General features: G+C 30.1%; 4 protein-coding genes and 1 long non-coding RNA gene across 6 annotated transcripts; 3 read left to right on the forward strand and 2 right to left on the reverse strand.

The window, feature by feature from the left end:
- The first annotated feature begins 38821 nt into the window (after positions 1-38821).
- On the forward strand, positions 38822-47218 carry LOC119688425 (tyrosine-protein kinase Dnt). The gene is made up of 4 exons (XM_038103106.1): positions 38822-38927; positions 44605-45718; positions 46226-46522; positions 46629-47218. The coding sequence occupies exons 1-4, from the start codon at positions 38822-38824 to the stop codon at positions 46738-46740; spliced, it is 1629 nt and encodes a 542-aa protein (XP_037959034.1). The 3' UTR covers positions 46741-47218.
- A 14432-nt stretch (positions 47219-61650) lies between these two features.
- On the reverse strand, positions 61651-241832 carry LOC119687606 (tyrosine-protein kinase Drl). Its single transcript, XM_038101985.1, has 4 exons — positions 241688-241832; positions 63865-65191; positions 62007-62303; positions 61651-61762 (listed from the first exon to the last, which is right to left on the reverse strand). The coding sequence occupies exons 1-4, from the start codon at positions 241794-241796 to the stop codon at positions 61651-61653; spliced, it is 1845 nt and encodes a 614-aa protein (XP_037957913.1). The 5' UTR covers positions 241797-241832.
- LOC119687607 (leucine-rich repeat-containing protein 20-like) lies at positions 105017-105699 on the forward strand. The gene has a single exon (XM_038101986.1). The coding sequence runs from the start codon at positions 105085-105087 to the stop codon at positions 105613-105615; it is 531 nt and encodes a 176-aa protein (XP_037957914.1). The 5' UTR covers positions 105017-105084; the 3' UTR covers positions 105616-105699.
- LOC119687608 lies at positions 228797-231169 on the forward strand. Its single transcript, XR_005253211.1, has 3 exons — positions 228797-229612; positions 230731-230904; positions 230960-231169. It is a non-coding gene; the product is annotated as an uncharacterized LOC119687608 (long non-coding RNA).
- Positions 241833-250621: 8789 nt separating the features above from the next.
- On the reverse strand, positions 250622-258445 carry LOC119688958 (protein pigeon). 2 transcript variants are annotated; one of them, XM_038103652.1, is made up of 9 exons: positions 258104-258445; positions 257596-258030; positions 257206-257522; positions 255744-256949; positions 255397-255629; positions 255120-255334; positions 254825-255046; positions 253020-253151; positions 250720-250809 (listed from the first exon to the last, which is right to left on the reverse strand). In XM_038103652.1, exons 1-8 carry the CDS (start codon positions 258165-258167, stop codon positions 253033-253035), a joined length of 2811 nt encoding a protein of 936 aa, XP_037959580.1. In that variant the 5' UTR covers positions 258168-258445; the 3' UTR covers positions 250720-250809; positions 253020-253032. The 2 variants fall into 2 exon arrangements, with proteins under 2 accessions (XP_037959579.1, XP_037959580.1); XM_038103651.1 differs by lacking the exon at positions 253020-253151 and having other exon boundaries at positions 250622-250809.
- Positions 258446-262842: the final 4397 nt, after the last annotated feature.

A 262842-nucleotide genomic window follows, 5' to 3' on the forward strand; every position in this document is an offset into this window, starting at 1 on the left:
GATGACGACGACGACGACGACGACGACAATAAAAATTTAAAGTCTAAAAAATGTTTAATTCCTGGATAAAAAACGGGAAGTGCTCATAAAAACTGAAATCCTAATAAATTAAGAAGACAGTCAAGTTTAGTGTGAGCGTACGTGCTCTTCTACGTATGCGAACAATCGTAAGCGAACACTTGTAAGCGAACACTAGTAAGCAAACACTAGAGAGCGTACACTCATATATAAGATATTTGTGCGCCATAGCCGTACACTGTCAGAGACTACAATTGCTAAAATATAGACATAATACCAAAAGGGGTGTTATGCTGTTTCTACGAAGGAATAGAAACACCCATGAAACGAACGTGTGACTGGGTATTTTTTACGTCCTTCACTCGGCAAATACGCAAAATTGAATTTTAAACTTAAGCAACAAATGAATTGGGGTGATTTAGCAGCGCATGAATAAATTATTAAAGCAACTAAGCAAGTAATGTAAATAATAAGTGAAGCTATGCATGCCTGGTACTTAAGGTTGGGCGAACAGACTTGTCTTTTCGGTTTCCTGTACGATAAGTCTATGCGACTGTCTATCTGCCTATCTGTATGTCTGTCTATATGTTTATTTCCTGTTAGCTAAAATATATGTATAGCTGTTTGAGACTTATAGTGTTATTTGTTTATGCCCCAAAATTGCCATATGGAAATCTATGCATACCTCTGTCTGCTGTGGGCCAAAGTCAAAGCCAAAAAAGTGCCAAAAGAACAAAAAAAAAAAATGAGTTTAAAATTATACAAAACATTTTGGGCACAGACCGGAAGTGTGGTTGCAGTTTTACAAGGAATTCGGCGAATATTGGTTGTCTAAAAGAAGTCAAAGAAAAAAAAAAAGTGCCAGAAAGCAACATAAAATTACAACAGCAGTCATAATACTCGTAAATGTAATAAAAAACAGTCGTAAAGCAAATAAACTTCAATGTGATTCACAAATCTACAAATCTACAAATAAATATATAGCATAAGGTACGATACACAGTGGCGTAGACGACAGCTACGTTAATTATTAGGGAACAGCATATTGAAGGGATGTGCAGATAATAAATCCAAAGTGTGAAGTAACTCTACACTACCCTATCCAACAAAGGGAAATTGCAACTTCCACTACGCTCTACGAAACTGTATGGCTGTATGCCGAGCCATGCAAACACATGCAAACACATTTCCCTATAGCACCCTGGACAGACAAGTCTATGCGGTACTTACTCTTAAGCAGTGACATAGTATTAAACTCGCTATCTTGTCTCTGGCTGTTGTGACTTCGCGCATTGGTGGTGGTTTCTCGCCTATTAAGACTTTAGACACAGCGTAGCCCAACCAAGGCGTATGTCAAGAAAACAAGTTGTACGCTCTGTAATGAAGAGGAAACAGAACCAAAGCCAGGAGGTGTCGAAAGTGACTTTTGATTTGGCATGGTTTGTTGCGATATGGAAATAAATGAGCTACCATAAAAAACATAAGATATTCGCTGCCAATTTTTGGGGTAAGGGTAGAGTACGCCAGAACTTTACTCATAGGTTAAGCAAACACACAAACCGAAAGCATGCCATTACCCTTGCTGCTGCTGTGGTGTACGGAGTGTATGCGTGCATGCGTGTGTATGTATGCAACTTAATTAAACATTTATTGTGTGCGCCTTTGAAAATGATTTTATGTTTCGTTACTTAACAAACAAGATAAAAAAATGGCAATGTGTCAATTTGATTATGACTTTATATCAAAAGATAATTGGGGTACTTCTTTGACGGTTTTCACTCAATGACTTGATGCGGTGTTGAGGAAAAGGCAAAGAGCCAAATAGAGAATCAGAACAATGAAAAAAAAAAATAAAATAGAAAAATATATATTTTCAGAAAATTTAAGAGGGAAAATACAAATGTTAGAGTACAGTGAGAGTAAAAATTAATAGCAATGAAAATAATTTAATGAAACCCTTTGCACACTTTATACCATAATTTTGTATAGAATTTAATGACGAGGAAGGAAAAAGGATAATTGAAGTGTGTGTTCCCACTACACACTGTGCGTCATATGTGAATTATGTCATTATTTAAATTTAATAAGCTTATAGCTTTCTAAGAAAGTAAATTGGTAGATTAAATTAATAAAATTAAATGTTTGAATTTAAATCATATTGGTAGGAAAAAGAAAGAGAAAGTGTGTTATTGACTATTTAGTAATTTTTAATTACTTCTCCGTATTTCGTTCCCCGGGATTAGGTTCTACAAATAAATAGAAATATAATTAATTCAATTATTTCACAACTGGTTTATGATTTCATTCTAATATAACACAGCAAGTGCATTTGTTAATAAACTTTCACAGCAAATTAACAAAACTCCAAGTTCGAACATACAGGTCAAGTACGGCTTTATGTCAGTTGGCTAATGAACGCTTAGTGCTTAAAGTCTCAAAAAAAATTTTTTTTTACAAATAATTATATACAAAAAATAGTTTCAGCACCACTTATGATGAGTTTTTGGCAATACACGATACAGCTATAAGGTCAGCCAAAAATTCAATTAATTAAAATAATATAAAAGAATTTATGTTGTTGTAGTTCAGTACTTTTCGAAACCTCTCTAATAAAATATACTACTTTCTATTAAACAAAACAGTTACTACTACTAAACTCAAATGTTATCAAGGGAAGTAAATGTGGTATATCGTGACTTATAAGATTTTTTGTGCTATCCTTGTCGAGCATTTCCCTAGCTAACCTAGGACATGGAATTGTTCAACAAAGTAATGCAATCACAGAGCACAAACAAATAAAATTGATGGACGTTACACTCTTGATTTCCTAGAATTTTTGGGTATCAACATTTGTTCTGTAACCAGTGATAAATCTTAGTAGATATATATTTAACCAATTTGTATTGAGAGTCACAAAACCTATTTGTATTGCTTCAGAACTTTAGCATTCACAGAATACTTTCTAGAGAATTTTTATTCGATGTTTTTAAGAACAATTGCCATCTTATTAGTGTATATTCCACTAATAGGTTCAGGTCATATGAAAAGTATACGGCATTCTTCTTCTTTGCTAGTGATGGTTACCTTTGGTATGAGATTAGAAGGCTCTATTAATGGCTGCTTGATTTTTCGTATATATATATATATATTTAGCGATAAAGCGTTTTCATCTCGTTTTGAAAAGCATTGTGTTGCACAGTATTTAGTAGCATGTAATTCTGCCTGTGCTGTTGTGGTAACTCTTCTATTGAAAAATATACCTTTTAAGTGCCCTATTTAATTTCATATATAACTAAGGGTATACGGATTCTCATTAAACAATTTATGCATTTCTTTTTTAAATATTAAATATGTTTATGCTAAAAGTATATATAAAGGAAACCTTTCGTTTCTTCTGGAAGACCATATTCTTTAAATTTTTTATAGATTATTCTAGAAATATTTATTGCTAGCATATTTAAATTTTGCTATTTGTTAACATATTAAAATAGATCAATGAGTTGAACTATGGTATCAATCAATTAATCAATCCAGTACGTTCCCAGGGGAACATTGGGCCATAACGAACTTTTTCCAATTGTCACGATTTTTTGCCAGGGTTTTAATTTCTCCAAAGGTTTTTCCGCTTGCTTGAATTTCTTTCTCCAGTGTTCGCTTCCACGTTTGCTTGGGCCTACCAGGTCTTCTGCTTCCTTGAGGATTCCATATTAATACTTGTTTGCAGATTTCATTTGGTACTATGGTATAGTACCTGTATAATGTGTAACTTCATTATAATATTGCACAATAATCTCTTTTAATAGTATCGAAATTAAAAAAAAAGAGACCCGAAATGTAGTAACATAAAAAATGGATTATATCCCAGTACAAGCCTTTCATTTACAATACTTTAGGTAAAATTTTTAAAATGTCTGCGTAGATTTATATTGATAGCAATTAATCATGATGTGATATATGATAATTTTGGGTTTAAAATAAAAAAGTCTTTGCGTGACATTTAAAATTATGAAGAAACATTAATCAAGTAATAATTGAATTTCCCACATATCAAATAACTGTATATGTTCGTTGGCATTGCCTGCGTGTTCCTTGTGAATAAGTAGTTAATTGCAGTTACACATGCCCATAAGGACAATTACAATGATAACGTGGACAAAAAACCCATTCGCTTCACACAGAAAATCAACTTCATTATTTTTTAATTAATTTTTTTATAATGACTTACTTGCATTTAAAAGTGTTTACCTCAGGCAGCAGAAATTGTGATTTTCCATAGCACAAAAGTGCGCGGAATGGCGCTCTGCTGCGGACGGATTGCCAGCGAATTGATTTTCATAAAATTAAATTCGATAAAATTGAATAACAATTTCGTTTTCATTTATTATTTATGGCCTTTTATTTATGTTGAAATTTACTACGCCAATTAACTTATTTGTTGCGCGCACCGAAAAAGGATACGCGCAAAACTGGAGCTGTGAACAGTGGTCATTCGATGATAATATACGACTGCGATGTGACCTACACACAGCGATAAAATAATAATATAGAATTTAGGTGATGTTAGCTACCACTTCAATATAAATTTATGTATGCAATGGTACATAGATTGATAGATTTTCAAAAGGATGGGAACTTTGAGAATTATTGTGAGAAAGCCACTTTAGTTCCATAGATGCTTAGCAGTGAAAAATGTCATTATGTTCCTTGAAGAGATATTGTCTAATTCCGTTATAAGTGAATGCACAGTTGACAAGTACCCAGGTCTGAGTCTGCCAAGACTATCAGTCTGCATCCATCGTCCTTTGTAATACCTAATTTCGATAGATGTTTTTTGACTTCGCTATGTCGAGTAAAACACCCTGTGACAAGTGTTCAGCATTATTAGCTCCCTAGTTCTGGCTTTTGATCGATTCGGCATGTATGCTTTAGCTTGTCTGCAGGCAATTACATTATTGCAATCAGTCTGAATTGATTTTTTCCATCCATTTCCAACCAGTTAATTTTAAGCTTGGAAAAGCTCAATGAAGGACCGCAGAATGGTTTAGGCCCAATATAAAATAAGGCTGCACCTTTTCTGACTAGTTCATCGGATTTCTCGTTTTCCTCAAATCCGTTCCTTTCAGCAAGATCTTTGAGAAGTTGAAGGTATTCCCACACAAGTATTTTTGCAAGAGTAAAGTTAAGATGTTTATTTCATAATTGGTATGAATTCTATTTAGTAAAGCAGTACACATTTAGTTCCTTTATTACTTAATTGCTGTAGTAAATTATGTTACTAACTATTTTTGTAAATTTGTTAATTTGCCGAAGCCATTTCAGCAAGATAGTGTTGAATGATCTGGATAGTCTCTTTAAAATATTTTTTAGTTCTTATTCCTTTTATTTTGGTTATCATACCACTGCCAAAATGAATTCCATTCAAATATTTAAAATAGAAAACCAAATGTGACTTGCAATTGAATCGCAATCACCGTCTTCTTACCATTTCTCGCCTCTACACTTAATCAGAATTCCAGCACCAGGAAAAAATAAATAAATCAGCATTCATATATCTTTCACGCTAAGCAAAAACAAAACCAACAATTTAATAACTATCAGCAGTTAATACTGATTCCAGGATCGAGCCTGAACGCATCATTTTCATTAATTTTAATCCATAATCAGATATTTCTGAGAATCATAGAGATAAAAAAATTTTACAATTCCAATAAGGATATGGAAATAAAAGTCATATCAGAGCCTCTAAAGTGCAACCTAATCAAAAATAATTACTTAGTAGAAAAACAATTTCTGAAAGATACTTTCAATAAGTTAAGCTTAATTTTCACCTATACTCAACAAATAACAAGAGAAGATCAGCAATAAACCATCGAAATGTGAGAACCCAAAAGGTACACTGACACTCAAGGAGATTGGACAGCTAGAGTGATACCAATTATCATCAACTGACTCAAACGGAAATTGGGAGACACAAGTTATACAGGCCTATTCTGAATCGCAAGGGAATGGGAGTTTGTTCCCTGTTCCCAATTCCCCTATTCTGAATAAATTTGGTATGTTCCCTGTTCCCAATTCCCGTATTCTGAATCGCATGGGAATGGGAGTTTTTTCCTAATTTTGCACAATTGTTGTTGTTCACGAAACTGCTGTCTCCCTAGCGATTCAGAATAAGGGAGCTGTGTGTTCGGGAACAGCGTGGGAATAGGGAGTTTTTTCGCTGGGAGTATTCAGAATAGGCCTGATTATCTCACTCTGATGCTAACCGGACATGGATACTTTTGTAAGTACCTGTACCGTACCGTATGGGAAAACGGATCTACTCGACTGCTTTTACGGCGACGACGGAGGTCTGACGGTGCATAAAGCATTCCACCTCATCACCACAAAAAAAAAATATATCTCAAGAAACAAGTTAGTGTAAGATAATGCTGAGATCAATGGACTTCTAAGAAACACATCATCAAATTACATCGCCCTTAAAATAATAGTCGTGACTCTATATTCTCTTCCATTCTCTGAACCTAACATAACCTCCAAAGTATACATTTGCTTTGCAATATTTAATATAAATTAACATGTATTCGGCGAAAGCTTCCAGCAGAAAAGGAAATAGGCGGGTTTAAGGTGTTTTTTTATTTGCATGAGGGGTGAGGGGTGAGTATGATAACTCCACTCACCCCTCTTGTATAGTGATGGATGGTAGTAATTGCCAATTGCCAAACACAACTGTTAAAGTCATTGGAACTTAAATGCAAAAATATGGCGCCAAAAGGAAATGCGTATATATTTCAGACTGAAAATTCGTATTAAAAGAACTGTATGTGAGTAGTAACACAGTGTGAAAGTGTGTGTGTGTGTATGTGTGTATGTTTGTGTGTTGTTCTTTACTTGTATTGGCATTTAAATTTAATTTACAGTTAATCAGAAACATTGGCGAAAAACGCACCGAGCGAACAAGCGTTTGTGCGTTCGTGCGTTTCTTGCGTTTTTGCACCAATGGCTTCAGCGCTTGTTGCTGTTGTTGTTGTCTTTATGTTTCTGATTTTATTTCGCGTTTTTTGTTTTTGTTTTGATATTCTCCAATATTTCGGTATTTCGTTTTTTTTTTTTTTTTTTGTGTTGGTAGTTTTTCTCCTCTCGCTTTACTGAAACATTTTACATTTTGGCTTGTGGACCTGGGCCAACTGCCAACATTATTCATTGTTTATTATGTAATGAAAGCTTAAAAGCTTAAAACAGTTTCAACCTCGACCACGACCTCAGCCACTGTGCCAGTCACAAACGCATTTCCAGCAAGCAAAAAAAAAGAGCACACAAAATCGCACAATGAAATGAAATACACAGTGGCAAAAACAATGCCACTGACTTGTTTTTTTTTTTGTTTCAACTGAAAGAAATATTGTTTTCAAATACATTTACAATTTACACAACATATGCATATGCCAAAGCAAAGTACACTGCAAAAAATAATTGCGTTAAAGTGAAAGAGAAAAAAAATTAAATAAAAGTTTCCGTTCCCGTACTTGGGCTTTCGGCAAATATTTAACGAAAGTCCTTGTTCAATCTGTTATAGTGTCCTTTTGAGAAATCCAAATAGATATCAACAAAAAACTATTTGTATAAACAAACGAAAACACTTACATAGATATATGTGAATGCATACATTTGTACATATACCATATATGAATATATGTATGTGTGGAAATAAAAGTTTATTTTTTGTAACTGCCGCGCACAGATATATTTTTTCTTTGACTTCACTCCTTTTTATCAAGCGCAATGTTGCAATTTTTTGACCATTTTAATTTAAAAAATGTACAAACGCAACAAAAAATTATTTTAACCCTCTATTTATCAATTGCATCCAACGTTTTTGCAAACCTTTATTTTTTATTTTTTTTTTTTTTTTGTGGTACCGTTGAAAGCGTGTCAGGAGAGTTTACGTATACGCCGTGAGGTCCACATACATGTTTTTGATGTTTGAAAGTTGAGTTTTTAAGTAACTTTGCTTAAAGGAATAAAAGTGATTTTATTTTTAAAGATATATAGCTTTTTTGACTTAATTTATATATATTTATTTATATTCAGACTATTTCCTTACTATGTGACATATATGCAGAAAGTAGTTTCCGGGTCCTTGAAACGAAAAAACTCATATAGAAGTAGGAAGTGTCATTTAAAAATAAACCAATACCAGAATGCTAGTCTACTTAAACATAACTTCAGTCAGAGCACTTTTAATCTCTTATGGAGAAGTTCACTCAAAAAGCTAATACCAGTTTTTCAACCATTAAATATCTTTCAATTTGATGCTTTATCTATTTTTTTACTTTTATATTTATGTGGATTCCTTTTTAGTTTTTATATTGAAAAACTTTTCGGTAGTAAAAATTTTAATACACAAAAATTAAATTTTTGATTCTATCAAAATAATTTGTAGCTCTTTCCAAAATTTCCGAATATCCATCAGTTGTGGTCTTTCAAAACACTCAATAGCTTAATTATTCGTTTATAATTTTGGGATTAAAGAGTGTCAGAAATATGTACTCATGTGTAATTGTAAGTGTTTTGTAAATTTTTCTCAGTTATTCGTAAACAACAAGCGCTTTTGCAAATAAATAAATAACAGCTATATCAACTATCTTAACTATTATAATTTGATATTTTTTTGTAATTTTTTAATTTAATGAAAAGTTTTTTTTTGTCGTAATAGATGCTTCGCAACCATTGATGTGACAGTGTCACATGCACTTGTATGGTCAACTCAAATATTAACTTTATAATATCATTAAAGTTTTTAATCTATAAAGCTTCAATAAATATTCTTTATTATATTTAAAATAGATTTCTTGGTACAGAAAAATTTTAATCAATTCTTTTATAAAATTATTATTCCCTCTTCATCACATTTTGCAAGACACTAACATTTGAAAAAGTTTCCGGAAAGATGAGTGCGATGAAAAATTTACCTGTAGCGGAGCTTTCTACTTTTATTTTGCTGCTTTTTTATTATTATGAAAATTATTTATTATTATATTATTATGATTATTATGAATATTTAGAATTTAATTTTAAAATTAATTATAACGCTTAAGGATATGTTTTTGAGCACTTTTTAATGAGGTCAGTATTTAGTTATTCATATAAACATTATCTAGTATTGATACAAACATTTAAACATAATCTGAATCAGTTTTAGTCCCTATATGATTTCTTACTATAAATGTGACATTGATATATTACTATACCATGAAAATACAAAAAGAATAATACACTGCGGTGGATTTCTTCTATTAAATGTATTAAAAAATTGCTAAGGTGAGACTGTTCTATCTATAGAAATAAATCTTGCGTCTCTTTTTTGAAATCCATATTTCTTTGAAGAATCAAATTTTTCAAAAGCTATAAAGAAATTTTTTTGAAATACTATAGCTAGCAAGAATATATAGTCCAAGAGTGTTTATGGAGTGCCTAGTGAGAATAACAAATTTGCCACAGAATATCTCAAGAATCTCAAGAAAAACTTCATATTAAAAATAAATATCTACTGCTGGAGTCAAATGGATGTTAAAACCTTTTCTTTGAACATTCAAAACTGAGCTCCAACGTATAAATTCAAATATTCATACTCAAATTTATTAGAACCCCAATGATCGATTAAGATAACAGAGAAAGATAGCCAAGAAAATATATAAACGTAACTAGTTCCAAACACCGGACTATTATTAAAAGTTTTTTCATACAAATAGTCGATATATAATATATAATATATGCTGTATAATCCAATATTTGCAATAATAAATTGTACCATCTCCTAAATTAATTAAGCTGAATAATTGTTTTTTTTTTATTCTAGGTAAGTTCACGTCTATAATGCAGATGAATTGGTCCAAAAACTAATTTTTTTACGTAAGTATATTCTAGAAGATATTTCCTTTTAAAGTGATGTAACGTCCAAATAACAGTGTTTGCATGGAACACGTAGTAATCGCAATGACAACTATCAATGACAAATCTTCCCATAAAAGCCTTTATTCAGAAAATCTCTTAATGTCCAAAAAATCTTTAAATTAAATTGTTTTAATCACATACTAATTCTTAGTTCATACAATATACTAAGAATTAAACCTCTGTTTTTGTTCCAGCCTTGTTAGTCTAAATATAAATGTAATACTCTACTTGCACACAAAAATAGTTTTGATTTTAGTATGGATACAGATGATTTCCAGCTATTTCTACTGCTTCATTTTACTCTCTGATCATTGAAGGACTAAATCTATGTTGATCCTTCTTCTTCATTCTTCTTAACTTAACCATTAATTCAATAAGTTATTTTCTTTATACATTAAATATTTGTTTTATTTTGTTAAAAAAACAAGCTAATTTTCGATCTAGAAGTATTAGGACTTTTTGAATTCACAAAACAAGGAGTTTAATATAAAATTGTTTAATATCCACAAAACTGTTATTTCATTAGTTTTTGTTTTTTTTTTTTTTTGACAAAAAGTTAGAAGCCAAAAAAATTTCTAGTAATTAAATTGAATAATCTTATAAAAATTTTAATTCAACATAGACATCCATTGGGAACTAAAGAATGTATCTATAGAGTAAGCACAACCCTTAGTAAAGCTATTACTCTACTAACTATGTATTTAACAGGTACTGCTAAGAATATAAAAATTAATGCAAGGTAACTTCAACCTGTCTGGAATAGATGCTTCACTACTGTGCACTCTACAAACGCACTGCGGTTCATGATAAATCGGTAGCCCATCCAATACATTCGCGACAAACATAATTTATAATAATAGTTATAGCTCTGTCAAAGAACCGGTATTGTGTCAGAAATTTTTGTGTGCCAATTTGAATCTATAACGTGGATTAACTAAATGCCCCTATCCAGTGTGTCCCAAACGCGGATTGTGTTTATTTCCTCAGTCCATTCAACCGAATTTTGCTCTATGCGACAAACATAATTAATAGTTATAGTAATAATATTGTTAATGAACCACTAATGATGCGGGAGTTTTTTTCTACCAACTTATTGTCAACCAATTTAAGCTAGTTGTTCGCTGCATTAATCCACTATATAACTGGATTTAATATCTTGTTCCAATCTGTCTTACAGATGCATTGTGATTCGCGATGATTCGCTAGACCATTCAACATACTTTTGATTTACGCAATAAATGTTATTAGCAGTTTTAGGTTATAATCACTAAAATGACAAATATTAATTATAGTTGTTGTAATATTCTGCCATGAAACTGGCAGTGATACGGAGATCTATGTGTGCTAACTAGATTAAACTAACCAGTTTCATTTACAATGTGACCCAACTTAATAATCAAATGCTACATGACCAATTCACTCCAAATGTAGAACTTTTGACTTGGTACACAGACACAAATCAGAAGTATCAAGATTAATATCTGTTTTTAATGGGCACTGATATATAGAATGGCAATAAAATGATATCTGGTATCTCCTGTAGTACATGTCTACCGGTGCTCGAAGAAAAGACACCACAATACCTGTTATGTCTATGTCCAGACTTGTGCAGGCTTGTCTAGGTTTAAGCTTTTAGGTGCACCCTTCTTTAACACACTTTCACATTGATCAATGCTTCTGGCTGGTTTTAACTTGATCATTTTTCTATCTATTATTACGAGGAATTGTGGAATCCAAACGGTTTTCTTAGCTAATTGCAGAGGATTCGTAACTCCAACCACTTCACCTAACCGAACCTAATGATTTAAATCAGTAAAACCCGTAGTGGCATTGTGGTTCACTATGGTTCACTAGCACATTAGTACAACATTAGTAGTTATAGGTATTAGTAGTTATAGTTAACATTAGTACAAAATTAGTAGTTATAGGTTTAGTAATTATAGTTAACATTAGTACAACATTAGTAATTATAGATATTAGTAGTTATAGTTAACTATAGTACAAAATTAGTAATTATAGTTATTAGTAGTTAAAGTTTGAATTTCGTAAAGGAAATAATATTAAAAATATTTTATATTATTATTATATGATTTTTTTATATAAATATTTTTTCTTATGCATGTTGTATTTGCTTTAAAAGATTAAATATTAAATTGAATTTTGAACATATATATTATTAATAAAATTTTTTTTTTCTGTGTATATTCTCGTAATGCACTGGATTTCATGCCAAAAATTTGTTGGCAAAGTGAAAAAGTTGTAAAATTTAGTCGAAATAACTGTTCGCATACCAATCTGTAAATAAAATCCATAAACTGCGAATTTTGGTATTCAAAAAAATTTTCACACTTTTTCTTGTCATTGAAATTGTTGTCGATGTTCATGTAAATAAATCAGCAAACAAATTTTCAGCTTAAAATTATTTAAATATTTTATAAATGTTTCAAAGGAAAAGTTTCAGTTTCAACAAAAAAATAAACGAACAAACCAAAATCAAAAATCAAATTGTCTACTAAAATTGCATTACTAAAAATTGCAACTCTGTTTGTACACAGAGAAAAAATAAACTTTTACATATTATATTTTTTTTTTTTTGTTACTTGCGTTTACGTAAAAAAATATTTTTCACTATTTAGCAAACAAAAAAAACAAAAAAAAAGGAAAAAATCTTTTGGTTTTATTTTGACAAAATGCCTGCACAGATTTACTTTGTGGGTTTTATTTCGTTCCGTTGGAATTATTTTTCTGAAATTTCATTAATAATTTTTTGAAGTTATTGCAGTTGTTGTTGTTGTTGTTGCTGCTGTTGCTATTGCAATTGCAATTGTTGCAATGCAAAAATGTTGGCAATTATAAGTGCTGTTTACAAAGCCGTTAAATATGCACACAGGATGCGGAAACAAATAGTTATGCGGTAAAGGCACATCTATTCGCAAAACTCCATATTCGCATTTACACACATTCACATGTATGCATACATGCATACATACCTACATACATAGACTCATACAAACATAAAATTTGATTAAAAAGTCAGTCGTCATATGAAGTCATTTCGGTGCACAATCTTGCTCACAATCGCTCATGCAATCATTCTTTCATACTTGCCTGCATTCATTCACTCATTTGCTCAATCAGTCGTTTTTATTGGACCCTGATAAGTTGGGTTATGTGTGTTGACAGCCATGACAATGGCAATGGCATTGGTACTGGCACTGGCACTGGCACTAGCACTAGCACTAGCACTAGCACTAGCACTAGCACTAGCACTAGCACTGGTGCAGTGGTAAAGGCAACTGCAATTGCAGTTGCAGTTGCAATCCGTAAAGCAATTGCACTGAACATTACTGGGTAGACTGTCTACTCTACTCGTATGTGTTATGTGTTGCTGAAGTTGTTGATGCAGTGAATATGGTAAAGACCGCGGCTGCACTCTCCAACCAGTATCGGTTGCGGTAGCAGCAATTGTCACACTTCAATGCGTCTAAAAACACCGCATTTATGCATTTTGATTGTTGCTGTTAGTGCTGCTGAAGTAGCGATTACGATTGCGATTCCAATTATAGCAACTGTTGCTGTTGCTGTTGCCGTTGCTGCTGTTGTTGTTGTTGTTGTTGATCTTACATTGGTTATTGTTAATAATACATTTTGGTATGCTACCTTTGATAAGATTTTATGAATTTTTGCCTTGTTGTTATTGCCATTAATTTTGAGTTTGCTGTTGCTGTCATTGCTGTTGTTGTTGCTATTGTTATTGTTATTATTGTTGTTGCGGTGCATAATTGTTGCATGTTGCAAACAAATCACCACCAACAATTGTGCTGCTGAAAATCTCATAAAATTAATCAAGTATTATACCAATCCTTTCAATTGAATATTGGGAGCGATGCAAAATATTCATTCAATTTCTTTTTTTTTTTTGTTGTTATAGTAAATTTTTATTCGTTATTCATTTTTATTTTATATTCGTTAATTTATTTTGATTTTTATTTAATTTACTTTATTTATAAATAAATATATTGCATTTATATTAAAATGAAAATTGTAAACTGTTTACATACCCGCAACAGCATAAAGGAAGAGATTTTTCAAAATTGCAATTCAAAAAAAAAAAAAAACTATATACATACAACATAAAAAATATATATAAAATATATAATCTTTTTTTTTGTCTAAGGCATCGACTCACAATAGTGGTATGCCCGATTTACATAGACTAAAAACAATCCCGCTCGTGTGGCAGACCGTTTCTACCACGGAACTTTATTGGGAACATTTGAAGGTAGGGCCCCTATGTTGATTATCCATTAACAATTTTCTTCCTTAGCCTTCGTCCAGGCCTCGCTTAGGTTAATTTGTTTGTCTTTTTTTCGAAATTAGTCATTTTCGAGTTCATATTTTTTCCATATGAATATGATCGTAAAGAATCGGTCTATGGCGCCCCAGTTTTCTTCAGATAGCATCATCTTTGTTGTGATAACTTCAACGTTCATTTAACTTTAAGTGGTGTACTTTCATTATTTCATCTGTTTCACTTGATAATGGTTTGCTCAGCGTTGTCTTCGTTTGCATCGTCCGTATATGCATTTGCTTTTCCAATACGGAAACGGTACTTTTGAAAGTGTCAACGATCAAAAAGGAATAATAGTTAATAGTTTACTTAGCCAGTTTTCTTGTCTGACCAATTCGTTAATCTATAGCCAACTCTTGCATCTGTATGGTAGATTGGCACTCATCATCGACTTTGGAAACGTGAACATCTTCACGTTTTCTCTCACCGAAATTGCGAGGGTATTTTTGTTTATTGATATGATTTTTTATCTCCTGTCGGACCAAGGCCACCACCTTCGAACTGAGGTCTAACGGCTCCTCGCCTAGCTTCACAATAGTAAACATTGTCATTTAAATTATATATCCTAAATAGGCAATATTTGCTATCTGAATATTAAGCATTAATGTAATCGGACATTAACAGATGTATATTAGGGTCCTCTCTGTTATGGTATATCTTTCCATTAAAATATTCTCTAGAAGAAATGGAATTTTATATATCCTAGTAATCAAGTACCGAGATCGCTTTCACAGTTTTGTTTGAAATTCAAATAAAATAAACTTTTTTCGTGCATACTTCATTTTTATAGCACTAGACTTATCATAAAACATGGGTCCGGTATTTTTTTTTTCCTTAACATAAATTTTTATGCATATGGACTTTTTTAAATGTGCTCTTATGCATTTCAATCTGATCCATTTTTAAATTAAATTTGTTTGCTCGCAGCAAATCCAGAATTCATGGAATTGCACTGCATATGCTTGCTTGGGTACAAAAAATTAGTAAGCAAGGATGTGGCTTTGGTTTGGCCCATCCGGTACGTGCTGCATAAATGTATGCGTGCATTTTCGAGCAGTTGTGCACTAAATGTGCAAAAGTAAGGAAAAAAAAATTAAATCCCTAAAAAAATATAATAAAAGGATTTAAAATTTTAAGTCGCGACAATTTGTCGTAAACGAAGTGTCAAAAGGCGTATTAACTTCAAATGCCTATAAAGCAATTTTTCTTTGAATTCAATTTTTTCTTCTCTTTGCTGGTAGTGGTAGAGGTAGAGGTAGTGGCATGGGCTGGTAGTTTATTATGTAGTCCTGACAGGGGTAGTTTATGGACCTGTTGTATATCGTATATTGTATATTTGTGCGCAATGAAATGTGATAAATCAAACATTTGTGTTTTCCATTTAAATTGCTAACAATTGAAATGTAAATTTTTTATTGGTATAATTTTTTAAATTTACAAATGTGAGGAGTCTGCCATTGTGCTACTGCTTTCGACAGTGTATAATTTATAGAAAATGCGACATAATCTCATCAGCGAGCGTTTTGTTTGATTTCTAAGCCAGCGATTTTCTCTAAATATGCTCAGAATATCCTTTTTCTATTACGAAAATAACAATGAAGTTGTAGTGGCAACGGTAGTAGTGACAATGGCAATGGCAATGGCAGTGGCAGTGGCAGTGACAGTAGCCGGGGCTGATATTTTTGATAGGTTTAAAGTATGTAAGTAAGCTGCTATAAATGGATTTGTAACAGTGCATATTTACGTGTTACTTTCCAGATAAAAAATATGTCAGTTTGTCAGTTTGTAGGTCTGTGAAATTTGAGACATTAAATGCTTTCAATTCTCTGCCTAACAACACCAACTGATGTTGCTGCTTGCCTACTTAAGACATTTCTGGGGATTAGAACAATTTTGTGCACTCTTCCATTGTTCGGACACAACAGTACCAACAACAGCATCTCTGCCAACAACAACAACAATAGCAGCAATAACAGTGTGAAGGGAACAATCAGAGAGGCATCACCAACAAAACCGACCGAACTTATTACAATGTCAAGCAATTTAACAGCAATATTGCCGTTTAATTGTTTGTATGTGTGATGTTGTACCGATTTTCCCATTGAGACATCAAAAACTCTACTAAGGTACGATTTCTCAATAAAGAAGTGTCGAGCAAAAAAAAAAAAGTAACTATCAAGGAAAAAATTCTTTAAAATAGACAAAAGGATTTTATTTTGTAGCTGCTCCTGTTTTCTTACTTGCCAGAAATCAATTTAATTCCATCGCTATTTTTGCCCTCTTCTTTTTAATTTTTTTTTTTTAAATTTTTTTTTTTTATTCCTTTAAATTCTTTAATTTTAAATATTGAAATAAAAATGAAATAAATGCTTTTCCTTAACGAATTTACATTTCAGAGCAGTTTGCCTTTGTTCCGAAAAGTAAATGGAATTATAAAAAAAAACCTTTAAAATTAAATCAATGTAAAAAGATAGACAAAAAAAATTTTTTATTGTTTTTCTTTCTTTTTTTTATTTTTTTTTTTTTTGTTAAGGATATTTGACACTTCTTAATGCGCTTCAATGTTGTTGATGTTCGTCAGGATTTCATTCAAACTTCCACTATCTGAGGTTCCAGAGGGCCACAGAGCAGCATTTCGCTTCCTTTGCTTCCTTGCTCACTCCTTGCGTGAAGGTTTTTTTGCGTATTCGTAGCTTTTTGGTCCTTTTGTTATTATTCACTCTGCATAAAACCTTTATCGTTTAACTTTTACTCGCTCTACAAATTTCGTGCTACAACTAGAACTCAACCGGTCAATCTTCATAGGTATATGTCAAATTGTCTGTCTGTCTGTCTATCGGTCCTTTTGCTTTTGCGTCCATTTGCCTGCCTTTTTAAAATGTACGCCGCATTTTATTCATAACACTCAGAAAGTATGCTCAAGTGTGTAGTTACTCCTGCACCGACAGTTACTTTTTTAAATTGTATTAATATTTTTATACGAGGGCAACCTAATGTGTAAGACACTAAAATAATCTCAATTAGAAAAAAATAAGACGTATATTACTATTAGTACTAATATTAGTATTAGTGTTAGTAGAAGTATTAGTATTAGTATTAGTATTAGTATTAGTATTAGTATTAGTATTAGTATTAGTATTAGTGTTAGTATTAGTATTAGTATTAGTATTAGTATTAGTATTAGTATTAGTATTAGTATTAGTATTAGTATTAGTATTAGTATTAGTATTAGTATTAGTATTAGTATTAGTATTAGTATTAGTATTAGTATTAGTATAAGTATTAGTATTAGTATTAGTATTAGTATTAGTATTAGTATTAGTATTAGTATTAGTATTAGTATAAGTATTAGTATTAGTATTATCATTTTCTTATTTTTCTTAGTATTAGTATAGTATTAGTATTGTATTAGTATTAGTATTAGTATTAGTGTAGTTTTAGTATTCAGTATTAGTATAGTATTAGTTAGTCATAGTATTAGTATTAGTATTAGTATTAGTATTAGTTGAATTTTATAGTAATTTAAAATATTAGTATTAGTAATAGTATTGAGTATTAGTATTAGTATTAGTATTAGTATTAGTATTTAGTATTAGTATTAAAATTAGTATATAGTAATTTGATATTTATTAGTAATTTTAAAAGATTAGTATTAGTATTGAGGTATTAGGTATTAGTATTATATTAGTATTAGTATTAGTAATTAGTAATTAGTAATAAGTATTAGTATTAGTATTAGTATTAGTATTAGTATTAGTATTAGTATTAGTATTAGTATTAGTATTAGTATTAGTATTAGTATTAGTATTAGTATTAATATTAGTATTAGTATTAGTATTAATATTAGTATTAGTATTAGTATTAGTATTAGTATTAGTATTAGTATAAGTATTAGTATTAGTATTAGTATTAGTATTAGTATTAGTATTAGTATTAGTATTAGTATTAGTATTAGTATTAGTATTAGTATTAGTATTAGTATTAGTATTAGTATTAGTATTAGTATTAGTATTAGTATTAGTATTAGTATTAGTATTAGTATTAGTATTAGTATTAGTATTAGTATTAGTATTAGTATTAGTATTAGTATTAGTATTAGTATTAGTATTAGTATTAGTATTAGTATTAGTATTAGTATTAGTATTAGTATTAGTATTAGTATTAGTATTAGTATTAGTATTAGTATTAGTATTAGTATTAGTATTAGTATTAGTATTAGTATTAGTATTAGTATTAGTATTAGTATTAGTATTAGTATTAGTATTAGTATTAGTATTAGTATTAGTATTAGTATTAGTATTAGTATTAGTATTAGTATTAGTATAAGTATTAGTATTAGTATTAGTATTAGTATTAGTATTAGTATTAGTATTAGTATTAGTATAAGTATTAGTATTAGTATTAGTATTAGTATTAGTATTAGTATTAGTATTATCAGTATTAGCTCTATCTTACTTCATTTTAAATTTATTATATTACACAGAATAATATAAACAAGTGAATCATATAAAGCTTATAGAAATGGGATTGTAGCCATTTACCGAGAGTTAGATTAATATATTAACTACGTGTTATTTATGACACGTAATTAATATTATTACTAATAAGCGCAATTATAAAATGTAAATATGTAATTAAATTACTATAACAAGAATAACAAATTTTATATAGATTGATATGAAATCTTTATTAATCATATTTTGTCTATATTTTAACGCAGTTTTAATCAAAATTTGTAAAAGTAATCAAAATTTCCGAATCCGACTCTTGCTCGACATAGGTGAAGGTCACACTTTGCCTAACTTTGGCCATCAAACAGTTAAAAAATTAATTGCATGCTTCACAAGTGTTACCTTCCGGTACTTCCGCCCATTCCTGAACAATAGCTTTCTTCAGTGCATCTATACTAGCATATTTCCTAGTTAAAACCTTGCTCCCCAAAATGGCCCACATGGAAGAATAATCAATCGGATTTGCATCTGTTGAATTCGAAAGTCATTATGTGGACAAAATGAAGAGTGGAACATGAGTTTTTAACCATTCTTGAATCACACGAACTTTATGAGACCGAGACTGGTGCCGAGTCTTGTTGAAACGTCCATGTTCTACAACCGAAATGTGTGTGTAGCCGCGGCTCTAAATTAACTTCCAAAATATTTTCCATTTTCTCGATAATAAATCGCATTGATTTTGACACCAGGCGCGTTGAAAACGATTGGAGAGTGACAACTGCCCATTTCATTATTTGAAATGGAAAACGAAAATCACTCGTAGTCTCAAATTCTCGGCAGTACGTTTAATCAAGTAAAAACGATCACAAACTATTTTGAGAGTTTATGAACTGCTTAATGTGGAAATTGTTCTCATCAGAGAACAGAATGTTTGGAAACTCGCAACGTTGGTGCAATTGTAACAACTCCTTTGCTCTTTCGAATCTAACTTTTTGTTACTTTGGCGTAAGATTGGGTTGAGCGTAAGATAGTCATTACCGTCATATTAAAATCGGGTTTAATTTCGTTTAATAACACTATAAAAGCGAGTGCTCCAGTTCAAAATCGACTCAGGTTCAGGTTCAGAACTAGATGTAACTAGGGCTCTTATCAATAACTGAATAAATGCCAAGAAGCATCATTAATAGAATTGGTTCGATTACAAAAAAATGTCTCTCTACAACAAGACAGTACATAAATTGCTACCACTTTACCTGACAGAACTTACAACGGGCAGTACTTTTTCAATCTGATTGCCTTTTGTCTGGAGAACGATGAGGCATTTAGTCAAATTCTTCACGACTTCTTTCACTACTACAATGGCTTCCATTGTACCTAAGATTAAGGTTCTGAGAGAACCATTTCTATGAGATTTTTTTTACACTGAAATATTCGATGGGTCAAAACACACTTTTAAGGTCAAAAGACCTTTTCAGATGCGAATATTCGAATGCAGCAAATATGCTTTATAAATAGCATTGTACACTGCCAGCAGTTCAAAAATTGGCTGTTTGAAGTTAGTTGTAGATTAATAGGACCACTTCAATAAGGTAGTATCATATATAAGGCATCAGATGTTAAATAATAATCGGGTGTGTTTTGGATTTTTAAAAATTTGATATTAGATACCAGATACTAAACATAAAGTTTTAAATAGCAGATGCTAAACTAAAAGAATAAATCAAAGATTATGTTCTTATGGATTTATGTTCTTAAGTCCATAAAAAAATTAAATAACCACTTAATTGGACATATTGGGAATTTTTACCATACCAGATTGTAAAAACTTAGTATCTCACCCTATAAGATAATAAGCGAGCATTCAGCTAAAAACAACTCACAACCCAATGTTGTGGGTAGCTTAAAAGTTCATATACTAGAAAATATCCATTCTCCATATAATGTGCAGATTTGTTGAAAATACGCTTCCCCTTTGCACGCGGGATCGTTAATAATTTCTAACTACAATCCAAAAAAAATTTACTAAGGGCGGACAATATGTACTCACTCAGCTAATAACTGAACAAATAGTTGGAAACAACTAGAGATAACAGACGATTTAAAACTGAACTCATGTAAAAAAAATTAGTTCAACACTTTTGACGTAGAATTTATTGGAGGATATATGCCATACTTGCTTGTAATTTTAAAGAAAAAACAGTTTTTCTCAAAAAGAATCTACTAAGCCGCTACGGCTGATTTTCTTAGAAGATCCGAAAACCAACTCTCCATGCGGCACTACCGACAACTCCAATAACACCTCTTTAAAAGCGTGAAAAAACGGTAATATAATCCACCAATAAGAAGACAATGCATGGCCCATCTTTTAGAGATGTGAAGGCGCCGAATTGCTTTTTTTTTGTTTCCCTTTTTTTTGTTTAATAAAACTTCTGCTCACAAAACATGTACATGGAACCATATATATACATCAATTGACTGCTGTTAGAGACAACAGAGCTTCCTTTGAGATTTCATTAGCAATAGGTTCTAAAAACAAATTTTTTTATTTCTCATCAATCTGTAGGTTTGATGAATGATATTCCATTTGTAGGACTTATATTTAGAATGTTCGTTAGGTTAATAAGTGTGTAAACTCCATAGTAAAATATTTTGATTTTGCAGATCTGGGTATTTGCGTCTTTTGTTGTCTCTTTTGCTCTCATTAGGAACTCTTTAACGAGTACATTATTTTTGGCAAAAGAATCTAATGCTTCTTATATATATCTGTTATAGATACAATAATGCCTGAACAAATAACAACAACAGTTGCTTTTGTTCTTTTTAAAATGCATAATGACAATAAATTGTTAGATTGTTCGGTTAGGAAAGAAGAAAAAATTAAATAAAATATTCGTGGTTAGTGCTACGGAAGACGTCTTAGTTAAAAGTCTTGTAGCTACTTTATTATACAATGAAAGTTTGAAGGCTGGAATTTTAACTGCAACTACACCCACAAAATTAAAAAATCTTGTAAATAAAATTTAACTAGAACTTTCCAGTAATTTTCCTCTTTTTCATCTTAACTAATCTCAGAAGTGCGAGTAAGATTATTTATTATCTTTTTGAGATTTTGGTACAAGTGTACTGTGAGATTTACGACTGTTCTATTTTATTAACGCCACTTACTTTTCTCATTACCCTCGTATGCATTGACTTTCTGTTTTTTTTTTTTTGTTTTTTTTTTCGATTACTATCCAAGGATTTCCAGCGTCGTCATCATCATCATCCTCTTTGTCATTACACTGAACGTCTTAAGTAACGTCTTGGGCTTTTGTGTTCTTATTCTTTTATTATTGCTACTCTTTCGTTGTTTTATTTATTTTATTTTGTTTTTTTTTTTTCCTTTTTTTGTTTGGTTTATTATTTTTTTCCATTGTTCTTTATTTTTTTTATGATTTTTGCTGCTTGTGCTTTAGTGTTTCCGCGTTCTATTGTCATTTTGTCAGTGTTATTCCATGGAACGCTTGAAGTTTTTCACTCCTCTCGTAACTTATTGCCGCTTATGCCAATGATTGCTCCTCTTCATCTGCATCTTCCTTGTGTGTGCCTTTCCTTCTTTTTATTTTTATTTTTCTGTTTTATTTTATTTTTTATTGCTTCGTCGTTTTTCTTTGTTCAATTTTTGTTAAAAACATTAAATGCTTTTTTATTGGTTTTATATTGTTTTTGCTTATATCCTGATGATGGTTTTATTATGTAGACGCAAATGATTTAGAATAAATTTTTTCCTTCAAGTCCTTATTTTTACACTTTCTTTGTTGATGAGTGCGTGTGAATGCCTCTGTGATTCTTATTTTCTTACCTTTTGTCAGGATTAAAATAAAAATGTAAATTTCCAAATTAAATTTCAGTGAAAAATTATAAACGTTTTCTCTTGTTTTCTACTATATTTTATTTATTAATATATTTTATATTATATTAATATGTACATAAATTGTTTGGGGATACTTTAAAACGACATAGGGTCTTGAGAGCTCACGATTTGTAAAGGTGACTGATGTAATTTATTCAATTATCAGAAGACGTTAAAACACGAGAAATATTTGAATAATGTTTTAATATTTCATTTACTATTCAAAGAACATAAATTTATTTTATTGTTATTTTCATTTGGGGTGTTCACGAATTTGAGTAATATACACGATAATCGAATAACGTGGTTACGCTGTAAAATGCCAGCATTTTTTTATTACCGCTGTGCACCAGGTTCTTTACGTCAAATCGGGACGGTCGTCGTTGTTTTTCACTGACTTTTTGGGTAGGACAGAATAGGACCAATTCTGTAGACATTTTAAACATACAATTTACTTAACATCTAACACTAGGACAGAGCAACATTTACAAACAAGATATCAATTTTTTCGATTAAAAAATTAGACAACAAATTCATAAGCCGACTCCAATATTATCCGAATAAAATCTCTGAATATGCAACTAATTGACGCATAAAATTTAGCAAAACGAGAATAGTATATCGTCCAGTATGCATGAACGGCACACGAATCCAGCAACAAAACACCACTAAATACTTAAGCGTGACCCTGTATATTAAGCGCAAGCAGAATGCACACATCAAACAAAACAAAAAAAAAATTTGAATTGAAATCAAGAAATATGTGTTGGGTGCTAAGTAAGAGAGAGTGACCTATTCTATCCACATATAACAAAATACTTCTGTATAAGCTGAAATGTAAAATAGAATGCAGTTATGGGATCTCTCTATGAGATTGTTAACGTTTCCGTAATGATATGAAATTTGTCGTCTTGTATTCTTCAAAACAACAAATGTACACTGTCGCGGTGTTCCCAAAAACCGGTGTGCTCGAACCTATTCTGTAAATATTTTAAATATATAATTTTCCTAACAACAAACACTGGGCCATAGCGATATTTACAGAGAACACATCTATTTTATTGGTTTTAAAATTTATCAGACAGCAAATCTATAAACCGACTCTAACATTATCTAAATAATATCTTCCAATGAACTACTTAATGTCACATAAACCTGAACGAAACTAAATGAAATCTATAATTATTTATAAATGACACACAAATCTTATATCTACTAAAATAATCATCTTAGATCTTTAAATGCTAGTGGTGTAATCAAAATGATTTAAAATTATCCATGTAAATAATTTAATTAAAAAAGACTCCACGATTAGCTTCCACTAGAAAACATTGCTTTATGACTAGAAACCTATGCCTAAAATGCTTAGACCATCATGTCAAACAAAAGTTTGCCTATTATTTAATATTATTGTTGTTACAAGTCTTTCTCTGTTTCTCATTTACTTTTGGTAGTTGGTCCTTCAAGATGTATGGTTCCTAAACCATCTATTCACAGAGCATATAATATTCCATGCTTTTTTGCCCAAGCAGAAATTAAGAGGAGGCTACAAAATTAGAATTACTTATTGTAGTCAAATTGTATTATGGACTATTTTTATACAGCCTATTAAAACCAACAAGTATTTCCAAAGATCACTGATCTTTGGTCTACTGGTGACCAATAGCTGTATTGTCAAGTTATTATTTTTGTTATTATTATTATTTTATTTTTTTATTGAAATACTTATTACTTGGATCTAAGAGAGATGATGTAATGAAAAAGTTTTTGTAAAAAAAAAAGATTATATGGCAAAATATATTATTCTACAGAGATGCTATCAACAGAGACTATAGCCGTAATTTTTTCTTACAGAGTTGTAAAAAAACAGCATTAAGTCTGGTTGCAACTAATTGGCATCACTTTTAAAATACGTTAAATTCTTTTTTTTTTTGATGTTTTTTATTTTGTTGCGTACAAATAAAAAAATATTTAGAATATAACTATGATAATATATAATCTATTATATATATTATAATATATGATAATAATAATAACTTATAAAAAATATAAAAATCGTTCAAATAATTATTAGAAGAGCAATGGTTAGCATTTTTATCTTATATGTTTAAATTTTTTTATTTATTTATAAGTGGTTTTTTCGAACAGTAGTGAACTACAACAACAAAAAATTTATTTTTTATATTATTTTAATTAATTGAATTTTTGGCTGACCATACAGCTGTTTCGAGTATTGCCAAATACCCATCACCCATCATATTCGTAAATAATTATTTTTGAGACTGCAAGTACCAGGAATCAAACTCGAGTCCTGCCAAATATGAAGCTCAGAATCAGCGCACCTCAACCAACTGATCCAAACTGATTTATTCATTCATTCAGTTTTCATTCACAATCACAATAGACTGATTTTTGAATTTGGCTGCACTAAAACTTAAGACGTAAAAATTTGTTGCGAGTACAACCTAACTCTGAAGATTTTAAGAGCATTGTTGTTGCTTCACATGTTTTCTTTCGTAAGTTACGAGTATTTTGCTACTCTGAAAAAAAAAAATTACGGCTTATGTTAATGTGAAAGTCCAATGTGGCCTAAAAGTGTTCTACAAGCAATGCATTGAGAAAAATATTTGAATTATGAGTTTTGACTCATAATATATTAATATATTAGTAAATAAAACATTATTTTGCTGTTAAGTTTGTAAATTTATAAATCTAATAAATTTAATCTAATCAAGTTTTTTTAATGATCTATATCTGGTTAATTTGTATTCCACCGCAGTTTTGTCATTTAAAAACAATCTTGGAGAAAAATCTGTGTTTGAGGACTATTATTTTTTCGAATAACATGAAGTTTTAAATTCAAATTATTCCGCTTGACATCTCTTCAACTATACAAATAAACAGTACTCAAACTTAATAAAAACCACACTTAACTTCATCTCCTTTTAGAACTCCTCCGAGGCTCCATGACTCAATTGCTTATCATATTTTTATGTTGGAATTAATTTCGTCAAGGCTTGTTATATGTCATTTGATTTTGTTGATTGTTGTTTTTGCTTGCTTTATCATTGTTTGGCTTGTTTTGCTGACACGCCTCCCTCCTCTGTCAATGAAATTAAGTTTACCAACTTGAGTGATTTTGTCGAAAATCATTTAACATAATGCAAATTCCATTCATTTGTAAATTGTGCAAAATCACAAAGTGTCATAAAAAGGGTTTAAAATCCATTATCCTTTACAGTTTAATCAAAGTTTCCACATTTTGATGACATTTTAAGTGGCAACGAACGAGGTTGTACAAATACTCCGACAACTGCAGCATTCAACATTCAATAGGATGAAGTCGGATGATGGGTGTGGGAGTGTGGGAGTGTGTCTTCTTCTGCTTGTCGCTTTCCCTGTAAATAACAACATAAAATGAAATGAAACGTTTAAAAAACAATTTGCATTTAAGGCGCGTACAACACTTAAAGTAGATGAGAACATCGAAAGGACATTTACGTACCTGCAGAAGATATTACACTGACGAAAGTATGTTGAAAAATTAAATTAAGACTTAGTCACAAGGACTTTAATAGTACCGAAGACAACAATAACAAGCGGAAATCACGTCAGAAACGCAAAATGATATCAAGTTGGAATGGTGATGCTTTGTACTTTGTCGCATTTACTACTGTTAGGATTCTGAAGAATGTACTTAGTTTTCTATTAGTGCAAATGAGTTTTTAAAAGATTTTAACTTTTCAGTAGCATTGAAAGATGGTTTATTCCATCATTGCTAGAAGTATAAGGATAAGTAATATTAACAGCAAATAAAACATTTCACATACTCTGAGATATATGACAGCATTTAGGAAATATAGTGCTCAAGTCTTGAAATTACAATAGATTTTCTTACTTATCAAAAGTAATCAGACTTCTAGTGTATCTCTTAAAAGCTAAAATGTTAAACATATATTATTAAATATTGGTTTCGCCCGTGCGATTAGTAGAGTAACATTAGCATGACTTTCTCAGCATTACGTTCCTAGATTAGGTTCTATACATAAGAAACAACAAATCATGCCTCTACGAACAGAATTATTATGCAGCTGGTTTATAATTTTGTTCTACCTAATATAAACACAGCAAGTAAAATTGTTAATAAAAAATTTCACAGCAAAAGTAACAAAACTCCAGAAAAATATGCGAACACAAATGTCAAGTAAGGCTTTGGGTCAGTTAGTTAAAGAGTGCTGACACTAAGCTTCATATTTGGCAGGGCACGAATTGGATTACTGGTACTTGCACTGTCAAAAAGAAATTATTAACAAATAATTAAATATGGGAATTATTTCCGCTAATGATTAGTATTTGGCAATACTCAAAACAGCTGTATAGTCAGCCAAAAATTCAATTAATTAAAATAATATAAAAAATAAATTTTTGTTGTTGTAGTTCACTACTGTTCGAAAAACCTCTTTATATATTATTTACTAAAAACAAAAAAATGATCTGCTTAACAGCAGGTACTCAGCATATAACTGTATTTCTTATTGATAATTCTCTGTTCTAAATAAAAACTTAAAAAAATTGTTGATACGATTCTCCCACTACATATAACAACAGATTTTCAACAAATGTTTACTAATTCCCTTACATGCAGCCTCGCTCTTCTCCAAGGCAATGTGCTCGGATCTATTCTGTATTTAGTTTGAGTATATAATTTATAAACAATGGGTTACAGTGACATTTGCAAACAAGACATCCATTTTATCGGTTGAAAAATTTATCAGACAGCAAATTTAAAATCTTTGAATGGAATACGTAATGCTACATAAAACTGAACAAAACCATATGATATCTATCGTTATTTATAAACGCCATACAATTCCTGTATCATTACATCAGTAAATACCTTAACGTGACCCTAGATACTAAGCCCAAATAGAACGCACATATCAAAAATAAATATAATGAACTTTAATTATAAATAATGAATATATACTAGCACATTAGTAAGCGATCTACTTTATCCACAAATACTCTTCTACAAACAAATGGATAAACCAGTATGTAATTGTTAGATCTAATAAGAGATTGTTGAAGTTCTAGCAACGTTATAAAGTTAAAAAAAATTCTGAAACAACGGTCTAAGATATTTTAACAAAGCACTTAAATGCGCCCACTGTAGTGATCACTGCTGCGATTCTTAAAAAGTGTTCGAAAGATGCTATAGCGAGGCATCAGTCCTGACTGATTCAAGCAAATAAAGGAAAACTTAAACGTTAAAAACCAACTTCTACGTAAGTAATTTGATATTTGATAAACTCAACATTTTTAGATATAAGTACTAATAATTATTCATCAGATTCATCTATACCTACTAGTCTTTGTATAAATTTAATATAAATATTTAACTCAAGTTTCTGAACACATACACAACTTTGGTTCCGTCTTTATATAGTAATATGAACATATACTATATAAATTTCTTAATAATTGTAGGCACTGTTGTGATACATAATAGCATTTTATTTATTATTAATTTGTTGTATTATGTTAAGTTCGGGAAGAGTGTTTAGAGAAATTGCAAACCAAACAATCGAAATGAAATAATGAACTTAAACTTTACCTTGCTTAAAGCCTGAGTTACTGAGTACCCGTATTTCCATTATACTACAAATTTATATTATAAAACTTTTTCTCTTTAAAAAAATCACTAAAAAATATTCCGGATCTCCACATTTTGTTCATTTTTTTTTAATAAAAAAACAAAACTATATTTTTTTCAACATTTCTGATTAATTTGATATAAATATCATTCATCATTTATTTGTTAAATCAGTTATTGCATCAAATAGGTTTTTACCATACATTAATCAAGATTTAAGGACATACATGTATTTACCAATATATTCTATATTCCACCTCCAAAGCAGGTTCACAATTGGTCAGTTATCGCTTTGGTAACAATTTTTTTTTTGTAGTCTTTTAAGCGATTACTTACTGGTTTATATGACAATTATAAACGTGAGTCGTCTTTGGCTATATCGAGTAGGCTCCAGGAACCAGCCCGATCATTGACTTGCTATCACCAAATGGTAGTGTCGGGGGCCTTCATATCGTTGGTCCCCTGGTCCTTTTATCGAAGATGCGTAAATCATTTAGTGAATTTTACACCAATGAGTGCCTAACGATCAACACGTTTTTAGCAGATGAATTTTCTTCCATTCGCATGACATGACCCAGCCAGGGAATTCACTGAATTCTTTTTCGGTTAACTTTACTATTGTTGCGGTATAGCTCATGCAGCTCTTTGAGAACACATATCTTCCGATGAAATTTTCTTTGGAATGTCTTCTCATAACTGTTGATAACTGTTTAAGCTTTTATACCGTACAGCAGAGCCAACATGATACGAGACTTATAGGGCGTGTTTTTTGTCTGTTGGTCTTTATTTTGCAATTGCCTACTTAGTCCGAAGGAAGATCTTTTGTCAAAAGTATTTCTTCGTTATATCTCTAGGCTGACGTCAGTTTAGATGCTTACGCTGAAATTATAATTGTCATAGTTGTTGTAATCTATGATGAGGGTCTTAAGACACTCAGGAAATTATTTATTTTGACTAGTAGAATTTTTTTCTTTCTTTTTTTTTTTATCAACATCATGATTTTGTATAACATTGGCACTTGAGATGATTCGAAATTTCATATCTAGTCAGTTAAAGCAAGAGAGTAGTATGGATTTTAACAAGAGACTTGTTGTTATTTTGACAAAATTTAAAGCCACCGAATACTTACACCTATTGACAATTTATTTAAGGTGTATAGTATGATGATAAAATGTGACCAATCGTCCCATTACTGCTCGATTTAGAGGAAATTATAAGATCTTATTGAGTATACATTGCACGAGGTTAAAGAGAGCGCTATAGATCTAACTTTCTAGAGCGTGCGAGGGAATTATGTGTAAAAAGAAAATGAAATAAAAAAATAATAATAAATTCTAATTGATAACATTAAAGAATTTATATAATTATAACAAATATTAAAATAATTTCATCGGGTTTTCCATAGCATCGTATTTTAAATTAATTAAAAAGTCATTAGTACCAAGTTTTAATTCTCTTATGAGAATCCTAAGAGAAATTCTTTGAGAATCTTTAGAGTTCTGTACATTTTTAGTACAGCCGTTTACATTGCTTCATTAATTCATATTCACAAAAAAGGTCTTCCGTGTTCTTTTTTATGTAGATTTTTAGTTTATTACCATAGAAGCTAAAGGTTCTTAAGTACTCTTTTGACGGTTCCTTTGACTTTTTAAGAGATTCACTGAAAATCCACTTAGTTTTATTATTCTTTGTCATGTTAGTACTTTGTTCTTCTGCTTAATTCATATAAATTTTTTCTCCTTTAATCTTTTTATGTTGTTTTTGTTTTCATTTTTCGTTTTTAATTTTTATTTTTATTCTTTTCATACGCAGATCTCGGGATTTTCACAGTGAAGGAACACTAAAACTTAAATCTCTTCACATTTCTTTTTGACAAACTTTCGGATGACACCCAAAGTTCTATTCAACAATTTACACACGAATACACACACATACACTAACGCACTGCACTATAAGAACGAATGAATAGGTGTGACTCGACTTAAGTCTATTTGAAATCCGAATTCAAATGCACGCAAATAAAATGTGCATTAAATATTCCTGCACCTTATTTGTTTATTTTTTTTTTAGTTTTGTTTTTGTTTTTGCTTTTGTTTTGTTTTTAATTTTTTGATATGTGTTATATGTCAAAAAGAGATATGCAACACTTGAGCTGCTTTGACAAGCAAACCAGAAGCAGCCAAAAAGGTGATATGCAAATAACGTACACTGCGTTGCGCTGCACTGCCTTATCGTTTACACATTACTCCTCCATTTTTGATGTTCTTTATTATATTAAATGTGCTTTGTGTGCAAGATGTTGTTGGTTTTTTTTATTTTTTTTTGTTTTTTATTTTTGTTTTTGATCATTACGAAGCGCACAGTCTTATTAAGGACTTAGTAAGGTGACATGAAGATGGTGCGAAACTTCACACCCCAAAACATAAGCAAAATATGTTGTTTTATCAAAAAAGAGAAAGAATAACACAGAAAAAAAATATATAATGAGAATGTTGGTTTAAATACTTTTTTGCTGTTTTTTTTTTTTTATTTTTTTTTGATATAGAATAAGCAACCAACTCCCACAACTACTACCAACTTTTATTACTTCACATTGTTCAGCTTTGATCTTCTTCTTCGTTTTTTGTTTGCTTATCATTTATTCGTACTCGTATATTTTGTAAATTTCATACTTATTAACTTGAAAATTCACTTTCATTCCAACTTCAATTTCCTAAAACTATGTGTATTTATGATTCAAACGTGTCTAATATGATTACAACACGACAAAAAAAGAAGAACAACAACAAGCAATACATTGCAATCCTGTCATTAAGTTCCTGCACTGCGGCCCATTGTTATTAAAGCCGAAATGTCAACGTCACGCTGCTGACGCTAGCGCACAAATTTCTGTCTACTTTGAATTATTGGCAGCGATGCCTTTGCACATATTTTGAGTTGTTAATGCACTTATACTTATACAAAAGTAAAAAATCCACTTTTCTATTTATATGTGTTTGTGTGATTATTATATGTTAATTATTATATTGCTGTGAACTTCATAAGCTCACGAACAGCCGCTTTGTTGTTCGTGGCAGAAGCGACTGCTATCGTCAGCAGTCGGTTTTCGTTGTTCACACATACTTCACTCCATGTCATTTCAAATCTTTTCGCTGCCTTTGTAACAAGATGCCAATTCCTATGATGCGCTGCGCTGCTCTGAACAGGTGCTTGCTTTCCTTTATATGTACACTTTAAAGCTCATTTTCATGATGTTGTGCTTCAGCTTATGATACTTTACTGTCATTGATGTAGCTTTCCTTATTGTTGTTGTTGTTTTAATCTTTGTTTTTGCATCTCTCACTATTTTTAGTTTTCACCTCTTATTTTTGTTATTATTTATTTCGCTTAACATTGCAAAAACGACAAAAAAAATGCAAAACATTTATGCGTACTGTAGTTAGCATTTTTAAAAAGTTATATATATACTATGTGCACTACACTCGGTCAAATACGTTAGGTAGCTCTAAAGCAATAGGTGACTATGATAAATTTATATATAATAAATTCCTTCCAGTAAATATATTGGAGCACGGCGAGAAAATATTTATGTAAGTAAGCACCAATACTAGTGAAACCTTTTCTGATAAGTCCTGGGCAGTGGCTGAGCGAATAAAACATACTTTCTTCTTCCTTCTCTGATTTATAAATTCAACAGTAATCGATAAAAAATGCTCCTATCTCCTATCCTTACTGATGTAGATTCTGTTTTAAACCGCAAGAAATGTTCTAAAGAGATATGTTACTCTATTTTTGATATGATTTTATGTTAGACTTGTAACAGAATGTGCTAATAATCCTAGTAGATTCTCAAGATCACCAGTGTAACCTATAAATGACTTAATAGTTTCAGAATATTAGAATTAATTAAGTCCTATATAGGTTACAACGACGATCTTGAGAATCCGTTCTTGAAACTATAAGCACATTCTGTTATAAGTTATATATAAAGTCTTTTCATGTAAATTCTTTTCAGAGTCACTAAGACTACACTATTATACAACAATTTATTTAAATTCTTCTATATGTAAGATATTTATTTCAAAAGAAAAAGAATATAGACATACTAAATACATTTTCTTTTTTTTTTCTATAAGCTAAAATACGTTATAAAACATATTACATCTTCACAGAGTTTTCTATATATATCTTAGTTATACATATGTCTTAGGTATATACTTTAATTCAAACAAAGTATTTAATTTATTTATGAAGTCCTTGCTCTGTCCTAAGGAATAGTACAAAACATGTCAACTTATCGAGTTCCTTAAAATCATCTGGAAAAGTCTAGTATCTGCTATAGTTCAAACAATACTGTTAATTTCTTTATAATATTCTCACTATTTTCAATTTTAAAGCAAAGTCTAAGATTTGTGTACTTATAAAGTCCCTTAAGATCTTCTGGTTAGGTCTTGTATTTGCTAGAGTTCAAACAATATAATTTATTTATAATGTCCTGATTTTCTGCAATCTTAAGCAAAGTGCAAAAATTGTCTACTTATCAAGACCCTAAGAATCTACTGACTAGGTCTGGTATCTGCTACAGTTCAAATAATATAATCAACTTCCTCATAATTTCCTCGCTATTTTGCATACTTAACGTAAAGTTCAAGACTTGTCTACTTATCGAGTCACTTAATCTTCTGACTAGATCTGGAGCTTAACTCTAAGTAAATGAATTGCTCATCCAACATAGGACTAGTGCTTATTTTAATTAATTCAAATTAAATACAAACTGTAATCATTATTTATGTATTGTCTTCACACTTCTGGAGGTCGCTAAAGCTACTAAATATACTTTCAACTTGTTTTCTTCTTTTTTTTTCTGCAATCTTTTTCTGTCGCTTCGTTTTCGTTTTCTGTGCGCTCGCATTGAAAAGTAAATGAATGCTTTCAAGAAGGCACAATGGCAAGCAGAGCCTTCTTTGTGACAGTATAAGATTAATGCAGATTAAAAACGTAATAGACTCGGTTTCGTTGCGTTTCGTTTGAGGTGCGTTTTTCCAAATTTTTTGCAGTCTCTTGTTTTCATCCTTTCTGTTCGTACAACTGATAACACTTTACGCGCACACATTGACACCTCCGCTGCTGCTGGTGTTCTTCCTGACGATCCTGTGTGGTGTGTGTTTTTGAAAAGGTAGGTGCTCCTTTCGCATTTGCGGAAATTACTTTTCTTTATTAAGTGCGATAACTTTGCTTTGTTACTAAAACCGTTGTCACTCAAAAAAGCGACTAAAACCGGGTGACTGACTGACTGACTGAGTGCCTTTCATAAAGGTGCGCAGCATACAACCGGGAAAAATGGAAGAACGATTGTGGAGTGAAATGACATGCAAAAGGTGCTGCTGCATCCATTGGTGGAATCATGGAACTGCCTGTCTACTTGTCACTCTTCCTACTGCTGCCATAAAATGTAAATGTGTGAAAATTCTGAAATTTTTCTCATTTATTGAATTTATTTTAAGTTTCTTTTTTTTCGCGCTTTCTTCTTCTTTTCCCTGGCATCGTTTCTGTGGGGTCTTTCTTTCTGTGGGGCTGTCTTTGAATATTGTCAGCACTAAGCTGCTCATTATTTGCATTGAAACATGCTTCGACTTTGGTATTAATCAATTTAAATGCAGTTTTTCATTTCATTGCTGTTCTTACTTACTTCAATTATTTTTTTTTTTTCAACATTTTTTTGGTTCTTTCACTGTTCATGTCTTTAGTTTTCTATATTCTGAGTTTTTTCCCTAACTTTTATTGCTATTCGGGCGCACCGCAATCAATCTAGTAAATCCTAGTAACTGCGAGTCCTTGGCTGCGAGATTATTATGCGTTTCATCTTTCGATTTAAGTAAGAGTTTCATTAAATTTTGTTTATTTTTTTTTTGTTAAAATTTTTCTATTAATTTTATTTCATTTGGGTTTATTGATTTGATTTTTATTTTATTAAATTTTTTTCAATTTTCAAGTACATTTTTTTTTTAATTTTATTTTTTAATTTTTTTTTTGTTTAATTTTTTTTATGCTAATTTTTTTTTGTCGTTATTTTTTTGTCAATTTTTTATTTAATTTTCTTAATATATTTTAGCTTTCACGTTTATGTTTTTCTTTATGCAAGAAAATTCTTTACTTTCCACTGCATTTGTTAGTATCTCAGTAAGGATTTAAGTTTATTCGCATCAGTTCATCTTCTTTGGAAAACTTGGCTTTACGGCGACTAAAACCTTTTATGAAATTAACCAAAAACAAAATAAGCAATTTTAATAAAATTTGCTTCATTTCAATAAAAACTTTCGTATAATCAATCTGAAGCTAAGACGGATTGCGAACGCTTTCACATGCTGTAAATGTCATCACTAATTGAAGGAATTGAATTTCTTGTCTCTTCTTTTTATGCAATGTAATGTAATTTGCTTATTGAATTAAACTCCTCGTACGACATTATATTAATCTTTGATAATATGTACCATACAGATAAACCATTCTCATAATATTAAGTACTAAGTTGGCCATTACAGACTAGAGTCATCTTCAGCCGCGTCGAGTAATCTCCGTCAACCAACCCGATTAGTGGCTTGCAGTCGCCAGTTAATAGTCCCGAGCGTCCCAAATTATTGGTCATTTGTTCTTTCCACCGAAAATGCGGACGTCTTCTTAGAAATTAATTCTTACTCTACCGATTCCGTACCTGCGGGTACGGAATCAAACACCTTTTAGCCGAAGCACATTCTTTCATTCGCATGACCAAGCCAGCGAAACCGCTGAATTTTTCATGACCCATTATATTAAGTATATTTAATTCGTTTTTCTTTATTTTCTTATTAATATTTTCACGCCAGTCCTCCTTTTTTTTTATCTAAAACTGAGTATGTGAAGGTTTCCTTTCTAAATTTTTCATTGCTGTTCTTACTTACTTCAATTATTTTTTTCAATTATTTATTTTTTTTTTCCTTTTGGTGCTGTTACTAAGCACTTTTTTCTTATGTTTAATGCTGGTTTGCTCGTTTTTGGTTATAGCACTTAATCGTATGCTTTATTTTACTAAAGTTTGCACATACATATATGAGCTTGCTTAAACATAGATTACTTGCAAGAGTGAAGTAAAGAAATTAATTGACTTAGCAATTAATAATGATCTACGTCCACTATTCAACCTTATGATTTAAATTCATTATGAACAACAGCAGTACTTCACTTTTCTAAAAACGACATTTTTTCTCTTTTGGCACTTTTGGTAACTTTCATGCTACAATCTAGCATTTTACTTTTTGGTGGTGCTGGAAACTCCACGTTTTATCAACATAATCTTTCTATTTGCTTAATTCTTCGATCAAAGTTTGAAGGACTGTATTTTTCAATACCTTTGTTTCCTCTTCAGTGTAAATTTTTCACTTTTTTTCTTCTCCTCAGCTTTTTGCAACATAATCTGTGTAATCTAAACTGGTATTGGAGTGCATTGACAAGCTGAACATTCTTGGCTAGAATAATCAGGTGCACTTAATACGAATTTCGGGTATCAATAACAATAGAATCAAAAAACAATGGAATCAATAACAATAGACCCAGACCCTTCTTATGAACGTCGCAGTCGAAAAGGAAAGAGAACTACCAAGGAAACTACCAAGAGACATATATTTATTTATTGATTTATAAGGTAAAGGTGTTTTAAGTGAATAGGCTATTCGCATCCATTTAACCGACTTTACCGATTAGATTACTATCCGTACGTTCACATAGCTGTTTCCCTGTTTTGATCCGCGATTGATGTTTTGTTTTCTACATTTCTACATACACATCACCTTCCTTCACTTCACTTCTTTTGATGTGGAAAATCCACAATAACTAGTCCCCATCAAAATAAAATTTTGTGTTGGATTGTAATCTGTTAAATAATACCTATACGGAACTGTGAAAAGGAGTAGTTTGAGCAAGGTGAAAAAAGCTTGTATTTTTTACGAAGACGTTGATTAGTCTCGTCTCATACTCGTATACATCATTTTTTAAATTTCTATTTTCATTTTTATTTCTTTCTGTAATAATTGCGAAATCTAATTGAATAGGTTTTATTTTACACAAATTGTGCTTGTCTCCTGGGTGATTTAATGTGGTGTGTCGCAGTATTTCCAACTTTTCTTTCTGTACTGCTGAGACCGACTTAAAGTCCGGTAATGCCACTTCTCTTTTTAATCTGTAATTAAACAATTCATGCTTACAACATATTTACACATTCCATTAAAAAAACATGTAAATTCTCGACAATCACCATTCAAAACTTATGCAATCTTCCTAGTCGTACTTGAGTGAGTGCTCCAACTATAAAGGCAGCAAAGATCAAAATAAAAAAAAAATTTTAAATAAAACCTAAGAGTTGGAACATGTTGGAGCTCCATAACAACCGCTGTGTAAGTAGGCCGCTTGGGTGATGAGTGGTGAACTCCTTTTGCCTTGCCATTTCACATACTTGCTTTGGTAATATTAAATGTCATTTTAAAGCTATTAGGCATTATGTATGTTATGACAATACCCATGCTTCACATGGATACACGGCACATTTTTATAACTACCACAAGCCCTTATATATATAATAATATATGTATATATATATATACAGCATTTTATCTCTCTCGTATACTTTCTTTTACTGTTCTACCGCACTTAAGTGCTTAATTGTCGGGCAACAAAATTGCTTTGTCAATATTTTCTTACAAAGAAGCTTTTACATCATTACACAAACCAACAAACCAACAAACTGGCACAGCACAGCACAGCACAGAGCAGCAGCAGCAAAGGCAGCAGCAGCTCCTCCTGGCCGCAACTCCTACAATTCGGCATCAACATCAATTAAGCTTTTAACATTGACCAAAGGATGTACAAGCATATAAGTGGCTGCTTTACTGACACATCGAGTGTGTTCGAGGTTGTACAAATGCAACCCTGCTAAGTTTAATTGGTACAAAAGGTAGTAGAAATTGTATGTTTTGGTCGTTCGGTTGTTTGGTCTGACGGCCGGTACAGTAACTCCCGCCATTGCCACTACCACTGCCACTACCACTGCCACCGTTACTGCTGTTGTCAGTATCTTAATTGTTAGAAGGCATTGCTTATTGTATGGAATTCGATTGGCGTGAGTGAAGGTGTGGGTGAGGCTAAGACTAAGGCTGAGGCTGAGGGTTCTGTTGTCCTGTAAGTGAGGTTGTAGTTTATGCGTGCTGTTGACGTACCAGGCATTCATGCATGTCCTCTATTATTTGTATGCATTCAAGCCGCTTAAAATGATAAGGGTGCTGCCGCGCTTAAATGTCTTATCACTTTGCATAAATCAACATTATATCGTCTTATTATTGTTCTAGCAGCTCGCATTATTAAATACAAACCAACACGCATACTCCTATGGTCCTATGGTATCCAATATCTTTATGTATGATTGTGTGTGGTGTTGTGAGTGCCTGAAACGTTAATGACTTAATAAGTTTAACAAGAAATAAAAATATAAGTGCTTCTCCTTTTTCATGTAGCATGCTTAGATTTTTCCTTCTTCTTTGTCGGGAAGTGAAGAGCGGGACAGCGACATTCTAAGAGCTAGTAATACTTAAACTGAAATTTAATTGTGCTAAGTGAAAAGCAAATACAACATAAAATGATTCAGCTCCTTTCTTGCGTGTATACTTATATGTATGTATATGTGTATACATGTATGTATGTATGAATGCGCATATGTATTCGTTTGTTTTAACAAGAACTTTTCGTACATTTTCCAGTGAAATATGAAACGAAATTGTTTACTTTTCTATAACAATGACGAGTGATGACGTAGGATGCTAAATTTAAGTAAGTGTTTTTTTAGTAGTATAATCCTACTGAATTAATTTAAAGCATTCTATTATAATCCGATACTTATCTACATAAGTTAATCAATGTCATACAGAACCATGAAAACAAGCGGCACATACTATATAACCTCATCCCTCATCCCACCTCATCCCAAATTTTATTATACTCCCATCTGCTGTTTACTAGTTCACACCTATAACAGTTGATTCTGCATTAGAATCAGGATAGCAAACATAAGCTATCTTAGGCATTATCTTAGACATTTCATTATTATAGACATTATAGACCTACTAAAGCCATAAACGATTGGTACTGATTATATTGTGTGACATTAAATTCTGTTTTTTAATTTTTTAATATGATATAAATATAGGTTACTTTGGAGCTACTAAGCTCAAATCTGCAATCTGTTCTCCACTTGAATATATAGACAGTCAATATAATGGATTAAGGTTTAAAAATTGAGGTTTAAAAGGGTTAATAAAACATTTTTGAGATAATTTTTAATGACTTGTCCATGTTGTAGCTAGTAACAGTTTATCCATAATTTGACTGATTTTCATCACAATGGGACTAATAAATCCAATATTGACAAATAACATAATTTTGGTTGACCATTCAGCAAAAAATGTTTGGATAATACTGTGCTTATGGATAGCAATAATCGTAATAGTCCTTATAGTCATAATAGTCGCTATAGTCGTAATAGTCATAATAGTCGTAACAGTCCTTATAGTCGTTATAGTTGTTATAATCGTAATAGTCATAATAATCGTAGTAGTCGTTATACCTAGCTGTTGTAGTTGTTATAATCGTAATAATCTTAATAATCGTAGTCGTAGTAATAGTCCCTCAAAAAGTTATTACTTAGTTAATTTAATTATTTGATATTTACTTATTTATTTGATATTTACTTAATTAAATTATTTATATAACTTATTTATGCAATCAATTATTTAATTTACTCATTTAATTAATTTATATTATTTATTTATGTTATTTAAATAAAATAAATAAATAAACTAATTTAGTTATTTTCTTTATTAGTTTTATTTAATTTATTTACATAATATTTTTCTTTAATTTATTTATTTAATTTATTTATTGATTGAATATGTTTACTTAGATTCTTAATTTAATTTATTTATGTAATTTATTTATATAATTAATTATTTAAATTATTTATTTATTTAATCTATTTAGTTATTTAATATTTAATATTTAATTGTTTATTTAATTATTTATGTAATTAAATCTTTAATTTATTTGTCTTATTTACTTATTTTATTATATTATATATTTATTTATGCAATTAATTATTTATTTTATATATTTAAAATATTTAATTAAATTGTTCATTTAATTTATCATGTAATTAATCTTTAATTTATTTTTCATTTACTAATATATTTATTTATTATAATAATTATTATTAATTATTATTTATTATTATTATCTATTATAATTAATATATTAATTAAATTATTTATTAATTTATTTATGTAATTAAATCTTTAATTTACTTATTTAATTTACTTATTTAATTTACTTATTTAATTTATTTATATAATTTATTTATGTAATTAATTATTTATTTTATTTTTTTAATTAATTTATTTAATTTGTTTATTAATCTTTCATTTCTTTAATACATTTACTTAATTTATTTATTTAATTTATTTACTTATTTTAATCATATTATTTATGTAATTAATTATTTGATTCATTTATTTATTTAATCTATTTATTTATTTAATATATTTATTTAAATTATTTATTTAATTTATTTATGTAATTAAATCTTTAATTTATTATATAATTTACTTATTTAATTTATTTATATAATTTATTTATGTAATTAATTATTTAACTTATTTATTTATTTAATCTATTTATTTATTTAATATATTTAATTAAATTATTTATTTAATTTATTTATATAATTAAATCTTTAATTTATTTATTTAATTTTAATTAAGTTATTTATTTAATTTATTTATGTAATTAAATCTTTAATTTATTTATTTAATTTACTTATTTAATTTATTTATATAATTTATTTATGTAATTACTTATTTATTTTATTTATTTAATTAATTTATTTAATTTGTTTATTAATTTATTTATTTCTTTAATACATTTACTTAATTTATTTATTTAATTTATTTACTTATTTTAATCATATTATTTATGTAATTAATTATTTAATTCATGTATTTAATGTACTAATTTAATTTTTTTAGCAACCTTAATGAGCAAAACTACCCAAATGAGACAAGTGGAAATTAACTTGTCTAAATGAGACAAGCTAATCCATTCTTATTTTGTTATTCCCCTTAGTTTGTTTTATTTTTTGTCATTCTATTATCGAAGCTTCGATTTTCGTGGAACATGTGCATACACGTTCCAAAAATACAATGACTTCCCGGATTGGCAAAATTGAGTAATTTAGCACGTAGAATTGCAACTCTGGCCATTTGGTGATGTTTTACACGTTGTTGCGTTCGGTCTATTTTACAATTAAGACAAACAGTCTTTATGTCTGAATGTCTATATGTCGAGTCTTAAAATAGTTCGAATTTTACGAGTTCGAAAGATTATGTGAACACATTTTAAAATATTTATAATCTCCGTCACTCCGACTGACACTGTTTATGATGAGTTTGTGAATTTGTGAGACATTGCTACTTTTCACTGGAACTAGAATTTCCTCTCCATAAGTTCACATTAGGTATGTGTAGTCGTTTTTCTAGTAGGAAATCATTCGCATATTGTTTACTAGTCACTTTGCAAGTCCGCTTACGAATGCGACTGCCAAATGCGGCAGTCTTCAGTCTGCAGCCACTTCACTCGCATTCAGCTTCGGTACAAAGTTTTGTTATTAGCACACTTTAGTCCGTCCAGTCAGTCAGTCATAAAATTTCATATATATTTTTTTTTTTTGCTTTTTCAGCACTGCCATTTGGGATTTCTGTGGGGTTTTTATTATTTTTTTATGACATTTGCCATTTTCATAAAAAATTTGCTTCTCTAATTTTGTGACGGCATGCAAGGCGCAACGTGTAAATTGTCGAAAATTGAATTACTTCGTGATTTTCTGCAATTCCCATTCCCAGTTCCATTCCCATTCCCATTCCCATTCCTATTCCTGTTCCTGTTGCTGTTGCTGTTGCTCCAGCTCCATTATTTTTATGAATCCATAACGCCTTCTTCTGGCATTTTTTCCATCAGTTCACTTGTATTAGCAAATAATTTGCATTGTCTATGCACATGCAACTTTTTAATGAGTTCGTCAGCCAAAATTTATTAACACTAAAAATTCTTACAAATTATTTTTAAAACACGAGTATTTTCCTAAAATACCAAGAATGTAGTTCATTGTTCAGTTTTACGATGCCAGTTTATAGCTATTTAATATTGTAATGTGTTGACGAATAAATACTGCAGACTTTCTTTCCCTTCGTAGTCTTTACTGCTAACTACGAAGGGACCCCTGCCTCATGCGAAGTCGTTATATGAAATTCTTTGGAAAAGATGTACATGTACTTAGTAAAATCAGAATTGATTTTTTACTAAATGCAAAGCAGTTAAACAAATCATATACATAATCATATTTTCCCATAATTGAGAAAAGGAAATGATTTTTAACGTAAAACAGAGAAAAGTTAGTGTAGCCATTATAGGTCTAGGATTACGAATAAAGAAGCAGTTATAGTTATATAAAATTAGCATTGATCATCCATTTCTCTCATTAGTTCCACCGTTGATGGCTTTGTTATCAAAAATTTTGCCAACTAGTGGTTTGTCCACATTTCACTGATGTCTCTGAGAGTCAAAGCTCTATTAAACAGACACTCTCTTATAGGAACATCACTCTTAAGCGTACAATATTGTAAGTTCCTGCTTTTCATTTATCGTATGAAGTATATTTTTTTTAAGTAAACTCTACGGTTAACTGAACTGACTTCACTGTGTATGTAAATGGTAATATAAATAATATTTAAGCCTTCTAATAATAACGCATATGGTACATAGAGCACGTCATTTCAAACGACTTCTCGACTTTGTAGGGTCAGCTATTTTAAAACACAGTATTCCCCACACTACAAGTCGATATAAGTAAGTTCTTGAAATATTAAAATAGCGAAGTTTACATGAGTTACATTAAAAAAAACCATACGTGCAAATAATGAGTTACTATTCATTAACACGCCATCTGACGGTTTTCCATAGATGTCTGTTTGAGCCAAAACACTGTCAAAAGAAGGAACTCTGAAATTAATATTTTTCTTAACAGTGCAATATCGCTAGTCCATAGCGTTCATTTTTCATAAAATGCATATTTTTTTTAAGTAAACTCCACTGTTAACTGGACCCACCATCCTCGGTGTCCGGTTAAAAAAGTTTTCACTTTAAATGTTAATGGTAATATCAATAATATTCAGACTTCTAACTATAACACATATATATTAAACACATCATGAGACACGTTTTCGATATCCTAGAACGTCAATACGTCAACGACTTAGTAGGTTTGACTGCTTTAGATAACCTTCTTCTCCACGCATTCATCCCATATTTGAACTCCATATTCTTCGTTAGCTCCTACTGACATTAACAAAGGCTTCCACATCGCATTAGGCGATGCTATTATACTTTCAATTTTTATTGAAAATCTAGAGGGTCTTTGAATTTTTAGACCCTCTATACTCCTGCAAAAAGCCCTTAAGTAAATAAACCTTTAAGTAAATATCTAGAAGAAAACGAATTTCAAAATAACAAAGATGCGATGCTAATGTGTATAACTGTCAATTTTCTTAAATCTGTCGTTCTTGTATGTGATATATGTTCAAGATATAGAAGGTTTTCGGATCTTAGACTTAGTTCAGTTGGATTGAACGTATATCTGTTTAAATTTTTTGTTAAACAGTTATTCAGTTGATATTATATCCAGTAGATATCTAAAGTTCAGTTGATTAGTATAAATACCTAGAAGTTTCAAGATTTTAGAATTGGTTCCGGTGGTTTGACCGGGTATCTATTTAAATTTTTTTTTTATTTTTTTTTTGATATGATATCTAGCAGATATTCAAAGTTCTGTTGATTAATATGAATACCTCGAGGTTTTAAGATTTTAGACTTAGTTCCGGTTGATTGATCGGATATCTGTTCAACTTTTTTTTTAAATAGATATCCAGTTAATATAATATCCAGCAGATATCCAAATATATCTAGAAAAGAAACAATTATTCTTTTATTTTTTTTAGAAAAGGAAATACTTTCATAATAACTTACTTGTACAGTTCATTTCCAGCCCCAAATTAATTTGTTGTCTTGGGTCTGTCAATGCCGTATCGTAAATAATTATGTAGTCTTCAAACTATCCTTGTCGAGTTTCTTGAAAATAATTTTTTTATTTTTATTAAATTAAAGTTTCGCAAAAAGTAATTTCTGAAGAAATCTAGTAAATGAAAATTTTATTTATTCTCGTTCGACTTCATTTATTTATCATTATATGGCTTCAGAAGTTCGGTGGCTTTCGCTGCCAAGCAATTCGATTAAATTTACACTCCACACATGTTCCAAATTTGAAGTTTTTTTTTGTGTTCTCAAGTTTCCTTCCTTAATCAGCGTGTGAATGCTTCTGCCGGCTTGATAAAGTAGTGTAACTCAGTGAAATCGTGCACATCTCTTCCATCCCAGCTCCAATGAACAAATTTTCTATACATTGTAAATTACTAATAAGATTGTTAAAAATTTATTATTGTTGTGTGTTACCGTACACTTTTCGCCAACGGAAGATATTAAAAGCATTTCAAAATCAAATAAAATTATAACTGAACGTGCCTTCTGAATTGTTTCGTTTCTTGGGTCTGCTCTCCGCCACTCATCTCCATCAGTGAGACACCCAAGCATTTCCAACAATATCTTCATTATTGCCATCGTCATCGTCATCGTCATTGTCATTGTCATTGTCATCGTCATCATCCGCAGAAGTCATACACGTTGCGCCAAAGGAATTTGTCAAATTGTAGCGTTTTCTAATTCATTTTTATTTCTATTTTTTTTTTTTTTTTTTTTTTTTTTTTTGTTAAATATATCTTCTGTTTTATTTCTATTTCTATTTTCATTTTCGTTTTCATTTGTTTTTATTTCTTTTGTAATATTAATTTTGAAATTCTCTCACGAGTTCCAGCTCAGCTACCCTATTTTATGTGACTTCGTTCGGGCGTGCTGGTGTCTTCCTTGCCAAGAAAATCATAGGAAAATCGTAAACGAATGCATTAATTTTCCACCAAAGTTTTTGGCAATTTTTTTTTTTATTTTTACTTTACATTTCAGTTGTTTATTTGGAAGTTCCAATAATTTTGTATTTCCAAACTCTATGTTCCTTTTGTACATTTTTACTTATTTTCACCCTTTCTCCTTGCAGGTGTTTCAGCTGAGGTTTACTACGTGCGCGATGGTCATGTGAACAATTATGCGTTCAATTTTATTGTCCCGGTGCCGGGGAACGTGCGTGACATAAATTTTACCTGGCAAAGTTTGGCCGGTCGTGCACTGCCGTACAGCATTAACGTTGTCACATCGGATCATTCGGTATTACCGCGTCCCGCCATGAATATTTCGCAAATTGGCGAAATACCAACGACGGTGCAAACATTTTCGATCAGCTTAAAATGTTCGGGAGCACGTGCCGCTGAAGTGGATGTCACCATATCGATTGAGGTTATATTGAATCGTGCTCAGAACAATGTAACGCATTTGGTGTTTCGGCGTAAGAAAATTTGCTTTTTGGACGCAGTGGAGGAGAACAAAGTGGATGACCCATTATTGCTTGAGACAGTTGTGCCACCGCCGACAGGCATTATTACGCTGATTGTTGGCAGCTTGGTTGCATTGGCTTTAGCTGTTATTATAATGCTGGCCACTTATTGTATACGTAGCAGTGAAAAGCATCAAAATCATGGGCAACCGATGCGCACCTCCAGTTTTCAGCGTCTGAACACAAATCCGCCTTGTCAAACTGCATCGTATATAACACCGTCAGGTATTCCACCAACACATGATTCATTGCCACGTAAAAGCGAACAACAACCGGAAGAATTGCATCGTCGGATATCTGAATTAACAGTTGAACGCTGTCGTGTACGACTCTCCAGTTTACTGCAGGAAGGTACTTTTGGGCGTGTCTATCGTGGCACTTATAATGAAAATCAAGATGTTATAGTGAAAACTGTTGCGCAACATGCTAGTCAAATGCAAGTTTCTCTACTACTGCAAGAAGGCATGTCCCTCTATGGTGCTTCACATCCTGGTATTCTTTCTGTTCTGGGTGTATCGATTGAAGATCATACAACACCATTCGTACTATATCCAGCCGTACATAATACACGTAATTTAAAAGTATTTTTACTGGAACCATCTTGTGCACGTACTGTCACTACAATTCAAACGGTTATGATGTCATCGCAGCTGTCTATGGCTTTGGGACATCTACACAGTCACGGAGTTGTGCATAGAGATATAGGAACCAGAAACTGTGTGTAAGTATTTGTATAATATTCCATTAATGTATTAAGTATGAATCGTTAGGCATTTTTCTGATATCGAGTAACGACTTTGATAATTGAATAATGTGAATCGTTAGGGTGGAGTGTCTACAACAGTATACTTGCACCCAAATCTTTAATAAGTAAGATACTTAATACTTTCTAGTAATAGTACCGTTCTTGCTGAGTGCATACGGCGCGTTTATTTGTGCGTATCTGTCCAGAATGTGAAATCTCTCCACATAATCCAATACTACCGATATTTTCCGTAAGATCACAGATCTACTCAAGACGTATTTAAGAGGTCACATAATAATCGGCCTTGATATTGTATTTTTTGTTAAAAAATAAAACAATTCTGTTGTTTTTTTTTTGTCTCAATATTTCAAGAGTCATCTGTAATCACAATATTGATATCAAAACCTTGATAAGAACTTTACTAATATTGTTTCGAAATATAATTAATAGATTGAAAATTATTTTTTGTTGTTTTTATTTTAGCATCGACGATCAGCTACGTGTCAAATTATCAGATAGTTCACTCTCACGCGATCTATTCCCGGCCGATTATAATTGTTTGGGTGATAGCGAAAATCGTCCAATTAAATGGATGTCACTAGAAGCTTTACAGCATAAACAATTCTCTGAAGCTAGTGACTCATGGGCTTTTGGTGTACTCATGTGGGAACTATGCACATACGCCAAACAACCTTACGCTGAAGTTGATCCATTTGAAATGGAGCACTACCTGAAGGACGGTTATCGTTTGGCACAACCTTTCAATTGCCCCGATGAACTGTAAGTTGATGTCTCTGTTTTATTTATAATATTTTTTCAACACTTTTTAGATTACATCATATTCCTTTATATTATCTACATTTTCTGCTTTTTTTTCTTATTACAGTTTTACAATTATGGCTTATTGTTGGGCACTTTTACCGGGTGAAAGGCCCACATTCGCACAACTGCAGGTTGGTTTATCGGAATTCTATGCACAAATCACTCGCTATGTTTAAATATGATCGTTTTTACGATCTGAGAATAACGGCGTGAGCAGTCGATATTGATACTAAGCAATAATATTGATTAAGATAATCTAGTTTTTAATGAGCCTGTAGTAGTTAATAATGGACTTGCAATTAATGTTGGTGTTCTTGTTTGATGTTCACAATTATAATAAAGAAATATTAAAATGTGTAAGATTAAAAGGATTTAGGTTAAAGTATATGTCTACCAAAGAAGAAAAAATCCAGTTGAGAAATTGAAAGAGTTCGGAACTATTATGAAGAAAGCAGCAATGACTGGAAGGCGAAAATCAACAAAAAAAAATTACTGCAAAACTATATTTGTTACTTTTAATAGTTGAAAAAAAAACCGCAATGTAATATATACCTAATTATATAAGTACACTTATACATATATATATACATCAACAATATCTGTTATATGTATCCATACGTAAAGAAAGCCTAACTTATAAATGAAAAGAAAACTCCCAGACTTCCGTAGTTAGTTTAAAATTGTTAAATTGCCAAATTCGTAAGTTTTAAAATATTTATTATTCAGTATATATAAATATAGATATATGTTCATTTACATATATATAAAAAATAAATTACTTTAGGACATAAGTTATACGATACTAAAATTTAAATTTATTACGAAAATTAAAGTGATTAAATTAAATAAAATTAAATGTTTTTATATTACTCGCCTAGTGAGATTTTAACAATGATAATTTAGAAAATTAAAATAAATTAAATTATAAAAAAAAAAAAAATATATATATATATATAATGAGTATATGTTATATACGAAAATTCTCTTAAAAATTATAGTAATATTTTTTAGTCAAAAATCACTAAAAACAAAAAATAAATCAATTATTATTTATAATATAGAAATTATGAAAATTTATAGAGAAATTAAAAAATTAAATATCGAATACACAATAATATATATAAAGTTTTTATTTTAAATAAATAAATTATATTTATTTTCAAGGGGAAAATATATAAACATGACTTGATGGTTGTGTATCCTAACCACTACTCCATTATTATTTTTCCGTCTTCAACTACAAATCAGAACAAATTATTTTTTGTACATATTTTAACACCAAAACTAATTCTAATATTAATAATTAATTTAAAAGCAATTACTTTTATATCATTATAATATTTTTTGTGTAAAACTTTATTTAAAAATTAATAATATTATCATATATATTATAATATGTATTATAATATATATTATAATATGTATTATAATATATATTATAATATGTATTATAATATATATTATAATATGTATTATAATATATATAATATAATATATATATAAATATTATATATATATTTATATATGTATATATATATATATAATATATATATAATATATATTATAATATGTATTATAATATATATTATAATATGTATTATAATATATATTATAATATGTATTATAATATATATTATAATATGTATTATAATATATATTATATATATTATATTATTATTGTAAATTTTATACTATACGATACGTGAAATTATTTTTGAATTATATTTGATTTTATATTTATGTACTATATAATTTATACAAATATTAATAAATAATATTTTTTTAAAAATAAATATTGAAGTTTTTTTAAAGAATAATGTAGCAGTGGTTGGTTGGAGTGGAGGATATGCACATCAAATCTCTCTTGAGCACTTGTGTCCATTGTGACACTATGGATTGAGTATTGTTCCTCCAAGGGGATTAGAATAATCAGCAAAATGGATTTAAATACTAAAATAGACGGCACACAGATAACGTTTAGAGAACGTCTCTAATAAAACAGGTTCCAAAAATCCACAATCTTCTTCATTAATTGGCACTAATAAGATAAAGCATACAAGACTTCTAAGTCATATAGAAGACGTAATAAACTTGTCCCATATGTTTGAAAAAACTGTAGGTCTTTTCGCAGTTTTTTTTTTATTTTTTATTTATACAGCAAACTTTTTAAAATCGATTAAACGGAGAGCGAAAATAAAGTAGGTAAAATAACATGTTTAAAGTTGAATTGTTTATATGCGTTGAATCGATTTCAAGTCCCAAAGCAATTCAAACAACTAATTCGACTTAACAATAGCAATACGGAGCTGATGTTCTCAAACAGATCTAAATTTTGCCTAATCGTTAACTTATAAACCGGACATGCTTATATCAACTAAGCATAACTTTTAAAGATGAGATTAAAGGACGCTGACACAAGCGAATTCAGTGGAATTCCGGGTGACACATTCGCTATTATAACTCCTCGAGCGACTCGCTTCCATTCTATTGGTTTTATCAATGAGCAAATTTGTCATACTTGGTGTCAGGGTAATCCATTAGTAGTTAATGAGCTACCACTTCCTTCCTTAATGAAGTGGTAGCATCATCGAGCTGTCAAACACAATTAAATGTTGTCGATTTATCGAATTAGAATACTTTGATAACAATATAATCTCTTAAAATGCACTTATTGCCTAGCCACCAAGATCGAGGATAACACTTTCTACGATAGTACTTAGATTCTTTAGTCTATGCGCATAAGACAGCAGCTTTCAGCTTTCAGACATGGAAGCCAATATCATGAGCGTTATTTATCACATGATATGAAATGATTTATTATAAAAGGTGATGTGGAACTTAACCTACAGCATAAAGATGCTTCCGTGGCAGTCATAGGTCCAATATAACTTTTTTTAATGATTTGTACATACCTACGTGTATTGATTCAATTTAAAATTCTCCATCTCTAAAGGGAGTATACAGAAACTTCTTTAAGGGATTGTTTTAGAACTTATTTAAGATTCATTTAACAATATTTAAACAAAAAAATCTAGTAATATATGTAGGTATAGTACATATCTAGCGTAAAATAGTCTGAAGTACTTTAAGAAGACTTGAAAACGGTAGCTCTCCTAGTATACGCTATTGACACCTCAATTACAGAAGGTGATTATAGAAATGAGCACGAAACAGGTAAGGTGATAAAATGAATATCTACAAACGAAAAAAAATCTTGCAATATATATAAATATTTTAGAAATATAAGTAAATAAACTGATAAATAAGAATATGGATTGCTTAAGATACAAAGAGAATTGCATTCTAAGAAGTACTTATTTTCAAGGAACATAACATGTTTGATAGGAAAATGTGCGGAAACTGGTCAGATAAGACTATATATTGTAAGTTATATCAATAATAAAGATGATATCAATGTAATGGATATATTATGGCTAAAGTGAAGACTATATTGAGATAACAGTAAAAATATATTGTGGAGCAAGATAAATGCTTTCAGTAAAAGAGTTTAGATTATATTATGGTATTAGTAGTATGAGTGGATTAAGGATATGTTTATAAAAACACACCTCATTGTCTTTTTTAATGGTTCTTCATCATATGCAATGTATGTAGTTACTATTGTCAATATATACTGAATATCCCATGCCTTGATATCTTAGTCGTATTCCAATTAGTACTCTTACTTGACTTACTAAGGACAAATTTTTCTGTAATCTTTTACTGTGGATGAGTAGATTTTGTTTGCTCTTCAAATAAGCTAAATATAATTGCTAAGACCTTGAAAGAGTTCTTTAGGTGACTTCATACTAAATCATTTATTTAGTCCGACACCGAAGAGTTACTATTTGTATTATATGTTTCTGTTCTTGCCATTTTTACTGCTAGAAGTACTTTTATAGTATAACTCTGTGATAATACTTATTGGAGATATAATAAATATTAAGTATCCTTTAAATAAGCGAATTTATTGACCCAAGTTTTGTTAACCGCTTACTTGAAATGAAGTGGCTTCATTCTACTCATTATGGATATAACTGAAATATATCACAGATGTCAACGACATAACATACCTAATAACATAGTATTGAAAAAATACTGACTGACAACTTATTTTGTGCTCTTCTTAATAACAAAATGTACTAGTTGAGAATAAATCTGTTGACTTGGTATTAGCCCATTTACATAATATTGAAAAAAATATCATATAGAAAATGTAAAGAATCAAAGTATAAATATCAAGTAAAAATTCGGAACACAACTTTTAACTTTGCTTCCTTGCTAAGTAGGTGAAGATTCTTTCTGGTACACAAATGCATAGACTTATTGGACTTTGCTATGAGAAATTAAAGTGGTTCCTCTAAACGTCTCATCACTTTTCTTTAAATATTATCTAATTTGTTTTTGATCCATAAGATTTCTTAAAACACAAACATAATTTATATGAAATGTATTTTAAAAAATTTATAATCATATTAAAAATCAATAACCTTTGCTCTACTTTTAAAAGTACTACTTAAAATTGATTTAGAATTTTTATTCGGCTAAAAACTTGTACATAGAAAAATTTCATTTCAGACTGTCACAACTCATCTGATATATAATGAGATATATTTGGTATATATAATTTGAATGATATATTCTGTCCAAAATCACATATATATCATTTCATATTTGCAGACAGACAATAGGTCGATTTATTAATATAGAAACAATATGTGTAAAATCAAAAGACTTACTAATCTAGTTTCCTCCCCTTTATTGGATGTTGTACATATACATTTCATACCCTTAGACTTTAGACCCTACACTATAATTCACAAAGCTAGTGGTTTGGATTATTATATATTGTAATGTTCTTATTTATCAAATTAAATTTAGATATAATTCAAAATAAAATGGATCAAATGGATTAAATTTGAATTATATTAAAGTTGACATTTCATTATATTATATTTTTATCGTACATTATATACCTATATTGGTATTGCTATATATATGATTTTATATTGTTATATACAATATTCTAATTTTTCACATTAAATTGAGATGTAATCTAAAATGGGATTACAATAAACTTGATTCATTTCAGTATATTATACATTAATCGTGATCTCGTCAAGAAAAAATGAATTATAATATATAATATAAATATAATAAAATTGTGATGTCCTTAAACTTCAGTCTTCATTATTTACATTGCAGGTTTAAACAAAGATATATTTTCATGGAATTTATTAATTTTAAAATTATTAACATAATTATTCATATATTAATTAGTTATTAAAGTATGTTGTTATTGTTAAAGTTTTATTTATATAGTTTGACTGTCATTTATAAAGACACAGTCGTTCCAACAGTGATAAAAGTAAAAGGACTGCCAGATAACTCTCTAAACTTCGAGCGGCAATTGGAGTTTATAATTTCGAACTTAATTCTTACGACATTCTCTTATTATTAACATTGAATTATATCGCTATAATCTATACAATCACGCTGTATTGAATAAGTAAATTATAGTAACTGAGAATTATAAGATACACTACTCTCCCATGCTCATGCTCTCTCCTGCGTATGCTCTCCCAGTTATAATTGACTGCATTGCGTATACAAAGTTAGAGAAAAATTTAATCACTATGAACTATTATTTGACCATAATATGCAAAATAGAATATCAGAAAATAATAACTATTATCAAGTCCAGAAATTATGTTTATGGAAATATCACAATTTGCAGATATAGAAGGTATTGAAAATAATAATATAGATTAATAACTGAGCAGAAGTACAAAAATAATTAGTAGTAATAATTCTCTTCTGTATTCCTGCTTTCAGGGTAAATTATAGCAAAATATTTGCTATCCAAAATGAGCCCGTCATAGAGCACGTAGTAAATCATTGTTGTACATAACTATAATTTGAAGGTGCTAATAGTAAAAATCAAAAAAACCAATAAAATATTCTGAAATGGAACACAGCTTCACATCACATCAATCTGATCAGATGTGGAAATATCTTTGGAATAATGTATTGAGTTTACGTCTAATTACGCATATGAAATGCTTCGCCTACAAAGTAAATAGAACTGAGTAATTACTAAGGTTTATTAGCTACTTCTTCTATGACGAAATTGCCGCAGTGACAAGTAGTCATGCCCATGCTCGATTAAAGCCTATCTCCAATGATTACTGCCAAAGTCGTGCATTAGAGAAAAAAAAAAAATGTTTACATTTCTTCTTTTTCAATTATTCGGCACTCTAAAGTGCCTAAAGTGATATAGATTTACTCTAGATTCGATTCTTTCAAAATTTCTGTCAAGTATAACTAGTTTTGATATTTAAGATATTGCCTTAAAGCAAACAAAGTGGTTTCTTATCATAATATTTAGTTCTCTTTTAAGAATTAGGGTGCAGATTTGAAGTTTTTTTACATACATATATATACATATATATATATACATATATATATATAAACTTCGGCTTCCCGGGGTCAGTTCTACTTTTACACGATAGCTCACTCAAAGCATGACCTATTTTCTTTACAAGACGATAAAATCAAAACCCAATGACGATGAGAATAAAAGTTAACGATTTAAAAATGGAATCGGGGAGTCCATTTCCAAGCAATTGGAACACTTTGATTAACATTTTTTTTTGATTTTTTAATTTTTAATTTTATTTTTAAGTTTTCAGATTTTTATTGTTTTTATTTATTTTTAAGCTTTTTTTTTTTGTTAAAATGAAAACAAGATTTTTAAATTTTTATTTCATTTTTATTATACTTTGGACGTTTATTTCTTAGTTAATAGTTTACTTACTAAATAAAAAAAGTAATTTGTATATAAGAAATAAAATAAATATACATGAGACATTAGTTTAAATATTTATTACATATAAATTTTAATTACATTGATATTTTTTTTTAATAAAAGAAGTGAAATATAATTTAAATTCTTTTGAAAAAAAATTAACGACAGACCTGAGTGGGGTTAGGAGTAAAATTTTTTAAATGCATATTAATTAATTAATAAGTAAAATATTTTTTGTTTTTTGAAATAATATTTTTTACAAGGAGATAGTTTTTTTGTAATTTATATAACTGAACTGAACGTTCTCACTTAAAGTTAAAAGCGCTTATTATTCTGTATGTCTTCATTATTTTTATTTTTTTTTTTGTGTTCAAATTCATAAAATTTCTTCTTAATTTTTTTTTTTACCGAATTACATTACTGAGCTCAATTACATCAATTCTTATTAATTATTTCTTAAATGATATATTACACATTTATCGTTAACATTTATACACCGATTATTTGAATATATATAATATCTTAAAATCTAATATAATTTTTAATTTATATAATTTTTATTTTTTCTATCATATTTTTTTTTTTGTTTTGCTCTTATGGTTTTAATAAAATTTATTCTTCTTTCATAAGTTTTCTTTTTAGGTTTCTTCTATAATTTATTTATTTCATTTAGTTTTTTTTCCTTTAAAATTATTTTTGAATTTTTCAAATAATTCCTTTTTGACGTGCTATTAGTAAATCCTTTAAATTTTTCTTCAACCTTTTTATTACATTTGGTACTCTAACGCCCACAGATCAAACGTTTTATAATGAATAGGTCAAGTTGTTGGAAAGTGCTACATAAAAATTTTTTGGTCGCCTTTAGGATTTTTTAATTATTTTATACGAGCAAGTAACTACATTTGCCTAACAAATACATTTATAATAATTCACAAACTACTGTGTGATATTTAAAAATATATTGATATATGCTTAGTTATATACGACCAATCATTCAACACAGATTTGAGACCAACAGTCATTGATCCGACGCGAAAAAATTTAAAAGGATTAGCAGTTATCGTTTGGGGCAAACTTTCTTCGAATTAGTAAGAGACCAAATTATCTGTTCTGCATTCAGTCAATATTTTAAAATTTTTTTTTTTTGTGTTTATAAACACATCCGATAAATTCAAAAAATAAATAAATCTGTAAACCAAAATTTTATAAGTTCATCGATACATTAAAGTCGTTACTGACCGACCATAATTATTCCGAAAATAGTAGTATTTTTTCTAATAACAAGACATTTATTTATTTATTTGTTTATTTTTTTTTTTATTTTTTTTTCATGTTTTTCTTTTAATAATTATTAATACACAATAAAACATTTCTTTCTTAAAGTAGTCAATTTTTTTTTCTTTTACTCCTTATCGTGTTAAAAATTTTCAACATCAAATTACCTTGGGTTTCAATCTATGAATACTGCAGAATTTGTAGTTTTAATAAAAATATTTTCGATTTAAATAAATAATAAAATAAATAACAATTCTTTTATTTCTAAAATATATACGCTTATTTTGTTATTCATAGCACTTAAAGTATAGTTCATCCTCGGTCAATCCTGAGGTAACCAAACCCTACAAATGCCACAATATCCATAGCCTTGAAAGACACAAACAATGAACATAGACTTATATAAAACTATTCGAATACATACACAGTTTCTATATAATGTCTTTTAATATTTTAATATATATTTTTTTATTCTGAATGCTCATATTAACAACTACACACACATTACAAAGACAAAGGAGCTGTTAGTGGTGCTAAATTTTACATATAGTACTATTCTTATAATAGATTTGATTAATTTATTTAATACAACAAATAGTTTTAACATTATTTTATGCACTTAAATTTTGTTTTAATTTTTCGTAAAATTATTTCTGTATTATTAATAAATTTTAATATAATTTTTTTTTTCCATTTACATTGTTAAAATTTGCAATATTACTTCTGGAATTGTTATTTTAATTTTTTTACAATTTATAATTATATTATAATATAAATAATAAATCATTTGTTTTAATTAAAACTTTATTTATTACTCATGTACCATTTTAGTATATTAATTAATGTCTGTAATTTGTTGTCTTACCTCTTTTTGTTATTAATTATATTAATTATATTATATATTATGTGGTCATTTTAAGTTCCTTTTACTTTTACATAGTTTTTCAATTTTTATTCATTTCATATTATTTGATATTATTTTTATTATATTATTTTATTTTATTTTATTTCATTTTATTTTATATTGTTTTATTTAAAGTTATTTTATTTCATATTAGTTTATATTATTTTATTTTATTTTATTTTATATTATTTTATTTCAAGTTTATTTATTTCGTAATTTTATTTTATTATATTTTATGTTATTTTATCTTATTATATTTTGTATCATTTTATTTTATATTATTGTATTGTACATTATTTTATTTTATTTTATTTTATTTTATTTTATTTTATTTTATTTTATTTTATTTTTTTTTATTTTATTTTATTTTATTTTATTTTATTTATTTTGTTTTTATTATTGTATTATAATATTATTTTATTTTATATTATTTTTTTTATTACTTTATTTTATTTTATTTTATTTTATTTTATTTTATTATATATTATTGTATTATATATTATTTTATTTTATATTATTTTTTTTATTACTTTATTTTATTTTATTTTATTTTATATTTTTCTTTTGCATTTATTTACCTTTATTGTCCGTCTTCATAAATTTAAAATATGGTTGCCTTAACTTTCATTACCTTTTTTTAGCTTTAATATTAGATTATTGTATATTTATATTCCATTTATTATTTATTTGAACATTTATTTTACTTACCTTTTTTTATTTTTTACATTATTTGGTTTAAATATTTAAGTAAAAACTCTTTTATTAAATTTGTTCTTATTTATTCTTTTTTTCTTTTTTTATTATTATTTATTTTTATTTTTAACTATTTTTGCTTTTTTTACCAACCACTTATTATTACATATATAAATTTATATATAATAACAAATAGTCAGTTGTAGCTAATGAAATTAATAAGTCGAATTAATTTAATTCATGAATTTTTAATATGTTTATCAAGTTCATTATTATATTTTTTAATTTAGTTATTAACTATAAATTATTTAAAATTAATTATATATATTCAACTTTGAACTTTATTGATGTGAAAAGAATATTAATAAAAAATGTTTTGAAATAAAATACAAATTAAAAACAAAATATATATAATTTTATTTATAGTTAAGAACGATTTTATTGATATTGAGAGTGCATTTATAATAAAAATAAATATATAAAATTTAAGAAAACCACCAGTTATGAATTCAGTTATAATAAAACTACATAAACGCAAAAAAATTAAAATTTCAAATAATTATATTTTTAGAAAATCTATAAAAAATAGTTCGCATAATAATTAATTTTTAATTAATTAATTATGAATTAAATAATATTAAAATTAAGTTTGTGTAATAATAACGGAAAAAATTTTACTGGTAAAGACTCCTAACAGTTTATATTTAAATTTTTTATTTTGATATTTAATATAATATAATAAAATAATTGCTTTTTTTATTAAGGTTATTAATTTTTATTAAGGTTTATAATTGATTATTATTCAAAAAACAATTTTTAACCATTTTATTTTATTTTTGTTAATATTTTTATTTATAGCTGTTTTTATTTAAAAGAAAAATAATAATAATTTATTGTAATTAAAGTAAAATTATTTTAATAATATGTTCATATATATTCATATTATTTCACTATTATTAAACTCACAACTGGCTATTTAACTTTTTTTCATATGTTGAGTTGTAATTAATTTTTATTCATTTTTTTTTTTTTGAAAATAAGTTTTGTTATATATTATTGAAATTTTATTTGTTATTCAATTTTTTTCATGTGTTATATTATAATTATTTTTTATTTATTTTATTTTTAAAAAATAATTTTTGTTATGTATTATTGAAATTTTATTTGTTATTCAATTTTTTTCATATGTTATATTATAATTATTTTTTATTTATTTTATTTTTCGAAAATAATTTTTATTATGTATTATTGAAATTTTAGTTCTTTTTATATTAACTTATATCAATATTACATATATATTATATTATTACATTTATTCATTTGCATTAATTGAATAATTTCTTATAGATATCTTATGTTTTTAAAATATTTATCAGAAATGATTTATTTAAATATTTATTTATTGCAATTCCTTTGGTTAGACATTGAAGTATTTTTATTATTTAATTCCATAAATTTTTTTATTTCTTTGATTTGTAATTATTACTATTTATAAGACAGGTAAGACAATGATATACTCAATTAATGTTTTATAATTTATAATAATTTTTAATTTTTTGTTGTTATTAATCATTTAATTTATTTTTATTTTATTATATTTTTTTCTTCTGTATTTTATTACTGGGTTTAGTTTATTTATTATTATTTATTTTTTAATATTATTGTTTTTCATTGCCAATTTATTATAATTTATCGTATTCATTTAAGTAAATCATTTGGAATTTAATTTAGTATTTATTGTAGTGGCATTTTCTAACACATATACTAACACATTAATTAATTAACACATTTTTATTGATTTTTTTTTTTTGATCTGCTAACGACGAATATTTAAAATTTTTTTTTTTGTACAATAATCCTCTCAAAAAATTTTTTTTCTTAAATGATATCTTATTTTGTTAGTAAGCATAGTTTTGTTGACCTGTATATATAAATTATTTTATTAATTATTGATATACATTTTATATTCTTTTTTGTAATAAACCAATTGCATGTTGACATATAATATATATAGTATTTTATGTATTAATTATTATTTTTATTAATTTGAATTCCGTCGTTAGTTTAGTTTAGTTTTTAAGCCATTGTGCTATATTGCAATAATTATTTTATTTATTTCGTTTTCATTTAGAATTGTTTATACATATAAGTTTTTCATGTTATTTATATTATTAATATTTTTTTAAATAATTATGCATTTAATGTTTAACTGTTTATTAGTTACAACCTTTTCTTATATTTCAATTTATTATTTTTAATGTTTATTAATTATACAAACTATTCATCATTAATTAATTTGTTATATATTTAATCATTTTTTTTACAGGCGTACCTTTATTATGACTAAACTAATTTTATTTTTATTGTATTTTATTTTTATTTGATTTTATTTTCTATAATTACAATTATTATTTATTATAATTCGAATTACTTCATTTTTTTTCAATATTTATTTGTTTTATTGTTTTTAATTATTATATTATAATAATTTTGTTTTTTAATATTGAAACTTTTTTTTATTTACTTATATATTATTATTTTATTTTTTTTTTTTATGTTTTGCATTTACAACAATATTTATTTATATAGCATATATTTATTATTTTTTTTACAAATTTTAAATTTTATATGCCGTTTTTTATTTATTATTTATTATCATTACTTATTATTTTTTATTTTATTTATGATATATACTAATTATTTGATCTATTAATTTTACAAACTTTAAATTTTGTATGTCGTTTTTTATTTAATATTTATCATTTATTATTATTATTTATTAGTTATTATATATAAATAAATATATTTATTATAATTATATATATATTTTTTAATCATTATAAATATTATATATTTAAATTTTTTGCAATTTTTTCATTTCGTTAAATAACTTTTATCTTCGGTTTAATTAAGATATATATTTTTTTATTTTTATTTAACTCTTTCTTTGTTATTTATACCACACTATTTTAACTTGTTTTTTTATATTATAATTTTATACGTTTTGTTATTTCATTATTTTAAATTTATTTTTTAATGTTATTATTTCTCATTTACATTATTTTGTATTTCATTTATTTTTACTCAAAACATTTTTTTAAAGATATTTTATATTTCATTATTTTAAATTTATTTTTTATTATTATTATTTCTCATTTTATTATTTTATTAGTATTTATTATTTATTATTATTATTTATTATTTTATTATTTTATATTTAATTTGTTTTTATTTCAAACATTTACTTAATTTTAATAATCATTTATGCATTTTGTTAGTAATTTTTTTATACAGTTTTTAATAATATTTTTTTATATCTTCTATTTTTTCTTGAAGAATTTAATTTCAAATTCTTCGAACTTTTTATGTTACTTAAATTTATTCTTTATTTTTTTTATGAATATTATTTCCAAATAATATTATAAATAAATAATGATTTATTAATTACATATTTTTTATTATTTATATATTTGCTTATTCATAAAAATTGTAAAATTGTTTATTTAAAATTCATTAATTTTTATTTACTAAATTTTTTTTATTTTTGTATTTAACACTTATTTTAACATGTACTAATTTTTTTTTTAAATTTTTGGAATAGGTGCTATAATTAAAAGTTTTTTTTTTTGTTGAAAATTCAATTTAATAGATATTTCGGTACCTTAGATTCTATCTGTTGTATAATAATAACGTTCACAGTGTAATCCTTTTATATCCATAAATAACATGGCCAAATTCAATTACGAAGCATTTGGCTACGATCGTTGCCTAACTATATTTTTTCTGAAACTTATATATACTTTTAATAGAAAAAAAAAAATAAAAATTATGTATGTTGGAGTTAAACCATAAGTCTTAAAAGCTAATGTATTTTGTGGCAATAATAAAAGTTTTGTTGCTACTATTTCTGTAAATTTTGTTGTCCATTCATTACTGTTTCTTATATATCATTATTATGATTTGACATTTACATAATATAAATAAATAATAAATCAAAATTTTTTAACCATCTTAACAATTTTTTTTTTTTTGTTATATACACTGTTTTGCATTGATATTTGATATTTTTTGAAATTGAAATGTTTTTTTTTTCTTAATATTATTAATCAAATCTATTACTTTTTTTGTTTTGATCTATTTTTTTTTTTATTAAAACTTTTTTTTAGTGATTATTTTTATATGTACACATATGTGTATATTCATTCCTTTTGGATAATTTAAGTTACTATTTCTTAATAGAGTTGATTTAAAAGTTTTGTTGAAAATAATCTTAAAAATACCGATGAAAACCTTTAAGTTAACGCAGATAAGCTATATAATTCCATCATTATAAGTGCATTTACGACATGAAGCCCATACCAGCTACAAAAAAAAAATAGATTTCATCTCTAAAAATGGTAGTTTATTTTCTCATATATATTTTTTTTTTTTGTTGTTATGAATTTCTATTGTTCATATTGCGATTTATAACAAATTTTAGTTGCAAAAGACTGCAGAACGGCGGTATTTCTTAGTGCTTGTTTTTAATATTTTAATCCTGTAAGTTTCTCTCTTCCAGAGTTCTGTTTGTGTCTCCAATTTATCCTGTCTATATCTACAGCTATCTTAGTTTTCTGTCAATCTTTGCTTGTTACATTTTTGGTTATTTTTCTTCTCTACACCACATATCTTCTTTCTCTTTTTTACAAACCCTTTTAATAATATTTTCACTCATCTTTTTCATTACAATTTTCAATGCCAGCTTTAATCTCTATTATCTTACTATATATATGGTGTTATTTATATACTTGCTACATCTTTCTCTTATATTTTCTCTCTCGCTTTCTTTCACTTTTTCACGAACTTTCTTTAGATGAACTCAAAACACGTTGCTGCAATATACATAGATTTCTGGGTTATATTTGATAACCTATTGCAAGTTCCAGAACTTTCTTTCTATATATCGAAACTTAATTTTTTTTTTTAAATTTTTTTAAAGTTTTCTCTTTCTTTTTATTTGCTATAAACCCAAGTTTTTTCTTCTTGTCCTACTTTTTCGTCCTATTTGCCCTTATGTTTCTTTTTCTTGTTAATTTTTTTTCTACCCATTGGATTTTTCCCACGTCGCCTTACGGCTTTAAAATTAATATATTCGTAAATAAATAAATATATATATATATATATATGTAAATAAATGAAATTGTTTATATTATAAGTAGCAATATTACTTTTAGAAAAATATATAAAATCAGTAATTAAGCGGCTATGACAAGCTCAACATATATTAAATATATATAGACATATTATATTATATTACCACAAAATATTTAATATTTATATAAAAAAATAATAAAATATTTTAAATTTAATAATTATTATTTCATAAATTAATCAGTTTAAATATTGAAAATAAAATGACAAAATTATTTAAACATAACGTGTGATCTGTGTATGAAATTCTGATAGACAAATCTGTAATTGGGTGAAAGTGGGACGCTCGTTGGGTAGTGAGGCCCAGCAATAAGCCATAATAGTGAACCTGAAAATACAAAAAAAAAAGGAAAAACAAGAAAAGAATAATTTTAATAATTTATTACAAACATTGCTTGCTTATTAAATACAGTTTAATGTTTTTTATATAGCTGAAGGCCTCAGTAGCCAGAGCTATATCTGTACTATATCTATAGTTTTATAAACTAAACTAAACTATCATTATTAATAAATAATTAGAAATGTTTCTTAAAATACTTTTTTATATACGAAAATGAGTTTCCTATACTTACAATTCATCAGGACAATTGTATGGTTGAGCCAAACGATAGCCATCCTTAAGGTAGTGTTCCATCTCGTAGGGATCGATTTCGGCATATGGTAATTTACCCAATGTGCACATTTCCCACATCAATACACCGAATGACCAAACATCACTGCCTTCATTGTAGTGTTTCTTTTGTATAGCCTCTAGTGACATCCATTTTATGGGACGATTCTCACCATCACCCAAGCAATTATAATCAGCTGGGAATAAGTCACGGCTAAGAGAACTATCGGCCAATTTAACACGCAATTGATCATCAATACTATAATTAGAAAGAAGTAAACGATCACTTATCTATCTTTTCATAATTTGTGAAGAAATTATAGAATATGCTATTCAACTAATCAAACAATCCACCATGAGCGTAAAAAAGTGAGCTCATGCATTCCATATTTATCATATTATATATATATTCTCGTGATTATTTTATGTAAAGTTAGTTTTAATGGTAATGAAAAATAGTTTTATTCAGATGTTTTTAAAAATTCTTTCTTTTGTGGAACGTATTTCAAAGATACATATTCTTCCACAAACTTTTTATGGAACATACTTTATTTTTTTATATCCTGTGATAAGACAGCTGTTTATAATAATTGAATAAACGTTAAAAATCTTTTCAATGGAAATATTATGAAATATGTTGTCCAACTATTTACGCAATCCACAATAGGAGTAGTCAACTGTGCTAATGTATTCCACATTTATCATATTGTATATGGTTTTCCAGTAAACTTTTAATGTATATGTTTATGTTTATCAAATAACGAAGAACCAAGTTCTCTCGATTCTATCGTATTACTATGAAAATTATCTCTATAAAATATTTCTTATATACAATGGGCTTTAGTGAGGAAATTTGTGAAACTTATGTATAGTATTTTGATCACACAAGCATATATACCATATATAGTAAAATAATTGATCTGGAATATATTTAACACCTTACAAATGGAATGTTTTGTGTTGAATACTGTGGATCTTGAGTACTTTGTGGCATTTATTGTAGATCTTATGAGGATGAGATAATTTTATGGAATATACTAAGGTATTCGAACTAAATTTGATTACTCACTAATTTAACGTTCGATTAGCTTTTCAGTGTAATCTGTTATAATTTTGCTTAAATTGGTATAAATGCCTTTGTCGAATGAATTTGTAAAAATAAATATAATTAATGAAATAAATTATTTTATTTAATAAATAAAATAAAATAAAATACAAGAAAATAAAATATTTTATGTAGATTAATTTTACCAAGATATGTCTAATTGCTTTGTTTTTTACGAGTGGAACTTATTTTTTCGATGTGGAGTATTGACAAAATTCATAATTTTGAAGTATTGAAATATTCAGAATTACTCACTACTCATTCTATAAATGTTATATAAAAAAAAATAGCAATAAAAAATACCAAGATTGTGAATGTGTATTGAATACCCCAATATTCCACAAAAAGATTTGAACTTTTTTTATAAACTCTTTGCAAATGCATTCCACAAAAGTATAAAAGTCATTTTAATGACACTCTCGGTAACTAGTTGAGTCCGTATTCAGTAGACATTTCCATAAACACATTTTACATAAAAGTATCAATATAATCGGTAAGGGTACTAAGACTCTTACTGAGTCAACGTACTGCCGACTTTCCAGTTTCCGTCTGAGTCACTTTTTTTATGATAAGTTTTTGTGGAATGACTTTATAAATATATGGTAAAAAAACTGCTATTCCTAAATTTATTTTAAATAGTTTTTTTAAACGTAAAATATTAAAATATTTATTTTTGTGTTTTATAGAAATAAACTTTTTTATCAGTACTACTTACACGCAGTTCCGAGCAGCAACATCCTTATGTATGACTCCGTGATTATGTAAGTGTTCCATTGCCATGGCCAATTGTGAGGACATCAACACAGTTTGTATGGTAGTAACGCTACGAGCATATGATGGTTCTTGTAGGAATAACTTTAAATTACGTGCATTACTGCCAGCAGTGTAGAGTACGAAAGGAGTTGTGAAATCCTCAATCGAAACACCGAGAATAGAGAGCACATTGGGATGTGAAGCCTCATACAACATTAATCCCTCTTGCAATAGTAATGAAACCTGCAACTGATTTGCGTGTTGTGCAACAGTCTTTACTAAAACTTCTTGGCAATCATTATAAGTGCCACGATAAACGCGTCCATAGGTGCCCTCTTGTACAAGGCACGACAAACGTACGCGACACTTCTGCACATTCAACTCATTCAGACGCCGATTGAATTCCTCCGGCTCATGCTCATACTCACGGAATGGTCGTGTTAGTGTAGCATATGTAGGCGTAATAGTAGAGGGACAAACATAAATCGAATTGTGTGCCGTTGATGAAATGGTGGGCAAACGTTGGAAACTTGATGTCTTAATTAAATGCACACCATGATTTTGGCGTTTGCTTGGTCCTTTTGCACAATAAGCGATGATTATAAGTGATGCTACCAGTAACAATGCCAAAATACCACCAATTATGAGAGTAACAAGCCCACCAGTGGGTGGCACAATAGTCTCCTTCAACATGGGATCAAACGCATTCAATACACCAGTCGAGCCAACACCCAATTCATTGCCATGCATAACGTTATGTTCTTCATTCGATAAGTGTTCGTTACCAGTTTCGGAAGAGTAAACATTGCCGGAAGCATCAACATTACCATCATGTTGGTCATGTAACCCAGCACCATCAATACCATGAGCAGTATCAACATCATCTGGACCATCACTTAAACCATGTAAATCGTCCTGTACACCGGCCAAGCAAATTTTCTTACGGCGAAATAGCAGGTCCGTTATGTTATTCGTTTGTCGGTCCAATATAATCTCAATGGCGATGGTCACTTCAACTTCAGCGTCACGTGTACCTGAGCATTTCATGCCAACAGTGAATGTCTGCAGCTCCAATGGAATTTCACCGATGCGCGAAATATTCAATGTGGGTCGTGGCAGCACCGATGGTTCTGATGTTATTATATTGATGCTGTATGGCAAACGATGATGCGCCAAGCTCTGCCAAGTGAAAGAGATATCGCTGACGTTCGCCGGTACTGGTACGGCAAAATTCAATGCATAATCATTGACTTGGCCATCGCGCACATAATACAGTTCAGCTTTGATACCTGTAAGAAGAAGATAAGGTGAGGATTATTTAAATGAAAATCAAGAAGGATACAATAAAATGAAATCACAAACGTTGAACGAGCAGATAAATTAATAATTCTGTATATGCGTTGTAGGGGGCGCGCCGAAGGGCATGCAAAAAAATGCTGAAAATTAAATGAAAGCAGTGTAAGCACTATAATCTGTGGATGCTGGAAAAGTTGTGAAAGCTGCAGGGAAACCCCACAGTAACAGCATTTCAAATAAGTTGCGGCTTAGAATATTTTTATATTTATTTTTTTTTTCCTTCTATTCTATTCTACCTTAAGGTAAACAGTTGCGAACGACTTGAATTTGTAGTTAGTTGCAGGTGATAGGATTAGTTTTATTAAAAACAGAAACTCTAATAAAATCAACGAATTGGAAAAATAGAAAAGTGTCAACGGATGAGCTTGTAATGGAAATTTGAAAACTTTGGAAAAAATCGAAGTTTCGGAATAGTAGAGCTGGAATAATAGAGCTGGAATAATAAAGCTTGAATAATAGAGCTTGAATAATAGAGCTGGAATAATAGAGCTGGGATAATAGAGCTGGAATAATAGAGCTGAAACAGTAGTGCTGGAAAAGAAGAGTTAGAATAGCAGATTTGGAAAAGAAGAGCTGAAATAGCAGAAGTGGAAGAGAAGAGCTGGAATAGTAAAGTTCGAAAACAATTTTAAAACCAAGTTCGAAAAATAGTAACTGATCCTGATCCTTAATATTACTAAGCTATGTCAACGGTTACGTTTTGAGGAAGTAAGGTAATATATCACGAATGAATGGATTTACTCAAATGTTGCTTTATGACTTCAAATAAAAATATGTTTCATATGTAAATATTATATTAAACTATTTCAAATTTATTTAATTTTTTTGTAAGCATATATTATAACAATGATGCCTAAAAATAACATCACATAAATAATTGCGATATTTTTATTAACAGACATAATTAATTTTTCAGCATACATACATAAAAGCCACTGTTTAAATTTTATAACTCTTTTTAATTATTTCTAAATTTTAAATATTAATGCTTTTCATAATTAGTCATAATTAGACAATTATCATGTTAAAAGCAATGATGGCGCCAGAAATAATTAAAGATGGTCTAAAAGTAAAGCCGAAAAATCCTATTATTCTATGATTTCTCCATTGCTTGTAAAAGAAATGGTTAGTGATCGACAGATGTGAGGACCTGTCGAACTTGTATGAATCTATCCAATTACTATATGATATCCTCCCTGATGAGAAAAATTTCTAAACCGATGAATTTGTCTATAAATAATCTTAGCTATTCTAAAGTAGTTAAATTTAGCCACCTTTCTTTTGCTCTTCTTGTCATGCGCTCGTCCAGGAGTTAATGAATCTCTTTCAAGGGTCTGAGTATTTCACTTTTTCGGTACTCTATTTCTAGAATCTAAAAGAAAATTGTAGTACCTACAACATATTTCAACATATCACTCTAACACGAATTTCTGAGGTTCCAAATTAAAACAAGAAGAGCGATGAAAGAAGGGATTAAGAGAGAAAGAGAGAGAAAGATAGATTGAAACAGCATAAACACCATTTATGTTTAAGATAGCCCAACAAACTCAATCTAGTTCTTGCGAATACCAAACAATAACGCCCAAAGTGTTTTATATTGTCTATACCTCGGGACATGTTAGATCCATAATGTAATTTTAGTTATTTCTTACTAGTAACTCTTCCTCTTATGCAGAATATGTTAGTTTTTTTCATTTTTATCAAATTAGCTTCTATTTTATAACTCGCCAACTTTATCCAACTGATTTTTTTATTCTCGTTGCAGTTTTAATTTGTATATGATACCAAGAACAGGCGTTTTACTAGTTACTAGTCACTTTATACTAGTTGTTCCTTCTTTTATGCAGTATTTTGTTTTCTTTTTTTATTATTGCAAAGTTTATTACTTATTTATGTTTCATTAACTTTCTTTCAATTGATACTTTGATTCTCTTCGCAATTTCTTCTGTTTTGTAAATGGTATCTAAAACTAAAGCTGTTCTAGTCCTTTCGTACTAGTCGTTTTTTCGTATATTTATAATTTTTACTTATAATTTATTTTAATTATGAAATTAAATTACTTTTCCAATTACTTTACATCTGCCTCTCATAATATGTCATTTCTTTGACTTTCGCCTATTTCATCCCCCCCCCCACTTCTGGTTCCACTATCTTCATAGCTTTTCAATTTTTTATTCTCGTTTCTAACTCACTGCGTCCAGTGATGTTAAAGCGAGTATTTAAAACTGTCACAATGACAGTGTCATAATCAATTTAAATTAAAATTAATTTGCTGTTCACTTGACTTCGACTTCAATTCAGTGGCACAACAACAAAACGTCATTACAACAAGGAAAAAATTTTAAATATTTCTCTTATAAAATGCAAAAAAAAAAAACATGAATAAATAAAATATAGACGCAGATGTAGCGCCAATCAAGCAGTAAATTAGCGCAAATCATTTGAAACCAACGAAAAGACAAGAAATAAAATCGAAGATAAAAGACATTTTGCATTAAAAAAATATTTCTGTGCAAATTCAATTGCAAAAATTTGATTTAAATTTTTTGATATTGTCTTTGTCAGATACTTTAAACTTCACACAGATACTCAGACACACATACACACACGCAAATACGAGACCGACCATAGACTTTAACAATGTGTGAAGCGGCGACATTCAAAGTGGACGAAAGTGACAAAGCAACACTTGGACGTAACTATTCGTTTTGTTTTACTAGTAAATACCAGAGTCGTCGGTCTGTAAATTCTATTCTAAATTCTCTACTTATTTTTACTAAATGGTATCAATTGATGAACCATTAAAAAGCTGTTATTAAGCAATACTGCTCAATTTATAATGATACCGGAAATCCGATAACTGATTTTTATGGCCAATGAAATAAGTAATAGTATTACTTACTACTAATGGCTGGCTCGACATAAATTATCACTTCTCTCCCATTGAAATTGACGGCGAATAGTCTCTATTCTATCAATCAAACCTTACTTAGCTCTTCTCTCTTTAATATAATCATTGATAAGCACACATATATGTTTCTTCTCTTTGAGATTGTCTGATCTCAATGGATGCTACATATAAAATAAATTATGATAAAGTCTTTCTAGTTAATAGTAAAAAAAAGGATCAAATCCCATTTATTCTTGCAACTGTTTTCTTTTTTGTTTTTTATTATAATTGTTTAATGATTAAGTCTATAGTTGATAGTCTTTAATTAAGTTGTAAAATCCTACTTAAGTGTGTATAATTGATCATTTTCGCATGTTAAAAATACAGTTATTAAACATGATTCACAATTGATCCAGTTGTAGATCGAAATCTACTCCTTTTCCAATTAATGAAATCGAACAATGAATTGAATCATAAGCTTAACAGATCCTCTATCGAAGATGGAGGCTACATAAACTGGTCTTAAACATGAACTAGTGGTTTAAATCTGCTAAACTTAACCAGTGACACAGATCCTTTGAATCAATGGTATAGAAACTGAACCAATGGTGCAGAAACTGAGCCTATGGTACATATCCTCTAAACTGAACCAATGGTTTATATACTCTGACCTGAACAAATTATCGAGTGACATTATCCAGTGATTCAGATCCACTGAACTAAAGCAATAATTCAGATCCACTGAACTAAATTAGTGATACAGATCCACTGAAGTTAATCAACGATTCAGATCTACCGAACTGAACCAATGATTCCGACCCACTAAACTTAATCAGTGATTCAGATTCACTGAACTGAAGCAGTGATTCAGATCCTCTGTTCTGAAGCAATGATTCCAACCCATTGAACTTAATCAGTGATTCAGATCCACTGAACTGAACCAACGATTTAGATCCACTGAACTAAATTAGTGATACAGATTCACTGAAGTTAATCAACGATTCAGATCTACCGAACTGAACCAATGATTCCGACCCACTGAACTTAATCAGTGATTCAGATCCACTGAACTGAACCAGTGATTCAGATCCTCTGACCTGAACCAGTGATTCTGACCCACTTAACTTAATTAATGAGTTAGATCCACTGCACTAATCCAATGCTTTAGATCCACTAAACTTCATCAACGATATCAGATTTACCATACTGAACCAGTGATTGAGATCCACTGAACTGAATTAGTGATTTAAGTCCACTAAACTAAATCAGTGATATAGATCCACTGAACTTAATCAGTGAGTTAGATCCACTGCACTAATTCAATGCTTTAGATCCACTGAACTTCATCAACGATATCAGATCTACCAAACTGAATCAGTTATTGAGATCCACTGAACTGAATTAGTGATTTAGATCAACCGAACTAAAGCAGTGATTTAGATCCACTGAATTTAGCCACTTTAAATATTTATGTCGCCAACAAACTCGATCTTAATAAGTGTAGGTAATATGAAGTTCAAGGGTTCGAGAAAGATAGGTAATTTCAAAAATAAAATCTAAACGATATAAAATATAGGACATTCCATTTAAGGGGAGGAATTCTTTTAAACCCTTCATCTGGTAACACCCATTTAACTCAGTTTCATTTTAAAGCCAATTTGAATTCTTAAACAATTGAAATTTTGTGTTAGCACCACGCCGCGCCGCCCACCGCCATTGTCTGTTTGCTTGACGCTGTGCATGTTAATGGTGTTGCATGCACACTACACACTACTCACTACACACTACACAATACACACAAGTTCATGTAAGAGTGGAACTGCAATTACATTGGTCACTGTTGCTAATATCGCAATGGTTCTGTTATTGTTGTTGTTTATTACAGTTGCGGTTGTTAAGCTGTTATTGCAGCACATACAATTCAGTTTATAATTACGACTACGACACCAACGAAACGACATAAAGCAAAACACAAAGCGGAAAAAAAAACAAAACAAAAAAAAAACAATGGGAAAAAGTGGAAGAGCAATGCTGTGTTGCCCCCTTAAGTTCCCCCATAACCAAGGCAAGGCACAGAAATTTATGCACTGCATGTGAACATTTTATGCTTTCGCATGTATGAACGTATAAGTGAGTGCTTGTGTGTGTGTGTGTGTGTTGGTCTTTTCCTAGAAATCGCATCGTAATTTTACGCGCATAAATTGGCGTTTCTGCTTAAACGTTGCTGCTGTTGTTGTTATTGTTGTTGTTGTTGTTGTTGTTACTATTGTAGCACATTTGTAAGTAGCGAGTGTGTCTGTGTTTGTGTAAGCGTTAGTGTGCAGTTAGTTTTGTTTTAAATTGGTTTAGTTTCATAAAGTAACGATTTGCCATGCTCGTTGCATATGGTGTCAACGAGAATAGTAGCAAAACAAACCACAAAAAATAAAATTCTAAACAAGGAGGATATGCAAATTAAATGCTTCTTCTGTAAAGGATACATGCAACAGAGCTACAGTGGACAGTATATTAAAAGCTTGATTTCATTGCCATTCATTTAAAAGTAACTAGTAAGTAGTGCTCTTCTAGTTGCTGCGTTCAAATCTTAAATATTGCAAGTTACTTTTTAAATTTTTAAAATACTATTCAGAAATGGAAAGAACATGTGATAATGGAAAACTGAATATCGTAATTTTAACTAGGTTAGGTTGGGCTATGATACTCCTGTAATACCAGGAATCCACATACACATTGGTTCATTGAATTACCATATAGTATAAAACTCAAACTCACCTGAAGTTTTTGATATGTTAATTTTTATGAAGAAGCACTGCAGTCAACTAGTTAATTAGTTAGTTAGGGTGGAGTGTGGAGGAACGAATTTTCAGCAATTAGCTAAAAAAAGCCGTTGTGCGTTCACAAAACCTCGTAATAGTGGGTAACATAGTAGAGAGAAAGTGAATTTAGAACCAATCAGCGATATATATAAAAGCAACAATCTTTCCAATGCTAATGCTAGAGATATCACCAAGTGTGTTGAAGAAGAGGACCCTTAGAAACTTACACCTAGTTCTGACTAAACTTGGATATAGACACATCATGTATTCTTGTGTCCTTTCTTCGAGAGCTGGTAGATACGCATTACTGGAGATATCACAGTCCTATGATTCCATGCCTTGTAAAGACAGATATAACCCTAGATACCTCAGTTAATTAAGTTTTTCTAGCAAGTAAATATAAGGTGGATTGCTATGTCCACCTTATAGCTAGTTAAAAGTGAAACTAAAATAGGTCAAACTTTTATTAAAGCTTAATCTGCTCTGTACAGAGAGGTACTATAGATAACTAAGTGCATTTAAAAAATAAGTTTCGAGCTAAGGCAATCAGAGGTACGTATGTGTTGTATAGTGATTAAGCAAATACAAATTACTTTCTTCGCCTTTCTCACAACATAGGCAAGAATCATTAAAAGGAATATTCCAGCTAATTGCTTGAATATAACTAACTTTAATATGAAGCTAACGTTGTAAGGCATCCCAATGAAATCACTATGATAAACTGTATACAGATGTTTGTATATCATCAAATCTTCAATTTGTGACTTACTTTAAACAATTTATTTTCCTTCAAAATTTGTAAACCATCACTATAAATTTCTGATAGAGCTCTGGTCTTTTAGAAAAGGATTTTTTTATGAAATATAGTCCGGTTGTTTTCTGAAGTTTAATACCTCCATAATAAGAGTATGTGTTACTCGTTACTTTTAATAAAGTACTCGAAAATAATTAAATACATATGTAGATTATTTGCTTTTCTATACATCAAGATTTCAATTTGTTAAAGATGTAGTAATATCAAATATAAATACAATTTAGAACCAACATAATACATACACTACTCGCTACTTTTTGTTGTAATATTTAATTAGTTTACTTGTAACGTACGATATCAATAATTTCACATTGGATAGTTCATTTTTTAAACTAATACTCGTAGTGTAATAGGTAGTGTTTTATTATTGCAAAAAGTAACTTTAAATAATTTACTGGTTATTTTTTCTGTGCAACATTCAGTAATTCTTATGAGGTTCAAAGGTATACACAAATACCTATAATTAATTTTAATTTTGTTGTTAGTTTATATTGTTGATTTTTATCAAATAAATATTTATTTTCATTTATATAACTTAAAGGTATTGTACTCGCTACTCGTTGCTCGTTACTCATTATAAAATATTGAGCTGCATGGCATTACACACGTACCTTTTATTGGCTTAAATATCATAAATCATCACGAAAATATCACGAATAATTTATTATGAGTATGTACTTTATTTATTTCAATAAAATCAACTCGTTATTTTTGGCCATAGACACAAAGTACGCTGAACAGAAATTAATTTTCCTTATTAAAACTGAATTCAAACGAAATGCCACTGCTCCTGTCAGTCGTAAACCAGCCGCTTTGCTCAGTGGCTTTCATCGACCGCATAGTTTATTAAATTCACTAGTACACGCGTGCGAGTAGCAACAACTATTGCTGCCAGCGAGTACATATATATATATATATATGTAATTCGTAATATTTGAAAGCTTAAAAGGCGTGTACACTTTACGTTTTCAGAAAAATTATTAACAAAATGTATTGCAATAAATTGACTGGCAGCAAATTAACTTTTTCGGATTGCTACCACCGCCACGAGCTCAACTATCAAAAGTAAAGTGGTTGCGCTCCGCATAACGCTGAGTACAGAGTTGCCACTATTTCGAATTAAACGCATTCGCCACTACAGCAAATTGCATTGAATTCACCACGAAGAGCCGACTGACTTCCGCACTGTATATAAATTATGTAAAATAATTTAAGTTTTAGTTTTCCAAAGAGGAACTGAAGGGATATATTTTTTCGCATTTCTCTGCCATTTGAATTTCAGTTTTATTTGCGCTTCCGAAGCGCATTTGATTTAGAAAATTGCACAAAAACAAAATAACTCTGAAGTGAGGCAATTTTCGTATGCAATAAACGATATTAAAAATCCTCGAAAGCCGATAACGAAATGTGCAAATAGAGACCATTCCCCGGTTATAGGCAATTTGTTGTTACGTATCATTTTAATGTCACAATTTCTAATGGAAACAGAACCAGAGCCAGAACCAGAACCAGAGCCAGAACCAAAGCCAACCTCTTTTTTGTCATTTTCATAGTCATTTTTATTTATTTTATTTAATTTTTTTTTTTTTCTTTCGGTTCTGCAAAACGTTTTGCCTATTTAATGATATTTTTTCCGTTTGACTTCTCCATTTTTCACTTATTTTATTTATTATTTTACAACACAAAACAAAGAAAGGAGCTTGCATTTAAATAAGCCTTGAAATATCCTTTTAGTTCTTGTTTTTTATATTATTTTTTTTTTATTTTATTTGGGCAATATATTTTATTTTGCTAGTAATGCTGCGGTTTCTATTAAAGTTAACTTCTTTCTTCTTTATTTCGTTATTTCTTTTGGGTAATTTTGTAGGTAGCAAGATACATAAAATTGTATTTGATGGCCTTCCAACAACCACCCTGTAAAGCGCAACCAATATGACAAGTACAGCAATGATGATGCTATTGTCACAAGCGATCTTTTTTAATGCTTCACATATCCAATTTCTTGCCACAACTCCACCAACTCCACCAACTCCTACTTGCACTCAACATACTCAACGTACGACAATATTGACATGCGACAAGGCTATTGTGGCACAAACTGGAGGATGTAACAGCTCCTACAATAATGCCAATGCCAACAACAACAACAGCAGAAATAATCGTAAATTCGTTTATTGAATTCAACTATTCCAATATAATAGTGGCAGCAACAGCAGTAGTAACGACTTTCCTAGTATGTACCAGAAAGCTGGAGTTGGGGTTTCGACATCAGCAGCAATCGCAATTCCTTATAACATCTCACATACATGTATGCATTATCCCTCTAAGTTCTTATATTTTTTTTTGTTTTTGTTCGTTTTTGTAAAACATTTTGATTTTTTTTTTTCATCATTTGTTTGTTTGTTGTTTTGGTTGGGAACACAAAGGACCCTCCCAAAATCCTAAAAACTAAAGTTGCCAGTACACATTTAAGTTACTTTTCGTTGTTAGTATTTTTTTTTCTCCCTTCCTTCCTTTTATTTTTTATTTCAATTTTTCTTTTATTTTTTTTTGTTTTTTTTTGTAAAATTTTGGGTCTTAAACCGATTGCCACTGTCATACCATTTGGTATTGGTATCGCTATTCCTCCTCGCACTACAATTACAAGCGACGTTTTACAGCAACATGCAACATACAAGCACTAAAACAGCATTGGCATCCGTCTCCATCAAAAAGAAGTTGCTGATAGCAGCAAAAGAGCACAAATCAAATAAGGCAAATTGAATATGTTGTACGCGGATTTTCAATCCGAAGCAATAAACCAGTAGAGCAGTAAAGTAGTAAGACAGCAGCACGTCTACAAGCAACCACAACTGTGAATGTTGCTAAAGGGTGGCAACTACTAACAAAAATAAATTCAATGAAAAAAAAAGCGGAGTTACTTTGGAGTTTTAAAGTCAAACGTCGAGTAGGTGGTGCAAATCTTTTAAAGTTAAAAGCGCAGTGTGGTGTGTTTAAGATGCAATGGGAACTCTAATTGGAAACGAAGATAGTAGAATGGTATCTAGAATAGAAGAGTTTTGAATTTAGTTTTTTTTGTTTTTTGAAAACAAACTCCTCGGTATAATTATTTCTGGAAATAGTTTATAAGTACAGGAATCTTAGCGATTCTCCTCAATCTTGACGAAGATTTTATTGTTAAGCCATAACTAAAAGGATCTCTTAAAAAATAATTGTTATTAAGTGTAATGTATTACTCATTCGGTAGTCAGATCGAGAATGAGTTTATTGATCAATTCATTTATACATATCATCTTATTTTGCATTATAGCAGGACAATGTTAGAATGTATTGTACAACGTGTTGCCAGACTGGCCTTATATTACAATACCTAACATTTAGTTTAAAAATAAATAAATAAAAAGAAAAATAAAATACTAATATGCAACATAAATATAATGTATATTTTATTGATAAAATAAAAAATAAAAATATAACATAAAAATCAATATATTTGCGAATTATTTATCTTAGCCCGAGATACGGGTCTTTTTAGTTTATAAAAGAAGTTCATAAAAAAATTTCTGCCAAATCGGAGATCATGAGGTCAAAAAGGTGTCCGATTTGTAAAAGAATGACTCATATTTATTTCTTTTAATTTTTTTTTAATGTTTATTATTTTTTTATTAATATAAAATTGTATAGCTTTCTTTTCTATTTCGAAGCACAACAAATATAATTATTTTATATAGTAAATTATTTTATTATTTCCTTTGTATTTACGCGGGCTTCGAATCGGATTTTTTTCCGTTCTGCTTTTCGTTTCGGTTCAAAATAAAATATATCGACAGAGTATATTATCTTGTTATTTCCTTTGTATTTACCAGAGCTTCGAAGCGGAATTATTTTGGTTCCGGTTTTCGTTCCTGCAAAAAATCGGTTTTTTCGGTTTTCAGACCGGTTCAGATTCGAACCCCAGGTATTTACCGAAACTCAGTCTACATAAAATACTCAATGAAACTGTTTTAAAGTAAAATTATTAAATTATAATAAATATATTACCGACTATATTCAAATATTCCATGTGTCCGATATGAAGGCTAAATAAGCATACATTTTTAATTAAAAAAGTTTTTAAAGAACAATAACTACTGCAAGAATCAATGACAAGAAGATTCAATTTTATAAAAACAAATAGTGAATATTAAGAAACTCGAAGAAAGTACGTAAAGTAGGTATTAAGTCTGAACTGTGAAAACCTTTGGCGCAGTAATCTTGTAGATATGCATAAGACAGCAGGAGTTTAGCTACTTACAAGTTTAGCTACTTACTTACAAGCTAAGGAGTCGATTCGTCGGGTTGACTATAAAGTAGCTCTTGTTGACATCAGACTGAATTTGGGACTAGTGCTGAGGTAGTTATTAAAGCACTTTCTAACAAATTGTCCTGATTTATAAGTTTCAATCTTTCAAATCGGCGATTAAAGTCGAGGTACTTACTAAAACATTTTCATATAAATTGTGCAGATTGAGTCATAATCTACTAGATCTGAGGTTAGTACCGAGTTTCTTATTTAGAAAATTTCGAATAAATTGTCTCGATTATACAAGTTATAATCTTCAAGATCAACGGTTTAAGCAGAGTTATTTATTAAAACACTTTCTAATAAAATATCTCGATTGCATAGATCTTAATCTTCCAGATCGGCGATTAAAGCCGAGTTACTTATTAAAACATTTTCTTAGAAATTGTCCCGATTGTATAAGTCTTAATCTTCCAGATTGATGGTTGAAGCTGAGTTACTTAATAAAACATTTTCTTAGAAATTGTCCCGATTGCATAAGCCATATTCTTCTAGATCTGAGTTCAGTGCCGAGATTCTTATTAAGAAAATTTTCAATAAATTGTCAAGGTTGAAGTACAGCGTTTGGTATATAGATTAGGTTATGTTAACGTAGCTCCCTGTTAGATAACAAAAACCTATTAGTCATTTATGATGCGAAATTTAGTAAAACCTTTACGAAGAATTTGTGGTGGATGATGCCCACCACAATGTCAACGCCCTCAGTGAAAATAATGCTTAAAATACCATTTCTGATCTATTTCTGATAAAAGTGTGACGTAAAGTTTATGGTTTTCATGAAGCTTCGTTAAGACTTCCTAAACTTATAGACTCAAATTATTATATTGAATATATGTTAGATAATGACTTATAGATTCAACTCTACTTTGATTGATAGAATTGAAATTAAGTGCACCTACGAGAAGTGTAGCACACAACAATTCAAAAGAAATTTGCAATGCTTTCCAACAACAGCAACATTTTATGCTGCAATCAAATTTGCTGTTGAGTTTTTTGCTGTTAGTAATAACAGCGTCAACTCCTACTGTGCTGGCAGCAATTCCATATGATTATTCGTATGTGAACGTGTACTATTTTATGGTATGTGTAAATAGTATATTATAAAGTGGAGTTTTATATGTACGAGCGCATAGCTGAGAATAGAATAAACACAAACGAGTGTAGAGCAAATTCGAATGTCCTGATAAAAGAATTATCTGTGTAGAAGCTGGATTATCCTTGCAACTATGATTTGGAACAGAAAAACACAAAGAAATGAAATATCATACAACTAAACAGACAAACACGACAGACGGACAGACAGACCTATATTGTACATTTAATAAAAAGCAACAAAGAAGAAAAAATCTTGTAATGTAAAATAAATATAAATACACTGCGAAAAGATAACACAGACCAACCGACCGACAGACAGACGATGAAATGAACTAGAATGCGAACAATTGTACAATTGAAAAATGGAAAAAAAAATATTGGATTGCATTAGATACTAGATACTCTCTAACCTATAAGAGTGTAATAATGAGCACACATACAATAATAAGCAACGCCAAAGGAGCGCTGGTAAACTAACGATAACAACAACAGCAACAGCCAGAGTAAGGACAACAGCCAGCGTAAGGATAACAGTAGTAATAATATTAATAATAATAATGATGAAGAACAACAACAACACAACACCGATTGATAATGCAATAACAACAAACTCAAATCGAGCAAATAAAGCCAAAGTCCTTGTAGAAACGAAATTAAGGTCTATTGTTGTGTTAGGATATATGTATTTAAATAGATTTCTACTTGTAGGTATACGTGACATATCCCTACATAAAATTTAAATAACATATTAATACATATCAGTATATATCAGTATATATGTATGTACTGTATATACATATTAGTATAAATGCTCTTATCTTGGCTTCTATTTTTGATTTACTTAAGCACACTTGTATAATGGAGGTCATATATTTACACCCACGTAGGTAACATACTTCACTCAGTATTAAATATATTCATCTTAGCTAGTCACTAATATTAAATTTTTATTTCATACGTATTTATTTTGATTTTCTGAATCATTATTTAGTTATATTTTTTATTTCTTTGAATTCTTATTAGGAATAAAATCGAATTCGTTGAGCAAGAAATGATTTTTATTCAAAAAAAAAAAACATCACTCATACGCACCCTAGGGCTTACGACCTTGTGTCAGAGTTAAAAATTTAGAAAAAAGACTGCATTTTCCTGCATACAAATTGTGGTTTGTTGTTTATTGACCTCGCATAGTTTTCAGGTTCAAAGTCATTCACTTTTTTGATAGACTGAAGAATATATTGGATCCAAACAAAAAGAGTTCATGAATTTTGTTTGCATAAATTGTAAAAAGTCTGTACACAAACAGCCAATTTCTTGAGAGAGCAATATTTTGAATCAAAGGAAAAGATTCTTTATATGTTAACAAAAATGTTTATATTTGATTAAACCCACAGAAAGAAATTATAAGTAATCCGAATTATTATTGCATTTACGCACGACAAAAATTAAAAATGTTACTCATACGCACTGTAGTGCAAAATTTAAGTTTTAAAATGCAAGAAATTTCAAAAATGCATTTATATTAAAAATTAAAAAATAATTAAATAATTAAAGTTGTTTTGTCTGCTATGAATTTTATTTTATTTTTATATTAATTATTCAATTAATTTAAATAATTCTTTGTTTAATATTTTTTGTGAACTGCCATTTAGGCTTCGCCAGAGCTTCTAGATAGTTTTAAACTCTGAGTTTTCACACTTATACAGTAATACAATGGGCAAATAGACCTAAGTGGATCCTCTAGGAATCGCCGGTATAACCTAAACTAAACTTAAACAGTTTTATTGATTTTTATTTAAGGACAATAATTTAATTAATTATTTTTTTAAAATTTTTTTTATGCTCTGTGAAGTCCATTTCACATTTATTTCACATAAAACGTGTTGATTCCATTTAACATTAATTTTGCAATTAATTATTTAACTTATTAATAAATTTAAATCAAATTAATCATTACTGTAAAAAAATGCTCTAAAAGAAAATATAAAAGTTTGAAAAAAGTTATTTTAATTAATTATTTCTAAGTATTTTATTAATATTTTATATAACTATATACCACTTTGGTCCAAATAAAGAATGAAGGCTTTATACTAAAAAGTCTAGAAACAATATTAAAAACATTTAAAGCACATAAAATACCTCAGTGCGATGGATACTATATAACAAAATGCTTTGGCAGAAAATTTAAGGTTTGGTACACAGACAGATCAAAAATGAATGGAGTCACTGAAGTGGAAGTAGGTTCTCGGGTGTTTCAAATGGAAACAGATCCTTAAGTGTTACGAGCGTCTACAGGAATAAGGGAGTTCGGAATAAGGTAAGTCTTTATTGGGTTGCGAGTCACAGGGGAGTATTGAGATATGAACAAGTTAATAAGCTAGCCAGAACTGCATAAAAAAGAACTGCATAGAAACAAATAATAAAACCTAAGTTACTTTATGGCAGTGTTACTTATGGTAATGTCGCTGCCTCCACCATTAGAAAACTTAAAACTTATTAGAATTTTGTACTAAGACACATGCTAAAAGCTCCATCGTACATCAGAATTGAAAATATATGCAAAGGCTTCAGAGTCGAGAGTGTGCAAAAGTAAGCCAAAGACAGAACGCTAAAATTATTGGATTCTATGGAAGCAGATATTTATTTAGAAATCCACACTCTCAAATCTAATGCAATGTATATTCCAAGTATAGTAATAATAAGCCTTACTAGACACCAATAATTTCGAGCAGCCTCTTATACTGAGCATAGGCTGTCTGTAAGTCACTTTCATCTTTCACGACACAACGCTACGTCCTTTATAGCGGTATTTATTTCATTTAACGTTGATCTTCTCCATGTTGTTTACGGACGACCTCTTCCTCTGCTATCTTGCAAATTGTATACCAGCGCCTGCTGACAAATTTCGGTAGGAGCCTTTCGAAGTGTATGCCAGATCCATCCAAATCTTTTTTTGCGAACTTCCAGGTTGACATATCTTACATTTGTTCTAGGCCAAAGGTCTTGATTTGATACGCAAAATTCTGCAGAAACAGCGGTTGACAAATACTCTCAAGTTGCTTTGTATGTTTTTCGTAACAACCCAGGTTTCGCAACCATACAGGAGAAGTGAAAGAATGCATGCTTTAAAGATTTCTATCTTTGTGCGTAAATTTTATGTATTGGATAGGTTTATTCCAAGTATAATTCTATAAAATCATCTGAATAATTCTTTATCAGAATTCAACGAAGCTCTTATTATAGTGGATCATCCAAGTGGTCACAGGCACACTATTGAGTAAAAGTGTTTTAGACACTAACTAGCGTTTGATCGGACAAAGAAAAAGAAGAAGAATAAATTTTTTATTTCAAAAATTTTGTATTAACTGCTTTTAATTTTAAATAATTAATTAATTATATTAAATGCATATTATATTAATTACTCCACACCTGCATTCCTACATCTCTGTTCCAATACTACAACTTATTAAGAAAATACTCGTCTTTACCATCTTCTAAGATTTAAGCATGAATTTAATGTAAGCCATAATATTAAGCCTTAAATCAAATATTATAATATTTCCTCGCATCCTCACCTATGTTATTGTTATTACAATATTATCCTTTATCCCTTATACTTTAGTCGTAATCCTTTTTTCGGATATCTTTGAATTGCTTGTATGCAAACACAAAATTAAACCACAAAGTCTACATGCGAACACGATAATAAGGATTGTAATCTATATTTCATTTCGGTATATAATAAAGTTTTTTCTCGCCGCCGCTATGCTTGGGTGGGTGGATAGCGGCTCACATACTCCTCGGTCTATAGCAGGCGGGGCAGCTCATATATTTTTATATGGCATTAAGGAGTGTGCATAAATAAAATTTCAGTGGCAGGATTTCAATTTCAGTTGCGTTTAATATGCGCATAATGTGCGCTCCAAACCGAAGTTTATCTTCTTACAACTTTTGGTTTCTTTTTAATATTTCAATTTCGTTTCATATTCTTTATTCCATTTTGTTTTTTTTTTTTGGTCTGTTTAATATTTTCCCATATTTTACATTTATATAATATTACTATTTTTTTTTTTTCTTTGGTCTTTCCTTTAGCCATTTCTTTTTCTTAAATAATATTATTTTATGATTGGACACTTGAAGGGACTCGTCAGCATTATTATTGTACGCTGTTGCTCTTACCACTTCAGATAGTCAGTCAATCCCAGTGGTGCTCCTGCGGCTGCTCTCGCTCGTTGGTACTGGTACTGCTCCTGCTTGTTCTGCTTTTTCTGCTTTTTTTACTGTGGTGCAACAGTAGACCAGATCTCCTGTTTTATACTGGTAATGCGATTTTGTGTGTTAAAATAACACAATAAGGAGCAGAAAAATAGAGTAAATAGATGGACTGCAAGTAAGATAGGCACAAAAGTCGGAAAAGCTCTGCTAAATTGAAGAAAAGCAAAGAAGTACAAAGTGAAAAATTGCATTTTACAAGCCGAGAAGATTTTATTGAATTTCCTATACAAAAATATTAAATAAGCCGCTTAAATGATTATTATCAACATTTTTTTTTATTCTTTTTTTTTTCTTCACATTCAAATATATATTTATATTATATATATAATTTTTTTTCGATGATTTGATAAGGCAAATACATTAACGACTATAGCTATGCCTATGACAATAATATGCAAATACGATAAGTGAGTGGAAAATTGTGGTGCTGGTACTTTACGTTGTGCGCTACCTTAGTCGAAAGTCTTCTGACTTTCTCACACAAACATTCAATGCAAATCTGGTTAAAATAGTATATAGTTCCGTTATGCGTTTCAAGTACATTTCAAGAAAAATATGATGTACAAAAGTATTTTTTTCTTTTTTTGTTTACCTCAGAGTTATACACTGCCGAATCGAACAAAAGTCAGAACTAGAGAGGTACTAATGCTGAACAGTAAAGGCAACCGACTTGTCATAGGGTTTCTCACTTAAATTTGCGGAGTCAAAAAACATTTGTCACGTAGAAGAGGAACAGCAGAACACATTCTGTATCACTGTGATAGTCTTGCTAGACTCAGACTTCGATACTTATCAACTGGCTACCCACTTATAACGAAATTTGGCAACATCTCTCCATTGGACATTTTTAACTGCTAAATGTCTTTGAAACTAAATTCGTTTTGTCACAATAATCCCCAAAGGATGCAGTGACGTAGTGACATAGTTTCTATCTATCTACCCTTGCAAACATAAATCTAAATGGAGGTGGTAGCTAACAGTGCCTAAATGTGTAAGATAAGTAACAGAACAAACATGAATATAATTTCTCAAAAACTGTACTAGTTTACGAACACATTGAATATATATAACCAAAAGGAAACAACTTAAGTATTGTTAAAGAGTTCTGAAAGGACACTATATACCTTACAGAATTGCGAACTTACTCTAATAGAAGATGTACGTTACATAGCGAAAAGAATGAGATCGCAAAACATGTGCTAGGAACTTGTCAACACTGATGTAGAACCGTTAAAAAAACAAGAATGGATATCATATATCAGATGAAGAAATAACACTTGGATAAGTAGATTAAATGTTATAATTTATTGATGAGTTGGACTTAGAGATATGCTTTTACTCTACAAAGAGGACACAGTAGCTTTATAGGTCGCACTGTGGATTCGCCCGAAACCGCCAAAATAATAGCAAGAAATGCTTGTAAAATGTACTGAACACATAGTTCCCAAGATGACCAAGCAATGAGGATTTATTAATGCCAATAAAACAACAATAATAAATAAGTATAAAGATAAAAAGAGTTAGGTATAGGTGGAACCCTTAAAGCACCAAAACAGAAGATATAACGCAATAATGGGATATAGGCTTTAAAAAAAAAAGAAGAAAATATAGATGGTATGCCATAAGTAATATGGCAAATAACTATATAACAATTTTCAATGATCTTAACATAGTCAAGCAACTCTAAATACAAAACGCATCACCTCTTCGGTTGTCAGTAATATACTGACTCCTTTATTTTAATGATACACATCAGTTGAATTTCACAAACTAGAGTTGCCATGTATATTTTCTTATGTGTAATATTACAATGATAAACTAATTACTAAACTTATGAACTAAACACTTATGCTAAATACTTACTCTAAATACTACATACTACTACATTAAGAAATCCTTTACAAAATATCGATATTTAACATCAGACAGAGAGAAAAAGATATACTACTTTAAAACCCTATGTTTCTAATGGATATTAGATTATATATTAAGAGTATTTCAGCTCACTTTAAATTCCAGAGATGATTCAGTGGTTTCAGACATAGAGACTACCGTGATGATAGCGACTATAAAACTCTACACTTAAAAGAAATATATAATCATATATATAATCCTTAAAACATCTGTGAAGTCAATGTAAAATACAAATACAGAAACATTTTCATGTCACGATCACAGTATTTTTCTTGGAAAGTACGGAAGTACTATCTTTAACCTTCAGTTAAAGTGAAAAGTTCTATATATAACCTAAAGTGTACAATACAATACGCTTTTGAATTAACAAATACTCGATATGATGAACCCTCCAAATAACAATGGATCAAATACTTGTGTATAATAAATAGACTATTCTTATGATTGCTCTACAGAAAAAATATTGCACTTAAAATGCATTCAATATCTTTAGTGTTTTAATTTATTAGCTACTCAATAGTGATCTTAACTAAAAACTCTGAATAAAAAAAGAAAGTAGGACTAAAACATAAAATCCATTACTTCTCTAGTACTGGAATAATGATTCCAGTGATTATCTCCAAATGAAAGCCCAAGCCTCTGATCTATATGTAAATAAGTCAAATATATTAGGTAAATTCATTGATTTATGTAAAAATTATAAAACAAATGATACCATTGAAGCGGAGTGTACTGAACGTAAGATCTATTGATAAAAGAAAAAAAAAATGTCCTACGGCTCCTGTTACTGCCACTGCCACTGCCGTTGCTGCAGATTTCTTTTCATTTTATTTCAATTCAATTTAATTCTTTGACTTCATTTTGTCTCGGAACATTTCATTTTATTAAGAGAATCACTTCGATGATTTTTATACGATTTATGATGACTGCAGCCAATGATAGACAATCGAGAAACGAATAGACATCTAGATAGACAGGCAGACAAATAGATAGATAGGCTGCAAGGATGAATGTCAGACACTTAACTTTAGATGACTGCAGTAGCAAATCATGTATTGTGTTTACCATTAGAACTCGCAGTTTGCCATACGTTGGCAAACTGATGACGTTGATGACGATAGTAATGTCAGCGGCACAGCAGTAGCAGCAGCAGCAGTTTACTTACGTATATCATCAATTTATGTACCTGCTTTCTTTTTAGCTTAAAGCTATGGATAGATGGATAATCACCAATACCAATAGATCAAAACCAATATAGTCAGCTCCAATAACAACAACAACACCAACAACAACACCAAGAACAACACCAAGAACAACACCAACAACAACACAAACAACCACACCAACAACAAGAACAAGAACAGCAAACAACAATAAAAAGACTATCAAAATCAGCTTTAATGTTATAAGGAGCAATGGTGGCAAGCAGCAATTGCCATTGAAATGGATTTGCTGTTGGTGACATGAAGGAGCAGTGGCAAGACAAAAGACAGCATTGCGTCGCACAGGCAATCGTGACACCTGCATTGATTTGTCTTTACAATGTCTGCTATTGCGGCTCATTTTTTATCTTTATTTTTCCGCATCAGCACTTCAATTGACATCGAATAGCAGAGGCAGTTGTGGCAGTTGTGGCACCATTTATGGAAGGAGTAGCTCACCGGCGCTACCAATGAAATTCACCAGAGTCAAGCATTATTTCACCGAGCACTTTATGGGCATATTAAATGCTTTAATTCCACAAATACACATAAACAGTTATTAGATAAATACATATACAGACACGTGTATATATACATATGTGTATGTAGGTATATGATATTGTGAGCCGTGTGGCAATATATTTACGATTTACGTGTTTTATCAGTTGTCGAAAATTTATTCATAATTGAATGTCATTATTCATTTTGATGGGTTTCCTTTTCGTCTTTTTTTCTGTACGGTAAGCTCTTTACCTTACTTACCAGGACACTATGCGCTACGCAGCACCACTTCACACCAATACCGCTTCGATAAGTCAAAATCAGAAAAGGGAACCAGATGAGTGTGGCTGACGGTGTGGTGGGGTATGGCATAGCATATTTTTTTCTAATAGCTCCCAATTGGTAATTTTCAAATTTATTTTATTTTCGGTGGCGTGGATTTTGAATTTTGGTATTGTAAACAAAAACGCGAAAACGAAAACCATCACGAAAAAATGAAAATTATTAAAGATAAACAGAAAGTTAAGCCAAGCAACTGACAAAAAAGGGATGAAATAACACAGAAGACCGAAAAATTATTTACGTTATTTGCACCTTTTAAATAAAATTACAAATTGAAATTTATAAGCTTTTTATGTTGGTCCTTTGTTGTTGTTGTTGGTGCTATTGGTGCTGTTGTTGCTGTTGTAGTTGTTGTAGTTGTTGTTAATGGGCGATGGTGTTAAATTTATAGCATTTTATGCTCCAAATAACCAAATAGGCGGGAGAGCTTAGCATTATTTAAAGCAAAATAGCTTAATCTACTTTCGGAAGAAGTCAGTGTAACAGGTAAGTACATAAGCCTGAATCAAAAGGAAGGCATATTGAAAGCCAACGCCATAATAATTTTTCATGTCGTAAGTACTTAATTTATGGAACATATAATCCGCAAAAGCACAATAAAAAAGTATGGAATATAATATATATGGAAAATTAACTCCCAACAGCATAGCGGAACACTACCACCATGACTATGCTTTTGAGCAACTATCCCACTCTAACTAAGCAAAAGATAGTTGAAGTCTGTCTTCGAATGCCCTTCAAGTCAAAAACTAAATGAGCACATATTAAAGATATCCTTAACGATATTAAAATCTAAACTTCTTACAGAACACTGTAGACGTAAACTTCACTACCTTCAAAGCGGGATCTTAGTTCCAAATCAAATGGGTAAAATATGCTCATAGCAATTATGAGATTCAAAAATATTCTACAACTATTTCAGTTGAGCCTTTAGACGCACAATATATCGTTTAAGTCTGGGTGCATTCATAGCCTATTGTTTAAAAATAATAAAAATAAATATGTCCTTACATACGGAGATAGGAACGCCCGGCTAAGCCAACGTCAACGTCTCTTACAGTTTAAAACGTAAAATCTCTTTTTTGAAGAACTCTACCGACCATGCTATATATCAATAGAACTTAGTTTTCGAATTATTTGGTATGATATTTTTAGGTTTTACAGGGAGTGGAATAAAACCGTTTAATATATACAAAAACCAAGCTTTACGCCAAAGGAAAAAATTCACTCAATAAATTATTTAATTTTTTTATTATTAAATATTTGCTATTATCTCTTTTTTTTATAATAACTTTCTAGAATAATTGCCATTTTTTTTAATTTATAGATAAGAACCTACGAAATAAACCAATTTATACTTATCTATATTGGATACTGGATGCTGGATTCATCTGACTTACCTGCAAGGATAGAAAGAAAAAAATTTAGCAATGAAATAAAAAACAATTAATTAATATAAATTAATTTTTTATAAATTTTTGAAGACTTATATTTAAGTATAAACGATAGGAGAGTTAAATTTTGGGAAAATTTTGAAGGTTTGGTACTGGTGATAATGATGTATAATATTAACATAATTACTTCGGAATTCCATAATTATGGATCTAACTGTTTTCTGCAGCCATCAAGCAGAGTACAGAAAATAATTTTCAACCGAAAACTATAGATCTCCATTTTCATAGCAGCTTTCAAATATTATAAAATGCCAATGTTTTAATCAAAAAAGTTGTTGTAGCTAGATGTCTTTCTTTTATAAAGTGTCATACCAGCCAATACACGATGCAACAGACTTAAGTATATGGTGTGTGATTTTAATGGCTGGTTGGTTAACAGCTGGTTTATGATTTCATCCTAATATAAACACAGCAAGTGAGTTTGTTAATAAAACTTTCACGGCAAATTAACAAAATTTCAGAAAAATGTGCGAACACAAAAGTGAAGTATGGCTTTGTGTCAGTTGATTAAAGAGCGTTGACTCTGAGGTTGAAATTTGGCAGGGCACGAGTTCGATTCCTGGTACTTGCAGTCCAAAAAAAAATTTATTTACGAATAAATAAATACAAGAATTATTTTCAAGACCACTGATGATGGGTATTTCGCAATATTCGAAACAGCTGTACGGTCAGCCAAAAATTTAATTAATTAAAATGATATGAAATATACATTTTGTTATAGTTCACTACTTTTCGAAAATATCTCTTTATAAAACAAACAAAATAAAATAAAATAAAATAAAACAAAATAAAATAAAAATAATTAAAATAAAAGAAAATAAAATAAAATAAAATAAAATAAAATAAAATAAAATAAAATAAAATAAAATAAAATAAAATAAAATAAAACAAAATAAAATAAAAAAAAATAAATTAAAATAAAATAAAATAAGTTAAATTAAATTAAAATATAATAAAAGTAAAATAAATTAAATTAAAATTAATTCCTGTTTGACTTAAAGTAAATTTTATTTAAATATATTTTAGGATTTAGTGCAGTAATCACAAACTTATCCAACAGTCCACGTATCTTGTAATATAATTTAAAATAGTGCAACTATGTAGCATAGCATAAGTCACTTCCTATTTTTCCATATCTCTTCTATTCTTAAATTCTTTAAATCGTATGGTCATCATCATGTATTTTCCACATCATGTGGTCACTAAAATGTGTCTTTGGCTTATAGCTTTAATGCCAAGCAAGTCGTCTTAAAGTTAGCAAAAGTCACAAAAAAAAATCCACAAACTCTGGAACATTTTCTGGGTCACAAAAAGAAGGTCAAAAATTCTGTTCTTCTTTGTGTTAAAAACATTTCAGCTTAAACCTTTGACAGGGCCAGGGATTGTGAGTCCGAAAAAGGAGCTAATGATTGAAAAATGCCAAAATGCAAGCTATGTACAATACTTGCATCAAAGCCTCTTTTGTATGAAATGCAACGAAAATCCTTCATCCGTCTGCTCCTGTTCTGGTGCCATAGTCTACATGTCCTTCGGCCCGTCTTATGCTTTGTTTGTTTGGCTGTTTGTTTGACTGCTTGTTTGGCTGTTTGTTTCAAAAAGCAACTCAATTCATTGTAATTTCATTTGTGTTGTTTCTTTGATTTTTTAAAATTATCTCCACAGGCAAAGTAACATTTCTGTTTTTGGTCGTTTTTTTCTTTTTTTTAATTTTCCATTTACGCCATGTTGTTGTTGTTTGAGCTTTTCCTCTTCCTTTTCCTAGAGTATGCTGAGGCTGTGCCATGCTATTTTCGTCCTTGTTAATATAGTTTCGGGTGTGTTGTGATACTTTTATATTTCTGTGATAACGCGAAAAGTGGTACGAAATCAAAAAATCAGTTTTGGGAAAGCGTGAAATGCATAGGAAAAATGCGTGCATGAATGGGAAAATTCGTTAAAAATTGAATTTTGTGAATCGCTTCCATGACTCAACTTTGTGCATTGCCAAAGTACGTAGAAAAAAAGTACGCCATTTTACAGGAAGTCATTTCTTTTGCTTTTTGATTTTTTTCCTTGTTTTTTTGTAGTATTTTTTTTTTGTGTTTTTGTGCTCCTCATGTTCCCCTTTTAAGTCATGTTTTTTGTTAAACTTTCTTTTTTCTACATTTTATTTCATGTTTTTTTGCCTGTGCATATCGTGAAGGGATAAAAAATGCTCAGTTGACACAATCAAAGCTTCCGTTTCCTTTTCCGGATTACAACGCGCACATCAAACAATATGTAAATTATTTTTTTCCATTTTCGTTTGTTACTTTTTCGAATTTTTTTTTATTTCACTTTTTATGGATTTTCAATAATTTTTGGTATATTTTATAAATTTTCAGTTTTCAAAAATATTTTTGTATATTTTCTGCTCAAGAGAATAAAAATTATATTTTAAATTGTTTTAAAAGGAAGTAAAGACCATTATAAAATGAGTTGAACGAAGAGCTGTACACAGTCTTTATTAGATCTAAGGTAAAACATGTCATATTCCAGACGATAAAAAATTAATTAGTCAAGATATTAGAGCTAAAATTAAGTTAACTACTTGGTTGTCTAAAATGATGATCATCTGTGAGTTTCATTTATGCCTTCGCACCAAGTAATTGTCCAGTTACTTGTATAAACAACACGGTTAGTTATAGTTCGTGCAGTTTAGGTAATTAAGGAAATTAGAATGCTTATTAATATCAATAACCCTTTAGAAATATGGAAGCTTACTAAAGTTTTACTAAGGAAACTGTTCTCAGTCTTGTAGTAAGATACAAATTCTATTGCATATATCACGGCCACGTGAATGAAAGAAGCTATGTTACTCCCTCTAAAAAAATGTTTAATTTGATATCAACTGGTGGAAAATATAGTAGAGAATGCATACATCTTCTGTGTTAGAAGCAGGAGACCAAAGATTTGTAGCCATTTGATACTAACATCTAGCGACAGCAAGCCGCTTATCCGGGAAACTACAGAATGCGACCAAGAACGACACACATATGTAATGTTTAACTAAGTAAGTAAGTAATATCATAAGCATTTTTTTATACCCGTTAAGTACATCAATTACTTAAGTAATAGTAGGAGCAGTGGCCTACCCAGGATCGTGCTTAAGGAGAGAGCAATATATTCCTATCCAGAACTGTACCAAGAAAGAGAGTGGAGTGTATTTTAGTGGAAAGTATTTTTGGCTGTATTTTTGCAATGTATACTCTAGAAATTATATTTTAAATATGATATTTTCCTACACATTATATATGGGGTACTGTTCTCTAATCCCTTCTTGTATACCGGTTTAGTTTTAAAGTCAGTTTGGGTTTTTTTAAGAAATTTAACTTTTATTTCGTGCATTATTTTTAGTGTAGTTTTATACATATTTTGACAAATTCGCTTTTGTCTTCATCAGCAGAGTTCCTTAACTTTTGATTCCAAAACTAACTTTAGCTTCGCACTGCAAAAAATACATTATTTAATGAGCTCTATATTATACAGTACAGATTCTTTCAGAGACGTATCTAAAGGAATGTCGTGGAACTCAAATCTCTAGATATTAGATATTCAAATTTTTTTTCAATTAAATGTTTTTGTTTTAACTTTGAATTAGTTATTAAAATATCCCGACAAATGAATGCCAATATACACTCCTAGGTTTTTGATTTTGTGTTTTTTTGTATTTTTTTTCAATACACAACATTTTAACAGCTGATAACTAAACTGTTACCTAATGCTATATTCTTATTAAATAATCTTCATATTTAGTTATATCCGAGCAGCGATTTGAAACTACTTGTATAGTGTACATATCTAAAATATATGTTCTGTGTAACATATTTCCAGACTGCTACACCCAGGGCAAGGCATTTAACTAGTGTAATTTCCGTTTATAAAGTCTTATTATGTCTTGACATTTAATAAATCTGTTAATTAATTAAATCTTGACATTAGAGTCACAAAAAAAAGCTCATAAGAAATTTTAGTAATATCTATTTTACCGAAATCATTTTTTGTGATTACTACTTTGGCTTTGCAGAGATATATAAGAAACCGAGCATCCAGTTAATTCTGAATTATCGCCTGTGTTTTTGTAGGGCTCTTTCAAAAGACCTGATGTTGGTGTGACTTAACTCCTAAAGTTCACTAAGGATACACACATTTTTGGTTATGTATAACGTCATTGATTGCCTTTAAAGATTTTAATCAGGCATCACTGCATACCTATTAGGTTGGCACGGGGTCTGGGCTATCTAGCTCTACCTATCAACGTTTCGGTTTAAGAGAATTATATCACAAACAAAATTTGCACCAAAAATTTAAGCCACATGTGCGTCCTTCCTACAGCCATTAGCACTGCAGTTCCGGTGGATCACCACGTTTATCTTCACAATACTAGGTTAAGCATTTTATTTTAATAGCTTTCCTTTAACACTTTAATTTCGAAACATACTCATAAATAATTTTCTAATTTCTCCTTCCCTCAATACTTTTCTCATTCACTTGAAATAAAATAAAAGTTATAAAAAAATTATAATTTTTTTCAAAGTTTTTACTTTGATTTCTAATGAAAAGAAGTATTTCCTAGGCATACATTCTTTCCTCCTTTTTTTTGCTCATCATTTGTCATAAAGTTTTATTGGATCCGAGGCTTAGAAACTTTCAGTGAGCAGTGAATTTTTCAAAAAACAAATTGTATGAAAAATGATTGCAATAATAAAAAAATGCACACATACATACATACATTGATACACTGATACATTCATGCACATACCCTCCTAACTGAAGCAAATAAAAAATATGCTCGGCAATGTGAGTTAACGTAGATGAGAAAAACAAAATCAGTGAAGAGAAGAAATTGAAGCAAAAACCAGTAACAGTCAAAGTTTAAGACAAAAGCAAAATGAGACAGTGTCAAAGTAAAGTGCAGGAAAAGCAGGGATAGGAGGATAGGAAAGGGAAATGGCTTAAGTCAAAGCAGCGAAAAAAGTAACGGAAAGGATTCAACTGATTGCGTGCCAATTTACAATAATGAGTCAAAGTTTGCTGATTACTGTCAATGCGTATACATTTAATTGTTTCTTTAAGCATACATACGAGTGTATCAGTGTACGACTGTATGTGTGCAGCCAAGAAACTTTTTTGGCTTGCTTTTCTGAGTTAGAATGTTGCTACTACTGCCACTGCTATTGCTACTTCTGCTGCTGCCATTGTTGCCGTTACTAATGCTACTGCTATCATTGTTGCCGTTGCTGCTACTGCTGCTGCTGCCATTAAGCTAATCAGCCTTTAAACTCTATTTAAGTAGATGTTGTTCGGTTTTTACTTTAGCTTGACTCTTTATGCTTAGTCAACTATGGGTTCCCATTAGTCTAATGTGTACATATACTACAAAAACACACACACGCACACACATACTTTGCATACGTGCATGAAAAAAAAATAATTTTAAATTCATTTGTATGTGTTGTTAATTTAAAACTTTTCCTTTTCCTTTTTTTGCTTTATTGTTGTTGCTATTAATTTCTTTCATTCGACGTGCTTTTGCCAAATGCCAAATTTGTTGTCTTTATTATTTGTGACTTGACTTAGTTGTTCTTGTTGTTGTTATTATTTTTTGTATTTTCTCTTTTTCCTTCCTATTTAACTGCTGCCTTGTTAAATTTAACTCAAACTTGACTTTCCTTGTGTTGTAGTTGTTGTAGCTGTTGTTTCTCTACAGTTACTTCAGCTACACTTCTTAACTTTTGTTAATCAGTTTTTTCAATTTTTTTTTCTTGTATGATTCGTTTTTTGTTTTTGTTTTATTACGGATTTAAGTTATTTTTCTTTTAAAAGTTTTTAATTACATTGTTGTTGTTGACTTTATTGTTTGTGCGGGTTTAGTGTTGTTGCTGGCGGTGGTGTGCAGTTGTTGTTGGTGAATTATTATGATTGTTATGATGTTTTTACTGTTAATTAAGGGGGTGGGAGGTGTCGGATTCCTTAACAATTATTTAATGTTGTTGTCTTGCAAAGTTCGTGTCGCTTTGACACTCTAAATTCGTGTCTGCAGTTTTCATTTCGTTTTCTTTTGAAATTCTTCAGCTCCACTTCAGTAAACTCTATTGAAGTGAATGTTGCGCTCATTTAACATTAAATACTCTGTATACATTATTTGCATTTGTGTTTACTTTTACTTTTGTTATTAGTTTTCATGCAATTATATTTAAGAATTCTATAATTTTTTTAATGTTCTTTGTTTTTACACCTGTTCCATTTTTTTATTTAACCCTCTAGTGATACTTTCAATTAATATTACAATAAGCGACTTAATATTCGTATTTTACGAAACCTCAAGTTTTTTAATTTTTTATAAAAAATTAATAAAGATAGAGTAAATAAACAAAATTTGTTCAAGAAAAAAAATAACAAAACTCCAGAAAAATTTGCGAACACAAATGTCAAGTACGGCTTTGGGTCAGTTGGTTACAGAGTGCTGACACTAAGCTTCATATTTGGCAGGGCACGAGTTGGATTACTGGTACTTGCAGTCTCAAAAAGAAATTATTAACGAATAATTAAATATAAGAACTATTTCCAAAACCGCTGATGATGGCAATACTCGAAACAGCTATATGGTCAGCCAAAAATTAAATTATTTAAAATAATATAAAAATGAAATTTTGTTGTTCTAGTTCACTACTTTTCGAAGACCTCTTCAGACTATTTTTACACATATTAATCTTTTTATTCTTTAATTTTTATGCTTTAGTATCTAATATATTACACTGACTTTAATGGAGTATATTTAATCGAAAAGATCTATTTCTTTCTAATAATTGTAGTTCTATTAATATATTCACACGAACTGACAAAAATTCATTTTACCAAATTAAATATGAAAATGGAAAAGTAGAAAAATAATGAATAGAAAAAATAGAAAGCAAAAAAAAAAAAAGAAAAAGAGCAATTAATTTACGAAGACAGGACATTACGTACGGTTTCCTGTCAACGATAAAACTGTCATCACATAAAATTAATAAACGCTCGAAACATGTCCTAAATAACCCACAAAATGAACTAAACTAAATATAAATACAAAAAATAGGAAGAAAAAAATAATATAAGAGACTAGAATAAATAAAAGTTGTAAGAAGAGAAAGAAATTACGCATTTAATTGTGTAAATGACAAAATCTGATTCCAATTCTTTGCTTCTTGGTCATTGGTCCTTGGTCGTTGGTCCTTGGTTTGAGGCGAATATTAATGCGCATATTTGGTCTTATAATTTTAATATGAAAACGCTGTCCTCGACAGTTTAAACACAACAATTTATGTTCATTTCTTCCAAGTAATCACTACGACTCCATGCCAAACAATTCCGGTTCGTTCAATGGAATTCAGTTTCCTTCAATGAAATTCAGTTTCCTACTAATCTATTGATTTTAAAAGAGCAAACTATAGTCTCTGTGCTTTTCTTTATTATATACGAAATGGGTTCGGAAAGAGTTTCACTTTATACTTTAGACTCATACATTATGTGCATAATAATAAAAAAAATAGCTATGACTTTTAAAACTAAGACAACTATTTTGCACGCTATAGACGGTAATGGGGGTTAATGAAAATCTGCTTTTTTAAATAGACAAATCACCCTTTAATGTTAATGTTTAACTTTAATATTAAAGTTAATGTCTTAGTTTTTTAAAAAATTTTAAAAACTCTTCGCTAAAAATCATACCATGGATTTATGACGTGTATTAGCTTAAATAGTTCTTTCATATTAAATTGATTGAAATAAAATAAATAACGAGAACGGTTTAAAAATGAAGTTGAATGGAAACATTTCATCATCCCAACAAAAAGAATGTCAAAAAAACCAATTTTTTTTTGGTTTTCTGTAATTTAAAGTGTCATTTAAATCAGTTGAATCACCTTAATCGAATTTATTTTATTCCGTATGCCCTATGGGACAATAAGATGGAAGAGCCTGTTTCTGCTCAGTTTTAAGCATTTGTAGAGAATGTATTAATACGTTAACTTCATTGAAGTAGCAAATATTGCTTTCTGAAACGTCCACATCAGACTTTTTAACGTTAGTTTCGAAAAAGCAGCACTTGTTACTTTTTGCAACATCCACATTGTTGAGATGGTGCCTGAGTTTTAACTCAGAACCACTCAGAATCATAGTTCGTGCTTAAAGCGGTCATGTTTAGAAATCTCAACCAAATTTCAATATTAGAGCATTTATTCTTTTGGTTCAAAAAAAATGTGTAATGGACTTTACTAGATGCTCGACTTTTCAATATGGGCCATTTTTTAGAACAAAATTTCCAATAGGATATATTAGAATATCAGGAGAGCACTACACTATTTGTCGTTTATCGCTTGACTTCGAATCACAATTCGTGCTTAAGATGACCGTATTTATAATTCGAAATAAATTCCAACAAATTAATTACTTTTCGAACATTATTTTTCTTGATTCAATATAAAGGTAAATTACAGGTGATCACCAAATAAAAAATTTGAAGAAATATGGAACATTTTATGTGTTTTCCAAACTTTTTTTTCTGTCGATTCGATATAATATAATTTCATATTCCAATTTAATTAGACCTTCTTAAATTAAATAGTTTTCATTTATCTTCCGTATATTACTTTCGATTCTTATTATTCTAGCATGCCAATTCTTTAGACGTAGCGTGCAATGGGAATAGAAATTACATGAGTAAACACTAAATGTGCATAAATGATCAAAAAAGTATATCAGCCATGACATTAATATAAACATCATCCGTATTTACAGCAGAAATGACAATAATAACAACAACAACAATAACAACCATTACAGCAATAATAACAAGACAACAGCATACCAACAATGGCGGTGCTGTGGGCGCAATGGCCACAGCGTCAACTTAAGTCATAAAGCAATTTCTTCCTCATATAAATTCGAATAAAGTACGAAACCATAATACACATCCCCCTTCCCTCATTTTCCCGACAACGCAAGAAAACTTTTGTCATTTGGACTAGCACGATGACAGCCCATATTGTGTCCCTCTAATAGCATATGTACACAACACACACACACATATACCCCTTCCGCGTCATTGCTCAAGATTTTGTCAAATGTAATGCCAACTACAGAAAAACTTCCTTGAAAAATTTGCCACCCAAATAAATAAAAAAATTTTGTAAAAAAAAAACAAAAATTAAAATAAAATATGTACTATGCAAAGCCAACAAAAAAGTACATAAATAAATGCAAAAAAAAAGTGTTTGACGGGGAAGTGAAAGCGTACGTACAACTAAATTTAACCCAACCAAATGAAGGCAACAACAATCAAAGAGTAAAAACGCAGCGATGCACACACACATACGCACACAAAACGTCCACAAGGCGCATAGATCGCTTTTCACACATTTCTTAGCGTTCGCATATCTCTTTAAGTCTTTTAGCATGCACAGCAGCCTACAATTCCGCTACAGCCCACCCATAAACGAAATGATAATAAAAATAATGTCGTCTGGCAGTTTTAATGCTGCACATATTCATAACATGTCAAAAGACATTTCAGGATTTATGGGCTGCGAGCATCAGAGCTAGTGAGCTGTAAGCAGTAAAGCTACATAAGCAAGCTAAGCAGCTTCACTAGCTAGGCTGTCGAGGCGTCTATGGCGCTGGCATTGATGATGGCGGTAGCAAAGATGATGGCAATGGTGGCGATGGAGGCGTTGTCAATTAGGGGAGTGTGGTACAAATAGATATGCAGAACAGAAACTGTGATGTGCGGTGCGGTGCGGTGCTGCGCGGTACTGTGCAGCGCGGCATAATTTAAGTTACATACAATAAAATTTGTAAATTCAATACACACATAAAAAATGTTTTTACAAATAATAAACAACAAACACAAAGGAAAGCCACAACATATACGACATATACAACCCAAGCAGCGGGACTAATAAAAAAAAAAATATCCATAACATCTTACTTGCAGAGGCAAGGGGTTGAGATTTGCTGCCACTGTTTGTTGGCTTAATTTATGTACTGTGCAATCATGTGTGTTTGTGCTTTTATGTGCGGGAATTTCAAATTATTTTATTTTATAACCTAAACTCCTCTTTATCTTCATAACATCGCTGATAATTTGTAGGAAATGTACGCCATTATTTGGCAAGAATAATTAAAACTAATGTATTGTCCTTTTTCAATTTGTTATGTGCCAAGAAAATTAAACATTTTCCTTTTGGCTGGCATATGTCATAAAGTCACCAGAAAACTTTCTTCTCCTTCTGCTTCTCATGCCAAAGGAAATTCTATTTTATTAAAACGCGAAATGACTCCCAACTGAATTGAGAAAATCAAAAGAACCGACCACAAAAAATGACTTATGGAAGTAGTTTTAATGATATTCTCTCATTTCCATCAAAATTAAATTTTTTACGATAAATCCCCTAAGTAGAAGATGTTAACTCTTAATATCTGAAAACAAGAAAGACTACTTCAAGAAAACGTTAAAAATATTTTACAATGGATTTAATAAAACTTCAATAATTCCCTGGCAGTCAATAAGGTTCACAATTAATTTAATTATTTCGATCTGTTTATATTTTCAGTGAGTTATATTTTATCTATGACATAATAGACATTTTTAATGCTATCAATAGACTAATTTCTGAACAAGTATCAATACACTATTCACACGGCCAAATAGAAACTGAATTCCGATCAAGAATTACTACACTGTTCACATGATGCAATATAAGTTGTGTCGAAAGTTAGCTTTAATCGGTATCGCTTTAATCACTTAACATTTTAAAGGATTCAATCGGCACCCATTAAGCATAGAAAGAATTAAAAAGCTTGTTATCCTAAGATATCTTTAAAAATTGCATAGATGTTTTTAATATTAGGAATTTTACTAATGAAGGCAAAAGCGAATTTGCCGAAATACATTTAGAAATATATTAAAAATTGAAGTTCGAAATAAAAATTAATATTCTAAAAAAAAACAAAACCGACTTTAAATTTATTTATGTATTTATTCATGAGTTAACACTAAAATTAATTTTAAACTTAACTTAGAATAGGGAATTGGACTAATAGGTCCTTCGCCCTTTACCTTAAAACATATTTTTATTAAACATGTGATTATTGTCCTTTTTTTGCTGATGATTTAAGTTTCGAAGTGAGATACTTGAAACTGTATTTGATGGATATATATATGATCTCATATAAATAGCCGACAATTTTGTATGAAAGTCACTTTGCGCCAGCATACCGAAGTGCGTAGAGACCTACTCTATAGCTAAGTCGCCAAAGTCTTTTGAACCAAATAGTATTCTGATACTATAAGCTAAATAAATTTGTATTGAGTAGAATAATTTTGTATAACGCCTCTGAATTTTAATGTCGTTCGCTAGACAATAGGAATCAATATTTTTTGTAGCATAACAGGTAATAATTAGAATAAGTTATTTTTAAAGGTCTCTTGATTCAATAAAAATTTTGAAATAAATACCAAACGGGTTTTAATTTTCCTCTCCTTGGTTTATCAGCTTTCGAACTGGTCAATAAACAAATTTATTGCGACGACCCGGACCGCGACTGAGTGATACCTCAGCGAAAATAAAACAACGAAGACGTGTCGTTACATACTGACGTATGTTAAGGTAGGGTCTAGGTAGGATATCAATGGCGTCTATAAGGCATTAGGGAATACTACAAGAAACTATACATTATGTTACTCTTGTAGTATTCTAGTAGCACAAAAACTAAATTTTATTAAATTTAATAAATTAATTTATTTATTCAGTCGACTAAATTAAAGCTTTAAAGAAGCAGAAAGTATTCTTAGGATAGGCATTTAAAAAATGGCCTACGTAGCACTTTTGTAGAGCAGTATATTTCATGCATAGACTTTCAGACCAGAAGATTAAGCTAGATAAGGCAGTGTTAAAATGCATCCATTAATTTTTTTCTTTTTGTGAATTTAAGTATAACAGTACTGTTGAAACAAATTATTTCTAAATAACGGAAAGTAGGAAGGACGGAAAAGTATTGTAATATGTTAGAATGTAGTTTTACTTTAGATTGGCTGTAATCTCAAGCAAGCACTAACGGTGATTAGTAAAAGTAGTAGGTGTCTCTGGAAACTGATGGCTTCTGATTTATTAAAAACCAGAACGTCAGAATGAAAAAATCTTAAAATATTTCCTATCACAACCTGCAACCTTATAGAGAAAATAGAAAGTTTTTCATTTTCTCTGTACAATTGTTGAAGGCAGAAATCAACTATCCTAAATAAATCGCTCTTTTAAAATCTGAATCAGCAAGTAGAAATTAATACTTACTCATTTCAGAGATCACTAAACCACACTGGTTGAATCTATAAATCTACGAAAACAACTGAACAACCAATTGATAACAAGTATGTGCCAACAAAATGATAGGGAAGTTATGATGGCTCACCACCTAAAGCAACATTACCAACCCCACAGATTACTTCCAACAATCTGCCCAAATAACTGAACAACCAGTTGATAACAAAAACGTAGTAGTCATCAATGACCCTTATATGTTACGTAATAAATTTCAATTTGAAACATTGATACTCATTTATAACATTAACTTACTTAGTAAAACATTGGAAACTAAGAACAAAATTTATCGGAAACGTACTCATGAATATATTTCAAAATAGCACAAATATTTATAAACCAAGCAAGCTATTAATATGCGAAGGTTCCAACAATAAATAGGTCTATGTTCTGGAGCCTCTCGTCGCGTTAGAAGACTAATCGTCATTTAACATTTCCAAAAGGAATCTACTAAAACGTAAATGTCTACGGATTACAACAATAACATTAATACGAGTATGCGAATTATTATTTTTTGTATTTTCGTAAACTCTATAAATTTTTTTTTGTCTTTTATCAATAAAAAAAAAACATTTATTTTAATTTCAAACAATTTATTTGCTGCATTTTATGAAGAAATCAATTTATACTTAGAGCAATATTGCTAAAATCTATTACATTTATTTCTTTCCATCACTCGAACTCATCAGAGCGCACATAAGGTGACAAATAAACGATATTGGCAACGAAAAAATATTGCAGCAAATCTAATTAAAACGAAAGCGCTCAATAAGAGTCGTCCATCAAAGGCATAACTGTCAACGAAATGTATTAACAAAATAAAAAAAAAAACTTCAACAAATAAATACAATATTAAAAACAAACAACAAATACACAAAAAAAACAAAACACAAAATAATATTGTAAAATAAAATATGAAAAAAACAAAAATGTGAGAATTGGTAAAAATGACCTAAAACGCGACCTAAAACTTTGGGCCAAAACGCTAAAAGCTCAAACAAACAAATCAAATTTGATTGGCAACGCAGGAAGTTTAAAAAAAAATAGGAACAAAAACAAAAATACAAAAACGTTAAAGTAAAAACAAAAATACAACTTTTCACTGATCAAAACTAAATATTGGCAACGAGTAAAATATTTTGTGTGAAGCCAGCCCAAAGGCGATGGTAGATGAAAAACAACAACAACAATAACAACAACAACAATAATAATAATAACAATAACAAGCAATGCTGCGATGTGACAGTACGTACACGCGTACACAAAATCAAATCAAACCAGTCACGTTGGCAGGTGTCCTTCACTGCTGCTTCTTCTTTCAACCGTTACTTTTACTACTACTATTATTTTTTGCTTTGTTTTTTTTTTGGGTTTGTTGTTGTTTTTGTTTCTGTTTTTGCTTTTAATATTTATTTTATTTTCTTTAATTTTCTTTTTTGTGTTGACAATTTAACCGCTATGAGTGCTTGAGTTACGTATACGTTTTGCGTTGACTTAAGTTTTGACAAGTGGGTCGGTCGCTAAATTTGATTACTCTACTTTGGAAAGTTGATTGTTGTTGTTGTTGCTATTGTTTTTGTTGTTATTTGCTACTACTACAGCATTCTAGTTACTTTCCTATTTTTCTATATATATATACTTTTTTTTTGTCTCTTGATTTCGTTTTTTATACAATTTTGTTTGTGTTTATTTTACTATTTTCTGTGTTTTTAGTAATTTTATTTGAAGGCTGCGTGCATAAAGAACTTGCTGATTTATGCCGAAGGCTTCAGTTAAGTTGCAAAGATTCATCATGAGTAGTAACGTTAGCAGATGGAACGGTGAACAGCAAAGCAGAGCAGAGCAAAGCAGAGCAGAGAGCACCCGTAAAGGAAGCTGTAAAAGTAGAATTGTAAATATTTGTTTTACAAATTATAGAAAGTGTTTTAGATTCGTTTTCATTAAAAAAATAATTATTTTAAAAAGTTTTGACAGTTTCATTTTATAATCCACACAGTTGAAGTTGCCAGCAAGGCTTTAGATAAGGATAAGGGAATTAAATGAAAGGAAGAAAATAATGCGAAAGGTGCAAAATTAAATTATGACTGTTGGTTCGTTAGAAGTAGCGTGGATGGTGAGGGGGGTTAAATATATTATTTGTATGAATAATATAAACAAAAACTTAAGATTTGATTGCTCAAAGTAAAGCCATAATGAAATAGAATTTTATTTTATTAATTGAAGTTGAAGTTTTTGAATTTCCCTTCAGAGTGAAAGGAAGAAAACATGGTGGAGAAAACCACTGACCGAGAACAGTGGTAGATATTCGAATGCATTTCAAGGCAACTAATTACCAATGATGTTGAGTTTTCATAGACAACAACTTCAAATTAATTTTTCTCCTTTATGTTAAGGACAATAAATGTGTAAGTTAGGTAAGGTTAAGTTGAACTGGCGGCCTTATGTACCAAGAACGCCCACTTGAGTTCAAATATGGTACGTTGTGGTACCATAGGAATAGCGTTGGTTTATACATAGACAAGGTGATCAGTATACGACCAACGCCGAAAAAGGCAACTACTCCACCATTTAGGTGAAGAAAAACCAACGCGATTATTCTATAAATCTGGCTAGGTCTCTAACATTGTACGATGACAGCTCAGTCAGATCGGTCAGAATTGGGGCCCCAAAGATTTTTGATCTTCTATGTGTAAGTTAAGATAGTTGCACTTTGAAAAAAAGGACAAGACACAAAATCATATTGTCTGTTGAACATTCTGTTAAACAGTAACATTTCACATAAAATTTTCTGGCTCAACGTTAAATTTTTTCAGTCAAACCTTCATTTTTAATGCTTCTAAGTAGCACTGGCATTATTTTTCTTTCAATATTTTTGTTGCTGGTAGCTTACACTGTTGATCGTTTAATACTTCTTTGTTGCCGTTAGTTAACACATTTAATCTATAGTTATTTTATTATGTATTTATAAATTAACTTTAGCAATAGGGTTGAGTGGCACAAATACTTATAATATATTATTAGATAATTATTAGATTTGATTCGATCCAAAATGTAGAATTTAATTTGTTTCGAGTTCCATATTCAAGCAAAATTGAATTTATATAGTATATGCTAAGTCTTTTACATATATATGAACACACTTTTTCAGGGTAAACAATTAATATTAACAAAGATGGTCTAACACTAGAAGATTAGTTGCTTTAATTTTCAGTTTATCTAGTGAAGAGGAATATTAACTTATCTAGCTGTCATAATAACTAATTTGGCGAGGAATCCTAATTTAACAGCTTTGAAAATAAGTTCCCTACAATCTATAATCAACTTCAAAAACTAGGTTATATGTATCATAAAGCAACCACATATTTTGAAACTCCTGCATTAAATGTTTTTCCTTCTTTTTAAAACACTAATACGACACTATTGACCCTAATGGAATTATTAACTTAATTTTTGAAAGTTAGCTTGTGTGCTATAAAGCTTCTGAGTATTTTCTGAGACCAAAGTCGCACTTATGAGTCAATGTTACTTCTCTGTATGTAAAATCCTAATATTAAAATATCTAATAACTTTAACAAATAACTTTAGCCTATTTAAGTTTTACTGATTAAGTCTTTAATTTTGCATTTATTTATAGTACAGTAATGTATATAGAAAACTTACAATAATGGTTATACAAACAAGAGATACATGAATATTCAAAGACTTAATGCATATACCTAAAATATCGTTACAGATATTAAAATTATGTATAAAAATCCACTCATAGTAGTCATAGGTGGTCATAGTAAAGACCACCTCATTACTATGCTCTCTGCTCAGTGCAATGAGTCTATTTGAAACGGGTTTAGATATTTCTGGTCTTTATAGTTTATGTCATAATTTTCAAATTAGAAGTATGCCCTGTATCTAAATTTTTGCGTTATAGGTAATAGTGTGTCATATCAGAGTACAGAATAATTTAAGTCCAACCAATTCTTTTATGGTTCTCATTTATTGAAACAGTTAGCCATTTCGTTGCCTGGTTGTACGCTTCGCATTACAGTGGTAATTTATCCAACTAGTGATGGATCGCAATCTGTTCGGCTTTTATTGGGTTTTGTAGCGGAGGGCCTCTCTTCATAATTTTGAGTTTGTATTCGCCTAACTTTAACTAGTAATGTAGTGAATCATTATCAATTCAGCCTTTATTAGGGCAAGTTTGTAAAGTTAACATTCAGTGGCGGTTTTGAAATGAGGATCTCTCTTGGGTAATATTGAGTTCGTACCGGATCTTTACCATTTTAACCTTAATCGTTATGGGTTTTTAACTTAGAGAAGGTATTGCTATTTGCTAAAGAAATAGTGTGTCTTCAATATTTTAGCTATAAGCATAATGAGTATATTAAGTCACTGTTTAGTAGGATCCTCGTACTTAACTACGAACTAAATTAGTTCAACAACTTTTACGGATGCCAAAATATATAAATTGCGGGAACTGCCCACATTTACTATTATTAAAGTTTATTCCACGTACATTATTTTGTCTTATGAACCGCATATTCCGTACAGCACTTTTTATCACTAATAAGATGAACTAGCTTTTGTTGTAATTTTATTGCTTTCACTTAATAACACAACATTATTTGGTTATTTTATGACTTCTCTTCGGCTTCAACAAACTTTGGGTTTCGTCTAATTTTATGAGCTATAAACGATGCTATAAGTAGTTCACTGCATTCTCAATTGCTAATGCAATTACTTTACAAACAATTTAAAGAATTTAGAAAATACAGAATTTATTTCAGAATTTAAAAACTTTAAAAAATTTTCTTAATTGTCAATTAAGTTTTCTACATCACTAAAAATGAGGAATCTATTCTGTTTCTGTAGTTTTTGGGCGATAATCGCCTTAGCTTCTGTATGATTCTTCCGCTTGAACAATTTCATTAAATTTACTAATTACTTGTAATGCCATTAACGTTAATTACATTTGGTTTGTTGTCTTCATTTTGTATAATTTGCCACATTTTGAAACTTTTTAGATATTTTCACACTCAATTTATTTCAGAAATTAACCCAACACAACCCAACCCTTTTCATATACAGACACATATTTCTGGAAGTGTTTTAATACTCCTTATGCCAAACGCAATCCTATCCATCAGCTCAAGCGGTTAAGAGAAGGGAAAAGTGCGACACAAGTAGGTACGGATGGTAAAAATTAAAGGTGGCAATAATGCGGATATTTTCTCCAAATGACTTTGTCTATATATATATATATATATAAGTGACAATTTTCAATAAAAACGATTTTTTTATTTTTTAAATGAAAACTTTATTAGTACTTTGCACGATGCAAGCTTAACTTCTACTGACTAAAAAAAGGTTTTACCTGCTTAGCGCAGCAAGTTCTTTTTTGTTCAATTTAATGATGTTGGGAGAGAGCTTAATGTCACTCCTCCCACCTTAAAAATAAGCAATATTCCTATTGCGTTAAATACACATAATATTTCATATATTTTATAATATTTTATATTATATTTTATAAAGGATAGTTGTAATAATAATATCTGTTTTAATTGATATAAATTTATACAATACAATATATAAAAATAATAAAAAAAAATACAATTTCATTTATGACATTAATTTCTTCAAATTTTCTTCTTTTTTTTTTTTTAAAATATACGTTAATTATATTAATATAATCTATTTTAATTTTTTTTAATCCATTTTAATAGTTTACAAATATATTTTATCAATAAAAAGTGAATATATATTTTATTAGTTTTTATAAAATTTACTGAAGTGCAAGCAAATTGCGTAGAATGGCGCACGCCGTAGTGAAAGTTGTGGAACGTTGCGAAAATGCACAAGAAAACAATACATTGGATTTGTCTGAGTGTCAATTAATGCACATACCTGATGCCGTTTATCATTTGATGCGAAACACAGAACTTAAGACTTGCGATCTCAGTTGCAATGTGATTAAGAAGATACCCCCAAAATTCGCTCTTAAATTTAATTTAATAACAGATTTGAACTTGTCACACAATCAATTGTCCAGAATACCAGATGAGTTGGCAGATTTGAACTCCTTGGCACGTTTAAACATTTCACACAATTCATTTATTGTACTGCCACCAGTTGTGTTCAAAATGCCTAAATTACGCGAATTGGACGCCAGCAATAACGCCATCATAGAAATCGACACAGATGAGATGGTGACCAGTGATTGCTTGGAGTTAGTAGATTTAAAACAAAATCCCTTATGCCGCGTCTTTCACCGTAAATTGCAAAACATCAATGTACCGTTCCGCATCGAAGTGTCAGAGTACGACGAGGATGCAGACTGGTAGTTGCCTCCCTATTTGAGATCATCCTACCGACTGCGCCAGTGACAATTTTCAATAAAAACGATTTTTTTATTTTTTAAATGAAAACTTTATTAGTACTTTGCACGATGCAAGCTTAACTTCTACTGACTAAAAAAAGGTTTTACCTGCTTAGCGCAGCAAGTTCTTTTTTGTTCAATTTAATGATGTTGGGAGAGAGCTTAATGTCACTTATATATATATATATATGTTAACGGCACTATAGTTCCATGCAACTTCAACCGACTGCATGTCTTTCTTTCTGTCTCTCCGCTTTGAATTCTTGATGTATTTTGCACAAATGAATTTTGAATGCGTGTAAGTTAAGCAAATATTTTGCATTTGTCATAATTTAGTAATGCAAAAATTTTATCTTAACCATTAGTGTCAAACGAATATAAAGAAGGCTACCACACGTGCTACAAGACAGCATTTTTTTATCTATTAGAATTGTTCTTGCTGACGTTGCTGCTACTATTGTTGTTGCTGTTGCGGTTGTTGTTTTTGAGTTGTCCTTAGTCTAATAGAATTTATGTGAATTATTTTGAAGTTGCAAGTGAAAAATTTCTCACCGTTCATAGAGCATACATATACCTCAACATCAGACGTACAAGCATACACACACATGTCGTATACGTCGAAAGCTGAAAGGAAATAAATTTATGTTTTCTATATGCATATAAAATCCCACAAAATATGCGGAGATGCAGAAGATAAAATTTGAAATATACGAGTAAATTGAGGTAAACTGTTTGTTACCGACTTTTATGATAAAACGCAACTTTATAAAAGGTGGCATCACTTTGTCTATAACGAGCTTGCAAGCGAGTGTATATGTCGCTTACAAGCGCACAATCAAATAAGCGACATATGCAAGCGAGGAATGCATGTGTATGTACGTCACCCTACCGTCAGGTAACCCACATACAGTGGAGTGTGTGCAGTTAACATACCACAAAAAAGTAATTAATTAAACAAATTTTTGTGGAGTCGAATCGAGTTGCAGTATTGCAACGAGTCACATGTGCACACTGGTTTGATTATCGCATTTGGTGCCATTCTTTGTCCCTGGCGCTCAACATTCTTCTCGTCGTTTTTGTTGTTGTTGTTGTTGTAATTCATGCTGCTTTTGTTATGTCATAGTTAATGTCCTTTTATTACTAGCAACTGTCATTTTCCTGGTGGGGAAGCAAACGCAATCGCAATCGCAACAGCAACAGCAACAGCTACAGCTACAACAACACCAAGCAACAGCATTCATCTATTTTGTTTCATATTGTATTGTATTACCGAAAATTCCTTTGTCAATGCATTCTTATCTTTAATCAAGGATACTATAAGCACACTATACTCTACATGTATACTACATATGCACGCGCATGCAATTGCAAGCATGCATTCAGCTGGCAGACGTACGTTTGGGTGAGTCTGTCGCAGACTCCCAACAGTGCAAGTATTTGTAAGGATCTGCCCTGTGTTTTGGTGGCAGTTTCCATTTCAACCTGTTAACCTTATTTGTCTTAACGCTTATTTTTTATTCAATTTCTCTTGTATTTTTGTTTTATTTTGTTTTGTTTGAAATTTGCGCTACACACACATTATTGGCATACTTAGCAGGTGGGAAGTGTTTAATTAAAAATAAAAAAAATATTTTCAAATCGTTTTGAAATCACTATTTGTTGGATTGCATTAACATTTATATATCTTAGAGGTATAAGTAGTGAGGGCATACGATGCTATGAACTCTCACTAGAAATGTGACCGTAGTAAAATGAAGAAAAGACAACCCTAGCCATCTCCTTCCCTTTAAATAAAAAAAAATCCAAATATTAAGGCGATCGGCGGTACCAAAAATTTAGTCATGTATATATATAGTATTGCAAAACTTCATTGATAAATATTTAGGTTGTATGTTTTTATGTTTTATTCATGCAATTAGTTAGAATTAACGGTTTTGTGAAAATAGCGTGGTTAAGCACAGAAAAACTAGTTACTACAGATTTCAGGTGGTTTCCTGTGAAATATTAATTGATCGTTTCAGTAATTCGAGAATACACTTTAGAATACACTGTACCATTAGTGCAGTTTATTGTATTTGTAATGTTAAGTGTCGGTTGTAAACCAAAAAGGTTTGGTTTGTGGTTCGATTTGGAATCGAGACTACAAACTATATAATTTTTTTAATTATAACCATTATTATATATATGTGAATAAATTATAAATATTAAGATAATAGTTTCTTTATACTATATTCAGACAAACCTTAATTTCACAATAATCTTAATTTCATCTTTCCATAAAAAATCAGTTTAAAGGTGCGGACGAAATTAATATCCTAAGGGATATTTTAAATGCAACTATGCGTAAGATAAATTTTCAGTAAAAGATAATGTTGAGAGAATGAAAAAGGGACATTTTTTTAATATAAATATCAGTGACAATGGACTTTAATGAAACCGGGAAAATGTTTTGAAAGTAGTGCAAATTTTTAAATTTGAATATAGAGAAAAAATTGTAACTGTTATTAATTTAAAATAGAGTGAAAAATAATAATTCATATACCTGAAATGCACTAATGGTAATAAAACTACTGAACACCATTCTTTATACTTACCAGATACTAACGATGTTTGGAGATGTAATTTTTAACATTAGATTAGTGAACAAAAAACCTATGATTTCCTTAATTTGGAGTGATATGTACACTTTCGAAATTAACTTAACAACATTTTTGCGAAATTAAGGAAACATAGTATTATAAATTATAAGTAAGTTATTTGAATTATCTTTTGCTATAATATCAGTGCCATAAGTAAAGTAACAAAAAAATCAAAAAAGAAAAGAGGAGCACATTTTCAAACTAACGAGTAAATTTTCTGTCAAATAACTTTTATAACTTTTAAAAACTTTTTAATAACTTTTAAAAAAAAATCAAATTTTAAATTAATTTAAAACGTTTATTTCACAGATATGCTCTAATTATTATTAGAAGCTGTGTCCAACTTAATAAATGTATCAACGAGTATAGCTACAAGTACCTCTACATATATATATCTTTTGCCTTTAGAACTATAAATATAATGTCAAAGCCATTTGTAGCATAACTGCTTGAGTTCACATAACTTATATTTCTTATACTTTTTTTTTTTTGTATAAATTTTATTTAATGCAATTTTTTATTATTTTACAAAGTTTGTTTTGTAATTGATTTATGCAACTCGCTGTAATGGTGTCAGCTGTGGCACACCAGGACCACATACAAACGCGTCTACAAGCCAAAAAAAAAAAAATAAAAATAAAAAAAAAATAAAAAAAATTAAAAATAAAACAGAAACAGAAACAGAAACAAATTGCAGTTGGCGTCTGTTGCATGCGTATGCCAACTCGTTGGCAACACCATAACCAATAACCAACATAACTAGTGTTAACGGCAACAACAACGAGTGGAACACCACCAACAGCAGCCACAACATTATCAAGCACAATATCAGGATAATCCTTAACGGGTAAATGTATTTCAGTTGACAATTAATTACATTTTATTTTTGTTGTTGTTTTTTTGTTTGTTTTTTTTTTTTTTATTTTTGTTGCTTCCATCTCAGTCGCCTTTAGTAGTTAATATTTGTATGGAGTTTTATTTTATTTTTTTAAATTTTTTTCATAAATGTTTTTCTTTTTTTATTTTATAATTATTTTATTATTATTACGGTCTTTTTTAATTTATTTTTTTTTTGTTTTTTTTTTTTTGCATCATTACATTTTGTTTGTATGGCCACACTGTTAGGCGCCCTGGTAACGTCTAATAGGCGGCAAGTACTATTGCTGACATTTATGCATGTTCTGGATATCGTTTTAATGTTGCCACATTGTAGCTGATAATGTTGTATTGTTGTATTCCTAGTCTTGTTGTTGTTGTTGTTGTATTTTGGCTCATATTCCTGTTGCTCATAGTCGTATTGTAGTGCTGCATTGTAATGATAAAAAATGTGCTATTTTTACTGCAGCGACATAAGTTTCTGTTGCAGTGAACGATAAGTAAGGTCCTTGCTGAAACACAGATTTCCTATTTAGCTTATTCCTCGTATATGCCCAGATTTTACTTGAGACTTTAATTATGGTATATGTATATTGTTTGTACCTAGTAACTATAATGGTTGTTGTTGTTGTTGTTGTTGTTCTTGTTGTTGGTGGTGCTCTCATTTCATCGTAATATTCCTTTCCTAGACTCTTTATTTATTTGGGTTGATATTTACTCCTTGCGATTTAAGTGCAATTTTCGTCTACGGCAATTACTGCAACGCATTAAATTTTCTATGTATGACAATGTTAGTGTGTTTGTGTGTGTGTGTGTGTGTGTGTGTGTGTGTGTGAGTATAAATTTTGTCGCATTGCTGTGTTACTTTTTTTTTGTCTGTACAGACAGAAATATGTACTATTCACTATGTTATGCTATATTACAGCACTTTTGTATGCTATTTCTATTCTAATTTATGCGTATCAGTTTAAGTGCATATGTTCTATTGATTTATGTAGAAATGCCATGTCATCGATAAGAATTTATGCTCTTAAAGAGCAATAGCCTTAAATTACGACGACTAAGCATTTATTTGCAAGTGCTTACAACTAAAGCTGGGCCAGAGGTAATTCTATGGAAGTACTGAATATGTACCGAATATACGTGTTCATGTAGAATATATTGACTAGATTTAATTAAATTTTTGTGAGTGTGACTCTCAAGTGCAAAGATTATTAATCAAATTTGATTTTTTCTATTGTATTTTCTAAAAAAAAAAATAAATTCCTTTTTTTTTTGCCATATATCAGACATGCCGCATATGCAGCATCACTCACTTATATACTTATGCTTGACAGCTCTTAACACTTTACTTATACCCACAATCATGCCGAGATATGTCAATTTTGACAAATGATTTTAAAATCCTGTGTTGCTGAAATTCTCATAAATGATATGGCACAAATGTTTTATTCGAAATAAAGTGTGAGGGGGGTCAAATTCTTATCATAGTCGCAGTAGAAAACATAAATCATATGATTTTCTATTGCAAAACTTTGCTAATGGCTTAAACAAGAAAAATTTTTGAGATATATTGTAGTAGACACTTGGAAGAGACGAAGTAAACATATTGCAAAATTTCACAAAAAAAAAAAGTACAATTTTAACATCCACTACAATGGATACTGATAATTCCTAAAAACTTAACATGTACAAATGAAAAGTATTTTTGATCAACAAATAGTCGACTTACTGTGCCTTCATGAATAATTGCTAAACCTACAGTCAGTACAATTTATAAAAATCATATATTCAGACTCTACTATGAAAGACATGGACAGAAGTTTTAGGGTGATTTCCGAAGCAGACTGGTGGAAACTTTCACATACACTTAGTAACCTTAGCCCTCTAGCTCCAGAGTTTCTTCTTCAAAATCTATTATGAAAAACATGGACAGTAGAATTAGGTTGATTTGTGTGTTCTCTTAATAGAAAAATTTTCCCATTGAGCCGTTTGTAAACTTTCAAAATGACCATGTTTACTTAGCTGAACGCACTGCCATTCCCTGCCATTTGAAGCTATGAATGGCCACCCGAAGTGATTTTCGTTTTCCATCTCAAATAATGGTATGGGCAGCTATGGCCGCCGATTTGATCTCCAATCGTTTTTATGAAGCCTGTTATCCAACAAGACTCGACATCGGACGCGGCCTCATGAAGCTCGTGTGAAGTAAGAATGGTTATAATATCATATTTCAGACTATATTTCATCCACACAGTGACTTTTGAATTCGCCAGATGCAAAATAAATGCCAGTATGGATGCGCTGAAGAAAGACATTGTTTAGCAATGGGCCAAAAAACGAGAAAATCATATTTGTGAAGCATGCAACTCATGTTCTAAACATTTGAAGGCCGTAGTCACGCAAAAGGTGGCCTTCATCCACATCGAGGTAGAGTGAATGCATTCTTAATGAATTCTTACAAATAATAATTTCACAAAAAAAGGATATAGCTGCTTGAATAGATAACACTTCAATCCTTTAACCCTGTATATTAGTTACACTTACTAAAAATCAATTCACAAGAATTAGCATGTCGCTTTAAACATTATTAACTAATCTGCTTATCAATAGTCCAATCTTACTTATGATGTCTCTAGTATAATAGGAAATTAGATAACTTCCATGTACCTTAATTAGCGATTTTTCGCCATTTTGCTACCACATTTCTCGCAAGAAGCCTAGTACAGAAGAATGATCCGTAGTCTTAGTTTCCAAATTCCTATTTCTATACTAATAGACAACAAAAAGTTATTGAAATGGCAACATATTAAGAAGTTATCTTGATGTTGTAACTCCTCGTTATTCGTGATAAATGTTTATTATGATTACTCATTACTCAAATTTATATGACTATATTACTAACATCCAGTCATCAAAAATTAAGTTCTTAAAAAAGCAACTCTGAACTATGTCGGCTTCTCTTTCAACGAGATTTAAACATTTCTAAAATCAACTTTCTAATAATCCAATTTATTTTTTTTTTTTTTCTAAATTACTCGGCTTTAACTAAGGACTTAAATGCTAAAGATGTTCTATTTTTCTAACTAAATAAGATTAAGGATAAAGCAAATAATGCAATTTAAAGATATTTCCTCACAAATTGAAGTAAACGAACAGAAAAACAAAAAAAAGAGTTCAAAGTGGCTCTGAATCAATGAGAATGAGCGTTTATCCCATCATTGCTGCTAAGATTATTGTGCTGATGCTACTTACAAGTGATTAAAATGACTTGCAGAAATTTTACTGAAATTAAAAAGATAAAATAGGATTGAATTGAGGACCAACAAAAATAAAAAGGAAACGAACAGAGAATTTCTATAGTGCAGATACATCGCGTTCAAATACGAACGTTGTTAAAACAATTGTGCACGTATTTACACCATTAGACAGTAAATTAGAGAAAAAATTACAAGAAATAGGAATAGCAGTAGAGATAGACATGAGGCAATAAGTGGAAATGGATTTTAGTGAAAGTTTCTAATGCCCAGTGGAAAAACATGAAATCTGAAGTAATTGTAAGAGATCTGCTGGTGTTATATAGGACTGAAGAAACCACCAACCAAACGACCCAAAAAGCAGTACAAAATAAGATAAAATTGAAAAATTGAAAGTAGAAATGGATAGACCATACGCTTAGATAACCGAGAGATTACATAGTAAAATTACAACCACCTGGTGCGCCAGTGAAAACGTTGGGAAGAACCATCGAAAGTGAACTAGCTGAAGCACGATCTACATGGAACGACATCTACAGAGAAGCACCAATTAAAGTCAGATTTAGAATTATTTAGTCTCTATGCCCCACTGGATGAAGTGAATAATAGTAGTAAAGAAACACCAAACTCATGAATGGCAACAAACATGGTTCACAGAGTACTTATGAAGGGTGAGAAAAGCTTTTAGTAAGAAAAACATAAAGACTGTTAGCAAAATATTTGAGATTGATTACAGTAATATAAAAAAAAAACAAAAACAAAAAGAAATAAAAACACAATTAGAATATTTAGATCCAAGAAAAACAATGATGAGAGTGGAATAACAAGTACTACAACAGCTATATCCATACCGTTTTCACAACTCATTACAAGATAAGTTGAAAAAGTATGGCCTAATATGACCACAAAATTGGGTCCGCTTTTCGAAACCTAATAATCACTTGAGAATTGAAGAAAGAAAAATGAAACTCAAGTCTCCAATTATTTAATATATCAGCCTTTTATTCTCTCTGTATATTATTGCTATGATGCATGGATTCAATTTTACATTTAAAAGTTTATAACAAGCGTGACAGGTTTCTAAGTTGAAGTCTAATTAGTCATCGATTTCCTAAATGAACTTGTACCTGTCAAACTTTCACACTTAGAAGTGAAGAAGAATGGCACTTATAGATTTTGTGAAATGTAGTATGGCTCGTATTTGCTCATACCTTGCGATTGCCAGACTATAACCTCAATATCTCCATTAATAAAATTAAGCTATCTTCTCTTCTTCTTTGTTCCGTTAACTCCCAGTGGAGCATAGGGCCTCAATTAAGCTATATTCAACAATAATCTTATTTTGCCATAATGATCAAGAAAACTTTATCCAGGAGTATTACAAAAAATGTATTAGGTTGCTAACTAATTTTACAATTCCCTTTCCAAAATGTCATGAACATTTAAGCGACAAGTTGAGTATATAGATGAGTGCGCCAAAAAGCGAGCCAACGAAGTGAGCTTAAGCATATTTAAGAATAAGTGGCTTGCAAGTTTATTGGCTGTCCAACATTTTTCATCACATATATTGAAATTTTATCAAAAAATTGAAAAATAAATTAATTAAAAGATACACATCTAAAGTTATCAAAACTTGTGTCGCCTTTTATTTCTATTATTTTTATAGTTTCTTCTCTCAACTTATTTTTTTATACACCACATTTTTTTGTTTTCAATTTTACTGATTTCTTTCTTATTATTTTCTATATAATTTCTTTATTTATTATAGCTTTCTTGATCACTGTCTCTTCCACCATTTATATTCCGTAAGTTTATGTTCCTGTCTCCAACATAATGTCTTACCTATCTACCTCGATGAATCATTTTGTTTCTCTATGAAAATTTAGCTTTCCAATTCCTACTGGGCATATCATTTTTTGAAGGCACAAACTATGCATAACCTACACTACTACTATTCCTTAGTTGCTTCATACATTGCACGTTTGCACGAATCCCGGACTCCATTCACCAGTCACTTGATGATAAAGGGAAATCCACAACATTTGCGCTAATTAGAGGTTTCTTCCGACTTACCTGCAAAGATAAAAAAAAGAAAAATAATTGTTAGTATGGAATATAAAAAAGGATGGTTTTAAAATAAATTGTTAAGAAATGTGCAAAAGATTTGGGTTATACAAGGAGAGATGAGAAGAAAATTATATCATGACTTAAGCTCATTAGTTAATTTGTGGTATAAATCTGTTAAATATGACTGACTGCCTGCTTATCGGAACTTAACCTTTCAAGTACAAAGTATAATGAGGATGTTAAGGACAAAAATATAAAAATATAATAAATTGAAAATAATAAAAAATTAAAAATAATAAAAAATATTATTGAAAAAAAATTAAAAGTAATTAGAAAGAAAATTAGGAATCAAATTTATATACTTAATTTTTTGTGAAACTGCATTTTAACATCAGTTATGACGGCAGTAACTATTTTACTTAAAAGAAACTATTGTATTTAAAAAAGAGATTTCGAATAGTAGTGAATTGCTACAACAAACAATTATTTTTTATTATTTTAATTAATTGAAATTTTTATTGACCTTATAGCTCTTTTGAATATTACCATTTGGCCCATCATCAATGGTCTTGGAATTATTTCTTGTAATTATTCGTAAATAATTTTATGGGACTGCAAGTACCAGAAATCGAACTTGTGCCCTGCCAAATATGAAGCTCAGAATCACCGCTCTTTAATTAACTGACCTTAAGCTATACTTGACTTTTATATTTGCACATATTGAATTAATATAATGAATAATTGAATTAATTAATTGTATTTTTATTTATAATTATTAAATTTGAATACTATTCTGCATTATTTGTTGCTTGATTTATATATTCTTTCATATATATTAAACCTAAATCTAGGAACGTGATACTGCAAAAGTCATGCTAATGTTACTCCACGTTTCACACGGGCGAGATCAATATTTTTGGGATATAAGTTGTAATTTAACGTCAAATATTCCACACGAAAGTGACTATTATTTAATTATTTCTGTAAAAAAATGCTAAAACAATTATTACTCTGAGGTTGTTAACACGAACTCTCTACCATTCAAGAGCTACAGGTGTGCAGTTAGGGTCTCCAACCTCGAATTATACTCTAGCTCTACACAGCCGCTATCGAACCAATTCTCCTTAATGGGGCTGCCTTCTGATATCAGGCTACTGAAAAGGCGAGCTGCATAAAATTAATTGACAAAACAAGAAGGATAACTGCCTTTCGAATCACAAGAGCTCTACACACCACCACCCGGATGCCTTTTTTGCTCTGCTTCACTGACTGCCAACACGATAGCCAACGCTATTCCTGTGGTACCAAAATGGGGTATTATTTGGGCTCAAGTGGGCTTTTGGAGCCAAGGCCATCACTTCAACCTACCTACCTACCTAACCCTCTAGACATTCCCAAGAATGGCTTAAGGCAGTCTAAACTGATGCGTAGGTGTCAATAATCATTACAATTACTTTATAAGCGATTTAATATTCAGCGAAATCTCCAAATTTTAAATATACGAGTATGTTACTGAATTTGAAGATGTTTATTTACAAACTTCTTCCTTGAATAGATTCGCTTACATACTTTAAAACTCTCTATCTACAGTAATTTCTTCAAACAACAAAAACAAACTTTGAAAGTAGTGAGTTAAACATATAAGAACACTGCTAACCTTTAAGATATTCCGACACCTTTCAGCGATCTTTGGGCAAATAATAGAAAGAAAAGATTTCGGATAGTTGAAGATTTCTTCTTTAGAAAAACAATATTAACTATTAAAACTTCTGGTTTATGAGATTCGAAAAACTTTGATTAATTTTAAATTTATATTTACTGCATATCCTGCACACATGCACGCATACATACGTTCATGCGTATTTGCCTGCCGAAGGAATAAACAAGGACATAATGGTATTTATTTATGCTGCTGGGAAGAGAAATACTAAATAATTTCATCCATTTACTAGTCCATTTAGCCATGTCCTTTCCAACTAAACTGCAAACGAACATGAAGTTAAAGGATAGTAGAGGAAAAAGTTTAAGAAGTAGCAGTAGTGGTTGTAGCAGCAGCAGGCACTTCTAATGCATTTTTGCCAAATTCTTTTAACATATTTTAACGGACAGACAAATTCCTTGCACACATGCACAAAGGAACACAAATAAATAAATGTGCATACCAATAACTACGTGCAGGATATAGGAACGGCAGCATCAGTCGGTCCATGAAGATATTGCTTGGCTGGGGGCAAGCGGTCAGGCTGGCGAAGTATACAGTGGCATAGCAATGCAGTGACAACATTTTAAGGTTTCAACAAATGATAAACGTGCTGCCAATAAATAACATTGCACCAACTGTACTCGTATTGGCTCAATGAACACAATATAGAGACCATACGATTCCAGCCCGAATTGTGGCGTTAAGGTTATGGTTAAAGCGAGCAGATATATACACACTTAAACACAGGGTCGACTAAGCGATTCTATAGAACGCCAGCAGCGTGCTGTTCCTACTAATAAGAGAACTAAACTGACAAAATTGAACTTAGAGTTCAACGTGAAGATATCAAGTCGAGCATTTGGTACAGCGGAAGCGGAATGCCATTCATGCAGTAAAACTTATTTCAGGCACGTACACGCAAACTTCGTGTGCGGCTACACAGTACAACTGTTAAACATTTGAACATTTGAACATTTGAACACCCTCCCTCGCTATTTAGTGCAGAACCCTAAGTTAAGCTTCCACAGACCGCACAAGTGCGCCTTTTATGTTACTAAACTGTGCAGGCAGCCGCAGCCACAGCTACAGTTAACACCGCCAACATTATCCTTAACGACAATAATGGCGTCTTCACCAGCCATCGCAAATTGCACTTCTGCCTGCAATCTTGCATGCGTGTGCATGATTGTGAGTGCTGCCAAATATTTGCAGTTGCTCAAGTGCAGCCAACATAAACCATGTGAAGCACCGAAATTGAAACGAAATAAATTTCGTAAAAAATGAATTATCTAGTAAGTAACATGAAAAATGTACCGGCACTGCCTTTAATATTTTCTCTCAGTGTATTATTATGCGTGCTGTTGTCTTACACACACTGTGCAATTGTATTGCTTACGACTGTGCATGTTTACCCGACGTTGCCTGGATGGGTCTGGGTTGCCAGGTTGCCAGGTTGCCGTTTTGCCCTGAGGACAGGCTATGCATGGGTGTTAAAATTTGCACAACATGTCACTGTATATCATCGTTGTTGTTGTTGTTGTAATTTGATAATAAATACAAATCAATATGCTTATTAAATCCCATTCTCTCCTACCGAACTTCTCTCTATCATAGGGAGTACTACATATAAGTTCCAAATCCAAGTGCAATTGAAATTGCATTTCTGCATTATTACATAGCTTAATCATCACAGGGTATTTGCATTGTTGCATAGTTGCCATTTTAATGCAAAATAATTCAGAGCATTGTTAAGGCTACCATGCCACTTTTAAAGATTTAAAGTACCACATTTTGTGGTTCTCTACCGCACTTTAGCTTCTGGCTTTATTAAATTTATTCATTGATATGAAAACTTTTAATATTGTTACCATAAACAAGCTAGTTAAATTTTATTGTAAGCTGATTTAAATATTAAAACCTCATTGGCGTAGACATGGAATTAAAATGGACTTTCAATAAATCGTAATAAATAGACAATCGGGTAAATGATTTCTCTTTAAAATTTTTCATTACTGACTTTAATCAAGTACACATTCACATACGGACACATCTCAAAGTAATAAAACACCTGAATATGCCCTTTAATATTGAAGATGTTATCATACCGACAAGGTCAGAATAGTGTATTATGTGTTAAGTACTGATTAGTGTCTACAATAGAAAACAAAAATAGACACAACTAAAAGTAATAGAACAGCTAATTATGTCCTTTAATGTTCAAGATATCAAAAAAACCGACAAGGTCGGAATAGAGTGTAAAATGTTAAGTACTGATTAGTGTCTGCAATAGAAAACAAGAATAGACACATCTCAAAGTAACAATTCTTTAATGTACTTAACACTTTACACTCTATTCTGACCTTGTCGGTATAATGATATCTTATGTTCTTTAATGTTCAAGAGATCATAACACCGTCAAGGTCAGAATAGAGTATTAGGTGTAAAGTACTGACTAGTGTCTGCAATAGAAACAAATATAGACACACCTGATTATATCCTTAAATGTTGAAGAGAAATAATTGTTGAAAAGAAATATCAAAGTAATAGAACATCAGATATTGTCCTTAAATATTGAAAACATTATCATACCTACAAGATCCGAATAGAGTATAAAGTGTTTAGTACTGATTAATATCTGCAATAGAAAAAAATCCATTTGTTCCACAATTTTAAAATTATTATCTTAATTTCAGATGATAAGGTTATCTCAAATTGATTATCTTAGAGTTATCTCAAGGTTATCTTAAAATTTAGAGTATTCCTTATAACTCACTGATGCACCGCTGAGTCTGAAAACATTTCAGATAAAATAGGATTATCTCAAATCTCAAATCTTAAAGTTATCTTAAGGTTATCTTAAAATTTAGACTAATGAGTATTTCTTATTACTCAATGATATCTGCACTATAGATTCTGTAAAAAACACGAGAGAAAAAAGTGCTTATTTCAACTGTTCGTGGATTGCAACCAGTTTTCATTGAACCTTATGAGGCCTTAGATCTTGAACCAAAAGCTTTTATAAAGCTTATATATCACAGTTTAACTCAGGAAACAACGTCCAGGTATTATACAGGTAATTGAACTCGTAGAGCATAGGTAATGATATTTATATTTTAAAAAAAATTATAAAGCAATATTAAGAATTACTATATAGCATAATTAGCAATAATAGAAAAAAATATATACAATATAAAAATATAGTGTTTATTATTTTGGAAATATCTTTATGAAAAGTGTTTTTTAATTAAAAAAAAAAAATTTACAGAACAATTATCTTACGAATTAATTTTAATAGGATACTACACACACTGGAAAATAGAGTTATATTATTAAGCAGTCCATTCCGATTAAGTCTACTGAAGTACTGACAAGTACGAATTGCATATATAAAATAATTTTGAGCTACATTCATAAGGAATTACCCGAAAGTAGTTTCAGGAAAGAATTATGTTTCAAAAAAAAAAAAGAATTTATATTATTATTTTAAAGAACACTATTAAAAGTATTCCAAATCAATATCAATATTAAGTTAATTACAATCTAAGGTAATTACGTATCATTAAGCCTTAATAGTCCGCTGCTAGATATCGAATAGTTGCAGCTATGAGACGGTAGCCTTCAGACGTTTGTACGCCATTTGTGGTATCCTAAATTCTGTACAATAGGAACGTCTTATATCCCATTAAGCTTATAACTTCGCTGAGGTCACAGTTTTTCTCTTTTTACTGAAACCACGTCTTCCAATCTTACAAGTTAACGAAACCAACAGAGTCGCTCAATATTACGGAGGTCGTTATTTATATTTTGAACCACATAATGAAAAAATAATAACTTGTAGTTAACAATTGTTTTATTATTTCTCGAAATGTTATCCTTTACGATTAATACTCGTAGATTTTTGCATGCGTTTGAACCATTTGTCAAAGCCTTTTTTCCAATCTTCATCAGATACCTCTAAAACATAGTTTTTACATTTTTGCAAAAATCGTTGTCCACGCAATTTACGAGTCTTCTTGACGTTCGGGAGCAAGAAGAAGTCATTGGGTGCCAAATCAGCAGTGTATGGCATATGATTGATGACCCATCAATTCGATTTTTTGAATATTCAATAATCGGTTGTTAAATGAGTTACATGACCACTCGCATTGTCTTGGTGGAGTTAGAGAATGATTCAATGATTTTCTCCGTGTTTCACTGAAGACTTTCAGTAAACAAATGGTTATGTACCATTCAGAATTGACTGTTTTACGTTCCTGTAATGGTATCGATATAGTTGTTACATGACTAGTTTTCCCAATATTATTAATATGGTGTATTAGTAATATACATTAGTAATATACGGTTCCCAATATTACTAATACGGTATACTACATGATATGATATATGCTCAGAATTCTACAGCCGGATTTATTAATCAACTGTTTAGCATATAGTATTAATGAAATTTATAGACCTTTTTCACTGTTTCGATATCAAATTGTATCTGCTTTCGAAAGTTTAAGTGAGTCTCAACGCATTTGAGAGAGACTGGTTGTGGTATCCTTTATCATCCATTGTTTCCTGTGTCAGTCCTCACATCGTTTCTTTATTATACATATTATTATTTATTTTGTTCCCTTTTTTAATGTTCTTATCTTTTTTTTTCTCTTTCCGCTTTTGATTTCTATTCTTAATATACTTTATTTTTTGTTATTCACTTATCGCAAGGAGTTTAGAAATTCTTCAATACTACATTGATAAAAAAAAACCACACTCGACGATTATGATTCCAGTTAATATGCCAATTAGGTGATAAGTGGTTGTCGTATAGAAAACTGCTTCTTACCTGATGGAACAGTAATTAATTCGTCGTCAATATTTGTTGAAAGCAATATTATAATTTGTAGTTGTGAGAATTTATGAGCTTGAAAAGCAGGATAGTTGCTGAAACACCCCTCGAAGACAGGCGAACCGTACCAAAGCCGTCATTAATATTACTCATAGCCGCTACGAACCCAATGACTGCTACTACTTCACCAAGAGCAGACGCAACAGCAGCAATTGCTGCAACAGCGGCAACAGCAACTACAACAGCGGCAATACCAAGAGTGGCGTCATCAATTTGTCTCAACAGCAACTTAATCATTTAATTTCATTTTTTATTGCTGCGGTGCGCTGTGGTGAGTCCTGGCTGCTCTCATTTCGCCTTAATGCAATTGTGTGAAATCGAAAAAAAAATATTTTCTCATATATAACAGGGATAGTTGTGAGTATGAGATTGTGTTGCAAAAAAAAAAAAATTGTTTGAAAAGGGCAGCAGCGGTAAGTAAAACGACCACCGATATTGGAACGTTGCTGTTGAAACGGAGCACACGTTTTCATGTTGCTGTGGCTGTTGCAGCAATTGAATTGCATAAAATGGCCATAATTTGTCGGTTCGTTATTTCGATTGAGCAGCAAATCATGGCATAATTTAAAGAAGATCCTACATGATTATTGAATGTGGTCGAAGATTAATGGTTTTGTGTTTTTCCTTTACGGGCCGGGCCGTACTCCTTTGATTGACATCGATATGCCTCTGTTTGTGAATGTGTTTTGCTTTGTGTGTGAGTTTAATGCTGTAACAGAGCACATTAGTTTGTTATGTGGCAAAAAGCAATTGCTACCGCTTCACAGTTTGTATCTGCCACTCACATATAGATCTGTATTTTGCTTACATGTATACATGATATTTCCAAACTTTATAGCGATGATTTCTTAGTCAAAAAATGAAAAAAGAGGTTTATAGGAGAGGGAAATGCATTTTCAATTTTAACCAAAATAATGGGTGTTAATAACTAAAAAATATATTATCAAAAAATTTTTATTATCTGGTAAACAATGTTTGCTTATTCAGTATTCTTTAACTTGCAGTATTACCCTCCGAAAAAAATTTGGGAAGTCATAGCATGTAACTTCTAGGTTTTAGTGCTATTAACCACTAAAACCAAAATACCGGCTTTCAGGTTGTCTTTATTAAACGGGTAACAGTTGAAAATATCGGAAAAAGCCAAATATCTAGGAATTCTGCTGGATAGTAAACTAAAGTGAAAACACAATGTCGATCTAAGAAAACATAAACAATTCTCTTAGGTTACCCATGAGGCTACAGTTTTTCAAGCGGAAAAGCTAGTAATTAGAGAAGCTTGTCGGTAAATTACAAGTCACATCAAGGACAACTGTAGTGTGACCATCATTATTGACAGTCAGACAGCAATCAAAACCTTTAAATCTTTCACAACAAAATAAAAAAGGATGTAAGAATGTAGAGAGACAATTGACGGGCTAAATCAGTTGGCCGATATCACTCTTATCTGGGTTCCTGGATATAGGAACATCGAAGGGAACAAGAACGCTGAGGCTTTAGCCCACTATGCTGCTTCCCTGGATGTGTCCCTGGCGGTATCGATTTATATTATCCTAGAAACGATTAAGAGAAGTAAATTCATGAAATAAAATTAATCAAATAAAGATGTAACTGATGGACCCAAAACCATGATTTCCTAATAAACTGCTTGAATACATTATAATGATTATATGATCAAAAGCCCATTGCGGTTTAGACATAGAACTAAAGTGTGCACAATGCAGCTTGAGCTATTTACTTTACTAACAAACTGAATAGATTGTAAGGATCTAAGGACTTATGGGCTATAATGAATGCTTTTTTTCGAATTAAGCAACAAACTAAAATATATCCAATGAACTTTAAACTGACTTCCGAATTATTTGAACACATTACGAGAATTTTTTGATTAAGAGCTTTTTTTGAATTAGACTTAGAGATAAAATACATCCCGTGGACCTTAGCTATAACTTAACTGGAAAACTGTTTGAATACGTTGTAAGGATCTTACTACTACGACTGTTTCTAGATTAGACATCGAATTATAATGTATCCAATGGACTTTAAACTGACTTACAAACTATTTGAATACGTTATAATAATATTATAATTAAATGGTTTTTTTGCTAAGACATCAATTTAGAATATATCCATCGCATATATACTAAAACTATGTTAATCGATAAATTATTTCAAAATATATTAAAGATTTTTTGATTAAGGGTTCCTTTGATACTCATTGTTTATATATTAAAAAGTGATCAACGCTTGTACACTTTTATTATATGTAAGGCCACAGAGTCCATTTCAAAATTTATGTCGCTTAGTTAGGAAACACCCTATATATATACATATATTTATATAAGTATGTTTTTTTTTATATATTATGGAAGTGTGTTCTAATGTGTATATATGTATGAACTCTTATATTTGTACTACGAAACCAGTTCAAATGTTTTGTCTGCACTGCATGCCGTACGCCGCTTCATAAGAGTACTTGCTCCGTCTCAGGCTCAGGCTCAAGCTGGGACAGAGGTTGAGGTGGAGGCGGAGGCTAAGGCATGTATGTTGAGTTTGTGATACAGCATCAGTTTGGGAATTAGGGTCAAGTCTCAAGTGCATTATATTCTTCATATACGTAAACACATTTGGACATGAGTGCACATATGAGAGTACAAGCCGAACAGAAGCTTTAAAATTTGTTAGGACAAGGCTGAGTACGCGAAGTGTGGCAAGTATGCTTGGCAGCGCAGGATGGCTACCAAACGCCATAAGAAGAAAAATAATGTACAAAGAGAAAATTGTCAGCAAGAAATATACCAACTTTAGTTAAACAGTTAAGCAGGCCACAAAACACTGCTCATATATATTATCATATAAATATGTAAATGTAGTTATCCACGAGTATCCATTGAAGTATGTATATGTACCATTGGAACAACATTGAAATGTTTGGCACTTGAATTAGTTGAACTAATAAAAATTGTTGAAAACGAGGTTTACAATCGTTTTGAAGAACGTTTACTAGTTGCTTTACTATATATGACCAATATTATTCCAAGACTTCATTAGCAACTCATGAATTGAAAACGAAACGTTGACATGGGAAACTAAAGTGACTATTAAGGGACAAACACTTTCCACAATGAAAAAGGATGGTAGATCACCTTTTTGGATAGCAATACAAAAACACGTGTTAAAAAGGTGATATTACCTTCATTTAAATTACTCTCAGGTGTGTAATTTAAAAATGAGTAACATATCTGAAGACATACGCTATGTGATGCTTTATTATTATAAAAAGGACGAACTCAGAGATCGTGTATAGACAATTTCGAAGCCTGGGTTATTGGTAAACAAGGTTATGTTAAATATTTAGTGGAATTTGATGAAAATTATCTAATACAAACTACTTTAACCTGGTACAAAGATTAAATGAATCCTCTGCTGAACGTAACCCAATAGCTTGAAGAAAACAATTAAGAAAAAACAAACATTATTGGTCGATAGAAGTCATGTTCCATTGTCATAATACCAGACCACACCATAAGTTTTTTATTAAAGAATTTGGCAGACCTTTAATATAGATGATTATTTTTTCATTGAAAACAAACTTTTATCGACAGATTCACAAGACATGAATCCTTTTCACTGCAAGAAATTATTTTCAAACAAAATATTTTTTTATTTTCAATTTGAACTCCCACCAACTGGGTATGACCTAATCCTCCATTTTCACATTTTCAGCTGACTGAATTTTTTTTTAATGGTAACATATGATTCAAAAGTTCTTCTACAAATGGTCATTTTAGTTTTAGAGATAAAATCACACCCCGAAAATCACACAGGAATCAGCCCACTTTAAAAAAGTACGGAGTTTGTTTAATATACTTCTCTGAGTTTCTATAAAAATTAGCACTAGGTAACCGTTTACTCTTAAATATCACAGAGTGACGCAATACAATGTTACCAACTTTAAGATAAAAAATTGTGACGGTTTCTTTTAGAAATGTTTTTTAAAGTGTGAATTCCATATATTTCTTATCCTTTCTGTTACTGAAATTATCTTTTTGAATTATATCGAAGACAAGTGCCAACAAGACATTTCATCGCTTGACTATGGAAGTAAATTGGAAAGTGTTGGTTCTTTTTCGCTATATGAGGTCTTTGAATGCTATGCTACCAGACTTAAGACCTGCTTCAGTTAATGTTAAGAAGATGAAACTGTTGTTTGACCCTTAAATATTAATCGATCTACTACTAAAAGTTTAGATGTCTGACTCATCATGTCAATTTAATCTAACCTAAAAAAAAAAAACAATTGGTACTTAGTTTTTTTAGAGAAGTTTAAAATTTCGTAAATCTTTTGTAGTTCAAGTCAGAAATGTTAGAAGCTATATTGATTCAATACATACCGACTTACTTAATAATTGATTCCTTATTTGTGGTAAATAGTTTTTTTTTTATGATAAAGATTTTTTAATCGTTTTCCATCAACTCTTGGTATGCAAAGTGTAAGTTAAGTGCATGTCTCTGTCATTATTCCCTATATAAAGCTTAAAAGCAGAAGTATGCTGAGCACAGCACAGAGTAACCATTACGGCACATAATTACAATTCACATTCTGAACTTTAGACAATAAAGTTTGACAGCTCTCTGCATACCTAATAAATCCTTGAGTGCAATTTGAAAGTTGTGCATAGTTCGGAAACTTCTGGGTCCACCACTCAGCGTCTCTTACTTGCCCAGCTTAACATATAATAAATGCACAAATCATAAATTTTTTTTGCGCATAAATTATTTTCAAAATAAATTATTTGAAAATGAATTTCAAAACGAAAATTATCACACACTTTAGACGTGGTTGTGATATGTCACTGCTACTCAATGCAGACTCCAAATGCCAAACTGCTAAATGCTAAATGCTAAATGCTAACTGCAGGATATATTAAAACAATATTAAAACGAACCGAAAGATATGAGTTTTTGCAAGACACTCATAAAATATTTATATATGCATAAATAATGAAATAAATTAATTTAAATATTATTTATGACTTTTTCCCTCTTATATCTATGCAGATAGCAGCGCTCGTAAGTATCTGCTAAGCTCAACATAAGCAACATTATTGCACTCTAACTCGTAGGTACTCCTCACAGACATACCTAAATAGTTAGATATATGCATATAAACTTGTACATAAATTTTTTTTAAATTCTTTTTTTTTTTATAAATCATCTATGTCTGACAGATATTTTAGCATTTTTATAGTGTCTCATACATTTTTCAATTAAATTTTCGCATAAAATTTTCAACACTTGTTCAGCAATATTTTTATTTCAAATATTTTTTATTTAGAATATTTCGTTATTTATTTATTTAAAAATTTATTTTATTTTTTTTTAAATTAAAATTCTTGTGGAAAAGCAACAATTTCTCGGTCATAAATCAAAAGTTTTCAATGGGCTCAACAAGCGTCTAAATGGCGAAATCGAATCGCCAGCGAATAAAAAAAGGAAGCCAAGTTAATGTGTTTGCTATTGTGTGTTTACATTTCAGTGGTGTAGACAGAGGGGTTTTATAAAAATTTCAAATAAGTTAATCTATGAACTTACAAGTCTAAATCTCCCTTTCGATCATACCTGCCACACTTGTGGGTCCCCTCCACAAGAGAAAGTGTCTCCCATCTGCATTGTTTCTGTCCAGCATATGCACCGCGCCGTCTTATCAGTTTATGGAATTTCTTTTTTGAGAATTTTGTAGAAATGCAAGACCTCCTCCTGTATAACATTAAAAGCCAAAGGTTCTAAATGGTTCTAACTTTCGAGTTTTATACGGTAACACAAATGAGCCCATACCGCTAAATGGATCCCTTGAGACCGCCGGTATAACCTAGCTACCTACCTACAGCATATATTCAGTATAACGATTATTCGATATCGGTATATACTTTTCTCTACTCAATTTAATACACTAAATAAACAAAGTATTACTCTAGAGTTCACCCTCTTTGTTCTATCTGTGTAATATCCACTTTATATAAGACTAGTTAACTAGTCAGCCTTTCTTCTACAAAAGATTTCTTTCTCATTTATTATTACTGATATTATAAAAGTTTTATTGCAAAATTGCTCGTGTTATCGCAAAAAATGCTCTAATTATCTCTCGTTGTCGCAATAACATACATCTTCTAGATAGTAAACTAACCTGAAGAACATCTGGATAGTAAAGTAACCTGGAAAACACACATATTCAAAAAGCTTACGTTTATATATTTCTCGGAATCATTTGACTATTACTTATTACTAACTTACTTAGTTGGCCAATACAGAGAGGGAACATCCTTGGCCACGTCGAATAGCCTTCACATTATCATCGTGATTTTTTGTAGAGAAAATCGTTCTTAAAATCAAGAAATCTTTATAGACGAGAGTAAAATCAAATATATTGTAAATATTTATATGACGAAAAATAGTTTAATACTTGAATGTGGTTAAATGTGGAATAACCATAACAGATTTTAGGTCCTAGACTCCATGCAAGAGGATGCATATACATTATGATTGTCATTAATTGTAGAGGAAATCTTTCTTAAAATTATGAAATCTTCATAGAAAACTAATTTTATAGTTAAATATGGTTCAATGTATATGTTTTATTTAAACATTTTTAAAGTTTATTTGTATGTAAAAAACTTTATATTATATTATATTTTACATTATTTTAATATTATTTATAATAAAGAAATACGTGTACTAATAATTCTTTTGTGAATATGGGACACTAAAATTCTTATCATCTTATTTTTAAGTAAGTTCTTAAAGATTCAGATTTAAATAAAAAATTCCTCTCAGTCACAGCAAAACACAAACAACAGAGCACTTGATAGGTTCGCAATATGAGCCATCGTGTTTGTTTTTCTCATTAGGTTATCACCTCCTACTAAAAATGCAACCAAAACAACTAAAACGACCAAAAATAAAGCAAACTGGCCTGTACTCGTAAAAACAACACACAAAAAAAAACACAACAACAACGTTGGCGTATCTGCGTATAAAAATATATGCCATAGCAAAAAAATAACCTGAAGCAACAAAACCGATTTCGCATATGATTTCATGATTATGCCTCGCCATACATAACATAATCAACACAACACATCATCGATGCGTGTATGTATGGCGAAGGTGAAGTCGATGGCAAAGCTACGACGGCAACGACGACGACAACGACGACGACAACGACGACAACGACGACGACAACAAATGTAGCAGTGTACGTCGTCGGTCGTTGGCCATGATATATTACCGATGCGTCGAGACGTCGATAAGGTGCGAAAAGAAATTCTCGCTTTACTGGTCAAGAGTGTAGGAACCATCCTTTAAACGTACCTAAGCATTTTGTTGGTAAACGAGCGAACGACCTTTGTCAGGTTGACAACATAAGGCATCGAGAGGAAAACAAACAAGAACAAAAAATAAAATAAAAATAAATATGAAAAGAAATTAAAAAAGAAATAAAATATTATATAGGAGAAGAAAAAAACACAGAAAAAGAAATAAATAAAAATTTGCGAAAAATAGGCGGTAATGGGAGCTGCCGGTTGGGTAAATACTTCAACACAGCATAAGAAACACAAAGTAGAAAAATCACAGTACTGAGAACTGGTAGACTAACGGACAGACTGATAGACAGACTGACAAACTGATAGACACAGAGTCTTTCTATGCTTGCGTTTGTTTACAGGCGCTTCGGGACAACAAATAAAATACACAACTTTAGACATTTTGTGCATGAATTTAGTATGCCACAGCAGTCCACGTACATATTGACAGCAAATATAGTTTTGAAGAACGTAACCGAAAAACAAATAGAAGACCCCAAAAGGAACATAAAAATCTTTTCTAGCAAATAAATGGAGAAAAAAAATACAAACTGCAAATTGAAATACAATTCCGGCAATACAGACTTCTAAGGAACCCCACAAATGATAAGTACAGTCAAAAAAAAAATCTCCTACAAGAACTTATGGGAAGCAAGAGAGAAGATAATGAAATTATAGACAATAAATATTAGTCTTTACAGATCCAATTTATTTTCTTTAAAGATTCAAGAAATATATCTAACTTAAATCCTTTCACTTGGTTTTCCCCAAATGATATGGAAGTTAGCTGAACGATCTTTGCAAATTCCGATTTTCATTGTGCTAACCAAACAGCATCGCAGCGAGTTTTGAATCCTTCATTAATCCCGTAGCTCAGGACAATAATTCATATTCATCGCGTATACCCAACATTTTGGAATTAGAATAAAAATCAATTGAAGATGGTAGTTCAAGCGTAATCTTTCTGAGCCAAACAATCAACATCAAACCAAATGTCAGTAAGAGAAAAATATAAAGAGGGAGAGAAAGAAAAAAAGAGAGAAAGAAAAAAAGAGAGAAAGAAAAAAAAGAGAGAAAGAAAAAAGAGAGAAAAAAAGAGAGAAAGAGAGAGAAACAAATGGAAAGAGAGAGAAAGAAAAAGAGAGAGAAAGAGAGAGAAAGACAGAGAGAAAAAAGGGACTCCTCCATTTTTCATAAAAAGGATGAGAGAAAAAGAAAGACTTCTGTCGTTTCTTAGAATTGTAATAAATAGTCATAATGGAAATAAATGTTTTTGAGCCCACCATTCAAACCAGGTTTCAGAATAAGAGAGCGAGAGAAATAAAGATAAAAATTTCTTTATGCTTTTTAAAATCAAACCAAAAAACATAATAAAAGTAAATTGGAGATTATTGTTCGAGCCCAAACCTTCTGAGCCATTCGATATTAAACCAAAATTCAGAGAGAAAGAGAGAGACACTGTGTCGTTTCTCATATTCAGAATAAATTATCATAATAAAATATGATTGAACATGATTCGACCCAATCTTTCTGAGCCATTTAGTATCAAACCAGGTTTAAAAGACAAAGAATGAGAAAAAAAAACCACTTGTCTCTTCGTTTCTTTAACCTAACGTTGGATATACCAGAAAAAAACCATATTGATATCAGTTTCTACAAAAATATGATTAATATTAATAACGAAAGTAACGAGTTTAATACTGCACTTGGTTTTTAAAATAATTCACAGTAAATCACATGTAGCAAGTAACGAGATTAATAATAATTAACAGTCACTCACCTTCAGCAAAAAAGTAACAAGTTTAGTAAGTAACGAGTTTAATACAGCTATTAGTTTTTAAAATAATTCACATGCACTAAATTAGTAACTAGCTTAATAATAATTAATAGTAATGTTAATAATATTGCAAAAAAGTAACGAGTTTAATACCGCTCTTAGTTTTTAAAATAATTAACACTAATTAACATGTTGCAAAAAAAGTAACGAGTTTAAAACTAGTCTTAGATTGAAATATTATCTGCATACTACTAGTTCTACTTTATTATCTTAAGTTTAGACTAGTATTGTCTAAAAAAAATCATTTTTAAACAGTGACAAGTAATGAGCGAGTAAAAATAAGTAACGAATTTGATTTTTAATTGGAAAAACTAGAACATGTCCGGAGTTCAGTTAACATTACATTAACGTAACATTACGTAATAAAGTCAAAAATCTATTTTAAAAATCCAAGCTAACATCTAAGTAGTCAGTGGTCATAAAACTTTTTATTGGGTTTACTTCCATTATTTCTGTCAACTTGTAGCGCCACATGAAATCCGATTTGGAGAGCTATGATTTCATCAATTTTTCGTTTGTTTTCTCAACTCATTTGAAGGTAATTGAAATTGTGAATAGGAATGAAATTCTGCAAAAATCGAAATGGCAAGGCATGGAAGACTTTAGGCTGCTTAAATCATACAGTATGATGCTACTGTTTCTGGTGCTGCCATTGTTGCCAACATTATTAATACCGCTACTACCACTGTCGACCATAATAGGAACATTGACGCTTATTTAGCTTGCGGATAATAATGATGTTGCTAATGATGAAGCTGTTGTGCACCGTCATAATGATGCAAATGCTGATGCATCATGCATTGAGATGAAAAGCAAATACAGACACTTGCTTGATATGCATGACTCCAAAATCATTGGTCAGGCAGGCTCGCCTTTCCATGTATTTCTTGCCTTCTACTCGTACTACTGTCGATGGTTCATGGTTGATGATGTTCCCGAAGCTGTGCTTGTTGTATTTGCGAATTGTCTAGAAGTGGCTGTTCCGGGATATGATGTTGGCACATCTACATGACTTCGGTACGAGTAACACTACTTTAGCATATAAATTTTTTTTATTTCTAATTTGGTTTGTTTTCAAATTTTTTTTTTTTGTTTGTTTGCACGTCTTTTGGTCAATAAAACAAGTAAGAATGATAATATAAAAATCTCCTTTTCTGGAAGAAGGTTTTTGCAATAACTAACAGCAATTTTCTTGTTAATTTTATTGTAGTTACCTAAGCCATTGTTGTTATTGTTATTTGTATTCTGATGTTTTCTGGTGATGTTGCTGACGATGTTCTGATGTACCAAATAGGTATAAAGTTTTTATGAGCGAACGGAACATACCTCTTTAGCCAAACTAATTTACTTGTGCTTCATGCAAAAATTCTGGTTTTGCTTCACTGGATTTTATGGTTTCGAATTTCAATCACAAATAATACAAGTGCCAGTATGCCAGTGTACGGGTACACAGCAAAAATAATGAAATAACTAAAATCGAAAGCAAGCTTCTGCCTTCTGCCGTTTAATATAGAATACAAAACTAGAAACAAAGTGGACGGCTATCATGGAGAAGTCATCGTTGCAGGGAGCAGCAAGCAAAAGCTGCCAAATCAGATTAACATAGACACTAAGGATACAAGATATTAAAAAGCAAAGCAATACTAATGCCCAAGTAAATAATAACAAACGAGAAACAAATTATTAAAAAATTTCAATAAAAGAGTTAAGATTCCAGTTTGATTGGATTGAAAGGTATGAGGGGAACTTAAACGTGCTTTGGATTGAGGAATATGAGCTTTGAAATATTTTCATTACAAACATTATTGCAGTTGGTTAAAAAGTATCTTAGCTCATATTAGAATAACAGGAATAGTTTATGCCTGATAATATAGGCTGTGGTAGAGAGGTGAAAAATGTACGAAGGATTTGAAATTTGTGAAAGGAATGGATGGAATGATTCTAAACTTATGATTAAGTGTAGTAGATTTCGTTCGTTTTTAAGTTAGTTAGTTAGTTAAGGTGGAAGAAGGAACGAATCCTCCTCAATTACCCACGAAAACCGTTTTGTATCCACAAATCTTTGTAATGTTAGGTAGAGAAAAAAAGGTCAAGTAAGAACCAACCAAACACATTTGTAAAGGCAAGAGTCTGGCCAATGTTAATGCAGGACATATCGCTGAGTGGGTTAAAGACGTGGGCCTCAAAAACTTAAGCCTAGTTCTGGCCAAGTTTAGACATAGATACAATAGGTGTTCTGGCGCTCTGTGGCGCTCTATGCTGTCCTATGGTACAGTTAACTATGAAGACAATACTTACCTTCCCCGGAATTGGTCTCTTATAAAAAATCTGGCGGCAAAAGCGGCCGAACGGCGATCCTGTACTGGGCAACCTACCAGAAAATCTATCAGGCATAGTGTTGTAAATCAGAATGCCATGCTCGATTCCGATTATGTATGATCTACGCATGGCCTTTTTGACCTGCCATCATAACCTAACCTAAGCTATTCTTAATTATATTTTTAACTATTGTCATACTATCAGTGATCATATTATTACATTGGTCTTATTAAACAAAATAATTAGTTTCTATTATAGAGGAGTAGTTTTTCTCATATAATACTTACATAATTATTACGAGTATTTTCAATATTAGCATTTCATTTTAGAAGTTGACTTACCTGAAAAACAAAAAAAGTATTATTAGATATTATTAAGAAAGTAAAATTACAAATTTTTACTTTAATATACATAAAAATAAATATATAGTCACACAGACAAATAACCTACAGGTACTTGTGGTCCCATTAAAAGCACTGCTCATATCAGAACTGTGGTATACAATAGATCACGCTGAATCGCAGAGCATAAAGGCCTTATCCCAACCCATAAACCATTACCATTAACATATCAGAACTGTAAAAAAGGGTCTAAATTGAGCAAATGAACTTTAACTTCAATACAGACAGATAGATGGATAGATGGATAAATGGATATATAGATAAACTCAATATACTTGTGTTCTCAGTTGGAACGAAGCACTGCGTCCATCAATTTATATAAAAGGAATCTAAAAGAAATATATAAGGAATATAAAAGGAACACAACCTAAGAAAACTTTATTAAAATAATTATTATTTTTCTATATTTAACATAGATTAATTTTAAGAAGATTGAGAGATTAGAATTAATAAGTTTGAAATCCTTTTGACTACAATCTTTTCATAGTAGGTTAGTTTACTGGGACCGTCCGAAGATTCACTTAGACCATGAGGTCCATTGTGATAACATTAAGAATTTGACACCTGTCCTTATAACCATTTGGTATTGGCCACAAAGCCATTGACATGAGCTATGGAAATAGAGTATAGCTCTCTTAATGAATTAAAAAAGTGCGACCCTAAGTAGGAGAGTCTATGTCTAGCGAAAACAGGACACTGTAACAGAAGGTGTTTAGGTGATTTCTCTTCAACATCCTCCATGCAATGTTTACAGTGCAAGGAGGTCCTGATATTGAGCCTCACGGCATGTTCTGTCAATGGGCAGTGTCCCGTAACAATTCCCACTATCTTGGATAAATTTACTCGGGACAGGTTAATTTGAGTTACGGTTCATAATGACAATGTCAGTGCAAACATATTTTTATTGACCTGAAACAAATTGTTGGAATGTTGTTAGAAAGTTTTGATATAAATTATGACATTCCATCGCCTGAGGTCATAAACAATGTTAGCCAATATATACATATACCATATAATTCAAATTGATTTTATGTAAAGAAAATTTTTATTCAAAAACAAGAGTGAACAAGTATGATTTCACATACGTATGGCTTCCTCTATGGCTTTTTATTATCTCACATATCTTTTGAAGATTTTCTATCTTTATATACATATGTAGAACATATACTAAAATAAAAATTTTAATATAGTTGTATGATCAGCCAAAACTTCATTTAAGCAAAAATAATAAAATGTTCTGCAGACTTAATTACCATATGAACATTATAGGTGTGGTAGAAAGTGACTTCTGTCGCCTCTGTCATGAGGAGAAGGAAACATCAGAACATGTTATATGCAACTGCCCAGCGGTGGTAAGACGTAGACTCGATTATCTTGGAAGCGGGATCTTAGTCCTAAGTCAAGTAGGTATAATTATGCCCACAGCAATTACAAGATTTATAAATAGTCTAAAATTGTTCTAGTTGAGCCTTTAGGCGCACAATAGATTTTTTAGGTCGGGGTGCTTTAATAACCTATTACTTAAATAATAATAATAATAATAAAATGTTGTTGTTGCAATTCACTACTATTCAAAAAATGTCTCATGAAAATATCATAAGTTTCCAGATAATGGCACAACATAAAAATAGACATACTAATTCCTAACCTAATATTAAAGTCTACGTCACAGTTTCCGAGATAATGTCATAACATTTATATAAGTATTTCCCGCATTATTTGAAATGAATTTTATACTTTTTACCATTATCCGGTATTAGTTTTGAAGTATGTCACGCTTTCACATCACACTTACATTACGCCAAAGATATAGTTATACTTTATCTATTACATTCTTTGATAGTTGTCATCAACGATATCAATGGATACAAAATTTTACTTTAAATTTTATTTAGTTTTCCATTTTTTTTTTTTTATTTTATTTCATATTATTTTATTTTTGTTAGAAACAATTTTTTTCGTATTTCAGTAGCTGTCGCAATCATTGTAAGTTTGTCAGTGCAACTGTCTTTAATCGGTTTGCTTTTTATCAAACTTTTGGTCTTCATATCTATTGGTAGATTCGATTACTGAATATTGAGCATTTATTCGATTGTATGCCCGTACTAGCAACTAGCAGCTAGTAGCGAGTAGTAAGTATTTACTAGCATACAACTCTACCGTCGTTGACTGCAACTACTAACACTCGCAGCTTCGTTAGTTGGGCTCAGTTGTAGAATTGTATGTTATATGCTAACTGTCATTCAGCCCGTCTCCCACTAACCCCGTCCGCCCATCCACCCCTTCACCCGTCGTTCCTTCTGTTCAATTGCTGTTCTGTTGCTTACTACATTTCGAGTTCTATAAGTGAAATTCTTCTGGTATTGCAATTCTTTTTGTTGATAAATTTTTTTTATTTTTAATTTTATTTCCTTTTTTTTTCCAAAGTACTCTTTTGTATGTTATTCAGATTTTTTTTTTTTTTGTGTGTTGTCTTTTTGCTGGCAGTTAGTTGTGCTCTGTGTTGCAACAGCAGATTCTTCAGCTCGTTCCGTATTAAGAATGTCAACATACCGAAGCGCATATTTAATGCAATTTCCATGGAATCGCTTAACTCTTTAATTACATTATTTTCAATTTTATGCACTTTGTGTACACTTTTTCTTCCTCGTCTTCGTTTTCTATCCAGTTTCAATTTTTAACTTCTTACTCTCACTAGACTACACAACTATACAAGTACATATTCGTATTAGTTATGTACAGTGTGGAAATCTGTATATATATATATATATGTTATAACTCGCTGTATAGTACGACACATCGAGTACTGTACAGCGAGCGATTGCTATACTTTTTATTTATAAGCAATAAAATTGGTGCCAAATTGTAGACAATCAAAAATTGTCAATCAAATTGCGAAATTCACAATTTTTTATAAATGAATTTTTGGTACGTGATTTTCTTTCTCTTTCTCTTATTTTGTTGTTTGTATTTTTTACATTTTTATTGGTTTTGTATTTTTGATTGATTTTGAATTTATTTTCAATTCTTTTTGAATTTTTTATTTGATTAGTTTTTATATGTTTTGTTTTAGTGTTAGTGTCTGTCTTGCTTTTGGGTAAAATGTCTTTGTTCAATTAAACGTGCACACTTCCACATGTTCGTTTGATTGTGCATTAATTTTCAATAGTTGGTAACACTAGCCCAATCTGCCCCACATTGCGCCATCCAAAGCACATCCAAAGTGTGTTAAAGCATATTTGCATTGGCTTCTCTCTGTGTATGTATATGTGTGTGTGTGTGTGTGTATGGCCCACTGCTAATTGCACAAAATTGGAGATTTTGTGTTTTGGGGCTGCCATAACGATGTAAACGAATTTGGGTCAAAAATATTAATTTTTTTTCTATAAATATTGTACAGTTAAATCCAGATTTATCTATTAATACATATATGCATATATATATATATGTATGTATTTATATATATTTAAATACTTTTATATGCTTAATTCTATATAATTTTGTTACATTGAGTAAAATTGATCAATATTTGTCTATGAATATCGACATTTAAGTAATATAAATGAAAGGCTCTCAATTGTACGTTATTAAGCTTATAAAATATTAATAAATTTTCATTTATATAAATATATGTATGTATATCACGTACATACATATAAGAGAGTCCATTATTTTTAATTTATTTTTTATTTAAAAATATAATGAAAATGCAACAAATTTGCAATTTAATTGTATGCATAATTCATTTCCGTTTTAAATGGAAGAATAATTTCCCTTGATTAGTAATAGTTGTAGTAGTAGTAGTAGTAGTGTTAGCGTTAGTGTTAGTAGTTGGCAACACTACTTATGGCTTTATATTATTGTGGCTGTCAGAGAGACAAAATTTATGCATTTATTATGAGTGCTGCATAAACCTAATAAATTATTGTTTTCAACTTTAGACAATTACAATATTTTTGCCAATGTATTGGTAAGTCATAGAAAAATATAAAATGATAATTTAAACAATTACATTATCTTTGATTTTTTTATTTAAATTAATAGAAAAATCCGTACAACCTGTAGATCGATAAGTTGTTCAATTTTGACAAATACTCCTCCGACTCGATAAATATGATTGTTTATTTAATACAAATTTTTGCATTGACAATATTGTATGGGAAACTTAGGGACCTGGTATACGGATAGTCATATGTTATGATGAGTGGTCACAGTTTTTTTATGCTCTGTCCAATTTTAACAAATACTCCGACTCAGGAAAGGCGATTTTATATTTAATACAAATTTTAACATTGTATGGAGAACGTATGGACCTGGTATACAGACTCTCACATGATGAATGGTCAAAGCAATTTTTTACTCTTTTATGCTCTTATGACCAAAAGGTATGTTATACAGAATCAATAGTATCATCCACTATTCAAAAAGTCGACATATAGTCCATAGCATCATGGACTGAAAGATGACACCTTGCATATGTGAGTACCGATTACAGAAGTCCATTTCGTACTTTTACTACAATTTTTTTTTTCTAAATTTATAATGTTAATTTTGTGTGGACATAGAAGCATATGTGTCATTCTTTTATAAATCAGATATCCTTTTGACCACGACATCTTTGACTTTATAAAGAAAATTTCAACCAAATTGAGATGATGAGGTCATATTTTGCTGAAATCAATTGACTCCCAATAAGCGCAAATTTTAGTATAACATATATTACTGAGCAACAGACGAAACCTTGTCACCGTGAGTAAATTTAAATCGAAATTTTTCTCCTTCTCTCATTTTAAATGTTTTTAATTAACATTGACAATAACAACAATTTTCGAGAAGATACCTAAAATTTGAGAAGAAGTACACTTAATTGGTCAGTGCAAGTCTATATCGACGGCAGACGAAATGCGATGATAATAATAATAAAATATATTTTATTATTATTGACATTTCGACTATAGAAATGAAGATGACTATAGACTATATTCAAAATATCGGTGGTATTAAAGTAGTGAATTTTTTAATATTGAATTGGTCAATGTTCAAAAACATAGTAACTATAAAAACTATAAAAATAATAATAATATAAATCAGGATTTAAAGTTAAGTACCATTAAATACGCACATGTGTATGTTAAGTGTTTTATGGTATATAATTATCCGTCTTTAGCAATTTATATTCCTTAATTTGCCAAACATCTCTCCCAACAGCAAGTAGATAATAAAGCACTATTTGAATGTGGTAATTCTACATATATCTATTAGCAACATTACCACATGGTCTATTTTTCTACAACAAAATGGGTAAGAATTTCTTTACTGTTATAATAATCGTCAACCCACAACACCTTATAAATATCTTTTCAAGCACAACCATTGTATTTTACAATTATCTTCTTGCACAAATTATATCATATGTATCTTTTGAGGGATTAGTCAGATTATATAGAATATATATTAAAATAAAAATATTAATACAGCTGTACGAACAGCCAAAATTTTAATTAATTAAAAATAATAAAAACTTTTGTTGTTGCAATTTATTACCATTCGAAAATCGTCTCTATTGAAAACAATACTTTATATTAAGAAAATATATCTGACAGACTTATCAACACCGCGTTATCAAATCTCAGAATGGTTACAGGCTCCTCGGGGAGGTATAGGATGAAGTGATAAACAATAATCTAGTCAAGGTGTAGAGAGGTGTTTTGAAGAAACCTCGACTTAAAAAAGAGTATAAATGCTTAAGTGCACTAGCTCAAAACAGCTTCAACATAGTTAATTAAGAACATAGTTTCTTACATCATAAATAATATTAAAATCGACTCCAAAATTAATTTTTTTGACATCATATAAATAAATATATAGTATAAATTCTTATGTTCATTGACAGTCTTACATTATTAGTTTTAGCACTTCATTATGGTTTTGTAGCACAGCAACTTATTTAGAACTACACCGCCAGAACTACACCCACTATACTCTGCAATTTCTATTCGCAATCAAAAACTTTACCTGGTAAAAACACATTTTAATATATACTTAAAGTATGAGAAATAAGAAACATCTACATAAACCCATAATTATGGAATATATTTATCTATATAAACAATTATTTTGGGTTATAAAACACACTAAACCACTAAAACTAATATTTAGTATATTCATAAATTTACTAGTTACATTTTCAGGAAAAAACTACAGTAAGTACTAACGGATTCAGTTGTATTGTAAATATAATTTGAGAAATGTTATTAAAGTATTCTATTCTTTTTAATTAGGGAAATTTTATCTTTCAAGTTTTTAACATTTCTTATACGGCCAGTCTAAGCGAGCTTACTAAGGAATTTTAGTTCGTTAGTAAAAATTTTGCTTGGTGAAAAGGCACCGAGGTATATATGTAATACAAACGGCATAAAAAATAAAAAATAGTGATCATAAAATCATAAAGTGATTATTTTAAGTTATAAAACTCACTAAGCTCATTATTTTGATTGAATCACTAAAACTAGTATTAAGAAATTTAATAAATTTACTAGTTAAATAGTGAGGATATAACTACAGTAAGTTCTAACAAGTTTAACCTGTAAGTTACAGGAGTTATAAATGTAGCTCAAGGGTATTTAAACAATGTAAGACCATATACTCAATGCGATAAACTATAATTATACACGTACACCTCTAATTATACAAACTCATATTAATTACAAGCCAGCTAAGCTGGTTAAATCTTCATCGTACGAGTATTAATGTAACGAGTATTTCAACATCCTTTCTTGCTGCTTTGCTCACTTTGAAATTTACTTAAGAAAAAAGAAAAAAAGTAATAATTTAATTAAAAACAAATTTTTTTTATTTTAAGAATTAATTTTCATAAACTTTTTTTTCGCGTCTGTCTATTTTTTAGTTAAAATAATTTTAAATTGTTGCACTTCAGCAACTAATGATCTTCATTAAAAATGCAATAATTCATAATTAATTTTAAAGTGTGTCTTGGTTCGCATTTTATTTTTTATTTTTTGTTTTTATTTATTTTTTTAATTTTTTCTTAATTTTTTTTTTGTATTTTATGTAAGGAAAATGCACAAACGCACTTCATATGCTGCATGCTCGTTCCTGTTGTGAACATTAATTTCTTTGCTTGAATGCTGCATTACGTACTGGCTTTGAGCAACAAACAGTAACGAGTAGTTGGAGCGATTCGCTGCTGTGCCAACTTCAGTTCTAGCTGTGATAATAATAAGCAGAATAATGACAATGCCGCTATTGCTATGCTACATCATGACGATGTGAAATGCAGATGATGATGTTCAAATTTAAAATGATAATACAACGGTGGAGATAATGAGCAACTGCAACTTGATGTATTCTTAATGAATTGATAAATAGCAAAAGCAGCATCAGCAGCAGAAATAGCATGGCTCGATTCGGCTCTTCATACAAAGCTCTCACAGCAGTGTCTCAGCGAATGTTGACAGAGAAGCTGAAGTGGCTGCTATTTTACTGCTATTTTGCTGCTATTTTGCTGCTATTTTATTGCTATTTTATTACTATTTTGTTGCTATTTTGTTGCCATTTTGCTGCGAGTACAGCAGTAACATTCTGATTTAATTAAATTTGGAGTAAAAGTAAAATTATCTTTTTTCTCTGCTAGTTACGTCGTCACATTTTTTACTCGTATTTGCATTTTTCTTTCAAGCGTCCATATTAATGTGCTGACAATGGCATCATTTAAAAATCTGTTGGTAGTACGCTTATATGTCGTTTTTGCTGCCAACTCAAGCACTCGCTCCTCTTTATTTTTTTAAATAAAATGTTGTATGCTTTACCTTTTTTTTTACTTTGCATTTTATTTTTCGTGATTATTTCTGCTTTAATCTGATATGAAAAAACCGTAATTGAAAGACTTAAATCGCGTTGATTCTATTTACTTATCAAATTAACAATTTTCACACAAACCCGAGCTCAATACCGGCGTGTAAACGTATACGCCACATATCAAATAGCAACAGCAGTCACACATATATCTGCGCTTTATGCAACAAATTGCACATATCCTTACCGAGTGTATAGAGTATGTATTCCCATATCCATATCCATACCCATATCCATATCCTTCCACCGTCTTCCAAATGCTAATTCAATTCATAAGCTCATATATTGCGAATTCGAAAGTGAACATGAAAAATTTTAAATAAAGGACCCACAATACCTTAATACTAATGGCAGTAACACCAGAAGCAGAAACTGCCTGTTACCGTAGATGTAGCAGTTTTAACCGAACCATGTCGGTAGCAAATGCCAGCAGCAGTATCGTTACAATTACAACTACAACAACAACGAGTAACGAATAACGAATAACAAGTTTCAAGTTATGAGTTACTGTACCAAACGTATAAACGATATGTCATACTCATATCGCAAGCTTACATGCAAATATAACCAGATAAAAAGTATCTACCTGATATACTTGGTATATTTAAAAATATTTTTTATGAGCTACAATAAAAATGGAGCATGTAAGATATTATAACATTTTGACAATGTGGCATTTATACACTTAAAATATTACTCACAGCTAGTAAGACACAGGTACTCGTTGTTATTATGATTAGCATAGCAAAACTAGCAGCTTGTAAATAAGTCAAGCTATGAATATTCACAAGCACTCGTAAAATTGATTATTATTTCAATAATAATAAAATGTTATATGATAAAAAGATATCTAAATGTTATATGATAAAAAGATATCTATAAGGAATAAATGGGTTTCCATTACAAAACTATAACAACTAGTACATAAATAATAGATACATATAATATAAGTTATACAACGAGTATAATGATAAGAAAATTAGCAAATATTGAAAACTAATTTTACGAAAATATTGTTGACAAACGAATATATTGTTAAGGAACTGACGATAAGTATTTTGCAACACATTTTCTAAAATATGAAGAACTAGTTACAAAAACTAGAACTAGTAAACAAAAAAAAATAACATGATCACATATATCGAAATATATCGATATATATTGTTTATACAGAAATCTATCGTAATATATCTCTCCCTTAACTATCTCCTTAGAAAAAGGAGGCAGATTAGTTTCTAAAGGAATCACTAAAACTAGATTTTAAGCAGAATCTTAGACAAACTTTTTTAATCCCAATTTTAAGACCTTTCCTAAATAATTATGAGAAATATATAAGCCTCATAGTCTCTGAAGCAATTATTTTAATTTCCACAAAATCCAAAGGCATTAAATATCTTAAGTTCGAGTTTTTGTTACTGAGTTCTTTCTGTGCTGAACTTTTTAATAAAAGATGGGAAGACTCAACGATATGTAGCCAACTATATGCAATCTGGTCACTTTTCACTAAATTGAAATCCAATATTCTGGTTGAGATGCCCCGTAGAGATCTAGGTGGAAACCCTGAGTTTTCACCATATACGGTAACATAATGGTCCAATAGGTCTGATTGGATCCCCTAGAGATCGCCGGTATAACATAACCTAAACTAAGTCTTAGTTATATGGAGCAAAAGATAATAATTCAAGCCCCATACCTTCTCTAGTGAAATGCGAGTATCAGCTTTGTTATGTACGTACGCCAGGCGCAGAAAGAGAACAAATATATAACATATATTAATATATTGCTCTGATTTCTATTATATCTAGAGTTACTACTTTCACCAAACTTTAATTTGAGTAAATATGATCTACCAATTTAGAGTTAAACAGAAAGGAAAGTTAAGGTTAATAAACAAGTAATATATGTCAAAATTTTTCCAAAATTTAAGATACTAGTTACTTAAAATAGGTAATAAAAAGTAACTAACTAAAAAATTACAAAATAATAAGTAACTAGTTACAAAATAGTTCACGGTTGATTACAAATTATTAGAATTTATAAAAAATATACTAACTTTTCGCTAACGTTTTACGCTAAAATAATGATAATAGTAGGGAAGCAGTTGATATACCGCGTCTTACCTAGAAAAAGAAGGTTTGTATTATAGGAATTTTTATTAATTAACCTATTAACCTCAGCTTTACTAATTCAAATAATCCTATAGGTTAGGTTGAAGTGGTGGTCTTGTGGTCATAACCCATTTAAACGCAAATAATGGTTCTTTATAGTACCAGAGGTTTAGCGTTTATACATGCAGCAATTAAAGGTTAGCGTATAAGCAACGCGGAAAGGTATGACTCTGCCATTAGATAAATTGGAACCGACCTGACAATTCTATAAACTTGACTATGTCCCTCATTTAGCAGGATGACAGTTCTGTTAGGTTACAGATAATCCTAATAATCTATTCTAAATCAGATAATTAAACTTTTTTATGGTTTTTTTTATTTTGATATTAAACTTCTTTAAAAAGAAGAAGAAGAATTTATTTGTCAACATTTGTTTTTTATTTTTTATTTTTCAATTTTTGTTTTTTTTTTAAATTTTTTGTTTGTTTTTATTTTTATAATAATTTTTGTAATAATTTCAATAAAAAGGTTTTTCGAAAAGTAGTGAACTATAACAACAAATATTTATTTTATATTATTTTAATTAATTGAATTTTTGGCTGACCATACAGCTATTTCGAGTATTGTCAAATACCCATCATCAGTGGTCTTGGAAATAATTCTTGTATTTAATTATTTGTGAATAATTCTTTTTGAGACTATAAGTACCAGAAATCGAACTCGTGCCCTGCGAAATTTGAAGCTCAGAGCCAGCGCACCTTAGCCAACTGACCCTAAGTCGTACTTGACTTAATAATTTTATTAATTTATTTTCTAGTTATAGTAAAACATATCTGTTAAAACCTTTTCTCGATGAAACGATTTCAATTTTTGTAAGAAAATGCTATGACTTTGTTAGACCTTTGGCCTATTTTACGCCTATAACTTAATGTAGATTTTTTTGTAAACTAAATGTATTTCTTTTGGGAACATAAAATATCCTAGATAAGAACACTAGCAAAAAGACCAATTATTATAAAATACAGTAATTGTTTTAGCAATAATTTAGGTTTCTATTTTTTCCTTTTTGCAATGGGAGTATGTCTTTCATTAAATAGAAAAATTATTCACATTAGCAGGAAGCGTACAATTAATTCTTAAGCAGTCCACATGACCGATTATATATACGAGTAACTACATAAATAATAATAATTTTTTACTTAAACTTAATGCATTGTGCATGAAGTGTGTAAGCGTAACAATTATGAATACCATAATATGGCATAATCCTTGAGTTTTATCACGCCCACACTATTTACCTGTAATGCTGGGAAAGTACAACCAAGCACCTATGTATGTGCATCTGTGAGATACACGTAAGCTAAACATATAAATACTAAACATGAGCGTACAAGCCCGCATATCAAAACTTCAACCTATGTATGGTGTGCAAGGATAAAAAGGATATCAGTCAGGGTACGTTGTATATTGTAATTTTTTCATTGAAAATGGATTTTTTTCTGGTTTTTTTTTTCATCTTTTAGTCGTATTTTGATACACTGCTATGTCATGTTGTTGGTGTATTTGTTGTTGTTGTTGTTGTTCTCAAATATTCCACACAAACTCCACAATTTGCTTTTTGCATGTGATAACATTATGACTCCACAAAAGCTGGAAACTTTCAGATATATTTTATTAAAGCAACACTTCACCTTGCCTTCACCGAACCGCTTGCCGATTGCCGCTGAACACCCGTATCATGCAACTAAATTGCCTCCATGGCAATTTTTCATAACACCTTTTTTCACAAGATTTTTCTTTTTTTCATTTTTATTCTGGAATATGTGTTTTGTGCTTTGGTTATTCGTCCTTTGGTGCGCTCCTTTGGCAGCTACCACTCCAATTCGACTCAACTTCGTATATGAGCGGCATGGATTCCTAATGGCTTATATGGCACGTCACAGCCCAACATAGTTAAACTTCAGTTGAATCCAATACGATTGTTGGTATTACTGTTGCTGGTGTTGCTGGGTTTGTTGTTGTTGTTATTGTTGTTGTTATTATTATTTTTGTTGCTACTCCATCCAGTATTGTTGTTGGTCTTATCCATATTTGGCTTCATTGCATGCATGCCCGAAGGAATGTGAGAAATTATTTTTTATCGCATATGAAACGAGTCACTGCGTCAAGGCGTCATATTTTGATGAAATGAAATTCGACATGTGACGTACATTTGACACTCTTCCAACAATTTCAGTTCATGGTTATCCCGGCCCACACACAGAGCACAACACTCGCATATTTTAGGCAACTAATTTATATGACAGTTTATGCAAATTTATTTACTTTACTCCTCATCCTTAATTATGATATATTAAATATTGTGGTTTTGCATAATTTCTGCTTATCAAAATCGTTATGAGTTCCGTTTAAAAAAATTGCTATATAACAAAAAAATTATAAAAAAAAAATCGTTAATATTTCATTAACGATACGAAGGACATGACAAACGTCAGGATTTGTTCAATTCGTTAAAACTTTCCATATCGTTCGCTCTTCCGCAACGTACCGGAATTTGCAATTCCAGTTTTAATTGTGGAATCAACACAAAAAGGACCCTGAACTAAAACCAACCATAGAATATCTGTACATTTGAATGTATTTGACAACTATATGATGACTAGATACATATAATCAGAGTTGCTACGTTCTAGCACTATTTGTATTTTTTATAAGCAACGAACTTTGTAAGCAACCGCCAACTTTGTGGAAAATTTTATTTCAAAAATCTGAAAAACCGACATATTAACCGAGGTAAGGACATACGCTGCGAAAAAAACATATAATGTTAATTAAATATTAAGGCAAATATAATATTGACACTTTGGCTCTCATTAATAGCGAAGCACTACAATCGTCAAATATTTTCTATGGCAACATATTTCTAAAATTTCAGAAAGTCTAACATCAAAACACTCAACGTCATTACTAAACACACCTTAAAACGGAGGAATTTTTTTATACCACAGCAACAGGACATACACGTAGGAGTAGTTATTTAATAAAAATTTATTCTGTGAAGTCAAAATAAAAAAAAAAATGAAAGTCTACAGCACATTCATGCCCTGATAGAGAAGTAAGAGAACTTATTAATTCTCTTAAAAAGTATTTAATTAATAAACTTTGATTTTCATATATACAAGCATCCTTTGAAACGTGACTGCAAGAACTAGTTAAGAAAATGGATGAGTACTAGTCGTTCAGAAAAAAACTATTTGGAAAAACTGAAAGTTATTTGAACTGTGAGTTGATTCTAGCGATTATTGAAATAAAAGATTTTATGATATTAAATAAAAATCTATCTATAAATGAAAATATTTTCAAAATATTTTTAAAATTAAGAGATCTTTTATTTAATGAGTCCTTTATTTAATGAGGTAAAAATAAAGTAAAATACGTGTTCCTTCTTGTGAAATACAGGTACTACAAATGTGGCTGAACTTGTCACAGAAATATAACACTCTAATCCTACATGCCTTTAATGAGAGCTCCAAAATCACTGAAACTTATGTAGATCTAAATTAGCTTTCGATAGCTCCATAAGAGATTGCGTTTACGCCACAATGTCTGAGCTTGGTGTCCCTACAAAGTTAATACGACTCTGCAGTATGACGTTTATCAATAACCTTAGCTTCGTCAAGATAGGATCAAATCTCTCCGGTATCAGAGGCTTCGTTGGCTTGATCATGTCTTGAGAATGGATGAAGTTGCTTCAGCGGAAAAGATATTTGATGGTGCACTAACCGAATTTGATGTATGAAACTCAAGAAGGCGTCTGGAGTTGAAATCCTTAACGGGTTGTTATGATCAACCAAAGGAAATGTGAGCTGGAGATAAGTGCTACTATTTTAATATTTTCCTCTTGATCCAGGCCATCAAGAAGAATTTACTAGTAAGTATCAATAAAATTAATTAAAAATTTTAAATATATTGCTTTTAACTAGCACACATATGTTCTTAACTGCTGATAGAGTTTCGCAGCACATAGTTTCGCTTGAGAAGTTTCAAAATTATCACTTACCCCTTTCGTTACTACTTATAATATTGAAAAACCCTATAACTTATGCAGTATAAACTATATGTGATATATACATATATATATATTCGTTTTAAAAAATATATGTCCTATTTGAATATAATTATTTCGTTTGTATTGAAAGATGTCCCCACGACCTATATGCTCAACACTACTCCAGCTAAATCAATTAACATATTCATAAATAAAGTTCAAAAGTATAAACAAGGAATTCTCTATTTATTGTGGTTGTGCCCTTCTGAAATTCCAAACAACCGTCACCGTCACATCACATCACATATAAAAATAAATGTGCAGGATATAAAAATTCTATGAGCTTCAAATATTATTTTCATTGTCATCAACCCTTCGCATTAGTTGGAACAAACTGTATTCGTATTCGGGAGGGAAGGGGTTGATGTTTATAATTTGCAAATATAAAACAAATAATGCAGTTCATTAAATGTTAAAAATGTCATATATTTGTATATTTTATTGTATTTTATTATATATCCTGCATGAAAAGGACTAAATTAGTTTTTATTCAATTCACTAACTACAGTGGTAACTCGAATTATTCACTGTAACATAGTTAATACCCGGGTAGGTTATATATTTATATGCATTTTTTTTTGTGTTTCGTATTTAATAAAAAATATTAATTTATTGCAGTTTTTATTGCATATTTATTGTTTTACTTAGTAAGATATTTAAACTTTAAAATAGAAGTGCTAAGCACTATTCAATAATCAACTACATCCTATTTTTCACAATACTGCTATACGACCTCTTTTATTGTAATCCCGATATTAAAATAATAATCATAAAAGATATTTGTACAAGATAAAGAGAAATAAAACCGAATGAGAATTATAAATTATTTAAATTATTATGTTTGCTGGAAATTATTTTTATTTAAAATGAATAAGTATTAAATTTAAATACACTTCAATTATCCACTAATTCTCTAAAGATTGACTTATTTACGAAACCATTAATTCATTACAAACCATTTATAATAAGCATTGAAAAGTACTAATCTATTTATTAAAAGAGCTTTTATTTTGTTAAGTCAATACTAGAATAAAATTTTTTATGTATTTATTTGTCAGTTAACAATAAAACTAATTTTAATTTTAACTAAGAATAAGCTATTATAACATCTAGCTCATCACTCTCAGAGTCTAGTTGAAGCCTGGTGGAAAATTGAAGTGTACGCTTAAAAATCGGACCAAAAAGTACTTTTGACTTAGAAGAGGAGCTTGTTCTGCAGTCTACTTTGATAGATCAGCGATTCCACAGAGGTAATCTGTGAGATATCTTGGTATGCACCTTCATCGAAGACATAGCTGGGGCACCCACATAAAAGCTAAATGGAAACAGTTTAATATAAAATCACAGCGAATGACATGGCTATTAGGTCAAAAGTTTCAAATGACTTAGGCCATATTAGAGCCATTTTGGACTTATCCAATACAAATGTGGGCGACTGCAAACAACTGAAACATTGAAATTTCCTTATGTAAAGCATGAAAAAAGTACCTACAGCAATAGATATATATTAATAAACTGCAGAACCAAGACAATAACTAACCTTTAAGTCGTATGAATAATAGTTTAACAATAAAAAGATTTAAAAGAATACATATTCTCGATATATCGGATAGATAATACCAATGAATAGCGAAATACATATAAATAGCGTACAATATATGCAGTATATTTGATAAACTGATGTCACCAAACAATTACAGACTATATGTCTAAATTAGTTTAATACAAATCTTGTCTAAGACTTCCTTATATTCTAGATTTAAAGGAGATTTTTTTTTAGAAGATAGTGTAGGTTTCAACATTTTTAATTAAATTTAGTTTTTACTGTAATTATTTTCAAAACAGGGGTGCCTAAATATCAATCTGCCCTTACAGAATAACAAAAATTTTGCCAAGCCCTACAAACAAATATTACGAAAAAAAAAAATATTACGAAAAGACTTATTCACAAAAATATGGTTCTCGCCAATAAATATTGGTTCTCGCCCGTGCGACTAGTGGAGTAACATTAGCATGACTTTCTCAGCATTACGTTCCTAGATTAGGTTCTATACATAAGAAAGAACAAATCATGCAACAAATAATGCCTCTACGAATAGAATAGTTTTGAGATTTAACAATTAAAAATAAAAAATATAATTAATTAATTAATTCAATTATTCTACAGCTGGTTTATGATTTCGTTCTAATATATAAATACAGCAAGTAAAATTGTTAATAACAAAACTCCAGCAAAAATATGCGAACAAAAAAAGTCAAGTACGGCTTTGGATCAGTTGGTTAAGGTGCGCTGATTCTGAGCTTCACATTTGGCAGGACCCGAGTTCGATTCCTGGTACTTGCAGTCTCAAAAATAATTATTTACAAATAATTAAATACAAGAATTATTTCCAAGACCACTGATGAAAGGTATTTGGCAATACTCGAAACAGCTGTATGGTCAGCCAAAAATTCAATTAATTAAAATAATTTAAAAAATAAATTTTTGTTGTTGTTTCACTTCTGTTCGAAAACCTCTTTATGAAAAAAAAAAATTTAAACAATTATATCGTATAAAAAGTGTTATTTCATAATTTGGTTAAAAATTTAGAAAAATTCCACTTCATAAAAGTTGAGAGAAATATTTTAATATTTTTATATAATTTTTGTGGTTGTGTTGAAAATTAAAATTAATCCGCTTAAATCTGTCACTAATTAGGGTAAACAAGGTATTTATTTCACACTCTCTAAATATTTTTGTTGTTGTTCAACGCGGCCACTCTACATAACCTTACCTCAGAAAAAAAAACTCAAAAATGGAAGAACACATTGCGGAACCCAACTACCGTGTGTAGATGAATGGATGACTCTGCTAAGGGAGTATGAGATATGTGAGATGCTATATAACGCAATACACGAATATCTATAAAAGGGACACACACTGTCACATAAACATATGCACTTCACCACAAAATACACTCTATATAAGTTTATGTTTTGTGTTTTTTCCATAGTAGACAGACAGGAGTAACCCAAAACTTGTTGAAAAATTATTAATTAAATTAATTTACACAACACAAAATAGAAATTAAAAGGAATAAATGTGTTACAAACATATTTATCAAAATCAAAAAAAAAAATAAAAAAATTCAAAAATATTAGGATACTTCCATATATTTCACGCCGTCACAATTTTACCTACCCATAACAGTCGCCTTGTCTTGCTTGTTCTATGCATGCTTGCTCTACATAATTGGTTTAAGCAGGATTACATTAAGGTTAGCAGCAGGCAAGTGTGTTCTTCACTACTAAGGCTGCACAGTGAAGGCTACCAAATAAACGAATTAACGCTTCAATAGGAATTTTATTTTGGAAAAAAATAGAAAAAAATTTGAAATTTAATGTACAAAAATAATATCCACTTATTTTCATCCTTTGCGAGTATACAAATTAAATTAGAAAATTTTGAAAATCCCTTGCCACCCAGTATTGTTGAGCAGTCAGCCTTAGTGCTTATATCAAGCACTTTTGTCTTCTATTGTGTTTGTTGTTATTGTAATTGCTACGTTCTTATTGTTGTTGTTGATGTTGTTGTTGTCGTTGTTTTTATCTTTGTTGTTATTATTGTAGTTTGGTGTAGAATTACGCACAAATTGTTTTACATTTTATCCTTTTTCCTACTTAAGCTACTAAAAATAAGCTGCATATAGAGTTTGTGTTTGAATAAAACAAAAAAAGAAAAAAAAAATTAATAGCAAATAAGACATAGACATTCCCATACTTCTTGCTACAAACTGGTCATGAGTATGACAGACATTTGCTGTTATTGTTATTCTATACAACATTTTTTTTTCTCAGTGTACTCTTGTATTGACAGTACTGCCATTGCAGCAGGTACAATTAATCGTATATCCATAGACGCCACTCTTCTGTTTCTTCTACTTCCACCCTTGTCACTTATATTTTTCCAATTTGTTTCTTCTATCCGTTGTTGTTATTTGTATGTATGTGTGTGTGTTTGTGTTTTATTTCTTTTTTTGTTTTTTTGCTCCTAATTTTCTACATTTTATCCTTTTTAACCACAAAATCCAATTCTCAGACAGAGACCATGTTAATTGTGTTGTCAATACTTTTTCTACGGCACATTTTTTTACTTATACGTGGCAGTGCATAGCTGTGCTCCCGAGTTGTTATGTTTTTTTTTGTTCCTTTTCTGTTTCGTGTTTCGTGTTTGTTGTTATTGTGTTGTTGGTATTTGTATTGTCTTTGTAGTACTTTTGACAGATTAGTCGTCATTATCAGTGGATCAGACAGTGACATGAGACTTAAACAATTCAATGTTAAGCGCAGCACAACAACCACGGATAAATATCATGCAACCAAAAATAGCCCGTTTAAGATATTAAATTACCGTAAAACCAAAAAAAGACAAAAAACAAAAAAAAAAGAATAGCCAATAACAGAAAATGACAACAACAAAAATAAATCAAATGAAAAAAACCTTATAATTCGATATTATTTTTAATGCCAATTAATTGTTGCTATACCAAGGACAAGTGCTTCTTAAAGACACGCTGGTGTAAGTAATTCGGATAAATCCCATAATGGGTAGAAATGCAAGAAATATTGTGAAGGGTAAAATGCGAATATATATGTACATATGATACCGATATATGAACCGATATATTAATTATATTAAAGGTTAAATGAGATAATATTATAATTCAACAAAACAAAATAAATATTAGTGTAGCGCAAGAGAAGAGAGTGGACCATACTACTGCCAATACTTTATCTAGTTAAAAAGCAGAACAGAAAATCTTTGTTTTTCGAAAGCTGATTTAGCATCTTTCAGACAGAAACTATTTGTATCACCTTTTTTTAAAAACAAACCTTAAATCAAGTGTATTACAATCGTCTCCGACAACACAGAAAATTCTATTGTCAGAGAAGACAATACAGCTTCCGTTTTTTCGAAAGTCAACTGTCTTTTCAGAAGATCTATTATCATTAACCCAAGATGAAGGACCCAGCAGTCTATTTTCTAATTCTTAGTTCACTTTAAAATTAATTTTAATGTTTACTCACAAATTAATTAATTATAATTAATTTATTATCATTGAAATTAATGATTAGAATGTAGTATTAGACAGAATTACTTATTGTATCTACATATACTAATAAACAAAACGTTGAAAGGATTACAAAATTTAAATTCTTTAACAAAAGAATAAAATGTTCTTTTCAAAAATTGTCATACGATCATTTTTTCTGATAGACCAATATTTATTTAGACACCAGATTAAGAATTTAGAACTTTTAACTTGATTCGTAGAAGTAAATCGGATATATTTAAAATATTACATTTTTTCTCCTGGACTGCAGACCGGTATAGAACTAGGCTGGGCCTGTTTTATTGAATCTCTTGTAGTACATATCTATCAGGGCTCGAGAAAAAAACACCAGAATATCTGTTGTATTTATGTCAAAGCATATATAAAACTAGATTTAAGTTTTTGGGTCCCTATTCTTTAATTCACTCAGCAAGATTTTCAACATTGATACTAGCTAAATACTTGCATTTTATTATGCGCATAACTGATTCTACTATACCCAACTTTCTACACCGAAATGAGCACTTATTAAATGAGCATTTATTCAACTTTTATTCATTCAAGACTGATGTCTGACAAAAAAAAAGTAAAATTGTTCCTAATATTAAGAAAAAAATTTATATTATTAAAAAAATTATTCACTAAAGAGGAATGTTAATCTTACAAAGCTTATACATTACTTTTTTAAACGAATTAACTTCGATATCCAACTTTTTTTTATTCAAAAGTGGTGTCAGATTAAAAATAATGAAATTATATTAAAATAATAATGTAAAAAATTTAGTTTTAAGAAAAATATCCACCTAACTGGGTGTATGGTTTAACTATACATTCAACAAAGTTGTTCGTTCAATTATATTATCTGTTCAACATAGTTGTCTGTTCAATAGAGGTGTCCATATAATAAGGTTGTCCATTGAACAGAGTTGTCGATTCAACAGGATTATGCGTTTAATAGGGTGGTCCGTTCAACCGGATTATCCGTCCAACAGAGGTGTCCATTAAACACAATTGTCCGTTCAATAAAGTTGTCTGTTTAACAGAGTTTTCGGTTAAACAGAGTTAACCGTTCAAAAGGGTTATCCATTTAACAGGTTTGGCCGTTTAAAAGAACTATATGTTCAATAGACCTGTTCGTTTAGTCTTTTCAACAGAATTCTTCAACAGAACTGAGACAATACAGGGTTGTCCGTTCAACAGGATTTTTTATTCAATAGGGTTGTCAGTTCAATAGGCTTGTCCGCTCAACGCGATGATCTATTCAACATAACTTAAACAAAGATGACCGTTTAACAGTGATGTCCGTAAGAAAAGTTTTCATACATACTTTTTTTTTTGGAAAAACTAATTTTATTTTAATGAACAGTATAGAGCAAAAAAGGACTACCCATATTGACAAAGGGATTGATTTCTCTGTACAGATTTTATTATTTTTTCAAAATAAATTAAATCTGACAAAACAGCAAAACCTCAACACTGCAGCAGTGCAGCACTGCAGCATTTCGGACAACAACCACAATATTTAGTCGTAAGTGGCTAATTTCGTTTTAAATAATTTCTTGTCAAAACGTTCACTGGCGACACACTTCAGATTTTCCATATAAAAACAAATGTTGAACAAATACTGAAATGTTGCATATGCAACGCAACGCAACGCGGTAGGGCGCACATAAGACATTTCATGACTTTACCAGAAATTATTTGTTTACATTTGGTGAATTGAGCTGAGCCGAATTAGAATTGAAACATAGGACAAGGAGAACATAAATAACAATAACAGCAAGACAATGCAATAACAACAAGAACAATCAATAAATATGAGGAAAGCAATTAAGGCTTTGGAACATAGTTACATTTAATGCAGCTGTTTTTGTTGTTCCTGCTAATATTGTTGTTGTTGTGTTAGTGTTGTTGTTATTTAGTATTTATTTCAACATTAATGTTTGAAGAGTTTTTCAACTTAAATTGATAATAAATTCCGAAGTGATTGTATTTGCTTTTTGCATGTGTTGACCATACAAAATTAAAATCCAAACATGAACAAAATAAACACAGAACAGCAATAACAACAATAACAACAATTACAACAAAAATATAAATTAGAAAGTCTTTACAATGTTCTTGTTCGATATCAACGAAGTGGACCATAGTTAACTAACATATAAACCAATACAGCAATCTACCATAGAAGATTAAGTTCATTTGAATGTGAATGTATGTGTGTGTGAGTGTGTGTGGTGAACAATGGTAGAGTTTCCAAGAGTTTTGTGGTGGCATTTTGTAATTAGAGGATTTGTTTACATATGAAAAAGATATTTATGAGCTCTTAGAATAAATTTGTTGGTCTTGTTGTTTTTGCTATATAATTGTTGTATGATATGTGTAGTTTCTATTGTTATTTAAGCTGCACAAAATGTAACGATATTCCTCCTTTTGTGCAATCCCCAGACCACACACCCAGTCAGGCAAATATTTCACTTACAAAAAAAAAAAAAAACATAAAGACATTAAATAGAAGAAAGTGAGGGGAAAACGATATCAAATTGTTTAATTTCTGCTGAATTTTTTTTTTTCTTAAATTTCCTTCATTTTTTTTCCTTATACTTATTTTTTTATTTTTTTTCATTTTTTTTTTTGCTAAACAATTAGTAGGGTGCCGATTTCAGACCACTGTCTGACACCCTCTTTACTGATAGTAACGTTTCGTTGCATTGCCTTCTTCTGCTTCTGCTTCTTCTGTTTCGTATTTATTGCCCTCGAATATCCTGCGCAAGGGATTAAGAAAACATATTGAGTTTGAGATGTTGTTGTTGATTGGTGTATTGAATTGCAGGCGCGTCTGGTATTTAAAGGATAACAATAATAACATATAAATAACAAATTTAAATAAAAAATAAGAAAACAAAAAACAAAAAAAAACAAGAACAACAATACGAATTGCTTTTAATTAAATACAGTAATAAAATACAACAACAACATAATTGTAATGTAACCTCTTGCTAATGGAATTAAAGGATTACTTTAATGAATTATTTAAAGTTAATCAATAATGTGTAACAACGACAGGACATTTAATATTTGTAAATAAATTTAAATATAATACATTAAGTAAGTTTTGGATTTATTAAAGCTACATTGCAGTATATTACTCAGTATGTATCCTCCCTCCCCATATATCACATAATAAAACCTATGATAGTGAGAGCATCTTTAACGGACAGCGATTCAATTTTTCTAGAACCAAATTGTTTTTACCATTATTTGAAGGGACTTAACCACACTTTTTTTTGTGTATACATACGAATGCACATACCGAATAGACTCCTGGGAATGTATATTCTTACGGAAGAGGCATTAAAACTCTGTAAAGTAAGTTCTTTACTACTTTTTTATCAACGCAACAGGGCTTAGAGACCTACTCTAAACCTAGGAAGGAGCACAATAGACCCGACGATTGCAGTGTCACATCCCCTAATATTAATAATAAGAACCACACTTTTGAATAAAGCTGAGTACTTTCGGAGTGTCAAAATAAAACCTCTTTAACAATAGAGTTATTTGGGGTTTTTTTTCAGTCCTGATCCAGTCTCATTTGTGTTTGTATATATTTTTTCAATAGAACTCATTTCACCAGCTTGAGCATGTACACCACTATTAGATATTTCCTAAGAATACCAAATATGCAAGATGCGGTGTTTAGATTAATAAACATAGTATAATGTTTGTTCTAGAAGAATAGATTGGAAGTATTTTTTGATAATTTGTCAGACTATTCAGAGATTAGAACGAATGATCTATTTGTTTATCCAAATTTGATGAAAGAGATTTAGTTTTTAGCTTCTTATGTCTTATGAAATTTACAGTAAATGGCACGTTACGTTGTCCAGCGTGTTTGATATCCATATTGAAAGATGATTTGTTGTAAAATTTTATAAAGTAAACACTTCTAAAATGTTCAAATAAAATTTTGATGGATCAAAATTTGAAATATGCTTATTCTTTAACCTATTTAATGAACCATTTCACTAAAAAGATTTTTATTCCTAAACAATGGAATGCATAAAGAATGTTACATCTTTAATTAAGAGTTTTCATGGCTTCTTGGGTCAATAGTAAAATATAACATTGCAATAGCAATTGTCATATGTAATCCAAATATAAAAAAAACAGACCTCACATGTGATTGAATTCATTAAGTATATTTAAAAATATATTTATATATACATATATTTTTATACATATATATATTTGTTTGTTTTTAATGTACAGTGTTCTTATGAATTGTTTTTTAGAATATACAAAATATTACAGTATCTGTTGCTACTGTCCCTGATAAAGTAACCGCAGCATCTCCACTGCAGTTTCAGATGATGCGGGTGATCTGTGTTTTGTCTGTTCGACATGATTTCATATTAAAATGTCTTAATTGTTTCAGTTGGGAAAGTGCGGCAAAACTTTATGTGATCTGTGATCTGTTGGCTGAAGATGATAAGAAACCACATCACTTTTTTTAATTAATCAAAATTTTATATATTAAGCAAACTTAATCAAAGAGATGCAAGTACACAATTTTTTTAAATTAAATATAAATTCTTGAGATGAAAATAAATGCAAATAATGCTATTAAGTTGATTTTTAACCGAACTCTTCGAGCTTAGAATATGAGAGAGAACTGTTTCGTGTTCATAAGTTCAAGACATAGTCTAGGACAAATATAGTACGTCTACTCCGGATATCTTCGTATGTCAAATAGAGTCTTAGTAGAGATATCTTAGTACAGTAAGATGAGAGAAAAATCAAAGCAGAACATTGTTGAAATTGATTTTTTGAAAAAGCTTAACCCTTTTTCGACTTACGTATACAAACCAACAGACTATTTCGTATTGTTATATAGTGTAAGCTGACGACTATATAACAGTTGGTTAAATAGTATTTTGTAGGCTTCATGATATCAAAATCATATTCAAACTTTACATTCCTTACGCGACAAAGAAAGAAAAAAAAGAGAAAAAAGAAAAGAGAGAGTAATAAAGGTATACCGTAATCGGAGTTGTTTTTTTTTTTGCTGAAATAAGACAGAGTACATCGCATTATTATACGTATAGTAAATAGATTTTTGTTGATTGAATAGTGTCTTCTGTGACCCCAATGCATGCATTACAGCATCGCTTATTTTGTCTCTCTTTATGGTATCAAAATCATAGTCAAAATCTGTATTAGAGAGAAGAAAAGAGAGAGTAGTAAAAGTATAGTCTGATCAAAGTTCTTGCTGAAATAACAGAGCATATCGTATTGTTATATGAACAATGAAAAATTTTTTGTTGACTGAATAGGTTTTTTTTTGGTTGACTAGTGTCTTCTGTGACCCCAATGCATGTTAGTGCGTCCTTTATTTTGTCCTACTGTAGGTAACAAAATCATGTTCAAAGTCTATATTGTTTACAGATCAAAGGGAGAAAAAAGAGAGAAAAAAGAGAGGAGAGAAAAGTAAAAGTATAGTCTAATCATAATTGCATATCGCAACATTATATTTATAATAGAGAGTTTTTTTGTTGGTTGACTAGTGTCTTCTGTGCATATTAGTACGTCTCTCATTATGTTAAGGTTTATAATGTCAAAATAATGTTCAAATTCTAGATTCTTATAAGACGAAGAAAAAACTTTACTCTTTTTCCTCATATCAAACGGAACATTTCGCATTGGTATATAGTGAAAACCCTCTACTACATATCAATTGCCTTAATAAGGTCTTCGAGGAGCGCGATGTATGCTACTGCGTCTCTTATATTGTTTCATTTTATGATGTCAAATTCATGTTCGAAGTCTATTTTCTTTCTTTCCGAAGCAAAAAAAAAAAATTTTAAATTTAAACAATTTTTAAAAAAGTAATCTTATATTTCCAACTAATAGGAGAAAAAAGGCAAAATCCTGTTTAAAGGTTTCAATTAAACTGAAATTCCCAAAGCAATAACTAAGACTTCGCACTTCCTGTTTTTGTTAAAGTGAAAGTTTTGCAATTCAACGAATGCCAGGCAGAGTCTCTTCATAAATTTTCGTATCAAAGTTTTTATGTTCCTAATGAATACCGTAAATTGTTTCTAATAAAAGAGGAGGACGAAGAAGAAATAAAAGAAATTACCATTAAATTAAATAAATAAATTATAGCAAATAAATTTAAATGACATTGAAGTTTCATCTCTTTGTCTCTCTCTCTCTCTCTCTAACTCCTCTACTCCTCTGGTATAAAGAAGACATGGAGCCGCCTACAGGAACTGACAATTTTGGTATTAAGGCGATACGCACGCTCAAACGCACATAGAATTACTTAAGTAAACTTACGTGTGCACGTACGTTCGGCATACGAAACACATTCATCACTACTTTCTGCACATAATTTCAAACAATTTAATTTGCAAAAGTTTCTTCCCTTTTTTTTATTTTTTATTCCTTTGCTATAATTTTATTTGAGTAGATACGAGGTACTTGTACTTGTCTGAAGGTACAAACATTTAAACGATTTTGGTTGACTCGCAGGGTACACATAAAGTATATAACGTTAACAAAATACATATAAAGATACAATTATATATACAGGGTGTTACATTGCAATATCGTATTCTGTGCCTCGTCACGTTAGTTAAAACAGTGTTGTTAAGTCACCACAATAGTAGCTAAGGAGTAACTATATGTATGTTTATGTGTGGAAGTCCTAACAAAAAGTATCACCTAGTATAAGTAGAAAATTAACAAGTGTGTTATGACTCTCTGTATAACATACTTTTTGGTCATGACTAAAAAGGGCTTAAAATTATCATAATCATTTATCATATGACTGTCTATATAACATGGTACGAATTACATTATCTGATGACCATTTCTTTGTCAAAGATACGGACAGAGCCCTGAAACTATATGGGAAAACTGACAGGCTGCCCTACTTAGCACTATCTTATCTCAGAGTAATCACTAACCGTACGGAACAGTACGCAGATCTTAGATCAGTCATTTAATAATCACAAAGCTTATGAGAAATACACAAATTCGTCAGGGAGATGGGTGAGACTCTGCAGAAACCCCCCAGCTATCAAAGAATAAAAGTGCCCAGATGCACTAACTCGGAAAACGCTCCGCTGACATGATTAAAACGTGACATGTTAAATTGTTAAGGAAATGCTACCCGAAAAGCACCGCCAGTCAGAAAACTGTCATTAACTCAAAAATATTTCATCCAAAGGATTCACATTCTGAAATTAGTGTACCCTGTATATAAATAATGTAAGTATTATTTTTTGAGGTGATAAAAAAACATATATGAAGTTGGAGTTAATGCAGCCGCAAGAAAGTCCAACTAAAAAGTTGCTAGCAAGGGAAGACAACGGACGGCAGCTTCAATTTTGTAACTTCAACGACAAGACAGGCAAGGACAACGACACGGCAAGCTTACTCCATTTTGGAGTGGGACAAGCTCACTTGATTGTCCTGCTGCTACTGGAGTAGCTTCTAACAACATTATAAACTTTTGCACAATAAATGTCCTTACAGTATACAATCTCGTATACACACAATCATGCACATACACACAGTCCAACATACTCGTACGGTGTATTCTGTAAATGCCGTAAGTGTTACTGCGGAAGTCGCATGAAGTCACATGAGTAAAAACCGTAAGTGAAATGCGAATATAAAACTTGTTACTTTAACTACATGAAAATTGTGTATCACAACTTCAACTATATCTAAATTGTCACAAAAGACCAAGAACATAAAAGGAAGGAAAATACAAAAATACAACTGGCATGGACCATAAAAATATCTTAGTATAGTTTTTGTACCTATTACAGCAATGCGTCTACTGGCAGGCAGGCAGCAAGCAAAAAGTACGCAACTTTACCGCAATTGTCGGTCGGTTGTACGGTGGCAGAAACACAACTTCTGAAGCCGCACAAACCGCACAATTTGCAAATGTTCTTAGATGAAATTTCTGTAATTTTCTCACCCATGCCATGGTTAACTTATTTAGATTAAAAGCGTACTGGAGTTCTGTGTACGATATGGAAAGGATAATACAACATTTTATTGTCGAGCAAATCGACTGAAATATGTAAAATTAACGAATAATCAGCCAAGCGATATAGTTTCTTAACACCTACACATTCCATATACTTCGGCGATTTTTTTAAATATGGTATATCGAACTAAGTATCATAATAAACAAAGAGGGAAAGAGATGGAGAGAGAGAGAGTGACTGTATGAATTGTAGTTTCATATCAAATTTTAATTACATTACAATTACATTGCAAAAAATGAAAACCTGTAAAGTGATGGTAATAATTTTAGTATATACGAAACAACTCTATAACAAGAGACAATGTTATCTAAACATTCAAAGTAACGTCAAATTGTGAATAAGTGAAAGAAAGGAGGGGCTCAGGACGTCACACTGGGGTTGCCAAAAATCTTTTAACAAGTAATATATTGAGAAGTAAAAATTCTGGCGTCAACATATTTTTTTTTTATTATTAAAAAGCAAAAGGAATGCTTTCAATGAATGATTACTTATTATATGCTAAATAGTTTATTTAGAATTTGTTTAATTAAACTTTGTTAATCATAAGTTTTTTTTTATGGAATAAATAAAGATATATATAATTTATATATATAAACAACGTTTAGAAGAAAAAAACTTCTAAAACAACGTCCCAACGAAACTATAAATAAATTGTCTCGACTCTGGACGACGGCTGAGGATACCCCAGCAAAAACTAAAAATTTTTGAACGTCACCCAAAGTGTCGTTACAATTTAATTTGGATACGATGTCAAGGCTTTATGTGTCTTGTCACGTTGGTCAAAACAGTTTTGCTCTATAGTAAATGTCGGAATGGAGCATATATATGGGGAAAAAAAATCACATAATTTTTAGAACAAGAGAACAGCAGTACATAGTTTCTGACAATGCCTTCTATAGTTAGAAACGACAGCCAAACATGATACAATAGGAGTAGCTTCACTGCTTGTACCTCTAAAACTTTTTTTCTAAGTTCAGAACGAGAATATTTCTCTTGTTCTGAAGAGACCAGCAGTACATGATTTCTGAAACCACGACTTAGCTTTGATAACTCCAGTTGCCTACGTCGATACTTTCGATAATTAGAAAAGACCGCCAAATATTATACAATAGGAGTAGCTTCATTGCTTTTACCTCTAGAATTTTTTTCTAAGTTCAGAATAGGAATATTTTACTCGTTTATTCAACAAAAAAAAAATACAAAAAGACTAAAATGGAATAATCCGCCTAACACAATCCAACTAACACAATTGAAATCGTCTATAGAGTCCTGTAACCTAAAGCATTATTAGGCATTTATGAAACTAAATAAAAGAAATTTAGCAATTTAAACAGGGCAATATATAGTAGAAAATATATTCTAACAAAACTCAAATTTAACCTGTATATACTAGATATCTGTACCTAGATATACTCTGACACTCAAAAGAAAGAAATGCTTAAATGATAAATAGGTTTACTGCTGCAAGGGGCACAATAGATATTATAAGTGGGAACAAGATCACTTCAATAGAATAATAATAAAACAATCAGTTTATTTTGAAAATAAATGAATGAGTCTGCTGTTTCTAGCAGAGTGTGCTAGAAATAATATGTTTCAATATTTATATCTCAATGTCACATATAGGAAATTTTTGTTATGATAGTTTTTTAAACTGCGGTTATACAAAAATCCGATAATAATTTAATACTACTGTAAGCTTTGAACAAGGAATCTATTTGAGGCTAAATTGTATAGGTTGTTAAGATTTTTGATCTTTACAGTTGACCAGTTAGTTCTAACAAAGCGATTTACTTTCTTTAGGGATTTTAACTGTTCTTTGAAAACTTCTAATGTGACCCATTTTTTACTAACCTTAAAATGACTTCTTGCTACAGAATTTATTGCAGACTATTTTGGATGAGTTGATGTAGTTTTGTACCTATGTTTGGCATTTACTTTTGACCTATTAGTTCTTAAAATAGGATTCATATTCCTTGCCGATTTTGATTAAAGTCTAAGGCTTCTGCAGTAACCTATCTCGTTCCAACTTTATAGTGACTGCATTTGTATGATCTTTAGTGAGACATTTTAGCAATAATAACTTATCTTGAACTATATAAACAATCAAACTCTAATAGAAAATGCTATCAAAAGTTACATGAAATTTTATTCAAAACTTTACGAAAGTAATTTCTACAGGAGGCAATATAAAACGCCCACTTAGCAGTCGGTAAGTAAGTTTGCTACTTGTTTTACGAGTTTTTTGTCATTTGTGATACTTTAAAACAATTTTACTGTAATTAAATTGAAAAATAATCTGCCAGCTTGCCTACTCCAAAGGACTGCCTTGCCATTTTCGCCACGCAGCTTGGAAAAGGAGAGCTTGGAAACAGCTCCACTTGCAGGTAATACAAAACATTGCAATCGCAACTTAAACTGCAACTTAAGTTAAAATCAAAATTGTGTTATTTGTTTGGCAAACGAAACTTCCCTCCGTCCCCCTTAACACTTCACCCGTAACGTTACGCCGGGACTAATGGTAGTTAGGCAATGTTTTGCAAATGCATGAGACATCTTTAAAAATACATAAAGACTCACATGAAAATCGTAGATATACGAGCACTTCCCTTCCTCCATCTACACATCCAGACATTTGCAGCGGATGTGTGTGATACACTATATGTTAAGCATATGTGTATATCTGAACTGATCACATACAAATGCACATAACTTTAAACTCACGCCATGAGTCAGAGCGCAAAAAAATAGAAAAGCAGGCAATTTCAGGCCGAAACCACGTACGGAGACACTTTTACCATATAAAGTGTAAATTGTGACAACAAAATTGCGTTGTGGTAGGAGCGATACGCGACGTACGACCAGAGTGTACAGTAAACGTAAAGAAAGTGGCGAAGCAACATGGACGGGAGTTGGAGTTTGTGTTGTAGTCGTGGGCTGAGTGGTTCGTGGTGGTTCATGGTGGGCGGAGCGGCACTGTGGCGGCACGTTGGCATGATGTCTTCATAATATTAAAATAGCAGTAACTTTGCAATTTAGTCTAGTACTCGTTGCAAAATTTATAGCACAGACGTACAATCCAGTACAGCATCAATCTTGGGTCCTTGCAATAGCGAAAGTTTTATGCAGGAATTGTGCTATGTAATGCAGTGCCGTACCAGGTCTCCGTATGCCTCATCGTGCCGTGCTTTGCCTTGCCGTGCCTTGCCTTGCCTTGCCTTGCTTTCCCTTGCTGTGCTTTGCCTTACTTTGCCGTACTTGGCTGTTAGCTGTTAGCTGTTCCTCTTTCTATTGTCTTTGTCGTTGCGTGACGTATTGGCCTGTCGTTGTTGTTGTGCTACTGTTGCGTTATATCGTATTTTGCTGTCTTGCGGTGATTACGTTGAGCAGCTTCTTAAATCACTGCAACTGCAGGATCTTAAAAAGTACGCAGCAGCAACACCAGCCATTGAGGAAAAAAAATCAAAATAGCAACTCATTTAAATTATTTTTGTTTTTTATTTTCAATTTTTATTATTATTATTTTTTCCCGAACTTTTCCTTAGTCTCAGCGGAGATATTTTTTCCGCTTGTTATGCTTAAATCTTACGTTTTACTTTACGTTTTACTTTACGTTTTGTTACGTTTGTTACGCTTTTTTTGAATAGTTTTCAATTGAGTACGTGCGGCAATTTATTGGAATTTATTGTGTCGCGTTTTTATGCTTGATAAAATTTTTTTCCTCGCATTATTTTTGTATATTTTATTTTCTTTGTAAATAGAAATAAGTTAAATGTTTTCATATAAAATTAATACTATTTTGCATATTCAAGAAACTAAGGAATTTAACGAAATAGAAAAAAAATCCTTTAATTCATGAGGGAAAAATAGGTGGCTACTTTAAGTTTATAGTCATTGTTTCGTTCATTTTACATTTTAAAAACAACATTCACTAACATCATCTAACATCATCTAACCCATTTAACTGAAAAGTTAATCGTCATCCTAAAATCAAGATTAAGTCGGTATACACCGAATATTTTTATTGATTATAACCAACAATCAGCACTTTAGGAAAAACTTCCGATATCCTATGTACCCGTAAACCATGATTCCGTGATCAAGATTAAATCGGTATTCATCGAAAATTTTTTTTGATTTTAATCGACAATCAGCACTTTTAGAAAAACTTCTAATATCCTATGTACTCGTAAATCATGATTCTGTGATCAAGATTAAAGCGGTATTTATCGAAAATTTTTTTTGATTTTAATCGACAATCAGCATTTTTAGAAAAACTTCTAATATCCCATGTACCCGTAAATCATGATTCCGTGATCAAGATTGAATCGGTATTCATTGAAAATTTTTATTGATTATAACCAACAATCAGCACTTTACGAAAAACTTTCGATATTCTATTTACCCGTAAATCATGATTCCGTGTTCAAGATTAAATCGGTATTCATCGAAAATTTTTTTTGATTTTAATCGACAAAAAGCACTTTTAGAAAAACTTCTAATAACCTATGTACTCGTAAATCATGATTCCGTGATCAAGATTAAATCGGTATTCATCGAAATTTTTTTTTGATTTTAATCGACAATCATCACTTTTAGAAAAACTTTTTATATCCTATGTACTCGTAAATCATGATTCTGTGATCAAGATTAAATCAGTATTCATAAAACATTTTTTCGACAATCAGCAATTTGAGAAAAACGTGCGAATAACGCAACGGTATGGAAGAACATACTTCATTAGATATTTCAAAAGTACTGTTTAAACACTTAAAACTTAATAACAATCTATTTCTGAAACAGATTTTCGTAAACCGATTTTAAATTAATAAGCATATAAACATCAACAACATTTAGCGTTAAATATATATTATGTGCTATTGTATGAATAGGTTACAAGTCAAAACTATATAGGTACGTAGAGCTATCTGCCCGAAATCACGTATTAGAGTTGTCTAGTCGAGACCACGTATTTGAGTTGTCTGGTCGAGACCATACGTTAGAGCTGTCTAGTCGCGATCATGTATTAGAGTTGTCTGGTTAGGATTGCATATAACACTGCTAACTCTGTAGTAGTATCAAATAAGAGATAACTTAAAATGTGTTATAAAAGCTAAAACTCACTTCATTGCAAGAGATTGGTTACTTCAATAACGCAAACAGAATGAACCGCAAAAATATATGAAGTTCAAATAATTTTGATCAAGTTTAAACATGAATTAAATTAGTATTAAAACTTAAGGTGCGACTATGCAACCAGTCCTAATGGTGTAATACTTACTATACTTTCTATTTTAGTTCTGCCTGTAAGAAATCTTCTAAGGGCCTTGTTATACTAGCAGTCATATGACGAATGATCAGAGAGACTTATACGATACCTTAGTGATCTCAAAAAGTGATAGTATTTCTCATCTCTTTTTCTAACCTCCTTTTAAGCCTTCGTTTAAAGAGAATATATCTTATAGAGGTGGGAATAAGGCTTGAAGTAAGTGCACTTTGAGTTGACATGCCCTGTACAATTTAACTATTAGTATAATTAATTTTTTTTTTTTTCTTAAATGTTTATAACTATCTTTTTAAATGTAATAAATTGTTTTAATGAACGTAAAGTCTCATGCACGCATTTTTAATGCAACACATAACTTTGTAATAATTAAGTTATCCCTCGCTGCGTTGCGCTAATGCAACTGCAATTAAAAGCAATTATGAGCCTCATTAAGATGCCAAAATTGTACGCCGCCCATTAGGGAATCATATATGATATATGCACGATAATGCTTGAGATCTAAGCTCAACTCCCCCACAAACTGAGTCATGTATGTTAGAAAACACTACGAGGAACACTCACAGTGCAAGAACAACCGAATAACCAAACATTGTTTCCATTGCCACCACCACCACTACCACTACCACCACCATCATCATTATAAAAGGCATCATTACTTTCTCCAGCGCTGACGCTAATACCATCCCATTCCCAACGACATTTCACTACGGCAATGAACGCACTCAACCTCAATTTGGATTGCAGGGTTGCATGCAGCGAATGTAGCAGCGAAAAAGTCACACGCCTCACTCAAGCATTGCCTCGGCTCGAGTAGAGTTTGTGGAATGCCAAAGACGAGCGTAGACACTTGAAACAGATTCACACAATTAAGTTTGACAGCAGAACCAAAAACAAAAAAAAAAATTTCAGAGACGAAAGTGAAGTAAAATTAATTTTTTTTTTCAAAATTAAAACTTTTTCTTAAAAAAGTACACATGTACATCCAAGTAGAGTTCACATGTGTCTAGTGCTCGATCACAAATTCGATCAAGAGTAATGATGTTGACCGATAATGCATTTAAGTGACTTCATACCCCGCTGAGCTTGAAATTGTTCCAAATAATAATAAAAATTATCAAGATAATTTAACATAAGAGCGCAGAAGGCCGCTACTCGTAGCGAGTACGAGTTGGAATACTAACTAATGGTTTTCGCAGCTACGAGTTTATAAGCCGATAACTGATAGTTGATAGATTCGTTGGATAGATTTATACGTCAAGATAGCTAGAAACTACGTGGCTTAGCTATTCAGAGATGTGCAGTTCATACAATTGACATAATCGCTTTTACTCGTTTTTATTAGATGCACTGGACGATGTATAATTATAATTGGGTTAATGCGATTATTTTCTGCTCGAACTGAAGAGATACTGCACAACCCAACAATATTGTAGTTGCAACAATTTTTTCCTCTCCCTCATCGATCGTGCGTAATTAATTTCAGATCAACATGTTAAATGTCGCTATCAAGAAAGATTTATTTTATTTTATTTTTTTCTTGTAGACTTTAACATTAGTTTCTTAATTTTTTTTAATTTTTGTTTTTATATTTAATTTTACGAAACATTCGTACTCCATCAAAATCAATCTTATTCAAATCATTTTGCCCCGGACGAGTAGGGATAGAAAGTACATGTATATAGTAAAGAAGTTCTAAATGCAAAAGAAAAAAATTGCTGTTGACATAAAGATTGAGCAGCTTTGACGACGGAATGATAATGTCGCCAGTGACAATATTATATATAGGAGCACCACATCATTCGTGGAACACATCCCATGTACACATTTATTACGCGCAACTCTGGCGTTGAAATGTTAACATTTCCTCAAAAATAAACTGAGACAATTAAAATCAACATATTTTGTGTGCCTGGAATTGGGAGTGATGCTATAGACTACATGAACTCCATTGTACTGTGAAAGGGCATATAAATCAGTTTTGAGTGGAATTGTTAGAAATGAAAAATTGCAAGTCAACGAGCAGGCAGTCAAAAAATGCGAATAAAAACAAACTACTAGTTCACTACACTGTGCAACATTAATTACACTAATTTGATTTGGATTTGTGGAACTTGGAACAATACTAGAAAAAATTATTTGCTGCTGAATATCAGAATATATATTTGGTTATATTTACTAAAACTATATTAATACTATTATCAGCAAGGAAAATGGTACGCTATTGTATTATACCTAGAGAGGAAGATTCAGTCTATGGAACATCTAATCACCAACTGCGACGCACTAAGCCATAAAAGACACAAAATTTTAGGTGCATACTAACTAGAGCATGAAGACATTCAAAAACTTCCTCCGAAGGAGCTGGTTCAATTCCTAGAGTTACTAAATATCTAAATACAAAACAATGCACAATAGATCCAGCTGGTCACATTACATAAAGGTCTTAGCTTAACCCATAAACCGTTACCGTTATATTTTTAGTACGAGCTATTGCTATATTTTAGCAGTTAAATGTCGGTAGCTCCTATTTCTCAACTCAAAACTTAGTGCGGACCAGTTATGTGTTTAATGTGTTTTAATAGTGTGGACCTGTACCAACATATTCCCAAAAAAAATGAAATACAGTTAAAGATGAAAATATATTATTTTTTGAAACCAGCGCTTAAACAGTCTTGGTAAAGATAAGATTTTTTTAACTGCTCCATTATTTTTTTCATTTTTCAATACATACGTATTTTTGCTACATATTACTATGGAGTGCAATAAACCTATTTAATGCTTGTAAAGAGCACATTATACTAGTGGTCTGGTAAAGTTTAGCACTGTTTTTGTCTGCTTCACTATTTTCTTCATCTTTCACTATTTATTTTTGCCACATTTTTCTGTGGATTGCTTCAAGGCATTAAGTCTATTTAATGCTTCTGTAGAGCACATTATATCAGAGGTCTGGTAAATTTCAGCACTGCTTTTGTATGCTCCACACTTTTCTACATCTTTCATTATAAATTGTTACTACATTCAACACTTAAGTGCCTCAAGACAATAAGCCTATTTAGTGCCTCTAAAGAGCACATTATACCAGAGCTCTGGTAAAGATCAACATTGTTTTTGTCTGCAGCACTTTTTTTTCCAACTTTCAATACCAATTTTCGCCACATTATACTATGGAGTGTCTCAAGGCAATAAGCCTATTTAGTACTTCTGAACAGCACATTATACCAGAGCTCTGGCAAAGATCATCACTATTATTGTCTGCTCTTCCATTTTTTTCAACTTTGAATACCTATTTTTGCTACATTTTACTATGGAGTGTCTTAAGGCATCAAACCTATTCAATGCTTCTAAAGAGCACATCATGCCAGAACCAAGGAGTATAGTCACAGGAGTGAGTAGAGTGTGTCGAGTTGTGTTGTGTTTTTACGAGTACAAATTACAAATGTCACAGAGCATAGAATTCGCGTCAAGTTGCAGTTTGGCTGCTGCTGCTGTTTTCAATTGTGCTCGCCTGCTAATTGTATGCACTTCTGCCTTCAGCAATATCTTTCTGTGTGTTTGCTCTTCGATTTTTCATGGTTCCAGACCCACACCGACACTGCATGCATGCTGCTGGCAATATACTACATGCCGTTTGCTGTCCAATGTTTGCCGCATGCCGCATGCTGCAATTGTTATGTGTTGTAAATAGACTTTTAAATAAATTATGTTGACAACAGTTTTGTTGTGCTTCAACGTTCGCGCTGAAGATCGACGTCTCAGGCATATCAAACGAGACGTTTTAATGTTCAAACATAATTTTGCTGTCATGTCCAATAAGAAGAAAAACTGCTTAAGGCATTATATAGACACATCCATACTTAAATAGCAACGTCCATAAGCGACCAGAAATGAGTATATTGTGTAAGGCCAACTTTTCTTTGTTTTTATGTGCAAAATAAATTAAAAAATATTAAACACTAAAACACATTAAGCAAGAAAATAAATATTAAAATGAATAACAAAATAAATAAAAAATTAATTCCAAAAAAGCAAAAACAAAAAAAAAACTATAAGAAAAATATAATAAATTTTTTATGCGATTTTAACTGCTTTTCGGAAACGCTAATAAGCGTTTAACTCTTCATGTTTAACGTCCCGTTTAAATTTTTAACGAGCCTTCGTCTTCGCCACTGCGTAGACGCGTGAAAGACGGGGTTCGTGGCCGCCGTTGATTGAATGTCTGTGCGGGAAAGTTATGTGCTCGTACTTTACGCAAATCTGGTGTGTCACTGCATTTTATGCATTTGTACTTAACGCACCATAAATATTTAGTAGCGCATATTAACAAATAATGCTTATGCACTTATGCACTCTTCACGCATAGACCTCGGAATTTATGGAACTGCATAAATATCTTGTTTAAGCAATTTGTATGCGCCGGCATGTTTACTTTGGCAAACGCTTAAGGAAACTCTGTCTCTGTCTTCTTCTGTATACGATTGAATTGCTTTAAAAAAAGTAGAGGAAGACACAGTAACAGCATTTGCACCCTTCGATTTCAAATAGACAAATCGCACCCACAATAAATCCCGTGTTTCTTTCAACTTTTCCACAACAGATCAAAATGATATCATTGTCAAATGGTGTATAGCATACATTTTTTGTCTGAATAATATAAGCTTATACAGACAAGCAGAGTCATAGTGTTCTACGACTTACTGGGTTTGGTCTTAGAAGATCATATCCTACGACTTAAACGGATATTTCATTGTGAATAATAATTGCAGCTAACAAATGCACCGAGATACTGTTGTGAAGTGGACAAAGCAATACAGCATTAAATGCCCACCCCCAAATCATAACTACCACTGGAAGCTAGATCTAACAGAAATATATTTTAAAGGCATTTAACTTCAAAAGCTGCTCCTGATTTTTTTCTCAAACTGAAACTGCAGAAATAAATAAGGCATTCAACTTCAAAAGCTTCTCCTGAATGAGTTCTCTACTTCTATTAAAGTAGACTATCAGAACACTCAGCTTGAAAGGCTAACCCAATTTTTCTATGAAACAAAGAAATTTGAAAAATCGCTACTAATTGCCTTCTTAGGATGAACTAATAAAAACAGACTTTTTCTGACTGACTTCTCAAGCTGAACTAACAAAAATAGACTATGAGAACGTTAAGCTTACGAAATTAGTTAATTTTCTTAATAAAATAATAAGCCATTAAGGTTTACAGGAATCTCTATACAACAATCTGTGGTCGTAGCCAATAATATCTACTTGGTTGGTTGGTTGGTTGCAGTGGCAGGTCATAAGATAACTTCAAATGTACCTTAATTAGCGATTTTTCGCCGTTTTGTTACCACATTCCTCGCAAGAACCCTAGTATAGAAGAGTAGTGACTAAATCCATCCCACTGAATAATATCTACTTACTTTTCAACTTTTTTTAAACAAAGCGTACTTTATATACTTACAATAAATATATTATTTTTGTGAAATATTGACATCCCATATTCCCTTTAGTATTATTGAATAGTAGTATACATATAGGAGCACTTACCTAAAAATAAAAAAAAAGGATATTAAAAAAGGCTTATTATTAATAAATATTTAATGATTAGTTGTTATAACGATCTGTTTATGAATAAATTTATTATTGTTTATTAAAAACGTTAAAAACATACTTTATAAATAAATAACTTTATAAATATTATAAACAATATTACAAATACATGTTAAATTTTTTAAATTATATAGAGCTTAATTATAATAATCTGTAAAATCAAATTAACATAATATAAAATAATAGGAACAAGCAGTTAAGTTCCTATTATAGATCAATAAAATAATTATATCTAATTAGAAGCATAAAGCTGAATAGTCAGAAGTTTAAAAGAATTTTAAAAAGCCAATGAGATGAGTCAGCCCACCCAAATATTAATATATAATTTAGTAGCACTTATCTATAAGACTTTGTTTACTCTATCTCCAAATAACAGTAAAATATTTAATAGAATTATAATTTATATTAAATCAAAGTATAAACAAAATATATATTTTAAATATTACAATAATGTATTAGTTATTAATAATTAGTTAAAATTATGAGATATAACTTAATAAATAGACTATATAGACTATATATAATATAAAATCTACTCAAAACCATCATTCACACTAAAGATGAGCAAATCAAAAATTCGTACTGAATTTGTAATAAATTCGAAAAATAATAAATTGGTTTAATTTTTAATTTAAATTTTTATTGAATTAAAAGCACAGCGTGCTGAAAAATTGCAGTTTATTGGAGCCACTATTTAGTTCAGTTCCAACACCAAGCGGTTTATGAGTCAATCTGATTTTCCAAAAAAAATTTTACAAATGTTGCAGATAAATGGTAACAAGGTAGATGAAATTCTTGGCAGATACATTTCTACCAGTTGTCAACATACACTTCGTTTTACCCCCATTAACCGCTAAGCCGATTATTGCAGATTCCTACCCATTAAAGCAGCAAAGGCAGATCTACGGCCAATTATATCAGTGTCGTTAACTTAAGCAAGGACCTGAACATCTAGCATGGGCATAATCATTCCTTGATGAAATTGTAAGATCGCATATTAAGATTCGTAAGATTCGGTAAGATACGGAGAGACTCAAGACCATCTTTCACGGAACTACAAGTATTAAGCCAAAAATTCAATTAATTAAAACTTTCAAATTTTTTTTCTTTTAATTAACTATTGTTTAATACCTTTTATTTAACAAATATATTTTGTTTATACGTCTGGTATTTACTTTTATCAAATTTACTACAGTTCAGTGCATATCTCGAATTTATTATACTAAACAATCGAATATTCGAATTTTAAACGGACTGGTTTCGGAAACCAAACCCAGACATGTTTAGAACGAAATAATACATTTCACTAAAAATTTATGTTAGGATGTCATTTTTGAGAAAACAAGATTTGTTTGTCATCCTTCATTTTGAGTACTCGTATTATTGAAAGTGGATACACAGTTCTCATACATCTACCCTCTCATACTGTATTTTTAATTATATCCGAAAGCATATGTTGTAAATTGAATATTCTAATAAATCGACTCTTCCACACCTTATCTCTTATATATTTTTTTTTATTAATTCTTAAACCAAATCCAAACTCTGTTTTGTCCCACACCTACCCTCTCAAACGATTTTTTTTTCGCAACTACCATACATATACCTATGTTGTATATTAAATATTCTGTTAAACTTACTATTCCACACCTACCATATTTCTCGTACGACTTTTTTTTCTCGAGCTATATGCTGTAGATTAAATCTTCTGAAAAATCAAGTAACCTCTCCAATAGAGAGCTCCAATAATATTTTCTAAAGAAAAGTTTTCAATAACTTTTTTTCAAATACTTAATCAAAAAGCTACCACTCTCGCCATAGGCCCTTTTCCCACCACAAACCACTCACCACAGCGTTACAGCTTCATTTCGTTTATTTAATTTTCTTTATGAATTATCTGAACTACACAATTACGACTGATAATGATGTTGTGTTTATGACGTTGATTAGCACATCAAAAGACAGCAACAACAACAACAACAACAACAGGGGGAAGAAGAAGAACAAGAACAAAATAATAAAAAAAATTGATAAATAAATTCATGAAATAAATGCAAATTTCTATATTTGAAATATTCTTTTAGAACTAATTTTCATAAACACTTGCACCAGCAACAACAACAACTACAACAATGAAACATAAATTAACCCTACAACAAATAAAGTCGAAGTAGTATTATTATTTTTTTTTTTTTGGATTTGAATTTGGATTTTCCCATTTTCATTACATTTACATGATAAAGTAAGGGCCACAGTATGGGCTCGACACTGAACCAATATTTAAATCAACTTAAAATATACAATAAATAATTAAAAACAAAAACAACATTAATACCAACACTACACCAACACCAACACCAACAATTACAACAACAAACACAACACATTTTGAAAATCACAATGAGATTTCTTGGATTCACACTGCTAAATACTCCTACCAGTAGAAGAAGAAGAAACAAAGAAGTAAAAAAACAGAAACGAAACAGGACAGTACAGAACAGAACAGAACGCAATGGAATATAAAGTCCATAGAACAAGAAAAAACCAACAAAAACAAGAAACGCTTAATTAAAAAGTTAATTTGAATATTCACAACGGTAAAGTTACTTTTGCTCTTACCCCTTTACTTAAATTCATTCGGCTACGAACCAACAACCAACACAGTTGTCCTGTACCGTTAAATGGCTTCGCTTTGCTGTACTCCGCTTTACTCCGCATTACTCCGCTTCACTGCGTCACTACAACGCGTACCACACCGATGAGAACACACTCATTCGCAGTGACTTAATCCCTCAAACTTATACTCTGTGTGTATGGCGCTGTCAAAGCATAAGCATTGCCATCACCATTAAATAATAACAAGCTTAAGAGTTATATTGTTGTTGTCGATATTACAGTGCTTCAATTGTTGTTGTTTGTGTTCCTTGGCTTGTTCTTGTTTTTGTTATTGTTTTGGGCTTTGCAAGACAAACAGTCAAACAAACCAATATTCAACGCTTCAACGATTCCGGTTCGAGGTTTGTTTATCTTAGACCAACCCGGAACTTATTGGTTACTTTGGGTGCATCATGTTGGCGTAGGGAGAATGGCGATGCCACAAAAGTTATGTGTAGGATACGTAAGGGAAGAGGAGGTGCGGAAGTGTCCGGATATCAAGTACTATTACGATTATAGCATAAATTGAAAGCGTGTTGGCAACTTAATTTTAAAAACATTTTCGTGAAAATGTTTTACATCATCAAATGTCAAATGTTCTTTCACATACGAGTATGTCTGCGACAATCGCACAAGTTTATCAACTTTAATTCGAAATGGCAATGTAAACCGGATAAGGATATGGCGACGGATATCGATGCATAACATCAACAAAAACAATAACAACAACAACAACAGTAGAAATAAACGAAGCAACGAAACTTGGAACACTTCTACGAAAAATAACATTCAAGGACCAATTGAAATAGGTTAAAAAAAAAATCAAACGAAGAAAAGAACATTGAACGCATTAGGAAGGAATGGACTAGTGAGAAAGATTCCAAAACTCAAGCTATAAAAAATTTTAACTCTAATACGAGTATAACAAATTTTTGTTTTTCACCTAGTTACACCTTCAGTCATATAACATAGGTATGATATGATTAAGGGCACTATAAGCACTTAACACTATTCCACATAGATTATATTGTATTTATTTTAAATATAGAAATAAAATTTTTAAAATATTTACAACAAATTCAATAATATACCATATATGGTATAAAAATAGTGCTGACAGATCACTGCATACTAGGAAATGATGCTATGAGACTACAATGTCTTTTAACAGGATTGCAGATCTGCGACTAAGAAGGAAACTGTTCTCTACCTCATGTATCAGTGTCCATAAGTGTAGCTGAGGAAAAACTTGGGACCCATTTTAGTTATTTAAAAATGCTTTACAAATAATATATATTTTTTTACAGAACAGTAGTGCTAATACTACAAACCGACGCGATCATGCGGTAGAGATATACAGATACAGATAGAAAGTACTCTAAAAACGCATATGCATATATTACACAATTTTGTAATCGCAGTTGTAAGTAGTCACATGATTATCTCACACAAATCTTGTTAAATACATCTTTTCTCACATTATCTTGTTAAGTGTTAATACATTATAATAGGACCATTATGTTAATACATTATATTAAGTGGTACTGATAGCGTAACTATATTTAATCTATGTACCATATAATAAAATGTGTTTTGTCACCATCAAACCATTATTGTAGTTAGACAGATAAACATATTCTTTGGGTATAAAAGAAGAAGATAGTAGATACATTAATTACTTTTAAAGTTTTCTCAGTTCCTAGGTACTGTCACAGTCTGGTAACTAGGTATTCCGCATATAGGTTTTGCTTTTATAAAAGAAGTTTGGATGCTACTTGTTATTGTTGTAACCCGCTGGGACCTGTTTGTAAAGTCCTTTTGCGAGGTGTCGTGTGGTAATTGTTCGTCACTTACGTCGAATTCGAAACGTAGACCTGGAACCGGGATGCTACTTCGCAAACTGTTGCTTATAAGTAAACTTAGCAAAACTATTTAAGCTTCAAACTAACTATACCGAAGTAAGTAAATCCTTTTTAATCTAACGTTTTAATGCTTTAAAGATCCCAGGCAATATATGTTTATTATACCATATATAGATTTTGAAAAAAATTCCATAGAAGTTACAAAGGGTGACGATAGTGTCTATTGCAAAACCTTAAATTCTGACGACTGGATATTCCACACACATATTGAGGTCTCATGAAATGAACAAACTAGTCAGACTAGCTCTACAGAAGCACGTAAATACTTTTTAATCATTAAAGATCCAAGGAAACGTGTATTCATCATATATTTACCATATAGATGCTGAAAAAAATTCCACAGAAGTTTTAATATTTGACAATGGTGTCTATTATAAAGCCTTGTATTCTGTCATATGATAGAAGTTAAGATAGCATGCACTATTTTTCAAGCTATCGTTCACTAGTCAATTCAGTAAATCTATTACTAGCTTTAAAGAAGTTGTTAAATCCTTTTTATCTGATGTTATAGTTAAATGTCATAAAGATATAAGAAAATTCTTTAGAGTTTCAATAAATTCTGAAGAAAAACCCACAGAAATTTTAATATTGGACAATAGTGTCTATTACAAAACCTTGCATTCTGACGACTAGATATTCTACACACAGGTTTGGATCCTACGACGGAAGTTAAAATGAACTATTTCTCAAGCTGTTGTTCACTAACCAATTCAGTAAATCTATTGCAGCTTCAAACTAGCTTTAAAGGAGTTACTAAATCCTTTTTATCTGACGTTGTAGTTAAAAGTCGTAAAGTTCTAAAGAAAATTCCATAGAGTTTCGAATGTGGATTATGGTGTCCATTACAAAACCTTTCTAGCCATGTATCAGTATAGGAAGCACTATAAAAGTGTGTAACACATCTTTCAAACTCGTCTCAAACTAAAGTGGCTTTATAAAGTACCCCACTGTATCCAACATTTTGGCATGTAGGAGGTACGCATTGTCGGATTTTCAGTTTAGTTTAGTGTGTCTCAGTTTGTTTATGTTTACTCTTTCGGTGTTGAAGCGTTGATGTTAAAGTTGATGCTGCTGTTGCTGTTGTTGCTGCTATTGCAGCTGTTGTTTATGCTGATGTTGCTGGTATTTGGTACCTTTTATATTGTTGTTACCAAAGTTACGCTCCATACATTATCGGTATGGAAGCTGACAGAGTGTCGATGTTTATTGTTGTTGCTACAGTTATTTGTGCTGTCACCAGTACGGTGGCATCAAACGATTTCTATGCAAATATTGTTGACAACAATACGACTTGCAAATGAGTCAAAAACACAAAACTTACTATCTGCAAATTTTACAACAATCATGCAAATTGTCTGCTTATTATACTCTCAATGCCCTTAGAACAATACCGCAACAACTACTCCTGTTTTTTATTTTGCGATTTCGTTTTTTGGCAAAGGTCTTGCACTCGAACTCTTCAAGATTAAAGCTAAATCAAATCAGTTTTAGACTCCACCCTGCACTAAGTTGCAGACACATTGGCAGTAATAATACTGCTTCAATATACTCTGAAACATTAATTATACAATTCAAATAGGTTCGGTTTTGGTTAGGTGTAAAATGTAAAATGCAAATGGTTCCAGATAAGCACAAGCACAAGCGACAGTACCAGCCGGCCACGACAATAAAGTGCAACCAAAGAGTTCTGGTTCTGGAAAAGGACTAGAAAACAATATTAAAAATGGTATATGCATATATAAATATGGAACAATGGCTTAGTTAAGCCCTTTCAGCACTTTGCCGCTGCTGCTGCTATTTAATATGCAACAAAATCGCTTTGCATAGGTAGAAGTTGCTTTGCTTTGTATGCGTTTATCTGGCCTTAAATTTGAATAAGAACAAAGAGCGTTGTTGATGCAACTCTGGTTGCTTGTCAGTTGCTAGTTGCTAGTTGCCAGTTCCAGTTGCTAGTTGCCAGTTACTAGTTGCTAGTTGCTGGCTGCTTTGAAATGCTTTTTTCTCACTGATTTTCTCTTAGCAGTAAATTTTTATTTTATATATTTTACGATTTTGACTAAAACAAAGCCACACCATCGCCTTGAATATTTACATTTTAATATGTAAATTTTTTCCACTTTACTTTTTTCTGTTCTTTGTTTTTTTTTTTTTTTTGTAATTCATTTTCTTACAAACCCTTCGCAACCACAAAATTTCATTAATAAAATTGCATACTTTGGAACGAAAAAAAAGCAAAGTAGTTGGTGTAATCCGTGGACTTGGACTGCTGGTCGTTACAGTGACAGCTCTCAAATGAAACAAAAAATCCATTTCGCTACTTGTCAAAATCAGTAAATTTGCGGTTAGACTTTTCACATGCAAAAATCATTGTCAAAGTTTTTCTAGCCACTCGACATTCCCTGACTGTCATCTATTTTGGCTTTTTTTTTTAGTTTTTGTATGGATTTTTTTAAGTAACTTAGTAACTGCGGTACGATATTGGCTTAGTAAGTTAACGTACGCTGACCATTAGCATCAATTTCAAGTAAAAAATAATTTTAAAAAACTAACGACCGGGTCGGATGAATCTGTATCGGAAATTGTTAAAGTGCAGGAAAGTGCTAATAAAACGCAGTTGCCAATATTCTGTATTCTGACTCACTAAAAAATACTAATAAAAAATAAAACAAATGGCATTCATTTCTCGTCAACCATTTGTCAGGTGGACTAATTAACGCTGAAACTAAAGAAGTTTTTATCGAACCTTGTTCAATAACCTAGTGTCAATTACCAGTAGAAATCTACTCATGACAAACATTATGTTATTAATTTTGCCGACTGCTCAGCTGTCATTCAGTATAGGTATATAAAAGGAAAAAATATATTTAGTATATTAATTTTATTTTAGTTTTTTATATTGGGATTAAGGTAATTAGATCAATTTTAGAAAACAAAAAGACAGAATTTTATTAACCCATTCATCTCATTTAAACCTGCAACTCAGGATTGTTAAGTTATGGGCTGCTATATGGCTCACATAAACTGAACTTTAGGAGTTTGTAATATTTATTAAACTTAGCCGGTTATAAATGTATCTGCTTACACTCGATTTATAATTGAATACTGCGAATTTATTGACTGCGACTTCTAAATTGCTTAGACTAGAATACTGAATATATCTAGCTATCTATTTCCTTTGAACACACATGATTTATAGAAACTAAACTTAGGATTAGTAGCTCATAGAAACTAAGTCCTATGAATCTAAAATACTCTATGAACTAAGCCAACTACTTCCTTAAGTAAATTTATAAGTCAATTAAATCAATTAAATTAAGTTTATAAAATAAAAAATGTATTAATAATAATAATTTAATAGATAAGTATATAATACTTTCCTATACCCGATTTTTTAAATATTTTTATCTATTTAATCCAACTGATCAATTAACTTTCATATCAGGATGATAAATAAATAATTTATTTGTTTCTAAAAATTTATTGTGAACCCAAAGTTTTTCAAGATAAATATATTATCTTAATTTGATGAAAATTTATGTTAAATTTATTGGAACTGAGAAGTGCAGTTTAATTGTTTTATTTCACACGCAATAGTTCCATAATTCACCATGCGATTGATTTAAATTTTTATTCATTAAAATTCCGAATATACACGGCTCTCTTCTTTTATATTTATTTATTTTTTTAATTTTATATGTTATTTGGGTAAACTACCCAAAATTTTATTCATAGAGACAATATGTCTGTATTTTCGGCATTTATTTATGCTATGGAATCCGGCAATGAAGGGAATGCCACCGCCGCATGCATTCACAAAATTCATTCGTAGTTCACAACCCGCAGTCCTCAGTCCATAGTCAGCAGTTCGCACTTCGCAGCTAGCAGTCACACATAAAAGGCTCACAAGTTAATCGCACTCGAATATTGTCCGATTCGTTCCATTTCGAATCGCTTAGCTATGCGTTTGACAGCAATTTGACATTAATTTGCCGCATATTGCTCAGTACTTAAGCCGATAGAACTGTTTGTATCTGTAGTCCATGCACTGACACACATCCGTCGTGGTCATGCTTATATCTATTTAGTAGTTAACTGTGTTGATATGAAACATTTATGAAGTCGCCCTGGTTTAAAATAAATTAATTTCAAAATTCTGTACGGCTCTTTAGATTTGGTCATTTAGATTTTAAAACCGAAAAATTATATAAAAAATTAAAATGTGGCAAAATCTGTTTTGAATGCTTAAAATAATTCTTTTTCATGGAACTCTTTTTTTTCTAACTAAAATGAAATAAAATATATAATGTATATATTTTAAAAAATTTTAAAAGTATATATGGGAAAGGGCAACAAATCTGTCATAAAAAAGCTTGGAATAGGATCTACAATTTCAGATTTAAACAACAATACGACTCAGAAAATGGTTCTTTATAGCACTTTCTGCCTAACTTATGACGTTTGAAAACCAGATGAAGAACTGGCACCAAAAGAATCCCTTCCTCTATTCATGTAAATTGAACTCAAAGCAACAGGAGTGACTTTTAAAAACAAAACTCCGAAACCTGATCGTATTCACCCTAAAATGCACAAGGTTATTTCCAATTAGTGACTAAATATTCTGCTTGATATGTACAACGCTGGTCTAAATGAATGCAATTTTTCAAAGGTTTGAAAACAGAAAAACTCTGATATTGCTAAGTAAGGAAAAGACAAATCCAAAGTCGTCAGCTATATACCGACCAGTCTGCATGCTGTACATTGAAAGAAAGTTACTGCAACTATCGTTTTGGAAGAAAATTTCTATATTAAAAATTTAACATATTAAAAAATTTAAAATAAGTTTGAAAAATTTAATTGTATTTTTTTTTTTTTGTTTTTTGTAATTTGAACAGTACTCTATATTTATATTTAGTGTTGCCAGATATTTGGCTACCAATAATATCTAGTAAAAAAAATCACGCTAAATATGTCCATTATAAAAATTCAATATTAAGCCGAAGAATTGAAATGATTTCTGTTTTGTTTTCGATCATATTAGAGTATCAGTTCTCTATATTTGTATTAAGTGCCTTCTTTTTACCTATAAAGAAAACCATATTAAACATTTAAATAATTTTGAAAAATTTAATAGTTTTCTAGTTTATTATTGAACAGCTATCTAGTATTTAGTGCTGTCAGATATTTGGGTACCAACATCACCTAGTAAAGAAAAGAATTAATATTGAAATAAAAAAATAGTGTAAGAATAGTATTGAAATTTAACAATTAAAAATAAAAATATAATTAATTAATTCAATTATTCTACAGGTGGTTTATGATATCGTTTTAATATAAACACAGCAAGTGAATTTATTAATAAAAAAAACTCTCACAGCAAATTAACAAAACTTTAGAAAAATATCCGAATATAAAAGTCAAGTACTTGGGTCAGTTGGTTAAGGAGCGCTGACTCTAAGCTTCAAATTTGACAGGGCACGAGTTCATTTCCTGGTACTTGCAATCTCAAAAAATTATTTACGAATAATTAAATACAAGAATTATTTCCAAAACCACTGATGATGGTTATTTTGCAATACTCGAAACAGCTGCGTGGCCAACCAAAAATTCAATTAATTAAAATATAAAAATAAATTTTTGTTGTTGTAGTTTACTACTTTTCAAAAGCCATTTTAAAGAAATTTAATTTTATATAAAAAAAAATTTCAATTTAATTGGTCATGTGCAAATCACAAGGAATCCAACTATCTTCTACCAAGTCCCAATGGCTTCAGTTTCCACAATCATTATTATCTCTTTTATTAACAGATATTTCGCTCAGAAATTATTATACTTAGGTATATCCTTAGAACTCATCCTTTGATGAGTTTTGTGACGCAATAATATTTATATTCATGCAGAACTATCTCACTATCTCACCATACTTAAGATATTAAATATGTTAATACAAACACATACATATGTAAATTGAATATATTAGGCAACTTAATTAAATTCTGTTGTACGAGTTTATTTTATGTAATGGAATATTAATTCTATGACTTATATGATATAACTAAAGACCCATAAAAAATTCTCTTAAGCAGTAATTACATTGCATTATGCTAACACATACACATACAAATATGTTTATATGTATACGATAAGAGGAATACCTTAAAACATATATATATATGTATATATATTTATAATGTAAACATATGAATATATTTGTATATCAACTTAAATGCCAAAATGTATTTAAGTTTGAATTAATGTACACATACATGTATATAAATTTCACACAACTAATAAGCCATGTTTGTATGTTTATATATGTATGTGTTTGTGTATAAACATGTAAGCTTTTAATTTGCTGCATACACTGAACGTACTTATGCAAATTTCATTATAATCAGGCAGCTTTGTGCCACGCTTCACACCCACCGCACACACCGCACATATAACACACCACATAGCAAAATAAACAAACAAGGAGATACATATATTAAAACACAGCAGTCATCTACTCCCCGCCCCAAACGTTACGCTTAAATAGTTTATCAAATATTTTTTTTACGACTATTGAGTATAATTCTCATGAGCTTCGGTTAAACGCTTAATTCACACTTAACTTAAATGCTGCTTACTGTTTGTGTTTTTATTGTTGTTGTTGTTGTCACTTCCTCTTTTCTTTTTTTTGCTGTTTTTTTTGCAAATATTAATAATTACAGTTATTATAGTAAACAAAATAAAATGAAGATAAACATAATAAAAGTTATTAATGCAACGTGCGACATATAATTTATTTGCGTTCTCATGAAAAAATGAAAATCGCTTAACAAGCTAAGGGCATGGAGATGAAAATGAAAATACAGAAGGAAAAGTGTATAAATATGTAACAAAAACAAAAAAAAAAAAGAAAAATTGACAAAAGTAATGAAAATAATAAAAGTAATAAAAATAATTCGAGAAAAAAACACATGGGCTATGTGACGCATCATTAATCTTGCCATTAAGTAAACGAAGCTTAAGTTGCAAATAAACCACAACAACAATAATCATTTATGCTACTACCACAATCCACCCGGCAATGGTTGTTGCTGTTGCTGCTGCTACTGGAACTGCTGCTGCGTATGATGAGAAGTTGATGTGATTTGTAGGGTTACTGAAAACTGTCAGGATGCAAATATGGCTAAAGTGCGTTGCGTTGCGTTAGTGGCATTAAGTTGTATACCAAAATACAAATACAAGGATTAAAAAATATACTCATAAATTGTATTTCGACACAAGCCGAACGAATTAAATTACAACAACAAAAACGTACAAAAATTGAAGTAAAAAAAAAATTAATATACTAAAATATTATTTTCCAGCAGAGCATTATTACCATAGGCAGCACAGTACGTTAATATGCTAACAAGTACTACAGTGAGCAAAAATAGTATAACCAACCAACACATACATATGTAAAAATCATACCAAAAACGTCATTAGCGCAGCGAATAATTAAACGAACGTCACTGCTTTGTAATTGAAATGCCCAAAGCTAACAGCGCTGTTTTGCTCTGCGCTGCTGCAATCACATTCACATTTATGGTACTTAAAGTTGTGCTTTCGTTGCTTATATTACTGGTACACGTAGCGTAGCTGCTGTCAATGCTGTTTGTTGTTTGTTGTTTGCCGATGCTACTATTTACATTACAGCGTTATTGTGGCAAGAGGCAAAGCTGATGCTATAAATAAATAATAAGTTCACTTTCAAAAATCTACCAACAACAACACCAAACAACAACAAACAACAAAAGTAATGAAAAATATTGAAAAAATATTTATTGAAAATGTAATTGAATCCGTGCAGCACAACACAACTACAAACAAAAGAAATAGCAAAAAAAGCGTATATATGTGCAAGACCAGCGCAAATGTAAAAAAAAAGGTCACAAACTGTGGCAAAAGCAGTGATGCGCTTATAGAGACACGCACGTGACCCTATACAAAGCATAATGGCAAATGAAAAAATAATTTGAGACTAAAAGCAATGTGTACACTGTACACACTATACACACAACACAATTACAAATACACCAACACCAACACCAACTGCAGTAAAACATAAAAATATTGAAATTGAAATTAAAGACAACAACAACAAGAACAACAATAAAGTGGGAAAAGTCACTTACAGCACTCACAGGCATAGAGTAGTAGTTAGAGTAAAAAGGATATAAAAGTTGTCGCCTTGATGTTTAATCGACCAGAATTCCAGTTGTAAACAAAACATGCACAAACGTTAACCTATACAAACATATGCCTATGGGCATGCTGCAGAAAACAAATATTCATGTACACGCATACATACACACACTAGTGTGAGTTTATGCAAACATAAATAAATTACGGAAAAAATAGGGAAAAAGGACAATAACTTAAATGATTAAAGTGAGAGTTTGCAAAGAATTGCACTGCTTTTACGTATGGCGCTACACTTCCGGATGTCAATAAAATCGGTAAGATAACAAAATATATAGCAATATATAGATTCATATAATTATATTATATCCACTTAATGCTCTTACCCCACAAGTGCAAGCATTAAACAAATTATCAAAATAAGGCACCAACTTCTTAAAATAACTGTAAGGAATTTATAACTAAAGCATCACAGTATTGATATCAATTGTCATACTTACATACTTATCTGACTTAAATAGCCGTAACAACCCGTTATCAGGTTTTGGACTGATACAGCATGTCTTGTGCTCCCTCAACTTGATCACTCTTCCATGGACACCATAGCACAGCATAGAGGTTATGCTATCTTCCTCCAATTACCGCCTTAAATACGTTTTCGCAGAAATATCTTCATCTATCTTCATATTAATAATTCTCCTGATAAAGGCGAAGGCGAATTTGCCAAAACACGAGTAGAGATATACAAAATACAACGTACGAAATAAAAGTAAAAATATTAAAAAATAAAAACCGACTTTAAAATCTTCATCTAATTTCCCGACATGACCAAGCCAGAGAAGACAGTAGATATTAATTCGCTGAACTATATCAATGTCGTAAAAAATCTTCTACTTGTAGAGGAACAAAGATATTACAAAAAACTGTTTTTGACAATTTCCAACATTAGTTTATTATTCTATAGCAGCATCCCTGCTTCTGCGCCGTACAGCAGCACAGAGAAGATAAGCGATCTATAGCAGGTAAATTTTATCTGTTGAGAAAGAGTTCTATAATTCAATTGCCTACTGAGTTCGTATTAGCAACTATTGGTAATGGTGATTCTTCATTTGATCTCTAGATTGGCATCTTTGTTGTTTGTAAAGACGGTGCCACGTTATCCTTGACAGTTTCAAAAGTATAATAGCATTTTTTCCTTTATGTCTGTTATATCAGCAGTCATAGCTTTCGGGTAATTGAGTTCAAACAGAAAATTAGTTTTCAGGTAAAACAAGAGCATGCTTTTGATATACATATGTAAATATCAAGCAAATATATCCGTAAGATAAGTCAACAGTTCAATACCCATATAATTTCAGTACATATGTTAAGTATAGCGACATAACAAGAAACTATATCGTAGATAAGCTAATAACAGCACTAACTCTTAAATTTTCAGCAGACACAAGTATCTTTAGCGAGCTGTAAAATTATCATCAAAATTTTATTTTTTTTTTTAATCGGTCAATTGTTTATAAAATACACATTTCAAAATTAATTTTAAACAATTTATTTTATTGTCGCCAATAAAATAATATAGTCTATAGTCTTCTTCAACCTACTGAACTATAGATTACGGTCAGTATATATGTAAAATCTCATATTTTTTTAAACAATTACCTAATTAACACGTAAATTAAATTTGATCATTAGAACAATAATTTTTATCAAATTTTATTTATAAAATTTTTAAGAGAGATCTAGCAATATTAAACTCGAAGAATAATACGTTTACTAACTTTGTTCATACGATCAAAATAGAATGAAGTAAACGAAAATATTTTTATCTTTATTAATATCACTCTCACATACACTATTAGAGTAATGTATAGAGTAATTATTTCCAAATCTGAAGCAGTAATGAAGTAGAAGTAAGACTCAGTAAAAATCACTGTTCTTTTGACAATAAAATTTTAATTAAGTGTAAAAAACTTTTAAGTAAACTTAATTGAAATAATGTATTCGATTTTATGGTAGAAAGCAAGTCCACCCAAAGTGTGTGGCCTTTAGGAATATTTTCATTGTTTTTGGCACCTACGAGATGTAAGAAAATGTCCAATATATTAGCGATAATTTTGCAAAATTAACTAAGTAATACAATGAGTACTTTTAAGCTTTTTGTGAGCTAACAGATATTATATTTTACGAAATTTGGCAACCTTATGTCCTCTCAAATCTAACATTAACCTTTCTTATTTTCATTTTAGCATCAAACGATAAGTAAGGTTACTCATCTCACAAGAACCACACTAACGGGAGATGGTTTTTTTCTCTTTTCCAAACTTAAATAACATTCATTGCAATTAATCCTTATCTTACCTGGGTATGGCTTAAAAGCGCTACGTAGGTCAATAACTCAAAATAATAGTAGAGATAAAAATAGTTCGCGCTTTTCCTAATAAATATTATATGCCGAATCCGAACGCCCAATGTAAAAAAAAACTTTTTTCTAATAATTACATTAACAAATGCCTGATTTTTAACCTACAATTCCACGGTGCTCAAAATGCCACTGCAGCAGATGTAGGGTACTCATATAAGAATGCAGGAATTTGAACTTCAATATTTTTTTCACGCGCACAGACCTATTCTTCTGCTTTAAAAAGCACGTTCGTATGCGTGCGTTTTTGTATGTTTTATGTTTGTGACCAAAAGTGTGAGTTTAATGCGCACCTATGCGTCTATGTGTCCTTTGTGAAAGGATGCAAACAAAAACCGGAAGCAACGCAATCGCAACATGCTACAACTGACACCGGCAAACAAATGAAGAAAAAAAACAATTTAACTGACACCAATAGCCAGTCATACCATCTCACGTCACACAATCTCTGTGAAATACGCTAGACGAGACATGCACAAAACTTTGTATTTGCTACTTATTTGAAAACAGAAAAGGACACACACGTTCTCAACTCGAGTGCCACATAAATATTAAAAAGTGGGAAAAAAATTAAATAAAAATAATGAATCACAATCACCGCCGCGCCGCCACCACCGTCACCACCAACGTTTGCATTTACCTTTTGTGAAACTAAAAGTGCCACAGTGTCTAGTAACTAGAGTCTAGTTTAAAGTCGTGTGACGGGCAGCCAGGGTTGTTTTGCATGCTATGCTTTATTCAAGCACTATTCACACAAAACGATACCCTTCGCCTTATTTTCCTTTTCAGTGTCATTATCTGTGTTGCATGTGCAACAACAGCAACAATTTATTACTGCAATGTTGCAGTACACGCAGCAACAATAACAGCAGCGGCACTAAGAGTAGTAGCAACAGTATGCCCGCGAGTGCAGGAAACGAGATCATAAATTATTTTTGGTATTAACCCATTGATTGTGGAACGTCGCCGTCGTCGTACTCGTCGTCGTACTCGTCGTCATAGTTGCCGTACTCGCCGTCGTTACACCACAAGTACTTGGCGAATGAACTGGTTTAAGCTATAAGTTTTTGTGGGTTGTGAATTCCTACGTTTCGGTTGTGAAATTATTATAAAAATAAAGATACTTTTCATGCACAAAAAATAGTGAAAAAAAAAAACGCTCACACAGGCTTATTTATCATGTGTGCTTACTCGTCTGTCCTACCTCGCTAAACCCAACACTCGCACGTTTGCTTACACTACACTCCTGCACTTCCTGTTCCAGGCACATGACTTAATACACATAGACCTATATGTGCATTAGAAATATAACAAATTTCTAAAGTAAAAATATCGAAATTTAAACTTATTATGCTTTTAATATGAGTACAAGTACTTGAACGTACTTGCATTTTTAGTAACCAAAGTCATACTCGTCGCACTACTCGCTCCAAACGTGTTTGAAATTTCTTCTTCACTGTTGGAACGTGTATAGCCGCTCAACCGTGTAGTCACCACACTTCTTTGTACAAAAACAAAAATAAAAAAAAATATCTTCTCCACTCTATTAAAGGGTAAGACAAAGCTAAAGCACGAATCTAGTATTTATCTATGCAAACGCTTAAACAGCGTTAGTGGCATAAAAATGTGGCATGTAGTAAGTACATTCGAGTTGTTATGCTGCATGCATGTGCTTACTCTACAGTCATGTATGCTTGCGAATACATTGTTGATCCCTAATAGCGTCTCCATTTGAAAAAATAAAAGGACGAAAACGGTTTACCATATAAGCATACATTTTTTATAACTTTATTCCGCTTTCGACTTGTCTATCCCTTCCAGAGTTTGCTTGTCGAAACATTTAAATGCTGTCGTTGTGGCAGCGTTTTGGTGCGTGAGAAACAAAATGCAACCCTGTCTTTAGACAATCGGGGTATCTTATAAATCACTATAACAATTATGCTGCAATTTAATATTTACAGCTATCTTAAATTTTTTTATACATTTATATCGGCAAATATTGTTAAAAAATTTTAAGCAAAGAAAATCCATAAAAATAGCTGATAACTATATAACTATATTCATATGATATAATTAATAAATGGATAATCTTTAATTTTCTCATAAACATAGTTTTTAGCATAGAAACTATTTATGAAGAAGTATGTTGTAGATGATTTTTAAACCGAACACCATAATTTTTGCAATTCCCGCAAATGTTGTTTACTCATCAACTTTCTTTAAGTCCTGCTTATTTTACTATATATATATTTATATAAAGTACATATATACGTTAAATGGAGTATTGTTATAATAAATGGACTCTTCACATCAATATTGTGGTATAAGTTTAATTTATTTTAGTAAAGAACTATTATTTCCAGAGAGACATACGACAAGCATTTGACTTGATAAATGCCTACAGTATCTCCTCAGTTCAAGTTGCTATGTGGCACCACTGGATAATTATTGGACAACTGCTGGGTAATAAACTAAAAGTACATACAGCTAGTCTTTTCCCCAATTTGAGAAACGTAACTATTCAGGAAGTAAAGATGACTTTGAAGTGGTTGTCAGGTCAAGATACGATAATGAGTTCGTATGGCCATTAAGTATGGCCATAAGCTATGACCATAGCTCCAACGTACAACTTTCTAACGTTATTCAATAATAATTAAGATATTTTATATGTAAACTGTTGAATTATATATATATAGTAAATATATATATAGTATATACATAGTAAATATAGTAAATAGTATATACAATGAAAGATATGCTGCGTCAGGCCAAAACCCGCTAAAGGATTGTTATGGTCAAAAAAGTAATTAAGTTGTATCATAAATTCTACTATTTTAATTTAATTTATTATTTAAATACTTGCTATTTAATTATTTTATTTAAACAACACAAAGCACTTACATATAGTCAAATATTTTTGTATACATTACAATTCCTTTGTATATAAACGTAAACTTACCTGAAATAAAAACAAAAAATATTATTTAGTACAATTTCAGTTATAATATTGTAAAGTTACTTTAATATTACTTATATCTAAGTTTTATAAATTAAATTAAAGCATTTTGTTCACGTAGAAGCCAATTAGCCTATTTAAAAGAAATCCCGATAGACTATATAAAACAGTCAGATAGAGACTATTTCAAATATAAATAACCGGTTCTTACAAAAATATTTTATTAGTGTTATTTACAAAAAGTCCTGCTCAATTTAGAACGAGATTAGTATAACTGCATACATATATACGTATATATATATATATTTTATTCTATACATTTTTAATAGGTGTAAAATTTCAATTTAGAGAAAAAGTCAATTTAAACGAAGTAGTCGTATATACATATATATATATATATACATATATATATATATATATATATCTATACAACATTATTAGATGTAGTAAGCAGAAGTAATCCTCTTTGTTAGTAAAATGAAAAAATGCGATCAAGAAGTTTCATATCTAGAGGTCTAGTTATACCTATCTAAGAAAGCAAGAGCGTGGCATAGGTGAGTAAAATTGTTCTCATAATGTTAAATTCAACAATTTTTATCGTTACGGAGAGTTAAAGATTGGTCATTTGATCAGTAAGAAACGAGTCTTTTTTTATAACCAATTTATTAAGATATTGACGCTTTCAATTGTCTCAGAATGAGATATGTACATTTGGTGTGGAATTGAGATGTTATTTGACGTATCATTATAAGTATTGTAGGTTCTATACTACTTTTTATTGACGCAACAGAGACCTACTCTAAAACCAAAACGGGAAACAATAAACCTGACGGTCGCAGCGCCACATCCCCCTAACAATAATAATCAGTATTGACCTCATATACCGATCCGTCTTGAACGTGCATTTCTAAATGCATTTCATTAAAGTGCGAATTATGGGAATTTCGGTCTTTACAATATTTTAAACAAGGTACGAATAAATTTATCAACTTACTAATTTATACAAAACTTAAAAAAAAAAACAGAAAGGAGAATTCCTTCAAAAATTAGAACCCAAAATTCTAATTGACGTCAGATCTGCATACCTCCCTGTAACTGCATAACTGAGCCTGTAACCATTCTGGTTCTACTTTTCTGAACAATTCGAATTTATGAGAGTTCTAATTTGTGAGTCTCTACTGTATTAAAAACTATCACCCCTTTTTTTAGTTAGGAAACCTTTGTATATTGTTAATGATATATCTATTGATTTCAACATAATCCAAATCACTTAGTGGTACTTATAACAATAAGAGATACCAGAATTGTATAAATCTATCAGAAGATATATTTAAAATCATCACAGGAATCCTAACAGGGCAATGTAAAGTAAAATACCATCTTACAAGACTGGGTATACTTACGGATGCAAACTGTATATTCTGTTGAGAGAATGAGGACTTGGCCACACATGTACTGTTAGAATGCCCCGCGTTAATGCACAAACGAAATATTCTTACGAAAGAGACAATAAAACTTTGGGTTCTATACTACTTCTTATTGACGCAACAGCGCTTCGAGACCTACTCTAAATTTAGAAGGGGGCACAATAGACCCGACGGTCGTAGTACTAACAATAATAATTCTATCGATTTGTGTTAATTTGAGTAAAGGAATATTTTTTTGTTTATAATTTTGCAACACGCAGTTCACATTCAATCCTAGCTATGTGGACAAAAAAAAAAAAAAAAAAAAAAAAAAAAAAAAATGTAATTGAGGCAGCTTACTGCAACGTAATTAATTATCAGAATTATTTCCGAAAAATAATATTTGCAAATGGATTTTCTGTTGCAACACGAACTTATGTTACCAATTAGAAAAGGTGTTGCAATGCTTGCACACAATTAAAAACACAAAATAATCCTTGCAGCACTGGCTGCGATGGCTGCGATGGCTGCATCCTTTTGCGGCGCTTCACAACGTGCAAATTGGAATTAAGTTGAAATTAAATTTTCTATTTCATTAATTAACGGAAGAGGGGAAAAGTTTATGTTTGCACTTTGGCTCGAAAGTATTTCATCGAAACAATGTAAAACAAAGCAGCGAAAATTACATTTCGAACAGCACTTGACCTGCTTTATTTGCAAAATACGTGCACAGAACGAACAATAATTGCAAAGATAATTACTATTATGTTTATGATTATGCTGGTAATGATGTTAATGATGTTAATGATGTTGATGATGTTGATGATGTTGATGATGATGATGGTAAGCGTAAGCTATCCGCATTTGCTACGCGAATCAGACGCACTTAATTGAAAATTTGAAACTTGCTAAATTCAATTATTGAAATGTAATCGTAAAATTGTGAGCACCCAACAACGCATCCAACGCACGCAGCAGTTGCATAGGCTGTATGCGCGTGTCACACACTGAGATATGTGTGTGTGTGTGGGTGGCGTGTTGATGTGTGGGCTGAGATCCAATGCAATTTCGAGCAGCCGTTGTAATGCAGTTAAGTGCAGTGTTGTTCAGCACAATAAGTGACAGCAACGTTTCGTAGCGCAGGATTTAATGTGCAACAAGGGATGCAGCATGCACCTTGTAAATTTCACTACAAAGCAGCAGTAATAATCACAACAGTACAGTAAAACACGTATAATAATGCGCATAAAATTGAATATGCAACAGCGTCGAACATATAAATACGCATAAGCGGTCAGTGACAACTCAAAGCACTCGACACACATATGAGCGAGCAAAAGATAGCTGGCAATACCGGCAATACTGGCAATTCTAAATTAAACGAATGCATAAAACGTAAAAACGCAAAAACGCAAAAACGCAAACACGCAACAAAGCAAATTAAAATCGTCCAACGAAGACGATGCAGTAAGCAAGTTAATTACAGTCATTAAACCCACACACTGGCGACCGCAAACATAAGTGCATGTCATCATCGTCGTTGTCATCATCGCCAACATCGTCATCCCCATCGTCGAATGCCGAACACACCGATTAACGAGCAGTGAACGACGGACGACGGACGACAGAAAACATACGAGATGCATAACGCATAACACTTACGATTTAAGTGCAATGGGATAAGAGCTAACGCGTGTATATTCAAATGATCGGTAAACGGAGAAGGCTCATTGGTTCTACTGCTATCTAAATTTCTTGTATGGCTCCAGTGTTTATGGGTTGCACTCACTACGTGTATTAGTAGCAGAGTTTTGATTAAGTCGGATATGTAGTTTGAGGGAGAAAAACGGGAAATGTAAACAACTTAACGGATTTCCCATGACTTAATGCTAAAGCAAAATAAACAAGCAACTTGCCGTGTGTGTGTGTGTGTGTGTGTATGTGTGTGTGCTGCAGCTATACACTCGAGCGCATTAGTTGTCGTACTTGCAACTTTAGAATGCGCACAGTTAACAGCAGTGGCAGTGAGAAGAAAAATAAGCGGCGTGCGAATTTTGAACACATACAACACATACAACCCATACAACACATACAACACATACAACACGTACAAAGCAAACAGAACACGGCCAGAGTGACAATCCGACCGTACGTACGGCAGGCAATCCAACAAACTTTATGGATATGCACTTAAACATGTACGCACTAACACCCTGCAGCAGTAGCAACAGCGGTGCGCGCGTGTTAATGTTGACGATGCGTTTCAAAGATTAATTAAAAGGGCGGGTTTTGGGTGTAACCAAATCTGCAATATATCTTTATCCCCGACCACAATTGGTACTTGGTACTAACTACCAACCACACACACACACATATATATATACGTATGCATTACTAATACTAATACTTACAAGTGAGTTCTGTTATATGCGTTACACACTATTCAATATGGAGTTAATAATGAAGATAAAGTTTTAATATCACAACAACAACAACAACAACAACAACAATTGCAACAACAACAAATATAAAAATAAAATGAACATTATTTGAACGTTCCTATCGTTGCAAATTACGTACACCACACAACTTTCGTAATCCCGCAAAAACTTGCTTGATAGCTTTTTAAGCGCTTTTCACACCTTCACTCTTTGGGTGTATGAGGTGTATGGAGTGCAGGTATGGTATATTAAATTTTAGTGCATTAATTTCTCTAACTAATTTTCACTAAATGATATATCGATGAACTAATGAAAGGTGGTTTTAATGCAAATTACTGAACTGCATAATTATGTGAAGTGCAAATTTGTTGTTTCTGCCAGCTTACAAGGATTTTAATTAGGATTTATTTTGTAATGCATATATTAGTTATCCTTCATTGCATAATAGTGCTTCTAAACAGGATTAAGCATAATGACACTCTGTGCGATGTGTTGCATTGTAATATTATAGTACTTAGGCTCTGTTTTGGACTTTTATGTTTAGTGCATCACTCTATTTTCTCTCCCTACATCGGCAAACATTATACCCAATTAAATCCAAGTAACCCAATAAAGCTGTAATTTATATTTATATATTCATATATTCCTAATTTATATGTATATATAACTCGAGTTTTCTGTAACTCGAACTAAATAGAGTGCAAACAGGGTTTAGAGAGCAAATTATATAGAATTACAAAAAAAAATTCTTTAACTCGAAGTTTCCATAAGTCGAACCTCTTCTTTGCAACATGGTACTTCGAATTATGGAAGTTTGTATTTTAATAAATTATAATTCGAATTTTCTGTAACTCGAACTAAATAGAGTGCAACAGGGTTTAGAGAGCAAATTAAATAGAATTACAAAAAAAATTCTTTAACTCGAAGTTTCCATAAGTCGAACCTCTTCATTGCAAAATGGTACTTCAAATTATGGAAGTTTGTATTTCAATAAATTATAATTCGAATTTTCTGTAACTCGAACTAAATAGAGTGCAACAGGGTTTAGAGAGCAAATTATATAGAATTACAAAAAATATCTTTAACTCGAAGTTTCCATAAGTCGAACCTCTTCTTTGCAAAATGGTACTTCAAATTATGGAAGTTTGACTGCATTTTAATAAATTAGAGGAAAGAAAGTAGGATATGTTAAGAAATATTTGATTTGTCGTATTAATTTCAATGTTGTCAAAGCTCTTTTTTTAATAGTTCTCAAAAAAATATAGTTTTATCGGAAACATCTCTCCTTCCTCAATTTTTTTTTTTTGTTTACTTCCCATATATCGACGTTTTATTGTTTTGTGAGTTTTTTAAATTTGATTTCAACGTCGTCAATGTGACGATAGTGACCATTTTACTTAAAAGAAACTACATATTCTCTACTTTTCGAAACCTTTCTATTAAGTAACAAAATTTTTTCTGAACACGCACCGATTTTCTTTTTATTGCTTTCAAAATACGCCACTATTTTCAGCGCCTAACCATTCCTATACATATAGGTTAGGATTATTGTGCAGCAAACCCCGTACTAATAAAAAAAATGATGGTATTTGTGATGACACAAACAATGAGTTGCTTGCTGCAAAAAATGATTATAAAAAAAAACAATACATAATAAAAGAAATATATAGAAAAACCACAAATGATTATATTGCTTTCTTTCTGTATTTAAAACAATACCTACAGAAAGACTACACATGTTTCAATAAATACATTATTAGTTTTGAAAATTTAAAGTCAAGTCTTTCGAGTGTTCTGTTAACTGCGCAATTAAGTTCAAGTGTTTAGACTACGATGATACAGTTAGAGAGGTCATTGAAGAAAATTATATATTCTACTATACTCACACATGCTTCAGAAGAAACTTTTAGATAATATTTCCATCAAGAAACAAATGGGATAGCAAGAACTTTCAAGCAATCTACGATGTGGGATAGGTGCACGATTTTTCATGCCATTCACAACCATAACCACTTCATTAGACGGTAGTTTAAGTTTTCGCGATTAGGAAGACATGTCAACTAATTGCAAGTGCCATTAAGACTAGATGTAATGATATCATTTTATGTGATAGCTAAGCGACAATTAAAACCTATTAATTTTTTAACATAATATAAAATCAAAACAAGTTATGGATTACAGAGTGGAAATTTGATGAGCCTAACTAGCAGCTAACTCATATCACTCTCATTTGCTATTTCGAATGTAGCAACATTTAAGGGAATAAAAAGTAGAAAATTTGGTTGCCGTGGTGTTCTGAATGTGTTTCCATGGATGCCGGCAATTATTCTCTTAGAAATTGTACAGGCAAATACTAAACTCTAGTTTGCCAATTATTAACGAAAGACACTTAAGTCATATGTAAATTTTCTGTTAACATACCTGTCTTATAACAAGACCGCATCTTGGAGATTTATTTAAAGAGACCACTTGAATACTACAAGATCACTTTGATTATTGTTGTATAAAAAACTACGGAAAACATTCCTTTCCTTCTGTGCATTCTTTACAATACTTACCGTAAAAATTTTGGAAACTTGTATTTTCAAGCAATTAATTATTTGGTTTGTGCATATTCAGCTTTGACTTATAGAATTAACAGGTTTTTAGGGATCGAACAGGTTAGTTAGAACGAATGATCAGTTAAATTACCTGAACTCAACTGGAAGGATTAGGTTTTCATCTCGATTATATTTTATATCTTTATATTTAATAAATCTTATATCCTAAGTTTCTTCTAAAGAATATAATGGTAAAACTGCGAAAAATCGCAAATTGTAGACTAACCGTGTAATCGTACATACAATCATAATAAGCAGATAATAATTAATACTAATAACACAATTAATATTAAATGTTTACACTACGAGAAAACAATTAACGAAAACTGAATCAACATAAGAAGAAAAATATTTGTAAAGAATCAAATTTAATAACCTTAAGTTATTATAATACTTTTTATTTTTATTTTTAATTTTTAAAAATATTTTTGTAAGGAAAATTGCTTTTCAATGTAAATTGCCACAATTTTTACTATTTGACTTTTGTCAACATTTGTAGTGTTTAGCGGCAGTATTTGTCTAATTGCAATCAATTAGTAGATAATTATGTTGCATAATTAAAAGTATCTTTTATTTTTTCTTCATAAGCGTACAAATATCTTATCTTAATATCTTAAAGACCAAAACAATTCACTCTATGATATGAAGAGGTGGAGCGAAATAAATCTGATTGGTTTTTTAGTCTAAATCTATTCAAAACTGAACCTATTGCGGTTCAGTTGTGAAAAAAATGTTACCTCTGGTTCTTAATTTATATGTTAGTTGTATACATTATCTATATTTGAAAAAATGAAAAAAAGTCATATATCATATATTAGATTTGCTGAAAAAAAAATATTTAAAATTATTATCAATTTCACCATTATTAATGTTATTATATATAATTTCCAATTTATCCTAACTTCGGTAATGCTTATAGCGAAGTGAAAAAAATGTTGAAGTCATCCATATATCAAATGTGTGTGCAATACTTTTATTGTTTTGACGAAAACATAATTCTTATTCACTATAATAAAAACTTCTATATAAACTCTCGGAATAAGTTTCAATAGTTTGAAATTAATTTAATAAAATATTTGAGCATATGTAATTTACATCATCATCATTATCCCCATCTTCACATCCCTATTGTTTTCTTGCTCTAACTATATAGTATCAAATTTTTTCCTGACTTCGGTGATGCTTATAGGGAGTTGAAAGTATTTTTGAATTTATACGTATAGTTGTGTCTGCCTGTTGATAGTGTTAACGCTCCCAGAAACCTATTCATGGCACGGTGACTAACCGGGTATGCTCGCCGGTTTTGGAGAGGTTCTTTGTAACTGAGAAATCGCTACAGACCTTAATAAAAAAAAAAAAGAAAAATTCCACGTGCCATGTTTTCACAAAAAAAAAAACTACCGTACCTATCTACACGGTTGCCACTTGAAAATTTTTTTCTGTACCAAAATTGGTTTAAAAAGGTACCATTTCTGTAAAAAAAAGTCCAAAATTTTTTTGGACCTTTTTATTTTTTCGTTCTGTGTTTTTCATAGTGTTATAAATGAACAAAATATAAAATAGTGCAAAGTTGCATTTATAAAAAAAATTAATTGAAAGTATCCACAATAAAGTTGGGTCGTCAAAAATGTACCATTTTTTGAACATGAGTACCAAACGAAAAAAAAAGTACCATAAGTGGCAACCATGCCTATCCATCACCCTATTAGTAAAATATCTATCAACATTATCCCGTAATCTTCATTTTTTTCTTTGTTTTTCCACATAAATTAAAAAAAAAATCATAATATAAATTAACTACAATTTGTTAATATCCATTTATTTAATTACACAGAATTTCTATATTTATACTTCTATCTTCCTAATAAATACTTAGCGATAATTTTATGACTTATACTTCATTAATATTTCCATCCATATTTCAATAAAAAAAAAAAAACAAAACATCAAAAAAAACTTCACGACGGCATCTACAATTACTTCATGTCCCTTTTGAATTTAAAAAAAACATTCATCGTAGAGAATTGGGAGACATCGATTTCCCTTAATAATGATTACGACAGCAACCGTTAAATGCCCTGTTATACTTTGTGTGGAATCTAACCTACACGTCTTTCCCATGTGCAAACTTGGATTTCGCATCTCTCATCCTGATGATTTCTTCCTCTACCTCCCACTCTACACTGGGAAATGCAATATGGAGTACCATCGTAAAAAAATTCTTAAAATGTAGGCTGTCCTGTTTTATTGATTTATCCTATCTGTATCTCTATACCTAACTGGTGGCCCTATATTTGAGTCTCATGCTCTATTCTCGGTGCTACTAAACACTATCCATTTCTTGACTATATATTTTTTTTTTCTCAGTACCCAACTTAACCGAGTAAAAACGATACTAGTGCAATTAACATAAAATGGGAAGGTTGTGACATTGTATAAAAAAAGTTGTGAGAGTATTTCTGACAAACCAAAAAAAAAAAATAAAAAATGCTCGTATATATAGACGCAGAATATGTTTTTCGCGTGAAAGACTCCAATTTTTTTTCCGTTCATATTGTCTAATTCATAAAATGCATTGACTTCATGTTCATACATTTCACGTTCTTCTTTCTAAGCTTAGCATGGTAACCTTTGTTTTGATTGCTTTGCTTGAAATTTCGCCAATACACCAACTTGTCCTTCATTAAATCCTTCCAATTTCTTGAACGTTCTATTATTGTATATTTTTTCTATTCTTTCTTGAGCAAGTTTCAATTGGGCCGTTAGCTGATCCCTATAGCATAGCAGATTCCCCGATTTGAAGCGTTGCTAGCTTCCAATCATATATTTATATGTATCCCCATGCTGCACCATGTGTGGCCCAAACAATGCTAATAAAGTGAAACTTCAATAGAACTATGGGTAACACTTCTTATTGCATACGCTGCATCACTCACACATTGGTTCCAATTTTTCTGATTATCATTTATATAAGCTCGGGTGATTTTTAATATAGGTCGATTTACTCTCTCTCTCTCTCTCTGCCGCAAATATAATTCTTATTTAGTACAAAATTCTCTTAAGAAAATATAATTCTTATTCACTATAATAAAAAGGTTCTAAATAAGCTTTAAGAATAAGTCTTAAGAGTTTGAGATTAATTTAATATTATTTAAACATTTATAGTTCATATTACCCTCATCATGCTCACTATGTTCAGTTTTCTTAGTGTAACAATATGATTTCAAATTTGTCCTAACATCAGTGAAAAACAATGTAATTGTTGTGCATAATAATGACGAACTTGATGATTCAATAGTGATGATTCCGATAGTGAAAAGGTCTGACTTTCCATAAGAGATCTGATGCGATGCTATTTCTTTCAAAACTTAAGAAAATTAAATTAAAAGATTCGCACAAAGTTCAAAAATTTCTTGAGCTCAAATAAATATTCCACCTATAAAGAATTCATTTTTAAATAAGCAACAACAACAGCTGAAACAAAAATCAAATTAAATGCACACTTAATTCAATATTGTTAACACTGCCACTGCCACTGCCACTGCCAGTGTCATTTGCAACGTTGCCATTTATTGCGAATTTTTACTTGAATTTGACTTTTCTGTTATTTTTTCTTACTGATTGGTAACGCTGCCGCTTTCTCAGTAAGCCTGACGAACAATTATGTGCGGATGAAACTGTGAGCGCATAAACAAACCTACAAACGAAAAATATATTGAATGGAGTACGTGTTGCTGCTACTGTTACTGTGACTGTTGCTAATGCTGTTGTTGTTATTTCTGTTTCTGTTGTTTTTGTTTTTGTTGCTGCCGCGTTTACTGTCCTTTACAATTTAATTAAGCGACAAAAAAGTAGTGGGCGGTGCTGACGTTGGCTATGATAGCAAAAACAGTAGTAAATATATTGCTGTAATCATAGTAATGGCAAACGGCATCATCAGTGGCAGCAGCAGCAGCAGCAACAACAACATTAAGTGAAAAAATACCGTGTCCGAATAGAGGTTGTGTTGTTGTTGTAACAATATGTTTAATTCGCCACTTGTGCGTTGCAACTTTATGACTTTGCAACATTTGCCGACACGTGCGCCTCGTTTGATATATTGAAATGTAGTGCAGCTTCAGAGGCGGTGCGGCAATTGTAATAATGATTTTTATACATGCTCGTGTATATATGTACATATTTGGTTGTTATTGTTGTTGCTACGAGTATGATATGCCTTTGTTCCTGATACTACAATTATAGTTTCCTTTTTGCTGTCTCATTATTATCACTGGAGCAACAACACCAGTTCAAATTACAAAGGGTGACGTTAAGTGCTGTGGTCTGTTCCGCTATGGAAGGCTATAGGCAAGCAATTTTCATGTACCATTCAGTCCATTAATATTTAATAGAATCACGAAATCTCTTACAAGGTGTTAAAGACGGTAGATTACATAGTAGCTGTTGAATGGTGATTCCCAAAAACGACTTAAGTAAAAATCATAATTTATTTAGTGTTTTGTTTTTAAGTGTAACAAACCATTTTCTCCAACGTGGGGTTGTTTTAGTACCATTTGGTTTAAGCACTAAACTAGATGATAGCGTCATACATACGTACAGTAATTGTTATCCTCTTATGACTGACTAGTAAGCAAGTCATAACATAAACACATTAAGGATATATAATATGAAACCACAGGTGTGAGCATAATATGATGAAGTTCAAAAATTGAGAAGAACATTTATATAGTATATGTCTATTAAGATTTCTTATATCGGCACGATTCAAAAATCTAGCAACAACAACTACAAAAACATATCATTCAACAACTACTTACAAACAACAATCCTAGAAGAAAAATTTTGCAAAACCCTTAACATCATTTGCTTAAGTAATTAAGACATATATTAAAAATAATACACTGCTATTTCACAAAATAATTAGTTCATTCTCACATTCTCACAGCTACAAAGTTAAGTTCTTAGTCTATAAATCAAAACAGAGTTTAGCGATAAAACACCTTAACCCTTATCCGCTCAAGGATTTTTTTTGGAATTTTTGGTCAAATTGTTTTTTTTAAAGCTTAATTTGTAAGGGGATGGGAGGCGTGGAGTGAAGTCACAAATATTTTTGTAAAGCTAAAGCTTTATATATTCAAACTAATGACATATATAAACTCTAAAATTTTTCTAATATAAACAAAAAATCCATGAAAAGTGGTGAAATTTACTCTTCGATTAATCGAACGTTGGATATGGGTTAATCAGCGTTATCATCTCAACGTTTACCGAAATTGACATAAAGTTAAGCTTTTTTCTGATTTAACTCTCGATCAGGAAAAAGACTTTTAAAGTCTGACTCAAATTATTTCGACATTCATTTGAAAAACTAAAGGCTAAGTTAGTCGGTACGTATAGTACGAACTTAAGTCAAAGTGAAATGCACACCCAACCACACCTGTTTATTTGATATGAACGATATAAACAAAAGTGGCGAACTTTATCTACTCTCTTTTCTTTTTTTTCCCTTCTCTTCCCTTCCCTTACCTTCTTTTCTTTTATTTTCTTTTCTTCCTTTTTCTTTGTGGTTTCCTTTTTTTTCTTTTTTATTTTATTCTATTTTTCTTATCTTTTCTTTTTTTCCACTTTCTTTTTTTCCACTTTCTTTTTTCTCATTTCTTTTATTTTCTTTTCTCTTCTTTTCTCTTCTTTTCTCTTCTTTTCTCTTCTTTTCTCTTCTTTTCTCTTCTCTTCTCTTCTCTTCTCTTCTCTTCTCTTCTCTTCTCTTCTCTTCTCTTCTCTTCTCTTCTCTTCTCTTCTCTTCTCTTCTCTTCTCTTCTCTTCCCTTCTCTTCTCTTCTCTTCTCTTCTCTTCTTCTTCTCTTCTCTTTCTCTTCTCTTCTCTTCTCTTCTCTTCTCTTCTCTTCTCTTCTCTTCTCTTCTCTTCTCTTCTTTTCTTTTTTTTTCTTTTCTTTTCTTTTCTTTTCTTTTATTTTCTTTTCTTTTCTTTTCTTTTCTTTTCTCTTCTTTTCTTTTATTTTCTTTTCTTTTCTATTCTCTTCTCTTCGATTCTATTCTATTCTATTTTAAAGTATAATAATTTTAAAGAATCATAATAACTCTCAGTATCTTCTATCAGTGTTTTTTCGCATTATTATTACTATTCCATTGGCTCCCACTTTACCTATTTACAACAATTTACGCATCAGCTTTTCCGCAACTTACTTTTCTGTTTAATCGGAGAAGAAATTAATTTATTTGGAAACTGCGTTTGCAACCCAATTTCCGATTGTTTTCGTCCCAGAAAGAACAAAACAAAATAATTGTTTAAATATACGTTTACACTAGTATATATTGAATGTAAAATTCGTTTCCTAATATAAACGAAAACAAGCATTTAATTTTCTTAATGGCCGAAGACAGTACTACAGCACACCAATTTTCGTATGTGAACGCTTCGCTCCGCTCCTAATTGATGATAAGAAGGTTTTTATTCAATTATGACTCGGCCGGCCACTGCTGCGGCAGGCAGTGAGCAGCAATTCTGCCTTGAATTAAATTATGCCCTCGCAAGCGGAAAAAAAAATAAGTATAAAGTAACTACAAATTAATCCATATACAGCGAACAGAAGCGCAAGAGTGAAATAAATGAAATTAAATTAAAAAACGAAAAAGACAACGAAAAACAAATATAAAAAGTAAAAATAATCAAATAATATGAAAATTCAGAAATGAAATAGTACACAACTACAGTTGAGTAGGATGATTTATCCGTGGGAGATAACTGGTCGCATGCGGCTTTCATGTGAAGACGCTACAAATCACAAGGCATGAGCATAAACAATTGAATCTGATTAAATTTAATTAATTTAACAAAGAGCGCCAATGGCAGTGCATACGCGGTTTAAGCAAATTATCATATAAAGGAGCTATGATATATTGTCTAACAACATATAATTACACATGCACATGCCTGTCCTCTTAAGTGAAACAAATTAATATTGCATTTACATGTGAATTATAATCAAAAGATTATAGTAAGTACAACAACAAAAAATATATTTTAACGAAAGCTTAAATAAACGAAGTTTAAAATGAACGGAAAACTATAACTTACAATATCAGAAACGCACGAAAATTGAAGTTTTTGAAATATTTAATTATTCACACGGTAAAAATTTAATCCAGATTAAATCAGTATTCTCTCTACATTCTTACTGATTGTAAACGACAATTCGCTTTGCAAGGGAAATATCTGATATAAAAAACATATAATTTCATAAGCACACAGCAGTATGTGCTTATCTGATGGGTAAAAGACCCATCATATCAACTGGCCTAAGTGGATACCCTAGGAATCGCTGGTATAACCTAACTTAACCTAAGTCATCAATGAAGATCATCAGGTTATGAAGATTAATGCGTGCCATGTGAACGCACTTTTACATATATTTTACGCTTTACAAGTAGCAAATCCTATTTATTGGTTTATTAGCATGCACTTTATACTTGTAACAAATTCCATTTCCTATATTTTACACATTCACCAACACAATTTAATCAGTTCAGTATGAAATAACTCCCTAATTCAGACGCATTATCCGAATAGTTCATATATTTCAAACTATGAGTTATAAGAATTTTATCACGACATTGACATCATCCGGACGATACTTTAACAAAAAGGTGTTTGAAGTAGTGCTTGAAAATAGTGAAGACGTGATCAAGTTGAAGGAGTAATAACTGCGATTAATGTAAGAAACTTGTGTGAGGCACTCAGCTGAGGTGACGGGAGGGGAGTGTAATGTCAGACTGAAATTCGATACCGATTTGTTATGTCTAAATTAGTAAGTAAGAGAGTACGACTTGAGACAAAATATCAAAAATTGAAGTTAAAGTAATACCACTTTAAGATAATTGTTTATATAACATTTCATTAATTTTTATGTTACATTTGTTGGTTTCATTATAAACTAGTTTAGATCTCACAGAAGTGTTCAACGTAAAGATTAGAATATTCCTGCATTTTTTAAAAAGTTTCCGAATAATAAATAAACAGTTATGGTAATAAACAGTTAGGATTCCATGTTAAAAAATAGTTTTACAACAGACCCCAGGGCCGTAGCAAGTTAGTCAATTAGACTGACTGCCACAGTAATTAAATCTAATGAGCTAGGGTAGTATAAACGCTTAATTTTAGTTAAATTAATTTAAATGTGTTAATTTGTGATAGTGTAAATAGTATTAAAATTCTTTTGGTTATTTTAAGAGAAAGTACTTAAATTAGTAAAATAATTTTTAAGATCTGGAAAGAAATAAGTGCGATACATAAATTACTTGAAAAACCGACACTATATATATATAGCGATACTAACATTTTAAATATTGTTTAGCTTCTAAAGAAAATAACTGAAAATAATGACATTAAGTTAATATTTTTTATATATATCAAAATTTACTAAAAAGAAGTTAAAAAAAAATGTTTGTTACAAAAAAAACCATACCGACATGATAATATCAGATAACTCAATTAAATGTTCAATGAAAAACGTTTATTCAACGGATGCCACATTGCTTGATAATTTAATTAGAGTAGCAAAAAGCAAATATTTTTTGTCGGTACGAATGCCATTAGTTTGAAAACTCTATAATCGAATTATTTCTGTTTAATGCAAACATTTTATTTTTTCAATAATGTGAACCAATGTGGTTTCATACATTATCATTACATTAACTATTTATATTGAAAGTATTTTTCTTCATACTCGTATAAAAGCCAAATCGTTAAGTTGGTTAGAAAATAAGTTATTGAAATTATTAGTGATTTCATAAAGCACAAAAAATAAATAAATGTCTAATAGTATAGATAAATAAGATATGTCTAGAAGATAGATACATAAACTCTGTGACAAAAGGCTCGAGTACAAAAGAGCCAGTTCTAAATTTATGAATAGTGAAAGCATATTTTTAAAAAAGAGTAATACTTATTACTCACAATGCTACTGAAATGCTTTTTTTTATATAGAATACGTTTTTAAAACAAATTATTCTTATAAACGGGCAGAAATATTGGCCCGTTCGGTGTCCGATTCAGAGAGCTTCCACTGTATTCGACTGACAATACTGTGCACCAAAACTAAAATATTCTTTTATGCTCAGTGTAGTTCTCTGAATCATTATTTTGCATATTATGAAGATGAGCCCTTTGAGCGCTAGTATTTTGCTTAATAGACAAAGAGTCTATCTCTAAGATGGATGAGGTTGTTAGAACATAATTCTGTGCATTCACAAAAATGGGTACAGACGTTTTTATATCTATTGCATAGATTTACGGACCTATTCTGTGCACTTTATAAACTTGTCAAACATTGACACTTGTCAAAATTGACTGCTATATACTCTTTTCCTTGTTAGTTGTCAATACTACAAATGCTGTTGACAACTATAAAAATATGCTTTTTTTAAGCATTTTTTATGTTTTGCATGCATGACAAATATTCTTAACTAAAATATACGCTCTTTACAAGCATATTTTTTATTGTTATTTGAATGCATGAAAAATGCTTTTGGCAACTTAAAATATGTGCTCTTTACAAGCATTTTTTACGAACAGTTACGAACAATTACGATCAGTTTTCTATACAAAACACTTTACACCATAGTGTGGTGAGAAGACTAGGTACTTGAGCTTTGAAATTTGTCAAGATGTGTCCAGAATACCAAAAAGCTTTCTGCTTTATAGAAATCAAAAATTTTATTAAAGAATTTGACAAATCTGTGAAGTGCACAGAATAGGTCCGTTAATATATATTGAATAATTATAGAAATATATGACACTAAATAGAAAGGTGTAAAACTAATAGGTATACTTATAGTATATTATATCTACTAACAACAAACGGAGCAATTATAAACATATATGTACAAATATATATAATCTATTGCATAGATTTAATATATATTAAATAATTATCGAAATATATGAAATTAAATAGAACCCATAAGGTGTGAAGCTTATAGGTATACATATAGTGTATTATATCTACTAACAACAAACGCAACAATTATATACATATATGTAGCAATGTATATAAGTTTAATAAAAAAAAAAAAAAAATTGTAAAAATAGAAAGAATGATTATTTACAATAAGAAGTGACTTGGAACCTTTAAGATACATAATAATATTCTTAGATCTTAACCTTACCATAATGTCTTTTCCAACAGATATTTTTAAGACTTTATAAATTTTCCCCATCATTCTAAAATTTTATTTAATCCAACTTAATATTAAGGTTCAAAAATACATACTTTTATAAACTTTATCTGTCTCATTGTAACACGATTCACCATCCTCCTGAAAATGTCAATTTTCTTTACAAATTGTAGTAGGATATTGTAGAGTTTAAGCTTTTATGTAGATAGAATAAGCTTTGTATAAGAGTAAGCTTGTAAGTTAAAATAAAATAAATAAAAATCAGTCTTGATCGAAACCTAATCGTAAACATTACATTGGCGACGAGGAAAATATTGTTAAAAAAATTATTCAAAAAAAAAATTAATTTATCGTTAAAAATTATTTAAATTAAAATTAAATTTTAATTAAATTTTTTAAAAAAAAAAAGAAAAAAAATTTTTAAATCATCATATAAAATTATATGAAAAGCAGTTTGACTCGTGCAAAATAAATTATACAAAAAAATTATTTAAAAAAGAAAATTTTTGTTTTTGAAAAAAATGACACAAAATGAAAGTGTATGCTTCACAAGTACGACCATGTCAGGTGTGCGGGAGTTCAGACCGCAAGTGGACAGTTGGTGCGACTGGGTGGAGATCCTAGACTCCCATTTTGTTGAAATGGCTTGTCAGGACGACAAGATCAAGCGGTCGATCCTGTTAAAAAACATTGGAATGGAGGCTTATGGACTGCTGCGGGACATCTGTGATCCGGATCTGCCTGCAACCCAAACGTATGATAAATTGTGTACGCTTTTGGGAAGTCACTTTTCAAAGCCGATTATTATTTTTCGCGAGCGAAAAATATTTTTTGATGCTGTTCGTGAAAAAGGGCAAACAATTATGGAGTGGTTTGCACTTTTAAAAAAATTAGCAAGAAATTGTAAATTTGGGGCACAATTAAATTCGTTTGTTCTAAATAAATTCGTTACTGCTTTAGACGGTAGAACATTCGAAAGATTGTGTGAAGAAGATGAGACCTTGACAATTGAACGGGCATTAAAAATTGCAATAATTACGGAAGCAAAAAATGAAGCTTTCAAACAGCAACAAACCCATGATGTAGAGGTTAATGCCCTTTTTAAAAGAAATTTGCATTTCAAAGGCGCAAACAGTGCGAGTACGAATAAAGCTTGCATGCATAACAAAAATGCAAACAGCGGCAGCAGCAGCGGCAGCGGCAGTAAAAAGCAACGGCAGAGCTGTAAACACTGTGGTTGGAGAAACCATGAAAGTAGTAGCTGCAAATTTAAAAATTGCAAATGCAATAATTGTGGACGTGTGGGCCATTTGGCCAATATTTGTTTAAAAAAGAAAACAATAAGTATTGTAAATAATAATGAATGCAAAAATTTTTCTAATTTAGTAAATAATTCTGATACTAATAATTTTTCAATTTTTAGTGTAGATGATAAGTGTCATCCCAAGTCACCACCTCCTTTCGTCATTGATGTAGAAGTGAACGGTGTTAAGCTCGCATTTGTGCTAGATTCTGGAGCAGCTTGTTCATTACTTTCGAAAGGCGATTTCCATAAACATTTTGGGAGAATCAAGCTAAAGAAATGCAACGATCAGTTTGTCACATACAGTGGTGATATTGTGGGGATTTTGGGTGAGTTTAGTGCTTCAATTAAGTGTCGTGGACAGTCGCACAAGTTGCGAATTGTGGTTAGTGATACGCTTAGCCGCCCTGTTTTTGGTAGGGATTTTATGTCACTTTTTGGGATGGAAATAAGCACACTGAGTCAGTTAGATGATAGAGTAGCGTTTCTAAAAAGTAGATTTTCTACAGTTTTTGCTGAAGGGTTAGGAACGTATAAGGTGCATAAGGTTAAACTTAGTCTTAAAGAGGATGCAAAACCTGTTTTTTGCAAGCCCAGGCCAGTGCCATTGGCTTGGCGTAAAGAAATCGAAAGACAGATTCAGGATTTGGTAAAAAAGGGTGTTTTAAAATTAATAGAGGATTCAGATTGGGGTACGCCGTTAGTACCAGTGTTAAAGTCTAATGGTGAATTACGTATTTGTGGCGACTATAAGTCGACCATCAATAAGCACCTGCTAGATGTGAGGTATCCGTTACCTAGGATTGAAGAACTATTTGCTTCCCTTAAAGGACAGTTCTTCACCAAACTTGATTTGTCAAATGCGTACAATCAGCTTGAATTGGTAGAAGATTCCCAACGGTTATGCGCATGGAGCACACATTTAGGTATTTTTAAGATAACCAGATTACCATTTGGTGTTAAGCCTGCCGCAGCCATTTTTCAGAAAACTATAGAAAACGCATTGCGTGGTATACCTAATGTTGTTAATTACCTGGACGATATTCTTATATCAGGAGATACTATTGAAGAGCATAGTAACTCCATTGAAAAAGTTTTGAAAAGATTAGAGAGCGTGGGTTTGCGTTTAAACGCTAATAAGTGTGTTTTCTTTCAAAAAACAATTTCCTATTTAGGTTTTGATATTGATAAAAATGGTTTGTCAAAAAACCAAGATAGGATTTCAGCAGTCGTTAATGCTCCAATACCGAACAATTTATCTGAAGTTCGTGCATTTATTGGATTAGTTAATTACTATTCCAAATTTATTCCTAAGTTTGCTGAGATTATGGAGCCGTTATATGCATTGTTAAGAAAGGGTGTTAAATTCAGGTGGACAAAATCATGTCATTATGCCTATGAAAATCTTAAAAAGGAAATTACATCCGATAGATTCCTAGCTTCTTTTGACCCCAGTAAACCTATTATTTTACAAACGGATGCGTCAAATGTCGCTATAGCCGGGACCTTGTCCCACAGTTTTCCTAATGGAACAATTAAACCGATCGCTTTCGTATCTCGAGCGCTTTCGACAGCTGAACGAAATTATAGTGCTATTCAAAAGGAAGCACTAGCCATAGTGTTTGCAGTAACTAAACTGCGACTCTATCTGCTTGGTAATAAGTTTGTTTTGCAAACTGATCATAAGCCGCTTTTGTCAATTTTTGGTGAAAATAAGGGACTACCAGTAATGGCAGCAGCTCGTATTCAGCGATGGGCTTTGACATTGTCTGGATTTGATTATACCATCGAGTATGTCAAGGGGTCAGAAAATTTTACAGACAATATTTCGCGTATACCTCAAGATTTGCTTCCTTCTGTAGATACAGAGGAAAATAGTTATATAAATTTTATAACCAAAAATAATGAGCTAAATTTAGATTTTAAGGTAATTGCAAAAGAGACTGCTCGCGACCCCTGTTTAGCGAAAGTAAAAGCCGCTATTGAAACTGGGAAGTTACATTTGTTAAAAGACAAAATATTTTCGCCTTTTCAAACTAAAAATTTAGAGCTTTCGATTGAGTGCGGATGTATATTATGGGGTTTTAGAAGTGTAATACCTTATACTTTGAAAAACCGTGTTTTAAAAGAGTTACATGCATCTCATTTAGGCATTGTAAAGACAAAAGCTTTGGCTAGGTCGTATGTTTGGTGGCCTAATATAGATAAGGATATAGTAAATCTTATAGATAGATGTATTCCATGTAAAAAGGTTCAGCCTAGTCCAAAGAAAAGCCCACTAATTCCGTGGGAAATGCCTAGCTCAGTATGGTCGCGCATTCACATTGATTTTGCCGGGCCAGTCAAGAATGTTTACTTTTTAGTCGTAGTTGATGCATACTCCAAATGGGTAGAAATTTTTAAAACAAAGCAGATAACAGCGGCATTCACGGTGGAGAAATTAGAAGAGCTATTTTGTAGGTATGGTTTAGTGGATGCCATAGTAAGTGATAATGGAACCCAATTTACAGCATGGGAATTCCAACAATTTTTAAAGGATAATGGCATCAAACAGATTCTTACACCTCCAGGGTTTCCAGCTACAAATGGGCAAGCCGAAAATTTTGTTAAAACTTTTAAAAAATCTCTTGAAGCAAGTTTAAGCTCTGGTGAAAAAGGAAGTTTAGACATAGTGCTTAAGAGATTTCTATTTGATTATCGTACTATGAAGCATTGTACAACAAGAGAGTCTCCAGCTAAACTTATGTTAGGTAGAGAAATGAAAACGCGGTTCGATTTATTAAAACCACCTTTAGTGAAAGACAGAGTGAGAGAAAAACAACTTAGTAACATTCAAAACCATGGGGGTTCTAGAGATATTATTTTTACGGAAGGCACACCGGTCTTTATCCGAGATTTTTCAGACCCAAATAAGGTAGGATGGCAGGAAGCGGTAATTAAGGAGCGTTTAGGTCGACGAACATATGGTTGCACAATATCAAGAACTAATAGGGTGATTAAGCGCCACGTCGACCAAATGATGGCTTATAGTGGTAGTGCTATAAAAAATGACTTAACTACGAATGAGTTGAACGGTGCTGCTGAAGAATCAAGTCCAAATGTAGAGTCAGCCGTCGCTACTACGGAAGGGTATGCGACTGAGGATGTAAATGTAGGTAGTGGTTGCTCGCGTCTGCGAGAACGTAAAACTAAGATTAATTATAAGGAATAATTCATGAATATAATTTAATTTATACGGAGTAATAATTTGTTGTTGAATATTTCATAATTATAATTATATAATTTTAAAGTGAATTAAAATGAATTTCAATTATGCTTTACATTTATATTTTATATTTTTTTTATTTATGTATATCGTGTTTAATTATTATAGTTATAATCTTAGGAGGAGGGCTGTAGAGTTTAAGCTTTTATGTAGATAGAATAAGCTTTGTATAAGAGTAAGCTTGTAAGTTAAAATAAAATAAATAAAAATCAGTCTTGATCGAAACCTAATCGTAAACATTACAGATATCAACACATTCGGCGATCTTAGAGAGTACATTAATCCTCCTTAATATTAACACTCAAGTTTTTCATAGGTTCCCTGCTCTTTAGAAAAGTAATATACACGAGTTGTTTATAATCGCCATAAATAGATAAACTGAATGACAACAAAATGAACAAATGAACAAAATTTTAGACTATAAACGAACTGATCATACATAGATATAAGGATACATATTCTAACAAATATATAGTGCAGAATATTCACAACAGTCAAAAAAAAAAAGGTTTTGAACTGAACACTGTTGGGTTTACCCGGTCGATTTGTTCGCAGTTATACGAAATTGGTAAAGTGTAAATATTTTTGAGCATGACGCGCGCGTTCTATGGACCACAAAATTTGCTCATTCAATAACCAACATAGTAAATTGGAACCAAAGTTAATACGAATGCTCCAGATATATATGTTGATATAGAAGACATGGCATGGCGGTTATGGCACAAAGAGCACAAAAATGAAAATTCCGAATAAAAAATCACAAGCGAAATAAAATGAAATAAATTTGTGGAGTGAAAACGAGCCGCGCCAATAATTTATTTGGAATACAAAATGCAAAACACTTAAAACCGCAGACAGACGCAAACCGCAGTACAAAATAAAATACACAATAAATGCGCATATATAAAATATGAACATTAAATGCAACTCTGTATAATTTCAACACATAAATTTTTTTTATTTCTACAAAAAGAAAAAAAATAAAAACTAAACTTAATTTGTGCACAATTCAAAAACAAAATAAAAAAAAATACAATAAACCAAAAATCAAAAGTTCACTTTCAAGGAGCATTGGTAACTTTGGCGTGATGGAAATTTTATGCGGACATGCCACTCATCATTCACAATTCACCACTTGCCATTTGCCACATACCATACACCATACACCACAGTAGCATCAACCAAAACTACAACAACTTAAAACTCAGTGAACAATAACAACAAATTAATAAAGTTATTCCAGAAGATGAAGTGGCGAAAAGTTTTTGTATCTGCAGCCGCAGCCGCAGCAACCGAAAATGATGTTGATGAAAAAGGTGAATTTGTCATTTGAGTAAGTGTGGCGCCCAATTCATAAGTAAGTGGCAATAGCGAATCCGAACCAAAGCAACAAAACAACAAAAAAGGCCAAATAGGAACATTACACAACATGCATACCAAAGAGAAAAAAAAAAGTCAGCAAAAAAAAAAAAACAAAAAAAAAATGGTACCGTATCCGAATATAAATGATAGAAATAAATTCGTGATGAGGAAATAGTTTTAGTACAAACTTTTGGGAAGAGTAAAACTTTTTAATAGGCTCAAAATCCCATCATGCAAAAAATAAGTGTGAATCCCCGCAAAAACTTTTTAACAACACACCAAATTTCTGGAACTCTACTAACCAAGCAAGCATTAAAATTCGCACCTACACACACTCACGCAGGATATTACCCATAATATAAATTGACACATTCATGTACTAATAAAGTCACAATTATAGCAACAACAGGAACACACACACACACACACACAACAGAAATGACAACAACAAAAGCCACAACAACAAATGACTGTGCTGTTGACATGACACAATAGCAATGACATCTGCTTTAGTTAATATTTCAACATACACACGTTCACAGCATAAGATGAGGTGAAAGGCGTAAGACGAAAATCGCGAGACGCAATGAACTTATTTATTCACCATACACTCGTACCACCTGCCTATTGCCATATTCGTTTAACTTATGACAGATTCCAAAGACCACATTGCACGGCTTGACACTGACAAACTGACTAAATAACATATTGTTTGACTGACAATATGAGTTAACAACAACAACAATAACAACAACAAACAATTCAGAAATCTGTAAAATTAAGTTAAAAACTTTATCATATGCTGCTCTGTCACAATTTATATTATTTACATGTATTTTCATATCCACACATAGGCACACACCACTGTGCACGTACTGACACATGAAATGCTGTGAAGAAACGTGCTTACGGGCTTAACAATACTTGTACCATATATGTATGTGAAAGCAGTTCTTCTCTCTGAAAACAGGGTACAAACTTCTTGAGGTATATACATATATGTAAAAGATAAAATCTTATAATTATTCTATGATGGACTATTCATAACATCAAAGCTATCATTTTAACCTCTGGCACTCTTTTTAATAATCCTTTCAATAGGTTGGTCATAGATATCTGGAGTAGGTATAAAATTAGTCCAACTGTTCCGAAAAACACTAAAGAGCGAACGTAAAAATTTAATTGATTATTTTTTGTAATTTGAACAATTTGTTAACAAAGACATTATTTTGATTTAAAGATATATAAAACAATAGAGCAATATCTTTTACAAAAGCTAAGTTATCTATAAAAGGCTCTTTTCAGATTGAGCAGCTTCAGTCCCAAAAATTTATTTTTCTAAGATGAACTATTATGATAACAAAGCTTTTATTTTTTCTCTGCCACTCCATTTAGTTTTCTTTCGTTAGTTGCTATTTTCAAGCTTAATAATCATATATCATGTATGTCATATATCATATATAGATATATGATTCCTTAATCCAAAATCAGTTGTATTAGTAGAATCGATGGTTCATTTTAAATCTTAATCGATAAACAGGGTGTTAAATAAATAAAGTCACCAAATCGTTAATTTTTAAAAACAGTTCTTTCTAATTGGTCCAGTATTAGATAAAGTAATACCCTGATTTGCGTCGCCAAAAAAAAAATAAGTTTTGGCTTCGTATTGTGTCGGCAGTTTTTCAATTTGGGTCGTTTTTTAATACATGCGTACAGAGGGGACTCTCATTTTATTACTTGTAGAACACATTTTTTTAAAAGGGAATTACAGGTATTAAGTTTTTAGTTAAAGTTTTTTTAGTCAGTTTACATTAGTGTGGTAAAGTGAAAAGCTAAATTTGTGCTTTATAAAGTATAAAAATCAGTCAAAAAACAAAAAAAAAATATCCCCGGAACAAAAATAAGACATTTAAAAGATTTTAAACCTAAAGAAAAACCTGCTGACATTCAGAGAATTCTGGGTTTAGATCCAACTATTCTAAGCATAATTTGTTATCGTGATGCGAACAAAATAAAGGACTATGTAAAAGCAGTCACACATTTGCAGGTCAGACACACATTTGCAGGTCGATCCAAAATTAACATCACCTTAGAAAAACATAACACAGGGTTTTATAAGAATTTTTAGTAGTCACTATATACTCTGTATGTATCTATATGAGCTTAAAAAGTCTGTATGAGTTTACAAAGTCTTATCTAATACTCGTCTGCTTGAGAGGTCGTGCTGATGCTCCCCCCACTCTAGTCAAGATAATTAAGATATACATTTAACATATATTATATTCTTTTTAATTTTAAACTTCAACTAAATGCAAAATAAAAAAAATGACTCTATAACTCTAGACATCTTCGATGCAGAATCCTGAATCTTCAACCTATCTTAAATAAATACTTTAAATTTGAAAGAACTGTTTTTTTTTAAACGAATAGATGAAAACACATCCTGTATAAAAGTGTTAATATTAATTTGGAATATGATTCCGAATTCAGAATTATAAACGAAACCACAAGCATAAACTTTAACCAAAACAATATATTTGTATGAAAATTTTTTTTGTGAGAAAGAGAGTGAATGTAGTGTTGTGCACATCTATGTATGCGCTTTCAATGTCCCCAAGGAAAAGTTTCATAAGTATACTTTCCGAAATTCAACTGCTCCAGAGTTTACACAGAAAGTACGTCAAACAAGAGTAAAGTATTAAGAGACACAATGCCAGTGGGTAAAATATGAATATATGGAGAAATTAGTTTCAAACAAAATGAAATATGTGAAATTGAAGGATCAGTCTTTAGAACCAAGACATTAGCACTACATTTGATACGGAATATATAATAAAACCTATCCATATATGACAAAATAATTAAAGTTAACTATTAATTTATAAAAAGTTAAAAAATCAAATCATTTTGAAGCTGTTTTCACCAATTTTGTGGATTAGAAAAATTAGAATATTACTGAGACCCATATTATTACATCTAGTAATATTGCATATGTAGAATGTGGAAAGATTATTATTATTTTATCTAAAGTAAATGTCAAGATACTAAAAATTAATTATATAGTAGGACATTCTTACAAGTTATTAAGTATTCCAAAGCCTAGAGATAATTTAAAAAATGTATCTGTCTCCAAAGAAAATTTCAGAACTATTCTTAATGACACTTCTATTTAACTTTAAATAATTAATAACAATTTCATAACCTGAGAATTAAAACTAGAAATACCTGACTCAAGACATATTTTAAGAGAAATCTATATGTATTAATGGAGAAGGATATGTTTTTTTATTCAGAAAATTTTAAATCGAATACGTTTAATTTATAATTTAATTTATATGTGATATGAAGGCCAGCAATACTAAATACTCAAATAAATACAGACAAAATGAACACAATGTACTTATTCTAAAAAAATATTTTCCAATAATATTTATAGATATTATATATCATTAGCTTTACAGCGTTGAATACATCAAAACTTCTTATAACATTAATTCTATGTCCAATAGTATTTATGAATATTATATATCATTAGCTTTACAGCATTGAATACATCAAAACTTCTTATAACATTAATTCTATGTCAATCCATCTTTTTCAAGTTTTTCCTCATCCGCTTGTACAAAAAGCTGTCCCACTAAACCACAACATTATTTTCATAAGGATTGCATTCTTCAGTCGGCAAAGTACATATTCTGATTACGATACAAGTTCTGAACTTATCTCTTAATTGATTGCTTTGAACAGGATATTTTTTCCAAAAGTTTAGAAGCAAAGATTTCGGAAAAACCCAACAATGAAACTAATCAGCTTTTTCGAGTTATTCTTATGGGACTCTAAAAGAACTGAGTGAGAAAAGAGGTTTTTCTCTTTCAAAAAGAATAAACAAAATGTCTTTTATTGTTCTTATAATGTAATATCAAGTCCAAACTTCTAGTAATAAATTGAATTTCAAATATAACTGTTATGATTTTTATGTCTTTTATAGAGCTGTCATCTTTTATACATATATGGTAGATGATTACAAAGCTATAGACAAAGCCATTCATCAATGAGGAACAAATATAATTGAATACAATTAAAATATATTGAAAACTCTAAATATTTTTAGAATGGTTTTTGTAAAATATTGTTAAAGGAACAATGCATTAAGTATATTTATACAATATCACAACAAGAATCCTAAGTCTTTTAATAAATTTCAAATTTTTTTAGCATTCTTGGTAGATTCTCGAATAACATTGTTAGAAAAAAAATATACAGATCACAAGTTTAAATAAAAGTTCGAATGTAAAGATGTATTAATATAGAGTTTAAAAAAATTTTATCAAAAATATTGAATATATTTAGTGTTTATTAATTATTGTTTGAACAATGTCTCTAAAACTAGGTAGAATAGTCGAAAATGTCTACCAGATTTACGATCAGCGTATTTATTACATTATATAAAGCATTTTCAGATGACAGAAGTTTGTTACGATCATCAAATCTTGATTGAAATTGGTAAACAGGGATTTGATAACCTATTCACTTTGCAAAGATTCATTGCAAATCCAAAATCTTGATTAGATCAACATTCACACAATATCTTTTTTACATATGATAAGGAATGAAGAAACATGTAAGTTCATAGGAACACAACGGTATTAAGAACAAGCAAAAACAAAAATTTTAAAAGAGCTGTCTGATCTTAATGAACCATCTAATGGGGCAACTGATGAGGCAGACTAGAAATTTAACTAGTTCTGCCATAGCCTGATAGAAAAAGTAAAAGAGTGAAGACTTAAAACTACATTGCTTTCTTAAACCTATTTTTATAAATTGGTTTTAAACAACCTAATCTGGATCAGTAGTTAATGTATGTATGCTAACTTCCATCGTGTGAATAAGAAATAAGAAACCAGTGTACTTATATGTATATGGTATAAGTTACTTACTTGCTTACTTTTATTTTACTTATCATTTATAATAGTTAAGTAATTAATTTTTATTTAACTATAATAGTTGTGAAAAAGATTATTATTTATAGGATCATTTTTAATCTATTTACTTAAGTCTTTCTCTAATAGGTATAAGGTCCGATTCATAATAAAGAAAAACTTCTCATCCATTTTCCTAACTGAATTCTTAAGTATTTTACACGTATTTATTTGTTTTATACGAGTAGCGCTTCCAATAATTTGCTTAGTTGCTCCCAAATGCATGTAAGAACAGAATTTTACGGTAAACAGAGTGAGGGGCTTGTTCTGCTTGTCTTGCCTGTAATGAAGTCAACAAACGTGTGAGCCGAAGCGAAATTATCATGACAATCACGCCCGATTTCTAACTTCATAATCGGCAAATCTAATTTAAATTTGAATGACAACGTTTTTTTGATTACAAGCCACGAAACGTAACGAAACTTTCTCGTTCACGAATTTATTTTTGAAAGCATATAATACAACAACAAAACATACAACAACGGCTTAGCAGCACAGCTCAGCTCAGCTTCGCAGCAGCATAAATATACTGTAGCAGCACATACGACTCACGCTCTGTAGAGACAGGATATACCATATGAAAGTTGTTTGTTGTTACTAATGTTGTTGTTTTTGTTATTACTTTAGGTGTTCTTTGGTTTTTTGGTTTTTTGGGTACAACTGTGTGGGGATGTATTGCATATGTGTACGTGTGTTATTTTTCTTCAATATTTGTATATTAGAATGCATTTTGCATAGTTATTTCGTAGATTTGCTCTTTCAGCATAATTATTGTTGTTGCATTTTAGCAATTATATGCAATATTCTTGTTGTTGTATTTTGGTTTAACAGTTCATTTTGGTTGAAAGTGTATGCATTAGAGGTCTTTTTTTGGTTTATTTAGTTTATGTCTTGTTCTGTTTTTATTCTTAGTGCGGTTTGCTTTTTGCCAGGAATTTCTATTGTAATTAAGTTCTTGTTAGAAATAATTCTGCCGCTGCCGCTGCCACTGCCTGCTTTCAATTCCTGTTGTTGTGTTTGCTACCACTTGTATAGTGGGTATAGTGTATTTGTTTTTATTTTTCTTTTTTGTTGTTGTTGTTGTTGTTAATGTCTTTATTTAATTTAATTGTTTTTGTAATTGGAAGTACATTTATTGCATTGTATTCGTGCATTGGAAAGCCTCCTTCTTTGTTGAACTTATTCGTTTTTTCTTTTGAATTGCATTGATTTGCTGCGTGCAAAAGAAATTAATTCAAATAAACTCTTTATTGTAGTTCTGTTTGCTTTTTATTTGTTTTTGCTTTTTTTTGATTTGTTGTATTTTCTTTTAAAAATAAGTGGGTTAAATATTATTCCATTGTTTTCATCTCTTGTGGTTTTTTTTTATTTTGCTATATTCTTTTGTTTTTGTTATAAAGCTCGCATTTTAATCAACCGAAGTTAACAGTTCAAAAAGTTGAAGGTAGCAAATCAATTGAATTTTAATTTCATTGATGAATAGCACAAAATAGAAATTAAAATAAAACAAAAATTAAAGAAAAATAAAAACGAAAACGAAATCAAATTAAAAAAAAAATTTTTGAAAAAATTTAAATGTAAGCTTAATTCTTAATAACTTAATAATATATAAGTAATAAATAAATTACATTAGAAATTCTTATAATTAAAAATAAAATAAAATTTAAATTAAAATAAAGCAAGAATTAAATTATAATAAAAAACGTAATCAAATTTAAAAAAAAGTAATTTTAAAAAAAATTAAAATAAAATATTAATTTAAATAAAATAAAAATGTAAATTAAATTCTTAATAATTTAATAATAAATAAGTAATAAATAAATTGCATTAAAAAATTTTTAAAATAAAAAATAAAACAAAATAGAAATTAAAATAAAACAAAAATTAAATTAAATTAAAATAAAAAATGATATCAAATTTAATTATATCAAAAAAATATTTTACTGTAATCGAAATTTACAAAAATAAATTAAAATAAAATAAAAATAGAATTACATATAATCACATTAAAAATTCTTTATACATAAAAAAAATTCAAAAAAAAATTTAAATAAAATTATAAATATAGAAGTTTTGAATAGATAAGCTAAATACCACAGTTTACATTAAAGTAAAAAAAGTCTCTACTGTCATATTGACGTTAAAATTCAAATTTATAAAATTAAAAATAAAATAAAATTAAAATAAAACAAAAATTTGAATTAATATAAGACAAAAAATAAATCCTAGTATTAAATAATAACAAAATTAAATTGAAATAACAAATAAAACTGAATTAATTAAAATAAAAAAAAAACTATTAAAAAATTAAATTAAACTTAAAAAAAAATTGAAGTAGATTAATAGTTCAAATAAAAATGAAATTAATATAAATTTGTTTCATTAAATTGAAATAAAAAAATACATATTAAAAAATATATACAAAAATATATTAAAAAAATTTTAAAACATAACAGAAATTAAAAAAAAATATTAAATATTAAAAACTCTTTAATTCTATTAAAGAAGTGTTAAAATATATATCAAAGATAAAATTAAAATAAGAAATAATTTTAAATTTAATTACATCAAAAAGTATTCCAACATAAAAGAAGTTTAAAAAAAATTATAGTTTTGTTATAAATTAATTATAATTTAATTTTTTGTACAAAATAATAATAAATTTAATAATTAAATAAAATTAAATATTAAATATGTATTAAAATATAACAAAAATTAAAAAAAAAAAATCAAAATAAAACATATAATAAAAATTGAAAAAAAATAAATATTAAAATAAATCGGAAAGATAATTAAAATAATGAATGAATCACAATTATATAAGCATTAATAGGTTAATAAGTAATATGAAATATATATATATATATATAATATATATATATATATATATACATATTGATGATTGAACTTTTGGTGTTACCAATGAAAAGCATTACTAGATAGATCATTTAAGATTATTCGATAATAATAGTGAATGTCATACTCACTATGTAAGTTAGTTTGACCAGTAACAAGTTTTGAGTAGGCGACTGTCACATCCAAATGCTCCATTGGTTTTGTTAATGCCAAACTTTATTATTCTATATCCATTTTAAGTGTAAAATTTTTGTACTTCCCACGTAAACTGCTTAAAAGTATTCCTGATATTCTCAAGTTTAACCAGATGCCAGGAAACATATTTAAATTTTTAAATATCCTTAGCTTGCAGTAAGCAACTCATTTGAAACATAACTAAACAAGATTACCATAGGGTGGGTAAGGTTTTACCGGCGATCCGATCCACTAAGGCCTACATTCATATTGTGTTACTAGGAGTTAGAATTCAAGAGTTAAAATGAACCACTGTTAGATCACCATATTAAATTCATATTTTTTTGGTAAAAAAAAAATGTATAAAGGGATCCACTTAGGTCTACAGGCCAATTGTGTTACCGCATAATTAAGAACTCAGGGGTTAAAACGAACCACTGTTCGATTACCATATTAAATTCATATTTTTTGGTTAAAAAAAAATTGTACAAAAATTAAATAAAATAAATAAATATCTTAAATAAATAATAAATTATGTGAATAACATGTGTTGACAAGTTTAGATAAAATTACAAACATATCAATTGTTTACATTTGGGTTAGTTGCGGCAACTGCTGCTGATAAAGGCCAACAAAACTGCGGTTGTTGGCAATTAGGAATATAAAATTAAAAAAAAAACAACTAAAATACATAGATTGACAGATAGACACAGAGACGAACAGGCTAACTGACAATCTGTCAGTTAGTTATCTTTGTGAACAAACAAATTCAAAAAATTTTACCATTTATAAATGCGCGCTAACTACCTAAACATAGTGCAACACAAATGCAGCGTGTAAACGCCACTTGGCCCCAACAAATCACCCACAAATGGTGTCATCATAAAAAATGCTTATCAGCGAGTATGCAATTGATGCAGAAAACCTAAAAAATGTCACATTAGCAACATGGAACAATTAGTTGTAGTTCCACTAGACCATTTTGAATGACATTTTATTTAATATTTTTTTTTTCATTCAGTTATAATTTTTTTTGTTTTTTTTTTTTTTGGTGTATTATGTGTATGGTGAATATGTGTGGCACTGAGATTGGGGCACTTAATTTAGTGTCCCCAATCGATCGATCAATCACTTTTGTGTTATTTACATGCTGCAATTGAAATTTACTAATTTCATAAATAAACATTAATTGTAGTGATATGAGCAGCAACAACACCAACAACAGTTACAACATAGTAATAACATTAAGCAGCAGCGATTTGTGTTTTTACACATAAAAAATTACACACGCATTACACAAACAAACGTATGCATTGAACAAGTGACATATTTTTTTATTTTTTTTTTTTTTTTTCTTCAAACGGTATAGTTTATGATTGCTAGTAAATTTTTTTTTTCGTAATATTTTTGTTAAATTTATGCAGTTTTTATCTATAAATCAAATAAAAGAATGTAAATAAATAAAATTTAGAAATACCTGCACATAAATTTTGTCACATATTTATTTACACAAAATATTTAATGTTTACATATGCAGGCAAGCAAATTGTGTCTTTCAAAGGTTTATTGCACACATATTACACATGGAATAAAAAATAAAAACAATTTTTATGAATATTTAAAGAAGATTATTTAAATTAAAACGTGTAGAAAAATGATTTTATTAAATTTTAGAACTGCAAACAAAATTCGGTTAAAACATAAATCTCACCACACCTACCAAAAACAAAAAAAAAATAATGTCACTGCGTTTGTGTAGAATTTCGGAAAAAGTTTAAGCCATTATAATTGCCGGAGATTATTTCGTGAGAAATTCAGCAGTTTCAGGGTGATTAACTGAATTAGTTGTGATGCAGACAAACTATTTCAGCTATAGATCTACTAATATTATTTGGTATTATTATTACTGAAAGCGTAGAAAGCTTACTCTCAAACAATGTCACGATCTGTCGTGGAAGATATCTAACAATAACAATAGCATTACCATCAGTGAAACGCGACTGAATTGCAACAAAATCAACTCTTTGTTGGAAGAAGTCATTACGGGTGAAATATTTAAACATCTAAAATTAACAATTATGGTCAAACGCCGGCAACCGTACTCAAATTTCACCCATTAATCAAACCTTGGATTGATAAGAAACAAGGATATGATAAGTAATTGGTGGGATTGAAAACAAGTCGTCTATTATGTAGTGCTCCAGCATAGTACAATAATTTAATCGGTTCTCCACCGTTAACAACTCAAGCACTTAAAAAAATCAAACAAGGAAAAGCGGCTATAAATGTCATATATAATTCTATATATATTCTGCGCTTCATCATGACAATGCTTAGCCACATACATCTTTGACGACTTGGAACAATTGGGTGGAACTTTACTGGAAAGTTTTCATACTTCCATCATTCTTCGCAAAACTCCATTAATGGTAAAAAACTAACGAATCGAATAGCAGTTAAAAGTCTTGCAGAGCATTATGGGCACAGTATGAGCAAAATTGTTATAAAATTAAGTGTGAGAAAATAAACAATTTGCCGGTTCAAATTCTGTCATAAGAGCCAAGGCTGTCTGTACCAATTTTGTCATACCCATGACACTCTACATAACATAGCTCTTGATCAAGCTTTTACTGACAGTCACAGTAGTTATAGACTGATACTTTCTGCATCACCCAATATAATTTAAATTATCCATAAAGATATAAAATAAAGCTAGGAGATATAAAAAGCTAGGAGCCAAAAGAGAAGGAAGGGATCCGACATATTGAAAACGTTTAAAACGGTATTAGCTTAAATTTACTATACGTGAAAGCTAACATAGGTTATCCATGCCACAATGATACATTTAAGGGACATGAGGATCTAGATAATTGTAAAAATGTAGTAGTAATATAACCTGGAGTTACTAAGAACTAATATAGATTGTCTATAAACAATATCAAAATCTATGAGGAAAATATTCCTGGAAATTTGATAGCTTTCATTGAAATTTACAAGTTTCAGAAATTGCTTGAAGTTGGAGTTACTAACGGATAACGGAAATTTGTCGACTATTTCTAATTAAAGCAATAGTCGAAAATTTGAAAAGAGTAGCAACGTTGTATCATTTAGAAACTTCTAAAAATGAAAACTCGTTCAAAGTATTTTAGGACTTTATTTACTTAATTAGTATTTTATTTGATGAAAACTTAAGTAAAGTATATTGAAATTGTATAGAAGTTCTCTTCAATAATTTTAAATTATTAAAAATTTTAAATTTATGAAGACAACAAATTTATTTAACAATAATTGGTTAAATTTTTTGGTTTTATTTCATTCTCTCTTTTCACTGCATAATATATTCATTTAGGTTAAGTGAGAAACACAAACGTATTGCCTTTAACAGTCATGCAAAAACTATGCACAGATTTGCATTAACAACGATGTTGCTATGTGTATTAAAAAATTTTTTATTACGTGTTAAATGCATTAAATTGTAACGTGTAAAAAAGTAATATTTGTTCCAAATGTATTTTAGGAATTGAAATGCTCGGTATATCAACAGAAGAATAAGTTTATTTAGAAATAAGACTGGTTTAATTACTTTAGTAATACATGTTGAGCAGAAATTCATTTTAATACTTGATATGTCAGATTAGAATATATTCTTATGGCTTCAGATTTATTTGATTAATAAATAAAATCTCTTTGCTGGAGTCATTTTATGTTTTGGATTTATTTATGGATATGAATGTTTATTCAAAGTTGTAACTCATAATAAATGTGTTAACCTAAAGCGAAAGTTACATTTGATTAGATTAGATTAAAAATACCGAACAAATCAGTTTTCTGTTGTTAGATAATTTTTATTGTAAATATTAGAGAAAACTTATAAAAGCACAATCAGATTATAAAAACTGTGGCGCTAACACCTCTCAGTACAGCATATACACGTAATAAAGATATGTTACCCGTACTCCATAAAGCCATCATAACAACAGTTTGGGTGTTAACTACAACACTATATTACTGATAAAAATGTGAGAATAATAAAAAAATAAACTGCATTTTCCACAAACAAAGTTACTGCTATAAATAAAAGATACAACATTTTTAGTTACTGAAGATAATTCTTAGAATAAACCACATGTGTGTCAACGGCTTCAATTGAGAAAAAAGAAAACACATTGTTAAATTATCTTAAGAAATTAATTTCATTGCATTTTTACTTTCACCCAATTCCAGTATATCTAGATAACTTTTATTAAAACAAATAATGTCTGGAACTTTGAATTAAAAGATATTGTTCGATTTATAGATAACCTTAAATTATGTGGGTTAGCTTAACGAATACTCTCCAAGAATAGAACAATAGATATCTTAAGCCGCAGTGTACCATTGTCTCTACTAGTAAAAATATGTAGATCTATAGATAACTATAATTACTTATGTGGATAAGTGATTTGATATAGTCATAGATTTCAATATAGAACAAATGATAGGCTTGTCTTTCACTTCCGATGCAGTTATATACTACCTTCATTCCGCTTTCATTCTATGTTAATAGAAAATAACTAAATAATTTCATCTCTATTTATATCAAAAAAATTAGATATTTTTTTATAGAAGTAATATTGTTAGCCTCCAATTTTTTAACCGCTAACGTTTTTGCTACTAACTACTGCAATAAGTTATTTTAAAACCCTTATCGCACCAAATGTATTTACCTTCTGCTGCAAAAGTATCCGGATTTTGTTGTTTCTTAACTACTCCTTAAGTAATAGACCTTTTTTGTTAGGTTGGTACACGCTTTCTTGACATATGGTACAAATTTGAGCGCCATCTGTCAATTACTTTGTTTACAGCAGCTGCTAATGTGTGACTATCTCAAGTGCATTTAGCAATTTTTACTATGGAAAATTCTTGTTGTAGGCGATTTTTTGACCAAACACGGCATCACTATCATCGCTCAGGCACCATATTCGCCAGATCTGGACCCGTGCGACTTTTTCCTGTTGCCGAAATTCAAATCGATAAAAGAGAATTCGCTGAAGGAACTAGAAGCCATACCTTCACGGGCCTACGAAAAGTGTACGGAAGATTGGGTTAAGCGTTGGCATATGTGTATCGCTTCAGAAGGAGCATATTTTGCAGGAGATGAAATAAATTTAGAATAAAATTTAAATTTGTGTATTTTATTTACAAAATTCGAGTACTTTTTGAGCAGAAGGTACGTTATTAAGAAAGTAAGAAGAAGAAAGTATTTTAAAAACAAAAGGACCAATCAATTTTTTAGTAAGCCCAGTGTAAAAGAAATTTACCTGCAAATGATTTAGATTTTATGAATATCAGAAATCGCTAAGTTACTCTTGGTATAATACAATTTGTATTATTTTTGAACTATCTAAACTCTTTCAACCGGACACAGAGCATAATATATATTCGTAGAAAAATTTGCATTCCCTATATAATAGTTTTTACACTTTATGCTTGCATAAAGTATACGATAATGTCATATCAACATACCAGCGCACCCCTCTCTCCCTTAATTTCGGCTCTGGGTACGCCCATGATCATTTGTATCTTAAGAAGATTTTTCCTTCAACTTCGATAACAAAAAAAAAAATTATTATTTACACATATAAGACTACTACAATTTTAGAGAAGTCAAAAAATGTGTACTAGGTTGATTTGTTTCTAAAGAATAACTATGGTATTTAACCCAATTTAAAATCTACAATTTTCTTAATACCCTTATACGCTTAATATTACTATTAATATTTTAAATATTATAATATATACTTAACATTTCTTGCCGTCCTTTTATTTGTCTAGCTGTATTTTACTGACATACTTTTAATTATAATTCTCCACTATTTATTCAATTTTTGACACACATTTCCTGGTCCCCTTCTTGATTCCAATCCATTTCTAAAGCTATTATTTGATTATATTTTGTTTTGATTGCTCTCATTGTAAGCACATCTTTATCCTGCCAACAGACCACACAATGGCAATGCATTGACCGCGTTAATGTGCATTCCATTATTTGAGAATCAACACCCTTTACTTTCGAAACTATTTCCAACCATTGTTTAAGATCCATGGAATGTCGCAGCCGTACAACCGATCGATCAATCAATCATGCCAAGTAGAACAAACAAGCGTCAACTCTGCGGTTTGCACCCGTTCAATGTATCTCAAATCAGAAAATAATAATTTTTTTTTTTGACTTTCTTGATATTTTCATTAAAGAGCGTCTCTTAATATGTCGCTCAGTGGGTCTCTGTGTTTGTTCTTTCGTTTGTCATAATAAAATTTATGACATGTCACATTGCCGTCAGACTGTCAGTCATTCCTTCACTCCTGCCAATAGTTCATTCCTTCATTCGTACGAGAATAGTACTCTGTTCTGTTACTTGCGTAACCGAAGAAAAATTAAAAGAAAAAAATAATGTACCATAAATTATTGTTTACATTTAGCGCCGGCAAAGACGGTATGGACGATATGGACGATATGGACGCTTCGCTTAACGAACGGTGGCAGCAGGTGGCAATAAGCCAAGTACCAACAAACTAAGGATCTACTGTGTTTACTTTGGAGGAACATTTCAATTTAAATGTCTTATTTGTTGCATGAAGATTATATACATTTTTTTTATTTTTATTGAAAATAGTAAAAAAATAATATTTTTTTTTCTTTCTTTTTTTTTTTCTTTGGTCATAAATTCATCAGTGTCGGTGCCTTTTTACTGCGAAGGTAACGAGCGGTCAACAACTGCGGTTTACACAAATGTCGATTTTTGAAAGAGGAATTTTATTTGTAAATAAAATAGATTTGAACTATCCTGTCATGTGATATGTTTACATTTGCATAGTAAGTGGATTTAGAAGAAGCTCTCGTAAATATGTCACTGTCATATCAAACAAAAAGTATCATTTGCTTAAAGACGCAATTTAGTTTGATAAATATTATTGAGAAAAATTTTTTTAAATATTTACAATTAAAATTTTGAATCATTATCTGACAAAGAAAAACTCAGGGCTGATAAAGAACCTAATAAATTTTTGAAGTAGTTTGGTTTGTACATTGTGAACTATATAATCGGCAAAGTCTCATGATTTGTGTCAAAAATTGAAGTCTTCGAGAAATTTCACCAAAAAAAGCTATTCTTATTACTAGCAGAGGATATCCTTAGTATTATTATAAACTGTTAAATGACAAAAACTAAAGTTAGGCTATAAAATTTAAAAAAAGTAGACGAAGGAATCAAGCTTTCATCAATTGAGTACATTAAAAACACGTTACATATATAGATATACATATATATACATAGAAAAAATAAAAATCACTCTCCACAGACACTGGAGACCTTTGAAGATCGATTGAAGATATCAACATTTTTGTATAGTCAATAGAAAAAATGAAAATCGCTTTCCACAGGTACTGCACACCTACAAAGACTTAAAAAAATACCGTAAGAATCTTTCGAGAATATGGTGATTTGGAAAGATAGTACTCCAGAAAGGTAATATATATGCGCGGTGACAAAAAAAACGTTATAGAAAGTTAGTTGATAAGACTAAACCCCGCCCTGGGACTTACAAAAGCTTAAACAAATACCATAAGAATCTTTCGAGAATATGGTAAATTGATAACGCTAAAACTGATGTGGAAACATGGTATTCCAGAGATGATATATAATTGCGCAGTGACAAAGAAGACTTGAAAAAACTTAGTCGACAAGACTATAAACCACCGTGAAACGTACAAAGACCTAAACAAACACCATAAGAATCTTTCAAAAATAAGATAAATTGATAACGTCAAAGGTGATTTAAAATGATGGTTTTCCAGAGAGGTGTGTGTGTGTGTGTGTGTGTGTGTGTGATATAATTGCGCGGTGACAAAGAAGAGTTGTAAAAACAATAATATGTTATAATAGTATATAATAATATAATATAGATGTCACACGAGTTAACGCAAAAAGTCTGTATGGACCGAATTTTCATCTACGAATTGCTGCTGAATTGCAACTAAATGGACACGCAACCCATTTCTGAAGCGGTTGATGACTTGTAACGAAAAGTGATTGGTGAACACTGACTACAACGTCAAGTGATCCACACAAATTGACGTGATCGAATCGCGGTGAACCGGTTGGAGCGTCTGAAAGAAACAATCGCCCTGCAACAGTAAGCTTTAGGCAATAGAAGACGAATTGTGTTACATCAAGACAACGTCAGACCACATACATAGATAATGCCTCGCCAAAAGCTCCAGAAGCTTGATTGGTAAGTTCTTATGCATCCACCTTAAAGTCTAGAACTGGCACCAACTATTCACAATTTGTTCCTGTCCATAGCGTACGATGAACGATTTTTGTAGTGAAAAACTCGCTTTAAGAGAAGCATGTGATAATCAACTGTCCCAATATTTTGCTAACAATGGACTACGAATTCTATAAGAGAGGCATTAAGAAACCACTTTGGCAACAAGTTATTAAACCAAACGCCGGATTTTTTTTAACTACACAAATTATATATGTATATATTAATTAATATATATAATTATTAATATATATAGAGGTTAATACAGTAAACTCAATATGTTACGACAGATATATTGTGAAAGCCTTTCGTATGTGCGATTTAATAAAACCGGTTTGGACACATTTGTCTTTTAAATTTGATCATTCGGTGTTGAGGGAGTTTATTACATCAGATACTCGTTAAATCGTGAGCCTGCTGTATTTCATAACTATAAATCCATTTTCTGCCATTTTCAAAACCTATAAACACCTCACCAATTGCATACATATAACACATTATATATATATATATAATATATTATTTCTTGTTTTGCTAGTTTGCATAGGTGCATAAATGTCATTTAGTTGTCAATGAATTTTCTGTCAAAATCTATTTGAAAATTCTGACAGAAATTTTTATCTTATATTATATTTGAAGTAAAATTAATGAACAGAACGCTTCAAAAATTCTGCAAAATTTAAGGTTATCCGATAGTCAGCAAAATTCTTTGTGTTTGGGTTTTTCTGATAGAAAATGAAAATCTATTTCAGGAAATTTCATAGATCGGATCCCTACTTGGAGTGGATAATATTAGCTTCGCTTGGAGTTATACTACACATACTGAATATCCAAATAACAGATTTATGTTTTCCAAGTAAATATTTGTTTCGGAACACCTACACCTGCACGATGGTATGCTGTTCTTTGTTGATGTTAAGCTGTTTGCATGTCAGGTTACCGGATAATATTCCGAAACCCATCAAAATCTACACACGGATCTCTAAATACTTTGTGTTCTTGATAATATCTGAATTCTTTTTAAAAGTCATGACAATCCCAGCTTTTATGTTTGCAAAATTTATATTAGTAAACCTGTCGTTCGAAGTGGTTTTAAATTTTATAAGGAAATACTTCATATTCCGATGGATTTTTAACTTGATCAATTTTACCATTATGTTTATTATCAATAGCTATGTTTTGCTTCTCGCTTACCAATCCATTGGATTGAAAAGAATATTAGAAAGCAATTTCATCCGTTACGTTAAGTGCAAGGCTCTATTGAGTAGAAAGCCTACGGATTCTTTTTGGTATGTGATTTTGGAATTTCTGGATATAGATCTATTTGCCAAACCACCAAATTTAAATCATGCCGATCCAGTAACTCGATGCATAATATTAAAGGCATTTAGAATACACCGACGTAGACTAAATAATCGTCGAATTCGTTCTACAGATTTCTTCAGGGACTAAACCAAATTGGTAAGTATTTATATTAAATAATGTAATTATTAAATATTTAATTACTTACTTACTTACTTACTTAAAAGTCTATAATAATATTTTTAAAACCAGTCCAAACTTCTATGAAAGTCTAACTATAATATTTGATTATTAAAAGTAGATATATATGTGTCTTTTAATGGATTTTTATGTTGTTATTCTCCCAAATATATTCAACAAGAAACGTATATAAGTAAATATTTGGTTCCATTAAATAAAGATTGACTTCTTATAATTTCGAAACGATAACACTTTTGAAACGTCTAAAACTGCTTTGAATTTGTTAACATCTTTTGATATCCTAATATGTAGTCACTTTTTCTTGTTAATCCTATCTAACATTATCTAAATTTTCATCAATTTCTATTTTCCGTCTTGGTGCCTTAAGATATGAATATTATTCTACTGAGTTAAAAAATTCAATAATCGATAGTATTGATATTAGGAGAGACAATGAAGGGACTGAGAAATGAAAACTGAGACCTTTAGGCACTGCGATCAGCTCAATCTATTGCACATCCCATTGTATTTAGAAATTTAGTATATCGAGGAAACGAACTGGCTCCTTCGGAGGGAGCTTTTGAAGGTCTCCAGTGTCTAATTGGTTTGCATCTAAAATGATTGGTCTTCTAGCCTAGTGCACCACAGTTGGTGATCAGATTTACCACAGACTCTACCTCATAACAGCAGAATCTGCAAATATTTGTGTTAGATATACCGATTTTGTGTAGGTGCTTATTGAAGGTCGCGTGGCCTGTTAGTGCACCAGAGTGTGACTTTAGACTCTTCTTGTTAAGATTGAGAGCGATGTTTGATCTTTTGAAGAGACATAAGATCTCTGCCATCTATGAGATCGATTTTCTTGTACGAACAGATAAATTCTAATTTGGATTTCATAAAACTGTTTAGTGTCAACATTGTTTCATTATATTTTTTGAAATTAATAGTTATCCATATCAATGGATCATGTCCACATAAAAACCATGATTATTTAAAATTCTGACATTACCATATTTATAATTATAATATTTATTCCATACTTATGATATTTATAATTGATTTATTATTAATAAATTAACGTTAAACTTATATTAAAGCAAACCCAAAGTTTTAGATATTTAAAAAAGCAATTAGAAGAAACTTAGAAATTGAAAAATGGAAACATGGGTAACAGGAATAGATTTTATGTTGGTGAAGGAGATGTCAGTTGACTGAAATTACAAGTCCTTGACTATTGGTTCTTTTTTTATTCATAGAGAAGTTATTACAAGGTAAGGCCCTTAAATACTATATTCACGAGTACAATTTTTTTTGACTATTTTACAGATGATGATGACAAGATAAAACATCTAAAAATCTACAATTTATAGGATTCAATAGTGTTGTATCGGCTTTAAGATAGTTTTGACGAATCTTGGAAGTTGGAATCTTGTGATAACCTTAGTTAGAATCGAAAAACCTGTACCAGTACTTTTTTTAATCACTTAAACATAATTGTATTATTATAATGTAGGAAAAATTTAATTTTAAAAATAAAGTAAGTAAAGCATTAATTACATGTATTTAATTTATTTTATTATTAACATATTAATAACAGATAGTTAATTTCTTATGTGCGACGATATTAATGAAAAGTACAATCACTAATTGTAAACCCAAAACTGGATAAGAATTATAAGCATATTTCTAACCGTTATTTTTAGACAATCCTGATTATATTTATAAAGGATATTGCTAGTATATGTAGTGATGTCTCCAAATAATCCCGCATAATTTTCAATAGAACCAAATTCAAGTCTAATGTTCTATATAAAACTACAGCTTAACAAAAAATTAATTTTTGGAAAGAGAAGAACCATCTTTTTCATTATTTATAACGACTCATCGAGTAATCAACACATTTTTTGTTACTTAGACCAAATGATTACCAATTATTATTATTATGGTAATGACAATCGTGGATATGGAACATTTTCAATTTGACATCATTAGGATGTGTAATATCATAGACATCTCTCCTGAATTAATTTTTTTTAATTATCGACCCCATTTAGTCTCTCGTCTAAAAATATCTGCTCTTACTTTCTCATGATCTAACAAGTATGTAAGAGATAAGATGACTAACCATAATGGATTGTGTGATAAAAGTCGAACAAGTGTCAGAAAATCATTCTAAAATATCTTCATAATTCATAACATAAGGAACTAACAGAAGAAATTGAAAAATAGTACTCAAACGTCAATGGAGGCCCTTGCATTAAACCCTCAAACGACCAGACCTCTCGCAGACTCGACAACTCTCACGTTACATTACTTATTTACAAAAGTTCTCTTGTCCTTGTGAAGTACACACTACATGGTTCGTAAAAAGAAATTTGGCATAACAAAAGGAATGATTTTTATTTTTGGTCTATGCTGGTCATACGAATCAGAGAAATAATAATAACTGTGGTTCCTACTACTTAATTGATCTTACACTCGAATTTGTGAAAATCAAGAACAGGCGAAGAAATTTGCAATCAATAGGTCACACACTTCGTAAATAAAGTAGAATGGATGTCTCTTAAATTGAACTCATAATGATTTATTAGATTTTATAGAGGCCAACAACATATTAATTTGATGATAATTTATTTACGCAGAATATCAGCAGTTTGGATCATAGTTAGGCCCAATCCTCTATGTTAAATATTATGCATTTGTTAGATCAGTGTTAAATATTTTTTCCGCGGGGTTTTTCTTAAAAAGAGTGGTGTTATAGCTAAATAGTATTTTACTTTTACCAGGACCGGCGACTAGTGTAGTTAATTCCTGAAAATAGAATTCTCGTAAGTAGTTAACTTTTTGTCTAAAAAGAATTATACAGCATTCTTAGATGGGATACAGTAGTTCAATAATGGACGCAGTATAACGAATACTGGGCTTACATTGGAGCGTACCAAATAAAACACAAATACATTCTAGTATACTTTCGTTTCTTCGTTTCTTTCACGATCTACAAACACTTCTACTAAAGGCACTCAATCCAATCCGTCAAATTACGGAAGTGTTGTGACAGACAAAAGCAGATTGAAAATACACCTTATTAAACTAAGATGGGTTTTTGCTCTTCTATACCATATTTTTGACTAAACTTAGCTCGATATTCAAAAGATTTGTATTATCTGCCAGTCTTTCCCTGCTTTTGCAGTTGTTTTTTGTCTAATAAGACTTTCAGAGAAAGGTCAGTAATCATCTAAGTTTTTAAATATTTTCACAGAAAACTTTCTCTATATAACATAATAACTACTTTCTCGCCATAATTCATATTTTTGAGAAGTTATTATATGGCGCATAGGGTATATAAAATGTTTCAAACTCGATAGAAAAATAGATTATTTCTGAAACATAATAATAAAAATAAACAAAAACTTTTCGGATATTAAAGTAAAACTGCAACCCAACATCCTTAAATAATTTCACTGCAACGCTGCATAGTTTGCCACTTCCTGTTTCATCCTTCCCAACCCTTTCCTTTCCAGTAAAGTTTTAAGCGCATTCTGACTTTTAATGTTTATTGAATTTTATTTCATTATTGTTTAAAATTTGTTTTAAAAAAATATGTTCACGAAAAGTATAAAATTTTTTATTCAGTTTTTTATGGTTTTCAACAAAAATTAACAAAGCTAACTTTGCTAATTTTATTTTGCATAAATTCTGCAAAAAATAAATTTTTCCACAATTATTTATTTATTTCATTTTATTTGAATTAAATAAATTAAATGATTAAAGAATTAATGGATTAAACAAAATTGAAAGGCTTAACTCAAAATAGAAACAACTAAATAAACATTATAGATTCTCTGGGTACCGGGACATACTGGCATACGCGGAAACGAATATGGAGACAAAGTAGTCAGGTAGCAAACAGCCACACCGATAATGGGTTTGAAATCTTTCTGTGAATTAAGACATAGTACCCTCCTTTCTGCGAAGAGAAGGAAGAGTCAACCACACATCTGGTATTAGAATGCAAAGAGGCAATAAAACTTTGTAAAATAAGTTCTATACTACTTTGTATTGACGCAACAGGGCTTAGAAACCTACAATAAACACATAAGGTGGCACAATAAATCCTATAGTCGCAGTGCCACATTCCTAAAAAATAATAATAACTCTAATACAATTCACAGAGATAAATCCTAAATGATGAACACAAATGTCAGTCAGTCACAAGAAGACTCAGCTTATTTAAGCCTTTTATGTGGGTTCAATTTGAAGCCAGACACTAACTGATTCAAAGGGGCTCAATTTCCGATCAATTTCCGACGAGTTGGTCATTTAATGGAATACGTATTAACTATAAAAGTAGCCTTGCATTATTAAAATGTCAATATCATTCCATGACTAGTAAGGCAGGTTATTTAATCTACCATATCTCCATACGATATCCACTATGTTTACTTATATTAATGCTCAACTGTAGCTATGGAAGAATATATAGTAACAACCAAATTATACCATAATTAATAACACTAATGTTAAATTAGTATTAATTACTCTATTATTACGTTATTCTAGAGTCATATTATATGTACAATATAATGGATGTTTTTTTAGCTGCATGAGAACTGTTGATATCGATAACTATGGTTTGAAAGCTAAGAATGTCAAACGGCGTTGACATTTCTATTCAGTAAGATTTGGCAATCCATCATGAATTTTTTAATGGTAGAACAACACTTCCCAATAGTGGAAATTTACTTTTAAAAAAATAAATCTGTTCGCGAAGTTCATATCGTCAATAAGCAAAATTGCCATATATGCAGCAAAATTGAGATAATGCTCAAGCCGTTAACGAATCACCATTACATCCATTTAAATTGAAATTTTGGTGCGGTCTTTACTTCTTTCGAGGAAGAATCTAGCGTTACGGCGAATAGCGAGCGCTATCAAACCATGATGACTGAATTTTTGTCACCATTTTCCAAAACTTAATTAATTAATTAATTAAGCATTGACGACATAAGGTTCCAACAAGACGGCGCAACTTGCTATACAGCGTGATTAACAATCGATTTATTGCAAAATAAATTTGATTACTTTATTTCGAAAAGTTGGGCCTCTCGTTCGTGCGATTTAACGCCTCTTGATTACTTTTTATGGAGCTATATAAAATCATTGAGGCCCTATGCTTCACAGAGGGATAAGGATGACAGAAGAAGAAGATTAACATCTTCTCATTGGCTTATACCGACAAACGACAAACCAGCAACACTTGAAGCATTGGAAACTAATGTTCATGCCACCATTGACGCTATACATCCACATTTATTGCAAAAAAAAAACAAAAATTGGACTGATTAGCCACGGCGGGCATATTCTTAGCCGAAAATCATATTCAAAAAAAAAAATGCCATGAAATTAACTAACAGATTATTATTATTATGTTGAGGCTAGTTGAGTCAGTGAACTTGAGCACTTTTACTCTCTATTATCTGCAAGGTTTCTTCATAACCCCACTCTACGCCTTGACTGCATTATTGTTTATCACTTCAGATTATAATAAATAAATTTTATTCCAATAATATTTTTGTCTTGTTTTATCATTTTAAGTTCTCATGCATAAATAAAAAAACATCCAATACACATACCTCTGGCACTTGTTTATAATTATACTAAAAACATGTTACATGAATGTTATGTTCATGTTACAGTAACTAATTGCTATGTACACATTTATGGCTGATGTAAAATAATGTTGAACTCAAATTAGATTAATGTTAGTGTAATGTTAAAATTATTCTACGCTACCAGCATTAACAATCGCCACATAATAGCGTTTGCCAAAGAATAATAACTTCTTACTGGTCTTGATTATTGTTAAGTGGAGATTCTGTAAAGCTTCACCGTCTCTCTCTCTCTTCCTCTTTTGGTATTATTTCAATTTATTCCACAGCAAACTTCATTTAGAAATCACTTACTTTTACATACATATGTATGTACTTGTTTATAAACATCTTTAAGTAATGTTAAATCAATGTTGCGGTTGTGTTGTGCACACTTATGCTCACATATGCATTAACATTACGTTTGAAATAATTTAAATCGAATGTTAAAAGAATTTTAAGTCATGTTAATATATGTCTTTGATTACAGTGCACTAACTTCACATTAGTTTAAATAATGTTAAGGTATTTTCCAAATCTCTTCTGTTAAATTATTCGCTTAACAGTATATTATTTTAAGCATTTATTTTCATTAATTTATTTTGCAAAATATGAAACTAAGTGCAATAAATCTCTTGCATGCAGTCAATAATAATAACAATAAGTCAATCAATCAATAAATAAAAAATTAAAGCAAAATCATACTGAACCGAAGAAATATTGGCGGAATTATTTACATCTATAAAACTCTTCTTCTTATTTAAACTTAAAACTCTGTCGATATACCATGTCCTATGGTAACTAATGTCGCATTAATACTCATTATATATATTTTCAATATATAGCAATAACGCTGTTTATTTATAGCGTTAATTAAAATCTTATATTTAAAAAATATTATCAATGAAAATTGTTTACTTCAAATTGAAGCCTCAGCCGAAGCCCCAGTCGAAGCCCCAGCAATTTGTTTATTCATTGCCGTTATCGCTTCAGAGTAGCGGGAGTTTTGCTATTTTTTATTTGTTTTTTGTTTTTTGTTTTAGTTTTGTTAAAATAAAATCAAAATTCGTCAATAAAAAAATTTAATAAATTCAATAATAATAAATAATCAGAATTTATTATTAAAAACAGCTACTATAAACATAATTGGTCTCCATAACTTGCTAATAGAGTCCAAGGAATAGCTAAATGGTAGCTGCCCTTCCTTAAAATATGTCCAAAAGAATATTTCCTAACGCAAGGACAACCCATTGGATAACGCCCAACAAACATTCCTACCTAAACATCATGAACATCCGATTTTAGAGAGTCCAATATATAAATAACCCAACGAACATCCCCACCTAAACATCATGAACGTTCGATTTTAGACAGGAAATAAATAGTGTGTTGGCTCTCCACGGAGCTGAAAACGGCCCGATTTTAATGTGGAGGCCTTTCTTTCTTTTTAGTAAAATCAAATCCATAAATGTAAGAATAATAAATATTAAGTAGAACTTTATTAATTATTTCATTTGTTTTTATGTAAGCAAATTGTATAAAAAATTATATATTTACAACAGCATTTTTCAACAATTGTTCCGCACCCATCTATCTCGTTCTCTAACTATATGGACATATTAATTAATAGCAAATGCAAGATATGTTATAATGGTGCATATCATTAATATACAAGCATACGAAGTAATTATATAAAAAAAAATAGGCAATTTGTGTACTGCCTAGCGCTTTTGCAGTCCTAACAAATTATATATAATTATATAAACTAATTTAAAAAAAAAATTCGAATATTTGCTAAGACGACTGATAATGAGAACTTGTCAATACTCTAAATAGCGTTGTATGGTCAGCCAAATTCCAATAAATTAACAAAAATTTTTGTTGTTGTAAACTTAGTACCAGTAAACGTGCATCAATGTATCAATGGACCGCAGAATCAGTGGAAGTAAGAAGTTTAATACTTTAAACTTTGGACGTAATAAAACCCTATCAGAGAAATTAAAGTGATAACTGAAAAGCCCGTAAAGCGAAATGCGAAGCTACTAAATTAAAATCGATATGCCAAGTAAACGTATATAACATATAGAATGATGTCATTAATACTTAAACAAAAATAATAAAGTAATTAATTTTTTTATAACTTAGCTATCTAAGTTATAAAATCTGTAATTTCATAAAAGGTATCTGGAACATTCCCAAGAGAAAATATTGAATTCTTAAACACCGAATACGAATTATATCTATCCATATTTAACCATTTTTAATTCCTTCAATTCTTAACATGTGAGTGAAAGATGGAAACGGATATTGGAACTGCAATCTTTTGCCCGCTATTATATGTATTATATATAAGGCGAGCAGATGACCTGAAGTTTCACTCTGCATTGGAAGTTGATTATGAACTGAATTTCTATTAATATATAATAATAGTAATAAATTTTACTATTGATATCAATTTGACCACTTTTTCTATAATATAACTTTTGGTTCGAAAAGTATTCAGATGTGCGGAAAGCATAAATAATGTAGTATCTTACTAGTATACCCAAGAGGTCAAATAGTGTTTGCGTGAAAAGTAAAGAGATTATTCCTATTATAGTATATATATAATGTGAAAAAGGAATGAATCATTTTTAATTATTTTATTATTATTTAGTAAATTATAAATATTTAATATATTAAAAAATCGAATTATGACTAATAGGCTTTATACAACACTTAATAACAAATGTTTTTTGATATAAATCTGGTTCTATTGTGAATGTTAAAGGTTCAAAGTATACTAACAGGCAGATCTGGGTACAAATACAAAACCAGATTCAAAAAAAAATTACCAGATATATACATGTTATAATAAGTTCCTTTGCACTATTCGAGCAAACGACTATTCTGGCAAAATTAATTTTCTAAAAATTGTATTGGAGATGTTAACACTATTCTGGATATTATTAATAATCTGAGTTAGAAATTTTCAAATCTATAAAACAGGTAAGTTATATGTGATCTGCTGAACTACTCCATTACATTGGTTAGTATAAAAGAATATGGGGCTAGGTAGACATTTTTATGATTACTATGAACTATAAGCTATTATGTTATTTATTATATTAATTTAGTTTTATCTTTTTTTTTTTTTGAATAATAAAAATAAACTTAAAATAATAGAAACTAATTTTTAATTTCATTATTATTAAATATTTTATATTATTAGTGATTTTTTTAACTAATTTTTATTGTAATAAATTTTAATCATAATAATATTATTTTAACTGATTTCATTTAGCATATTTTATTTACAATATCTTAATATTTTTAATAAAATAAAAATAAAATTATTTATTACATTACAATAATTATTTAATATATTATAAATTATATTATTATGTCTCATATTATTTGCTTTGTTATTTTTCTATCTTTTATTTAATTCAAATGTTAATAATTAATAAAATTAGTTTCTATAATAACTTTATTATATGTATATATATATGATTTCATTTTATATATAATATATATATTCATTTTTTAATTCTTAAGTCAAGTTTTTTTAATACATAAAAATTCATTTTACTTAATTTTGTATTAATCTAATTGAAGTAATAATCATTTTTTAACTTGATATATTTAATGAAGAAACCAAAAGATATCACATTTTAGATCTATATCTTATAAATTAAATCACACATTAAAAAATATGTAAAATTAGAACTGCTATACCAAAATTCTAAGGTATATAACAGTTGGTATCATAGGGCACTAATTCTTTCTAGTAAGAAACTACAATATGAGTAATAGAATTTGGTTATTAATTCCAAATAAAGTTTATAATAAAAATGATTTATTTATCATATTTTTATTCTATTTTTATTTAATTAATTGATAGAATAATATTAATATTAAATGTTTATTTTATTAACCAAAAATTACTTTACTATATTTAAAGTTTTTTCGCAGGCTATTAGATCTATTTTATTCTTATATTTATTTTTATGTTTTATTTTTATTTATTATATTAATTTTTTCCCCTTTTTAATTTTATAACATGTTTTTTGTTTTGATACAAATAATGATAATAAAAAAAGTTTATTTTCTTTATATTTTTATTTATTTCATATTAATCTATTTTAAAATACTTAATTTAATATTAGTTAAGTTATTTAAATTATTTTTATTAAACTATTATTAAACAACTTTTTTATTATTTTTTAAGTTTATTTTATACAGCATAATTTTATTTTTCATGTTTACAATTATTTTATATATTAATATTAGCTTTATTATATGTTATTACATGAGAATTAAGTTAAAATACTAATATTATAATGAAAATTAGTTATATTTTTTTTTTAATATTTATTTTATTTTTTAAACGTATAGTGTTATTATAATACTTATGATATTAACTTAGTTCACTTTATTTTAATTTTCTTGTATTTAATTAATAAATTAATTATATTATTTAAGTTTATTCAATTTAACATAATTTGGTTTTTTTTTTTTGATATTAATAATTTATTTTTTTTGATATAATTTTAATATAACTTTAATATATTTTTTGAATATAAAAATTTTTTTAATAATAATTATTTTTAATATTATCATATTTTTTATAATTTGTTTCAATTTATTTGCTTCAGATAAATATCGTATTGTCTCAATACACATTATTTTATATAACCCAGTTTTTATGTATAGTACTTAATCAAAATAATAATTATGACATAATTAGAAGTTTTTATAGAGTATTTCTAAAAATTTCTAGAAATTATTAAGTTTTTATTAAAAATTTTCTTCTTGTTTTTATTTCTGGATAATAAATATCATTTTATTTCAATTAATTAATTATTCTATTAAAAATAATTGTGGTATAAAATCTATTTCGATAAAAAAGAAAGCAATGAGAGGAAGTTTTAGAATCCAAAAATATTTATAATTTTCAATCAAGTGAATCATTAGATTGACCATGCAGGCATTTTGGAAACCGTCATATATATTAATCATCTTTGGATCTTTAAACACATCTGTTGATATATTTGTTCGTTTATGATCTATGGACTGCAAGTGTCAGGTAAACCGTAGACTAGTCTGTTAACAGAAGCAACCAACTTGCACTTAAATTAAGTTAAGTGTAAAAGTTATTTAAACATATTAAGATGACAATATGATGATATGACGATAGTAAAATAGTTTTAGTTTTATGTGTCATTTATTACATTTACATTATTTAAATTCTTAATTACTTGCGTTTATCTTACATTATTTTATTTTATTTTATTTTATTTTATTTAATATTCTTTATTTAATATTCTTCTTTTACTTTATTTCATTTCCTTTTGGTTTATTTAATTTTATTTTTATTTAGTTTTATTTTATTATATATTATTTTATTTAATTTTTTTTAATTTTCTCCAATTTTTTTTATTTTGTTTTATTTAATTTCACTTTATTTTATTTCAATTAATTTTATTTGAATTCATTTTGTTTGATTTTATTTGATTTAATTTTAATTTATTTGATTTTATTCTATTTTATTTTATTTTATTTTGGATTACTGTATTTTCTTTCCTTTATTCATTTAATTATATTTGATTTTATTTTATTTAAATAATTTTCTTTATTTTTTTTTTTTTATTTTATATAATTTAATTTTACTTTAATTTATTTGATTTTATTTTATTTAGTTTTATTTGACTTTATTTTATTTAATTGTCTTTTCTTTTCTTTTCTTTTATTTTATTTAAATTAATTTTAATTGATTTTGTTAAATTTTATATTGCTTAATCTTATAATATTTTTTTTATCTTATTAAAACAATAAAAAAATAATTAAAATAAGATATCGTTTTTTACTATTTGTTTTTATTTTATTTCTTATATATTTTTATTATTTAGTTTATTTATTTGTTTTTTTTTTTCATTTCACATCATTATCTTAGTTTGGTTTAGTTTAATAAAAAATTATAGAAATAAGTATTTTTTATTTCAATTTTAGTTATTTTATTTTATTTTAACTCCATTTATTATAGTTTTTTATTTTATTATTTTTATTTTTGTAGTTTTCGATTTTATTTCGATTTCATTTCATTTATTATTTTTTATTCTTATAATATTTATTTTTATTTTTATAATAATATGTATATATACAATATACAATACTTTATTATGCTGCTAATATTTTTTTAATCATATATAAATTATTTTATTCTTGATACTAAATTTTTAATTTATTTAAAATGATTTTAAATTCGGTGAATTTTTTTATTTTAATTAAATTAACGAAATTATTGTTATTTATTATTTCTACTTTCATAATAAATGTTTATTATTTATATAAATTTTTTTATATATTTTTGAGATATATATAACTAATATACTTTTTCATCACTGATATATAACTGTGGACTCACCTATTAAACGCACCACCTCCTGTAGATTTAGATAAACGTTGAGATGACTCCGCACGATGCTGAGAAACGCCAAAACTAATCCAATCCTTATTTGGGTCCTTAACAGCATTTTTATATATTTAAATTTTATTATGTTTTATATTAAGTCAATTTTTATTATTCTCTATTCTCTATCTTTTGTAGAACTTTTGTTTTTGTCTATTTATTTTTTAATAAATAATTTTTCACTTTGTGTTTAAATAACTTTTGCTTTTTTAGTATCTCAAATTCCTTTTTAGTACTATTTTTTTAACCTCTACTTTCGGAACTTTTTATAAAAATTAATTTAATTAATAATTAATTAAGTTTGGCTACCAAAATTTATTCAAATCTGAAGTTTTGTTAGTGTTTTTTTTTGTATTATAGTTTTTTTTTTAACCATAAAAATGATACTTTAATTAATAATTTTAATTAAGCCTTAAGCTTATATAGTTTTATTGTAATTACAATTTTCTAGCTCCTCAATGAAATTATAAAGTTTTTTTGAGTCCAAAAAATTTTATTCTCTAGTATTTTTTAATGACAATTTATATGAGCTTGAGCTCAATTTTAAGTCACTGTATTTTAAGCCTGAAGCCTGAAGATTATTAGATTCTCAAAACTTGTATTTTTTAGTTTTAAAAATTGGGTTTTTAGAATTTTTTTTAAATCACAATATTCTGAGCCTTAGCTCCAAATTCTTGGCTTTGAGGAATTGCTCGTTAAAATTGGTGGAAACTTTTATATTGAGTTCTTGAGAATGTCATGAAGGACAATATTTAATGTTTTGTCCTTTAATTTTAATAACTTTCAAGAATTTAAATTAATTTAAGATTAAAAGGTATTTTTTAAACGATGTTATATATGAATTACTTGGCTTCTTCAGATTTTTTTTACGTCACAGTCTTTTGAGCCTTTAAATTAAGTTTTGAAAGTAAACTTTTTTTAAATTTTACTTGTTGGATTTATTTTGTTTTGAGTTTGGATTATTTAACTTTTAAGACTGATTTTAAGCACTAATTCCTTAGCTTTTCAGTATATTTTTAAAGTTGCAAGATTTTGAGCATGAAGCTTTGTTTGCTTTACTTTTTCAAATTCTTTATGAGCCTTAATTTTAATTGATTAATTATTTGGGTCTTGAGAACTTATGATACTTGATTTCTAAGCCTTAATTTTTAAAGGTCTTGATTTTTAAGTCTTGATTTTTGAGCTTTGTTTTTTGTTTGGCTCTGAAACGACTTTTTCAAACACAAGTTAATTTTAACAAGTTATATATTTGGCTCCTAAGAAGATTTTGAGTCGAAATTTATTGGATTTTGCCAAAAGAATATGTACTTATAGTTTCTTTAGTCACAATTTTATGAGTCTTAATTTTAACACGTTATATATTTGGCTTCTAAGAAGGTTTTGAGTCGGAATTTATTGGATTCAGCCTAAAGAATATTTACTTTTTGAATTTTACTTGCAATTTCTTAAGTCACAATTTTATGAGCCACACTTTTATGTGCCTTAACTGTTTGGCTCTTGACCAGGTTTTAAGTCCAAACACTTAGAACCCTAATTTAAGAGCCTTTACTTTTTAGCTGTTAAGAAGTTTTTTAAGTCACAATTATATGGTTCTTGTTACTGGAACCTTGATTTTTGGATTGATGTGATATTTTTTAAGTCACAATGCTAGAGATTTTGTTGAGGCACAATTTTTGGAGCCTTATACTTGGATTATTAAGATTTGAGTAATTATTTCAAATGCAATTTAATATAGACAAAAAAGAGAATCCCAGCTTTTGATCTAAATCTTTATCTCCAGCAATTTATGTGTTTATTATTTTTTTTTATTTAAGCTATTAAATGTTTATATAGCTATGATTGTGTTGTCTTCTTTTTATAATTTTAAATAATATATTTTATAGTTATTTTTTTTTTTTTCAATTTTGTTTCTTAACACTCTTGACAAATACTTTTGTAGTAAAATTAATTTCTTATTTATTTTTTTTTTTTTCAAAAACATTAAGTTTTTTATTATTATTATTTTTATTATTATTATTAGCACTTTTGGATTTATTATAAGAAATTTATTTATTTAAAAATCCACACATTGATATGCCGCACAATTTAAAAATTCAATTTCGTTAGTTTTTTTATTTATGTATTTTGTTATTATTATTTATTATTTTATTTTACATTTTAAAAAAATTTAATTCTCAACAAATCTTTTTTTTTTTTTTATTTAAAACATTTTTTAAAAACAAATAAACAATAAACTTGAGTGCACAAACTGCAGCGGCGGTCGAAGAATGCAAGACTACGACTTCGACTGTTCAGAATTTATTTTCATTTTTACGTACTTCGTGCGAACAAACAAAATTTCTACTGTGAAATTCAAAGACTGCGAGCGTACATTTTCCGCATCCGAATGTTTCCTCCGTGACGATTTTCCGGGAACTGTCAACATGTAAAACAAACAAAATGCATCTGAGCGCTGAACGATAGAATTTTATCAGCTTGGCGCACACACAGCCAAGCCACTGTAAACAGTTAAAACACGTACACGGCACCACGGCACACACAATCACGCACACTAACTTAACATATGGCATCCATCGCGGTGGGCATGCACTGTGGAAAGTGCATTGCAGCCCCATCTATTGGGAAAATTTCAAAGTAACCACAATTTTAAATATAACAAAGTCTGTAATATTGCCACAAGTACAACAAAAACTGTTATAATACGGGCTTTGCGTATAACACATTCGCAGGGAAATACAGATGCAAAAACTGTAATAATATATAATTCGATGGTTTGGCAGCAGCGACGGTGAAAGGAAGAAAAATACGCTACGAAGAACGTAAACGTGCATTTACATCACAAATCCAAATCCATTATGGACCGTGTGCGAGTTCGAGTAAATTAAGGTAAAGTAAATTGAAATTTCTTAGGGATTTTTTGCACTGCACTTATGCAAATATTTATTTATTTATTTATTGCACTTATTTATTATTTTTGTATAAAAGTTTTCAAATTTATTTATTTATTTATTAATAAATAAATAAATAAATAAATATTTAGGCTTAGTTAATGCTAAGTTGAGGCTTAGTTGATGCTAAACCAAATGGGAGATTTCTTGGGATTTTTTGCACTGCACACATTTAGCCATTTATCAACACGTATCGACACATCACTACATTATCGGCACAACTTAGAATTTCCCTCATTTAGAACGCAACTTAGCCTGACTCGCACACGTCCTTAATTTTAACAATGGTAACAGCTAATTTTTATCTAATTTACCCTACTCGAAATTCTGTCAAATACCAACATTTCCTGCCATAGCGACATAATTTACTATTTCCTTCAATTTACCATCAATTTGCTTGAGCTGTGGGTGTGTTCCCACACACAAAGCACCCACTAACAAAGAGCAGTGACAGATCGAGATTTAAAGCTCACGACACACCCTCGACAAAATTTCCAAATAGCGTACATATCAGAAGGATACAACCATTCGAACGAAAGAGATATTAGTGGGTTAAAGTCTTGAACGATGCTTAGCTATCAATACTTTTATCCTACATAAAAAATAACTATTGGTGCGACTTGTGTTCTGGAGGTGTAATAGACTCGAATAAATCTGGCGAAAACATTAGGTGCGGACACAATTCAAATTGAAATTCACACAATTTAGCCATATTAGCCGACGACTTGTGACACGACGTACTGTCTTGATAAAATGTTTCGATCTTTTTTCTTCTTCGTATGGGACCGTTATACTAAGGACTCACTCAAACCTATTAAGCGAAATTACTTTAACGTATAAAAACTAAGAGGTTTAGAAACCACATGAAAGCTTTGGCAAATCCTTAAATGTTCTTTAATGGGAGGTTTCAGAGCTAGCCAAGTGAAACCTAGCATAATCAAGCGACGCTACATATGTACTGGAGGTAGATGTCGGACACTTCATCGTCCCACTCATAGTTACAAACAGACATGATAAAATGAATGATTAAGTCTTTCAGCAGAGTTCCCTAAACGAAAGTGGTCATCTAAAAAGCTATCACAAGACTGATAATTTTACAGAGCATCTCAATCAGATTATTAGATATTAACATAATGAAACGGGACCAACATGGCTGCGTATCGTTGAATTTTCTCAAATTATATGAAATTGGTTCACACAAAAAGATTTCAATAACTGTTTCCATGATGATAACGATTTTTCTAGATCTTTCAGATTTGATCGAATTATTACCTGACGGGCTATCTCTAACCAATTTGTTTGCTTTGCGGTTGTCCACTATAACTCCATGATGAGAAACCCAGAATAGTGAAATTTTGAACTACCTCAACATCTTAGAGGTAGATTCACACTAGATGTAAATCAGACTGAAGTCAAGGTCTTTAAAACAGCTCCACCGTCTGATGGTATGTATTTATTACCATTCAATATATTATCCACTTTCAGACAAGCAATAGCCTTTAATAGGAAGTGAATAAATCAGTACTGTAAGATGCTTTGTGGAGGTCATTTGAGTGATGCTGGATACCACACCTACTGGCCATAATCAGACAATACATTGGAATGAAAATTTGTTTGAAATTGCAATCAAAAATAAGTTTTAATTATGCTTCCTTCCAGAACCGTAAAATGTAATATATAGCCGTATATGTGAAGAATATATGTTATAATTATTTTTGTTCATATTATAGAAAATATTCATTATTATTTATTTTAATGTAATAAGTAACAATTTTCTTTTTTTTATTGATAAAAGTGAAAATTGGTTTTTGTGTAGGTTAAGCTATATTGAAATGGTGTGATTGGACACAAAAATTAACTTTTTCATCATGAAACATCTGTTGCGCTTTATGAAGCCCTTAAAGCTGCCAGAACGAATTCTAGACAATACAAATTGTCTACAAACTAAAATACCTGGAATTGTGTTTTCTCCCAAAGAATATTAATTTTCATTCCATTGATTTCAAAAACGCTATGTAGACACAATCCCCTTAACAGAAAAGTTAGATTACCTTACTAAAGCTAGATCTTCCGCTTATGTCTTATGTTTTCCCAATTTGAACAAAATTTTTTTGCCACCGGGATGCAAGTAGTCCAGCCCGTTTGAACCCATTTGAAGCGTTATGATTGTATCGATTACAAATGCAGACCTAGATCAACTCCTTTGTCTATCACACCTCTAAGTAACTGATATTGATGATTACCTACACAGCTGAGCTGAGCATCAACACATTATGAAATATGCTATCTTATGGATATCAAAAGAATTTTTTGGGTTTTTAAAAGCAGGATCTGCCAATAGCCAAAGAGAGTAAAAAGACTGCTAATAGACCATTGAGCAGAAAGAAATTGACAACAGTACCATTTTGAAACAAAAAAAAAAACTTTGGATACTATCATCTGTGAAAGGAAAGGACTTCTTCAAATACATTAAAATTGGCGGAGTGATCACATATAATGCCAATATAATAATGCAGGTCGGAGATAGATATATTCGAGTCAAAACGTTGTGTGTTCATATACAAAGCTATTTTAATGAGGCTAGTAGAAGTTTGTCATAACCTTGCATCACTCTATCTCCGTACCTCTTATATTCAATATTATGTAAAGTTGATTAAGGAAGAAAATCGTTGGTTTATACACATATGTTGAAGCTGAGTGTTTAAATGGATTAGTGTTAACATGTATGCCATGAGTGTGTGCTGTTGGGTAAAGATTATATACCCAAAACGTAGTCAAATCAGAAATCTAATGATAGATAGGATAGGATACGATAGGATAGGATAGGATAGGATAGATAGGAATTTAAAGTTCTGTATGTATATTATTACACAGATTGCATATAACCTTGTTGTTACACTACATAAATTGTGAAATCAACTTTATGTTATAAGATGTGATATATTCGTTAATAATTGATTAAATAACTACTTCCATAAGTATGCCGTTGTTTAAAGATGTTGTAAGTACATAAATACTTATTATTGAAATTTCCTATTGGTCAAAATGACCCGCCAATTCGCAGTAAGCAAGGCGACCTACTTACTAACATACATGACCAATTTTCTAGATGAGCAAAATACTTTTCGGAAGTACTCAATAATCCTCTTGGTATGACCGATCAGCCCAGCACTGATGCTCCACCAAATGCACCTACATTGCTTGGAGGTGCAAACGTCCATCCGCTCTCTAAGGAAAAAGTAGTAGTATCCAACAAAAGTGAAAAATCGCCTGGTAATAATAATATTAATGGTGAGTTTCTTAAAGTTGACGCAGAGCTCTCAGCAGATTTGTGGCAATTATAGAGTTATCACTCGTCTTCCTATACCCACCCAAAGTATTTTTTTAAATTGATTAAAGATCTATAATTGATTAAAGTAGTTTTAAACATTTTACTCAAATGCATATCCGTATCAGCAGAAAACATTTTACGGGAGAACCAATGTGGTTTCAAATCAGGTGGATGTTAATCTTCTAACCAGAAAACTTGCATTTACGGCTAGATACTAATATTTAAAAAGACTTGACCACACCACTGTAAATCAAAATTAAACTGAAGTGAGTACTTCCTATATATTATTGTTAGATTAGGTTGGAGTGCCGTCCTTCAACAAAATCAACTGGGACACAAGTAATAATCCTTTGTATAACCTCGGCACTATTATCATTAGTACCGAATAGTACTAATACGGTACTAATTAGTATTATCGTTACTAGTATTATCATTTTAGTTCAGTTTTAATTTAGTGGAGATTCGTAGAATAGTATTTACTTGTTATAATGAACTTTTAATTGTCTACAGGTCACATCATGTAATGTAGTTAGTTATGTTAACTTGAAGAATACAATTCCATAAGAAATGTACGGCATGGCTTAAATAGTTAGAGTTAATATCTGTAAGAGAAAAGTTTCAATAAATAAATTTGTGGCGCTTTACTCTTCATAAGATATTTCCGGGAACTAACATATTTATAATATAAATAAATTTAATATGTATACAAAAACTAAAAAATACTATATATACCTTAGATACACCTTATATCTATACGTATATCTGTACATATATCTGGAAAAAGGCTATTAACAATTTCAAAGCCGCTAAGTGGAGGCTTGGAATTGTGAGAATATACCTTTAATATCTACACAAATAGTTTTAACATGAGAAGGGAAATTGAAGCTAGCATATAGAATGCTTGATTGGAAATACGAGAGTTATGTAAGCTTCCTGGTAACTGCCACAAGTTTAGACTATTTAATATTGAACTACATTTAAAAATTCTTCAATGAAACAAACAAGTTATATGTGCATACATTAACCTTCTTTAAGAACTCTCATCTGTTACTGTTACAGATCTATCAAGTCTATGCGCGGCCTCAGCTAACCAGATTTACCTATTTATCTAAATTAGTGTAAATCAGTAAAACATTATATATATATATGTGTATTACTATTATTTAATTTAATATAATATTGATATAATTGTTTACATTTTTAATAAATAAATTGTACATAAATTTATTCTATATAAAATATTGTAATAAACACGTATTAATTATCAAAAAAAATGCAGATAAGGACTCTTTCAAAAGATATTTAAAGTTGCATTTTTAAAAATTGTATTAATAATTTTAAACTGAATTATTGAAAATAATATTATAAACTGTTTTATATATTTTAAAATATACTACATATATATGTGTACCAATATTACATATAAAATTTGAGAAATTAACAAAAAAACATATATGATTCAGCACTTCAATATCACAAAATAATTGACTTAAAATTATAACAAATTTAATATGGAAAACAATAGCTCATATTAGAAAATTATATTTATACAAAAAAAAAAAAACAAAAAATAACATGAATAAATTATATATGAAAAAATATGAAGAATTAAAATAGCAAATATGAAAAAAGAGCAAAGAACTAAAACATTTTGTAACTAATCAATTACATATATAACATCTTATATTATATATATTATTTATGATTTTATATTAAATATCATATATATATTACAAATACATATGTCACATACATTTCTACATATATGAAATATATATTATATGCATTCAATATAGATTTCATATTCCAGATTAAGTTATTAAGGAAGTGTTATATATGGAAAATGAATATGTTTTATTTTTGAAGCTTTTCAGTTAGAAGTAAAAATAGTCGCTTATAGAATGACATTTTCTGGATCAATGATATTGTAAAAATTCCATAAGTATAATAATATTATTCTACTCTCTATAGCATATATGGAAAACAGTTTTTTTTTCAAAAATTAATAGGTAAATTATATATATTATATATATATATATATTATATATATATATATTATTTTATTATATAATTATATAACTATAAATATATATAAATATAAAAATATATATATATATATATATATAAATATATAAATATAAAAATAAATAAATATATAAATATAAAAATATATAAATTTACAAATACATAAATACCGAAGTACATAAATATATAAGTGCATATATTTATATGCAAATGTATAAGATATGTTATATGTAATGATTTACAAAATACTTATTAAAGATATTAAAGATAAGAAAAAAGAAGATTCGTATAACTATGAAAGTAGTTAAAGGAATTTCAAAAATAACGTCCTGTCTTAATTAAATACTTTATACTGAGCCTTACAAATCACAATTCAGCGAGTGCCAAATTTATAAAGCAAGGCAATTATACTTTGCTCAATTAACTACTATTAAAATATATAAAGCCTCTTTTTTTATATTAACAATATAACAGAAAATACATTCAGATACCATAACATAACATTACGATGTAATTATTTTATTATAAAAAAAATGGCACTCAAAAAATTGCTTAAGGATAATATTTTCAAATGGCATTACAAAATATTACTTTCATTATTTTAATTTTAATTATAATTATTTAAATTTAATTAATTTAATTGGCCTCTAAATGCTCCATGGAAGCAACTGTCGTTTCAATCAACAAATTATAATCCAATTCATTAAGACTGGCTTTGGCGGTAAGGAGATCTAGGAATGAATCCAGCGGAGAGAGCTTGTCAGCGGCAATACCTGTATAATAAGAAAACATTTTTAATTTTCATTATTATAATATTTTTTTTTAAAATAGAAATGTATAAACAATAACTAAATAAAATGACACATTTATACACATATCACAAATTATTGAATTACTATTATTTTTTCAAGTCTTAAAAAAAATTATATTATACATAAAAAATACATTTAAATAGACTAAACTATACATACAGAACTAAGAATACTAGTGCCTTGTTAGACACGACATAACCTGACTACCTTTTCTAAAATATGTATTTATCCGAAATGACAATCTGTACCTGGTAGACAACGAGACGTCAAGTCACAACATTTTGCTCTGGACTAATAAGAGGATTCTGGAGCAAAAGCTACTATTCTCATTTGATAACGAAAACCTATTGATTAAGGGCAGGAACCGTATAGTGGCTCTTTAATATTCTGTTAGGGATAAAATATCCTTTTGACGAATTGGACAAACAGGATAATAAAATGGGAAAACATCTATCATTGATTCGCTTAATATTGAATTACTAATATAAATACGAGATTGCTTAATAAAAACTATATGTGTAAAATATAAAAATAATTTCAGTAGGATAGATAGAAGCTATAAATACTTCATAAACAAGCATTTATGAACATTTGAACATTTAATTGTGAAAACCATATACAAAGAATATGAGTGTGACTTTCAGATATTTAGAAGCACTACGGATCAAATATTAAATAGTGTACTTCAAACCAGAACTATGTACTTCTTTTGGAATAAAACTTCCTATTTTTTTAATAATTGAAGCAAATTTTGCATAATCTGAACAGAAGGCGAAAAGTAAATAGTTCAGATATTCGAAACAATGGTTTAGAATATCGAACCACTGAACCGAGTTAATTCAGTGATTAACGCATCTAACAGCCATGTATGGAACAAAATAATAAAGCTTATTTATCGACTTAAAGTTTGGGTCTATAAATATCTGATCTTAAGGATATGAGAAGACTAAAGATCAGAGCTTTAATGCCCTAGAGGATCCACTTAGGCCTATTGGCTCATTGTGTTACCGTATATAGAGTAAAACTCAGGGTTTAAAACCATCTAAAGTTTTTGGCAAAGCTCAAAATACTGTTTAGTAGCAGGTCTTGTAATGAATATTAAAACTGCAAGTGAATATATTAACATTTCGTATTTACAGAAATCGGCAACCCGGTTCAGGTTACACACTGCACCTGACATTTTAATTTTTTATTTGAATTATTAGCAATATAAACTATTTAACTGCAACTAAAATATTCATTATATTAGATTTTATTGTATTACACTTTTAAAAAACTTACAAATTAAAGCTTCAAACCAACTTATAGTAAAACTTAGGAAACAAACCAGCCATTATTATCAACAGACATACTATAGAATTGCCATATATAGAAGAGTTATTTTAAGGTAAATGTATAAAAATATTCTATTAAGCTTAGTAATTTTAAAAAAATTTAGTAACTTAAATACAGAACAATTTCTAGGTGTACTTTAATATATATGTAATATATAATATAAATGGCTGGGGCGAAATACTTTCAACTTTAGTCTATAATAGTAAAATTATTGACAATTTATACTTCTTTGACAATTTATCAGACTGTTCATCGGTGAAGACGAAAGACCTATTAAATTACCTAAATACGACGGGATGGATTTACTCTCTACTCTTCTATACTAGGGGTTCTTACGAGGAATGTCATAGCAAAACGGCGAAAAATCACTAATTGAGATACATGGGAGTTATTTACCACTGCAATCAACCAACCAACCAATTTTAAATATCGCACATTTTTGTATAGATTTTATATGGAAACTAGCACTTATTTATGGACATTCGTTCATTATTTTTGAATTGTGGGAATATAAACGTTCTGGTAAATAATCACAAATACAGACAATCACACTCTAACTAAAAACCAACATTATGTATTACACATAAATAATCTTACAAATAAAACTGTTAATATAAAGAACTGACTTAGTAAATGAATAATTTAAAACTTTAATACACAATGTACAGAATACAGAATACTTGCAAATGTATATTAAATTAACTAATTTTATACACAAGAATAATCTAAATAAATGCTAGTACTAAAATCCTACATCTGCATTTACAGTTCATACTTTAAGTTCATATTTTAAGAATCTTTATATATTATAATTATAATTGTATATAAATACATACATGAATATTGCTATTAATGAAACCTTCTTTTATGAAAAATACTTATAACGCAGATCATCACAGTCGCTAATACAATTATAATAACTGCCAATATTACTGAACGGCAGACTAAAGTGGGGGGCTTACGAAGAACTGTAGTAGACACGACATGGATAAATATATCAAAAATAAAAATTAATTAATTAAAAATATTTTTAACAAAATTATAAAAAATAAATTTAAAAGAAGTTAAAATAAAATAATCACAAATTGAATTACCTGAAATTATAAAGTTGTTATATGAATTTTATTAATAGAATTTAAAAGAATATTTTAAATAAAAAATATTTATCGTAACTCCATATTTTATCAATAAAAAAAAATAAAGAATAAATAAATTCAAATTACTATATTCAAATAAAAATTCATTTAAAATGACATATCCACATTTACTTTATTAAACATACATGTGTTGAATAATAGAATCAGACCACCAACCAGAAAAACGCTAATAGTTTAGCTCCACAGCGGCGGTAAGGTGAGGCAAACATAAATTCAGGGTTCTGATATTTTCTTAAATCTATCTTACACTTTTTACTCTCCCCACTTAGAGGTTAAATAGAATGACAGATAAATTTGTTAGTACTTGCGTAGTAATAGATCAGTAGATTAATATATAACTACATCAGAACTTAATATAGTAATTTTATTATTAAAAGGAATAATGTTCCACTATCCCTGCAGAGAGTTACTGGTAATTAAGTTAGATAATTTTAAGCTATTGAATAACTTAATACTATCTCTTAGTTTAAGATTCCACACCAACTCGATTTAATAAACGTTATATATAGATACTAAACTTCTTATTACAGCGTTCGAACAGATATGTATGTAGAGTGTATGTAGAGTTCAAAAACCGACAATCAATCTGAGTTTAGATCTATACGGACTAAGGAATTGGTTATTTTTGTCATTAATTCCAATGAGTTGCTTGAATTGCACTACGCCATTGATATTTGGCCAAGCCTTCTCAAACACTTAATTCATTTTCGTAATTAATATCACTGAGCTATTTGTGAATTGCGTTATGTCTTTAAAATTGGTCAAACCCTCTCAAACTTGTCTATATTGCACTATATAGACAACAGAATCAAGAACATAACGTTTGGATTAAGATTATTATAAATTTTATAATAATAATTTATAATAATAATTTATAATAATAATTTATAATGATAATTTATAATAATAATTTATAATAATAATTTATAATAATAATTTATAATAATAATTTATAATAATTTATTAATTTTAGATCTTGATCCTGATGAAGATTTTCGAAGAGAGTCGAAATATAAAATTTTAATTTTAACAAGAAGATGACCTATAAACGGATATAAAATATATAAAAAACATTATAATATATATATAATATAAATATAATATAAACCTATATATATAAATTTAATATAAATATAATATAAATATAATATAATATAATATAAATATAAATTAAATATAATATAAATATAATATAAATATAATATAAATATAATATAAATATAATATAAATATAATATAAATATAATATAAATATAATATAAATATAACATAAGTTGTGTTCACGATCTAGAGTAACGAGCTTAATAAAGGAATAACCGAATCACATTTCGAATAAAATATTTTATCGTAACCGATTTACATAGTTACTGTGTTGCTTAGTTATCAAGCGCATTGTTCGAGATCATTATTAATAATATCTTAAGTAGTTCTTAAATGGCACTTAAAAAAATTAATTTCTATTTTCGAATAAGAATATTTCTTACCATTTCTAAAGTTCGAACGCACTTGTGGGTTAGCATTTGAAGTGCTACCAGAACGTTGTAGCACTGGATTACCAGACAGTATATTTGTAGCATGTTCACGACCGCGTATCATGAGACTTTCTGGATGATTCCAATTTTTAAGTAAACGTTGAGCACGTGATTTAGGCAAAACTGATAGTAAAGCCAGCTTTCTACCAATGCCTTCCTCAGTATCATTTATATCTAATGAAAAATAATAATAAAATCAATTATCCAGGAACTATTAATATAAACAATATAAAAACAAGAGTAATACCACTTATGATAGTTTTCATGACATCCACTTGTAATTCGAAAACATGATTCTCCACATATTGTAAGAACATATCAAATGACAATGCACGATATCCAAGATATGTAAAGAATGAAGCAAATCCTTGTGGCAAAGGAAAAGCAATAGAGTCAACAGCCAAGCAGTAACGTTCCAAAATTAAAAACAATGAATATTGTTGACCATTACTCATTTGATCACTGTGATAATATTAAAATTGTTATTCCATATAAATATTAATATTAAATTAATAAAACATTACATCAACTGAAATCCACGTACTGTTTCATGGCGTGCGTCCAAGCCAGCCGCACGACACACCAGTGAACATAGTGAGCGGGAAAGCTCTAGCTGTGCGCCAACATATTGCGTAGCTACTGCATGCACATGTGCCGGTGCTTGTGAACGTTCAAAGAAAGTTTCCTTCAACCAACGGAAACCGGTGTTTGGCTTTGAGGAATGTTTAACCAAATGCACAATTAACTCACGCATATTCTAGGTGAAAAGAAAAATAGCATACATGAAATTAAATTATTTAAACTGATTTTAAATAAAAATTGAAAATTTATTATTTCAATTTTAATTTAATTTTAATAACTTAAGACTTACTACTGATATAACATGTTCCTGTTTTGTAGCCGTACAAGATTCCAGTTCAATGAATGGCAATACTTCATTGCAGTTGCGTCGGCTTACTGAGGAAAAGTCATTGAAACCATTACAGCTATTATTTCCACTGGGTGTTAATGGCGTCGTACAACGTGACAACGCTTCGGGTGCGTAACATGCTAACGAAAACATTAGTTTTTCACTAACTTGTTCGGCAGTAAAACGTCGTTGTTCCTTTTGGCCTGCTTCATTAAGTCGCTCCCAAAGACGTGTCCAAATATCTGCACGATATGGTGATAAACGCTGTTGTGGCGAAAGTAACATCATACTCGTGTTCCAAAGGCTTTCATGTGATAATCCCACACTAATATCTGCTACACGAGCCTGTATAGGGCGTGTGGCATCTGCAGTTGTCAACGGCAGAAAACGTGCTAACTGCAAAGCATCGGCAGGTAAACCACGTAATGATGTGGAATAACTACCTGCCACCAGTGCCTCTTTTAGCAGTGCTACTGTATCCAAGGATAGCGGACGTTCCATTATTATACTTAGCAATTCTGCCAACACATCCATATCATTTGAATGTACTAGAAAATAGTGTATAATGCTAAGACGATTGTCTACAGAAGTATCATTACGAAATGCTTCTATTAAATGCGAACGTGGTACGCTTAATGAGACTATATCAAGCGTTGCTACATCATAGGCTAAAAATCCCCACTTACGACACGGCACCAGTTGTGTCAGCGGATTACGATTGTGCGCTGGACAAACTATGTGACAGCATGGTTCATGTGTTAGGCCAACATCAAGCAGATGCACAAATAAATCCGGTTGGAAGACTAGTAAATGGTGTGCACCATGCAAAGCAAATGTGGGTTTCAATAAACGTGCCTTTTCCCATGGCACACCTGGCATAACACAATGTACGACACAACCATGATGTAGTAGTGTAACCGAATAAGCAAAATGTACATCTACTTTTTGTGTCGCGACAATATCTGCTGGTGTTTCATCTACATTTTTGGGTTGTATTGGCTGATAAAGATAGTAATGACACACAAACAGCATACCAGATGCATCAGCTATAATAATCAGATTCAAAGAAGAATCATGTACGCGTAATGGCACAGCATCGTCTTCATAAGTGGGACCATCTTCGAAGGAACCAGTCGGAACTTTTGGTAAATTTAGTGGTATATTTAACTAAAAGGGAATTAAATTTATATTAACTAAATTCAAAACTAAGTAAATTTAATTAAAATTATATTGTTTCATGACGTGCGTCTAAACCAACTACACAACATATCAATGAGCGTAGTGAGCTTGAAAACTCTAACTGTACGCTAACATATTATGTAGCTACTGGGCATGTGCCGGTGCTTGCGAACGCTCAGAAAATTAATTAATTTTAATTAAATTTAACTTTTGTTAAGCTCAGAATATAAAAATATCTACTTACCACAGTTTCCGTTGGCAATTTTTCATTGAATTGAAAAGCAGATAATGTTGGTATAAGTCCGTTATCATTGTTGGCTTGCTCCTCTTCACGTTCCATAAGGCTTAGGCTTTTCGTTTTTGGCTTTAAATGTATATAATACAATGCTTGATTATCTGCATCCCATTGCGCCCAAGTAAATGATTTTGCCAAAGTTTCAGCGACCAACAAGCTACTATCCAAAAACCATATATCACTGGAGGTGAAATCAAAACCACTGTTGAAGGAACCAACTTCCTCAGTTTGGCGTAACTTTATAGTAGATGTATATTGCAGTATAGCTATTTTAAACATTAACAAATAAATATTATTCATTAGTTTTTTTTAGTATACTAACTATATAATAAGACTTACATTCCTCATGTGTCAAGAGTATAAATTTATCCTGCCACACCTTATCTGATCTTGACTCCTTACGCCACAAAAATTGTGCCATTATTTGTTTAACATTTGGCTTCACTGTAATCGCTGTAGCTTCTGAACGTCCATCTGAACGTACTTCTGTTATATAGGCTAGATAGTGTAAACCTGCTGTCGCATCTGACTCTGTCGAAGGAGTCCACGTTTTCTTTACAATAAACACAAGTAATGAACCGGAATTATTGATTGTAGCTTGTATTACTTCATCACAAGTATTCAAGCGATATAAGATGCGCAATGTTTTTGCGGTGGCATTAAAATGCCCTATACAACGTTCACGTGTGGACTCATCCAACCGTTCGAATATCCACGATGTAAGCACAGAGCCGTCCTGCTCCTGTCCCAATATACGCCATTCAATAGCCTTTTCTGAATTCAAATAAAATATTTTTATTGGAATCACTTTAGACATTTTGTGAAATACAGTTTATTTAAGCATTACCTTTGAATCCTTGACTTGCCAGCAGTCCACAAAAATTAGCAGCCAAATTTTCTTGCCGCAACATTTCTAATAATTTTAAATCACAAATAAACTTTTCCTATTCAAATAATTAACATTTTTTAAAGCGTATATTTAGCTTAAATCAATAGTCAAGGCAAATTGTATATTGGAATTTTACTTCGCGACTCTTCAAATATCCCTACTGCTGCTGCAGTTAGAGTGCATGGGAATGGGGTGAAAACTACTTGCGCAGTGAGGGCGACGGCCACAGCTGATTTTTTTTTGTATACCATGCGCAATTTAAAATAAACATTATCCTTTGGAATTTATTAATTAAGTGCTTATTTCTATTTGTTGTTTGGTTTTTGATTTTAAATATAACTGATTTTCTAAATAAACTTGAAAAAAAAAATAATTGCAAAAAAAAATTTTTATTTTTTAATGTTTCTTTGCCAAACGCAGTATAATTAAACAGGGATGTTAAATGATTTAATCATTTTCATAATGCATTATAAGTTGCATAATTTTTATAAATATATTGAAAAGTAATATATTGTATACATTAAATGTATTTAACACAGTATTTAGGCTGTGTGCGGGTTTGAGTAAATTTATGGTAAATTGAAAGAAATAGTAAATTATGTCGGCATGGCAGCGAATGTTTGTATTTCCAGAATTTCGACTAGGGTAAAATATCTATAAATAAGGTAAATATTACTCTATTGTTAAAATTATATAAGATGTTTAATGAATAAATAAATTTGAAAATCACTAAACAAAAATAATAAATAAGTGCAATAAATAAATAAATAAATATTTACATAAATGCAGTACAAAAAATCCCTAAGAAATTTCAATTTACTTACCTCAATTTACTTGAACTCGCACACGGCCTTAATAACAAACTAAATGTATTATTAATATATCTCAATTTCTAAATATATCATAAATGTTATTATTCTGCTAAAATATTCTTATAATAGAAACTGAACAGAGAAAAGACAGAGAAGGCAAACACAATTTATTTTTTTTAATTTTAATTGAAAACGAATTCAATCCCTGGTACTTGCAGTTTCAGAACATTATTTACGAATAATTAAATACAAGAAATAATTCAAAGACTACTTATGATGGGTATTTGGCAGTACTCGAAACAGAAAAAATTTGACTCAAAATGTATTTCGGTAGATTGACTATTTCGGGTTCTATATGTCGGAAAATTGTTTCTGCCTCTCATTATACAAATTATTTTATTTCTTCGAATAATATTTTTACTAATTCTAGTCGCTTACGCAGCGTATTAAAAACTAAACTAAAAACTAATTTTACAATAATTTTAACTCATTAACAAATATCCATTACGGGATATTGTTTTGCAGAAATAACCAACGGTAACTTGTTTTGATACAATTGTATCAAAACAATATCCCGTATGAAATATTTGTTTTGATGCAATTGATCAATAGTTATAATGATCATTACAATAAATGATCATTACAATAAATGATCATTAACTCCTCCGCCCTTAAAAATTGAGCGTCCCGATCAATGGAGTTGCAACAGTTTACTCAATGGTTATAAATATCATTAATAATATTTTTATAACGTACAATCTTATTTTAATATAATTTTACAATTTAGATATTTCCATTTTTAGCATTTGTGCTATGCACATGCATTCAATAACTTAATTAATTTAATTTAATACAACTTGTCAATTTAGCTATAATATTATCAATATAATTTTCTTTAAATATAATTTCTTCTTTCTCTTAAGAATTTAACTTAATACAATATTTATTTCCATTTTTAGCAGGTGTGCTATGCACATGCATTTGGAATATTTTTCAATAATTTAATTCATTTAATTTAAAATAATTTTTTAATTTAGCTATAATATAATAAATGTAATTTTCTTTAAATATAATTTCTTCTTTCTCTTAAGAATTTATCTTAATACAATATTTATTTCCATTTTTAGCAGGTGTGCTATGCACATGCATTTGGAATATTCAATAACTTAATTAATTTAATTTAATGCAACTTGTCAATTTAGCTATAATATTATCAATATAAATTTCTTATTTTTCTCAATATATTTTTTTCAATATAAATTTCTTAAATTTTATCTTATTTTATCGTTTGAGAGGAAAAAAAACATTTTTTTTCTTAATCAATCACAAAATTATTAACATTTAATCAATTCATGTAAAACACTTTTACTAATAAATAATTATTTTCTTTATCCATCTTGAATTTCTAAAAAAGAATAGTTAACTTTTTATATTACTTTTATGAATCGTTTTTCCGCTTTCTGTAATAATTGTACTATTTTTGTTTTCTTTGACTATTTCTTTTTTAAAACGCGGTGTTAATTTGGTGCCGTATCTTTTATTAATTTTAACGTAAATAATTTGCCCCGGTACATAGGCTTTAGGTGGTATCTTGTTTTTATTATAATAACTGACGTCTTTTCTTTGTTTTTCAGTCAGTCTTTGTATGTTGTCTTGTTTTGCTAGTTCGTATTGCTCAGGGTTTATAAAAACTCTACGACCAAAAAATACTTCTATGGGTTTTTGTGTTGTAGTTGAATGTATGGAATAGTTATATTCATATATTGATCTATCTAGAAGCTCTTCAAATGATCTTTCAATATTTTCTGTTTTTAAACATCTCAAGATTTCAGTCAAGGTTGAATGAAATCTTTCTATTTGACCATTTGCTGTGCTGGTATGAGGTGGTATTTTATAAACTTTAATTCTTAACTGGTCTTCTAATAAAAACATAATTGATTTTGAATTTAAGCTTTTCTCGTTATCAATTACTACGGACTGAGGAATTCCGAAGATGAAGAGTAATTGTCTAAGTGGTTCCCTAATATCTTCTACTGCTTTAGATTTTACTAATCTGGCCTGAGCATATTTTGAATATTTGTCAATGGCTGTTAAAACTAAATTCTTTTCTGCAATATAAATGTCAATATGAATGATTTGTCCCGGGAATGTTGGTATAGGGGTGGATTTTATTTCAAGTTTATTAGGGTGTCTATCATATTTGTATTCTGAACATATCCTGCATTGTTTTATAATATTTTTTACCTTTGCTAACATTTTAGGAAAATAAAATTTTTCCAATAATTGCTTCTTATTTTCTACGGCGTTTCTATGAGCTCGTTTGTGTTCGAGAATTATTTGTTGTTCTTGTTGATCGTTTGTTTCCAAATCTTTAACCTGTGTTTGAGTGAATCTAATTTTAATGTTACCAAAGTTTGTGGGGTAGAGCTTTTGGATTTTACCCATTATCTCTTCAGATGTAAATAATCCATTTATAAGTGATGGATTTAAGTAACGTTTGAGAATTGATATTAGGTCACTTGCAGAATAGTGAGGCCTAGTAATTGTATGACGATGGTAAGTCGGAAAAGGTAGTTGGTACTGGTAATCTTTCTGTCTTCCTACTAATATTATAATCTGATTTTTAAAGACGTTTACTGGTGTTTCTATTGCTGGTATAAGATTGTGTCCAGAACTTTCATCCGAGTGAGTTGCTATAGATAATGAATTTAATTCGGGTGGTCTCGAGAGCGTATCTGCAACTATATTATTACTGCCTGGCTTATATTTAAGCTCGTAATTATACTCTTCCAGAATTGATTTCCATCTTTTCAACTTGACGTTATCATTTTTGTTGCTCAATGCGAATGTGAGCGGCTGGTGATCGGTGAATATTTTTAATTTTGCAGTACCATATAAGTAGTTTCTAATAGATTTCAGAGCCCAAATAATTGCCAGCATTTCTTTTTCATTTGCAGCATAGTTTTCCTCTGTTTTACTCAATGTTCGTGAAATGAATGTGATTGGTTTTCCACATTGTTCTAAGACTGCACCAATAGCGTGATTTGAAGCGTCAGTAGTTAAATGAAACTCTTTTTGGAAATCTGGATATGTTAACAGTACTTCTTTTGAGATAAGAGCGTTTTTAAGTTTGTTAAAGGCTTCTTTTTGTACACTGCTTAGGTTAACTAATGTTTTTTTCGATTGATTTTTTGAGACTCTCCCATTTTGCCCTCTCAATAGATTGGTAAGAGGCTTCGCTATTTTGGCGTAGTCTCTAACAAATCGCCTATAGTAACCTGATAGACCAAGGAATGCTCTTAAATCTTTTAATGTTTTTGGACAAGGAAATTCGACAATTGATTTTACTTTAGCAGGGTTAGTAGAGATTCCTTCGGGAGAAATAAGAAAACCTAAGAACTCGATTTGTTTCTGGAAAAATTCACATTTATCTAATTGGACTTTCATGTTAGATTCACGTAAGGTATTAAAAATTTCGCGTATATGGTCTGCATGGGATTTTTCATCTTTACTAAATATAATGATGTCATCTATGTAGACATAACAGATTCTTCCTATGTGTTTTCTTAAAATATCATCTAAAGCTCTTTGAAAAATCGCTGGAGCGTTTTTTAGTCCAAATGGTAGTCGCGTAAATTCATATTTTGCATTGTTTAATGAAAAAGCTGTTTTCTCAATGTCAGATTCTCTTAAAAGAATCTGGTGGAAACCACTTTTCAAATCGATCACAGAAAAAAAATTGTTTTGTCTCAATTGCGCCAATACCTCATTAATATCAGGAATAGGATACCTATCAGTTACTGTAACCGCATTTAATTTCCTATAATCTATTACCATTCTGTATTTTTTTTCTCCAGAAGCATCTTCTTTTTTTGGAACTACCCA

The sequence above is a fragment of the Teleopsis dalmanni genome, chromosome X (genome assembly GCF_002237135.1).
Source record: "Teleopsis dalmanni isolate 2A chromosome X, ASM223713v2, whole genome shotgun sequence".
NCBI classification, from domain to species: domain Eukaryota; kingdom Metazoa; phylum Arthropoda; class Insecta; order Diptera; family Diopsidae; genus Teleopsis; species Teleopsis dalmanni.

Coding starts and splice junctions, on each gene's coding strand:
- LOC119688958 (XM_038103651.1), bottom strand. CDS start 258,167: ATGTTGCGGCAAGAAAATTTGGCTGCTAATTTTTGTGGACTGCTGGCA. Junction 257,523..257,595: donor ACTCTTGACACATGAGGAAT/GTAAGTCTTATT, acceptor TGTTTAAAATAG/CTATACTGCAATATACATCT. Junction 255,335..255,396: donor GTACGTGGATTTCAGTTGAT/GTAATGTTTTAT, acceptor ATATTATCACAG/TGATCAAATGAGTAATGGTC.
- LOC119687606 (XM_038101985.1), bottom strand. CDS start 241,796: ATGCTGTTAAGGACCCAAATAAGGATTGGATTAGTTTTGGCGTTTCTC. Junction 65,192..241,687: donor GGAGGTGGTGCGTTTAATAG/GTGAGTCCACAG, acceptor TTCTTCTTACAG/GTATCAAAGCTGAACTGTAT. Junction 61,763..62,006: donor TACAATTGTCCTGATGAATT/GTAAGTATAGGA, acceptor TTGTATTTTCAG/GTTCACTATTATGGCTTATT.
- LOC119688425 (XM_038103106.1), top strand. CDS start 38,822: ATGGATAGCAATAATCGTAATAGTCCTTATAGTCATAATAGTCGCTAT. Junction 38,928..44,604: donor TCGTTATAGTTGTTATAATC/GTAATAGTCATA, acceptor TTCTCCTTGCAG/GTGTTTCAGCTGAGGTTTAC. Junction 45,719..46,225: donor ATAGGAACCAGAAACTGTGT/GTAAGTATTTGT, acceptor TTTTTATTTTAG/CATCGACGATCAGCTACGTG.
- LOC119687607 (XM_038101986.1), top strand. CDS start 105,085: ATGGCGCACGCCGTAGTGAAAGTTGTGGAACGTTGCGAAAATGCACAA.